This window comes from Mesoplodon bidens, assembly GCF_964165515.1.
Source record: "Mesoplodon bidens genome assembly, chromosome: X".
Classification (NCBI taxonomy): domain Eukaryota; kingdom Metazoa; phylum Chordata; class Mammalia; order Artiodactyla; family Ziphiidae; genus Mesoplodon; species Mesoplodon bidens.
Window position 1 is genome coordinate 91,469,189 of NC_138163.1, and position 288,358 is coordinate 91,757,546.

General features: G+C 38.5%; 3 protein-coding genes across 3 annotated transcripts; 1 reads left to right on the forward strand and 2 right to left on the reverse strand.

Annotated features, from left to right (window-relative positions):
- Window positions 1–74,799: 74,799 nt before the first annotated feature.
- LOC308609414 (uncharacterized protein) lies at window positions 74,800–190,427 on the reverse strand (the record flags this gene model as incomplete). The annotated part of the gene is made up of 6 exons (XM_081223089.1): window positions 74,800–76,293; window positions 77,369–77,488; window positions 142,755–142,831; window positions 151,874–152,158; window positions 159,027–159,078; window positions 190,317–190,427. The coding sequence occupies 6 exons, from the start codon at window positions 190,425–190,427 to the stop codon at window positions 76,000–76,002; spliced, it is 939 nt and encodes a 312-aa protein (XP_081079215.1). The 3' UTR covers window positions 74,800–75,999.
- Window positions 148,774–151,880, reverse strand: UBQLN2 (ubiquilin 2). Its single transcript, XM_081223209.1, has one exon. The coding sequence runs from the start codon at window positions 151,732–151,734 to the stop codon at window positions 149,860–149,862; it is 1,875 nt and encodes a 624-aa protein (XP_081079335.1). The 5' UTR covers window positions 151,735–151,880; the 3' UTR covers window positions 148,774–149,859.
- An 11,912-nt stretch (window positions 190,428–202,339) lies between the features above and the next one.
- LOC308609415 (F-box/WD repeat-containing protein 7-like) lies at window positions 202,340–203,043 on the forward strand (the record flags this gene model as incomplete). The annotated part of the gene is made up of 1 exon (XM_081223090.1): window positions 202,340–203,043. The coding sequence occupies exon 1, from the start codon at window positions 202,516–202,518 to the stop codon at window positions 203,041–203,043; it is 528 nt and encodes a 175-aa protein (XP_081079216.1). The 5' UTR covers window positions 202,340–202,515.
- Window positions 203,044–288,358: the final 85,315 nt, after the last annotated feature.

The following is a 288,358-nucleotide window of genomic DNA, read 5'->3' on the forward strand; positions in this document are numbered from 1 at the left end:
GCCATGAAACAATCTACGACCATTTAGAAAGCAATATACAAACGTCTTAGTTGACTAAAGTGCAGAATAGCACACCAGCCACCAGCACTGACCGTGGAAATTGAATGTAGAAAACAAATTTCATCGTACGTCATAGAATCTAAGATCACTTTCTTCTTCATATTTTAACAAATTAAAAATCTCTGAAGGCTTATCTTTTAAAAAATATTTCAACATCTAGGAAATCTCTGACAATTGATGGTATGTCATACTTTCGTTGTCAATTTTTTATCTTTTCTAGAGGTAAGGAAAACCATGATTCATCCTCCTATAGCTGGTGTATTATATTCTGGGATATACGGTAAGCAACCGGAAGAGGGTGCACTGTGGCTTAGAATAAAAGGCTATTGGAACTTCTTAGACCTTCATCATTCACATCCATCTCCCTTTGGCTATGGACACACTTTTCCAGCACTGTCTCCAGTGCTTTTTTAATGTAGAGAGTTCAATCCTTAATGTCAAAATAGAAGTAACTTTTAAAATACTCTGCTATTTACAAGCTCTGTGATATTTAAGTAGTTGATTAAACACTGAAGCTTTCGTCCAGGAGATAATAATTTCTTCCTTGTAAAACTATTGCTATAATCAGGGATAATGCATTTAAGGCACTTACTATGATTACCTCTCATCTCCAACATCACCATCTTCTTCCAAATACTAGTGCTGCCCTTTACACAAACTAGATACTCAGTAAATGTTTGGGAAATAAATGACCCTGTGGTTTTCTACCAGATGCTACTTATAAAGACAAGAAACGTAGCAGTAAGTTAATGAAAAGATGTGAAGGGAAATACAAAGAAAAAATGCTCTAGAGCTAGAAGAACAGTTGGGACTAGGCATAAAGATGTGGGAGTTAGCAACATAGATGTGGTAGTTGAAGTCATGAGTGATGTTCCCAAGAGAAAATGTAGAGGAAAAGAGAAGTGGGCTGTTAAAGGCAGACTATTGAGCAATTAGAGTCAGAAGAGGAGAAGCCTGCTGCAAAGGCTGAGAAAGAGTGGCCAGATTCAGAAGAGAGGATGCCAACCCAAGATTTCTCACTCTTGGCACTATTGACATTTGAGGACAGATCACTCTTTCTGGTGGGAGCCTGTCCTGTGCACTGCAGGATGTTTAACAGTATCCCAACCCAGGCCAATAGCATGCCCCCCACATCCCGCAACTGCCTCCAGGTGCTAACCAGAAATGTCTTCAGGTACTCCCAAATGTCCCCTGAGGGGGAAATCATACCTTTTGAGAACAGTTGGTCTAGCCCTAATCCTCCAAACTTGCTCCGTTCCTACTCTTCATTTCAGTGAATGTCACACTTCTACCCAGTTGTACAAGTCAAACCTTGGAGTTGTGTGTGTGTGTGTGTGTGTGTGTGTGTGTGTGTGTATATATATATATATATATATATATATATATATAATCAGACTATTTTATTATTTCCCAAAGTAAATGTAGTAATATTTTCACAGTCTTTTTACAGGGGTCTCTAAATCTTGCAAGACGAAAGACTTTAAGAGTAAAAGTGGAAATTAAGTTGTTTTATAGCTATAGATATAGTTTTAGTAAATTAAGAGAAATATGTGCCTATTTTAGTAAAATGACTGGAATTAAAAATTGTACCAAATCCAGGTGGGTTTGATTTATGGGAAACATTTGACTTGAGTTGAAAACAATCCCAGCTTACAGTGCTGACATCAACCCGAACCATTTATACTTTAAATGGATTTATTTATTTTTATTTTAAATTGCATTAAAATGCATATAACGTAAAATTGACCATCTTAACCTTTTTTAAGTGTACAGGTCAGTCATGCTAAGTATATTCACAGAGTTGTACAGCCAAAGTCCAGCATTTTTTATACCCATTAAACAACTTCACATTTTCCCCTCTCCCCAGCCCTGTCAACCACCATTATACTCAGAACTGGATTTTCGTTTATTTTTGTTATACTAGAATGGAAAACTAAAGCCTTTTACTTCTAGGTTTCAAAATGATTTTTCCCCATCATTTTTTCCAAGTTCTACCTTTTTTTTTATAATTTTTTTTTTTAACATTGATGAACTAGCTGCATGTGAAACATGGAACAAGAAGAGGGCACTGCTAAGGTGAAGGACTATAGATCTGAATTTCTTTCATAATTTCAAGTGCTCAAAGGATGACAACAGAGAACAAAACTGAACCCTCTGGGCGATCGTAATCTGTTTTCATTTAGGGTTTTTTAATTGAGGAGTTCGTTGATTCATTGTGTTTCTTCTGGAAATTAGCTTTCATCTTAAGGCCAAGAATTTTTCTCTTCCTTGAACAAATATAAAGGACTTCTCTGTTAATTTTTTTTAGGTACAAATCTAAGGATAAGAACCATGGAGTCCCTGTAACATTCTCATAAAATGAAAAATAAGAATGATTTGGAGGGAGACTACATGTATTTTTGTGTGTGTGTTTTACTTCAGGTTTTTTTTTTTTTTGGCACGCAGACCTGTCACTGCTGCGACCCCTCCCGCTGTGGAACACAGGCTCTGGATGTGCAGGCTCAGCGGCCATGGCTCATGGGCCCAGCTGCTCCGTGGCATGCGGTATCCTCCTGGACCGGGGCACGAACCCGCGTCTCCTGCATTGGCAGGTGGACTCCCAACCACTGTGCCACCAGGGAAGCCCTTACTTCAGGTTTTTAATGTAATATTTCACTAAGAATTTTTTAGAATTCTATGAAACACAAAGAAGAAAGTAAGAAGATCTATTATCTCTCTATCTAGATTAACTCTATAAACATTCAAAAGATTAAATAAGTAAAAGAGATAAAATAGTGTAAGGTTAGAAAAAAATAATACTGCAGAAAGATCAAATGAAAAGTAAAAATGTCCAAAGTTGGCCATTATAGTCATGATTCAATAGTAGTGTGGAGAAGAGCAGAATATAAATTTGTATATGTTTACACAAACACACACATACACACAGATATGTGTGTGAGAGTTGCATCTACCTGCATATGTGTTGCTTTTCATTTCACAAAGGTGATCATACATTCACCATTTTGGTAGGGTGTCTTTTTAAAGTTAACCATGTAACTTGGTGATTTTTCCATGTAACATGTTCTTTATTCTCATTTTTAAAGGTCCTTTTAATGGCTGCACACAAACCCATTGTATGGACTTACCATAATTTTTTTATTTAAATAATTATCTATTCATGGATGTTTGTGGATACTTTGGTTGTTTCCAGTTTTTAAAATTGAAAATTAATCCATATATCATAAATTCACCTTTTTATAGTATACAATTCAGCATTTTAAAGTATACACAAAATTGTGCATCCATTACCACTATCTAATTCCAGAATATCTTCATCACTTCAAAAAGAAAACATGTACCCATTAGCAGTCACTCCCAATCCTCCATCCCGCAGCCCCTAGAAACCACTAATCTATTTTCTGTCTCAATGGATTTGACTATACTGGATATTTCATATAAATGGAATCATAGAAATAACAAGATGGTGGAGTAGAAGGACGTGCGCTTACTCCCTCTTATGAGAGCACCAGAATCACAAATAACTGCTGAACAGTCATCAACAGGAAGACACTGGAACTCATCAAAAAGATACCCCACATCCAGAGACAAAGGAGGAGCCACAGTGAGATGGTAGGAGGGGCGCAATCACAATAAAATCAACTCTCATAACTACTGGGTGGGTGACTCACAAAGAACACATATAGCACAGAAGTCCACCCACTGGAATGAAAGCTCTGAGCCCCACATCAGGCTTCCCAACCTGGGGGTCCAGCAACGGGAGGAGGAATTCCTAGAGAATCAGACTTTGAAGGCTAGTGGGATTTGATTGCACGACTTTGACAGGACTGAGGGAAACAGGGACTCCACTATTGGAGGGCACACACAAAGTTTTGTGTTCATGGGGACCAGGGGAAGGAACAGTGACCCCATAGAGACTGAACCAGACCTACCTGCTAGTGTTGGAGGGTCTCCTGCAGAGGCTGAGGGTGGCTGTGGCTCAATGTGAGGACAAGAACACTGGCAGCAGAAGTTCTGGGAAGTACTCCTTGGCATGAGCCCTCCCAGAGTGGCCATTAGCCCCACTGAGGAGTCCGGGTAGGTTCCAGTGTTGGGTCGACTCAGGCTAAATGACCAACAGGGAGAGAACCCAGCCCCACCCATTAGCAGACAAGCAGATTAAAGTTTTACTGAGCTCTGCCCACCAGAGCAACACCCAGCTCTACCCACCACCAGTCCCTCCCATCAGGAAACTTGCACAAGCCTCTTAGATAGCCTCATACACCAGAGGGAAGAGTGAAGAAGCAAGAAGAACTAGAATCCTGCAGCCTGTGGAACAAAAACCACATTCACAGAAAGATAGACAAGATGAAAAGGCAGAGAGCTATGTACCAGATGAAGGAACAAGATAAAACCCCAGAAAAACAACTAAATGAAGAGGATATAGGCAACTTTCCAGAAAAAGAATTCAGAATAATGAGAGTGAAGATGATCCAGGACATCAGAACAAGAATGGAGGCAAAGATCGAGAAGATGCAAAAAGGTTTAACAAACACCCAGAAAAATTAAAGAACAAACAAACAGGGATCAATAATACAATAACTGAAGTGAAAAATAAACTAGAAGGAATCAATAGCAGAATAACTGAGGCAGAAGAATGGAAAGATGACCTGGAAGACAGATGGTGGAATTCACTGCCATGGAATAGAATAAAGAAAAAAGAATGAAAAGAAATGAAGACAGCCTTCAGAATTCTGGCACAACATTAAAAGCAACAACACCCACATTATAGGGGTCCCAGAAGGAGAAGAGAGAGAGAAAGGACCCGAGAAAATATTTGAAGAGATTATAGTAAAAGATTCCTTAACATGGGAAAAGAAATAGTTAATCAAGTCCAGGAAGTGCAGAGTGTCCCAGGCAGGATAAACTCAAGGAGAAACATGCCAAGACACATAGTAATCAAATTGACAAAAATTAAAGACAAAGAAAAATTACTGATAGCAACAAGGGAAAAACTACAAAAATCATACAAAGGAACTCCCATAAGGGTAACAGCTGATTTCTCAGCAGAAACTCTACAAGCCAGAAGGGAGTGACATGACATATTTAAAGTGATGAAAGGGAAGAACCTACAACCAAGATTATTCTACCCAACACGGATCTCATTCAGATTTGATGTAGAAATCAAAAGCTTTACAGACAAGCAAAAGCTAAGAGAATTCAGCACCACCAAACCAGCTCTACAACAAATGCTAAGGGAACTTATCTAATTTGGAAACACAAGAGATGAACAGAACCTACAAAAAAACCCCATAACAATTATGAAAATGGTAATAGAAACATACATATGGGTAATTACCTTAAACGTGAATGGAATAAATGCTCCAACCAAAAGACACAGGCTTGCCGAATGGATACAAAAACAAGACCCATATATATGCTGTCTACAAGAGACCCACTTCAGACCTAGGGACACTTAGAGACTGAAAATGAGAGGATGTGAAAAGATATTCCATGCAAATGGAAATCAAAAGAAAGCTGGAATAGCAATACTTATATCAGATAAAATGAGTTTAAAATAAAGACTGTTGGGCTTCCCTGGTGGCACAGTGGTTGGGAGTCCACCTGCTGATGCAGGGGACGTGGGTTCGTGCCCCGGTCTGGGAGGATCCCACATGCCGCGGAGTGGCTGGGCCCGTGGGCCATGGCCGCTGGGCCTGCGCATCCGGAGCCTGTGCTCCGTGGCAGGAGAGGCCACAGCAGTGAGAGGCACCACACACAAAAAATAAATAAATAATAAATAAAATAAAATAAAGACTGTTAAAAGACACAAGGAAGGACACTACATAATGATCAAGGGATCAATCCAAGAAGAAAATATAAAAATTATAATTATATATGCACCCAACATAGGAACACCTCAATACATAAGGCAACTGCTAACAGCTATAAAAGAGGGAATCAACAGTAACACAATAATAGTGGGGGACATCTAACACCTCACTTACACCAATGGACAGATTATCCAAAAGGAAATTAGTAAGGAAAAACAGGCTTTAAATGACACAGTAGACCAGATAGGTTTAATTGTTATTTATAGAAAATTCCATCCAAAACAGCAGATTACACTTTCTTCTCAAGTGCGCACGGAACATTCTCTAGGACAGATCACATCTTGGGTCACAAATCAAGCCTCAGTAAATTGAAATCATATTAAGATACTTTTCCGACCACAATGTTATGAGATTAGAAATCAATTACAGGGAAAAAACATAAAAAACACAAACACATGGCGGCTAAACAATACATTACTAAATAACCAAGATATCGCTAAAGAAATCAGAGGAAATCAATAAAATACCTACAGACAAATTACAATGAAAACACGACGATCCTAAACCTAAGGGATGCAGCAAAAGCAGTTTGGAATAAAGAGGCAAGTTTATAGCAATACAAGCCTACATCAAGAAAAAAGAAAAAAAATAAAAATTCTAACATTTCACCTTAAGGAACTAGAGAAAGAAGAACAAACAAAACCCAAAGTTAGTAGAAGGAAAGAAATCATAAATATTGAGCAGAAATAAATGAAATAGAAACAAAGAAAACAATAACAAAGATTAATGATACTAAAAGCTGGTTCTTTGAGAAGATAAACAAAATTAATAAACCATTAGTCAGACACACCAAGAAAAAGAGGGAGAGGACTCAAATCAATAAAATGAGAAAGGAAAAAGAAGTTACAACGGACACCACAGAAATACAAAGAATCATAAGGGACTACTACAAGCAAATCTATGCCAAAAAAATGGACAACCTGGAAGAAATGGACAAATTCTTCGAAAAGCACAACTTTCCAGGACTGAACTAGGAAGAAACAGAATATATGAACCGACAAATCCCAAGTAATGAAATTGAAACTGTGAATAAAAATCTTCCAGGGCTTCCCTGGTGGCAGAGTGGTTGAGAGTCCACCGGCCAATGCAGGGGAGACAGGTTCGTGCCTCAGTCTGGGAGGATCCCACATGCCGCGGAGTGGCTGGGAATGTGAGCCATGGTCACTGAGCCTGTGCGTCTGGAGCCTGTGCTTCGCAACGGGAGAGGCCACAACAGTGAGAGGACCACGTACCACACACACACACACAAATCTTCCAACAAACAGAAGTCCAGGACCAGATGGCTTCACATGTGAAGTCTATCAAATCTTTAGAGAAGAGCTAACACTCATTCTTCTCAAACTTGTCCAAACAATTTTAGAGGAAGGAACACTCCCAAACTCAATCTATGAAGCCACCATCACCCTGATACCAAAATCAGACAAAGGTACTACAAAAAAAGTAAATTACAGACCAATACCACTGATGAATATAGACGCAAAAATCCTAAACAAAATACTAGCAAACAGAATCCAACAACACATTAAAAGGATTATACACCATGATCAAGTGGGATTTATCCCATGGATGCAAGGATCCTTAAATATATGCAAAACAATCAATGTGATACACAATATTAACAAATTGAAGGAGAAAAAAACATACGATCATCTCAATAAATGCAGAGAAAGCTTTCGACAAAATTCAACATTCATTTATTATAAAAACCCTCCAGAAAGTAGGCATAGAGGGAACTTTCCACAGCATAATAAGGGCTATATATGACAAATCCAAAGCCAACATCATCCTCAATAGTGAAAAACTGAAACCATTTCCACTAAGATCAGGAAAAAGACAAGGTTGCCCACTCTCACCACTATTATTCAACATAGATATTTTAGCCAACAGCAATCAGAGAAGAAAAAGAAATAAAAGGAATCCAAATCAGAAAAGGAGAAGTAAAGCTGTCACTGTTTACAGATGACATGATACTATACATAGAGAATCCCAAAGATGCTACCAGAAAACTAGTAGAGCAAAGAGTGAATCTGTTAAAGTAGCAGGATACAAAATTAATGCACAGAAATCTCTGGCACTCCTATACACTAATGATAAAAAATCTGAAAGTGAAATCAAGAAAACACTCCCATTTACCATTGCAACAAAAATAATAAAATATCTAGGAATAAACCTACCTAAGGAGACAAAACCTGTATGCAGAAAACTGTAAGACACTGATGAAAGAAATTTTAGATGACAGAAACAGATGGAAAGACATACCATGTTCTTGGATTGGAAGAATCAACACTGTGAAATGACTGTGCTACCCAAAGTAATCTACAGATTCAATGTAATTCCTATAAAACTACCAATGACACTTATCACAGAACTAGAACAAAAATTTCACAATTTGTATGTAAACATAAAAGAACCTGAATAGCCATAACAATCTTGAGAATGAAAAACGCAGTTGGAGGAATCAGACTCCCTGACTTCTGACGATACTACAAAGCTATGGTAATCGAGACAATATGGTACTGGAACAAAAACAGAAAATAAGATAAATGGCACAGGATAGAAAGCACAGAGATAAACCCATGCACATATGGTCACCTTATCTTTGATAAAGGAAGCAAGAATATACAGTGGGGAAAAGACAGTCTCTTCAATAAGTGGTGCTGGGAAAATTGGACAGCTGCATGTAAAAGTATGAAATTAGAATACTCCCTAACACAATATACAAAAATAAACTCAAAATGGATTAAAGACCTAAATGTAAGGCCAGGCATTATAAAACTCTTAAAGGAAAGAATAGTCAGAACACTGTATGATATAAATCACAGAAAGATCCTTTTTGTTCCACCTCCTAGAGAAATGGACAGAAAAACAAATGGGACCTAAAGAAATTAAAAGCTTTTGCACAGGAATGGAAACCATAAATGAGGCGAAAAGAGAGAATTGGAGAAAACATTTGCAAATGAAGCAAGTGACAAAGGATTAATCTCCAAAATTTACAAGCAGCTCATGCAGCTCAATATATATATATAAAAAAAACAGTCCAATCCAAAATCAGCAGAAAACCTAAATAGACATTTCTTCAAAGACAAATATATTGCTTTCAATCATATGAAAGAATGCTCAACATGACTAATCATTTGAGAAATTCAAATCAAAAATACAGTGAGGTATCACCTCACAGCAGTCAGAATGGCCACCATAGAAAAATCTACAAAATAATAAATGCTGGAGACGGTGTGCAGAAAAGGGAAACCTCATTTTTTTTCTATATCTTTATTGGAGTATAATTGCTTTACAATGGTGTGTTAGTTTCTGCTTTATAACAAAGTGAAGCAGTTATACATACACATATGTTCCCGTATCTCATCCGTCTTGTATCTCCCTCCCTCCCACCCTCCCCATCCCAACCCTCTAGTTGGTCAAAAAGCACCGAGCTGATATCTCTGTGCTATGCGGCTGCGTCCCACTAGTTATCTATTTTACGTTTGGTAGTGTATATATGTTCATGACACACACTCACTTTGTCACAGCTTACCCTTCCCACTCCCCATATTCTCAAGTCGATTCTCTAGTAGGTCTGTGTCTTTACTCCTGTCTTACCCCTAGGTTCTTCATGACATTTTTTTTCTGAAATTCCATACATATGTGTTAGCATACAGTATTTGACTTTCTCTTTCTGACTAACTTCACTCTGTATGACAGACTCTAGGTCCATCCACCTCATTAAAAATAGCTCAATTTCGTTTCTGTACATGGCTGAGTAATATTCCCTTGTATATATGTGCCATATCTTCTTTATCCATTCATTTGATGATGGACACATAGGTTGTTTCCATCTCCTGGCTATTGTAAATAGAGCTAAATGAATATTTTGGTACATGACAATTTTTGAATTATGGTTTTCTCAGGGTATATGCCCAGTAGTGGGATTGCTGGGTCATATGGTAGTTCTATTTGTAGTATTTTAAGGAACCTCCATACTGTTCTCCATAGTGGCTGTACCAATTCACATTCCCACCAGCAGTGCAAGAGGGTTCCCTTTTCTCAACACCCTCTCCAGCATTTATGGTTTCTAGATTTTTTGATGATGGCCATTCTGATTGGTGTGAGATGATATCTCACTGTATTTTTGATTTGCATTTCTCTAATGATTAATAATGTTGAGCATTCCTTCATGTGTTTGCTGGCACTCTGTATATCTCCTTTGGAGAAATGTCTGTTTAGGTCTTCTGCCCATATTTGGATTGGGTTGTTTGTTTGTGTGTTTGTTTTTCTTATTGAGCTGTATGAGCTGCTTATAAATTTTGGAGATTAATCCTTTGTCAATTTCTTCATTTGCAAACATTTCCCCCCTTTCTGAGGGTTGTCTTTTCGTTTTGTTTACGGTTTTCTTTGCTGTGCAAAAGGATTGAAGTTTCATTAGGTCCCATTTGTTTATTTTTGTTTTTATTTCCATTTCTATGGGACGTGGGTCAAAAAGGATCTTGCTGTAATTTAAGTCATAGAGTGTTCTACCTATGTTTTCCTCTAAGACTTTGAAAGTTTCTGGCCTTACATTTAGGTCTTTAATCCATTTTGAGCTTATTTTTGTGTATGGTGTTAGGGAGTGTTCTAATCTCATACATTTACATGTGCCTGTCAAGTTTTCCCAGCACCAATTATTGAAGGGGCTGTCCTTTCTCCACTGTACATTCCTGCCCCCTTTATCAAAGATAAGGTGACCATATGTGTGTGGGTTTATCTCTGGGATTTCTATCCTGTTCCATTGATCTATCTTTCTGTTTTTGTGTCAGTACCATACTGTCTTGATTACTGTAGCTTTCTAGTATCGTCTGAAGACAGGGAGGCTGATTCCCCCAGCTCCGTTTTTCGTTCTCAAGATTGTTTTGGCTATTCAGGGTCTTTTGTGTTTCCATACAAATTGTGAAATTTTTTGTTCAAGTTCTGTGGAAAATGCCAGTGGTAGTTTGATAGGGATTGCATTGAATATGTAGATTGCTTTGGGTATAGAGTCATTTTCACAATGATGATTATTCCAATCCAAGAACATGGTATATCAATCCATCTATTTGTATTATCTTTAATTTCTTTCATCACTGTCTTATAATTTTCTGCATACAGGTCTTTTGTCTCCTTAGGTAGGTTTATTCCTAGATATTTTCTTGTTTTTGTTTCAATGGTAAATGGGAGTGTTTTCTAGATTTCACTTTCAGATATTTCATCATTACTGTATAGGAATGCCAGAGATTTCTGTGCATTAATATTGTATCCTGCTACTTTACCAAATTCATTGATTAGCTCTAGTAGTTTTCTGGTAGCATCTTTAGGATTCTCTATGTATAGAATCATGTGGTCTGCAAACAATGACCGCTTTACTTCTTCTTTTCTGATTTGGATTCCTTTTATTTCCTTTTCTTCTCTGACTGCTGTGGCTAAAACTTCCAAAACTATGTTGAATAAGAGTGGTGAGAGTGGGCAACCTTGTGTTGTTCCTGATCTTAGTGAAAATGATTTCAGTTTTTCACCATTGAGGACAATGTTGGCTGTGGGTTTGTCATATATGGCCTTTATTATGTTGAGGAAAGTTCCCTCTATGCCTACTTTCTGTAGGGTTTTTATCATAAATGGGTGTTGAATTTTGTCGAAAGCTTTCTCTGCATCTATTGAGATGATCATATAGTTTTTCTTCTTCAATTTGTAAATATGGTGTATCATGTTGATTTATTTGCATATATTGAAGAACCTTGCATTCCTGGAATAAACCACACTTGATCATGGTGTATGATCCTTTTAATGTGCTGTTGGATTCTGTTTGCTAGTATTTTGTTGAGGATTTTTGCATCTATGTTCATCAGTGATACTGGCCTGTAGTTTTCTTTCTTTGTGACATCCTTGTCTGGTTTTGGTATCAAGGTGATGGTGGCCTCATAGAATGAGTTTTGGAGTATTCCTCCCTCTGTTATATTTTGGAAGAGTTTGAGAATGATAGGTGTTAGCTCTTCTTTAAATGTTTGATAAAATTCGCCTGTGAAGCTATCTGGTCTTTGGCTTTTGTTTGTTAGAAGATTTTTAATCACAGTTTCAGTTTCAGTGCTTGTGATTGTTCTGTTCATATTTTCTATTTCTTCCTGATTCAATATTGGCAGGTTGTGCATTTCTAAGAATTTGTCCATTTCTTCCAGCTTTTCCATTTTATGGGCATAGAGTTGCTTGTAGTAATCTCTCATGATCTTTTGTGTTTCTGAAGTGTCAGTTGTTACTTCTCCTTTTTCCTTTCTAATTCTTTTAATTTGAGTGTTCTCCCTTTTTTTCTTGATGAGTCTGGCTAATGGTTTATCAATTTTGTTTATCTTCTCAAAGAACAAGCTCTTAGTTTTATTGATCTTTGCTATCATTTGGTTCATATCTTTTTCATTTATTTCTGACCTGATTTTTATGATTTCCTTCCTTCTGCTATCTTTAGGGGATTTTTGTTCTTCTTTCTCTAATTGCTTTACGTGCAAGGTTAGGTTGTTTATTCGAGATGTTTCATGTTTTTTTAAGGTAGGATTGTATTGCTATAAACTTCCCACTTAGAACTGCTTTTGCTGCATCCCATAGGTTTTGTGGCATCGTGTCTCCATTGTCATTTGTTTCTAGGTATTTTTTGATTTCCTCTTTGATTTCTTCAGTGATCACTTCGTTATTAAGTAGTATATTGTTTAGCCTCCATGTGTTTGTATTTTTCACAGATCTTTTCCTGTAATTGATATCTCATCTCATAGCATTGTTGTTGGAAAAGATACTTGATAAAATTTCAATTTTCTTAAATTTACCACGGCTTGATTTTTAACCCAAGATATGATCTATCCTGGAGAATGTTCCATGAGCACTTGAGAAAAATGTGTATTCTGTTGTTTTTGGATGGAATGTCCTATAAATATCAATTAAGTCCACCTTGTTTAACGTATCTTGTAAAGTTTGTGTTTCGTTATTTATTTTCATTTTGGATAATCTGTCCATTGGTGAAAGTGGGGTGTTAAAGTCTCCTACTATGAGTGTGTTACTGTTGATTTCCCCTTTTATGGCTCTTAGTATTTGCCTTATGTATTGAGGTGCTCCTTTGTTGCGTGTATAAATATTTACAATTTTTATATCTTCTTCTTGGAGCAATCCCGTGATCATTATGTAGTGTCCTTCTTTGTCTCTTGTAATAGTCTTTATTTTAAAGTCTATTTTGTTTGATATGAGAATTGCTACTCCAGCTTTCTTTTGGTTTCCATTTGCATGGAATATTTTTTCCGTCCCTTCACTTTCAGTCTGTATGTGTTCCTAGGTCTGAAGTGGATCTCTTGTAGACAGCATATATATGGCTCTTTTTTTTTGTATACATTCAGCCAGTCTGTGTCTTTTGGTGGGAGCATTTAACTTATTAACATTTAAGGTAATTATCAATATGTATGTTCCTATTCCCATTTTCTTAATTCTTTTGGGTTTGTCATTGTAGGTCTTTTTCTTCTCTTGTGTTTGTTGCCTAGAGGAGTTCCTTTAGCATTAGTTGTAAAGCTGGTTTGGTGGTGCTGAACTCTCTCAGCTTTTGCTTGTCTGTAAGAGTTTTAATTTCTCCATCAAATCTGAATGAGATCCTTGCTGGGGAGAGTAATCCTAGTTGTACGTTTTTCTCCTTCATCACTTTAAATATGTCCTGCCAGTCCCTTCTGGCTTGCAGAGTTTCTGCTGAAAGATCAGCTGTTAACCTTATGGGGATTCCCTTGTGTGTTATTTCTTGTTTTCCTTTGCTGCATTTAATATGTTTTCTCTGTGTTTAATTTTTGACAGTTGGATTAATATTTGTCTTGGCGTGTTTCTCCTTGTATTTATCCTGTATGGGACTCTGTGTGCTTCCTGGACTTGATTAACTATTTCCTCACCCATATTACAGAAATTTTCAACTATAATCTCTTCAGATATTTTCTCAGTCCCTTTCTTTTTCTATTCTTCTTCTGGGACCCCTATAATTCGAATGTTGGTGCATTTAATGTTTTCCCAGAGGTCTCTGAGGCTGTCCTCAGGTTTTTTTCATTCTGTTTTCCTTATTCTGCTCTGCATTAGTTATTTCCACTATTTTATCTTTCAGGTCACTTATCCGTTCTTCTGCCTCAGTTATTCTGCTATTGGTCCGTTCTAGATTCTTAATTTCATTTATTGTGTTGTTCATCATTGCATGTCTCCTGTTTAGTTTTGCTACATCCTTGTTAAATGTTTCTTGCATTTCCTCTATGCTATTTACAAGATTTTGGATCATATTTATTATCATTATTCTGAATTCTTTTTCAGGTAGACTGCCTGTTTCCTCTTCATTTGTTAGGTCTGGTGGGTTTTTATCTTGCTCCTTTATCTGCTCTGTGTTTTTCTGTCTTCTCATTTTGCTTATCTTACTGTGTTTGGGGTCTCCTTTTTGCAAGCTGCAGGTTCGTAGTTCACGTTATTTTTGGTGTCTGTCCCCAATGGCTAAGGTTGGTTCAGTGGGTTGTGTAGGCTTCCTGGTGGAGGGGACTACTGCCTCAGTTCTGGTGGATGAGGCTGGATCTTGTCTTTCTGGTGGGTAGTTCCACATCTGGTGGTGTTTTTGGGGTGTCTGTGGCCATATTATTATTTTAGGCAGCCTCTCTGCTAATAGGTGGGATTGTGTTCTTGTCTTCATAGTTGTTTGGCATAGGGTGTCCAGCACTGTAGGTTGCTGGTCGTTGAGTGCATCTGGGTGCTGGTTTTGAGATGCAGATCTCTGGGAGATTTTTGCCATTTGATATTACTTGGAGCTGGGAGGTCTGTTGTGGACCAGTGTCCTGAAGTTGGCTCTCCCACCTCAGAGGCACAGCACTGACTCCTGGCTGCAGCACCAAGAGCTTTTCATCCACACAGCTCTGAATGAAAGGGAGAAAATTTAGAGAGAATGAAAGAAAGAGGATAAAAGAAATGAAAATAAAGTAAAATAAAATAAAATAAAGATATTAAAATAAAAAGTAATTATTAAGAAAAAAATTTTTTAAAGTAAAAAACGAAACAAACAAACACACAAACAAAAAAACAAAAACGGACGGTCGGACAGAACCCTAGGACAAATGGTTAAAGCAATCTATACAGACAGAATTTCTCATGGAAGCATACACATACACACTAACAAAAAGAGGAAAAGGGGAAAAAAATCTTGCTCTCAAAGTCCACCTCCTCAGTTTGGGATGATCGTTGTCTATTCATGTATTCCACCCATGCAGTGTACATCAAGTTTATGGTGGAGATTTAATCCGTTGCTCTTGAGCCTGCTGGGAGAGATTTCCCTTTGTCTTCTTTGTTTCCACAGCTCCCGGGGCTCAGCTTTGGATTTGACCCCGCCTCTGCGTGTAGGTCGCCGGAGGGTATCTGCTCTTCGCTCAGCCAGGACGGGGTTAAAGGAGCATCTGTTTCAGGTGCTCTGGCTCACTCAGGCCGGTGGGAGGGAGGAGCACGGAGTGCGGGGCGAGCTTGTGGCGGCAGACGCCGGCCAGATGTTGCACCAGCCTGAGGCGCGCCGTGCGTTCTCCCGGGGAAGTTGTCCCTGGATCCCGGGAACCTGGCAGTGGCGGGCTGCACAGGCTCCCTGAAAGGGAGTTGTGGATAGTTACCTCTTCTCGCACACAGGCTTCTTGGTGGTGGCAGCAGCAGCCTTTGCGTGTTATGCCCGTCTCTGGGGTCTGCGCTGTTAGCTGTGGCTTGCGCCCGTCTCTGGAGCCCCTTTAAGCAGCGCTCTTAATCCCCTCTCCTCGTGCACCAGGAAACAAAGAAGGAAGAAAAAATCTCTTGCCTCATTGGGAGGTCGGCACCGATCCTCTGTGCGGGAATCTCTCTGCTTTGCCCTCTGCACCCCTGTGGCTGTGCTCTCCTCCGCGGCTCCGAAGCTTCCCCCCTCCACCCCCCGCAGTCTCCGCCCGCCCGCGAAGGGGCTTCCTAGTGTGTGGAAACTTTTCCTCCTTCACGGCTCCCTCCCACTGGTGCAGGTCCCATCCCTATTCTTTTGTCTCTGTTTATTCTTTTTTCTTTTGCCCTACCCAGGTACGTGGGGAGTTTCTTGCCTTTGGGGAGGTCTGAGGTCTTCTGCCAGCGTTCAGTAGGTGTTCTGCAGGAGTTGTTCCACGTGTAGATGTATTTCTGATGTATCTGTGGGGAGGAAGGTGATCTCCTCATCTTACTCTTCCGCCATCTTCCCAGACTCTGGTTGCTGATCTTTTAATTTCAAATGCATTTTAAATATCCTGCATTTGTACTCTCGTCCTCTCACAATTACTGGTTTTGATATTATATTTGCATTGAGGATGATTTCTTACATTTCATGTATGTTTGCTTTTATCAGGGTACATCCTATTCATTCTACTTTTAGTTTTTTGAGAAACCTCCGTGTTTTCCATAGTGGCTGCACCAATGTACATATCCACCTACTCTGTACAATGGATTTTATTTCTCCACATCCTCTCCAGCGTTGTTATTTGTAGATTTTTTGATGATAGCTATTCTGACAAGTGTGAGGTAATATCTCATTTTGTATTTCTCTAATAATTAGTGACGTTGATCATCATTTCTTGTGCCTGCTTTGCCATCTGTATGTCCTCTTTTGAAAAATGTCTATTTAGGTGCTCTCCCCATTTTTTGATTGTGTTGTCTGTTTTGTTGATATTGAATTTTATTACCTCTATATTTTGGATATTAACATGTTGTCAGTCTCATCATCTGCAAATATCTTCTCACATACCATAGATTGTCTTTTCATTTTGTTGTTTCTTTCATTTGCTGTTCAAAAGCATTTAAATCTAAGTAGGTCCCATTTGTTTATTTTTACTTTTATTTCTTCCTCTTAGCAGACTGATCTAAGAATATATTGCTATTATTTATGTCAAAGAGTGTTCTGCCTATATTTTCCTCTAGGAGTTTTACAGAATCCAGTCTTACATTAAGGTTCTTAATATATTTTGTGTTTATTTTTGTATATGGTGTTAGAGAATGTTCTAATTTCATTTTTTTTCATGTACATTTCCAATTTTACCAGTACCATTTATTGAACTGACCATATTTTCTCCATTGTATATTCTTGCCTTGTTACAGATTTATTGATCTTGCATGTGTGGGTTTATTTTTTGGCTCTCTATTCTTTTTCATCAATGTATGTGTCCTTTTTTGTGCCAATACTATGATGTTTTGATTACTATAGCTTTGTAGTATATTCTGAAGTCTGGGATGATTATGCCCTCAGTTTTTTTTTCCCCCTCGGGGTTGTTTGGCAATTCAGGTTCTTTTGTGTTTCCAACTAAATTTTAGGATTAATCATTCTAGTTCTTTGAAAAATGTCATGAGTATTTTGATAGAAATTGCACTGAATCTGTATATTTCTTTCATTAGCATGGCCATTTTAATAATATTAATTATTCCCATCAAGAGTACTGGACATCTTTTCATTTCTTTTATTATCCACAATATCCATCACCAATGGTTTTAGAGTCTAGGTCTTTTACCTTCTTGGTTAAGTTTATTCCTAGGTATCATTTACTTTTCAATGTGACTTTAAATGGAATATTTAAAATTTATCTTTCTGATATTTTATTAATAGTGTAAAGAAACAAAACTGATTTCTGTATATTTATTTTCCTGCAAACTTGTTAAATTCATTTATTAGTTTAATAGCTTTGGGGTGGAGACTTCAGGGTTCTCTCTATATAGTGTCATGTCATCTTCTAATAGTGTCAGCTTTACTTCTTCCCTTCCAATCTGTATAACATTTAAATTTCTTTTTCTTGTGTGACTGTTGTGGTTAAGACTTCTAACTCTACCTTAAATAGAATTGATGAGAATGGGTATCCTTTTCTTGTTTCTGAATTTAGCAGGAATGTTTTCAGCTTTTCACCATTGAGTATGGTGTTGGCTTCAGATTTGTTGTAAATGACTTTATTATGTTGAGATGTCTCCTCTATACTCAATTTGATGAGAATTTTGATCATGAATGGATGATGAATTTTGTCAAATGATTTTCTGCATCTACTGAGATGATCATGGAATTATTATTTTTAATTTTGTTAATGTAGTGTATCACATTTATTGATTTGTGAATTTTGAGCAATCCTTGTGACCTTAGAATAAATCCAACTTGGTCATTGGGTATGATACATTGTATGTGTTGTTGGATTTGGTTTGATAATATTTTGTGGCATATTCTTGCATCTATACTCATCAAAGATATTGACCTGTGGTTTTTTTTTGCAGTTTTTTTTATTAGTTTCTGCTTTATAACAAAGTGAATCAGTCATACATATACATCTGTTCCCACATCCCTTCCCTCATACATCTCCCTCCCTCCCACCCTCCCCATCCCACCCCTCCAGGCGGTCACAAAGCACCGAGTTGATCTCCCTGTGCTCTGCGGCTGCTTCTCACTATCTATCTACCTTACGTTTGGTAGTGTATATAAGTCCGTGCCTCCCTTTCGCTTTGTCACAGCTTACCCTTCCCACTCCCCATATCCTCAAGTCCATTCTCAAGTAGGTCTGTGTCTTTATTCCCGTTTTACGCCTAGGCTCTTCATGACATTTTAAAAAAAATTCCATATATATGTGTTAGCATATGGTATTTGTCTTTCTCTTTCTGACTTACTTCACTCTGTATGACAGACTCTAGGTCTATCCACCTCATTACAAATAGCTCAGTTTCATTTCTTTTTATGGCTGAGTAATATTCCATTGTATATATGTGCCACATCTTCTTTTTTTTTTTGTTATTCTTCAGCAAATTTATATTTTATGTGTGTGTGAAACACTGGGCTCTCTAACACACAGGAGCTAGATGATTCTTACAGTAAATAAACACATAACATCAGTCATCTAAATCATCAAAAGACTCCTACTCAGAGATTTCAGTAAAGAGGGCAAGCAGTTAATTCTGGCCAAGTATCAGAACCAATGTGTGGAATTTTTTTTTTGATTTTTTTATTAGTTTCTGCTTTATAACAAAGTGAATCAGTCATACATATACATCTGTTCCCACATCCCTTCCCTCATGCATCTCCCTCCTTCCCACCCTCCCCATCCCACCCCTCCAGGTGGACACAAAGCACCAAGCTCATCTCCCTGTGCGCTGCGGCTGTTTCCCACTATCTATCTACCTTACGTTTGGTAGTGTATATATGTCCATGCCTCTCTTTTGCTTTGTCACAGATTACCCTTCCCCCTCCCCATATCCTCAAGTCCATTCTCAAGTAGGTCTGTGTCTTTATTCCTGTTTTGCCCATAGGTTCTTCATGACATTTTTTTTTTAAATTCCGTATATATGTGTTAGCATACGGTATTTGTCTTTCTCTTTCTGACTAACTTCACTCTGTATGACAGACTCTAGGTCTATCCACCTCATTACAAATAGCTCAGTTTCGTTTCTTTTTATGGCTGAGTAATATTCCATTGTATATATGTGCCACATCTTCTTTATCCATTCATCCGATGATGGACACTTAGGTTGTTTCCAGCTCCGGGCTATTGTGAATAGAGCTGCAATGAACATTTTGGTACATGTCTCTTTTTGAATTATGGTTTTCTCAGGGTATATGCCCAGTAGTGGGATTGCTGGGTCATATGGTAGTTCTATTTGTAGTTTTTTAAGGAACCTCCATACCGTTCTCCATAGTGGCTGTACCAATTCACATTCCCACCAGCAGTGCAAGAGTGTTCCCTTTTCTCCACACCCTCTCCAGCATTTATTGTTTCTAGATTTCTTGATGATGGCCATTCTGACTGGTGTGAGATGATATCTCATTGTAGTTTTGATTTGCATTTCTCTAATGATTAATGATGTTGAGCATTCTTTCATGTGTTTGTTGGCAGTCTGTATATCTTCTTTGGAGAAATGCCTATTTAAGTCTTCTGCCCATTTTTGGATTGGGTTGTTTGTTTTTTTGCTATTGAGCTGCATGAGCTGTTTATAAATTTTGGAGATTAATCCTTTCTCAGTTGCTTCATTTGCAAATATTTTCTCCCATTCTGAGGGTTGTCTTTTGGTCTTGTTTATGGTTTCCTTTGCTCTGCAAAAGCTTTGAAGTTTCATTAGGTCCCATTTGTTTATCTTTGTTTTTATTTCCATTTCTCTAGGAGGTGGGTCCAAAAGGATCTTGCTGTGATTTATGTCATAGAGTGTTCTGCCTATGTTTTCCTCTAAGAGTTTGATAGTGTCTGGCCTTACATTTAGGTCTTTAATCCATTTTGAGCTTATTTTTGTGTATGGTGTTAGGGAATGATCTAATCTCATACTTTTACATGTCCCTGTCCAGTTTTCCCAGCACCACTTATTGAAGAGGCTGTCCTTTCTCCACTGTACATTCCTACCTCCTTTATCAAAGATAAGTTGACCATATGTGCGTGGGTTTATCTCTGGGCTTTCTATCCTGTTCCACTGATCTATCTTTCTGTTTTTGTGACAGTATCACACTGTCTTGATTACTGTAGCTTTGTAGTATAGTCTGAAGTCAGGGAGCCTGATTCCTCCAGCTCCGTTTTTCGTTCTCAAGATTGCTTTGGCTATTCGGGGCCTTTTGTGTTTCCATACAAATTGTGAAATTTCTTGTTCTAGTTCTGTGAAAAATGCCAGTTGTAGTTTGGTGGGGATAGCATTGAATCAGTAGATTGCTTTGGGTAGTAAAGTCATTTTCACAATGTTGATTCTTCCAATCCAAGAACATGGTATATCTCTCCATCTATTTGTATCATCTTTAAATTTTTTCATCAGTGTCTTATAATTTTCTGCATACAGGTCTTTTGTCTCCTTAGGTAGGTTTATTCCTAGATATTTTTTTTTCTTTCTGTTGCATTGGTAAATGGGAGTGTTTTCTTGATTTCACTTTCAGATTTTTCATAATTAGTGTATAGGAATGTCAGAGATTTCTGTGCATTAATTTTGTTTCCTGCTACTTTACCAAATTCATTGATTAGCTCTAGCAGTTTTCTGGTGGCATCTTTAGGATTTTCTATGTACAGTATCATGTCATCTGCAAAGAGTGACAGCTTTACTTCTTCTTTTCTGATTTGGATTCCTTTTATTTCCTTTTCTTCTCTGACTGCTGTGGCTAAAACTTCCAAAACTATGTTGAATAAGAGTGGTGAGAGTGGGCGACCTTGTCTTGTTCCTTATCTTAGTGGAAACAGTTTCAGTTTTTCACGATACAGGATGATGTTGGCTGTGGGTTTGTCATATATGGCCTTTATTATGTTGAGGAAAGTTCCCTCTATGCCTACTTTCTGGTGGGTTTTTATCATAAATGGGTGTTGAATTTTGTCGAAAGCTTTCTCTGCATCTGTTCAGATGACCATATGGATTTTCTCCTTCAATTTGTTAATATGGTGTATCACATTGAATGATTTGCGCATGTTGAAGAATCCCTGCATTCCTGGAATAAACCACACTTGGTCACAGTGTATGATCCTCTTAATGTGCTGTTGGATTTTGTTTGCTTGTATTTTTTTTGAGGATTTTTCCATCTATGTTTATCAGTGATATTGGCCTGTAGTTTTCTTTCTTTTTGACATCCTTGTTTGGTTTTGGTATCAAGGTGATGGTGGCCTCATAGAATGATTTTGGGAGCATTCCTCCTTCTGCTATATTTTGGTAGAGTTTGAGAAAGGTAGGTGTTATCTCTTCTGTAAATGTTTGAAAGAATTCACCTGTGAAGCCATCTGGTCCTGGGCTTTTGTTTGTTGGAAGATTTTAAATCACAGTTTCAGTTTCAGTTTTTGTGATTGTTCTGTTCATATTTGCTATTTCTTCCTGATTCAGTCTTGGCAGGTTGTGCATTTATATGAATTTTCCATTTCTTCCAGGTTGTCCATTTTATTGGCATAGAGTTGCTTGTAGTAACCTCTCCTGATCTTTTGTGTTTCTGAAGTGTCAGGTGTTACTTCTCCTTTTTCATTTCTAATTCTATTGATTTGAGTCTTCTCCCTTTTTTTCTTGATGAGTCTGGCTAATGGTTTATCAATTTTGTTTATCTTCTCAGAGAACCACCTTTTAGTTTTATTGATCTTTGCTTTCGTTTCCTTCATTTCTTTTTCTTTTATTTTTATCTGGTCTTTATGATATCTTTCCTTCTGGTAACTTTAGGGATTTTTTGTTCTTCTTTGCCTAATTGCTTTAGGTGCAGGTTTAGGTTGTTTATTTTTGATGTTTCCTGTTTCTTACGGTTGGATTGTATTGCTCTAAACTTCCCGCTTAGAACTGCTTTTGCTGCATCCCATAGGTTTTGCATCATCGTGTCTCTATTGTCATTTGTTTCTAGGTAGTTTTTGATTTCCTCTTTGATTTCTTCAGTGATCACTTCGTTATTAAGTAGTGTATTGTTTAGCCTCCATGTGTTTGTATTTTTTACAAATATTTTCTTTTAATTGATATCTAGTCTTATAGCATTGTGTTTGGAAAAGATACTTGATACTATTTCAATTTTCTTAAATTTACAAAGGTTTTATTTGTGACCCAAAATATGATCTATCCTGGAGAATGTTGCATGAGCACTTGAGAAAAATGTGTTTTCTGTCGTTTTTGGATGGAATGACCTATAAATATCAATTAAGTCCGTCTTGTTTAATGTATCATTTAAAGCTTGTGTTTCCTTATTTATTTTCATTTTGATTGATCTGCCCATTGGTGACAGTGTGGTGTTATAGTTCCCTACCATGAATCTGATACTGTCGATTTCCCCTTTTATGGCTGTTAGTATTTTCTTTATGTATTCAGGTGCTCCTATGTTGGGTTCATAAATATTGCAATTGTTATATCTTCTTCTTGGATCGATCCCTTGATCACTATGTCGTGTCCTTCTTTGTCTTTTCTAATAGTCTTTATTTTAAAGTCTATTTTGTCTGATATGACAATTGCTACTCCAGCTTTCTTTTGGTTTCCATTTGCTTGGAATATTTTTCCATACCCTGAGTTTCAGTCTGTATGTGTCTCTAGGTCTGATGTGGGTCTCTTGTAGGCAGCATATATATGGGTTTTGTTTTTGTATCCATTCTGCCAGTCTGTGTCTTTTGGTGGGAGCATTTAATCCATTTACATTTAAGGTAAGTATCGATATGTATTTTCCTATTCCCATTTTCTTAATTGTTTTGTGTTTGTTATTGTATTTCTTTTCCTTCTCTTGTGTTTCTTGCCTAGAGAAGATCCTTTAGCCTTTGTTGTAAAGCTGGTTTGGTAGTGTTGAGCTCTCTCAGCTTTTGCTTGTCTATAAAGATTTTAATTTCTCCATCAAATCTGAATGAGATCCTTGCTGTGTAGAGTAATCTTTGTTGTAGGTTTTTCTCCTTCATCACTCTAAGTATGTCCTTCCAGTCCCTGCTGGCTTGCAGAATTTCTGCCGAAAGATCAGCTGTTAACCTTATGGGGATTCCCTTGTGTGTTATTTCTTGTTTTTTCCTTGCTGCTTTTAATATATTTTCCTTGTATTTAATATTTGACAGTTTGATTAATATGTGTCTTGGCGTGTTTGTTCTTTTATTTATCAGGTATTTGACTCTCTGTGCTTCCTGGATTTGATTACCTATTTCCTTTCCCATATTAGGAAAGTTTTCAATTATAATCTCTTCAAATATTTTCTCAGTCCCTTTCTTTTTCTCTTCTTCTTCTGGGACCCCTATAATTCAAATATTGGCACGCTTAATGTTGTCCCAGAGGTCTCTGAGACTGTCCTCAGTTCTTTTCATTCTTTCTTCTTTATTCTGCTGTGCAGTAGTTACTTCCACTACTTTATCTTCCAGGTCACTTATCCGTTCTTCTGCCTCAGTTATTCTGCTATTGATCCCTTCTAGAGTATTTTTAATTCCATTTATTGTTTTGTTCATCATTGCTTTTTTCATCTTTAGTCCTTCTAGGTCCTTGTTAAATATTTCTTGCATTTTCTGTATACTACTTCCAAGATTTTGGATCATGTTTACTATTATTATTCTGAATTCTTTTGCAGGTAAACTGCCTATTTCCTCTTCATTTGTTAGGTCTGGTTGCTTTTTATCTTGCTCCTTCACCTGCTGTGTGTTTTTCTGTTTTCTCATTTTGCTTATCTTACTGTGTTTGGGGTCTCCTTTTTGCAGGCTGCAGGTTCGTAGTTCCCATTATTTTTGGTGTCTTTCCCCAGTGGCTAAAGTTGGTTCAGTGGGTTGTGTAGGCTTCCTGGTGGAGGGGACTAGTGTCTGTGTTCTGGTGGATGAGGCTGGATCTTGTCCTTCTGGTGGGCAGATCCACGTCTGGTGGTGTGTTTTGGGGGTGTCTTTGGATTTATTATGATTTTAGGCAGCCTCTCTGTTAATGGGTGTGGTTGTGTTCCTCTTTTGCTAGTTGTTTGGCATAGGGTGTCCAACACTGTAGCTTGCTGGCCGTTGAGTGAAGCAGGATGCTGATTTTGAGATGAAAATCTCTGGGTGATTTTCGCCATTTGATACTTCTTGGAGCTGGGAGGTCTCTTGTGGACCAGTGTCCTGAAGGTGGCTCTCCCATGTCAGAGGCACAGCACTGACCCCTAACTGCAGCACCAAGAGCTTTTCATCCACATGGCTCAGAATAAAAGGGAGAAAAAGTAGAAAGAAGAAAGCAAGCATGCAAGAAAGAAAGAGGATAAAACAAAATAAAATAAGGTAAAATAAAATAAAGTTATTAAAATAAAAAGTAATCCTTAAGGAAAAAATATTTAAGTAAAACAAAAAACCAAAACAACAAAAAAAAAATGGGCGGGGGCTTCCCTGGTGGCGCAGTGGTTGAGAGTCCGCCTGCCGATGCAGGGGACACGGGTTCGTGCCCCTATCCCGGAAGATCCCACATGCCGCGGAGCGGCTGGGCCCGCGAGCCATGGCCGCGGAGCCTGTGTGTCCGGAGCCTGTGCTCCGCAACGGGAGAGGCCACAGCAGTGAGAGGCCCGCGTACAGCAAAAAAAAAAAAAAAAATGGGCGGATAGAACCCTAGGATAAATGATGAAAGCAAAGCTATACAGACAAAATCTCATGCAGAAGCATACACATACATAATCAGAAAAAGAGGAAAAGGGGCGAATATAATAAATTTTGCTCTCAAAGTCCACCTCCTTAATTTGGGTTGATTGGTGTCTATTGAGGTATTCCACAGATGCAGGGTACATCAAGTTGATTGTGGAGATTTAATCTGCTGCTCCTGAGGCTGCTGGGAGATATTTCCCTTTCTCTTCTTTGCTCGCACAGCTCCCGGGGCTCAGCTATGGATTTGGCCCCACCTCTGGGTTTAGGTCGCCAGAGGGCATCTGTTGTTCGCTCAGAAATGACGGGGTTAAAGGAGTCGCTGATTCGGGTGCTATGGCTCACTCAGGCCGGGGGGAGGGAGGTTTACGGAGTGCGTGGTGAGCCTGTGACAGCAGAGGCCGGCGTGACATTGCACCAGCCTGAGGCGTGCCGTGCGTTCACCTGGGGAATTTGTCCCTGGATCCCGGGACCCTGGCAGTGGTGGCCTGCACAGTCTCCCCAGAACGGAAGTGTGGATAGTTACCTGTGCTCACACACAGGATTTTTGTTGGTGACAGCAGCAGCCTTAGTGGCTCATGCCTGTCTCTGTGTTCGCGGTGTTCTGGGTTCTTTGTTTGTTGGGTTGTTCTCTTGTTTTCTTTGTTTATTTTTCTGTTTTTTCATTTTTGGTTGGTTTTGATTTTATCATTTGTCTTGGGTTTTGTTTTTCAGTTTGTTTTCTTTCTTTCTTTCTTTCTTTCTTTTTTTGGCTGTGCTGCATCACTTGTATGATCTTGGTTCCCCAGCAAGGGATCAGGACTTAGCCTCTGCGGTAAGAACAATGAGTCCAAGATGCTGGACCCCCAGAAAATTCCTGGCCCCAGGGATTATTAAACAGTGTCAGCTCTCCTGCAGGTCTCCACATTGACACAAAGACCCGACTCCATCCAACTCCCTGCGCGCATCAGTGCTGGACTCTTAATACCAAACAACCAGCAAGACAGGAACACAGCCCCACCTACCGGCAGGCACGTTGCCTAAAGTTGTACTAAGCTCACAGACAACCCAAAACACAACACCTGACGCAACCCTGCCCACCAGAGGGACAAGAATCTGCTCCACCCACAAGAGCACACGCACCAGTCCTTCCCACCAAGAAGCCTAAACAAACCCTTGGACCAAACTCACCCACAAAGCTTCTGGGCTGACACCAGAAGCAAGAGGAACTATGGCCCTGCAGTCTGTGGAAAGGAGACCACAAGCAAAGTTAGACAAATGAGACGATACAGAAATATATTCCAGACAAAGGAGGCAGGTAAAATTCTACAACACCAAAATAATGAAGAGTAAATAGGGAATCTACATGAAGAATAATTCAGAGTAATGATAGTAAAGATGACGCAAGATCACAGAAGTAGACTGGAGGTATGGATTGAGAAGGTACAAGAAATGTTTGAATGGACCTGGAAGAACTAAAGCACAAACAATCAATTATGAACAACACAATAACTGAAATGAAAACTACACTCAAAGGAATCAAGAGCAGAATAACTGAGACAGAAGAATGGATAAGTGAGCTGGAAGATAGAATGGTGGAAATAACTGCCAAGGAGGAGAATAAAGAAAAAAGAATCTAAAGAAACGAGGACAGTCTCAGAGGCCCATGAGACAGTATTAAAAGCACCAACGTTCAAATTATAGGGGTCCTAGAAGAAGAAGAGAAAGAGACAGGGCCTACGAAAATATTTGAAGAGATTGTAGTCAAAAACTTCCCTAACATGTGAAAGGGAATAGTCACTCAAGTCCAGGAGGCACAGAAAGTCCCGTACAGGATAAATCCAAGGAGAAACATGTCAAGAAACATATTAATCTAACTAACAAAAATTAAATACAAAGAAAAAATATAAAAAGCAGCGAGGGAAAGGCAACAAATAACATACAAGGGAATCCCCATAAGATTATCTGCTGATTTTTCAGCAGAAATTGAGCAGGCCAGAAGGGAGTGGCAAGATATATTTAAAGTGATGAAACAGAAAAATGTACAACCCAGATTAACCTACCCAGAAAGGATATCATTGGGATTCAATGCAGAAATCAAAAGCTTTACAGACAAGCAAAAGCTAAGAGAATTTGGCACCACCAAACCAGCTTTAAAGGAAATGCTAAAGGAACTTCTCTAGGCAGGAAACATAAGAGAAGAAAAAGATCTACCAAAACAAGCCCAAAACAATTAAGAAAATGGTAATGAGAACATGCATATTGATAATGACCCTAAATGAAAATGGATTAAACGCTCCAAACAAAAGACATAGACTGGCTGAATGGATGCAAAAACAAGACCCGAACATATACTGTCTACAAGAAACCCACTTCAGAGCCAGAGACACATGCAGACTGAAAGTGAGGGGATGGAAAAAGATATTCCATGCACATGGAAATCAAAAGAAAGCTGGATTAGAAATTCTCATATCAGACAAAATAGACTTTAAAATAAAGACTATTACAAGAGACAAAGAAGGACACTACATAATGATCATGGGATCAATCCAAGAAGAGGATGTAACAATTGTAAATATTGATGCACTCAACATAGGAGCACCTCAATACATAAGGCAAATGTTAACAGCCATAGAAGGAGAAATCGACAGTAGCACAATAATAGTGGGGACGTTAATACTCCACTTGCCCCAATGGACAAATAATCCACACAGAATATTAATAAGGAAACACAAGGCTTAAATGACACATTAGAACAGATAGAATTAATTAATATAAATAGGCATTCCATCGAAAATAGGAGAATACACTTTCTTCTCCAGCACACATAGAACATTCTCAAGGATAGATTATATCTTGTGTTACAAATCCTACCTCAGTTAATTTAAGAAAATTGAAATCATATCAAGCATCATTTCTGACCAAAATGCTATGAGACTCGAAATCAATTTCAAGAAAACAAACTTTAAAAACACAAACACATGGAGGACAAATATTGTGCTACTAAATAACAAATGGATCACTGAAGAAACCAAAGAGGAATGAAAAAAATACCTAGAAGTAAATGACAATAAAAACACAACACAAAACTTATGGGATTGAGCAAAAGCAGTTCTAAGGTTGACGTTTATAGCAATACAATCCGACTTCACCAAACAAGAAAAGTCTCAAATAACAACCTAAAGTTACACCTAAAGCAACTAGAGAAAAAATAAACAAAACCCAAAGTTAGCAGAAGGAAAGAAATTATAAAGTTCAAGGCAGAAATAATTGAAATAGAGATTTAAAATAAACAATAAAAAGATCGATGAAACTAAAAGCTGGCTCTTTGAGAAGATAAACTAAATGGATAAAACTTTAGCAAGACACATTAAGAAAAAAATGGAGAGGACTCAAATCAGTAAAACTAGAAATGAAAAAGGAGAAGTTACAACTGACACTGCAGAAATACAAAGGAACGTAAGAGACTACTACAGGTAACTATATACCAATAGAATGAATAACCTGGAAGAAATGGAAAATTCTTAGAAAAGTACAAGCTTCTAAGACAAAACCAGGAAGAAATAGAAAATATGAACAGACCAAACACAAGTAACGAAATTGAAACTGTGATTAAAATTTTATAGCAAAGAAAATTCCAGGACCAGATGGTTTTACAGGAAAATTCTATCAAACATTTAGAGAAGAGATTCCACCTATCTTTCTCAAACTCTTCCAAAAAATTTCAGAGGAGGAACACTCCCAAGCTCATTCTAAGAGGACACCATCATCATGATACCAAAACTAGACAAATATATCACATACACACATGCACACACACACAGACACACACACACACAAATACAGGCCAATATCACTGATAAACAGACTCAAAAATCCTCAGGAAATACTAGTAAATGGAATCCAACAACACATTCAAAGGATCATACCCCATGGTCAAGTGGGATTTATCCCAGGTATGCAAGGATTCTTCAATATACACAAATAAATCAATGTGATTCACCTTACTAACAAAGGGAAGAATAAAAACCATATGGTCATCTCAATAGATGCAGAAAAAGCTTTTGACAAAATTCAACACCCATTTATGATAAATACTCTCAAGAAAGTGGGTATAGAGGGAACCTACATCAACATAATAAAAGTCATGTATGACAAACCCTCAGAAAACATCATTCACAATGGTGAAAAACTGAAAGCATTTCCTCTAAGCTCAGGAACAAGACAAGGATATCCACTCTCGCCACTTTTATTCAACATAGCTTTGGAAGTCCTAGCATGGAAATCAGGGAAGAAAAAGAAATAAAAGTAATTCAAATTGGAAAAGAAGAAGTAAAACTGTCACTGTTTGCAGTTGACATGATACTATACATAGAACATCCTAAAGATGCCAGCAGAAACCTTCTAGAGCTAATCAAATAATTTGGTAAAGTTGCAGGATACAAAATTAATACACAGAAATCTCTTGCATTCCTATACACTAACAATGAAAGATCAGAAAGGGAAATTAAGAAAGCAATCCTATTTACCATTGCAATAAAAACAATAAAATACCTAGGAATAAACCTAACTAAGGAGGCAAAAAGCCTGTAATCAGAAAACTATAAGATAATGATGTAATAAATCAAAGATGACACAAACAGATGGAGACATATACCATGTTCTCGGATTGGAAGAATCAATATTGTCCAAATTACTAGACAACCTAAAGAAATCCATGGATTTAATGCAATTCCTCTGAAATTACCAAGGGCATTTTCCAGAGAATTAGAACAAAAACTTTTACAATTTGTATGAAAAGACCAAACATCCCAAATAGCCAAAACAATCTTGAGAAAGAAGAGGGGAGCTGGAGGAATCGGCTTCCCTGACGTCAGACAATACTACAAAGCTACAGTAATCAAGACAGTATGGTACTGGCACAAAAACAGAAATATAGATCAATGGAACAGGATACATATCCCAGAGATAAACCCACGCACCTATGATCACCTAATGTATGAAAAAGGAGGCAGGAATACACAATTGAGAAAAGACAGTCTCTTCAATAATTTGCATTGGGAAAACTGGACAGCTATATGTAAAAGAATAAAATTAAAACCCTCCCTTATACCATACACAAAAGTAAACTCAAAATGGATTAAAGAGCTAAATGTCAGGCTGGGCTCTATAAAAGTCATAGAGGAAAACATAGGCAGAACACTCGACATAAATTGCAGCAAGATCATTTTTGACCCAACTCCTAGAGTAATGAAAATAAAAATAAACAAATGGGGCCTAATTAAACTTAAAAGTTTTTGCACAACAAAGGAAACCCTAAACAAGATGAAAAGACAACCCTCAGAATGGTAGAAAATATTTGCAAATGAAGCAACTGACAAAGGGTTAATCTCCAAAATGTACAAACAGTTCAGGCAGATCAATATATAAAAAAAAAAAAGAAAGAAAAGCAACCCAATTAAGAAATGGGCAGAAAGAAGACCTAAATAGACATTTTTCCAAAGAAGCCATGCAGACCTTAATTTGACAACAGCTATTATTAGAAGCCCTTTTTTTCGAAGAGAGAGGGATGTCTACTGTCCCCATTCTTTTTTTTTTTTTTTTTTTTTTTGTCCCCATTCTTTGGACAGGGTGATCATAGAAAGAACATTCAGATGTTTATGCTGTGGTTGGTGAGCAACTTGTATTTTCTAGAGTAGTACCAGTGGGAGACCTTCAAGATGGCAGAAGATGAAGACATGGAGATCAACTTGCTCCCAACAAATACATCAGAAATGCATTTACATGTGAAACAACTACTACAGAACGCCTACTGAATGCTCGTAGAAGACCTCAGACTTCCAAAAGGCAACAAAATCTCCATGTGCCTGGGTGAGGCAAAACAAAAAAAGAAAAAAAAACAGAGAGAAAAGAATAGGGATGGGACTTGCACCTCTGGGAGGGAGCTGTGAAGAAGAAAATGTTTCCACACAGTAGGAAGCCCCTTCACTGGTGGAGATGGGGAGTGGCGGGGGGAAGCTTCAGATCTATAGAGGGGAGTGCAGCAACAGGGCTGCAGAGGGCAAAGCAGAGAGATTCCCACAGAGAAGATCAGTACCTACTAGCACACACCAGGCCGAGAGGCTTCTCTGCTCACCCGGTGGGATGGGTGGGGGCTGGGAGCTGAGGCGCCGGCTTCGGAGATCAGACCCCAGGGAGAAGACTGGAATTGGCTGCGTGAACACAGCCTAAATGGGGCTAGTGCACCACAGCTAGCTGGGAGGGAGTCTTGGAAAAAGTCTGGACCTGCCTAAGAGGCAAGAAACCACTGTTTCAGGGTGCACAAAGACAGGGGATTCAGAGCACTGCCTAAACGAGCTCCAGAGACGGGCGCGAGCTGCGGCTATCAGCGCGGACACCAGAGACGGAAATGAAACGCTAAGGCTGCTGCTACAGCCACCAAGAAGCCTGTGTGCAAGCACAGGTCACTATCCACACCTCCCCTCTCGGGAGCCTGTGCAGCCCGCCACTGCCAGGTTCCGGTGCCAGGGACAACTTCCCTGGGAGAACACATGGCGTGCCTCAGCATGTTGCAATGTCACTTGACCTCTGTTGTCGCAGGCTCGCCCTGCATTCCGTACCCCTCCCTCCCTCCAGCCTGAGTGAACCACAGCTCCCTAATCAGCTGCTACTTTAACCCCGTCTTGTCTGAGCGAAGAACAGATGCCCTCAGGCTACCTACACCAGAGACGGGACCAAATCCAAAGCTGAACCCAGGAGCTGTGCTAACAAAGAAGATAAAGGGAAATCTGTCCCAGCAGCTTCAGGAGCAGCGGATTAAACCTCCAAAGCCAACTTGATGTGCCCTACATCTGTGGAATACATGAATAGACAACAAATCATCACAGAATTGAGGCAGTGGACTTTGGGAACAATGATATATATATATATTTTTTCCTTTTTCACTTTTTTTGAGTGTGTATGCATATGCTTCTTTGTGTGACCGGTCTGTATAGCTTTGCTTTTACAATCTATCCTAGGGTTCTGTCTGTCCGATTTTTCTTTTTCTCTTTTTTCTAGTATAGTTTTTAGCACTTGTTATCGTTGGTGGATTTGTTTTTTGGTTTCATTGCTCTCTTCTTGCTTTCTTTCTTGTTTTTTCTTTCTTATTACTTTTTATCTTTTATTTTAATATTTATTTTTTACTTTTTATTTTAATAACTTTATTTTATTTTTTCTGTCTTTCTTTTTTTCTCCGTTTTATTCTTAGCCGTGTGGCTGACAGGGTCTTGCTGCTCCTGCCAGCTGACAGGCCTGTGCCTCAGATGTGGGAGAGCTGAGTTCAGAACATTGGCCCACCATGGATCTCCCAGCTCCAGATAATATCAAATGGCAATAGCTGTCCCAGAAATCTCCATCTCAATGTTGCAACACAGCTCCACTCAATGACCAGCAAGCTACAGTGCTGGACACCCTATGCCAAACAACTAGCAAGATAGGAACACAACTCACCCATTAGTAGAGAGGCTGCCTAAAATAATAATAAGGTCACAGACACCCCAAAACACACCACCAGACATGGGCCTGCCCATGAGAAAGAGAAGATCCAGCCTCATCCACCATAATATAGGCACTAGTCTCCTCGACAAAGAAGGCTACATAACCCACTGAACCAACATTAGCCACTGGGGACAGTAACCAAAAACAACGGGAACTATGAATATGCAGCCTGTAAAAAGGACAACCCAAAGACAGTAAGTCAACAAAATGAGAAGACAGAGAAACACACAGCAGATGAAGGAGCAAGGTAAAAAGGCACCAGATGAAACAGATGAAGAGTAAATAGGCAGCCTACCTGAAAAAAGAATTCAGAGTAATGATAGTAAAGATGATCCAAAATCTTGGAAATAGAATGGAGAAAATACAAGAAATGTTTAAAAAGGACCTAGAAGAACTTAAGAGCAAACAAATAATGATGAACAACACAATAAATGATATTAAAAATTCTCTAGAAGGAATCAATAACAGAATAACTGAGGTAGAAGAACAGATAAGTGACCTGGAAGATAAAATAATGGAAATAACTACAGTAGAGCAGAATAAAGAAAAAAGGATGAAAAGAATTGAGGACAGTCTCAGAGACATCGGGGACAACAATAAATGCACCAACGTGCGAATTATAGGGGTCCCAGAAGAAGAAGAGGAAAAGAAAGGGACTGAGAAAATATTTGAAGAGATTATAGTTGAAAACTTCCCTAATATGGGAAAGGAAATAGTTAATCAAGTGCAGGAAGCACAGAGAGTCCCATACAGCATAAATCCAAGGACAAACACGTTAAGACACATATTAATCAAACTAACAAAATTAAATACAAAGAAAAAATATTAAAAGCAGCAAGGGGAAAACAACAAATAATATACAGGGGAATCCCCATAAGGTTAACAGCTGATCTTTCAGCAGAAACTCTGCAAGACACAAGGGAGTGGCAGGACATATTTAAAGCAATGAAGGGGAAAAACCTCCAACCAAGATTACTCTACCCAGCAAGGATCTCATTCAGGTTTAAAGTAGAAATTAAAACATTTACGGACAAGCAAAAGCTAAGAGAATTCAGCACCACCAAACCAGCTTTACAACAAATGCTAAAAGAACTTCTCTAGGCAGGAAAAACAAGAGAAGGAAAAGATCTGCAATAACAAACCCAAAACAAGTAAGTAAATGGTAATAGGAACATAAATATTGTAATTACCTTAAATGTAAATGGATTAACTGCTTCAACCAAAAGACATAGACTGGCTGAATGGATACAAAAACAAGGCCTGTTTGTATGCTGTCAACAAGAGACCCACTTCAGACCTAGGGACACATACAGATTGAAAGTGTGGGGATAGCAAATGATATTCCATGCAAATGGAAATCAAAAGAAAACTGGAGTAGAAATTCTCATATCAGACAAAATACACTTTAAAATAAACTCTTATAAGAGACAAAAAAGGAAACTACATAATCATCAAGGGATCAATCCAAGAAGAAAATATAAAAATTGTAAATATTTATGCACCCAACATAGGAGCACCTCAATACATAAGGCAAATGCTAACAGCCATGAAAGGGGAAATCGACAGTAACACAATCATAGTAGGGGACTTTAACACCAAGTTTAACCAATGGACAGATCATCCAAAATGAAAATAAATAGGGAGACACAAGCTTTAAATGACACATGAAACAAGATGGACTTAATTCTTATTTATAGGACATTCCATCCAAAAACAACAGAATACACTTTCTTCCCAAGTGCTCATGGAACATTCTACAGGATACATCACATCTTGGGTCACAAATCAATCCTTGGTAAATTTAACCATTTAACCATGAAATCGTATCAAGTATCTTTTCCGAACACAGTGCTATGAGACTAGATGTCAATTACAGGAAAAAATCTGTAAAAAATATACACAAATACACTACTTAATAATGACAATAACAAACATTACCTAGATAACAAACAATACCTAGAAATAACAAACAATAACAAACAATACCTGAAAAAAATGACAATGAAAAGACGATGACTCAAAACCTATGGGATGCGGCAAAAGCAGTTCCAAGATGGAAGTTTATATCAATACAATCCTACTTCAAGAAACAAAAAACATCTCAAATTAGCAACCTAACCTAACACCTAAAGCAATTAGAGAAAGAACAACAACAAAAAAAACCCCAAAGTTAGCAGACTGAAAGAAATCATAAAGATCAGATCAGAAGTATATGAAAAAGAATTGAGGGAAACAGTAGGAAAGATCAATAAAACTAAAAGCTGGTCTTTGAGAAGATAAACAAAATTGGTAAACCGTTAGCCAGACTCTTCAAGACAAAAAGGGGGAACACTCAAATCAACAGAATTAGAAATGAAAAATGAGAACTAACAACTGACAGTGCAGAAATACAAAAGATCATGAGAGATTACTAAAAGCAACTATATGCTAATAAAATGTACAACCTGGAAGAAATGGACAAATTCTTAGAAAAGCAAAATGTACTGAGACTGAACCAGGAAGAAATAGAAAATATAAACAGACTTATCACAAGCACTGAAATTACAAATGTGATTGAAAATCTCCAAACAAACAAAAGCCCGGGACCAGATGCCTTCAGAGGCGAATTCTATCAAACATTTAGAGAACAGCTAACACCTATACTTCTCAAACTCTTCCAAAATATAGCAGAGGAAGTAACACTCCCAAGCTGATTCTATGAGGCCACCATCACCCTGATGCCAAAGCTAGACAAAGATGTCACAAAGAAAGAAAACTACATGCCAATATAAGTGGTGATCATAGATGCAAAAATCCTCAACAAAATACTAGCAAACAGAACCAAACAGCGCATGAAAAGAATCATACACCATGATCAAGTGGGGTTTATCCCAGGAATGCAAGGATTCTTCAATATATGCAAATCAATCAATGTGATACACCATACCAACAAATTGAAGAATAAAAACCAAATGATCTATTTTTTTCCCTTAGATTCCATATATATATATGTGTTAGCATACGGCATTTGTCTTTCTCATTCTGACTTACTTCAATCTGTATGACAGGCTCTAGGTCCATCCACCTCACTACAAATAACTAAGCTGTGACAAAGTGAGAGAGTGGCATGGACATATATACACTACCAAACGTAAAATAGATAGCTAGTGGGAAGCAGCCGCATAGCACAGGGAGATCAGCTCGGTGCTTTGTGACCGCCTGGAGGGGTGGGATAGGGAGGGTGGGAGGGAGATGCAAGAGGGAGGATATATGGGGATATATGTATATGTATAGCTGATTCACTTTGTTATACAGCATAAACTAACACACCATTGTAAAGCAATTATACTCCAATAAAGATGTTAAAAAATTAAATAATGCCATCTGCAGCACCATGGATGGCCATAGGTCATCATACTAAGTAAGTCAATAGAGAAAGACAAGTATCATATTATACCACTTATATGTGGAAGCTAAAAAGATGATACAAATGAACTTATTTACAAAACACAAACTCACATATATAGAAAACACTCAATGTTTACCCAAGGAGAAACGGGGGGAAAAAATAGGAATTTGGGATTAGCAGATACAGACTACTATATATAAAAGAAATAACAAGGACCTACTGTATAGCACAGGGAACTATATTCAATATCTTGTTGTAACATTTAATGGAAAAGAATCAGAGAAAGTTGATATATATATGTATATATATATATATATATATATATATATATATATATATATATATATATATTGCTGAATCACTTGATGTACACCTGAAAATTTGTACATCAACTGTACTGCAATTTAAATATTCCAAAAAATAAAATAAAATCCACACATAGCATACACACCTTATCCTGTATCCAGGGTAGCCCCTAGGAAGTGTACAAACTGGGGCACCTTGGGGGAGAAGCAGTTGTAGTACTAAACATGCCCAGAGGGTGTCGGTCTTTTCCAGCCATCTAATAACTACCCAAGGATTAGTCCAGTCAACTCTCTGATGCAGTACAATGGTGAGTCAAGGATTAGTACAGAGTAAAATTTTAAATCCAGCCATAGCCATACTGGTAGTCTCTATATTTCCATCAGTCACTTTTCCCCTTTCCTTAATTAACCAACGGCATTCCAATCCTGAAGTTATATAAACAGAAAGAAGTGGCTCAAAAAAGATAAGGAATTTGAAAGTGGGGCACTGTACAGTTTTTTCAAGTCACATTTCCACTGACGAAGAGGGCAGCAAATTCTCAGAGTGCAAAATTGGCCTGTCAGATACCTTGTTCCTTCTTGATCCTGAGTCTCTGGAATTTTGAAAGTGAATGGTGCAATCAGAAGTTCTTGCATAAAGAAAGTTGTACTTCATTTTTTTTTCCATTGATTGGTTTTGAGAAATAAAAACCCCTCAACCAAAAAAAATCTATCAAGTATCATTACACTATAGTTGACTTTCAAGTGAAGATTGAGAAAGTACATCTCTTTCAATCTCCCTTCACCTTAACAATCAAACCATGAACCTACCTAAGTGATCCTGAAGAACAAAGAAAAGATGAATTCTAATGAACAGAATGTCAGACTTCAGTTTTGGCATAAACATGTTTATGCTTCATTCTCTGTGCTTTTTACTACTCTCAGTGTAGCACAGTTATATTGACAAGGCAAAGGAAGTCTCCTTTTCATTTGAACTTTTAAGGAAATGACTGATTTGACAAATGCAGTAAACTACCAATAGTTTCAGTTTATGTTGCTGTCTTGAAACAGTATAATTGCCAATTAAAGTTTTCCTATAACCACACTAACCTGTTTCTATCACATTTCAGTGATTGGTGAATCCCGAGGAAAAATGGGACTGTTCTTCACATTGCAAAACTTTGGGCTATCCTGGTTCCATGTTTCTGTTTAGGTTACCCTGTCCTACACACAAAGGCCCTCATTTTTGGTTCCTTGTCTATGTGAAGACTGTAGATATGCTGGTTCTGCATATGCATCCTATTTTCCCCCCTCTAAAGTTGGAAAAGTCTAGCAATGTAAATTATCATTGAAGCAAAACCTGAAACCAGGATAGCCAACCATTTTACAAGGTGAAGAACTGTTTGTGCGCTGTGGGCTCCACTCTTGGAACAACCCCATTTTTCCGCAGGGCTCACTAATCACTGACATCTTATATTGAAATCCGATAAAAACAGGTAAGTATGGTACATGATGTGCACACCAGTTTTCTAGGGCAGAATTTGAAGAAGTAAGATTTCCCTGGACAATAGAAAGATGTGGGAGTTATTTGTGTCAGCAGAAGGAAAAGGCAACCTGCAGAGACACCACTACTACAGTAACTCATAAAGTACTGGGATCCATGTTTCAGTTAATAATTGATAGTTTATTTAGAAGGTTGAGATAACTTACCTCTCACAGATACTAATTGCGAAAGAACATTTTGAAATATGGACTGGGAAGATGAAGTACACTTTTCCTTATTCAGTTAGCTATTAGGTATGCTATTATTTAACCCTGGCCGGCTTCTTTGAGAGAGGTGTTTATTTTTGTTATTTTTTTGCCTTACGATGTTGCCAATATTGGCTATATTTAGAGCATCCGTCTTCCATCCATAGGCTTTGTCCCTTCCTGGCTGTCACCCAGCACCAGGGTGTGTTTTGGGGGCAGGAAGTTTATAAAGAAATCAGTAATTGTTGCTAGAGTTGAGGACTTGATACCAGCATGCCCTCAGCAATCCCTACATTCAAGTTCCAGGCTATGGATTATCCCACTAGCAGACTCATTTATCCCTGACCTAACTCAGCTGCTCTCCTCACCAATCACTGTAGGTCTCAGTATTCACAGTAGGGACCTTGCCTACCGTCTTCCCCCAGTCTGGGTGTCTTCTCGCACCTCTTTCTCTGAACCCCCTTTTTGCTCTATCTCCAGTTAGCTCATTACAATCACTGAAAACATTTTCTAACCTGATTTTCATAAAAGTGTCCTTACTCATAGCCAAAGCCATCCACCAGCCAAACAACACTGGATAGACTGGGTTGATCTCACAGGAAGATGGAAGAAGGCAGGGCGGCTGGTATGTGATTGTCTTGGTTCATTAATCGAAGGGATCTGGGGGACGAGCCTCCCAGTCATTCCCAAACAGTAACAATTTGTCCTTCCAATCCTAGCTGTATGAATGCTAAAGACAGGTTTGAAATTACTTTTAGTGTCAATAAAATATTGATCAGCCCCTTACCCTCTAGCATGCTCCTAAGATACATCACCAGTATGTTTAGAGCAAAGCGTGTCTTATTTGCTCCTAGGTTGACCAACACCCAGTTATTCTCTGAATGTTGGCCCTTGCACTGCACCCAGGCTGCCATGGCCACAGGGTCACTGCTTTTCATCATGACCTGGAGCTCCTGGGCTCTATGATTAGATAGATGGTCCTGCAAACAAGCTCCTATTGAGAAGTGCATTTAAGCTTTTCCAGTCCTTCTCTAAAGGTTCTGTGTGCAGCTGCTCCATCAACGTGAGCTACAGATGGGCTTGATTACAAGCCAGGTACCCAGCAGGTATATACACATACACATACACCCACACCTATGCCGTGAATAAACATCATCTCAAAGACTCACAGTCTAAACCCATGAGGAAATGGGTCCAATAATGAGGCACAGACCACTTCATAACTACCCTCAGCTACACAGACACCCAGGAGAAGCTTTGAAATGCCACCCATACAGGCATGATTTGCCACCCACATATGCGTCCATCCTTCTCTTCAGAATACAACCTGAGGAAAGGTTTATTTTTCTAGTGACAACTATTGAACACCTTTGGAGTAAGCCAGTCCTGAATTTGAGTCAGAGTTCTGCTCTTTATTATTGCTATGGCTATGACATCATTTTCTTACCTATAAAATAAGAATGACAACCACCTCTTAGAGTGGTTATGAGAATTAAATGAGTTGATATATGTGAAGCTCTTGATCACTTAGTTCAAAGAAAGACTCAATTCTGTTTTTTTTTTTTTTTTTTTTTAAATAAATTTATTTATTTATTTATTTTTGGCTGTGTTGGGTCTTCGTTTCTGTGCGAGGGCTTTCTCTAGTTGTGGCAAGTGGGGGCCACTCTTCATCGCAGTGCGCGGGCCTCTCACTGTCATGGCCTCTCTTGTTGCGGAGCACAGGCTCCAGATGCGCAGGCTCAGTAGTTGTGGCTCACGGGCCCAGTTGCTCTGCGGCATGTGGGATCTTCCCAGACCAGGGCTTGAACCCGTGTCCCCTGCATTGGCAGGCAGATTCTCAACCACTGCGCCACCAGGGAAGCCCTCAATTCTGTTTTGAAATAGAATTAAACCCCTTTAAAAACGAGGGAAAAGGTGGTGTGGGAATAACACATTTCTTCTAACCATCCGTTCATTCTGCAAGTGTTTTTCTTTGAGCATATATTACATTTTCCGCACAAACCAGGTACTAAAGCTGTTCTGAGTGAATAAGACACAAGCTTATGGTTTACAAACAGCACAATAATAAAATCATTTATTGAGTAAAAAACAGAAAAGAATAGGTGTTAACTCTTTTCTAAATGTTTGGTAGAACTTGCCTGTGAAGCCTTCGAGTCCTGTACTTTTGTTTGCTGGCATTGTTTAAATCACAGATTTAATTTCAGTACTTCTAATTGATCTGTTTATATTTTCTTTTTTTCCTGCTTCTGTCATGGAAGATTGCACTTTTCTAAGAATTTTCCCATTTCTCCTAGGTTGTCCATTTTAGTGGCATATAGTTTCTTGTAGTAGTCTCTTATGATCCTTTTTACTTCTGTGGTGTTCGTTGTAAGTCAGTTTTGATTGTAATTTTACAGATGTGGGCCCCTTCCATTGTTTTCTTGATGCATATGGCTAAAGGTTTATCAATTTTATCTTTTCAAAGAACCAGATTTTAGTTTCATTTATCTTTTCTATTGTTTTCTTAGTCTCTATTTCATTTACTACTGCTCTGATCTTTATGATTTCTTTCCTTCTAGTAATGTTTGCTTTTGTTTGTTCTTTCTCTAGTTGCTTTAGGTGTAAACTTAGGTTGTTTACTTGAGATTTTTCTTGTTTCCTGATGTAAGCTTGTATCATGATAAACTTCCCTCATTGAACTACGTTTGTGTGTCCCATAGGTTTAGGATCATCGTGTTTTTTGTTTTCATTTGTCTGTAGATATTTTGTATTTCCTCTGTGATTACTTCAGCAATCCATTAGTCATTTAGTAGCATATTGTTTGGCCTCCACGTGTTTGTGTTTTTTGCAGTATTTTTCTTCTATTTGATTTTTAATCTCATAGTGTTGTGGATGGAAAAGATGCCTGATATGATTTCACATTTTCTTAAATTTACTGAAGCTTGCTTTGTCTCCCAGACTGTGATCTATCCTGAAGAATGATCCACATACCCTTGAAAAGAATGTGTATATGCTGCTTTTGGATGGAATGCTCTATAAACAACAATCAAATCCTTCGGGTCTAATATGTCATTTAAGTCCTGTGTTTCCTTATTGATTTCTGTCTAGATGATCTGTCCATTGATGTAAGTAGGGTGTCAAAGTCTCCCACTATTATTGTGTTACTGTCAATTTCCTCTTTTATGTCTGTTAATATTTGCCTTATATATTGACGTATTCCTATGTTGGATGCATATATATTAACAACTGTTATATCTTCTTCTTGAGTTGATCCCTTGATCATTATGTAGTGTCCATTTTGTCTCTTGCAACAGTCCGCATTTTAAAGTCTATCTTGTGTGATATGAATATTGCTACTCCAGCTTTCTTTTGATTTTCATTTGCATGGAATACATTATTCCATCCCTTAACTTTCAGTCTGTATGTGTATCTACATTAGAAATGGGTCTTTTGGAGACATAATATATATGGATTGTGGATTTGTACCCATTCATCAAGTCTATGTCTTTCAGTTGGAGCATTTAATTCATCTATATATAAGGTAATTAATATGTATATTTAAAAAATATATGTAATAGTATATTCTTATTTCCATTTTATTGTTTTAGATTTGTTTTTGTAGGTCTTTTTTTCCCTTTCCTGTTTTGTTCTCTTCTCTTGTGATTTGATGACTATGTTTAGTGTTGTTTGTATTCCTTTTCTTTATTATGTACATATCTATTATAGATTTTTTTTGATACTTTAAACATGTTTAAGGAGTATAATTGATTTACAATGTTGCGTTAGTTTCTGCTGTATAACAAAATGAATCAGCTATATATCCACTTATTACCCCCCTCCTGTGTCTCCACCCCACTTTCCTTATCCCACCACTCTAGATGGTCTCAAAGCAACTGTCTGATCTCCCAGTGCTATGCAGCTGCTTCCCACTAGCCACCTACTTTATTTTGGTAGTGTATATATGTCCATGCCACTCTCTCACTATGTCCCAGCTTACCCTTCCCCCTCCCCATGTCCTCAAGTCCATTATCTACATCTGCGTTTTTATTGCTCTCCTACCCCTAGGTACTTCAGAACCATTGCTTTTTGTTTTTTGTTTCTTTTAGATTCCATATATATGTGTCAGCGTATGGTATTTGTTTTTCTCCTTCTGACTTACTTCACTCTGTATGATAGATTCTAGGTCCATCTACCTCACTACAAATGACTCAATTTTGTTTCCTTTTTGGCTGAGTAATATCCCATTGTATATATGTGCCACATCATCTTTATCCATTCATCTGTTGAAGGGCACTTATGTTGCTTCCATGTCCTAGCTATTGTAAATAGTGCTGCAATGAACATTGTGGTACATGATGCTTTTTGAATTTTGTTTTCTCAGGGTATATGTGCAGCAGTGAGATTGTGAGGTCATATGATAGTTCTATTTTTGGTTTTCTAAGGAACCTCCATAGTGGCTGTATAAGTGTACATTCCTCCCAACGGTGCAAGAAAGTTCCCTTTTCTGCACACCCTCTCCAGCATTTATTGGGGGTAGATATATATATATATATATTTTTTTTTTTTGTGGTACGCGGGCCTCTCACTGTTGTGGCCTCTCCTGTTGTGGAGCACAGGCTCCGGATGTGCAGGCTCAGCAGCCATGGCTCATGGGCCCAGCCACTCCGCAGCATGCGGGATCTTCCCGGACCGGGGCATGAACCTGTGTCCCCTGCTTCGACAGGCAGACTCTCTACCACTGCGCCACCAGGGAAGCCCTGTGGGTAGAGTTTTTGATGATGACCATTCTGACCAGCATGAGGTGACACCTCACTGTAATTTTGATTTGCCTTTCTCTGATGATTAGTGATGTTGAGCATTCTTATTTTTTTGGAGGGGGTGAAGTAGAAAATATTAGCTTTATTGCTTTGCCAGGCAAAGTAGATACAGCGGGCTCATGCTCTTCAAAACTTTGTGTCCCAACCTGGAGGAATTTGGTGAGGAGTTTTATAGCAATGGTTCAAGGGTGGGGTTGCTGATAAGAATCTGGGTGTGTGCAGGGCCTGCATTTCTTTAATCTGGGCTCAGGGGGTCTACTGGTGAGCTTCTGCCTTTCTTCAGGTTATCAAATTGTGACCTCTCTGGAATGAAGAATGCTTCATCAAGTAGTTAGAATCTTCCATTTGTTGGGGGTTTTAATTCTGCAAAAGAGATAAAAAATATTGATATGTGTATCTTTTGAGTGGGAACCAGGATCCTGTCCGAAGGCTGCACTATTGTTTTTTTTTGTTTGTTTGTTTGTTTTTAACATCTTTATTGCAGTGTAATTACTTTACAATGGAGTGTTAGTTTCTGCTTTATAACAAAGTGAATCAGTTTTACATATACATATGTTACCATATCTCTTCCCTCTTGCGTCTCCCTCCCTCCCAACCCCCTTATCCCTCCCCTCTAGGTGGTCAAAAAGCACCGAGCTGACCTCCCTGTGCTATGTGGCTGCTTCCCACTAGCTATGTATTTTACGTTTGGTAGTGTATATATGTCAATGCCACTCTACCACTTTGTCAGAACTTACACTTCCCCTCCCCATATGCTCCAGTCCATTCTCTAGTAGGGCTGTGTCTTTATTCCCTTCTTAACCCTAGGTTCTTCATGATATTTATTTTTTTCTTAGATTCCATATATATGTGTCAGCATACAGTATTTGTTTTTCTCTTTCTGACTTACTTCACTCTGTATGACAGACTCTAGGTCCATCCACCTAACTACAAATAACTCAATTTCGTTTCTTTTTATGGCTGAGCAATATTCCGTTGTATATATGTGCCATATCTTCTTTATCCATTCATCTGTTCATGGACGCTTAGGTTGCTTCCATGTCCTGGCTATTGTAAATAGAGATGCAATTAACATTTTGGTACATGACTCTTCGTGAATTATGGTTTTCTCAGGGTATGTGCCCAGTAATGGGATTGCTGGGTCATATGGTAATTGTATTTGTAGTTTTTTAAGGAACCTCTATACTGTTCTCCATAATTACTGTACCAATTCACATTCCCACCAGCAGTTCAAGAGTGTTCCCTTTTCTCCACACGCTCTCCAGCATTTATTGTTTCTAGATTTTTTGATGATGGTCATTCTGACTGGTGTGAGATGATATCTCATTGAAGTTTTGATTTGCATTTCTCTAATGTTTAATGATGTTGAGCATTCTTTCATGTGTTTGTTGGCACTCTATATCTTCTTTGGAGAAATGTCTATTCAGGTCTTCTGCCCATTTTTGGACTGGGTTTTTGTTTTTTTGTTATTGAGCTGCATGAGCTGGTTGTAAATTTTGGAGAATAATGCTTTGTCAGTTGCCTCATTTGCAAATATTTTCTCCCATTCTGAGGCTTGTCTTTTGGTCTTGTTTATGGTTTCCTTTGCTGTGCCAAAGCTTTGCAGTTTCATTAGGTCCCATTTGTTTATTTTTGGTTGTATTCCATTTCTCTAGGAGGTGGGTCAAAAAGGATCTTGCTGTGATTTATGACATAGAGTGTTCTGCCTATGTTTTCCTATAAGAGTTTGATAGTTTCTGGCCTTACATTTAGGTCTTTAAACAATTTGAGCTTATTTTTGTGTATGGTATTAGGTAGCGATCTGATCTCATACTTTTACATGTCCCTGTCCAGTTTTCCCAGCACCACTTATTGAAGAGGCTGTCCTTTCTCCACTGTACTTTCCTGCCTCCGTTATCAAAGATAATGTGACCATACGTGCATGGGTTTATCTCTGGGCTTTCTATCCTGTTCCATTGATCTATATTTCTGTTTTTGTGCCAGTACTGTACCTTGTTGATTACTGTAGCTTTGTAGTGTAGTCTGAAGTCAGGGAGCCTGATTCCTCCAGCTCCATTTTTCATTCTCAAGATTGCCTTGGCTATTCGGGGTCTTTTGTGTTTCCATACAAATTGTGAAATTATTTGTTCTAGTTTTGTGAAAAATACCAGTGGTAGTTTGATAAGGATTGCAGTGAATCTGTAGATTGCTTTGGGGTGTAGAGTCATTTTGACCATATTGATTCCTCCAACCCAAGAACATGGCATATCTCTCTATCTATTTGTATCATCTTTAAATTCTTTCATCTGTGTCTTATAATTTTCTGCATACATTTCTTTTGTCTCCTTAGGTAGGTTTATTCCTAGATGTTTTATTCTTTTTGTTGCAGTGGTAAATGGGAGTGTTTTCTTGATTTCACTTTCATATTTTTCATCATTATTGTATAGGAATGCGAGAGATTTCTGTGCATTAATTTTGTATCCTGGTACTTTACCAAATTCATTGACTAGCTCTAGTAGTTTTCTTGTAGCATGTTTAGGATTTTCTTTGTATAGAATCATGTCATCTGAAAACAGTGACAGATTTACTTCTTTTCCGATGTGGATTCTTTTTGTTTCCTTTTCTTCTGTGATTTCTGTAGCTAAAACTTCAAAAACTATGTTGAATAAGAGTGGTGAGAGTGAGCAACCTTGTCTTTTCCTGATCCTACTGGAAATGCTTTCAGTTTCTCACCATTGAGGATGCTGTTGCCTGTGGGTTTTTCGTATATTGTCTTTATTATGCTGAGGAAAGTTCCATCTATGTCTACTTTCTGGAGGGTTTTTATCATAAATGGGTGTTGAATTTTGTCGAAAGCGTGCTCTGCATCTATTGAGATGACCATATGGTTTTTCTTTTTCAATTTGTGAATATGGTGTATCACATTGATTGATTTGTATATATTGAAGGATCCTTGCATTCCTCAAATAAATCCCACTTTGTGATGGTGTATGATCCTTTTAATGTGCTGTTGGATTCTGTTTGCTAGTATTTTGTTGAGGACTTTTGCATCTATGTTCATCAGTGATACTGGCCTGTAGTTTTCTTTCCTTGTGACATCCTTTTCTGGTTTTGGTATCAGGGTGATGGTGGCCTCATAGAATGATTTTGGGAGTGTTCCTCCCTCTGCTATATTTTGGAAGAGTTTGAGAAGGATAGTTGTTAGCTCTTCTCTAAATGTTTGATTGAATTCACCTGTGAAGCCATCTGGCCCTGGGTTATTTTTTTTTTTGTTGGAAGATTTATCTTTATTTTTTTTACATCTTTATTGGAGTATAATTGCTTTACAGTGGTTTGTTAGTTTCTGCTTTATAACAAAGTAAATCAGTTAAACATATATATATGTTCCCATATCTCTTACCTCTTGAATCTCCTTCCTTCCCACCCTCCCTATCGCACCCATCGAGGTGGTCAAAAAGCACCGAGCTAATCTCCCTGTGCTATGCGGCTACTTCCTACTAGCTATCTATTTTAAGTTTGGTAGTGTATATATGTCCATGCCACTCTCTCGCTTTGTCACAGCTTACCCTTCTCCCTCTCTATATCCTCAAGTCCATTCTCTAGTAGGTGTGGGTCTGTATTCCTGTCTTACCCCTAAGTTCTTCATGACAATAATTTTTCTTAAATTCCATATATATGTGTTAGCATACCATATTTGTCTTTCTCTCTCTGACTTACTTCACTCTGTATGACAGAATCTAGGTGCATCCACATTATTACAAATAGCTGAATTTCGTTTCTTTTTATGGCTGAGTAATATTCCATTGTATATATGTGCCACAACTTCTTTATCCATTCATCTGATGATGTGTCCATCAGGTTGTTTCCATCTCCGGGCTATTGTAAATAGACCTGCAATGAACATTTTGGTACATGACTTTTTTTTTTTTTACTACTTTATTGGAGTATAATTGCTTCACAATGGTATATTAGTTTCTGCTTTATAACAAAGTGAATCAGTTATACATATACATCTGCTCCCATATCCCTTCCCTCTTGCATCTCCCTCCCTCCCACCCTCCCTATCCCACCCCTGCAGGCGGTCACAAAGCACCAAGCTGATCTCCCTGTGCTATGCGGCTGCTTCCCACTAGCTATCTACCTTACGTTCGGTAGTGTATATATGTCCATGCCTCTGTCTCGCTTTGTCACAACTTACTCTTCCCCCTCCCCATATCCTCAAGTCCATTCTCAAGTAGGTCTGTGTCTTTATTCCTGTTTAACCCCTAGGTTCTTCATGACTTTTTTTCTTCTTAAATTCAATATATATATATGTGTTAGCATATGGTATTTGTCTTTCTCTTTCTGACTTCACTCTGTATGACAGACTCTAGATCTATGCACCTCATTACAAATAGCTCAATTTCGTTTCTTTTTATGGCTGAGTAATATTCCATTTTATGTATGTGCCACATCTTCTTTATCCATTCATTGGATGATGGAACGTTTGGTTGTTTCCATCTCTGGGCTCTTGTAAATAGAGCTGCAATGAGCCTTTTGGTGAATGATTCTTTTTGAATTATGGTTTTCTCAGGTTATATGCCCAGTAGTGGGATTGCTGGGTCCTATACTAGTTCTATTTGCAGTTTTTTTTTTTTTTTTTTTTTTTGCGGTATACGGGCCTCTCACTGTTGTGGCCTCTCCCGTTGCGGAGCACAGGCTCCGGACGCGCATGCTCAGTGGCCATGGCTCACGGGCCCAGTCGCTCCGTGGCATGTGGGATTTCCCCAGACTGGGGCACAAACCTGTGTCCCCTGCATCGGCAGGCGGACTCTCAACCACTGCGCCACCAGGGAAGCCCTCTATTTGCAGTTTTTTAAGGAACCTCCATACTGTCGTCCATAGTGGCTGTACCAATTCACATTCCCACCAGCAGTGCAAGAGGGTTCCCTTTTCTCCACACCCTCTCCAGCATTTACTGTTTCTAGATTTTTTGATGATGCCCATTCTGACCGGTGTGAGATGATATCTCATTGTAGTTTTGATTTGCATTTCTCTAATGATTAATGATGTTGAGCATTCTTTCATGTGTTTGTTGGCAGTCTGTGTATCTTCTTTGGAGAAATGTCTATTTAAGCCTTCTGTCCGTTTTTGGATTGGGTTTTTTTGTTTTTTTCTATTGAGTTGCAGGTGCTGCTTATAAATTTTGGAGATTAATCCTTTGTCAGTTGCTTCATTTGCAAATATTTTCTCCCATTCTGAGGGTTGTCTTTTGGTCTTGTTTATGATTTCCTTTGCTGTGCAAAAGCTTTGAAAATTCATTAGGTCCCATTTGTTTATTTTTGTTTTTATTTCCATTTCTCTAGGAGGTGTGTGAAAAAGGATCTTGCTGTGATTTATGTCATAGAGTGTTCTGCCTATGTTTTCCTCTAAGTGTTTGATAGTTTCTGGCCTTACATTTAGGTCTTTAATCCATTTTGAGCTTATTTTTGTGAATGGTGTTAGGGAGTGATCTAATCTCATACTTTTACATGTCCCTGTCCAGTTTTCCCAGCACCACTTATTGAAGAGGGTGTCTTTTCTCCACTGTAAATTCCTGCCTCCTTTATCAAAGATAAGGTGACCATATGTGCGTGGGTTTATCTCTGGGCTTTCTATCCTGTTCCATTGATCTATATTTCTAATTTTTGCCAGTACCATACTGTCTTGATTACTGTAGCTTTGTAGTATAGTCTGAAGTCAGGGAGGCTGATTTCTGCCACTCCATTTTTCATTCTCAAGATTGCTTTGGCTATTCGGGATCTTTTGTGTTTCCATACAAATTGTGAAATTTTTTGTTCTTTTTCTGTGAAAAATGGCAGTGGTAGTTTGATAGTGATTGCATTGAATCTGTAGATTGCTTTGGGTAGTAGTCATTGTCACAATGTGGATCCTTCCAATCCGAGAACATGGTATATCTGTCCACCTTTTTGTATCATCTTTAATTTCTTTCATCACTGTCTTAAAATTTTCTTCATACAAGTCTTTTGTCTCCTTAGGTAGGTTTATTCCTAGATATTTTATTCTTTTTGTTGCAGTGGTAAATGGGAGTGTTTTCTTGATTTCACTTTCAGATTTTTCATCATTAGTGTATAGGAATGCCAGAGATTTCTGTGCAATAATTTTGTATGCTGCTTCTTTACCAAATTCATTGATTACCTCTAGTAGCTTTCTGGTAGCATCTTTAGGATGCTCTATGTATAGTATCATGTCATCTGTAGACACTGACACCTTTATTTCTTCTTTTCCAATTTGGATTCCTCTTATTTCCTTTTCTTCTCTGATGGCTCTGGCTATATCTTCCAAAACTGTGTAGAATAAGAGTGGTGAGAGTGGGCAAGCTTTTCTTGTTCCTGATCTTAGTGGAAATGCTTTCAGTTTTTCACCATGGAGGAGGAAGTTGGCTGTGGGTGTGTCATATATTCTCTTTAGTGTGTTGAGGAAAGTTCTGTCTTTGTTTACTTTATGGAGGGTTTTTATCCTAAAAGTGTGTTGAGTTTTGTCAAAAGTTTTCTCTGCATGTATTGAGATGATCATATGGTTTTTCTCCTTCAGTTTGTTAATATGGTGTATCACGTTGATTGATTTGCATATATTGAAGAATCCTTGCATTCCTGGAATAAATCCCACTTGATCATGGTGCATCATCCGTTTAATGTGCTGTCGGATTCTGTCTGCTAGCATTTTGTTGAGGATTTTTGCATCTATGCTCATCAGTGATATTGGCCTGTATTTTTCTTTCTGTGTGACATCCTTGCCTGGTTTTGGTACCAGGGAGTTGGTGGCTTCTTAGAATAAGTTTGGGCGTGTTTCTCCCTCTGCTATATTTTGGAAGAGTTTGAGAAGGATAGTTGTTATCTCTTCTTTAAATGTTTGATAGAATTTGCTTGTGAAGCCATCTGGTCCAGGGCTTTTGTTTTTTGGAAGATATTTAATCACAGTTTCAATTTCAGTGCTTGTGATTGGTCTGTTCATATTTTCTATTTCTTCCTGATTCAGTCTTTGTAGGTTGTGCATTTCTATGAATTTGTCCATTTCTTCCAGGTTGTCCATTTTATTGACATAGTGTTGCTTGTAGTAATCTCTCATGATCTTTTGTATTTCTGCAGTGTCAGTTTTTTTTTTTTTTTTTTTTTTTTGCTGTACGCGGGCCTCTCACTGCTGTGGCCTCTCCCGCTGCGGAGCACAGGCTCCGGACACACAGGCTCCGCGGCCATGGCTCGCGGGCCCAGCCGCACCGCGGCACGCGGGATCCTCCGGGACCGGGGCACGAACCCGTGTCCCCTGCATTGGCAGGCGGACTCTCAACCACTGCGCCACCAGGGAAGCCCTGCAGTGTCAGTTTTTATTTCTCCTTTTTCATTTCTAATTCTATTGATTTGCCTCTTGTCCCTTTTTTCTTGATGAGTCTAGCTAATGGTTTATCAATTTTGTTTATCTTCTCAGAGAACCAGCTTTTAGTTTTATTGATCTTTGCTTTCATTTCTTTTTCATTTATTTCTGATCTGATTTTTATGATTTCTTCCCTTCTGCTAACTTGGTGTATTTTTTGTTCTTCTTCCTGTAATTGCTTTTGGTGCAATGTTATGTTGTTTATTTAAGATGTTTCCTGCTTCTTAAGGTAGGTGTGTTTTGCTATAAACTTCCCTCTTAGAACTGCTTTTGCTGCATCCCATAGGTTTTGGGTCGTCGTGTCTCCATTGTCATTTGTTTCTAGCTATTTTTTGATTTCGTCTTTGATTTCTTCAGTGATCACTTCGTTATTAAATAGTGTATTGTTTAGCCTCAATGTGTTTGTATTTTTTACATATCTTTTCCTGTAATTGATATCTAGTCTCAGAGCGTTGTGGTCGGAAAAGATACTTGATACAATTTGAATTTTGTTAAATTTACCAAGGCTTTATTTGTGACACAAGATATGGTCTCTCATGGAGAATGTTCCATGAGCACTTGAGTAAAATGTGTATTCTGTTGTTTTTGGATGGAATGTTGTATAAATATCGATTAGTCCATCTTGTTTAATGTATCATTTAATGCTTGTGTTTCCTTATTTATTTTCATTTTGGATGATCTGTCCATTGGTGAAAGTGGGGTGTTAAAGTCCCCTACTTTGAAAGTGTTACTGTCGATTTCCCATTTTATGGCTGTTAGTATTTACCTTACATTTTGAGGTGCTCCTATGTTGGGTGCATAAATATTTACAATTGTTATATCTTCTTCTTGGATTGATCCCTTCATCATTATGTCGTGTCCTTCTTTGTCTCTTCTAATAGTCTTCATATTAAAGTCTATTTTGTCTGATATGAGAATTGTTACTCCATCTTTCTTTTGGTTTCAATTTGCATGGAATATCTTTTTCCATCCCCTCACTTTCAGTGTGTATGTGTCTTCAGTCTGAAATGGGTCTCTTGTACGCAGCATATATTTGGGTCTTGTGTTTTTATCCATTCAGCCAGTCTGTGTCTTTTGGTGGGAGCATTTATTCCATTTACATGTAAGGTAATGATCAATAAGTATGTTCCAATTCCCATTTTCTTAATTGTTTTGGGTTTGTTATTATACATCTTTTCCTACTCTTGTGTTTCTTGCCTCTATCATTTGTTGTAAAGCTGATTTGTTGGTGCTGAACTCTCTCAGCTTTTGCTTGTCTGTAAAGATTTTAATTTCTCCATCAAATCTGAATGAGATCCGTGCTGGGTAGAGTTATCTTTGTTTTAGGTTTTTCTCCTTCATCATCACTTAAATATGTCCTGCCAGTCGCTTCTGGCTTGCACTGTTTCTGCTGAAAGATCAGCTGTTAACATTATGGGGATTACCTTGTTTGTTATTTGTTGTTTTTTCCTTGCTGCTTTTAATATGTTTTCTCTGTATTTATTTTTTCACAGTTTGATTAATATGTGTCTTGGCACGTTTCTCATTGGATTTATCCTGTATGAGACTCTCTGTGCTTCCTGGACTTGATTTACTGTTTCCTTCCCCATATTAGGGAAGTTTTCAACTATAATCTCTTCAAATACTGTGTCAGTCCCTTTATTTTTCTCTTCTTCTTCTGGAACCCCTATAATTCAAATGTTGGTGCATTTCATGTTGTGCCAGAGGTCTCTGAGACTTTCCTCAGTTCGTTTCATTGTTTTTTCTGTACTCTGCTCTGCAGTAGTTATTTCCACTATTTTTTCTTCCAGGTCACTTATACATTTTTCTACCTCAGTTATTCTGCTATTGATCCCTTATGAGTATTTTCAATTTCATTTATTGTGTTGTTTATCATTGCTTGTTTCCTCTTTAGTTCTTCTAGGTCCTTGTTAAATGATTCTTGCATTTTCTCTATTGTATTTTCAAGATTTTGTATCATCTTTACCATCATTATTCTGAATTCTTTTTCAGGTAGACTGCCTATTTCCTCTTCATTTGTTCAGTCTGGTGGGTTTTTATCTTGCTCTTTCATCTGCTGTGTGTTTTTCTGTGTTCTCATTTTTCTTATCTTACTGTGTTTGGGTTCTCCTTTTTGCAGGCTGCAGATTCGCAGCTCTCATTGTTTTTGGTGTCTGTCCCCAGTGGATAAAGTTGTTTCAGTGGGTTGTGTAGGCTTCCTGGTGGATGGGACTAGAGCCTGTGTTCTGGTGGATGAGGCTGGATCTTGTCTTTCTGGTGGGCAGGTCCATGTCTGGTGGTGTGTTTTGGGTTGCCGGTGTACTTATTATGATTTTAAGCAGCCTGTCTGCTAATGGGTGGGGTTGTGTTCCTGTTCTGCTAGTTGTTTGGCATACGGTGTCCAGCACTGTATCTTCCAGGTTGTTGAGTGAAGTTGGTTGTTGGTGTTGAGATGGAGATCCCTGGGAGGTTTTTGCCATTTTTTATTATGTGGAGCTGGGAGGTCTCTTGTGGACCAGTGTCCTGAATTTGGCTCTCCCACCTCAGAGGCACAGCAGTGACTGCTGGCTGCAGCACCAAGAGCCTTTCCTCCACACGGCTCAGAATAAAAGGGAGAAAAAGTAGAACGAAAGAAAGAAAGAAAGAAAGAAAGAGGATAAAAGAAAATAAGGTAGTTAAAGTAAAAGTATTAAAATAAAAAATAATTAACAAGATAAAAAATAAAAAAATAAAAAAAAACAACAACAAGAAAAACAATCCGGACGGATAGAACCCTAGGACAAATGGTGAAAGCAAAGCTATACAGACAAAATCTCACACAGAACCATGCACATACAGAGTCACAAAAATTGGAAATGGGGAAAAAATAATAAACCTTGCTCTCAAAGTATACCTCCTTAATTTGGGATGATTCGTTGTCTGTTCAGGTATTCCACAGATGCAGGGTACATCAAGTTGATTGTGGAGATTTAATCCACTGCTCCTGAGGCTGCTGGGCGAGATTTCCCTTCCTCTTCTTTGTTCACACAGCTACCAGGTTTCAGCTTTAGATTTGGCCCGACCTCTGAGGGTAGGTCGCCAGAGGGCGTCTGTTTTTCGGTCAGACAGGATGGGGTTAAGGGAGCCGCTGATTCGGGGGCTCTGGCTCACTCAGGCCATGGGGAGGGAGGGGTACAGAGTGCAGGGCGAGCCTGCAGCAGCAGAGGCCGGTGTTATGTTGCACCAGCCTGAGGCACGCCATGCGTTCTCCCGGGGAAGTTCTCCCTGGATCCCGGGACCCTGGCAATGGTGGGCTGTACAGGCTGCCCGGAAGGGAGGTGTGAAGTGTTACCTGTGCTCGCACACAGGCTTCTTGGTGGAGGCAGCAGGAGCCTTAGCGTCTCATTCCTGTCTCTGTGGTCCATGCTGTTAGCCGCAGCTCACTCCCTCCTCTGGAGCTCCTTTAATCAGTGCTCTTAATTCCCTATGCTCATTCACTAGGAAACAAAGAGGGAAGAAAAAGTCTCTTGCCTCTTAGACAGGTCCAGACTTTTTTCCCGGTCTCCCTCCCAGCTAGCTGTGGTGCACTAACCCCTTCAGGCTCTGTTCAGGCCGCCAGTCCTCTCCCTGCGCTCCGATCGAAGACTGAGCCACAACTCCCAGCTCCCGCCTGCCCCAGCGGGTGAGCAGAGAAGCCTCTGGGGCTGGTGAGTGCTGGTTGGCACCGATCCTCTGTGCGGAAATCTCTCCACTTTGCCCTCCGCACCCCTGTTGCTGCGGTCTCCTCTGTGGCTCCGAAGCCCCCCCGCCCTGCCACCTGCAGTCTCCACCCGGGAAGGGGCTTCCTAATGTGTGGTAAGCTTTCCTCCTTCATGGCTCCCTCCCACTGGTGCAGGTCCCATCCCTATTCTTTTGTCCCTGTTCATTCTTTTTTCTTTTGCCCTACCCAGGTACGTGGGGAGTTTCTTGCCTTTTGGGAGGTCTGAGATCTTCTGCCAGTGTTCAGTAGGTGTTCTGTAAGAGTTATTCCACGTGTAGATATATTTCTGATGTATCTGTGGGGAGGAAGTTGATCTCCGTGTCTTACTCTTCCACCATCTTCCCCCTCTCCTGTCATATAGTATTCTGCCTATGTTTTCCCCTAAGGGTTTTATAGTAGCTGGCCTTACATTTAGGTCTTTAATCCATTTTGGTTTTATGTTTATGTATGGTGTTATGGAGTGTTCTAATTTAATTCTTTTACATGTAGCTCTCCAGTTTGCCCAGCACCACTTATTGAAGAGGCTGTCTTTTCTCATTTGAATATTTTTGCCTCCTTTATCAAAAATAAGGTGACCATATGTGCGTGGGTTTACCTCTGGGCTTTCTATCCTGTTCCATTGATCTATATTTCTGTTTTTGTGCCAGTACCATACTGTCTTGATTATGTAGCTTTGTAGTATTGTCTGATGTCCAGGAGCCAGATTCCTCCAGCTATGTTTTCTCTCTCAAGTTTGCTTTGGGTATTCAGGGTCTTTTTTGTTTCCATACTCTCTGACATTTTAGATTATCTCCTTCTAAGCTCTCCCATCTCTCATGGGGAAAACTGACCTCACCCTACTCCTGACAGTATCCCTACTTCTCTGGAACCACATACTTCTCCAGAGTCACCTACTTTTCCTGGTCCCTGTGCCCAATCCCAAACTCCAACTCATGTCCCTCCATACCTTCCATTACCCCAAGAAAGAGAGACTAGGCTCTCTGGGGTAACTCATAGTGGAGCTTCTTATCATCCAGGATCAGGGAAATTACGCCTTCTTAGGGAAGTGGCAAATGGTGAAGGTAAGATCAGTGTAAATGTGCCCTTCTCTTTAACCAACTTAGCCCAATGCAAACAGAGACTGGGTCAATTTTCTGAGGATCCTAGTTAGTTTGTTGAAGGGTTTCAGGCCCTAACTGTGATGTATGATTTAACTTGGAAGGATGTCCAAGTAGTTGTATCTATTTGCTGTACTCCTGAGGAAAAATAGAGATTTTGAACAGCAGCCCACGGGCATGCTGACTAGTTTGTCAGGGACCAACCTGAACATTATGCTATGGGTAGAGACACAGTCCCAAATCATGAACCCCCTTGGATTTTTAATTCCTGGGAGGCAAGCGAAGCCAGGAGGCATATGATCCATTTTGTATTAGAAAGGATCAGAAAGTGTATCCAAAAGTCAGTTAACTATGAAAAGGTTAAAGGAGTGACCCAAGGTGAAAAGGAAAATCTGGCCCTCTTTTATGGGCAGCTTGTGGAGGCTTTCAGAAAGTACACTAACATTGATCATTCCACTTCTGAAGGTCAGTCCCTGATGGGACAACACTTTATCAGCCAGTCTGCCTCTGCTATTAGGCAAAAACTCCAAAAGTTACAATTAGGCCCACAAACCTCCATGTCCAAACTCTTAGGTGTGGCTTTTGGGGTATTTAATAATCAAGATAAAGCTGAGGAAGAAGAGAGAACCGAACATGAGAAAAGACAGGCCAGGTCTCACACAAAATTGATAGCCGTTGCTGTCAGCCATGCGCTGTGACCTGAGGACAACCCAAGGGGGCCGAGAAAGTTCAACTATCCTTCTGGAGGTAAGACCAACAAGGGGGAATGCTTCAAATGCAAGTCAACTTGCTACTAAGCCTGATTGCCAGAAAGAGCACCCTGGGCCATGCCCAGCCTGCAAACAAAGAGGTCATTGGAAGAGGGACTGCCCTCAGTCCTGAAGGGGAAGGGGGTCCCTTGCTCCCGAGATGGCCATGCTGAAAGACTGAGGTTGCCCAAGGAGTCCAGCAGCTTGCCGCAACCTGATGTCTATCTCCATCGGGGAGCCTTGGGTGGTCCTTGATATGGCAGGTGAGAAGACTGATTTTTTAATTGATATGGGAGCCAATTACTCTGCCCTAATTTCTCACACTGGACCTGTTTCCTCCCAAAGCTGTACTGTGACTGGTGTCGACAGAACGCCTCCCACCCATTACTTTACTGGGCTCTCACTTGCCAATTTTGAGCAGTGGTTGATTTTGCATGCCTTTTTAGTTGTTCCTGAATGTTCTAGCCCACTACTGGGGAGAGATCTTCTGAGCTCCCTCAGGACCATACTACAATTAGGAGGTCCCAAACAGCCCCTTATGTTGACTCTGACTAAGACAGACCAGATGGAAGAACACGGTTCTATTCCCAGCCATATTCTACAAGCAGTGAACCCATCAGTATGGGACAAAGGAATCCTCGGAAGGGTCATAAACGCCCAACCTTTAAGAATTAGCCTTAGGCCAGAAGCCACCTACCCTAACAAGAGACAATACCCTATAAAGTTGGAAGCAAAGAATGGTTTACAACCCCTCATAGATAACTTCTTAAAACACGGCCTCTTGGTATCCTGCCAGTCTCCATGCAATACCCTATTTTGCCAGTTGTTTAGCCAAATGGGGAATACACGATGGTACTAGACCTGAGAGCAGTAAAAATTTCAGTGATCTCTACACATACCCTCATGGCCAATCCTTATAACATATTAGCCCAAATCCCTGAGGACGCTAAATGGTTTACTGTGTTTGACCTCAAGCATGCCTTTTTTTCTTCTTTTTTTATCATCCCAGTTCATCTCTCATCAAAATATCTGTCTCCCTTCGAGTGGACTAACCCTAACTCAGGGCAAATGCAACAATATATCTGGACAGTATTGTCTCAGGGGTTTTGGGACAACCCACACTTGTTTGCCCAGGCCTTAGGAAAAGAACTAAGGGAAATACACCTAAAAGAAGGGGTTATTCTACAGTATATAGATGATATATTTATATGTAGTCCCTCCATGGAAGCCTCAGATGAAAATACTATTGAAATCCTTAATTTCCTTGGGGCGCAGGGTTACAGAGTCTCTCAGACACAGGCAGAAAGCTCAAAGCAATGAGTTAAATACCTGGGATATATTATAAACCCTGGAAGTAGATAGTTATGTCCAGATAGAAAAAAAGCTACATTAGACCTAAGTACTCCAAAGGGAAAGAAATATCTCTGTACCTTTTTTGGGCATAGCAGGATTCTGTAGAATTTGGATTCCAGGATTCAGGCTAATGGCTAAGTCCCTATATGGAGCTACTAAAGGCCCAGATACAGAACCATTACTTTGGAATGGGGAATAGGAAAGGGCTTTTAAGGATATCAAGCAGGCCCTCACCAGAATCCCTGCTCTGGGTCTCCCCAGTTTGAAAAAGCAATTCATCTTGTACATGGCTGAAAAGCAGGGGAAAGCTCTGGGGGTCCTCATACAGAAGCTAGGGGAAGTTCACTAGCCTATAGGCTATTTTTCCAAGAAACTAGATTCCGTGGTCAAAGGTTGACCTGGCTGCCTCTGGGCAGTAGCTGCCACCACTTTATTAGTGGAGGAAGCTAACAAGCTTACCTTTGGAGAGCCACTGGAAGTGCAGACCCCTCATCAAGTGCAAGGGATTCTAGAGATAAAAGGCCACAACTGGCTAACTGGAGGCTGGCTTATTAAGTACCAGGCTTTGCTCCTCGACTCCCTCCCCAGAGCTAACCCTCAAAACGTGCCACACTCTTAACCGCACTACATTTATGCCTGCTGAAAGCCCAGATCTAACACATTCTTGCCTCAAAACTCTTGACCAGGTCTATGCCCGTAGGTCTGATCTAACAGACCAGGCCATAGAAAACCCTGAGGACTAATGGTTTACTAATGGCAGTAGTTCCATTAAAGATGGAGTCAAGAGGGTAGAGTATGCCATTGTGAGTGCTCATAGCATCATAGAAGCAAAACTTTTGCCACCTAACAACTCAGCCCAAAAGGTTGAACTGATAGCTCTAACTCAAGCCTGAACCCTAGGGGAAGGAAAGATTGTAAATGTATACATAGACTCAAAATATGCCCTCCTTATTTTACATGTCCATACCATTATCTGGAAAGAGAGAGGACTTCTAAATGCAAGAAATTCCCCTATAAAATATGGGGCTGAGATTTTACATCTCATAGAAGCGGTTCAAAAACCAAAACAGGTAGTAGTCATTCATTGCTGTAGGCATCAAAAGGGAATTTCTCAAATTTCCCAAGGAAACAACAGGGCAGATAGGGAAGTGAAGAAAGCAGCTTTGATGCCCATAACAGGAATGGCATTAATCCCATCCCTTACCCCTTCTAGCATTATACCTAGATACTCAACTTCCAAAGAGAACTTGGCATGAGACAGAGGAGGAACTAAGGGAAGAGATGGCTGGTGGCACACAGATCAGAAATTGCTCATACCTCCTCTCTCTGACCAATGGAAAATTATTAAATGGGTACATGATTCTCTCCATCTGGGGAGAGATGCAATGTCTACAATTGTTTTCCCTCTTTTTACAGGGAAAGTGATCCCAGAGACATTCAGAAGAGTTACTTGAGCCTACACCCTTTGCACCACCCATAATCAAGAAGGCAACCTCAAGCCTCCCCCTCTTGTTAGCCCAGTCCAGCTATGTGGGGCTTACCAAGGAGAGGACTGGGAAATAGATTTCACTCAGATGCCCTCTTTTCAGGGCTTCAAATACTTACTAGTGTTTATAGATACTTTTACTGGATGGGTAGATGTCTTCCCCACTAGAACAGAGAAGGCCAATGAAGTGGTTACGGTGCTCCTAAAGGAAATTATTTCTAGGTTCGTGCTGCCCCTTCACCGTCAGAGTGACAATGGACCTTCGTTTGTAGCAAAGGTCACTCAACAGCTTTCACAGGCTTTAGGAATTAAATACCACCTCAATTCATCCTGGAGACCTCAGTCCTCAGGAAAAGTAGAACAGGCTAATCATATTCTAAAAAAACCTTGGGCAAACTCTGTCAAGAAATGTCATAGTTGTGGTATTGCCTGTAGCCAACAGCCCTCATAAGGGTCAGGGCAGGCCCAAAACAACCACTACGTTGAGCCCTTTTAAAATGACATATGGAAGGTCATTCCTTACTCTGGACATGCTAACTGACCCAGAAATCCAGGCTCATCTTAAATACATTATAAACATAGGCCAGGTACAGAAGGCTATACAAGAATATGGCAGCCCTCCACGGCCAGGTTCCCGTGATTCAGGGACAACTTCCCCGGGAGAAGAAATAGCACGCCTCAAGCTATTACAATGTTATGCCGGCCTCTGCCACCACAGGCTTGCCCCGTATTCCATTCCCCTTCCCCCCCCCCCCGGGCCTGACTGAGCCAGAGCCCCCAATCAGCTGCTACTTTAACCCCATCCTGTCCGGGTGGGGAACAGATGCCCTCAGGCGACCTACATGCAGAGGGGGACAAAATCCAAAGCTGAATCCCAGGAGCTGTGCAAACAAAGAAGAGAAAAGGAAATTTCTCCCAGTAGCCTCAGGAGCAGAAGATTAAACCTCCACAATCAACTTGATGTACCCTGCATCTGCGGAATACTTGAATAGACAATGAATCATCCCAAAACTGAGTCTGTGGACTTTGGGAGCAACTGTAGACTTGGGGTTTATTTTCTGGATCTAATTTTTTCTGGTTTTATGTTTATCTTAGTTTAGTATTTAGAGCTTATTGTCATTGGTAGATTTGTTTATTGATTTGGTTGCTCTCTTCCTTATTTTTCTTTTTACAAATATATATACATATTTTTTCCCTTTTTCCCCTTTTGTGAGTGTGGATGTGAATGCTTCTTTGTGTGATTTTGTCTGTATAGCTTTGCTTTAACCATTTGTACTAGGGTTCTGTGGTTCTGTCTATCTTTTTTTTTTTTTTTTAGTATAGTTTTTAGTGCCTCTTTAACATTGGTGGATTAGTTTTTGGGCTTGGTGGCTCTCTTCTTTCTTTCTATCTTTTTATTTTATTACTTTTAAAATTCTTAATATTTATTTTAATAAATTTTTAATTTTCTTTTCTTTCTTTCTTTCCTTCTGTCCTTCTTTCTTTCCTCCCTTTTCTGTGAGCTGTGTGGCCGATGGGGTATTGGTGCTCCAGCGAGGTGTCAGGATTGAGCCTCTGAGGTGGGAGAGTTGAGTTGAGGACATTGGGCCACAAGAGACCTCTTGGCTCCACGTAATATCAAACAACAAGAGCTCTCCCAGAGATCTCCATCTCAATGCTAACACCCAGCTCCACTCAATGACCAGCAAGCTACAGTGATGGACACTCTATGCCAAACAACTAGCAAGACAGGAACACAGACACACCCATTAGAAGAGAGGCTGCCTAAATTCATAATAAGTTCAGAGAACCCCAATATACACCACTGGGCATGGTCCTGCCCACCAGAAAGACAAGATCCAGCCTCATCAACCGGAACACAGACACCAGTGCCCTCCACCAGGAAGCCTACACAACCCACTGAACCAACGTTACCCACTGGGGGCAGACATGAAAAACAACAAGAATTATGAACCTGCAGCCTGCAAAGAGGAGATCCCAAACACAGTAAGTTAAGCAAAATGAGAAGACAGAGAAGTACACAGCAGATGAAGGAGCAATGTAAAAACCCATCAGACCAAACAAATGTAGAGCAAATAGGCAGTCTACCTGAAAAAGAATTTAGAGTCATAATAGTAAAGATGATCCAAATTCTTGGAAATGGAATGGAGAAAATACAAGAAATGTTTAACAAGGACCTAGAAGAATTAAAGAGCAAAACAAACAATGATTAAAAACACAATAAATGAAATTAAAAATTCTCTAGAAGGAATCAATTGCAGAAAAAATGAGTCAGAGGACTGAAAAGTGACCTGGAAGGTAAAAGTGTAGAAATAACTACCACAGAACAGAATAAAAATAAAATAAAATAAAATAAAAAAGGAACGAAAAGAATTGAGGACAAGCCAAGAGTCCTCTGGGACAACATTAAAGGCATTAACATTTGAATTATATGGGTCCCAGAAGACGAAGAAGAAAAAAGAGAGACTGAGAAAATATTTGAAAAGATTATATTTGAAAACTTCCCAAACATGGGAAAGAAAATAGTCAATCAATTTCAGGAAGTCAATCAAGTAAAGGAATTACAGAGAATCCCATAGAGGATAAATCCAAGGAGAAACACGTTAAGACATATGTTAATCAAATTATCAAAAATTAAATACAAAGAAAAAATATTAAAAGCAGCAAGGAAAGCAACAGATAACATTCAAGGGAATCCCCGTAAGGTTAAAAGCTAATCTTCTTATTCTTTTTTAAACATCTTTATTGGAATATAATTGCTTTACAATGGTGTGTTAGTTTCTGCTATATAACAAAGTGAATCAGTTATACATATACATATATCCCAATATCTCTTCCCTCTTGCATCTCCCTTCCTCCCACACTCTCTATCCCACCTCTCAAGGTGGTCACAAAACACCGATTTGATGTCCCTGTGCTATGCGGCTGCTTCCCACTAGCTAACTATTTTTCATGTGGTAGTGTATATATGATCATGACACTCTCTCACTTTGTCCCAGCTTACACTTCCCCCTCCCCGTATCCTCAAGTCCATTCTCTAGTAGGTGTGTGTCCATATTCCTGTCTTGCCCCTCGGTTCTTCATGACCATTTTTTTTGGTTTTTTTAGATTACAAATATATATATATGTTAGCATACTGTATTTGTTTTTCTCTTTCAGACTTACTTCACTCTAACAGCTGATCTTTCAGCAGAAACTCTGAAAGCCAGAAGGGAGTAGCAGGACATATTTAAAGTGATAGAAGGGAAAAACTTACAACCAAGATTACTCTACCCAACAAGGATCTCATCAGATTTGAGAAATAAATTAAAAGCTTTACAAACAAGCAAAACTTAAGAGAATTCAGCACCTCCAAAGCAGCTGTACAACAAATGCTAAAGGAACTTCTCTAGGCAGGACACACAAGAGAATGAAAAAACCTACAATAAAAAAACACAGAACAATTAAGAAAATGGTAATAGGAACATACATATCAATAATTACTTTCTTGATATAATAATATATTAATATATATTAAATATTATTTATTATTAAATATTATAATTTAATTAATAATATATTATATATGATATAATAATAATCCTCAAATAGCCAAAGCAATCTTGAGAAAGAAAAATGGAGCTGGAGGAATCAGGCACGCTGACTTCAGACTATACTGCAAAGCTACAGAAATCAAGACACTAGGGTACTAGCACAGAAACAGAAATATAGATCAAAGGAACAGGATAGAAAGCCCAGAGATAAACCCACACACTTATGGTCACCTTATCTTTCATAAAGGAGGCAAGAATATACAGTGGAGAAAAGACAGCCTCTTCAATAATTGGTGCTCGGAAAACAGGACAGCTACATGTAAAAGAATGAAATTAGAACACTCCCTAACACCCTACACAAAAATAAACTCAAAATGGATTAAAGACCAAAATGTAAGGCCAGACACCATCAAACTCTTAGAGGAAAACATAGACAGAACACTCTATGACATAAATCACAGCAAGATCCTTTTTGACCCACTTCCTAGAGCAATGGAAATAAAAACAAAAATAAACAAATGGGACCAAATGAAATTTAAAAGATTTTGCACAGCAAAGGAAACCATAACAAGATGAAAAGACAGCCCTGAGAATGGCAGAAAATATTTGCAAATGAAGCAACTGACAAAGGATTAATCTCCAAAATTTACAAGCAGCTCATGAAGCTCAATATTAAAGAAGCAAAAAACCCAATCCAAAAATGGGCGTAAGACTTAAATAGACATTTCTCTAAAGAAGATATACAGATTGCCAACAGACAGCTGAAAGAATGCTCAACATCATTAATCATTAGAGAAATGCAAATAAAAACTACAGTGAAATATCATCTCACACCGGTCAGAATGGCTATCATTAAGAAATCCAAAAACAATAAATGCTGGAGAGGGTGGGGAGAAAAGGGAACCCTTGAAGGAACTTCAACATGGTGGAAGAGTAAGATGCGGAGATTACCTTCCTCTCCACAAATACATCAGAAATACATCTACATGTATAACCGCTCCTACAGAACACATACTGAATGCTGGCAGAAGACCTCAGACCTCTCAAAAGGCAAGAAACTCGCCACGTACCTGAGTGGGGCAAAAGAAAAAAGAAAAAACAGAGTCAAAAGAATAGGGATGAGACCTGCACCAGTGGGAGGGAGCTGTGAAGGAGGAAAGGTTTCCACACATTAGGAAGCCCCTTTGTGGGCGGAAACTCCGGTTGCAGAGTGGGGGACGTTTCGGAGCCACGGAGTAGAGCGCAACAACAGGTGCATGGAGGGAAAACTGGAGAGACGCACACATAGAGGATCGGTGTCGACCAGCATTCACCAGCCCAAGAGACTTGCCTGTTCACCCGCTGGGACGGTGGGGCTGGAAGCTGAGGCTCGGGCTTCAGTTGGATCCTAGGGAGAGGACTGGGGTTGGCTGCGTGAACACAACCTGAAGGGGCTAGTGTGCCACGGCTAGCCGGGAGGGAGTCTGGAAAAGAGTCTGGAGCTGCCAAATAGGGAAGAGACTTTTTCTTGCCTCTTTGTTTCCTGGTGCGTGAGAAGGGGGGATTAAGAGCGCCGCTTAAAGGAGCTCCAGAGATCAGCGCAAACTGCAGCTATCAGCATGGACTACAGAGACGGGCATGGGATGTTAAGGCTGCTGCTACAGCAACCAAGAAGCCTGTATGCAAGCACAGGTAACTGTCCACACCTCCCCACCCGGAAGCCTGTGCATCCCACTACTGCCAGGGTCCCGGGATGAAGGGACAACTTCCCTGGGAGAACGCACGGCGCACATCAGGCTGGCAAAGTCACACTGGCCTCTGCCACTTCAGGCTCGTTGTGCATCCGTACCGTTCCCTTCCCCAGGCCTGAGTGAGCCAGAGCCCCCCAAATCAGCTTTTCCTTTAACCTCGTCCTGTCTGCGAGAAGAAAGGATTCCCTCAGGCGACCTACATGGAGAGGCGGGTCCAAATCTAAAGCTGAACCCCGGGAAATGTGGGAACAAAGAAGAGAAGGGGAAATTTCTCCCAGCAGCCTCAGGGGCAGAGGATTAAATCTGCACAATCAACTTGATGTACCCTGCATCTGTGGAATACCTGAATAGACAATGAATCATCCAAAATTGAGAAGTCCCAATTGGATTTTGGGAGCAAAGATATATATATATAACTCTTTTATTTTTCTGTGACTGTGTAATCAACCCAAAACATTTAAGAAAATTGTAATAGGAACATACATATCGATAATTTCCTTAAATGTAAATGGATTAAATGCTCCAACCAAAAGACATAGACTGGCCAAATGGATACAGAAACAAGACCCGTATATATGCTGTCTACAACAGACCCACTTCAGACCTAAGGACACATACAGACTGAAAGTGAGGGGATGGAAAAAGATATTCTATGCAAATAGAAAAAAAAAGATGGAGTAGAAATTCACATATCAGACAAAATAGAGTTAAAAACAACGACTATTATAAGAGACAAAGAAGGAAACTACATAATGATCAAGGGAACAATCCAAGTAGAAGATATAAAAATTGTAAATAATTATGCACCAAAGAAAGGAGCTCCTCAAAATATAAGGAAAATAATAACAGCCTTAAAGGGGAAATAGAAAGTAACATTATAATAGTATGGGAATATTAACATCCTATTTTCACAAATGCACAGGTCATCCAAAATGAATATAAATAAGGAAACACAAGCTTTAAATGATACATTAAACAAGATGGACTTAATTGATATTTATAGGACATTTCATCCAAAAACAGCAGAATACACTTTCTTCTCAAGTGCTCATGGAACATTCTCCAGGATAGATCATATCTTGAGTCACAAATCAAACCTTGGTAAATTTAAGAAATTTGAAATCACATCAAGTATCTTTTCCAAACCCAACACTATGAGACTAGATATCAATTACAGGAAAAATGTGTAAAACATACAAACACATGGAGGCTAAACAATACGATACTAGATACCCAAGGGATCACTGAAGGAATCAAGAGGAAATTAAAAAATACCTAGAAACAAATAAGAATGAAAACACGATGACCCAAAATCCATGGGATGCACCACAAGCAGTTCTATGAGGGACGTATATAGCAATACAATCTTACCTTAAGAAACAAGAAACATGTCAAATAAACAACGTAGCTTTGCAACTAAAGCAATTAGAGAAAGAAGAACAAAAAAACCAAAAAGTTAGCAGAAGGAAAGAAATCATAAAGATCAGATGACAAATAAATGAAAAAGAAATGAAGGAAATGATAGCAAAAATCAATAAAACTAAAAGCTGGTTCTTTGAGAAGATAAACAAAATTGATAAACCATTAGCCAGACTCATCAAGAAAAAAAAGGAGAAAACTGAAATCAATAGAATTAGAAATGAAAAAGGAGACATAACAACTGACACTGCAGAAATACAAAGGATCATGAGAGATTACTACAAGCAACTCTAAACCAATAAAATGGACAACCTGGAAGAAATGGACAAAGTCATAGAAATGCACCAATTTCCGAGACTGAAACAGGAAGAAATACAAAATATGAACAGTCCAATCACAAGGAATGAAATTGAAACTGTGATTAAAAATCTTCCAAGATAAAAAAGCTCAGGTCCAAATGGATTCACAGGTGAATTCTATCAAATGTTTAGAGAAGAGCTAATATCTATGCTTCCCAAACTCTTCCAAAATATAGCAGAGGGAGGAACACTCCCAAAATCATTCTACAAGGCCACCATCACCCTGATACCGAAACCAGACAAAGACGTTACAAAGAAAGAACACTACACGGCAATATCGCTGATGAATATAGATGCAAATATCCTCAACAAAATACTAGCAAACAGAAACCAACAGCACATTAAAATGCTCATAAACCATGATCAAGTGGGGTTTATCCCAGGAATGCAAGGAATCTTCAATATATGCAAATCAATCAAAGTGATAGAGCATATTAACAAATTGAAGGAGAAAAATTATATGATCATGTCAATAGATGGAGAAAAAGGTTTGGACAAAATTCAACACCTATTTATGATAAAAATCCTCCAGAAAGCAGGCATAGATGGAACTTTTCTCAACTTAATAGAGGCCATATATGACAAACCCACAGTCAACATGATCCTCAATGGTGAAAAAGTGATACCATTTCCACTAAGATCAGGAACAAGACAAGGTTCCCCACTCTCACCACTATTCTTCCACAAAGTGTTGGAAGTTTTAGCCACAGCAATCAGAAGAAAAAGAAACAAAAGGTATCCAAATCAGAAAAAAAAGTGAAGCTGTCACTCTTTGCAGATGACATGATACTCTACATAGAGAATCCTAAATAGGCTACCAGAAAATTACTAGAGCTAATCAATGAATTTGGTAAAGTAACAGGGTACAAAATTAATGCATGGAAATCTCTGGCATTCCTATACACTAATGATGAAAAATCTGAAAGTGAAATTAAGAAAACACCCTCATTTACCACTGCAACAAAAAGAATAAAATATCTAGGAATAAACCTACCTAAGGAGACAAAATACCTGTATGCAGAAAATTATGACACTAATGAAAGAAATTAAAGATGATACAAATAGATGGAGAGATGTACCATGTTCATGGATTGGAAGAATCAGCATTGTGAAAATAAATCTACTACCCAAAGCAATCTACAGGTTAAATGCAATCGCTATGAAATTACCACTGGCAATTCTCACAGAACTAGAACAAGAAATTTCACAATTTGTATGGAAACACAAAAGACCCCGTATAGCAAAAGCAATCTTGAAAATGAAAAATTGAGCTGAAGGAATCAGGCTTGCTGACTTCAGACTACACTACAGGCTACGGTAATCAAGACAGTATGTTACTGGCACAAAAACAGAAATATAGATCAATGGAACAGGCTAGAAAGCCAAGAGATAAACCCACGCACATATGGTCACGTTACCTTTGATAAAGGAGGAAAGAATATACAGTAGAGAAAAGACAGTCTCTTCAGTAAGTGGTGCTGGGAAAACCGGGCAGCTACATGTAAAAGAATGAAATTAGAAGACTCCCTAACACCATACACAAAAAAAAACTCAAAATGGATTAAAGACCTAAATGTAAGGCCAGATACTATGAAACTCTTAGAGGAAAACATAGGCAGAACACTCTTTGACATAAGTCATAGCAAGATCCTTTTTGACCGACCTCTTAGAGAAATGGAAATAAACAAAAACAAAAACAAAAAACAAATGGGACATAATGAAACTTAAAAGCTTTTGCACAGCAAAGAAAACCATAGACAAGACCAAAAGATAACCTGCACGATGGGAAAAAATATTTGCAAATGAAGCAACTGACAAAGCATTAATCTCTAAACTTTACAAGTACCTCATGCAGTTTAATATCAAAAAACGAAAAACACAATCCAAAAATGGGGAGAAGAACTAAATAGACATTTCTCCAAAGAAGATATACAGATTGCCAACCAATACATGAAAGAATGCTCAACACCATTAATCATTAGTGAAATGCAAATCAAAACTACAATGAGATATCATCTCACACCGGTCAGAATGACCATCATCAAAAAATCTAGAAACAACAAATACTGGAGAGGGTGTGGAGAAAATGGAACACTCTTGCACTGCTGGTGGGAATGTGAGTTGGTACAGGCACGATGGAAAAAGTATGGAGGTTCCTTAAAGAACTAAAAATAGAACTACCATATGACCCAGCAATCCCACAACTGGGCATATACCCTGAGAAAACCATAATTCAAAAAGAGTTATGTACCAAAATGTTCATTGCACCTCTGTTTGCAATAACCAAGACATGAAAGCAACCTAAGTATCCATCAATAGATGAATGGATAAGGAAGATGTGGCACATATATACAATGGAATATTACTCAGCTCTGAAAAGAAACGAAATTGAGTTATTTTTCGTGAGGTGGATATACCTAAAGTCTGTCATACAGAGTGAAGTAAGTCAGAAAGAGAAAAACAAATACCGTATGCTAACACATATATATGGAATCTAAGAAAAAAAAGTATCATGAAGTACCTAGGGTCAGAATGGGAAAAAAGACACAGACCTACTAGAGAATAGACTTGAGGATATGGGGACGGGGAAGGGTAAGTTGTGACAAAGTGAGAGAGTGGCATGGACATATATACACTACCAAATATAAAATAGATATATTGTGGGAAGCAGCCGCATAACACAGGGAGATTAGCTCGGTGGTTTGTGACCACCTAGAGGAGTGGCATAGGGAGGGTTGGAGGGAGGGAGATATAAGAGGGAAGAGATATGGGAAAATATGTATATGTATAACTGATTCACTTTGTTATAATGCAGAAACTAACATACCATTGTAAAGCAATTATACTCTAATAAAGATGTAAAAAAAAGCATAATATATCTAGGAATAAACCTACCTAGGAGGCAAACACCTGTATACAGAATATTATAAGACAGTGATGAAGGAAATTAAACATGATACAAATAGCTGGAGAGATATACCATGTTCTTCGATTGGAAGAATAAACAATGTGAAAATAATTCTACTAGGCAAATCAAGCTATATATCCAATGCAATCCCTATCAAACTACCACTGGCACTTTTCACAAAACTAGAATAAAATATTTCACAATTTGCAGGGAAACACAAAAGAACCTGAATAGCCAAAGCAGTCTTGAGAAAGAAATTGGAGCTGGTGGAATCAGGCTCCCTGACTTCCGACTATACTACAGATCTACAATAATCAAGACATTACTGTACTGGCACAAAAACAGAAATATAGATCAACAGAACAGGATAGAAAGCCCAGAGATAAACCCACGCACATATGTTCACATTATCTTTGATAAAGGAGGCAAAAATATACAGTGGAGAAAAGGCAGCCTCTTCAGTACGTGGTGCTGGCAAAACTGGACAGGTATATGTAAAAGAATGAAATTAGAACACTCCCTAACACCGTACACAAAAAGAAACTCAAAATGGATTAAAGACCTCAATGTACAACCACACACTATCAAACTCTTAGAGGAAAACATAGGCAGAACACTCTAGGATATAAATCACAACAAGATCCTTTTTACCCACCTCCTATACAAATGGAAATAAAAACAAAAATAAACAAATGGGACCTAATGAAATTCAAAAGGTTTTGCACAGCAAAGGAAACCTTCAACAAGACAAAAAGACAACCCTCAGAATGACAGAAAATATTTGTAAATGAAGAAACTGTTAAAGGATTAACCTCCAAAATTTACAAGCAGCTCATGCAGCTCAATGTCAAAAAGCAAACAATCCAATGCAAAAATGGGCAGAAGACTTAAATAGGCATTTCTCCAAAGAAGATATACAGATTGCCAACAAACACATAAAAGAATGCTCAATATCATTAATCATTAGAGAAATGCAAATCAAAACTACAATGAGATGTTATCTCAGACCTGTCAGAATGGCCATAGTCAAAAAATCTACAAACAATAAATGCTGGAGAGGGTGTGGAGAAAAAGGAACCCTCTTGCACTGTTGGTGGGAATGTTAATTGGTACAGCCACTATGGAGAACAGTATGGAAGTTCCTTAAAGAACTAAAAATAGAACTACCATATGACCCAGCAATCCCACTACTGGGCATATACCCTGAGAAAACCATAATTCAAAGAGTCATGCACCAAAATGTTCATTGCCATTCTATTTACAATAGCCAGGACATGGAAGCAACCTACATGTCCATCAACAGATGAAAGGCTAAAGAAGATGTGGCACATATATACAATGGAATATTACTCAGCCATAAAGAGAAACGAAATTGAGTTATTTGTAGTGAGGTGGTGGACCTAGAGTCTGTCATTCAGAGTGAAGTAAGTGAGAAAGAGAAAAACAAATACCGTATACTAACACATATATATGGAATGTAAGGGAAAAAAAAAGTGGTCATGAAGAACCTAGAAGCAAGACTGGAATAAAGACCCAGACCTACTAGAGAATGGACTTGAGGATATGGGGAGGGGTAAGGGTCAGCTGTTCAAAAGTGAGAAAGTGGCATGGACTATATACACTACGAAACATAAAATAGATAGCTAGTGGGAAGCAGCCGCATAGCACAGGGAGATCAGCTCTGTGCTTTGTGACCACCTAGAGGGGTGGGATAGGGAGGGTGGGAGGGAGGGAGATGCAAGACTGAAGAGATATGGGGACATATGTATATGTATAACTGATTCAGTTTGTTGTAAAGCAGAAACTAACACAATTTTAATGCAATTATAGTCCAATGAAGATGTTATGAAAAAAAGAAAAAGGTTTCAACAACATTGAACACTCATTTATGTTAAAAACCGTACAGAAAGTAGGCATAGAGGGAACTTACGTCAATATAATAAAGGCCATATATGAGAAACCCACAGTCGACATCATTCTCAATGGTGAAAAACTGAAACCATTTCCTCTAAGATCAGGAACAAGACAAGGTTGTCCACTCTCACCACTATTATTCAACATAGTTTTGGAAGTTTTAGCCACAGAGATCATAGAACAAAAAGAAATAAAAATAATCCAAATCAGAAAAGAAGTAAAGCTGTCACTGTTTGCAGATGACATGATACTATAAATAGAGAACCTTAAAGATGCTACCAGAAAACTACTAGAGCTAATCAATGAATCTGATTAAGTAGCAGGATACAAAATTATTGCACAGAAAACTCTTGGATCCTTATACACTAATCATGAAAATTTTGAAAGAGACTTTAATGAAACACTCACATTTACCGTTGCAACAAAAAAATAAAATAAATAGGAATAAGCCTACCTAAGGTGACTAAAGACCTGTATGCGGAAAACTATAAGACATTGATGAAAGAAATTAAAGATCATACAAACAGATGGAGAGATATGCCATGTTCTCAGATTCGAAGAAACACCATTGTGCAAATGACTATACTACCCAAAGCAATCTACAGATTCAATGCAATACCTATCAAATTACCAATGGCATTTTTCAGAGAAGTAGAAGACGTATTTCACAATCTGTATGGAAACACAAAAGATACCGAATACCCAAAGCAATCTTCACGAAGAAAAATGGAGCTGGATTGATCAGGCTCCCAAACTTCAGACTATACTACAAAGCTACAGTAATCAAGACAGTATGGTAGTGTCACAAAAGCAGAAATATAGATCAATGGAATAGGATAGAAAGCCCAGAGGTAAACCCCCACACATATGGTCACCTTATCTTTCATGAAGGAGGCAAGAATACAATGGAGAAGAGACAGACTCTTCAATAAATGTTGCTGGGGAGTCTGGACAGTTACATGTAAAGGAATGAAATTAGAACACTTCATAACACCATACACACAGATAAACTCAAAGTGGATTAAAGGCCTAAGTGTAAGGCCAGACACTGTCAAGCTCTTAGAGGAAAATCTAGGCAGAATCCTCCATGACTTAAATCACAGCAGGATGCTTTTTGAGCCACCTCCTGGATAAATGGAAATAAAAACAAAATAAACAACTGGGATGTAATGAAACTTAGAAGCTTTTCCACAGCAAGGGAAACCATAAACAAGATGAAAAGCCAACCCTCAGAATGGGAGACAATATTTGCAAATGAAGCAACTGACAAAGGATTAATCTCCAAAATATACAAGCAGCTCATGCAGCGCAATAGCAAAAAGAACAAACAACCCAATTAAAAAATGGGAAGAAGGACTAAATAGACATTTCTCCAAAAAAGTTATACAGACTGCCAACAAACACACGAAAGAATGCTGAACATCACTAATCATTAGAGGAATGTAAATAAAAACTCCAATTTGCTATCACCTCACACTGGTCAGAATGGCCATCATGAAAATATCTACAAATAAAAGCTGCAGTGGTTGTGGAGAAAAGGGAACCCTCTTGCACTCTTGGTGGGAATGTAAATTGATACAGCCACTATTGAGAAAATTATGGAGGTTCCTTAACAAACTAAATATAGAACTACCATATGACCCCACAATTGCACTACTGGGGATATGCCCTGAGAAAACCATAAGTCAAAAATAGTCATGGGAAGAACTTCAAGTTGGTGGAAGAGTAAGATGTGGAGATCAGCTTCCTCCCCACAAAATACATCAGAAATACATCTACATGTGGAACAACTCCTACAGAACACGTATTGAATGGTGGCAGAAGACCGCAGACCTTCTAAAAAGGAAAAAAAACCTCCCCACATATGTGGGTAGGCCAAAAGATAAGACAGAGTCAAAAGAATAAGGACGGGACCTACAAGAGTGGGAGGGAGCTGTGAAGTTAGAAACATTTCCACACACTAGGAAGCCCCTTCGTGGGTGGAGACTGCTGGTGGCAGAGGGGGGCATCTTTGGAGCCACCGAGGGGAGCTCAGCAACAGGGTGTAGAGGGCAAAGCGGCGAGATTGCTGCATAGAGGATTGGTACCCACCAGCACTCAACAGCCCAAGAGGCTTGTCTGCTCACCTGCTGGGTGGGCGGGGGTTGGGAGCTGACGATCCGACTTCGGTCTGATCCCTGGAAGGGGACTGAGGTTGGCTGCATGAACACAGCCTGAAGGAGGCTAGTGCACCACAGCTAGCTGGGAGGGAGTCCGGGAAAATGTCTGGAACTGCCAAAGAGGCAAGAGACTTTTTCTTGCCTCTTTGTTCCCTGGTGTGGGAGGAGAAGGAATTAAGATCTCTGCTTGTAGCACAGGGAGATGAGCTTGGCGCTTTGTGACCACGTAGAGGGGTGGGACAGTGAGGGTGGTAGGCATGGAGATGTAAGAGGGAAGAGATATGGGGACATATGTATATGTATAATTGATTCACTTTGTTATAAAGGAGAAACTGACACACCATTGTAAAGCAATTATACTCTACTAAAGATGCTAAAACACACACACACAAGTTCGCTGCTTGAAGGAGCTCCAGAGACAGGCAAGATCCACAGCAATCAGCGTGGACCCCAGACACGGGCATGAGACAGTAAGGCTGCTGCTGCAGCCACTAAGAAGCCTGTGTGCAAGCACAGGACATGATCCACAACTCCCCTCCCAGGAGCCTGTGCAGCCCGCCAATGCCAGGGTCCCATGTCCAGGGACAACTTACACAGGAGAACACACAGCGCACATAATGCTGTTGCAATGTCACAGTGGCCTCTGCTGCCGCAGGCTCGTGCCGCACACCATAACCATCCCTTCCCCTGGCCTGAGTGATCCAGAGACCCAGAAGCACCTGCTTCTTTAACCCCGTCCTGTCTGCGAGAAGAACAGATGCCCTCAGGCGACCTACACGCAGAGGCAGGGCCAAATCCAAAGCTGAACCCCAGGAGCTGTGCGAACAAAGAAGAGAAAGGGAAATCTCTCCCAGCAGCCTCAGGAGCAGCAAATTAAATCTCCACAGTCAACTTGATGTACCCTGCATCTGTGGAAAACCTGAATAGACAACGAATGATCCAAATTGAGGAGGTGGACTGTGGGAACAACAATATAGATATATTTTTTTCCCTCTTTATCTATTTGTGAGTGTGTATGCGTATGCATTTCTGTGTGATTTGTCTGTATAGCTTTGCTTTTACCATTTGTCCTAGGGTTTTGTAATTCCACTTTTTTTAGTATTGTTTTCAACACTTTTTATCATTGGTGGATTTGTTTTTTGGTTTGGTTGTTCTTTCCTTCTTTTTTAAGTACTTAATTTTTTTAATACTTATTTTTGTTCTTAATTTTATACCTATTTTATTTCAGTTTACTTTATCTTTCTTTCTTTTTTTTCTCCCTTTTATGCTGAGCTGTATGGATGATGGGCTCTTGGTGCTGGAGCCAGAAGTCAGGGCTCTGCCTCTGAGGTGAGAGAGCCAAGTTCAGGAAAGTGGTCCACCAGAGACTGCCCAGCTCCACGTATTATCAAACGGTGAAATCTCCCAGAGATCTCCATCTCAAAACCAAGACCCAACTCAATTCAACGACCAGCAAGCTACAGTGCAAGACACCCTATGCCAAAGAACTAGTGAGACAGGAAAACAACCCCATCCATTAGCACAGAGGCTGCCTAAAATCATAAGGCCACAGACACCTCAAAACACACTTCCAGACGTGGACCTGCCCACCAGTAAGACAAGATACAGCCTCATCTACCAGAACACAGGCACTAGTCCCCTACACCAGGAAGCCGACACAAACCACTGAAACAACTTTTGCCACTGGGGACAGACAACAAAAACAATGGAAACTACGAAACAGCAGCCTGCGAAAAGGAGACTGCAATCACAGTAAGTTAAGCAAAATGAGAAGACAGAGAAAGACACAGCAGATGAAGGAGCAAGGCAAAAACCCACCAGACCTAAGAAATGAAGAGGAAATATGCAGTATACCAAAAAAGAATTTACTACATAATGATCAAGGGATCGATCCAAGAAGAAGACATAACAATTGTAAATATTTATGCACCCAACGTAGGAGCACCTCAATACGTAAGGCAAATACTAACAGCCATAAAAGGGGAAATCGACAGTAACACATTCACAGTAGGGGACTTCAACACCCCACTTTCACCAATGGACAGATCATCCAAAATGAAAATAAATAAGGAAACACAAGCTTTAAATGATACATTAAACAAGAAGGGCTTAATGGATATTTATAGGACATTCCATCCAAAAACAACAGAATACACATTTTTCTCAAGTGCTCATGGAATATTCTCCAGGATAGATCATATCATGGGTCACAAATCAAGCCTTGGTAAATTTAAGAAAATTGAAATTGTTTCAAGTATCTTTTCCAACCACAACGCTATGAGACCAGATATCAATTACAGGAAAAGAGCTGTAAAAAATAAAAACACATGGAGGCTAAACAATACACTACTTAATAACGAAGTGATCACTGAAGAAATCAAAGAGGAAATCAAAAAGTGCCTAGAAATAAATGAAAATGGAGACACGACACCCCAAAACCTATGGGATGCAGCAAAAGCAGTTCTAAGAGGGACGTTTATAGCAATAAAATCCTACCTTAAGAAACAGGAAACATCTCAAATAAACAACCTAACCTTGCACCTAAAGAGAAAGAAGAACAAAAAACCCCCAAAGTTAGCAGAAGGAAAGAAATCATAAAGATCAGATCAGAAATAAATGAAAAAGAAATGAAGGAAACGATAGCATCGGTCAATAAAACTAAAAGCTGGTTCTTTGAGAAGATAAACAAAATTAGTTCACCTTCTAGAGAATTTTTAAGTTCAGTTATTGTGTTGTTCATCTCTGTTTGCTCTTTAGTTCTTCTAGGTCCTTGTTAAACGTTACTTATATTTTCTCCATTCTATTTCCAAGATTTTGGATCATCTTTACTATCATTATTCTGAATTCTTTTTCAGGTAGACTGCCTATTTCCTCCTCATTTGTTAGGTCTGGTGCATTTTTATCTTGCTACTTCATCTGCTGTGTCTTTCTCTGTCTTCTCATTTTGCTTATCTTACTGTGTTTGGGGTCTCCTTTTTGCAGGCTGCAGGTTCGTAGTTCCCATTATTTTTGGTGTCTGTCCCCAGTGGCTAAGTTTGGTTCAGTGGGTTGTGTAGGCTTCCTGGTGTAGGGGACTAGTGCTTGTGTTCTGGTGGATGAGGCTGGATCTTGTCTTTCTGGTGGGCAGGTCCACGTCTGGTGGTGTGTTTTGGTGTCTGTGGCCTTATTATGATTTTAGGCTGCCTCTCTGCTAATGGGTGGGGTCGTGTTCCTGTCTTGCTAGTTGTTTGGCATAGGGTGTCCAGCACTGTAGCTTGCTGGTCGTTGAGTGAAGCTGGGTGCTGGTGTTGAGATGGAGATCTCTGGGAGTTTTTCACCGTTTGATATTATGTGGAGCTGGGAGGCCTCTTGTGGACCAGTGTCCTGAAGTTGTCTCTCCCACCTCAGAGGCACAGCACTGACTCCTGGCTGCAGCACAAAGAGCCTTTCATCCACACGGCTGGGACAAGGTGGCCATCCCTAGTTTTGCATCAACATGATCTCAGGCACAAACGTCCTTGTTTTTCCATTTTGTCTTTATGTTATTTGTTGAAACAACTGGCCCGCCGTCCCCACGAATGTCACGGCTTCAGCTGCCGGGGCCCCTCCAGAGCTGGCAGCCTCAGTGAGGCCGCCCTCCCCTCGGGCTCTGGGGCACCTCCGTGACAGCGGAGGAAAGAGACCCCGAGCCTGGAGTTCCAGCTCTGCGGAAACACGGTCTCCGTTCTCACATGGGGACTTCCTTGCCTTTTGGGAGGTCTGAGGTCTTCTGCCAGCGTTCAGTCGGTGTTCTATAGGAGCATTCCACGTGTCGATGTATTTCTGATGTATCTGTGGGGAGGAAGGTGATCTCCACGTCTTTCTCTTTCGCCATCTTCCTCAACTCCCCCTCATTTCCTATTTTAGAAGCTTCTAGACAGAAATCAATGTAAGCATTCCATTCAGTCTGTTTGATCTTACAGCTGGCTTTTTCTAACTGTGCATGAGAAAATAGCAACTTTCAAATATCAAAAGAACCAATATTTGGCTGTTTCAGGTTGAGATCTTTTAGCATAATTTCCCAAATTAAGTAGGTATTTGTAAGTATGAGTTTTGTATGTACATAAACCTGGCTAGGGTGTTTGTCAGAGGCTGGTTTTTTGATGCCCCTTTTTTCTGTGTTTGAAAGGCTCTATTTCCTATTTTAAAGTTGAACTTGGGGATAAAATTTACTAATGAAGTTGTGTAGTGGGCCACTGTGCTGCTTGTCAGCTTAACTCCTCTAGGTGTCACCCTAGAGCGGTTTCAGCCCTCTTAACGTGTCTCAATTTTTCCCTTTGGTGGTCTAAGACCACCACAGGTGCTTGGATCACTGAATGGCCAATTCTTATAGTGACCACTGTATTAGCAAGTCTTTTAATTAATGAGTGGTTTTCCCTATGGGAACACTTCACGGTATGAGGACTCTGCTTCCACCACTCACATAAATGTCTCAGTCTTCTGAGAAAGTCATAACCAACCAGGAGGAGACTTGTCCCTTTTCTTCAGAGAAAGGCTCTCATGTAATATCTTCACTTTTATCCCAACAAATTCTATTAAGGCACGCAAACTGAGGAAAAGTGTCAGATCAGCCTCTTACATAACCACTCAGCCCAGACCACTCAGTCTCCTACAACTGAGCAAACCCCGGTATCTTTCAACCCCCCCCCATCAGTATCTTTCAACTGGGTCGGTATTCCTCGGTATCTTTCAACCAATCACCCCCCCCCCAGTATGTTTCAACTGGGTGGGTATTCCCTGGTACCTTTCATCTGCTCTCCCCAGTACCTTTCAACTGGGGGAGCAGGACAGTACCTGTTATACATGAACAAATAAAACTCAGGATAATCAACTAATACGGGAGATCCAAGACCCAGGAGAGTCTTACCCAAATTCGTCTGGACTCTCTGAGGAGGCACACGGGCACAAGCTCTGGTTCCTCGTACAGTTCAGGTAAAGGAGATAAGTCCACTCTGGGTCCCATATCTGTGGTCACCATAACTGTTGACTGAAAAAAATGTACAACATGAGAGTTGTGAGTTAAGTTTTATTTGGGGCAAAAAGAGGACTATAACCTGGGAGACAGCGTTTCAGATAGCTCTGAGAAACTACTCCAAAGAGGTAGGGGTGAAGGTCAGTATATATGTGATTTTGGTGAAGGGGAAGAACATGTAATCAAGCACATATTTTTTACAGAAGGTTACTGCTAGTCACGAGGCACAGACATTACCATGAAGGATTTTAGTGCTTTTCTAGATATTAGGAGATGCAAGAATTGGGCTCATAAAATATCTATCTGAAAGACCTGAAAGTATCTATCTGAAGACCTGTTCTGCCAGTTTTTCCCAGAGCACAGAGTGCCTCATTCCTGATCTCCACCCTGAACTCCTTTCAGGGGGTGTTGAAGGTCAGCAGCTGCAGCGGTTAACTTGATCCTTGTAGAGGTAGACGGCAAGTGCAAATTTGTCGCTGACAGGCGATTATGATGTGTCAATGTAGGTTCAATCAATTGTAACAAATGCACCACTCCAGTGAGGAATGTTAATAATGGGGGAAGGTATGCATGTGGGGCACGGGATATATGGGAAATATCTGTACCTTCTTAATTTTACTGTGAGGTTAAAACTGCTCTAGAAAAATAAAATCTTTAATTAAAACAATAATGGATAATGGACTTGGTAGACTATTTGTTTATTATATTTGTAACATGACTTGGGAAGATGGAAGTATTCTTATTGCCTGTGGTTTAATGTGTAGGAATAATATATCTTACCTTCTAAGCTCCACATGTTGATTATACATTAGGTATCAATTGGAAAATAAAACTGAAGAATAACTCTGAAATTGTAAAGCACTTAGAAAAACAAGCTGCTAAACCAAATCAACTTATTATATAAAGTTGTTATAGGATGATGGATAACTTGTTTGTTGCTAATCAAGAACCCACTCTAACTATACATAACTGGTATGATATCTTCAAAGGCTACTCACCTAAAGCTAATTTTCTTTTAAATTCATCCAGTAATAATATTAATCAATACTTTGTTAGATATGTTGGTTGGGCCTTGTTGGATACACAGAAAATTAAGAACATCCCAAAGAGAAATCAGCCATGTAATGTAAATTATATCAAACCTCTGAAATCAGATTTTATCAAAAGGGGGCATAATTGTGAGAAAAGTAAACTTACCTAACCTTACTGAGGAATGCTAAAGAATGGGACTTATCATATGTGCTAGATACACTGTTAAGGGCAACTGTAGGAGGTACTGATAAAGGAATTATGAAGAACAAATATTGGAGTAAGCCTGATAAAGAATTATAGAAAACAGCATGACAAAGGAAGCTCAGTAAAACTTCTGACATAAATTGAGTACCTGTTGACTGTTTACTAAAAGAAGGAATGTTATATAACAACTGTAAAATAAAATAAAATGTTTAAAAAAATGAACTGAAAATCTACTAAAAATTTGTAGTCACTTGCTGGCTATCTGCATACATCTAGGTATTTGTTTTACTCAATAATAAAATTATTTAATTGTATATTTATGAATTGACATGTTCCTTTAAGTCTCAATTGCTTTCCTTCTTATTCCCAGCAAAGATGATGTCTGTAGAACAGTTGAGATCCATTTCCTGAGGGATTTATTTGCAAAGTTGAGAATATGGAGATTAGAGGAACAAAGTAATTAAAACAGTTACACAGCATTAATAACAGTATTACATTCTTTCCCTTCAGCAAAATTAATAAGTTGGAAATTTCACAGTGAAAATGGTTTGTGTAATAATATTATCTTTCTCCTGATACATTAAGTAATTTGATTTAAAATTACTTATAAGCTTTGCTGATAAGTACTTATCCAACCCTTGCCCCCTGCAGTGGAAGCATGAAATCCTAACCACTGAACTACCAGGGAATTACCAAGGGGGGCTTTTAAAAATATTCAGATGCTTAGACCAGTGCTCACACCAATCAAATTAGAATAGGTGTAGAAGGCTTGGGTTGTGGATTACAGGCACCAATATATTTTTTAAAGGTTCCTATATAGGAGTCAGCTTCAAGATGGCGGAAGAGTAAGACGTGGAGTTCACCTTCCTCCTCACAAATACATCAGAAATACATCTACACATGGAACAACTCCTACAGAACACCTACTGAACGCTGGCAGAAGACCTCAGACCTACCAAAAGGCAAGAAACTCCTCACGTACCTGGGTAGGGCAAAAGAAAAAAGAAAAAAACAGGGACAAAAGAATACGGACGGGACCTGCACCAGAGGGAGGGAGCTGTGAAGGAGGAAAGGTTTCCAGACAATATGAAGCCCCTTCCCAGGCGAAGAATGTGGGTGGCAGAGGGTGGGGGGAGCTTCGGAGCCACGGAGGAGAGCACAGCAACAGGAGTGTGGAGGGCAAAGTGCAGAGATTCCTGCACAGAGGATCGGTGCCGACCAGCACTCACCAGCCCGAAAGGTTTGTCTGCTCACTGCTGCGATGGCTGGGGCCTGGGAGCTGAGGCTCGGGCCTCAGTTAGATGCCAGGGAGAGGACTGGGGTTGGCTGTGAAACACAGCCTGAAGGGGGTAGTGTACCACAGCTAGCCGGAAGGGAGTCTGGGACAAAGTCTGGAGCTGCCGAACAGTCAGGAGACTTTTTCTTGCCTCTTTGTTTCCTGGTGCATGAGGAGAGGGGATTAAGAGCGCTGCTTGAAGGAGCTCCAGAGATGGGTGCCAGCTGCGGCTATCAGCGAGGACCACAGAGACAGACATGAGACGCTAAGACTGTTGCAGCCACCAAGAAGCCTGTGAGCAAGCACAGGTCACTATCCACACCTCCCCTCCCGGGAGCCTGTGCAGCCTGCCACTGCCAGGGTCCCGTGACCCAGGGACAAATTCCCCAGTAGAAAACACAGCATGCCTCAGGCTGGTGCAATGTCATGCCTGCCTTTGTAGCCACAGGCTCGCCCCACATTCCATATCCCTCCCTGCCCCCGGCCTGAGTGAGCCAGAGCACTGAATCAGCTGCTCCTTTAACACTGTCCTGTCTGAGCAAAGAACAGATGCCCTCAGGAGACCTACATGCAGAGGCGGGTCCAAACCAAAAGTTAAACACCAGGGACTGTGCGAAAAGAGAAGAGAAAGGGAAATTTCTCGCAGCAGCCTCAGGAGCATCGGATTAAATCTCCACAGTGAACATGATGTACCCTGCATCTGTGGAATACCTGAATAGATAATGAATCATCCCAAATTGAGGAGATGGACTTTGTGAGCAACTATATATATATATTTTCCCCTTTTTCTCTTTTTTTGAGTGTGTATGTGTATGATTCTGTGTGTGATTTTGTCTGTATAGCTTTGCTTTTAACATTTGTCCTAGGGATCTGTCTGTCCATTTTGTTTTTGTTTTTGTTTTACGGTAGTATTTAGAACTTGTTATCTTCGGTAGATTTGTCTTTGGTTTCATTGTTATCTTCTTTCTTTTTTTATTACTTAAAAATTTTTTTGGTAATTAGTTTTTATTTTTTATTTTAAATATTTTATTTTATTTTACCTCCTTCTCTCTTTATTTCTTTTTTTCCCTCCATTTTATTCTGAGCCGTGTGGATCACAGGCACTTGGTGCTCCAGCCAGGCATCAGGGCTGTGCCTCTGAGGTGGGTGAGCCAAGTTCAGGACACTGGTCCACAAGAGACCTCCCAGCTCCATGTAATATCAAATGGCGAAAATCTCCCAGAGATCTCCAGCTTAAAGCCAAGACCCAGCTCTACTCAACGACCAGCAAGCTACAGTGCTGGACACCTTATTCCAAACAACTAGCAAGACAGGAACACAACACAATCCATTAGCAGAGAGGCTGCCGAAAATCACAATAAGGTCACAGACACCACAAAACACACCACCAGATGTGGACCTGTCCAAAAGAAATACAAGATTCAGCTGTATCCACTAGAACACAGGGACTAGTCCCCTCCAAAAGGAAGCCTCCACAACCCACTGAACCAACCTCAGCCACTGGGGGCAGACATCAAAAACAATGGGAACTACGAAGCTGCAGGCAGAAAAAAGGAGATTCCAAACACAGTAAGTTAAGCAAAATGGGAAGAGAGAGAAAAACACAGCACATGAAGGAGCAAGGCAAAAACACACCAGACTTAATAAATGAAGAGGAAATAGGCAGTTTTCCTGAAAAAGAACTCTGAATAATGATAGTAAACATGATCCAAAGTCTTGAAAAAAAAATGGAGGAAATAAAAGAAACGTTTAACAAAGATCTAGAAGAATGAAAGAGCAAAGAACCAGTGATAAACAACACAATATATGAAATTGAAAATTCTCTAGAAGAGATCAAAAGGAGAATAACTGAGGAAGAAGAACAGATAAGTGAACTGGAATATAAAATAATAGAAATAAGGACTGCAGAGCAGAATAAAGAAAAAACAATGAAAAGAAATGAGGACAGTCTCAGAGACCTCTGGGACAACATTAAACACACCAACATTCGAATTATAGGGGTCCCAGAAGAAAAAGAGAAGAGGAAAGGGACTGATACAATATTTGAAGAGACTACATTTGAAAACTTCCCTAATATGGAAAAGGAAATAGTTAATCAAGTCCAGGAAGAACAGAGAGTCCATTAAAGGATAAATCCAAGGACAAACATGCCAACACACATATTAATCAAACTATCAAAAATTAAAAACAAAGAAAAAATATTAACCATAGCAAGGGAAGAACAACAAATAACACACAAGGGAATCCTCATAAGGTTAACAGCTGATCTTTCAGCAGAAACTCTGCAAGCCAGAAGGGAGTGGCAGGACATATTTAAAATGATGATGGAGAAAAACCTACAACCAAGATTACTCTACCCAGCAAGGATCTCATTTAGATTTGATGGAGAAATTAAAACCTTTACATCAAGCAAAAGCTAAGAGAATTCAGCACCACCAAAGCAGCTTTAGAACAAATGATAAAGGAAATTCTCTAGGCAGGAAACACAAGAGAAGGAAAAGACCTACAGTAACAAACCCAAAACAATTAAGAAAATGGTAATAGGAATAAATATATTGATAATTACCTTAAATGTAAACAGATTAAAGGCTCCAGCGAGGAGACATAGACGGGCTAAATGGATACTAAAACAAGACACGTATATATGCTGTGTACAAGAGACCAACCTCAGACCTAGGGACACATACAGAGTGAAAGTGAGGGGATGCAAAAAGATATTCCATGCAAATGGAAATCAAAAGAAAGCTGAAGTAGCAATTCTCATATCATACAAAATAGACTTTAAAACAAACACTATTACAAGAGTCAAAAAAGGATATTACATAATGATCAAAGGGATCAACCCAAGAAGAAAGTATAACATTTGTAAATATTTATGCACCAAACATAGGAGCACCTCAACACATAGGGCAAATACTAATAGCCGTAAAAGGGGAAATCGACAGTAACATATTCATAGTAGGGGACTTTAACAGCATACTTTCCCAATGGACAGATCAACCAAAATGAATATAAAGAAGGAAACACAAGCTTTAATGATACATTAAACAAGATGGACTTAATGGATATTTATAGGACATTCCATCCAAATACATCAGAATACACATTTTTCTCAAGTGCTCATGGAATATTCTCCAGAAGAGATCATATCTTCGGTCACAAATCAAGCCTTGGTAAATTTAAGAAAATTAAAATCGTATCAAGTATCTTTTCCGAACACAACGCTATGAGACTAGATATAAATTACAGGAAAAGATATGTAAAAAATACAAACACATGGAGGCTAAACAATACACACTACTTAATAACGAAGCTATCACTGAAGAAATCAAAGAGGAAATAAAAAATACGTAGAAAAAAATGACAATGGAGACATGACGACCCAAAAATTATGGGATGCAGCAAAAGCAGATCTAAGAGGGAAGTGTATAGCAATACAATCCCACCTTAAGAAACAGGAAACATCTCAAATAAACAACCGAACATTGCAACTAAAGCAATTAGAGAAAGAAGAACAAAAATATCTAAAGTTAGCAAAAGGAAAGAAATCATAAAGATCAGATCAGAGATAAATGAAAAAAAATGAAGGAAACGATAGCAAAGATCAATAAAACTAAAAGCTGGTTCTTTGAGAAGATAAACAAAATTGATAAACCAATAGCCAGACTCATCAAGAAAAAAAGGGAAAAGACTCAAATCAGTAGAATTAGAAATGAAAAAGGAGAAATAACAACCGACACTGCAGAAATACAAAAGATCATGAGAGATTACTACAAGCAACTCTATGCCAATAAAATGGACAACCTGGAAGAAATGGACAAATTCTTAGAAATGCACAACCTGCCAAGACTGAATCAGGAAGAAATAGAAAATATGAACAGACCAATCACAAGAACTGAAATTGAGACTGTGATTAAAAATCTTCCAACAACAAAAAAAGACAAGGACCAGATTCCTTCACAGGTGAACTCTCTCAAACATTTAGAGAAGAGCTAACACCTATCCTTCTCAAATTCTTTCAAAATATAGAAGAGGACAGAGGACTCCCAAACTCATTCTACGAGGCCACCGTCACCCTGATACCAAAACCAGACAAAGATGTCACAAAGAAAGAAAACTACAGGCCAATATCACTGATGAACATTGATGCAAAAATCCTGAACACAATACTAGTAAACAGAATATAACAGCACATTAAAAGGATCATACATGATGATCAAGTGCGGTTTATCTCAGGAATGAAAGGATTCTTCAATACATGCAAATGAATCAAAGAAATACACCATATTAACAAATTGAAGGAGAAAAACCATATGATCATCTCAATAGATGCAGAGAAAGCTTTCTACAAAATTTAACACCTATTTATGATAAAAACCCTGCAGAAACTAGGCATAGAGGGAACTTTCCTCAACATAATAAAGGCCATGTATGACAAACCCACAGCCAACATAATCCTCAATGGTGAAAAACTGAGACCATGTCCACTAAAATCAGGAACCAGACAAGGTTGCCCACTCTCACCACTATAATTCAAGATAGATTTGGAATTTTTTTTTTCGGTACCCGGGCCTCTCACTGTTGTGGCCACTCCCGTGGTGGAGCAGAGGCTACGGACGCGCAGGCTCAGTGGCCATTGCCTACGGGCCTAGCGGCTCTGCAGCATGTGGGATTATCCCAAACCGGAGCATGAACCCATGTCCCCTGCATCGGCAGGCAGACTCTCAACCACTGTGCCACCAGGGAAGCCCAAGTTTGGAAGTTTTAGCCACAGCAATCAGAGAAGAAAAAGAAATAAAAGGAATCCAAATTGGAAAAGAAGAAGTAAACTGTCACTGTTTGCAGGTGACATGATATTATACATAGAGATACCAAAGATGCTACCCGAAAATACTAGAGCTAATCAATGAAATTGGTAAAGTAGCAGGATACAAAATTAATGCACAGAAATCTCTGGCATTCCTAAACACTAATGATGAAAAATCTGAAACTGAAATTAAGAAAGCACTCCCATTTACCATTGTAACAAAAGGAATAATATATCTAGGAATAAACCTACCAAAGGAGACAAAAGACCTGTATGCAGAAAATTATCTGACACTGATGAAAGAAATTAAAGATGATACAAACAGATGGAGAGATATACCATGTTTTTGGATTGGAAGAATCAACATTGTGAAAATGACTCTAGTACCCAAAGCAATCTACAGATTCAATGCAATCCCTATCAAACAACCACTGGCATTTTTCACAGAACTACAACAAAAAATTTCAGAATTTCTATGGAAACACAAAAGACCCTGAATAGCCAACGGAAACTTGAGAATGAAAAATGGAGCTGGAAGAATCAGGCTCCCTGACTTCAGACTATACTACAAAGCTTCAGTAATGAAGACAGTATGGTACTTGCAAAAAATATATATATATAGATCAATGGAACAGGATAGAAAGTGCAGAGATAAACCCACGCACATTTGGTCACCTTCTCTTTGATAAGGGAGGCAAGAATATACAGTGGAGAAAAGGCATCCTCTTCAATAAGTGGTGCTGGGAAAACTGGACAGGTACATGTAAAAGTATGAGATTAGAAAACTCCCTACCACCATACACAAAAATAAACTCAAAATGGATTAAAGACCTAAATGTAAGGCCAGAAACTATCCAACTCTTAGAGGAAAAGTTAGGCAGACCACTCTGTGACATAAATCACAGCAAGATCCTTTTTGACCCACCTACTAGAGAAATGGAAGTAAAAACAAAAATAAACAAATGGGACCTAATGAAACTTCAAAGCTTTGCACAGCAAAGGAAACCATAAACAAGACCAAAAGACAACCCTCAGAATGGAAGAAAATATTTGCAAATGAAGCAACTGACAACTGATTAATCTCCAAAAATTACAAGCAGCTCATGAAGCTCAATAACAAAAAAACAAAGAATGCAATCCAAAAATGGGCAGATGACCTAAATAGACATTTCTCCAAAGAAGATATACAGACTACCAAGAAACACATGAAAGAAAGTTCAACATCATTAATCATTAGAGAAATGCAAATCAAAACTACAATGAGATATCATCTCACACCGGTCAGAATGGCCATCATCAAAAAATGTAGAAACAATAAATGCTGGAGAGGGTGTGGAGAAAAGGGAACACTCTTTCACTGCTGGTGGGAATGTGAATTGGTACAGCCACTATGGAGAACAGTATGGAGGTTCCTTAAAATCTACAAATAGAACTACCATATGACCCAGCAGTCCCACAACTGGGCATATACCCTGAGAAAACCATAATTCAAAATGAGTCACGTACCAAAATGTTCATTGAAGCTCTATTTACAATAGCCCGGAGATGGAAACAACCTAAGTGTCCATCATTGGATGAATGGCTAAAGAAGATGTGGCACATATATACAATGGAATATTACTCAGCCATAAAAAGAAATGAAACTGAGTTATTTGTAGTGAGGTGGATATACCGAGAGTCTGTCATACAGAGTGAAGTAAGTCAGAAAGAGAAAGAAAAATACGTATGCTAATAGATATATATGGAATCTAAGAAGAAAAATGTCATGAAGAACCTAGGGGTAAGGTGGGAATGAAGTCACAGACCTACTAGAGAATGGACTTGAGGATATGGGGAGGGGGAAGGGTAAGCTGTGACAAAGTGAGAGAGTGGTATGGACATATATACACTCCCAAATGTAAAATAGATAGATAGTGGGAAGCAGCCACATAGCACAGGGAGATCAGCTCAGTTCTTTCTGACCACTTGGAGGGGTGGGATAGGGAGTGTGAAAGGGAGGGAGATGCAAGAGGGAAGAGATATGGGAACATATGTATATGTATAACTGATTCACTTTGTTATAAAGCAGAAAGTAACACACCATTTTAAAGCAATTATACTCCAATAAAGATGTTTTTAAAAATCTAGAAACAATAAATGCAGGAGAGGGTGTAGAGAAAAGGGAACCGTCTGGCACTGTCGGTGGGATTATAAGTTGATACAGCCACTATGGAGAACAGTATGGAGGTTCCTTAAAAAACTACAAATAGAACTACGATACGACCCAGGAATCCCACTACTGGACATATACCCTGAGAAAACCATAATTCAAAAAGAGTCATGTACCAAAATGTTCATTGCAGCTCTATTTACAATACCCAGGATATGGAAGCAACCTAGGTTTCCATCAACAGATGAATGGATAAAGAAGATGTGGCACATATATACAATGGAATATTACTCAGCCATAAAAAGAAAGGAAATTGAGTTATTTGTAGTGAGGTGGATGGACCTAGCGTGTGTTGTACAGAGTGAAGTAAGTCAGCAAGAGAAAAACAAATACTGTATTCTAACATATATGTATGCAATCTAAAGAAAAAAAGAAGAAAAAGAAAAAGTCATGAAGAACCTAGGGGCATGTCGGGAGTAAAGACACAGAACTACTAGAGAATGGACTTGAGGAAACGGGAAGGGGGAATGATATGCTGGGACAAAGCGAGAGAGTGGCATGGACATATATATACTACCAAATGTAAAATACAAAGCTAGTCGAAAACAGCCGCATAGCACAGGGAGATCAGCTAGGTGTTTTGTGACCACATAGAGGGGTGGGATAGGGAGGGTGGGAGGGAGGGAGACGCAAGGGGGAAGAGATATGGGGACATATATATATATATGTATAACTGATTCACTTTGTTATAAAACAGAAAGGAACACACCATTGTTAAGCAATTTTACTCCCATAAAGATGTTTAAAAAAAGAAATATTATTTCTGAGTGGTATTCCGTGGTATGAATATACCACAATTAACCATTCACCCGCTGAGGGACATCTGGATTGTTTGTAGCTTTGGCCTATTCTGAATAAAGGTGCTTTAAAAATAAATAAATAAATAAATAAATAAAAATCCCTATATAATTCCAATGTTCAGCTGAGGTTGAAAACAACTTTTCTAAAACATACGCTCTTTTCAGTATACTCATTTTCTTTAAACTTTCCCCATCATAAAAATCACTTAAAATCATTGTTAGAAATACAGATTCCTCTTATCTTTACCCAGACATTCTGATTTAGTAGGTTTAGTTGGGACCTATAAGTCCTATTTTTAAAGAGTGTAAAGAAAGAAAAATTTACGTGCCATTCCAGTTCTACAAAAATCAAACCATTAACCACTACATTCACCCACAAACAGTGTATCCTGAGGGGAATTGAAGATGGAGAAAAACTGGAAGCAAAATGCTTCCAATTTGTGCTTTGGATATACTGACCCCTAGATTGTTAAGATATTTATCTAAGGGAAAATTTCAGTGACCTCAGATCCCTGCATTTTCCCATATGTATCAACACACTAAAAATCATTAACTTGAGATGTCTGTTATTTGTTATTAGCAGTAAGTTTTTGTGCTTGACCTCGTGCTTTTCCCAGCAAAAAAGTTCATATATTTCCCGGCTCCTCCCTTAGGTTTCCAGAGTAGTTCCTCAGAGCTGTCTGAGAAGCTGTCTCCTGGTCGAAAGTCGTCAGTAACTCACAACATTTACATTGTGTATTTTTGTTTCAGTTGACAGTTTTGGAAACCACAATGGGGCCCAGAGTACCTTCTGTTTTGCCTGCACTGTATAAGGGTCCAGAGCCTTGGTACCAGCAAGGGTCACTTGTGCCCATTTGCCTCCTTGGTGTGTCCAGAAAATTGGGTGAAACTCTCCTGGGTCTTAGATCTCCCGTTATTGGCTGATGATCCTAAGTTTTATTTGATGGTGGACAAACTACTTGCTGTAAGGAGGTTTTCCTTAAACTTAGTTTCAAGAAGAGGTACCCGTCCCCACATTTGAAAGATATTGTGTTAAAAAGACACCAGGGAAAATTCACCCAGTTGGAAGATACTGGGATTTGCTCTGTTGAAAAACACTGAGTAGTCTGGACTGGGTGATTAGGTAGGAAACTGGCCTCATGTTTTCCCTAAACAAGGGTCATCAGAGAGCCAGCCTTCAACTAACACCACAGCCAGGTTCATGTACAATATATATGAAACTTATACTTGCAAGGACTTACTTAATTGGGAACTAAGAAAATCTAACGCTAAAAATGGCCAAGATGGGGCTCTTTTTCACATTCCCAAATTGGATTTTCTGTACACAGAGAAAGCTGGCTTGAAAGGAACATCTTTTCAGAATTCTGACCTTAAAGGAACAAAATCCTTTCTAGGAGGAGCTTGCATTTCTCTTCCTGTGCCTTTGAAATGTAAATGTTCTACTAGATCTTCTTAGATGTTTTGCTCTGTGTTTTGAGAGAATGGTATTTGCCATCCAGAAGGTACACATATGGTGTAGATTTGGCAGCCAGTTGAATAGACAGGGATTCTGAGCAGTCTCTTTGGCTATGCCAGCTCTCAGGGAAATTTGTCATAGGGATTCCAGCCCATAAGGGACCTTTTCCATCTCAATCTTCGTTGTGTCCCCCTGTACAATGAAGGCCTTTACTTTCTTAGACTATTTTGGGGAGTAAAGTTTCTGGACCTTGTGAAGACTGTACTTTTTGCACTCTCTTGTAAGGACACATCTTGCATCTTATTGGTTTGGGTTGCTATTAAGATACTACTCATCAATGGCCAGACTATGGATCCTTTAAATTGGAAAAACTTCTAAATTGATAAATCTATAGAGAGCTCTCATTATAAACAGCTGTTTTATTGGGACCTATTGAAAGACCAAATTAAAATCTGGATGCAAAAATATAACAGCTTAAGAACTCCCTTAGATTAAAACAAACAAAGAAACAAACAATGGTCTGGGAAACCTTACTTGTGGTCTTGGATTCCCCTTAATGGGTCTTATGGATGTTAATAAAAATACTAGGTTAATTAATGTTAATTAGGTTGATTAACAAGGGAATTGGAGGAAGTTGAGGGGAAGGTCAAACGACTTCTTCCAAACAAAGTGGAAATTTTAAAGTGACTCGTCCCAACAGGATAGAAATCTTACATGGTTTTTATGAAATGGGATAAATAAAATGGACACTGATGGGATCAAAACAAACACAACCTAAGTTTGGATGGCAAAAGGGTCCCCCAAATGGTCCCTCCAACATTAAAAGGCCCCAAACAAGTCTGCTTTATTTACCCCAGTTTTTTAAAAATTAAAAAGCTTAAAGAAAATTACACTGAGGTACCTGACAAGCAATTGCTTGGAACAAAGTTAGGTTGGTTAATTAAGTTAATGACTGACAAAAGGGATTGGGTGCCTTGGCTTGACCCCTCACTGGGGATGTTGACTTAAAATAATTGCACATGAGAATTGTGACTCACGTTTTATTTGGGTCAAAATTGCTAGGAGAAACACTGACTGAAACCACGCACCCTGTCCAGGCAAAGACAGTAACAATTTGCATGAGTTATTTTATGACAGGAGATCCTGGTAAGGAGCGTGGAACGAACAAGTCAACGCCAAGCAGAAGAAAGTTCAAAAGGAGAAAGGAGACGCCAGTGTACATGTCCTACCAACCTCCCAGAATCCTCCTCGCTGGAATCCATCTTGGCTGAGTGGTTGCGTGTGTCACCAGAAAGGACCCTGAGTCAGGATGATTGACCAGAGACAGCCTGGAAACTAACCCCATTATCATAAAACCCGAGACTACGAGCCATGTGGCAGAGTAGTTCTGGGTTCCCTTACCCTGCTGCTCTCCACCCGGGTGCCCCTTCCCAAAAAATATCTTGCTTTGTCAGCACGTGTGTCTCCTCGGATGATTCATTTCTGAGTGTTAGATAAGACCCCACTCTTGGGCCCTGGAAGGGGTCCCCCTTCCTGCAACAAAATGGAGACTATAGACTGGGAGACAGCATTTCAGATAGTTCTGAGGAACTGCTCCAAAGAGGTAGGGGGGAAGATCGGTATATATGTGATTTTGGTGACAGGGGAGTACATACAATCAGGCACATTTTTTTCTTAGCAGAAGGTTACGAGGAGCAGTCATCACCATGAAGGATTTTAGTGCTTTTCTAGATATGAAGAGGTGAAAGAATTGGGCTCATAAAATTGGCTCCTGAAAATATCAAACTATCTGAAGACCTGTTCTGCTAGTTTTTCCCAGAGAACAGAGTGCCTCATTTCTGCTCTCCACCCTGAACTCCTTTCAGGGGGGTGTTAAAATCAGCAGCTGCAGCAGCACATGATTTAATCCTTGTAGAGGTAGTTGGCAAATGCCAATTTGTTGTTGACAGGGACCCCAAAGTCTTTTATACATAAATGGATAAAATGGCCAGGGGATAACAAGGAAAGTTTCTGGGATTCCTTGTAAGACCAAGACTTGTTGGTGGGGTCATAATGGAGGCTAAAGTTAAAGGTATAAGAGTTGGTAGAATTGAGATGAAAGTTTACAAAAATTTGTATATTTGAATGGGCTTTATATAAGATGGTTACATCTCTTTTGCCTAATTGTATTCTGGGATAGACATTATGTCTCACTGGGGAATGATTCCCCTGTCTGGTATTATAAGACAAGGCATATAAATCTGCCCCTCAGGCAATATTAATTAAACATACTAAAGGAAACCAACAGGGTTACTTGAGCCCAGAGAATATGAAGTAAAAACTGGTGGCTAACATTAAGGGGCTAATAAAAGCAATAATGGAGTTTTTTTGCCCCTAGGGCAATCTGCTCTGGGTTTAACTTGTGCACGCAGAAAGAGGGCCATTGTTGAATGCCTTGTGCAAACTTTTAAAGGCATGATAAATTGAACCCCAAATTTCTTGAACATAGAATTCTTGATTCCCAGTTTAGTTAGAAATCTTGCTGATATAAGGAAACAAATTAAAGAAAATATAGTTGGGCAAATCAATCTTTTAATATCACTTAGGTAGCAGAGTTCTTTGGGAAGTTAAAAGCAAATATATTTGTCTTGCCAATCTCTACAAATCAGAAATGTAAGTACAGTCCACAAGGACTTGAGAGAGCCTAATTAACTCAGGTAGAATATAAAACCAAACGAAAAAAAAAGGGGAAAGGTTTTTGAAAGTTAAGAATTCTAACTCATATATGTAATTAAAAGTAATAAAATTAATAAGGAAAACACCTTTGTATGAAAGGAAAAAAGATATAAGGAATGGAAATGCAGTCTGTTAAGGGAAAAGAGTAAATTTGTCCTGGAGAGAAAAAAAGGGGGGGGGCATAGGACAAAATTTGAAGGTAAAGTGGGAAATTATAGAAGGTTTGTGGGATAAGAACCCTGAAACAAGAGTTTTGTGGATGGTCAGGACTAGTTAAGATTAGAAGAAAATTTAATTGAGTAAATAAATTTTAATATTAAAAGTAAGCCAGTGTGACCGCCTGGAGGGGTGGGATAGGGAGGGTGGGAGGGAGGAAGAAGCAAGAGGGAAGGGATATGGGAACAGATGTATATGTATAACTGATTCACTTTGTTATAAAGCAGAAACTAATAAAAAAATAAATAAAAAGAAAGAAAGAAAGAAAGTTTTATAACATTAAAAAAAAGCAAGCCAGTACAAAACTAGAATTGGTTTGCTCTTTGTTTTAAGAGAATGAATTCTTTTAAAAAATATTAATCTACTTTTAATAACAGGTTGTAAAGTTTATCTTCTAAGTAATCTGTTGTAACTTTCAGTATTTGCCTTTAAATTCTTTTCTTGTCACTTTGAGTGAATAAGTATTGTTTCATGGTGACCTATGAGCCTATTTTGACCAAGTGTTTTAAAACCTTTTGATATCTTTAATACTTCTTGAAGTCAAATTCTAAATGAAGTTCTTTTGACCTCTAGCTAACCTTGGGATGCTTCAGAGGGCCCCTGAAACATCAAAGAGGTATTAAAATAATAAAGTTTATCTGGTATGTTAAGTTACAATGGGAAACATCATCAAATTGCATGGGTAAATGTCATTAATATAGATAGTCTAGAAATTATATGGAATTCCTAAAAATCTGGTTTATCCTAGTATAATGTTATCAGTCATAGTTCTAGTTATTATCTTAAAATATTGTATGTCACAGAAATAACTGTTTGTCAGTTACATTGTAATCAGATCTTTATGCTATTTTAAGTCTTTTGTCATTTATAGACAGTTATTATTTTACTCTGATGCTTTAACAAAAGTGAAGATCTTCAAGAAGGTATTTTTGAAAAGGACTTTTTGAAAATTATAGGTTTCTGATGACTTTTAGATCATACCATTGAACTGGGTAAGAAATTACAAAACTATTGGAAAACTTAATGGCTTCATCCAGACCAACAAAATTTAATTACATGGACTGAAAGAACTGATAAATATGAATTATAATTTATGACTTTTGGTCTGAAATATTACTGTCTTTTAATATTTACTTTCCAGAAAACCTTACCTCTTATGTTAACTATGACCTACAGCAAGGTGATAAATTATACCTTTATAAACAGATATGAAACGCTTATCTTCTTCTCTCTACCTAATCCCTCCAGAATTTGACTTCTCCAGCTGGCTTCCCTCTGGATTTGATGGCTTATTGTGATCCAGATTACAACTAGCTATACATTGTTTTAATTTGTTCTCTCTTTGTTGTTTTGAAAGTGTTCATAATTTCTCTGCTGTACTATAACCTTATTGATGTTACTAACTGTATTACTTATATCCTATTTTATAAGATTGTTGTCTCTTGCATTACCCAGTGTGTAGCCAGACATCCAACAGAATTAATGATGGCTAAACATCTTGAGGCAATTGATCACATATATAGCTCTCTATAAAATTAATTGTAATAGTGCAACTCTAGATATGGGAAGAAGCAACAAAGGAAAAATATTTCCTGTATCATAATATAATAAATAAAAATAATTTTACTGGCTGGGTTATATTGACCATATTATCTTTGATACATGGTATAGTTTGAGTCAAAATTTAAACTCTTAATTGAATTTATTAGTACTCTGTTCCAATTTCTCTAAAGTGAGAAAAAAATCAACGTGCGCTATATAGAAAATTCTTAACATAAAACTCCTGTTTTACCATTTTTATCCCCCAATTTCACTGTTACATAACAACAAACATAATTTCAATATACTATACAGACCCAACCTCATACCATAGATCCAATTTTTGGTTCTCTGTTAAATGAGTTAGCTGGATTTCCATACAATATAAAGAGTCCATGCATTCTATATGTTTGCCTAAGCTAGCTATCTATACAAATTCTCTTCCAAGGCAGGGGCCCCACCTGTAGAGAATAAAGTAGGCAGCCTTATTCCTGAGAAGTACAGTGATAAACTGATTTGTCTTAGGTTCTCAGAGTCTGCCCTCTCAGGACCCTGCCTTTGGAAAGAAAACAAAAATGGATACTTACTCTGCCTGAAAACTACAGAAAACTCAACCCCTTTTATGCCATACCATGCACGTCACCCACAGAAATGTCTCCAATAAAATAATATATCTAATTGGAATTTTGAAAAACAGTGCCCTCTGACTTGGAATCCTGACGTACTTAAAAAAAAAAATAACAAAGCGTCTCCCAGCTGCTGCTGATACTGTGATACTGGTCCTTATAGTACTACCTTGACCAGATGCTTTGAATTGCTATATATTGCAAACTTTTATGGCACATAGAGCCTTGATCCACCAATATCACTACCACTCCATTTGAAACATGTTCTGTGGACTTTCTGCTGAATGCCCAAAGACTGCAACTACTCATCTCCACCACAGTCTCTCACCTGTGTATTTCTACTTAACCTTCCCCTAGTAGCAGTTAGAAGTTTGTGTAACCTACAGTTGATTATAGAGCAACCTACTCAGAATGATAAGTGAAGTGGACATAGTCAATCTATCCAAGAAAGAGTTTAGGATAGTGATCAATAAGATGAACAAAAAATTCAGGAGAAGAATGGATGCACAGAGAGAGAAGTTAGAAGATTTTAACAAAGATTTAGAAAATATATAAAACAACCAAAGGTGAAGAATACAACAACTGCAAAGAAAAATACACTAGAAGGAAATAATAGTACATTAAATGATACAGAGGAAAAGATCAGTGAGTTAGAATAGAGTAACAGAAAACATTGATGCTGAATAGAGAAAAGAAAAAAATGAAAAGAAATGAGGACAGTTTAAGAGACCTCTGGAAAACATCAAGAGCACTAATATTTACACTATAGGGGTCCCAGAAGGAGAAGAGAGAGAAAGGGGCTGAGAACATAATTGAAGACTTAATAGCTGAAAACTTCCCTAATGTGGAAAAAAAAAAGGACATAAAGTCCAGGAAGGACTGAGAGTCCCAAGTAGGATTAACACAAAGAGGAAATCAACAAGATACACTGTAATTAAAGTGGCAAAAACAAAAGCTAGAGAATATTAAAAGCAGCAAGGGAAAAGCAACACATTACATACAAGGGAACTTCCATATAGCTATGAGATGACTTTTCAACAGAAACTCTGCAGGCCAAAAGGGAGTGGCAAAATATAGTTAAAGTGATGAGAGGGAAAAAGCTAAAACTGAGAATACTCTACTTGGCAAGGCTTTCATTTGGATTTGATGGAGAGATCAAAAGCTTTAAAGACAAACAAAAGCTGAAAGAGTTCAACACCATCAAGCCAGCATTCAAAGAAATGTTAAAGGAACTACTCTACGTGAAAAAGAAAAGGTCAAAACTAGAAACATAAAAATTAAGAACAGATAAATGTCATTGGTAAAGGCAAACATATAGAAAAGGTAGGAAATCAACCATGAAAAAAGCTACTAGGAAGGTTAAAAGATGAAAGTAGTAAAATCATCTATATCCACATTAAGCAGATAAGAGATAATACAATTAGATAACATATAAAATATGATATCAAAACAGTAATTGTGTGGGCAGGAGATTACAAATGCAGGCTTGTTAAAATGCATTTGGGATTAAGAGTTCAGAAAATTAAAACAATCACATATATATGTAGATTGCTATATTTAAACTCATGGTAACCACAAACCAAAAATTAATAATATATGCAAACAAAAAACCAAAATGAAATCCAAAAATAACACTAAAGATAGCCATCAAATCATAAGGGAAGAGAAGAAAATAAGAAAGGAACAAAAAAGACTTACAAAAACAAAGTACAATAAACAAAATGGCTGTAAGAACATACATATTGGGGCTGGTCGGAGAAGATGGCGGAAGAGTAAGACGCAGAGATCACCTTCCTCCCCATAAATACATCAGAAATACATCGACACGTGGAACTGCTCCTATAGAACACCCACCAAATGCTGGCAGAAGATCTCAGACCTCCCAAAAGGCAAGAAACTCCCCACGTAACTGGGTAGGGCAAAAGAAAAAAGAAAAAACAGAGACAAAAGAATAGGGACGGGACCTGGGCCAGTGGGAGGGAGCTGTGAAGGAGGAAAGGTTTACACACATAAGGAAGCCCCTTTGAGGGCGGAGACTGTGGGTGGCGGAGGGGGGAAGCTTCAGAGCTGCGCTGGAGAACGCAGCAACAGGGCTGTGGAGGGCAAAGTGGAGAGATTGCCGCAGAGAGGATTGGTGCCGAAAAGCACTAACCAGCCCGAGAGGCTTGTCTTCTCATCTGCCGGGGCGGGCGGGGGCTGGGAGCTGAGGCTGGGGCTTCGGTGGGATCTCAGGGAGAGGACTGGGGTTGGCGGCATGAACACAGTCTGGAGGGACGAGTGCACCACAGTTAGATGGGAGGGAGCCCAGGAAAAAAGTCTGGACCTGCTGAAGAGGCAAGATACTTTTTCTTCCCTCTTTGTTTCCTAGTGCGGGAGGAGAGGGGATTAAGAGCGCTGCTTAAAGGAGCTCCAGAGATGGGCGTGAGCCGCGGCTATCAGCGCGGACCTCAGAGACAGGCATGAGATGTTAAGGCTGCTGCTGATGCCAGCAAGAAGTCTGTGTGCAAGCACAGGTCACTATCCACAACTCCCCTCCTGGAGCCTGGAAAGACCGCCACTGCCAGGGTCCCGTGATCCAGGGACAACCTCCCCGAGAGAACACATGGTGCACCTAAGGCTGCTGCAACATCACGCTGGCCTCTGCCGTGGCAGGCTCACCCCGCATCCGTACCCCTCCCTCACCCCGGCCTGAGTGAGTCAGAGCTCCCGAATCAGCGTTCCTTTAACACCGTCGTGTCTGAGTGAAGAACAGATGCCCTCAGGCGACCTACATGCAGAGGCGGGGCCAAATCCAAATCTGAACCCAGGAGCAGGGCGCACAAAGAAGAGAAAGGGAAATCACTCCCAGCAGCCTCAGGAGCAGTGGATTAAATCTCCACAATCAACTTGATGCTCCCTGAATCTGTGGAATTCCTGAATACACAACAAATCACCCCAAATTGAGGAGGTGGACTTTGGGAGCAAGATATATTATTTTTTACCCTTTTCCTCTTTTTGTGAGTGTGTATGTGTATGCTTCTGTGTGAGATTTTGTCTGCATAGCTTTGCTTTCACCATTTGTCCTTGGGTTCTGTATGTCCGTTTTTTTTTTTTTTTTGGTTCTCTTACTTAAACAATTTTTTTTCTTAATAACTATTTTTTATTTAAATAACGATTTTATTTTATCTTACTTTATGTTATTTTATCATCTTTCTTTCTTTCTTTCTATTTTTTCTCCCTTTCATAATGAGCCGTGTGGATGAAAGTCTCTTGGTGCTCCAACCAGCACTCAGCACTGTACCTCTGAGGTGGGAGAGCCAACTTCAGGACACAGGTCCACAAGAGACCTCCCAGCTCCACATAATATCAAATGGCGAAAACTTCCCAGAGATCTCCATCTCAACACCAAGACCCAGCTTCACTCAATGACGAGCAAGCTACATTGATGGACAACCTATGCCAAACAACTAGCAAGACAGGAACACAACCCCACCCATTAGCAGAGAGGTTGCCTAAAATTATACTAAGACCACAGACACGCTAAAACACACAAGACGTGGAACTGCCCACCAGAAAGACAAGATCCACCCTCATCCACCAGAACACAGGCACTAGTCCCCTCCACCAGGAGGCCTACACAGCACACTGAAACAACCTTAGCCCCTGGGGAAAGACACCAAAAACAACGGGAACTATGAATCTGCAGCCTGTGAAAAGGAGACCTCAAACACAGTAAGTTAAGCAAAATGAGAAGACAGAAAAACACACAGCAGATGAAGGACCAAGATAAAAACCCACCAGAACTAACAAATGAAGAGGAAATAGGCAGTCTACCTGAAAAAAATTTCAGAATAATGATAGTAAAGATGATCCGAAATGTTGGAAATAGAATAGAGAAAATGCACGAAGCATTTAAGAAGGACCTAAAAGAACGAAAGAGGAAACAAGCAATGATGAAAAGCACAATAATTGAAATTAAAAATACTCTAGAAGGGATCAATAGCAGAATAACTGAGGCAGGGGAACGGATACGTGACTTGAAAGATAAAATAGTGGAAATTACTACTGCAGAGGAGAATAAAGAAAAAACAATGAAAAGAATTGAGGACAGTCTCAGAGACATTGGGGACAACATTAAACGCATCAACATTCGAATTATAGGGGTCCATAAGAAGAAGAGAAAAAGAAAGGTACTGAGAAAATATTTGAAGAGATTATAGTTGAAAACTTCCCTAATATGGAAAGGAAATTGTTAATCAAGTCCAGGAAGCACAGAGAGTCTGGTACAAGATAAATCCAAGGAGAAACATGCCAACACATATTTATCAAACTATCAAAAATTAAATACAAAGAAAACATATTAAAAGCAGCAAGGGAAAAACAACAAATAACACATAAGGGAATCCCCATAAGGTTAACAGCTGATGTTTCAGCAGAAACTCTGCAAGGCAGAAGGGAGTGGCAGGACATATTTAAAGTGTTGAAGGAGAAAAACCTACAACCATGATTAATCTACGCAGCGAGTATCTCATTCAGATTTGATGGAGAAATTAAAAGCTTTACAGTCAAGCAAATGATGAGAGAGTTCAGCACCACAAACCCAGCTTTCCAAAAAATGCTAAAGAAACTTCTCTAAGCAAGAAACAAAAGAGAAGGAAAAGACCTACAATAACAAACCCCAAACAATTAAGAAAATGGGAATAGGTACATATATATCGATAATTACCTTAAATGTAAAATGGATTAAATGCTCCCACCAAAAGACACAGACTGGCTGAATGGATACAAAAAGAAGACCCATATATATGGTGTCTACGAGAGACCCACTTCGGACCTAGGGACACATACAGACTGAAAGTGAGGGGATGGAAAAAGATATTCCATGCAAATGGAAATCAAAAGAAAGCTGGAGTAGCAATTCTCATATCAGACAAAATAGACTTTAAAATAAAGACTATTAAAAGAGACAAAGAAGGACACTACATAATGATCAAGGGATCGCTTCAAGAAGAAGATATAACAATTGTAAATATTAATTCACCCAACATAGGAGCACCTCAATACATAAGGCAAATACTAACAGCCATAAAAGGGGAAATCGACTGTAACACATCCATAGTAGGGGACTTTAACACCCCACTTTCACCAATGGACAGATCATCCAAAATGAAAATAAGTAAGGAAACACAAGTTTTAAATGATACATAAATAAGATGGGCTTAATGGATATTTATAGGACATTCCATCCAAAAACAACAGAATACACATTTTTCTCAAGTGCTCATGGAATATTCTCCAGGATAGATCATATCTTGGGTCACAAATCAAGACTTGGTAAATTTAAGAAAATTGAAATTGTATCAAGTATCTTTTCTGACCACAATGCTATGAGCCTAGATATAAATTACAGGAAAAGATCTGTAAAAAATACAAACACATGGAGGCTAAACAATACACTACTTAATAACGAAGTGATCACTGAAGAAATCAAAGAGGAAATCAAAAAATACCTAGAAATAAATGACAATGGAGACACGACGACCTAAAACCTAAGAGATGCAGGAAAAGCAGTTTCAAGAGGGAAGTTTATAGCAATACAATCCTACCTTAGGAAACAGGAAACATCTCGAATAAACAACCTAACCTTGCACCTAAAGCAATTAGAAAAAGAAGAACAAAAAACCCGAACGTTAGCAGAAGGAAAGAAATCATAAAAATCAGATCAGAAATAAATGGAAAAGAAATGAAGTAAATGAGAGAAAAGATCAATAAAACTAAAGGATGTTTCTTTGAGAACATAAAAAAATTGATAAACCATTAGACAGAGTCATCAAGAAAAAAAGGGAGATAACTCAAATCAATAGAATTAGAAATGAAAAAGGAGAAATAACAACTGACACTGCAGGAATACAAAAGATCATGAGAGATTACTACAAGAAACTCTATGCCAATAAAATGGACAACCTGGAAGAAATGGACAAATTCTCAGAAATGCACAACCTGCCAAGAGTGAATCAGGAAGAAACAGAAAATATGAATAGACCAATCAAAAGCACAGAAATTGAAACTGTAATTAAAAATCTTCCAACAAACAAAAGCCCAGGACCAGATGGCTTCACAGGCAAATTCTATCAGTCATTTAGAGAAGAGGTAACATGTATCCTTCTCAAACTCTTCCAAAATATAGCAGAGGGAGGAACACTCCGAAACTCATTCTATGAGGCCACCATCACCTTGATACCAAAACCAGACAAGGATCTCACAAAGAAAGAAAAGTAGAGGCCAAAATCACTGATGAACATAGATGCAAAAATCCCCAACAAAACACTAGCAAACAGAATCCAACAGCACATTGAAAGGATCATACACAGTGATCAAGTGAGCTTTATTCCAGGAATGCAAGGATTCTTCAATATACACAAATCAATTGACATGATACACCATATAAACAAATTGAAGGATAAAAACCATATGATCATCTCAATAGATGCAGAGAAAGCTTTAGACAAAATTCAACACCCATTTATGATAAAAACCCTGCAGAAAGTATGCAGAGAGGGAACTTACCTCAACATAATAAAGGCCATATATGATAAACCCACAGCCAACGTCATCGTCAATGGTGAAAAACTGAAACCATTTCCAATAAGATCAGGAACAAGACAAGGTTGCCCGCTCTCACCACTCTTATTCAACATAGTTTTGGAAGTTTTAGACACAGAAATGAGAGAAGAAAAGGAAATAAAAGGAATCCAAATTGGAAAAGAAGAAGTAAAGCTGTCACTGTTAGCAGATGCCATGATACTATACATAGAGAATCCTGAAGATGCTACCAGAAAACTGTTAGAGCTAATCAGTGAATTTGGTAAAGTAGCAGGATACAAAATTAATGCACAGAAATCTCTGGCATTTCTGTACACGAATGATGAAAGTGAAATTAACAAAACACTTCCATTTACCATTTCCACAAGAAGAATAAGATATCTAGGAATAAACCTACCTAAGGAGACAAAATATCTGTATGCAGAAAATTATAAGACACTGATGAAAGAAATTAAAGATGATACAAATAGATGGAGAGATATACCATGTTCTTGGATTGGAAGAATGAACAATTTGAAAATGAATCTAGTACCCAAAGAAATCCACAGAGTCAATGCAATCCCTATAAAACTACCATTGGCATTTTTCAGAGAACTAGAACAAATAATTTCACAATTTGAGTGGAAACACAAAAGACCCCAAAAGGGCAAAGCAATCTTGAGAAAGAAAAACAGAGCTGGAGGAATCAGGTTCCCTGACTGTAGACTATACTACAAATCTAAAGTAAACAAGAAAGTATAGTACTGGCACAAAAACAGAAATATAGATCAATGGAATAGGACAGAAATCCCAGAGATAAACCCATGGACATTTGGTCACCTTATCTTTGATAAAGGAGGCTGTATATACTGTGGAGAAAAGACAGTGTCTTCAGTAAGTGGTGCTGGGAAAACTGGACAGGTACATGTAAAAGTATGAAATTAGAACACTCCCTAACACCTCACAGAGAAATAAATTCAAAATGGATTAAAGACCTAAATGCCAGGCCAGACACTATCAAAATCTTAGAGGAAAACATTGGCAAAACACTCTATGGCATGAATCACAGCAAGATCCTTTATGACCCACCTCCTAGAGAAATGGAAATAAAAACAAAAATAAACAAATGGGACCTAATGAAACTTAACAGCTGTTGCACAGCAAAGGAAACCATTAACAAGACCAAACGACAACCCTCAGAATGGGAGAAAATATTTGCAAATGAAGCAACTGACAAAGGATTAATCTCCAAAACTTACAAGGAGCTCATGCAGCTCAATAACAAATAAACAAACAATACAATACAAAAATGGGCAGAAGACCTAAATAGACATTTCTCCAAAGAAGATATACAGATTGCCAAAAACACATGAAAGAATGCTCAACATCATTAATAATTAGAGAAATGCAAATCAAAACTACAATGAGATATCATCTCACACCCGTCAGAATGGCCGTCATCAAAAAATCTACAAACAATAAATGCTGGAGAGGATGTGGAGAGAAGGGAATTCTTCTGCACTGTTGGTGGGAATGTAAATTGATAAAGCCACTATGGAGAACAGTATGGAGTTTCCTTAAAGAAACTAAAAATAGAACTACCATAAGACACAGGAATCCCACTACTGGGCATATACCCTGAGAAAACCATAATTCAAAAAGAGTCATGTACCAAAATATTCATTGCAGCTCTGTTTACAATAGCCAGGACATGGAAGCAACCTAAGTCTACATCATCAGATGAATGGATAAAGAAGATGTGGCACATATATACAATGGAATATTACTCAGCCATAAAAATAAACGAAATATAGATATTTGTAGTGAGGTGGATGTACCTAGAGTCTGTCATACACAAGTCAGAAAGAGTAAAACAAATACTGTATGCTAACACTTATATATGGATCTAAGAAAAAAAAAGGATCATGAAGAACCTAGGGGCAGGATGGCAATAAATATATAGACCTACTTGAGAATGGACTTGAGGATATGGGGAGGGGGAAGGGTAAGCGGTGACAAAGTGAGAGAGTGGCATGGACATATATACACTACCAAATGTAAAATAGATAGCTAGTGGGAAGCAGTCACATATCACAGGGCGATCATCTCGGTGGGGTGTTACCACCTAGAGTGGTGGGATAGGGTGTGTGGAAGTAAGGGAGATGCAAGAAGCAAGAGATATGGGAACATATGTATATGTATAACTGATTCACTTTGTTATAAAGCAGAAAATAACACACCATTGTAAAGCAGTTATTCTCCAATACAGATGTTAAAAAAATTAAAAAAAAAACAAGAACACACATATTGATACTACTTTATTTTTTATTTTTATTTTTCAACATAATGATGTTGAGCATTCTTTCATGTGTTTGTTGGCAGTCTGTGTATATTCTTTGGATACATGTCTATTTAGGTCTTCTGCCCATTTCTGGATTGGTTTTTTTTTTTTTAAATTTAGCTGCATGAGCTGCTTGTAAACTTTGCAGATTAATCCTTTGTCAGTTGCTTGATTTGCAAATATTTTCTCCCATTCTGAGGGTTGTCTTTTAGTGTTGTTTATGGTTTCCTTTGCTGTGCAAAGGCTTTGAAGTTTCATTAGGTCCCATTTGTTTATTTTTGTTTTTATTTCCATTTCTCTAGGAGGTGGGTCAAAAAGGATTTTACAGTGATTTATGTCATAGAGTGTTCTGCCTATGTTTTCCTCTAAGAGTTTGATAGTGTCTGGCCTTACATTGAGGTCTTTAATCCATTTTGAACTTATTTTTGTGTATGGTGTTAAGGAGTGCTCCAATCTTGTACTTTTACATGTCCCTGTCCAGTTTTCCCAGCACCACTTATTGAAGAGGCTGTCCTTTCTCCACTGTACATTCCTGCCTCCTTTATCAAAGATAAGGTGACCATATGTGCGTGGGTTTATCTCTGGGCTTTCTATCCTGTTCCATTGATCTATCTTTCTGTTTTTGTGCCATTACCATATTGTCTTGATGATTGTAGCTTTGTAGTATAGTCTGAAGTCAGGGAGGCTGATTCCTCCAGCTCCGTTTTTCATTCTCATGATTGCTTTGTCTATTCGGGGTCTTTTGTGTTTCCATACAAATTGCGAAATTTTTTGTTCTAGTTCTGTGAAAAATGCCAGTAGTAGTTTCATAGGGATTGCATTGAATCTGTAGATTGCTTTCAGTAATAGAGTTATTTTCACAATGTTGATTCTTCCTATCCAAGAATATGGTATATCTCTCCATCTATTTGTATCATCTTTAATTTCTTTCATCAGTGTCGTATAATTTTCTGCATACACGTCTTGATACTACTTTAAATGTAAATAAGCTAGATGCTCAATTCAAAATACATAGAGTGGCTGAATGGATACAAAAACTAAACCCATATATACAGTGCCTACCAGACACACTTCAGATATAAAGATACACATGGACTAAATGTAAGGGTATCAAAAAAGGAATTCCATGGAAATGGAAATCAAACGAAAGCTAAGGTAGCAATAGTTATATCAGACAAAATAGACTTTAAAATAAACACTATTACAAGAGACAAAGAAGGGCACTATACATAATGATCAAAGGATCAACTGATGAAGCAGATAAAACAATTGTAAATATATGTGCAGCCAACACAGGAACACCTAAATACATTACAGAAATTTTAACAGACATACAGGGAGAAATGAACAGTGACACAATAATAGTTAGGGAATTTTACACCCAGGTTACATCAATGCACGGATCATCCAGACATAAAACCAAAAGGGAAACACTGGCCTTAAATGACAGATTAGAGCACATGGAGTTATATAGAACATTCCATCTGAAAGCAGTATAATACCCATTGTTTTATAGTGCACATGTAACATTTTCCAGGATAGATCATATGCTAGGCCACAAAACAAGCCTCAGCAAATTTAAGAAAACTAAAATCAAATCAAGTGTCTTTTCCAACTACAACACTATGATACTAGAAATCAACTACAAGGACAAAAACTGCAAAAAAATCATGGAGGCTAAACAATATGCAATTAAATAAACAAAAATGGGTTACTGATGAAATAAAAGGTGAAAAAAAAATACCTGGGGACAAATGAAAACAGAAGACAATGATACAAAATCTATGGGATGCAGCAAAAGTAGTTCTAAGGGGAAAGTTTATATAAATAGAAGCTTACCTCAGAAAATAAAAAAATCTCAAATAAACAACCTAAACTTTCAGCTAAAGGGGCTATAAAAAGAACAAACAAAACTCCAAGTTAGTAGAAGGAAAGAAATCATAACAATCAGAGTAGAAATAAATGAAAGAGACTAAGAAAAATCCAACAAAACAAAACAGAGACTTCCCTGGTGGTCCAGTGGGTAAAACTCCATGATCCCAGTGCAGGGGGCTCGAGTTCAATCCATAGTTGGGGAAGTAGATCCCACATGCATTCTGCAACTAAGAAGTGTGCATGCCACAACTGAAATTCTACATGCTGCAACTAAGAAGTCTGCATGTTGCAACTAAGAAGTCCAGCTGCTGCAGCTAACGATCCTATGTGCTGCAGCTAAGATGTGGTGCAACCCAAATAAATAATAAATAAATATAAAAAAACAATAGATCAGTAGTTCTAACAACAGAATAAAACTAAGAGATGGTTCTTTGAAAAGATAAAAAAATTGATAAAACTTTAGCCAGCCTCATCGAAAGAGAGAGACAGACAGACAGACAGAAAAGGTCCAAATCAATTAACACAAAAATGAAAAGAAGAAATTACAATCAACATGACAGATGTACAAAGGATCATAAGAAATTACTACTAACAACTATTTGCCCATTAAATGAAAAACCTAGAAGTAAAGGACATACTCCTACAAATGTATACTCTCTAAAGAATAGACCAGGAAGAAATGGAAAATGTGAACAGAACAATTACTAGTAATGAAAAAATGCCCAACAAACAGAAGTCCAGGACCAGATGGCTTCACATGTGATTTCTGCCAACATTTAGAGCAAAGATAATACCTATTTTTCTCAAATGACTGCAAAAAACTTCAGAGAAGGAGTGCCTCCAAGCTCTTACTATGAGGCCAGCATCACCCTGATATCAAAACCAAAGACATCACCCCCCCCCAAAAAAACACAGGCAAATATCACTGATTAACATAGATGCAAAAATCTTCAAAAAATATTAGCAATCTGAATCCAACTATACATCAAAAGGCTTGTTCACCAAGATCAACTAGTATTTATCCCAGGGATGCAAAAATTTTTCAATATTGAGAAGTCAATGTGATATATCACATTAACAGACTGAAGAATAAAATCCATGTGATTATCTTAATAGATGCAGAAAAACTTTTTACAAAATTTAACATCCACTTATGATAAAAATTCCAGAAACGGAGTATAGAGAGAACATACTTGAACATAATAATGGCCATATACAACAATTCCACAGCTAACATGATATTCAATGATGAACAGTCAGCCTTCCCACAAAATTCAGGAACATGACAGGGATGCCCATTCTCACCACTTCTATACAACATAGCATTGGAAGTCCTAGCCACAGCACTCAGATGATAAAAGGAAATAAAAGGTATATAAATTGGAAGGGAAGAGGTAAAACTGCCACTATTTGCAGTTGACATGATACTCTATATAAATAACCCTAAAACCTTCACACAAAAACAATTAGAACTAATATGTAAATTCAGCAAGTTAGAAGGATAAAAGATTAATATACAGAAATCTGTTGCATTTCTTCACACTAATAATGAAATATCAGACAGAGAAAGAAATAAAATCGCATTTGAAATGGCATCAAACATAATAAAATACCTAGAAATAAACTTAACCAAGGAGGTGAAAGACCTATTTGCTGAAAACTATAAAACACTGATAAAGGAAACTGAAAGTTATTCGAAGAAGTGGAAAGTTATCCCATGATCTTGGATCAGAATGAATATTGTTAAAATTGACATACTACCCAAAGCAACCTACAGATATAATGATATCCCCTATCAAAACACCCATGACATTTTTCACAAAACTAAAACAAATAATTCTAAAATTTATTTGGAACCAAATAAGACCCAGAATTCCTAAAGCAATCCTGAGAAAAAGGACTAAACCTGGAGGCATAACCCTTCCTGACTTCAGACTATACTACAAAGCTATAGTAATTAAAACAACATGGTACTGGAATAAAAACAGACATGTAGATAATTTGAACAGAATAGAGAGCCCAGAAATAAACCCACTCACTAATGATCAATTAATCTACAACAAAGGAGACAAGAATATACAACAGAGAAAAGTAAGTCTGTTCAACAAGTGGTATGGGAAAGCTGAAAAGCTACATAAAATCAATGATAGGATAACACTTCTTCATCCCATATACAAAAATAACATCAAAATGGTTTAAAAACCAAAATATAGGGCATGACATCATAAAATTCCTAGAAGAGAATATAGACAAAATACTCTCTGACATAAATTGTAGCAATATTTTCTTAGATTGATCTCCAAAGGCAAAAGAAATTAAAGTAAAAATAACAAATGGGACCTAACCAAACTTATAAACTTTTGCACAGCAAAGGAAACCATCAACAAAACAAAAAGATAACATAAAGGCTAGGAGAAAATATTTGCAAATGATGCAATACACAAGCAGTTAATATCCAAAATATAAAAAGAGCTCTTATGACTCAGTACCGATAAAACATACATCCCAATTTAACAAAATGGGCAGAAGACCTAAATAGACATTTTTCCAAAGAAGATGTACAGATGATCAACAGGCACATGAAAAGATGCTCAACATCACTACTTATTAGAGAAATGCAAATCAAAACCACAATGAGATATAACCTCAAAATAGTCAGAATGTCTATCATCAAAATGTCTACAAATAAATGCAGGAGAGGGTGTGGAGAAAAGGGAACCCTCCTACATTGTTGGTGGGAATGTAATTTGGTGCAGCCACTATGGAAAACACTATTGGGGTTCCTTAAAAAACTAAAAATAGAGCTACCATATGATCCAGTAATCCAACCACTGAGCATATATCTGGAAAAGACAAAAGCTCTAATTCAAAAAAATAAACGAACCCCAATGTTCCTAGCAGCACTATTTACAGTAGCCAAGAAATGTAAACAATTCAGGTTCCCATCATCAGACAATTGCTTAAGATGTGGAATATATATATAATGGAATATTACTTAGCCATATAAAATAATGTTGTATATCTCTGCCCCTGGGAGCAAAGACTGCCTTGTGTCCTGCCTGCCCTCTGCCATACACAGTGGGGTGTCACTCTAGGACCTTGATTCAGACAGATAATTTAATTGTTAATGAGGAAGATGGCAGAAGGGTAAGACGGGAGATCACCTTCCTCCCCACAGATACACCAGAAATTCATCTACACGTGGAACAACTCCTACAGAACACCTACTGAACGCTGGCAGAAGACCTCAGACCCCCCAGAAGGCAAGAAAGTCCCCACGTACCTGGCCGGGTGGATGAAACGCTCTTAGTGCTGCAGCCAGGAGTCAGTGCTGTGCCTCTGAGGTGGGAGAGACAACTTCAGGACACTGGTCCACAAGAGACCTCCCAGCTCCACATAATATCAAGCAGCGAAAATCTCCCAGAGATCTCCATCTCAAAACCAGCACCCAGCTTCACTCAACGACCAGCAAGCTACAGTGCTGGACACCCTATGCCAAACAACTAGAAAGATAGGAACACAACTCACCCATTAGCAGAGAGGCTGCCTAAAAACATAATAAGACCACAGACACCCCAAAACACACCATCAGACATGGATCTGCCCACCAGAAAGAGAAGATCCAGCCTCATCCACCAGAACATAGGCAATAGTCCCCTCCACCAGGGAGCCTACACAACCCACTGAACCAACTTTAGCCACTGGGGACAGACACCAAAAACAACGGGAACTACGAACCTGCAGCCTGCACAAAGGAGAACCCAAACACAGTAAGATAAGCAAAATGAGAACACAGAGAAACACAATTCCACTCTTAGGTATAAACCCCAAATAATTTAAAATAAGTGTTCAAATAAATGTGTGTACACAGGGCTTCTCTGGGGGCACAGTGGTTAAGAATCCACCTGCCAATGCAGGGGACATGGCTTTGAGCCCTGGTCTGGGAAGGTCCCACATGCCGTGGAGCAACTAAGCCCGTGAGCCACAACTAATGAGCCTGTGCTCTAGAGCCCGTGAGACACAACTACTGAGCCCGCACGCCACAGCTACTGAAGCCCACATGCCTAGAGCCTGTGCTCTGCAACACGAGAAGCCACTGCAATGAGAAGCCCGTACACTGCAATGAAGGGTAAACCCCACTTGATGCAACTAGAGAAAGCCCACACACACAACAGACCCAATGCCGCCAAAATAAAAAAAAAATTAAAATTAAAAACATGTATACATAAATGTTCATAGTAGCACTATTCACAATAGTTAAAATGTGGAAACCATCCAAATGTCTACCCTTACACTGATTAATGTATAAAGAAAGTGTTATATATCTATATGATGGAATATTCAGCTATGAAAAGGAATTCATGCTACACCATGAATGGATCTTGAAAACATTATAAGTGAAAAGAAGCCAGACATATAAAGTCACATATTATGTTTCCATTGATATGAAATATCCAAAATAAGTAAGTCCATAGAGACAGGATACAGATTAATGGTTGCCAGAGGTAACAGGTGAGTGGGGAAGGGAGACAGACTGGTTAATGGATAGAGAATTTCCTTTTGGGGTGACAAGAATGCTTTGGAATGAGATAGATATGATGGTTGCACAACACTGAATACACTAAATGCCACTGAATCTGGTACTTTAAAATGACCAATTTTATGTTATGTGAATTTCACCTCAATAAAAATAAACGCAGCAAATTCCAACAAAATGGATGAATCTCACAAACATAATGGTGATTAAATGAAGCCAGACACAAAAAAATAAACCCTTGATTATTCCATTTATATAAAGTTCACAAACAGGCAAAACTTCTGTTAGAAGTCAAAATAGGGGTAACAGTTAAGAGATAATGACTGGAAGGGGCATGAGAGGCTTCTGGGGTGCTAGTAATAATTGTTTCCTTATCTGTGTGCTCATTTAGGTGGATTTGTTCACTTTTTGAAAATTAATTGAGCTGTAGGGTATTTTTCTGTATGTATGTTATACTTCTATTAAAATTGTGCCTAAATAAGTGTTGTGAGTTACTTGAAATTGGAGATTTTTAAGTTCTGTGACAGATAAAATTGAAGCATCAGGTGGGTGTTTTGAGAAGATGATCTTTCATAGCCTAAGGAATCTATGACTTATGATTTGCTTCAAATCACAGACATAGCAACTATAACAATTTGAAAGATTTAGGGTGAGGTCTGCATGTCTTGAGGGAAGGCTAGTTGGCCTACTCCACAAAGCTTTCCAGACTGGCATTATCTAGGTGAGCACACTGAGGTCAAGGGCCTTTCCTCTCCCTGTAGATCTGGATATTTGATTGAATGAGTTAGTGCTTTAGGTTTCATGGTGCTCAGAAGTCTATCAGGCTGACAGAACTTAGAGGGTAGTGATGTATTTACACTAGTGTCCTCGTTTTCAAATTTACGACGTGAAATATAGCTCATGGAAGGGCATCCTTATTGCCCCCACCTGACCAGTTCATTTTTTCCTAGTCTGAAAGATTCTTCGAGAGTATAAATTCAGAACTAGGGGAGTGAATTATATGATTTTAACATCTAATGGCATTGGGATCTAATAACATTAAATGCCAAAACAGAGATTTATGGGTGAAGGTATTGTCTCTCCTAATGGGCACTGTCTCTTGCCTCAGTGAATCTCTCTTTCATGCTTCTTTGACTCACCAAACCATCTGAGTGACATGTTATACATTCTCCTTATAGACATGTTAAAGATGTCACTTAATCGCAGCCTTGGAATCTATTAGTCCCATCCAATCTCATCTATTACGTTTTGATATCATAGCTTTATCTCTCAGGGTAACTATTTCCCAACCAGGGAGTTAACCAGGTGCCCTAGTAACAGAGTTAAGATCCTAGGGGACATAGTTGAGTAACATGAACTGTCTATCGAACACGATCAGGAGTGTGATGAGTCATGTCCAAAGAACACTAGAAGCCAAACTGGGGATGCTAACGTCCTTCCTCAGTAAAAAGAGGTTTTATGGGGGGAGGACAACAAAATAAGAACTCTTCTCCTCAGTTTCTACTGGGAAAAATATATAAGAATCCAAAATAGGAAAATTACATCTACTGAAGTGTAGAAGGTAAAAAATGAAGACAATACTAAAACATCCCCTAAGATGAGGGAGAGGTGGAAGCCTGAGTGAGCTTCCAGAGCAACAGAGAACACTTAATTTGATGTCTGACACTATCTCTCCTATGCTCTCCCTCAGCCCCAGTAACATTCATCAAGAAAAGTTGAGATAGATTCTGGAAAAGAAATTGGAAAACACTCCACTAAGCAGGGACATGTTTCCTTACTAGAATTAGCCTAGGAATAAGGGGGACAAAGACAAAAATCTCAGGACTTGGGCAACACCATTAAAATATCACATGCAGATCAGTAGATCATGGTATGTCCAAGTTGGTCTCAATTATTTAAGTGGGTTTTTTTGCCGGATACTTCTCCCTAGACGAGTTGGTTGCATTCCATGGAAGAAGAGTGGAGGGTCCTGAAAACTGACTTTCATGATTTCTGAGTTTCCCATACCAGCTGTATACTAATCAATCTGGATTTATGAATACAAGCAATTGATAAAAACTCACTAGATGTTTGAGGAGAATGAAAAATTAAACAAATAATTCTAAGTGCACAAATTCTAAGTGAAATATTAGTGAATCAAATCCAGGAGCATACTTCGAGAATACACCATAGTGAAGTAGAGTTTAGGCCAAAAGCACAAGGATGAGTCAACAAACCAATAATGTAATTCAACACAGTAGTATGTAAAAAAATGTCATATGATTATTCTGAGTTACCCCCTAAAATTAACAAAATTCAAAGTTTATCAATGAATTGAAAAAAAAATTCTGAAACTAAAAAGAATTCTTTAACATGATAAATAGCATTTATAAGAAGTCATCTGCAAGTATATTTAAAGATGATACACCAAATCCATTTCTAGCAAAGTCAGGAACAAGACCAGGTTGTCACCTATTCCCACTGTTATGCAACATTGTCAGGCCTGTGTTTCTGAGGTGGGAGAGCCGAGTTCAGGACATTGGTCCACCATGGACCTCCTGACTCCATGTAATTGCAAACGGCAAAAGCTCTCCCAGAGATCCCCATCTCAACACTAAGACCCAGCTCCACTCAACAAGCAGCAAGCTACAGTGGTGGACACCCTATGCCAAACAACTGGCAAGACAGGAACACAACCCCACCCATCAGCAGAGAGGTGGCCTAAAATTATAATAAGTTCAGAGACACCCCAAAACACACCATCAGACGCAGTCCTGCCCACCACAAAGAGAAGATCCAGCCTCACCCACCAGAAAACAGGCACCAGTCCCCTCCACCAGGAAACCTACACAACCCACTAAAGCAAACTTAGCCACTGGGGGCAGACACCAAAAATAAAGGGAACTACGGACTTGCAGGGTGCAAAAAGGAGATCCCATACACAGTAAGTTAAGCAAAATGAGAAGACAGAGACACACAGAGCAGATGAAGGAGCAAGGTAAAAACCCAGCAGACCAAACAAATGAAGAGCAAATAGGCAGTCCACCAGAAAGAGAGTTCAGAGTAATGATAGTAAAGATACAATATCTTGGAAATAGAATGGAGAAAACACAAGAAATGTATAACAAGGACCAAGAAGAACTAAAGAGAAAACAAAAAAGATGAACAACACAATAAATGAAATTAAAAATTTGCTAGAAGGAATAAACAGCAGAAAACCTGAGGCAGAAGGACGGATAAGTGAACTGGAAGATAAAATAGTAGAAATAACTACCACAGAGCAGAATAAAGAAAAAGGAATGAAAAGAATTTAGGACATGTTCAGACATCTATGGGACAACATTAAATGTACCAATATTCAAATTACAGGGGTACCAAAAGAAGGAGAAATAAAAAAAGGACTGAGAAAATATTTGAAGAGACTATAGTTGAAAACTTCCCTAATATGGGAAAGGATATAGTCAATCAAGTCCAGGAAGGTCAGAGAGTCCCATACAGGGTAAATCCAAGGAGAAAGATGCAAAAACACATATTAATCAAACTATCAAAAATTAAATACAAGGAAAAAATATTCAAAGCAGCAAGGGGAAAACAACATATGACATACAAGGGTATCCACATCAGGTTAAACAGCTGATCTTTCAGCAAAATGCTGCAAGCCAGAAGGGAGTGGCAGGACATATTTAAAGTGATGAAAAGGGAAAACGTACAACCAAGATTACTCTACTAACCAAGGATCTCATTCAGATTCAATGGAGAAATTAAAAGCTTCACAAACAACTAAAAGTTAAGAGAATTCAGCACCACCAAACCAACTTTACAACAAATGCTAAAGGAGCTTTTTTAGGCAGGAAAGAGAAGAGAAGGGAAAGGCCTACAATAACAAACCCAAAACAATTAAGAAAATGATAATAGGTACATACATATCCATAACTGTCTTAAATATAAATGGATTAAATGCTCCAACCAAAACACACAGACTGGCTGAATAGATACAAAAACAAGACCCGTATATATGCTGTTGACAAGACACCCACTTCAGACCTAGGGACACATACAGACTGAAAGTGAGGGGATGGAAAAAGATATTCCATGCAAATGGAAATCAAAAGAAAGCTGGAGTAGCAATTCTCATATCAGACAAAATAGAGTTTAAAATAAACACTATTACAAGAGGCAGAAAAGGACACTACATAATGATCAGGGAGCAATCTAAGAAGGAGATATAACAATTGTAAATATTTATGCATGCAACAGAGGAGCACCTCACTACATAAGGCAAATGCTAACAGCCAGAAAAGGGGAAATTGACAATATCACAATCATATTAATGGACTTTAACATCCCACGTCCACCAATGGACAGATCATCCAAAATGAAAATAAATAAGGAACCACAGCTTTAAATGACACATTACACAAGATGGACTTAATTGATATATATTGGACATTCCATACAAAAACAACAGAATACACTTTCTTCTCAAGCGCTCATGGAACATTCTCCAAGATAGATCATATCTTGGGTCACAAATCAAGCCTTAGTAAATTTAGGAAACTTGAAATCATATCAAGTATCTTTTCTGACCACAACGCTATGAGACTAGATATGAATTAGAGGAAAAAAATCTGTAAAAAATACAAACACATGGAGGTTATACAATACATTACTAGATAACCAAGAGATCACTTAGAAATCAAAGGGGAAATTGAAAAATACCTAGGAAAAAAAAGACAAAGAAAACACTACGACCCAAAATCTTGGGATGCAGAAAAAGCAGTTCTAAAAGGGAAGTTTATAGTAATACAATCCTACCTCAAGAAACAAGAAACATCTCAAATAAAAAGCCTAACCTTACACCTAAAGCAATTAGAGAAAGAGGAACAAAAATCCCCCAGAGTTAGCAGAAGGAAAGAAATCATAAAGATCAGATCAGAAATAAATGAAAACAAAATGAAGGAAACAAGAGCAAACATCAATAAAACTAAAAGCTGGTTTTTGAGAAGATAAACAAAATTGATATACTGTTAGTGAGACTCATGAAGAAGAAAAGGGAGAAGACCCAAATCAATACAATTAGAAATGAAAAAGGAGAGGTAACAACTGACAATGCACAAATACAAAGGATCATGAGAGATTACTACAGGCAACTCTGCTCCAATAAAAGGGACAACATGAAAGAAATGGACAAATTCTTAGAAAAGCACAACCTTCTGACACTGAACCAGGAAGAAATCGAAAATATAAACAGACCTATCACAAACACTGAAATGCAGACTGATTAGAAATCTTCCAAGAAACTAAAGCCGAGTACCTGATGGCTTCACAGGTGAATTCTATCAAATATTTAGAGAAGAGATAACACCTATCCTTCCCAAACTCTTCCAAAATATAGCAGAGGGAGGAACACTCCCAAACTCATTCTATGAGGCCACCATCACCCAGATACCAAAACCTGACAAAGATGCCACAAAGAAAGAAAACTACAGGCCAGTATCAGTGACGAACATACATGCAAAAATCCCAAACAATATACAAGTAAACAAAATCCAACAGCACATTAAAAGGATCATACATCATGATAAAGGGGGTTTATGCCAGGAATGCAAGGATTCTTCAATATAGGCAAATCAATCAATGTGATAAACCATATTAACAAATTGAAACAGAAAAAACATATGATTATCTCTATAGATGCAGAAAAAATTTCGAAAATATTCAACAGCCGTTCATAATAAAAACTCTCCAGAAAGTAGGCAGAGTGGGAACTTACCTCAACAAAATGAAGACCATATATGACAAATGCACAGTGAACATTGTCCTCAATGGTGAAAAACTGAAACCATTTCCTCTAAGATCAGGAAAAAGACAAAGTTCTCCACTCTTAGCACTATTATTCAACATAGTTTTGCAAATTTTTTTTTTTTTTTTTTTTTTTCTTTTTGCGGTATGCGGGCCTCTCACTGTTGTGGCCTCTCCCGCTGCGGAGCACAGGCTCCGGATGCGCAGGCCCAGCGGCCATGGCTCACGGGCCCAGCCGCTCCGCGGCATATGGGATCCTCCCAGACCGGGGCACGAACCCGTATCCCCTGCATCGGCAGGCGGACTCTCAACCACTGCGCCACCAGGGAGGCCCAGTTTTGCAAATTTTAACCACAGCTATCAGAGAATAAAAATAAATAGAAGGAATCCAAATCTGAAAAGAAGTAAAACTGTCACTGCAGATAACATGATAATATACATAGAGAATCCTAAAGATGCTACCAGAAAACTGCTAGAGCTAATCAATGAATTTGGTAAAGTAGCAGGATACAAAATAAATGCACAGAAATCTCTTGGATTCCTATACACTAATGATGAAAATCCTGAAAGGGAAATTAAGGAAACACTCCCATTTATCATTGCAATAAAATACCTAGGAATAAACCTACCTAAGGAGAAAAAAGTCCTGTATGAAGAAAACTGTAAGACACTTATGAAAGAAATTAAAGATGATACATACAAATGGAGAGATATACCATGTTCTTGGATTGGAAAAATCAACATTGTGAAAATTACTCTACTACCCAAAGCAATCTACAGATTCAATGCAATCCCTATCAAACGATCAATGGCATTTTTCACACACTAGAACAAAAATTTCACCATTTGTATGGAAACACAAAGACCCCAAATAGCCAAAGTAATCTTGAGAAAGAAATACGGAGCTGGAGGAATCAAGATCCCTGACGTCAGACTATACTAGAAAGCTACAGTAATCAAGACAGTATGGTACTGACAGAAAAGGAGAAAAATAGTTCAGTGGAACATTATGGAAAGCCCACAGATAAACCCATGTCCATATGGTCACCTTATTTTTGATAAAGGAGGAAAGAATATACAATGGATAAAAGACAGCCTCTTCAATAAATGGTGCTGAGAGAACTGGACAGCTACATGTAAAAGAATGAAATTAGAACACTCCCTAATACCATATACAAAAATAATCTCAAAATGGATTAAATATCTAAATGCAAGGTTAGACACTATAAAACTCTTGGAGGAAAACATAGGTGGAACAGTCTATGACATAAATCACAGCAAGACCCTTTTTGACCCACCTACTAGGGAAACGAAAATAAAAACAAAAATAAGAAAGTGGGATGTAATGAAACTTAAAAGTTTTTACACAGCAAGGAAAACAAAAACAATATGAAAAGATAACCCTCAGAATGGGAGAAAATATTTGCAAATGAAGCAACTGACAAAGGATTAGTCTCCAAAATTTTCAAGCAGCTCATGCAGGTCAATATCTAAAAAACAAAAACCCAATCCAAAAATGGGCAGAAGACCTAAATAGACATTTCTCCAAAGAAGACATACAGATTGCCAACAAAAACATGGAAGGATGCTCAACATCAGTAATCATTAGAGAAATGCAAATCAAAACTACGAGGTATGATTTCACGCCAATCAGAATGGCTATCATCAAAAAATCTACAAATTATAAATGCTGGAAAGGGCGTGGAGTAAAGGGAACCATCTTTCACTGTTCATGGGAATGTAAATTGATACAGCCACTATGGAGAACAGTATGGAGGTTCCTTAAGAAACTAAAAGTAGAAGTATCATATGACTCAGCAATCCCACTGCTTGTCATATACCCTGAGAAAACCATAATTCAAAAAGAGTCATGTGCCAAACTGTTCATTGCAGCTCTATTTACAATAGCTGGAACATGGAAACAATCTAAGTGTCCATCGACAGATTAATGGATAAAGAAGATGTGGCACATATATACAATGGAGTATTAGCTATAAAAAATCAAAACTGAGTTATATGTAGTGAGGTGGATGTAGCTAGATTCTGTTATACAGAGTGACATAAGTCACAAAGAGAAAAACAAATACAGTATGCTAACACATATATATGGAATCTAAAAAAAATAAGAAAAAAAATTGTCCTGAAGAACCTAGGGCAGGACAGGAATACAAATGCAGATGTAGAAGGTGGACATAAGGACACGGGGAGGGGGAAGGTTAAGCTGGGATGAAGTGAGAGAGTGGCATGTACATATATACACCACCAAATATAAGATAGATAACTAGTGGGAAGCAGCTGAATAGCACAGCTTGGTGCTTTGTGACGACCTAGAGGGGTGGGATAGGGAGGATAGGAGGAAGACAAAAGATGGAGGAGATATGGGAATATACGTATATGTATAGCTGATTCATTTTGTTACAAAGCAGAAACTAACACACCATTGTAAAGCAATTATACTCCAATAAAGATGTTAAAAAAAAGAAGAAGATTTAGCAGATGAACTACTGAGAGGGCACTTCCCTTACCAGATATTAAAACTAGTATCACAAAAATTACAACAGTCTGCAATTGGGAGAAAAACAGACAAATATATCACTAAAAGAGAACAGAAACTCCAGAAACAGGTACACATATATAGGAATTCACCTTAAGATGAATATGTGATTACAAATCACTAGGGAAATGATATGTTGCCAATAAATCATTTAGGAAAATTGGCTATACCTTAGGAACAAATATTAAATCTCCACAACTTACCATACACCAAAAGAAAATACAGAATAAATAAAAGTTTAAACATAAAAAAATTCAAAACTGGAACTATTTCCACACCTGGTAGTGGGAAGATTTAAAAAAAATAAAAAAAAACAAGAAAGTACTAATATACTTAATTTATGATGATGTCTTTTTATTCATGCAAAAAAATCACTTAATAGAAAAACTGTGAGTATAAACAGTCCATTCATATAAGGAGAAATGTAAAAAGTCATTGAACATATATAAAATTATTCATCTTACACGCTATCAAAAACACGGAAAGTGGAACAACACACAGGTATTTGTTTACATATCAAATGGTCACTGATGAAAAGAGAAAATCTTAAAAAAGAAATTCTAGGAGAGCTTCAAGATGGCAGAAGAGTAAGACTCGGAGATGACCTTCCTCCCCACAAATACATCAGAAATACATCTACCTGTGGAACAACTACTACAGAACACCTACTGAACGCTGGCAGAAGACCTCAGACTTCCCAAAAGATAAGAAACTCCCCATGTACCTGGGTAAGGTAAAATAAAAAAGAAAAACAGAGACAAAGAATAGGGACGGGACCTGCACCAGTGGGAGGGAGCTGTGAAGGAGGAAAGGTTTCCACACACTAGAAGGCCCTTTGCGGGCGGAGACTGTGGGTGGCAGAGGGGGGAAGCTTTGGAGCCGTGGAGGAGAGCACAGCAACGGAGGGCAAAGTGGAGAGCTTCCCGCACAGAGGATCGGTGCCGACCTGCACTCAGCAGCCCGAGAGGCCTGTCTGCTCACCCACTGGGACAGGTGTAGGCTGGCAGCTGAGGCTTGGGTTTCGGAGGTCGGATCCCAGGGAGAGGACTGGGGTTGGCTGCGTGAACACAGCTTGAAGGGGGCTAGTGCACAACAGCTATCCGGGACGGAGTCCGGGAAAAAGTCTGGAGCTGCTCAAGAGGAAAGAGCCTTTTTCTTCCCTCTTTGTTTCCTGGTGCAAGAGGAGAGGGGATTAAGAACGTCACTTAAAGGAGCTCCAGAGACGGGGGCGAGTCGCGGCTATCAGCACGGACCCCAGAGACGGGCATGAGACGCTAAGGCTGCTGCTGCAGCCACCAAGAAGCCTGTGAGCAAGCACAGGTCACTATCCACACTGCCCCTCCCGGGAGCCTGTGCAGTCCACCACTGCCAGGGTCCCATGACCCAGGGACAACTTCCCTGGGAGAATGCACAGCCGATGAAGGAGCAAGGGAAAAACTCACCAGACCTAAAAAATTAAGAGAAAATAGGCAGTCTACCTGAAAAATAATTCAGACTAATAATAGTAAAGATGATCCAAAATCTTGGAAATAGAATGGAGAAAATACAAGAAACGTTTAACAAGGACCTAGAAGAACTAAAGAGGAAACAAGCAACGATGAACAACACAATAAATGAAATTAAAAATTCTCTAGAAGGGAACAACAGAATAACAAGAATGGATAAGTGACCTGGAAGATAAAATACTGAAAATAACTACTGTGGAGAAGTTTAAAGAAAAAAAAAAAGAATTGAGGACAGACTCAGAGACGTCGGGGACAATATTAACCACACCAACATTCGAATTATAGGGGTTCCAGAAGAAGAGAAAAATAAGAAAGGGACTGAGAAAATATTTGAAGAGATTATAGTTGAAAACTTCCTTAATATGGGAAAGGAAATAGTTAATCAAGTCCAGGAAGAACAGAGAGTGCTATACAGGATAAATCCAAGGAGAAACATGTGAAGACACATATTAATCAAACTATTAAAAATTAAATCCAAAGAACAAATATTAAAAGAAGCAAGGGGAAAACAACAAATAACACATAAGGGAATCCCCATAAGGTTAATACCTGAACTTTTGGCAGAAACTCTGCAAGCCAGAAGGGAGTGGCAGGACATATTTAATGTGATGAAGGAGAAAACCCTACAAACAAGATTACTCTACCCAGCAAGGATCCCAATCAGATTTGACAGAGAAATTAAAACCTTTAGGGCAAGCAAAAGCTGAGAGACTTCAGCACCACCAAACCAGATTTACAACAAATGCTAAAGGAACTTCTCTGGGCAACAAACACAACAGAAGGAAAATACCTACAATAACGAACCCAAAACAATTAAGAAAATGGGAATAGGAACATACATATCGATAATTACCTTAAATGTAAGTGGACTAAATGCTCCCACCAAAAGACACAGATTGGCTGAATGGATACAAAAACAAGACCCATATATATGCTGTCTACAAGAGACCCACTTCAGACCTAGAGACACATACAGACTGAAAGTAAGGGGATGGAAAAAGATAATCCATGCAAATGGAAATCAAAAGAAAGCTGGAGTAGCAATTATCATATCAGACAAAATAGACTTAAAAATAAAGACTATTAGAAGAGACAAAGAAGGACACTACATAATGATCAACGGATCAATCCAAGAAGAAGATATAACAATTGTAAATATTTATGAACCCAACATTGGAGCCCCTCAATACATAAGGCAAATAGTAACAGCCATAAAAGTGGAAATCAACAGTAACACATTCATAGCAGGGGACTTTAACACCCCACTTTCACGAATGGACAGATCATCCGAAATGAAAATAAATAAGGAAACTCAAGCTTTAAATGATACATTAAACAAGATGGATTTCATGGATATTTATAGGACATTCCATCCAAAAACAACAGAATTCACATTCTTCTCAAGTGCTCATGGAATATTCTCTAGGATAGATCATATTTTGGGTCAAAAATCAAGCCTTGGTTAATTTAAGAAAATTGAAATCGTATCAAGTATCATTTCTAAACACAATGCTATGAGATTAAATAGCACTTACAGGAAAACTGGTAAGAAATAAAAACACATGGATGCTAAACACACAGTACTTAATAACCAAGAGATCACTGAAGAAATCAAAGAGGAAATAAAAAAATACCTAGAAATAAATGACAATGAAAACACGACGACCCAAAACCTATGGCATGCAGCAAAACCATTTCTAAGAGGCAAGTTTATGGCAATATAAACCCACTTTAAGAAACAAGAAACATCACAAATAAACAACCTAACCTTATACTTAAAGCAATTAGAGAAAGAAGAACAAAAAACCCCAAAGATAGCAGAAGGAATGAAATCATAAAGATCGGATCAGAAATAAATGAAAAATAAATGAAGAAAATGAATAGCAAACATCAATAAAACTAAAAGCTGGTTCATGGAGAAGATAAGCAAAATTGATACACCATTAGCGAGACTTATTAAGAAAAAAAAGGGAGAATACTCAAATCAATACATTTAGAAATGAAAAAGGAGAAGTAACAAATGACACTGCAGAAATACAAAGGATCATGAGAGATTACTACAAGCAAATGTATGCCAATAAAATGGACAACCTGGAAAAATTGGAGAAATTATTAAAAATGCACAACCTTCTGAGATAAAACAGGAAGAAATAGAAAATATGAACAGACCAATCACAAGGACTGAAATTGAAACTGTGATGAAAAATCTTACAACAAACAAGAGCCCAGGACCAGATGGCTTCACAGGTGAATTCTATCAAACATTTAGGGAAGAGCTAACACCCATCCTTCTCAAACTCTTCCAAAATGTAGCAGAGGGAGGAACACTCCAAAACTCATTCTACGAGGCCACCATCACCCTGATACCCAAACCAGACAAACATGTCATGAAGAAAGAAAACTACAGGTCAAAATCACTGATGAACATAGATGCAAAAATCCTCAACAAAATACTAGCAGACAGAATCCAACAGCACATTGAAAGGATCATACACCATGATCAAGTGGGATTTATCCCAGGAATGCAAGGATTCTTCAATATAGGCTAATCAATCAACGTGATACACCATATTAACCTGGTGAAGGAGAAAAACGATACGATCATCTCAATAAATGCAGAGAAAGGTTTAGACAAAATTCAACAACTATTTATGATAAAAACCCTCCAGAAAGTAAGCATAGAGGGAAATTTCCTCAACATAGTAAAGGCCATATAGGACAAACCCACAGCCAACATCATCCTCAATGGTGAAAAAACTGAAACTGTTCCCACTAAGATCAGGAAAAAGACAAGGTTGCTCACTCTCACCCCTATTTTCCAACATACTTGTGGAAGTTTTAACCACAGAAATTAGTGAAGAAAAATAAATAAAAGGAATCCAAATCAGAAAAGAAGAAGTAAAGCTATCACTGTTTGCAGAGGACATGATAGTATACATAGAGAATCCTAAAGATGCTACCTGAAAAGTACTAGAGGGGGCTTCCCTGGTGGCACAGTGGTTGGGAGTCCACCTGCCGATGCAAGGGACACGGGTGCATGACCCGGTCCGGAGGGGTCCCACATGCCACGGAGCAGCAGGGCCCATGAGCCATGGACGTAGACCCTGCGCGTCCAGAGCCTGTGCTCCACAACGGGAGAGGCCACAACAGTGAGAGGCTGACATACCGCAAAACAACAACAACAACAACAACAACAAAAAAAAAAAACAGAAAGAAAAAAAAACTACTATAGGTAATCAACGAATTTGGTAAAGTTGCAGGATACAAAATTGATGCACAGAAATCTCTTGCATTCCTATACCCTAATGAAGAAAACTCTGAAAGTGAAATTAAGAAAACACTCCCACATACCTTTGCAACACAAAGAATAAAATACCTAGGAATAAATGTACCTAAGGAGAAAAAATACCTGTATGAAGAAAATTATAAGACACTGATGAAAGAAAGTAAAGATGATACAAAAAGATGGAGAGATATACCATGTTCTTGGATTGGAAGAATCAACATTGTGAAAATGAGTATACTACCCAAAGCAATCTTCAGATTCAATGACATCCCTATGAAATAACACTGGCATTTTTCACAGAACGAGAATAAAAAATTTCAGAATTTCTAGGGAAACACAAAAGACTCCGAATAGCCAAAGTAATTTTGAGGAAGAAAATGGAGCTGCAGTAATCAGGCTTCCTGACTTCAGACTATACTACAAAGTTACAGTAATCAAGACAGTATGGTAGTGGCACAAAAACAGAAATATAGATCAATGGAACATGATAGAAAGCTCAGAGGTAAATCCATGCACATATGGTCACCTTACCTTTGATAAAGGAGGCAAGAATATACATTGGAGAAAAGACTGCCTTTCCAATAAGTGGTGCTTGGAAAACCGGACAGCTACATGTAAAAGAATGAAATTAGAACACTCCCTAACCCCATACACAAAAATAAACTCAAAATGTATTAAAGACCTAAATGTAATGCAAGACACTGTCAAACTCTTAGAGGAAAACATAGGGAGAAAACCCTTTGACGTAAATCACAGCAAGATCCTTTTTGACCCACCTCCTAGAGAAATGGGACCAAATGAAATTTAAAAGCTTTTGAACAGCAAATGAAACCATAAACAATTCGAGAAGACAACCCTCAGAATCGGAGAAAATATTTGCAAATGAAGCAACTGACAAAGGATTAGTCTCCATAATTTACAAGCAGCTCATGCAGCTCAACATTAAAAAACAAACAGGCCAATCCAAAAATGGGCAGAAGACCTAAATAGACATTTCTCCAAAGAAGATATACACATTGCCAACAGACACATGAAAGAATGCTCAACATCATTAATCATTAGAGAAATGCAAGTCAAAGCTACAATGTGGGGCTTCCTCGGTGGTGGAGTGGTTGAGAGTCCGCCTGCTGATGCAGGGGACACAGGTTCGTGCCCTGGTCCAGTAAGATCCCACATGTCGCGGAGCAACTGGGCCCGTGAGACATGACCGCTGAGCCTGCACATCCGGAGCTTGTGCTCTGCAACCGGAGAGGCCACAGCAGTGAGAGGCCCGCATACCGAAAAAAAAAAAAAAGAAAGGAGAGGGTGTGGAGAAAAGGGAACCCTCTTGCACTGTTGGTGGGAATGTAAATTGATACAGTCACTATGGAGAACAGTACAGAGGTTCCTTAAAAAACTAAAAATACAACTACCATACCACCCAGCAATACCACTACTGGGCATATACCCTGAGCAAACCATCATTCAAAAAGAGTCATGTACCTAAATGTTCATTGCAGTTCTATTTACAATAGGCAGGACATGGAAGCAAGCGAAGTATCCATCAATAGATGAATGGATAGGGCTTCCCTGGTGGCTCAGTGGTTGACAGTCTGCCTGCCGATGCAGGGGACACAGGTTCATGCCCCAGTCCAGGAGCATCCCACATGTCACGGAGCGGCTGGGACCGTGAGCATGGCCGCTGAGCCTGTTCATCCGGAGCCTGTGCTCCGCAATGGGAGAGGCCACAACAGTGAGAGGCCCCCGTACTGCAAAAAAAAAAAAAAAAAAAAAAGATGAATGGATAAAGAACATGTGCCACATATATAAAATGTAATAATACTCGGCCATAAAATGGAAAGAAACTGAATTATTTGCAGCGAGGTGGATGTGCCTAGAGACTGTCATACAGAGTGAAGTAAGTCAGAAAGAGAAAAACAAATACTGTATGCTAACACATATATATGGAATCTAAGAAGAAAAAAAAAAAGGTCATGAAGAACCTAGGGGTAAGACAGGAATAAAGACCCAGACCTACTAGAGAATGGACTTGAGGATATGGGGAGGGGGAAGGGTAAACTGGGAAAAAGTGAGAGAGTGGCATGGACATATATATACATATATATACTATTAAATGTAAAATAGATAGCTAATGGGAAGCAGCTGAATAGTACAGGGAGATCTGCTTGGTGCTTTGTGACCACCCAGAGTCGTGGGATTGGGAGGGTGGGAGGGAGGGAGATGCAAGAGGGAAGAGATATGGGGACATATGTATATTTATAGATGATTCACTTTGTTATAAAGCAGAAACTAACACACCATTGTAAAGCAATTATACTCTAATGAAGATGTAAAAAAAAGAAATTCTACATTTTTGGTGGGCGTCTAAGTGAGTATTGCTCTTTTTGTTTCTTTTTATTCTTTTTTTTACATCTTTATTGAAGTATAATTGCTGTACAATGGTGTGTTAGTTTCTGCTTTATAACAAAGTGAATCAGTTATACATATATAAATGTTCCCATATCTCTTCCCTGTTGTGTCTCTCTCCCTCCCACCCTCCCTATCCCACCCCTCTAGGTGGTCACAAAGCACCGACCGAGCTGATCTCTCTGGGGTATGCAGTTGCTTCCCACTAGCTATGTATTTTACGTTTGGTAGTGTATATATGTGCATGCCACTCTCTCTTGCTTTGTCACAGCTTACCCTTCCCACTCCCCATATCCTCAAGTCCATTCTCTAGTAGGTCTGTGTCTTTATTACTGTCTTACCCTTAGTTTCTTCATGACATTTTTTTCTTAAATTCCATATATATGTGTTAGCATATGGTATGTCTTTCTCTTTCTGACTTACTTCACTCTGTATGACAGACTCTAGGTCCATCCACCTGACTACAAATAGCTCAATTTCATTTCTTTTTATGACTGAGTAATATTCCATTGTATGTATGTGCCACATCTCCTTTATTCATTCATCCGATGATGGACACTTAGGTTGTTTCCATCTCCAGGCTATTGTAATTAGAGCTGCAATGAACATTTTGGTACATGACTCTTTTTGAATTATGGTTTTCTCAGGGTATATACCCAGTAGTGGGATTGCTGGGTGATACGGTAGTTCTATTTGTAGTTTTTTAAGGAACATCCATACTGTTCTCCATAGTGGCTGTACCAATTCACATTCCCAACAGCAGTGCAAGAGTGTTCCCTTTTTTCCACACCCTCTCTGCAATTATTGTTTCTTGATTTTTTGATGATGGCCATTCTGCCCGGTGTGAGATGATATCTCACTGTAGTTTTGATTTGCATTTCTCTAATGATTAATGATGTTGAGCATTCTTTCATGTGTTTTTTTGGCAATCTGTATATCTTCTTTGAAGAAATGTCTATTTAGGTCATCTGCCCATTTTTGGATTGGGTTGTTTGTTTTTTTGTTATTGAGCTGCATGAGCTTCTTGTAAATTTTGTAGATTAATCCTTTGTCAGTTGCTTCATTTGCAAATATTTCCTCCCATTCTGAGGGTTGTCTTTTGGTCTTGTTTGTGGTTTCCTTTGCTGTGCAAAAGTTTTTAAGTTTCATTAAGTTCCATTTATTTTTGTGTTTATTTCCATTTCTGTAGGAGGTGGGTCAAAAAGGATCTTGCTGTGATGTATGTCATAGTGTTCTGCCTATATTTTCCTCTAAGAGTTTGATATTTTCTGGCCTTACATTTAGGTCTTTAATCCATTTTGAGCTTATTTTTGTATGGTGTTAGGGAGTGATCTAACAAGTGATCTATCAAGCCAAAAAGAGACATCAATGAATCTTAAATTATTAAATGCAAATTGCTAAGTGAAAGAAACCACTCTGAAAAGGCTACATACTGTATGATTCCAAGTATGTGTAGTGATAATGGTTGCCAGGGGCTCAGAGGACTGAATAGACCACACACAGAGAATTTTTAGGGAAGGAAAACTATTCTACATTTTACTGTAATGGTGAATCTTAATGTATGCAAATTATAAAAATCACTTAGGAGGTTGGGGGATGCCAGGATGGAAGGTAGAATGTGACAAAACAATATAATTGTATTACAAATGTATGAAACAACTTCACTGAACGGTATGAGGAGAATGGTGCTGACTTAAGTAACTTTGGAAATGAGTAGTCTGTAATACTAAAGGCAAAATAAACTATATATAAGCACTGTACTCTAGCTAACAAAGTTTTTCCCACAGGGATGGGGTTAACAATTGAGATACTGCTGTACATGTATACAGGAATTAAACAATTGTATAAATGGATGGCAGGTGGTGGGAGCCAAGTTTCTCACTTTTGGAGTGGAATGTTACAGATAAGTAAGGGGGCGGGTGACATGAATGATACATATGGATTATTAATGTTCCTTTTGGTAATGGATTAGAATTGACATCAGCAATATCTCATGTTTCGCTTATATATAGATATAGATTATTACATATGGAATAAATATTTATAGATATGTGTACATATGTGGGTTAGTATATGTATACTTATTTCCTTGCTCAGTCAGCTGAGAGGGCCTAGAAGCAATGAAGTCCTAGTAATAATGAGTGCACCTAACACCCATGTCTTGGTTTTTAATGTCATTCTCCAATAAATGGAACTATGGCTCCCAGACGAACCTGAGCCAAGAAATACAGTTGAGCTTGGAGCATCTTATGGTGCCAGTAAGTAAGGAAATGCTCAAAAAAAATTATGGAGGTATGTCAAAAGGCGTTGGGAGTCAACCTAAAAAAGCATCCAATGGTCAAAGCTGGAACAATTTTGAGTAACAAAATAAAGTAATATCGGATTATAATCCAAAGTATAAAATAAATATTCATGAGTATGTACTGATATAAATACATTATTAAATAAACAAATGATGGGAGAGACAAATATCTCATGCAGAATAATTCCTAATGAATTGTGTAGGTACTTCACCTTCAGGGAGGTGGAACATAACTCTCCACCTACGTGTGGGCTGCATGTAGTAAATTCCTTCCAAAGAGTACAGTACTGAAAGGAGGGAAAAAGAGTAACTTCACAGTGGATAAAACTGATATACACTACCTCAAGCTAGGTGATCAGGATCAATATGAACAGTTATAAGTCATAATGACAGTATGCATGTTTGATATGATGTGATGAAAATGGCACATTATTGCTGTGATCTTCCAACTCAACTCCAGGTTGATCATGAGGAAAATATCAAATACAATATCAAAACAAATTCCAATTCAGGTACACTCTAGAAAATATCTGCCCAATACTCCTCATTCTATCAAGCTCTTCTGAAACAAGGAAAAGTCTGAGGATCTGTCACAGGCAAGAGGAGCCTAAGGAAATGATGACTAAATGTAACTGTGGTATCATGGATGGGCTAACTGGAAGAGAAAATGGACATTAGATAAAAACTAAGAAAATCTGAATAAAGGATGGACTTGACTTAATAATAATGCATCAATATTTCTTCATTAATTGTGAAAAACATACCATACTAATGTAAGATGTGAAAAATAGGGGAAACTTGGTGTGGGGTATACGAGAACTCAATTGTTTTCCTAGTTTTTCTGTAATCAAAAACATATTTTAAAATAAAAAGTTTATTTAAAAATAAGTCAAAGGGGGGGGACTATCAAGATGGCAGAGGAGTAAGACATGGAGATCACCTTCCTCCCCACAAATACATCAAAAATACATCTACATGTGGAACAAGTGCTACAGAAAACCTACTGCATGCTGGTAAAAGACCTCAGCTTCCCAAAAGGCAAGAAAATCCCCATGTACCTGGGCAGGGTAAAAGAAAAAATAAAAAAAAAACAGAGACAAAAGAATAGTGATGGGACCTGCATCTCTGGGAGGGAGCTGTCAAGGAGGAAAAGTTTCTACACACTAGGAAGCCCCTTCACTGGCAGAGACAGGGGGTAGCGGGGGCGGGGGGGGGAAGCTTCAGAGCCAGAGAGGAGAGCACAGCAACGCATGTGCCGAGGGCAAAGCAGAGAGATTCCCACACAAAGGATCGGTGCTGACCAGCACTCACCAGCCTGAGACACTTGTCTGCTCACCCACCAGGATGGGTGGGGGCTGGGAGCTGAGGCTCCGGCTTTGGAGATCAGATCTCAGGGAGAGGACTGGGGTTGGCTGTGTGAAGACAGACTGAAGGGGGTTAGTGCACCTCAACTAGCCAGGAGGGAGTCAGGGAAAAGTCTGGACCTGACGAAGAGGCAAGAGACAATAGTTTCAGAGTGTGGGAGGAGAGGGGATTCACAGCACCACCTAAATGAGCTCCAGAGATGGGCGTGAGCCATGGCTATCAGGGCAGACACCATAGACATGAAATGCTAATGCTGCTGCCACTGCCACCAAAAATCCTGTGTGCAAGCACAGGTCACTACTCACAGCTCCCCTGGGAGCCTGTGCAGCACACCACTGCCAGGGTTCCACGATCCAGGGACAATTTCCCCGGGAGAACACATGGCGTGCCTCAGGCTGTTGCAAAGTCATGCTGACCTCTGCCACCACAGGCTCGTCCCGCATTCCAATGATGACTACTGTACCCCTCTGTCTCCCTGGCCTGAGATAGCAAGAGAGCCTTAATAAGCCACTGCTTTAACCCCCTGATGTCTGGCAAGGGAACAAATGCCTGAGGGCAGCCTACATGCAGAGGTGGGGCCAAAACCAAAGCTGAACCCCAGGAGCTGTGCAAACAAAGAAGAGAAAGGAAAATTGCTCCGTGCAGCCTCAGGAGAAGTGGATTAAATCCCCACAATCAACTTGATGTACCCTGCATCTGTGGAATACCTGAACAATGAATGTTCCCAAAATTGAGGCAGTGGACTTTGGGAGCAACTGTAGACTTGGGGAATGCTGTCTGCAACTGATTTGTTTCTGATTGTTTATCTAACTTTAGTTTTCAGTGCTTTTTATTATTGGTGGATTTGTTTATTGGTTTGGTTGATCTCTTTTTTAAATTTTTATTTATTTTTAAAATTTTATTACTTTTTATTTTATAATTTTAATTTTATTATTATTTTATTTTATTTTATTCCTTTTTTTCTTCCTTTTCTTGTGAGCAGTGTAGATGACAGGGTCTTGGTTCTCCAGCCGGGAGTCAGGCCTGAGACTCCAAGGTGGGAGAGCCGAGTCTAGGACATTGGACTAACAGAAACCTCCCAGCCCCATGTAATAATCAATAGAGGAGAGCTCTCCCAGAGATCTCTGTCTCAACACTAAGACCGAGCTCCACCCAATGGGCAGCAAGCTTGAATGCTGGATGCCCAATGTGAAACAACTAGCAAGACAGAAACAGAACTCCACCCATTAGCAGAGAGGCTGCCTAAATTCATACTAAGTTCACACATAACCCAAAACACACCACTGGATGTGGTCCTGCCAGGAGAAAGACAAGATCCAGCCCAACACAGCAGAGCAAAGGCACCAATCCCCTCCACCAGGAAGCCTACATAACCCACTAAACGAACCTCACCAACTGGGGGCAGACACCAAAAACAACGGGAACTATGAACCAGAAGCCTGTGAAAAGGAGACCCCAAACACAGTAAGTTAAACAAAATAAGACAGAGAAATACACAGCAAATGAAGAAGCAAGGTAAAAACTCACCAGACCAAACAAATGAAGAGGAAATAGGCAGGTTACCTGAAACAGAATTCAGAATGATGATAGTAAAGACGATCCAAAATCTTGGAAATAGAATGGAGAAAATAAAAGAAACGTTTAATAAGGACCTAGAAGAAGTAAAGAAAAAACAAACAATGATGAACAACCCAATAAATGAAATTAAAAATTCTGCAGAAGGAATCAATAGCAGAATAACTGAGGCAGAAGAACGGATAAGTGATCTGGAAGGTAGAATAGTGGAAATAACTTTCATAGAGCAGAATAAAGAAAAAAGAATGAAAAGAATTGAGGACAGTCTCAAGAATTCTGGGCCAACATTAAATGCACCAACATTCAAATTATAGGATACCCAGGAGAAAAAAAAAAGGTCTGAGAAAATATTTGAAGAGATTGTAGTTGAAAACTTCCCTAATATGGGAAAGGAAATAATCAACTCCAGGAAGTGAGTGAAACTCATACAGGAAAAATCCAAGGAGAAAGATGCCAAGACACATATTAATCAAACTATCAAAAATTAAATATAGAGAAAACATATTAAAAGCAGCAAGGGAAAAGCAACAAAAAACATACAAGGGAATCTCGACAAGGTTAACAGCTAAACTTTCAGCAGAAACCCTGCAAGCCAGAAGGGAATGGCAGGACATATTTAAAGTGATGAAAGGGAAAAACCTACAACCAAGGTTACTCCACCTAGCAAGGATGTCATTCAGATTCGATGGAGAAATTAACACCTTTACAGACAATCAAAAGCTAAGAAAATTCAGAACCACCAAACCATCTTTAAAACAAATGCTAGGGCCTCCCTGGTGATGCAGTGGTTGAGAGTCCGCCTGCTGGCGCAGGGGATACGGGTTCATGCTCCGGTCGGGAAATTCCCACATGCCTCAGAGCGGCTGGGCCCGTGAGCCATGGCCGCTGAGCCTGAGCGTCTGGAGCCTGTGCTCCACAACAGGAGAGGCCACAAAAGTAAGAGGCCCATGTACCACAAAAAAAAAAAAAAACCAAACAAAACCCCCCCCCAAAACCCCACAAATGCTAAAGGAAATTCTCCAGGCAGGAAACACAAGAGAAGGAAAAGACCTACAAAAACAAATCCAAAACATTTAAGAAAATGGTAATAGGAACATAAATGTTGATAACTACCTTAAATGTAAATGGCTTATATACTTCAACCAAAAGACACAGACTGGCTGAATGGATACAAAAACAAGACATGTATATATGCTGTCTACAAGAGCCCCACTTCAGACATACATACACATACAGACTGAAAATGAGATGATGGAAAAAGATATTCCATGCAAATGGAAATCAAAAGAAAGCTGGAGTAGCAATTCTCCTATCAGACAAAATAGACTTTAAAATAAAGACTATTACAAGAGGCAAAGAAGGACTCTACATAATGATCAAGGGATCAATCCAAGATGAAGATATAACAATTGTAAATATTTATGCACCCAACAGAGGAGCACCTCAATACGTAAGGCAAATACTAACAGCCATAAAAGGGGAAATCAACAGTAACACAATCATAGTACGGGACTTTAACACCCCAATTTCACCAAAGGACAGATCACCTGAAATGAAAATAAATAAGGAAACACAAGCATTAAATGACACATTACACAAGATGGGCTTAATGTATACTTATAGGACATTCCATCCCAAAACAACAGAATACACTTTCTTCTCAAATGCCCATGGAACATTTTCCAGGGTAGATCATATCTTGGGTCACAAATCAAGCCTTGGTACATTTAAAATGGAAATCGTATCAAGAATCTTTTCTGACCACAACGCTATGAGACTAGATATCAATTACAGGAAAAAAAGTATAAAAAAACGAAACATATGGAGGCTAATCAATACACTACTAAATAACCAAGAGATGAATGCAGAAATCAAAGAGGAAATCGAAAAATACCTAGAAACAAATGACAATAAAAACACGACAACCCAAAACCTATGAGATGCAGCAAAAGCAGTTCTAAGAGGGAAGTTTATAGCAAGACAATTCTACCTCAAGAAACAAGAAACATCTCAAATAAACAACCTAACCTTACATCTAAAGCAAGTAGAGAAAGAAGAAAAAAGCCCAAACTTAGCAGAAGGAAAGAAATCATAAAGATCAGATCAGAAATAAATGAAAAATAAATGAATGAAACAATAGCAAACATCAATGAAACTAAAAGCTGGTCTTTGAGAAGATAAACAAAACTGATAAATCATTACCCAGACTCATCAAGGAAAAAAGAAAGAATACTCAAATCAACAGAATTAGAAATGAAAAAGAAGTAACAACTGACACTGCAGAAACAGAAGGATCATGAGAGATTACTACAAGCAACTCCATGCCAATAAAATAGAAAACCTGAAAGAAATGGACAAATTTTAGAAAGGCACAACTTTCCGAGACTGAACCAGGAAGAAACAGAAAGTATGAACAGACCAGTCACAAACACTGAAATTAAAACTGTGATTAAAAATCTTCCAACATATATATGTGTTAGAGAAGAGCTAACACCTATCCTTCTCAAGCTCTTCCAAAATATAGCAGAGGGAGGACCACTCCCAAACTCATTCCACGAGGCCATCACTGTGATTCCAAAACCAGAAAAAGATGTCTCAAAGAAAGAAAACTACAGGCCAATATCACTGATGAACATAGACGCCAAAATCCTCAACAAAATAGTAGGAAACAGAATGCAACAGCACATTAAAAGGATCAGACACCATGATCAAATGGGGTTTATCCCAGTAATGCAAAGATTCTTCAATAAATGCAAATCAGTCAATGTGATATAACATATTAACAAATTAAAGGGCAAAAATCATTTCATAATCTCAACAGATGCGGAAAAAGCTTTTGATAAAATTCAACACCCATTTATGATAAAAATCGTCCAGAAAGTGGGCACAGAAAGATCCTACTTCAATATCATAAAGGCTGTATATGACAAACCCACAGTAAACATCGCTCTCAATGGTGAAAAACTGAAACGATTTCCTCTCAGATCAGGAACAAGATAAGGTTGCCCACTGTTACCACTGTTATTTAACATAGTTTTGGAAGTTGTAGCCACGGCAATCAGAGAAGAAAAAGAGATAAAACGAATCCAAATCGGAAAAGAAAAGTGTCACTGTTTGCAGATGACGTAATACTATACACAGAGAATCCTAAAGATACTACCAGAAGACTACTAGAGCTACTCGATGAGTTTGGTAAAGTAGCAGGATATAAAATTAATGCACAGAAATCTCTTGCATTCCTATACACTAATAATGAAAAATCTGTAAGGGAAATTAAGGAAACACTCCCTTTTACCACTGCAACAAAAAGAATTAAATACCTAGGAATAAACCTACTGAAGGAGACAAAAGACCTTTATGCAGAAAACCATAATAAACTTATGAAAGAAATTAAAGACAATACAAACCGATGGAGAGATACACCATGTTCTTGGATTGGAAGAACCTACATTGTGAAAATGACTCTATTACCCAAAGCAATCTATAGATTCAATGCAATCCTTATCAAACTACCCATGGCATTTTTCACAGAAGTACAACAAAAAATTTCACAATTTGCATTGAAACACAAAAAACCCCCGAATACTCAAAGAAATATTGTGAAAGAAAAACGGAGCTGGAGGAATCAGCCTCCTTTACTTCAGATTATACTATAAAGGTACAGAAATCAAGATAGTATGGAGGCGGGCCGGGAAGATGGCATAAGCCAAAGACGCGGAGATTACCTTCCTCCCCACAGATACATCAGAAATATACACGTGGAACTGCTCCTATAGAACACCCACTGAATGCAGGCAGAAGAACTCAGACCTCCCAAAAGGCAAGAAACTACCCACGCACCTGGGCAGCGCAAAAGAAAAAAGAATAAACAGAGACAAAAGCATAAGGACGGGACCTGCACCAGTGGGAGGGAGCCGTGAAGGAGGAAAAGGTCCCACACACTAGGAAGCCCCTTCGCAGGCGGAGAATGTGGGTGGCGGATGGGGGAAGCTTCAAAGCCGCGGAGGAGAGCACAGCAACAGAGGTGTGGAGGGCAAAGTGAAGAGATTCCCGCACAGAGGATGGGTGCCAACCGGCACTCACCAGCCGGAGAGGATTGTCTGCTCATCCGCCGTGGTGGGCGGGGGCGGGGGCTGGGAGCTGAGGCTCCAGCTTCGGTCAGTCGAATTTCAGGGAGAGGACTGGAGTTGGTGGCGTGAACAGAGCCTGAAGAGGTTAGTGCACGGCTAGCCAGGAGGGAGTCCGGGAAAAGGTTGGACCTGCTGAAGAGGCAAGAGACTTTTTCTTCTCTCTGTTTCCTGGTGCACGAGGAGAAGAGATTAAGAGCGCTGCTTAAAGGAGCTCCAGAGACGGGCACATGCCGTGGCTAAGAGCACAGACCCCAGAGACGGGCAGGAGACGCTAAGGCTGCAGCTGCCGCCACCAAGGAGCCTGTGTGAGAGTAGAGGTCACTATCCACACCTCCCCTCCCGGGATACTGTGCAGCCCACCACTGCCAGGGTCCCGTGATCCAGGGACAACTTCCCCGGGAGAACGCAAGGTGCACCTCAGGCTGGTGCAACGTCCCGCCGGCCTCTGCCGCCGAAGGCTCCCCTGGCACTCCGTGCGCCTCCCTCCCCACCCCCTCCTGGCCTGAGTGAGCCAGAGGCCCCGAATCAGCTGCTCCTTTAAACCTGTCCTGTATGCGTGAAGAACAGACGCCCTCAGGCGATCTACACACAGAGGAGGGGCCAAATCCAAAGCTGAACCCCGTGAGCTGTGCGAACAAAGTAGAGAATGGGAAATAACTCCCAGCAGCCTCAGGAGCCGAGGATTAAAGCTCCACAATCAACTTGATGTACCCTGCATCTGTGGAATACCTGAATAGACAACAAATCATCCCAAATTGAGGAGGTGGAATTTGAGAGCAAGATATATTATTTTTTCCCCATTTCCAGTTTTTGTGAGTGTGTATGTGTATGCTTCTGTGTGAGATTTTGTCTGTATAGCTTTGCTTTCACCATTAGTGCTACCGTTCTGTCCGTCCATTTATTTATTTATTTATTTTACTTAAAAATTTTTTTTAAATTATTTTTTATTTCTTATTTTAACAATTATTTTATCTTTATTTTATTTTATCCTTTCTTTCTTCCTTTCTTTTCCTTCCTTCCTTCCTTCCTACTTTTTCTCCCTTTTATTCTGAGCTGTGTGGATGAAAGGCTCTTGGTGCCCAGCCAGGAGTCAGTGCTGTGCCTCTGAAGTGGGAGACCACCTTCAGAACACTGGTCCACAAGAGACCGCCCAGCTCCACATAATATCAAAGGGCAAAAATCTCTCAGAGATCTCCATCTCAACACCAAGACCCAGCTTCACTCAACGACCAGCAAGCTACAGTGCTGGACACCTTATGCCAAACAACTAGCAAGACAGGAACACAAACCCACCCATTAGCAGAGAGGCTGCCTAAACTCATAATAAGGCCAAACACACCCCAAAACACACCACCAGATGCGGACCTGCCCACCAGAAAGACAAGACCCACCCTCATCCACCAGAACACAGGCACTAGTCCCCTCCACCAGGAAGCCTACACAACCCACTGAACCAGCTTTAGCCACTGAGGACAGACACCAAAAACAATGGGAACTACGAACCTGCAGCCTGCAAAAAGGAGAACCAAAACACAGTAAGATAAGCAAAATGAGAAGACAGAAAAACACACAGCAGATGAAGGAGCAAGGCAAAAGCCCACCAGACTTAACAAATGAAGAGGAAATAGGCAGTCTACCTGAAAAAGAATTCAGAATAATGATAGTAAAGATGATCCAAAATCTTGGAATAAGAATAGAGAAAATGCAAGAAATATTTAACAAGGAACTAGGAGAACTAAAGTGGAAACAAGCAACGATGAACAACACAATAAATGAAATTAAAAATACTCTAGAAGGGAACAATAGCAGAATAACTGAGGCAGAATAATGGGTAAGTGACCTGGAAGATGAAATAATGGTAATAATTACTGCAGAGAAGAATAAAGAAAAAAGAATGAAAAGAACTGAGGACAGTCTCAGAGACCGCTGGGACAACATTAAACACACCAACATTTAAATTATATGGGTCCCAAAAGAAGAAGAGAAAAAGAAAGAGACTGAGAAAGTATTTGAAGAGATTATAGTTGAAAATTTCCCTAATATGGGAAAGGAAATAGTTAATCAAGTCCAAGAAGCCCAGAGAGTCCCATACAGGATAAATCCAAAGAGAAACACACCAAGAGACATATTAATCAAACTATCAAAAATTAAATACAAAGAGAATATATTAAAAGTAGCAAGGGGGGCTTCCGTGGTGGCACAGTGGTTGGGAGTCTGCCTGCCGATGCAGGGGACACGGGTTTGTGCCCCGGTCCGAGAGGATCCCACGTGGAGCGGCTGGGCCCGTGGGCCATGGCCACTGAGCCTGCATGTCCGGAGCCTGTGCTCTGTAATGGGAAAATCCACAGCAGTGAGAGGCCCGCGTACCACAAAAAAAAAAAAAAAAAGTAGCAAGGGAAAAACAGCAAATAACACAGAAGCGAATCCCCATAACGTTAACAGCTGATCTTTCAGCAGAAACTCTGCAAGCCACAAGGACATATTCAAAGTGATGAAGGAGAGAAACCTACAACCAAGATTACTCTACACAGCAAGGATCTGATTCAGATTTGATGGAGAAATTAAAACATTTACAGAGAAGCAAAAGCTAAGAGAATTCAGCACCACAAACCAGCTTTACAACAAATGCTAAAGGAACTTCTCTAGGCAAGAAACAAAAGAGAAGGAAAAGACCTACAATAACAAACCAAAAACAATTAAGAAAATGGGAATAGGAACATACATATCGATAATTACCTTAAGTGTAAATGGATTAAATGCTCCCACCAAAAGACACAGACTGGCAGAATGTATACAAAAACAAGACCCATATATATGCTGTCTACAAGAGACCCACTTCAGACCTAGGGACACATACAGACTGAAAATGAGGGGATGGACCAAAGATATTCCATACAAATGGAAATCAAAAGAAAGCTGGAGTAGCATTCTCATCAGACAAAATAGATTTTAAAATAAAGGCTATTACAAGAGAGAAGGAAGGACATTACATAATGATCAAGGGATCAATCCAAGAAGATATAACAATTGTAAATATTTATGAAACCAACATAGGAGCACCTCAATACATAAGGCAAATACTAACAGCCATAAAAGGGGAAATCGACAGTAACACAATCGTAGTAGGAGACTTTAGCACCCCAGTTTCACCAATGGACAGATCATGCAAAATGAAAATAAATGAAAATGAATACGGAAACACAAGCTTTAAATGATACATTAAACAAGGTGGATTTAATTGATATTTATAGGACATTCCATCCAAAAATAACAGAATACACATTTTTCTCAAGTTCTCATGGAACATTCTGCAGGATAGATCATATCTTGGGTCACAAATGAAGCCTTGGTAAATTTACGAAATTTGAAATTGTATCAAGTATCTTTTCCGAACACAACGCTATGATACTAGATATAAATTACAGGAAAAGATCTGTAAAAAGTACAAACACATGGAGGCTAAACAATAAACTACTTAATGAGGAAGTGATCACTGAAGAAATCAAAGAGGAAATCAAAAAAATACCTAAAAACAAATGACAATGAAAACCAGACAACAATGTCACAAAGAAAGAAAACTACAGGCCAACAACACTGATGAATATAGACGCAAAAATCCTCAACAAAATACTAGGAAACAGAATCCAACAGCACATTAAAAGAATCGTACACCATGATAAGTGGGGTTTATTCCAGGAATGCAAGGATTCTTCAATATACACAAATCAATCAATGTGATACACTATATTAACAAATTGAAGGATAAAAACCATATGATCATCTCAATAGATGCAGCGGAAACTTTCTTCAAAATTTAAGACCGGTTTATGATAAGAACACTGCAGAAAGTAGGCAGAGAGGGAACATTCCTCAACATAATAAAGGCCATATATGACAAACCCACAGCCAACATCATCCTCAATGGTGAAAAATTGAAACCATTTTCACTAAGATCAGGAACAAGACAAGGTTGCCCAGTCTCACCACTATTATTCAACATAGTTTTGGAAGGTTTAGCCATAGCAATCAGAGAAGAAAAAGAAGTAAAATGAATCCATATCGGAAAAGAAGAAGTAAAGATGTCACTGTTTGCAGATGACAAGATAATATACATAGAGAGTCCCAAAGATGCTACCAGAAAACTACTAGAGCTAATCAATGAATTTGGTAAAGTAGCAGGACACAAAATTAATGCACAGAAATCTCTGGCATTCCTATACACTAATGATGAAAAATCTGAAAGTGAAATTAAGGAAACACTTCCATTTACCATTGCAACAAAAAGAATAAAATATATAGGAATAAACCTACATATGGAGACAAAAGACCCGTATGCAGAAAATTATAAGACACTGTAGAAAGAAATTAAAGTTGATACAAGTAGATGGAGAGATATACCATGTTCTTGGATTGGAAGAATCAACACTGTGAAAATGAATCTACTACCCAAAGCAATCTACAGACTCAATGCAATCCCTATCAAACTACCACTGGCATTTTTCACTGAACTAGAACAAAAAATTTCACAATTTGTATGGAAACACAAAAGACCCCGAATAGCCAAAGCAGTCTTTAAAACAAAAAATGAGGCTGGAGGAATCAGGCTTCCTGAGTTCAGACTATACTACAAAGCTACAGTAATCAAGACAGTATGGTACTGGCAGAAAAAAAGAAATATAGATCAATGGAACAGGATAGAAGGCCCAGAGATAAACCCACGCACATATGGTCACCTTATCTTTGACTAAGGAGGCAAGAATATACAGTGGAGAAAAGACAGCCTCTTCAATATGTGCCGCTGGGAAAACTGGACAGGTAAACGTAAAAGTATGAAATTAGAAAACTCTCTAACACCATATAGAAAATAAACTCAAAATACATTAAAGACTTAAATGTAAGGCCAGACACCATCAAACTCTTAGAGGAAAAGATAGGCAGAATACACTATGACATAAATCACACTAGGATCCTTTTGGACCCACCTCCTAGAGAAATGGAAATAAAACCAAAAATAAACAAATGGGATGTAATGAAACTTCAAAGCTTTTGCACAGCAAAGGAAACCATAAACAAGACCAAAAGACAACCCTCAGAATGGGAGAAAATATTTGCAAATGAAACATCTGACAAAGGATTAACCTCCAAAATTTACAAGCAGCTCATGCAGCTCAATAACAAAAAAAAACCAAACAACCCAATCGAAAAATGGGCAGAAGACCTAAATAGACATTTCTCCAAAGAAGATATACAGACTGCAAACAAATACATGAAAGAATGCTCAACATCATTAATTGTTAGGGAAATGCAAATCAAAACTACAATGAGACATCATCTCACACCGGTCAGAATGGCCATCATCAAAAAATCTAGAAACAATAAATGCTGGGGAGGGTGTGGAGAATAGGGAACACTCTTGCACTGCTAGTGGGAATGAAAATTGATACAGCCACTAAGGCGAACAGTATCGAGATTCCTTAAAAAACTACACATAGAACTACCATACGACCCAGCAATCCCACTACTGGGCATATACCCTGAGAAAACCATAATTCAAAAAGAGTCATGGGGCTTCCCTGGTGGCGCATTGGTTGGGAGTCCGCCTGCCGATGCAGGGGACGCGGGTTCGTGCCCCCGTCCAGGAAGATCCCACATGCCGCGGAGCGGCTGGGCCCATGAGCCATGGCCGCTGAGCCTGCACGTCCAGAGCCCGTGCTCTGCAACGGGAGAGGCCACAGCAGTGAGAGGCCCGCGTACCGCAAAAAAAAAACAAAAAGAGTCATGTACCAAAATGTTCATTGCAGCTCTATTTACAATAGCCAGGACATGGAAGCAACCTATGTGTCCATCAACAGATGAATGGATAAAGAAGATGTGGCACATATATACAATTGAATATTACTCAGCCATAAAAAGAAACGTAATTGAGTTATTTGTAGTGAGGTAGATGGACCTAGATCCTGTCATACAGAGTGAAGTAAGTCAGAAAGAGAAAAACAAATACCTAATGCTCACCATATATATGGAATCTAAGAAAAAAAAAGCCATGAAGGTCCTAGGAGTAAGATGGGAATAAAGACACAGACCTACTAGAGAATGGACTTGAAGATATGGGGAGGGGGAAGGGTAAGCTGTGACAAAATGAAAGAGTGGCATGGATATATATACACTACCGAACGTAAAATAGATAACTAGTGGGAAGCAGCCCCATAGCACAGGGAGATCAGCTTGGTGCTTTGTGACCACCTAGAGTGGTGGGATAGGGAGGGTGGGAGGGAGGGAGACGCAAGAGGGAAGAGATATGGGAACATATGTAGATGTATAACTGATTCACTGTTATAAAGCAGAAACTAACACACCATTGTAATGCAATTATCCTCCATAAAGATGTTAAAAAAAAAACAAAAAAAGATAGTATGGTCCTGGCAGAAAAACAGAAACATAGATCAATGGAACAGAGATAAACCCACGCACATATGGTCACCTTATCTTTGATAAAAAAAGCAAGAATATACAATGGAGAAAAGACAGCCTCATCAATAAGTGGTGCTGGGAGAACTGGACAGCTACATGGAAAATAATGAAATTAGAACACTCCCTAACACAATGCAGAAAAATAAACTCAAAATGGATTAAAGACCTCAAATTAAGGGCAGACACTATATAAGTCTTAGAGGAAAACATAGGGAGAACACTGTATGACACAAGTCATAGCAAGATCCTTTTTGACCTATCTCCTAGAGAAATCGAAGTAAAAACAGAAATAAACATAAGGGACCTAATGAAACTTCAAAGCTCTTGCACAACAAATGAAACCATAAACCAGACGAAAACACAACCCTCATAATGGGAGAAAATATTTGCAAATGAAGCAACTGAGAAAGGATTAATCTCCAAAATTAACAAGCAGCTCATGCAGCTCAATATCAGAAAACAAACAACCCAATCCAAAAATAGGCAGAAGACCTAAATAGAAATTTCTCCAAAGAAGATATACAGATTGCCAACAAACAAATGAAAGGAGGCTTAACATCACTAGTCATTAGAGAAATGTAAATCAAAATCACAGTCACACTGGTCAGAATGGCCATTGTCAAAAACTCTACGAACAATAAGTGCTGGAAAGGGTGTGGAGAAAAGGGAACCCTCTTGCACCTTTTGTGGGAATGTAAATTGATACAACCACTATGGAGAACAGCATGGAGGTTCCTTAAAATCCAAAATAGAAAGAAGTACCATATGACCCAGCATTCCTACTACTGGGCATATACCCTGAGAAAACCATAATTCAAAAAGAGTCATGTACCACAATGTTCATTGCAGCTGTATTTACATTAGCCAGGACTGGAAGCAACCTAGGTGTCCATCAACAGATGAATGGATAAAGATGTGTCATATATATACAATGGAATATTACTCAGTCATAAAAAACGATATTGCGTTATTTGTAGTGAGGTGGATGGACTCAGGATCTGTCATATAGAATTAAGTAAGTCAGAAACAGAAAAACAAATACCATATGCTAACACATATATATGGAATCTTAAAAAAATATGGTTCTGAGGAACCTAGGGGAAGGTCAGGAATAAAGACTCAGATGTAGAGAATGTACTTGAGGACACGTGGAGGGTGAAGGGTAAGCTGGGATGAAGTAAGAGAGAAGCACTGACATGTATACACTACCAAGTGTGAAATAGATAGCTAGTGGGAAGCACCCACATAGCACAGGGAGATCAGCTCGGTGCTTTGTGTCCACCTAGAGGGGTGGGATAGGGAGGGTGGGAGGGAGGTGCAAGAAGGAGGAGATATGAGGATATGTGTATAGCTGATTCACTTTGTTATACAGGAGAAAGTAACACATCAATGTAAAGCCATTATACTCCAATAAAGATGTTAAAAAATTAAAAATAAGCGAAACTGCCTAAAGCCATCTAGACATAGGAATACATCCAAAAATGGAAGCAGGGGTGTGAGTAAAGCAAGAAAGCCAAGACAATTTTCCTATAGCCTCTGGTCACATAATATATGGTTAATCCAGGTGAAGGCTCATGGAGAAGGCAAACATCTACATGGGGAATGTATCACGGTAGTTCATTAGTATAAGTGTATGTGGAGGGGACCTATATGTAGCTAGCAAAACAAAGTTTTACACACACACATACACACACATTTGAGGTTCGATTTACTTTCCTCAAATAAGGAAACTGATGTGTTTCAGCCTGTACCCAGTACCAGGATGCTCTTTTCCAAATCCTTTGGAGTCCTAAGGAATACAAAGCATAATGACTCAAAAATATTAAGGTCATTTATTTGATGTAATGAAACCCAAGGTATCATGTAAAGCACAGTACAAACTTTTCTTTTGCTCTAAAAGGATCGCCCTAAGTAAAGAATTATGTACGGAATTATATATATATATATATATATATATATATATATATATATATATATATGTACATATATACATATATGTATATATTGGGTCAGCCAATAAGTTCATTCAGGTTTTCCATTGGATGTTATGGAAAAACCTGAAGGAACTTTTTGGCCGACTATATATATATATATATATATATATATATATATATATATACACACACATACACATATATATACACACACATTCACACACACACACACGCACTGCTATATCCTTACATCCTACATACCACTCTTAGTTTCAGCTTCCTCACAAAACCATGGTGAATGCCAGGGGGAGGAGAATATTATCAAGAGAAACAGGAGGTCAGAATAGCACTGTAACCTTCATTCTCAAACTAGAGTCCTTTGACCTCAGGCATCTGCTCCTATTTCCTCCTCCCAAGCTCTCAGCACTTGCTGACATTGTTTAAAATTTTATTTGAGTCCTTTTCCCATGTGTACCATCATGAAATAAAACAATGTGTTTATCTAGACATTATATCAACAAAGGTGGCAGTCTACTTCTGATTTGCTATTTATTAAAGTAAGAAATGCAGGAGTCTGTAACATGACTTCATCCTGGAACAACTTTGACCTCAGACCTTGAAACTTCAGTGAGAAGCTGAAAAGCCCATTTGGGAGAATATTAGCTTTGGAAGGAATCTTGAAGTTCTTCTAATTCATTTTTGAATATTTCTGTCTAATGGGCTTCCATTTAAACATGTCCAGTGACAAGGGTATCTTCAATTTATTGCTATAAAGTTCCTAATAGTAAGCCCAAATTCTGACTTCTTGTAAAATTTAAATTGATTTGCCCTCTGAAACTACCCAAGTAAATGTTATGCCTCTTCTATCTGACAAGGCCCTCAATTATTAAAAAAAAATATCCACAACACCCAGTCTTTAGACTAAAACATTCTTGATCCTTTTAATAATTGTTCTGTGTCTATTTGTAAATGAGTTACCATCTTGGTCACTTTCCAGGTTGTCTGTGTCCATCTTAATTGTGATGCTCTGAAATGATCCAAATCTCTCAACATAAACGATCAAGTAAAGAAAAAAACATTATGAAGGGCTTCTCTGTGCTGGACACCATGCCTCTATTAATAGAGCCTAAGACTTTATTACACCTGTGTGAACTATAATCTCACATGGTGGGCTCATGTTAAACTTATAGTAAATTAAAATCACTGAGTCTTTTTCACAAATGCTTTTTTAAGCCACATAATCCCTTTCCTTTAGTAACTGAATTTTTGATACAAGACTTTACATTTTATCCTATTCAGTGTAATCCTGCTAGATTTGGCTATAGTTCTTCTTCGATCTACTAAGGACTTTTGGATCTTGTTAGTCACATCCAGTGCATTTATTCTGCCTTCTAATACTATACTATTTGACATGCGATGGGCAAGCTATTTTATATTTTCATACTAGTTACTGAAAAATAACTTCAATGAGACAGAACTGAGGTTAGAAACCGCTTGTTTATATTGACACATCATTTGACACTGTCAATTCAACTTACTAACCCATCTACTGGCCTGTTATTATCTAGCTCATGTTACTCCATTTTTATTCTTAAGGGCATTTTGAGAAACTGCCAAATACCATGGTGAGGTACACAATGTTTATTGCCTTCTGAGGTCTCTGGGAGGCAGCTCAACACAATGCAGGCATCCTCCAGAGCAGCTGAAGCACAAGTGGCCCATGTGATTGCCAATTTGGAGGCATACCGTATGTATTAGGACACTGTGGACAGATGTACTGAAGGACAGTTTCAAATATTAGCCATAACTCAAAAGTCAGAAAGCCAAACCACCAAATTGCAGTTTTGATTATGACAAAGCTGATTCTCACATATGCATTTTTATGGGAGCTGCACCAGAGTGAACAGCAGCAGAGATGCATTCATTTAACAACAGCTAATGTATCTCCACAACAACACCCAGGAGGCAAGTTAGTACATAATTTATTATAAAATCTCTATTATAAATAGACCAGTATAGTTTAATAGATTCAGGGGGAAGCAGAAGAGTGAACTGGTTAAGCACACACTCTGGAATCTCAGAATTGGGTTCAAATTTTGACTCTGTCACTTAGTAGCAGTGTGACCCCAGAAAATTAATCTGCTAGTTTATTTCCTTATATGTAAACTGGGGAAGATAATAGTAGTACTACCTTATAGGGTTGCTATGAAAATTGAACATAACCATGAATACATTAGCTATTATTATTATCATCCCAATCTAACAGAAACAATATTGTGAAATCCAAGCTAGAGCTGAGTAATCATGTCTTCTTTTTCTTTCATGCTCATCAACTATTCTTTTAATAATAAATTAAGGCATCTTTCCTGAAATTACCTTAAATTTGCTAATCTACACATTGGGCTAAGAAGTTCTGAAGTTGAATTTTGATAGTACTTAGAGAACCCAAATCTGTGTTTAGATACCTCAGTACAGCTGAAGCTAGCTAGCCATATGCTTCAATACATATCCTTTTGATGAATAATGCTGCCTATGTATGTCAGGACAAACAATTCCTTATTTGAGAGTGGCTTACCCAACCTTTGGAGTTTGCTGGTTTAGAATAGCTTTTGCCAATGGTGCTTACCCATTATCAAAATGTCTAAAGCCTTGGTAAGAATGTACACCACCTGATGAAGTTGCTCTTTGGGTGGCTTCAGTCTGAAATCATAATCCAAGTCATTTTTCTCCTTTCTAGTTTTAGAAAATTGTTTTTCCCCTAAGTTTACTAACAGACTTCTGGGAAGATGGTAGCATTGGAAAAGGTCCCCAATTTTTGCCCTTTCTCCCACAAATCAATAGAAATGACCACAGGGAAACAAAAATTTAGCAAAACCTGTACAAACAATGAGGGCATTAGAATTGTCAAGGAATTTCTATAAGACATGATGCTGATGGGGCCATATTGAAAGATATCACCAATCTGAAGTTCTGTGACATATTGACAAATCAAGAAAATCCTGGCAGAAAAGCACTAATACCATCTAGCTTAAAGGAGCAAGGACTGAAGGTGGGAGCAGGCAGTGAAAAAGACTGGGATGAGAACCTTTCATAAATTGAGGTAAGCCTGAGTAACGTTCTTCATCTAAGCCTCCCAATACATTTTTTAAATAAAATAATACAAATTGGAAATATCAAAATTGCCACATAGTTTTAAAGGTTTACATTTACTAAATTAAGCTGTATTATGAACATTTTCAATCAACTCAGTCTAGCTGTATGGCTGGAGTAATCAATTCATTTGAGAATAATGTTAAAATTCTGAATTTGAGTTTTGTGAACATGAAACACAGGCCAAAGGGCTCTCCTGATACCTTAACCCAAACCCCTGGGCTAGCCCCTGACAGGAATTACTCCTTTTGTTGCTATTTTGACACTGCACATCAACAGACTTTGGAGTAGGCTGCCCCTTCTCAGAAGGCAAGCTCAGCGTCTCTGACCATGGTCTCAATAAACATGATGGTCTCAACCTGATATAAGTCCTCATTAATAAACCAGCAGGACTTATTTCAATGTTTTATATCCAACCCCCCCACACACTGGCCACACACAAGTGGCGAGTATATATGATATCACATACCTGAAGTAGAGGCCAAAAGAGCAAATGAAGAAAGCCAACTTGAGGTGAACATCTCCTGCTGGGATTGTCCCTGGCCCTAGCTCCCTCCCCACTACCTCATTCTGCTGGCTCACAGAGACAGTAATATAAACTCACACCATCTAGCCATCTAGTGTAAGCTTAGAGAGGGGATGACAACCAAGTAAATAGTGAAAGCATAAAAGAATTACCCCACTCTTATTGGAGGGAGAGAGATAGCAGGTTAGGATGTGCCCTTCTTATTCAACGATGAATAAATGGATAAATTGTGAATTAACAGTAGATAAAACACAAAACAAAAACAGAGCCTATGAAAAGAACTTGCAAGATAATAAGAGGAAATTATATCACGTAAGAGATGAACAGTTTTAAAAATTTTTAAAAAGGGTAAATAAAGTTATAAACAAAAATTAATTAACTGGAAAGCAAAAATACAACCAAAAAATAGAATTAATAAATTAAAGACTTGGACCTTTTCAGGGAGAAAACAAAATGTATTAAAAGGTAGAGAAACATTTGGCAAGGGTAATTAAGGAATTCTCTGTTCCTTGAATGCCTGAAAGAAATGTACCTGTTAAATTGTCTGAGCCAGCCAGGCCTCAGTAAACATCCAGTTTTTCCTATAGCTATTGATTTCTTGCCATTTTCTATGTCACTGGCTTATTTTTATATTGATTTTCCTATAAAATCTTTCATGTCATAAAAATTCTTAAATTTATTATGGCAGACTTTGCTATTGTAATTATCATAAACACCCAGCATCATACAGCAGTGAAATAATAAATCACCATTTCCTAACTTGATGTTCTGAGGAACAATGATATGCCAAATGTTATTAGGGTGTTTAAAAGGGAAAAAAGTTGTTCTTTACTCAAATAAGTTTAGGAAATGCTGAGTTAGATAAGATTAAATAGTTTTTACTCTTTTAAAGAACATACTCCTTTAAACAAAATAATACTAGTCAAAATTTACTGCCTAATGACTCTCCAAGAGGGGCTATAGTATACAGCATTTTGCAAACTTATTTGACCATCTCCCAGAGGAATGGTTTTTCAAAAATGCAATTTAGAATTGCTGCAGCAAACATAGTCTGGTTAAAATGAGAAACAAGACAAGAATGCCACTGCCACTTTTCTTCTTTAGCACTATTCTGGAATTGTTTAACCCATGCCATCAGAAACTATGTTATAAATTTTGAAAATAACCTATCATTATAACTTATCATTGATATGATTCCTTACCAGGAAAAACTCAAAAGGATCAACTGAATGTCTCTGAATTTAATAGATTCCAATAAACTGCCAACTTAAAATTAATCTATGAAAATACATTCTTCCCCTATATAGCAAAAATGACCACATAGGTAACACACTGAATAAGAGCTCCCAATTGCAGTATTGTTTCCCATATATCTGTATTACCTAGGAATACATTTATTACAAATTATATGGGACTTAGATAAATAAAACTCTCTTGAAGGATGTAAAAGCTTTTTAAAAATGAGGCAATATATCATGTTTCTGGAGAGCACTGTAATTCTGTACTTCTCACTATCGTATCAATTTAAGACAATCCTAATCAAATTCCCAATTTATTTTTTTTGTGGGGGGGGAGGGAAATCTAATAACTGTAAAGTTCATCTGGTAAAACAAACACGTCGGAATCATTAGAAAATTGTGAAAAATAAAAAAGATAAAAAAGGAGGACTTGCCCTAAGAGATATGAAGCCATTTCTAACTCAATAACTACAGGCTGGTGTACTGGGGCTACAGTGTTCAGTGGTACTAAAGAGAATTCAAACACAGTATAAAGTATATATATGTATGACATTTCAAATGGAGGGGGGGATGAGAACAATGAGATAAAAACAGGGTAACAACTGTCTACCCTTTGGGGGAAAAAAAAAGTTAGAATACCTAAATCTATACATCAAAATAATTCCAGACAGGGCAAAGGAACATTTTTAAAAAAACAAAACCATCAAAATTAGAGAAATACAGGATAAGATTTATATAATCTTGGGTTGGCAATCCTTCTAAACATGAACCTAGGGCCAGAAGGCAAAAAGGAAAATATTTATCCATTTTTAATTTTTTTTTATTTTTTTAGTCATTTTTAATGCATTTTTCCCTGTGCACAAGAGAAATAACTGATAGAGTCAAAAGATACAGTTTCCTTTATACACAGCAGTTAAAAGTAATGCAAACGTCACATGACATTTTCAGTGAAAGTTACATTTCCAATTACAAATCAAAATGCGTATTAGGGTCTCTTTACGGGAGAAGCTGAGAAGGAAGTCTTAAAAAAAGCACTTTCCTGGCATTACTATACTGATCCTTCAGGCTGCACTAAGATTAAGATCATATACAATCAATTTGCAAATGTTGACACAATGTCACACTGTAAGTTTTCTGTACAATTAAATGTATACGTAGAGATACCAGGATAAACATTTCTACTATATTTTAACTGAACTTGCCTAGCCAACATTTCCACTGAGAAGTTTATCAAAGATGCTGTAAGATTCTACAAAATTGTGAGATATACCGAGCTCCAGAAATATTTCTTATATCGTTTCTCATTTTGGTTATACATATTCTGCTCAGAGATTCTGTTGTAATATTTCTAGATGTACAGTTCCAATTGTGCTTACTGTACTGTGTATAAATATAGCAAAAAAGATCAAATGGTATAAATCTTACAGCATTTTGCTAGCAAAAATACATGCCAAAGTCACAATAAGCAATATTGTACCACAAATTAGAGCTTCAATTAACTTATGTTTTAATATTTTCATTCTACATTTAATTACTATCATAGGATAATGTTTAAAATGCAAATAAATTGGACATCTGTAGGACAAAACTTGTTCACCCAACTGTAAAGGTTGATACCTGTTTCCAAAAATCACAATAAAAGCAGAAATGTTTGCATGCAACACCTTTGAGTGAAACAGCATTGATTCCCACCATTCAAAACAGAGAAGGAAGGAAGGAAGGAAGGAAGGAAGGAAAGGAGGGAGGGAGGGAGGGAGGGAGAAGGGAAGGGAAGAGGGAAGGGAGGAGGGAAGGGGGGAGGGAAGAAACAAAGAGGGAGGAAAGGACTCCACCTTAAAATGCATATTAAATTTGTAACTAGACAGATTTAAAAGAATCAAAGTGAAAGTAAAATACAATTATGTGTGTTTAAAGATTTAAGAGCCATTATCAAAAATAAGATACATTTTTTCAAGGTACAGAAATGTAATTATGATGGTTGGGAACCCAGCAGCCTCTCAATGGCTGCATTGATGTCGCCTCCTGTTGCTATTAGAGCCTGCAAGTTTGCTTCCCGGTTTAAGAACCCCATTGCGTTGAGCTGTTCCAGTTGTTGTTGAAATCTGACTTCTGGATTCGGCAGCTGCGGAGGATTTGCTCCAGCCAGAGCCTGCACCATTTGCTGAATGAACTGCTGGTTGGGTCCAGATTCCGATGTTGGGCTCGTAGTTTCACTGGGTGCAGAGCTAGATACAGGGGGCCCAGGGGGGGCGCCTGAGCCAGTGGAGCCAGGGGGACCTGCAGGGCCAGTGGGTCCTATGGGTCCAATGGGGCCTATGGGAGTAAACGGGACTATGGGGCCAATGGGGCCTATGGGTGTGACTGGGCCTACAGGGCCTATAGCCGTTCCCAGCACCCCCACCCCCACACCTGGAGTGAAGCTTGGAATAAGGCCAGGTGCTTCAGTGGCTAATGTCTGTAGCCCCTGCTGGATCTGCATTAAAGCCTGCATTGCTCTTGGGTTTGACATGGCTGACAGTGTGTCTGGATTCTGCATCTGCTGCAGGAAAGCAGGGAGCTGTGGACGCATCTGCTCCTGCAGCTGAGGATTTGCAGTAAACACAGGGCTATTCAGCATCATCTGTGCAGCCAAATCTGGATTCTGGGTCAGCGACTGCATCATGCTTCTCATATAGGGTGCAGACAGCATATTCTGGATCAGCTGGGGGTTTTCAGTTATCTGTTGCAGCAAGCTCTGCATTCCTGGGGTGCTGAAGATGCTGGCGACATAATTAGCTGCAGCCACTGTGTTCCCCGTAGCACTGCTAGAGCTAGTGCCAGATCCACTGCCACTGCTCGTTGTTGTGCTGGTGGTCGCAGAACTCTGGGTAGCCGGTGGTGGCGCCCACGGATTGGGTAGTGGATCGCGATTTTCTGTGCGGGAAGGCTGCGTACCTTCCCCAGAGGAGGAACTGCTCCCCACCGAGGCAAACGGATTACCCCCAAACTGCTCTTGTGCGGCATTCAGCATGGGTTCTTGAATGTCAGTGTACATGCGCCGTAAAGCATTGTAGCCACCTGGGATGCTTTCAAGATTGCTGAGAGCCAGGTCTTGATTTCTCATCATTTCTTGCATCATAGCTGGATTCCTGGCGATTTCGAGGGTCTGCCTCATTATATCTGGGTTGTTGAGCAGGTGACTGATTTCTGGGTTTCTCTGAATCAATTGTTGCATCTGTGGATTGGCCATAATGAGCTGCCTCATCAGATCAGGATTCGAAAGCATGCTCTGAACAAAGGGGTTTTCCATGATTTGGATCATCATCTCAGGGCTCGACAGGAGCTGCTGCTGCATCTGGTTCTGGAGCTCAGAGAAGTTGGTCGAGCTCAGGCCCAGGCTGCTAAGGCCTGCAAGTCCTCCCAGGCTCCCCAACCCAAACGGGTTGCTATTTGTGGAAATAGGTGTGGAGTTACTCCTGGGAGTCGACGCGGTGGTAGTATTAGTTCCCGCGGCATTACTAGGCTGGGTGGACTGGCCCTGAGGTCGGTTCTGGCTTTTGATGACAAGATGAACAGTCAGTCCATCATGGATGCCATGCTGAATCAAGGTATCTTGATCTTTTAAGATTTTTCCGGCAAAAATCAGCACTAGCTGATCCGTTTGGGATTTGAAGCGTTTCGAAATCGCTTCCTTAAACTGCTGGACTGAGCTGTTCTCGGGCACTGCGAACTCCTCTTTCTCTTTGGGGGTCTTCACAGTGACTTTGATAATTTTGGGCTCCGCCGGGGCAGAGGCAGGGCCTTGGGCCGCAGCAGAGCCGCGGGAGGGGCGCGGGGGGCCGCTGCTCTCGCCGTTCTCAGCCATGGCGGCCGCAGTGACGCAGGCAGACAGGGAAGGCGCGGGCGGGCGGGCGGGCGAGAGAGAGAGCGAGGGAAGAAGGAAGGAAGGAGGCACCGCCGCAGCAGGCTGGGCCGGGCTGGGCGGGGAGCGCGGAGCACGGTACCTCTGTGTTGAAGACTGCGGATCCCTGGTCCTCCGGTGGAGAGAGGGCTCCGAGTAGGCCGCGGGCCGAGGTCTCGCCGTTCAGGTCTCTGGGCCGCCGCCGCCGCCGCCGCCGCCGTGTGATCCCACCGCGCGGTCTCCCAGCAGCTCGCGCAGCTGCTCCGCCCGCTCCTCCCCGCCCCTTCCCCTCCCCCAGTTCCGCGCTCGCCTCCCCGCCCCCCTCTGCTGACGCGGCGCCAGGCCCAGGGTGATAGAGTCGACTCGGTCAAAATTAAAAACTTATGTACTGAAAAAAAAAAAAAAAAAAGATGAGGGGGAGAGAGAGAAACAGAGAGAAAGAAACAAAGGGACAACAGAAGACAAGAGAAAAGAGAGGGAAGGAAGGAGGAAGAGGGGAAAGGGAGCCAGCTTCTATAAAGGACATTAAAGACTAATGGAGAATATATATATATATATATATATATATATATATATATATATTTATATATATATATATTCATATATTTATATATATTCCATCAGGCAGTGAAGTGAAAAGATGAAAGCCTGAATCAGATCGACCCGAAGTAAAAGATAAAAAATGAGAACCAAAGAACTCTGACAAAGCAAAAAGGAAAAGATGAACACCCCCCTTGGGGGAAGGGAAGAGGACTGGGCAAGAGCCTGCATTTTACAAAAGAAGTGCACATGGCCAATGGGCATATAAAAGGATGATTAAGCTCACTAGCAATCAAAGAATTTCAAATTAAAACAATGAGACTCTTCTGTCTTATATTGGCAAAGTTGAAAAATAATAATAAACCTTATCATTGAGAGAGAGCTGAGAAAATGAACTTTCATGCCAACTGAAGTGTAAGTTGTTATCTTAAGGCAATTTTAACATATATGTAAACATTTTAAATATTTCCACCTTTATTTGGAAATGCCTCATTTAGAGACCTCACCTATGAAAATAATTGAATAAGGACACAAAAATACATATGTATAAACTGTACATGCACTGAAGCATTTAAAAAATATTTTAAAAGGTAATCAGTGTCTCTTTACACAGGATTGGTCAGATATATTATGATATTACCATACAAAAAATAATATTCACTGTTTAAGAAACAGGTGGTTAATTTGTATGATAAAAAGAGTACATGAAATAAATGGTAGTTACAGGGAAATTACAGAGTATTTTCACTTTCAGTTTTATATATTTCCATACAATTAGAAATTATACAATCACATGTTTCAATACCAAAAAATACAGTAAATATATTTTTATGTTAAAACTATTTGTTATAAACAGTTTGTATGTATAAACTGTCTTTAAAGACAATGTATGTGTATGTATAAAAAGAAACCTGGAACACTATACACAAGTATGTTAATGGTGGTTATTACTAGGTGCTAAAATTATGAATAACTGTTCCTTTTTTTTTTTTGCTGAGTTAGGTCTTCGTTGCTGCACGAGGGCTTTCTCTAGTTGTGGCGAGCGGGGGCTACTCTTCGTTGTGGTGCATGGGCTTCTCATTGCAATGGCTTCTCTTGTTGTGAAGCACGGGCCCTAGGCACACGGGCTTCAGTAGTTGTGGCAGGCAGCTCAGTAGTTGTGGCATGCAGGCTCCAGAGCGCAGGCTCAGTAGTTGTGGCACAGGGCTTAGTTGCTCCTCAGCATGTGGAATATTCCCAGACCAGGGATTGAACCCGTGTCCCCTGCATTGGCAGGCAGATTTTTTTTTTCTTTTGCAGTACGCAGGCCTCTCACTGTTGTGGCCTCTCCCGTTGCGGAGCACAGGCTCCGGACGCACAGGCTCAACAGTCATGACTCACGGGCCTAGCTGCTCCACGGCCTGTGGGATCTTCCCGGACTGGGGCATGAACCCGTGTCCCCTGCATCGGCAGGCTGACTCTCAACCACTGCACCACCAGGGAAGCCCAGCATGCAGATTCTTAACCACTGTGCCAACAGGGAAGTCCCCTGTTCCTTTTTTTTTTAAATAAAAATTTAAAATTTCTGATGACTTTTATAAGTATGCACTGCGTTTACAATTTTTAAAAATGAGAAGGTATTTTGGTGAGAAATTATAGGTAGAAATTGACAGGCACACAATAGTAGTGGCAACTATTAACACATGTATCTAATTTAGTTACAAATTAAGTAGGAGAAATAAAGATCTAGCCCTTGAATAATAGAATGAATAATTTCAAATTTATGTATAAATTTATAATTCTGGTTTATACCATGCAAAAAAGTACCTTTTCCCCCTAGTATCCAGCCAACATTTAATAACATTTAGGCCATAAATGCTTTAATAAATCTCAAGATAAGAAAAAAATATAGGTATATGATATCTCTCAATAGGGGCATGGATTAATATAGTGTGATTAATGTGATTATTAGAATACAGAATATAAAAGGAATGAACTAGATCTAAATATATTTATATATATATAGATCTCAAAAACCTAATTAATTAGCAAAACACTCTATGGTGTTTATAGATGCATTCATATGTATGTGAAGCTATTGAAAATATACTAGAATGATTCATACCAAATTTGCACCCATGAAGAAGAGGAAATGAAATAGGACACAAGACAGTAATTAAAACGAAATTTAATTAAATCTCTAAAAATATATTTCCTCTTTTAAATGGAAGCGAATATGGCAAAATAGCAAGAGTTTATTCTAGGTGGTAGGGATAAGAGTATTTGTTATAATACTATTTTATATTTTTTTTAGGTTTTTAATTTTCTCAAAAAAGAAAAAATTAAGAAAGTATCACAGGTCATCTTCCTTGATCTCAGTAGAACAAAACTAGATATTAATAATGAAACTGTGAATGAAAAACTCAACCACTTGAAAATTAAAACAGAATTAAACACTTTTGGGACAAAGTGCAAATCAAAGTTCTTATTAGAGTGAATTTAGAAAAATAATGATAATGAGAACATAAACATTCATAATTATGATGGGATTTCCCTATATGTGATCTGAGGATCTCATTCAAAAATACGGATTTCTTGGGCTTCCCTGGTGGCGCAGTTGTTGAGAGTCCGCCTGCTGATGCAGGGGCCACGGGTTCGTGCCCCGGTCCGGGAAGATCACACAGGCCGCGGAGCAGCTAGGCCCGTGAGTCATGACCGCTGAGCCTGCGCGTCCGGAGCCTGTGCTCAGCAACGAGAGAGGCCACAATAGTGAGAGGCCCACGTACCGCAAAAAACAAACAAACAAACAAACAAAAAAAACAGATTTCTAGACCCCACTCCAAACTTACCAAAATACAAGTGGTGCTCAGGAATCTGCATTCTTATCAAGCTTCAGTTTAGTCGTATTTGATTTAACTATGTGAATGAGCTCAGAGTCAAATTTATACACTCAAAGATCTTAAATACCAAAGAATAGGGAGAGAAAAAATTAATTAGGCATTCAAATAAAGAGGACAACAGAAAAAAGAGGGAAGGAGGGTGATGGCTACAAAATAATAAAAGTCAAACATTAATGAATTAACAGACTCAAAAAATGAAATTTGCTAAGAAAATCTAAGAAGGTCTTTGAAGAACAAGTCAAATAGATAAACCATTATAATTAGGTGATTCTCTTACAAGTCTCACCAAGGAACACAGCATGGGCAAAAGCACACTCATCCTCTTCCTGAATTCTCCTAAAAGCACTTTTCTTTTCCTACTGTAAGCTCTTTATCCCTGGTGGTGCAGTGGTTAAGAATCCACCTGCCAATGGAGGGGACACGGGTTCGATCCCTGCTTCAGGAACATCCCACATGCCATGGAGCAACTAAGCCCTTGTGCCACAACTGCTGAATCCCACACATCTAGAGCCCATACTCCGCAACAAGAGAAGCCCCTGCTCACCACAACTAGAGAAAGCCCACACGAAGCAACGAAGACCCAACAGAGCCAAAAATAAATAAATGAATAAATAAATTAAAAAATAACCCAATAAATAGTAATCATCCTGAGTTCTTCCATAGAGGGTAATTTCTGAGAAACTGAAAGACTTTGTCAAAGAGGTCTCCCCACGGGCGGCGGAGGAAGACCACAGTTTGGGCTCAGTAGATAGAGATTTAGTGTTATTTTGACCATTGTTTTCTCTCTCCACCCCAGATTTATTGAGATATAGTTGACATATAACACTGTGTAAATTTAAGGTGTACAGCCCATTGATTTGATATACATATATACTGAAAAATGATTACCATTGCAGCATTATCAGGTCACATAATGACCTTTTCTTTTTTGTGGTGAGAACATTTAAGATCTATTTTCTTAGCAACGTTCAAGTATACAATACAGCATTATTAACTAAAATCACCATGCTGTACATTAGATCCCTGGAACTTATTCATCTCGTAACTGGAAATTCATAGCCTTTGACCAACATCTCCCCAATTCCCCTCATCCCCAAGCCCCTAGTAAACACCATTCTACCCTCTGTTTCAACGAGTTTGGCCAAAAGCACATTATCTTGAATTCTCTTCATTTATCTTATAAATCATGTTATTTTTTGCATTTTATTCCAAAATATATCCACTTTAATGTTTTAAATTACAACTAAATAAAATTAGCATTCCAGCAGTTAAATGAACACGGCTTTGTTAGTGAGAAGTGCAACATTAATTAGCTGAAACTTAAAAAAGGAGCAACAAGATAATTACATGAAAAGTAGAATTCTATGAAGTAGATTTAATCACAGATAAAGGGTATATTTTTGAGAATTATGAGAAAAGACTTTGTACAAATCTTTGCTAATGACAAAGAAAAACGGATCACTGTATTACTTTTCTAGGAAGGTGTACATGACCAAAGTATATTCAAGAAGTAGAAAACCTTAGCAGGTCACGTAAGAAATTTGTAAGAAAAAAAAAAGAAGAAATGAAATAATTAACTATTTTAAAATCAGCTTTCTTATTCAAGGTGGCAACTAAGCCTATGCTTTTACCTCCTATCTTTACCAAATACCATTGAACTGACAAAAATGACATGAGAAACACAATAAATCCCTAATGTGTTGGAAAGTTGGAAAGAGTGAAACTTTCCATGAATCTTCATTTTAAATGCCAAAATAAATTCTAGATAAAAAATGAAATCATAAAATTTGCAGAAAACTATTATAGCAAATATTTATATAACCTAGGTTTGGTTATGGCCTTTCTAAAACAAACAAAAAAAATAAATAAATGGAGAGAGAGACAGATTTCCTAAGGATTTTTAAACTTCTATATATCAAAAATACAATAAAAATTAAAAGATTGAAGTCAAACTAAAAGAAATTGCAACATTTATAGTACATGAAGTCTTAATATTCTTGACATAACACACTTCTTACAAGTCATTTTTTTAAATGAACACCATAAGAGAAAAATAGATAGAAGACATTAACTAGTATGTTAATGTCACAAAAGGGGAAAAAAGGGTCAGGAAGGAAGGAAGGAAGGAAGGAAAAGTGAAGGAGGAAAGAAAAAGAAAAAAAAATTAACTTCTTTAAATAAAAAAATACAAATTAATATAACTGAAATATTTTGTCTATTAAATTAAAGAGAACAATATAATATTTAGTCCTGACATAGTTAAGCTAGACTGCCTAGCTTCAAATCCTGGTTCCACTACTTCCACTTTTTCACTACATGATGTTGGGCAAGTAATTTAACCTTCTGTGCCTTGATATTTGTCATCTGTGAAATGAGCTTTCTGGAAATCAAATAAATTAACATATGTGAAGCACTTAGAACAGTGCCCCATTCATAGTAAGCACTATATGAATAATATTATTGTTACTATTATTAGAAGAAACAGGACCTCATTCCTACTGGGAATTAGGTTACTTGGTATGTTCAACTTATCTGAAGGACAATTTGCTAATAAACACTGAAAGCTTAATAAAACATGCAGACAATTTTACTGAGTAATTCTTCTTTAGGAATTTATCCTAAATTTCTGTTGTTGGGGTCTTGAAGTGATTGTACTAATTAAATGTAGTATATCTACAGAATTTAAGGGAAATCCTATGGCTGCTCCCCACTCCTACTGATGCACATAGGGGCAAATAATACAAGCAGAACTAGAGAGACAGCAGGGTGGTATAATGGCAAGAGCCTAGACTTAAGCCAAAAAGACCAGGATTTCAACTCTGGCTTGGTCACTTATGGCTGTATGACCTTAGTGCAGTTCATTTCATTTTTCTGAATCTCAGTTTCTTCATCAGCAAAACTGGGACTAACACGCATACATTTCATAGTTGTAGTAAATACATGATAGAGACATCAATTTCTCTGACACACCCTCCCTTCTGAAATAAAACAAATGAAATAAATTTACCCTTGGTAAGTTAAATTATGACCGAAAAAAGAAAAAACAAAAAAACCAGAAACAGAAACAGAAACAAAAGCAAAAAAGAAGCAGTAAAGGATCAGACCAAAGATAGTCTACCTGGCAGATATATATTATGTTCTAGAGATGTATATTCAAATCATCTATCATTCTTGTTCTGACTCTATAGTACCTGTAATCTTCTAATAATCTTTATTTTTCATTTAGCTTGCATATAAAAAAGAATACACAAGTCAGGCTTTCTTGAATGTTCAGAAATTCTGGTGCTATATACCCACTTTAAACTTTAGCACATGAGTTACAAACTGGCAACTCATGGACTGGCTTTGGCCTGCCAACACCTAATACTTGGTAAATTTCCCATACCAATCCACATTTCAAGCTTTTCTTTTAAAACTGGATGATATGGCTATATTAGACTAATACACTTGAAGGGCCACAGTTTGACTGGAGCTGAGTAGTGGCTGTCCCTTTTAGACAAGGCATGTGTTCTGACTCTACCAAGTCCACTTTATTAAATTGCTTATCTAGTTGGTCCCATAGGCATTGGAGTTTTTGACCCTTTCTGGAAGAGTTCAAGCTGTCCCTTCCCTCATTCTATCTCCTGAAGAGTAGAAGCACTGAGGCACTGAGGTGAGTTGCAAAATCCAAGAACACACTTGTGTCACTTTATTAGAATGTGGGGTGTTCACCCTGGGGGGGAGTATAAATATGTCTGTATTGGCACAAACACTCCATCGATGATGGTGACGATGAAGAGGATGATGATAGCAGCCAATACTTACTTTTCCTTCAGTTTATCTTTCCATGTCATTTACCATCAGAGCTATGGGACTTTCCAACTGAACACTGGGAACTTCCAACTGAACACTGGGAGTTGAGCAGGATATGAGATGGGGTTGATTTAAGCCTATTTCCTACAAACAAGAAATAGGGGACACAGAAAGGCTTTTGTGCCCGGGAGCCCCCAGGGTTCTGCTCGGTTTCAATGGTAAAAATCAGTTGTTCCACCAGATATAGCAGTGGTAGCAGTATTATCTATAGCAAGTCTTCAAATTGAGTTTGTCTACACAAAGTCTTTTCAAACAGTAGGAGGATAAAGATAGTAGCTTAAAGAGAATCAATTTCTAGATACTCAATTTCCATATAGCTTCTTTCCTAAAATTGATCTGCTAGAAAATGTCCCTTTTTGCAATTTACCTTTTCCCGCTTTACAAAATAAAGGCATACTTCTGTCTTACTTCGAAGATTTGACAATATTGCACGCCTTTGGGGATGAAAACCTTGAGTTTGTTTACAAAGGGAAAATTTGAAGTACATATTGGTGTCCACATTGAGAAAGTGAATGACTCTAAACACTATGTAATAAATCATTTTGCAAGTCTGTAATTTCCAATTCTTTGTCTTGGACAAAATTGAAGGAGGACCTAATTGAATTGTCAGCTGATAAATGATTTAAATGATTTATGAAGATGGATAATTATGTGATTTTTGGCATATTACCTGCAAGGAAATTAAAGATGGAAGGAAATTACTATAATAAAGTCCTTTAATTCCCAACTATTCATTTATTTATTATATATTTTAGTGCTTATATTAATTAAAAAATTAAAGGAAAAAAATGCTAGCAATGAGTACTATTCATATTTGGATAAATAAAATAATAGGGAAAAAGTCCCTCAAATGAATATTCAATTAAATTTTAACTTTTTACTTTTTAAAATTTACAAAGACTGGTGATGCATTTATATTATTTTGATTAATCATATACTGACAATAATCGAATGATAAATTAATAAGGAACAGTTTTTAACCTTTAAAATTAATTTTAATTTAAATAGTTTTTGAGGTAGGGAAATATGATACAGTGATCAATGAAAGGCTTTTGAACAAAAATATATAAAATTAGGACAAAAATTCTGCGGTGATAATAAATGGAACTATGCATTAGAGGAAAAAAATAAACAATATAAATTATCCAATAGTTAAATAAAAGTATTTTAATGTATTCTAAAAACAAACGATAAGGGGGAAGGGTAAGCTGGGACGAAGTGAGAGAGTGGCATTGACATATATACACTACCAAATGTAAAATAGATAGCTAGTGGGAAGCAGCCGCATAGCACAGGGAGATCAGCTCGGTGCTTTGTGTCCACCTAGAGGGGTGGGATAGGGAGGGTGGTAGGGAGACTCAAGAGGGAGGAGATGGGGATGTATGTATATGTATAGCTGATTCACTGTTATACAGCAGAAACTAACACCCCATTGTAAAGCAGTTATCCTTCAATAAAGATGTTAAAAAAATGATAGCTGATCTCAAATTGCTACAGTATTTAGATTCTGTTGGGTATATTTAAGAGAGTAACAGTTTATTTCAAAATGTCAGTATTCATAATACTTCAAAATTTACATTTTTGCAATATAAGTATATGATGACAAACTATTTCTTAAGGAAGTGTAGGAGATTTACAATATTATATTAGTTTCAGGTGTACAGTGTTCAGTAATCAGTATTTTTAGCAATTAGGATATTACAAGATAATGGCTATAATTCCCTGTGATATACAGTATATCCTGTTGCTTATACATTTTATACGTAGTAATTTGTCTCTGTTAATCCCATAACTCGAATTTATCCCTCCCACCTTCCCTCTCCCTTTTGGTAACCACAAGTTTGCTTTCTATATCTGTGAGATTATTTCTGTTTTGCATATACATTCCCTTGTATTTTTTTTTAAATCCACATATAAGTGATACCATACAGTATTTATCTTTTTCTGTCTGATGTATTTCAATAAGAATCATATTCTCTAAATCCATCCACGTTGCTGCAGAGGGTAGCATTTCATTCTTTTTTTATGGCTAATATTCCATTGTATATGTATATACCACATCTTCTTAACCCAGTCATATGTTGATGGGCACGTGGGTTGCTTCTGTCTTGGCTGTTCTAAGTTGTGTTACTATGAACACTGAGGTGCATGTATCTTTTTGAACTAATGTTTTCATTTTTATGGGTATATAGCCATATAACCTCCATACTGTTTTCCATAGTGGTTGCACCAATTTACATTCCCACCAAGAGAGTACAAGGGTACCCTTTTCTCCACATAGTCTCCAACATTTGTTATTTGTAGACTTTTTGATGATAGGCGTTCTGAAAGGTGCCAGGTGATATCTCATTTTTGTTTTGATTTGCATTTGTCCAATAAAGTGATGTTGAACATCTTTTCACGTGCCTGTTAGTCGTCTGTATGTCTTTTTCTGGAAAAATGTCTATTCAGGTCATCTGCCCATTTTTTAATTGAGTTGATTTTTTTTGATATTGAGTTGTATAAGCTGTTTTTATATTTTGAATATTAACCCTTTGTCAATGCATCAGTGGCAAATATTTTCTCCCATTCCATAGGTACTCTTTTCTTGTGTTGATAGATTCATTTACTGTGTAAAAGCTTTTAAGTTTAGTTAGGTTCCATTTGCTTATTTTTGCCTTTATTTCATTTGTCATAAGAGACTGATCCAAGAAAATATTGCTGCCATTTATGTCAGAGAGCGTTCAGCCTATGTTCTAAGAGTTTTATCGTTTTCTGTCTTACATTTAGGTCTTTAAAACATTTTGAGTTTATTTATGTGTATGGTGTGAGGGAATGTTCTAATCTTATTGTTTTACATGTGGCAGTCCAATTTTCCCAGCACCATTTTTTGAAGAGATGGTCTTTTATCCACTGAATATTCTTACATTTTTTGTCATAGATTAATTGACCATAGAGGCATGGGTTTATTTCCAGGCTCTCTTCTCTTTTCCTTTGATCTATGTGTTTCTTTTGGTGCCAATACCATGCTTTTTTGAAAACTGTAGCTTTGTAGTATATTCTGAAGTATAGGAGGGTTACACCAGCAGCTGTGTTCTTTTTACTCAAGATTGCTTTCCTAATCTTGGGTCTTTCGTGGTTTCATATAAACTTTAGGATTATTTGTTCTAGTTCTGTGAAAAATGGCATGGGTATTTTGATAGGAGATTGCTTTGGATAATGTGGCCATTTTAACAATATTAATTCTTCTAACCAAAGAGCATGGGATATTGTCCCTTTTTTTAGCTTCAATTTCTTTCATCAGAGTTTTATAGTTTTCAGAATATAGGTCTTTCACATCCTTGGTTAAATTTATCCCTAGGCATTTTATTCTTTTTTTTGTTGTTGTTAATTGAAGTAGAGTTGATTCACAACATTATGTTCATTTCAGGTGTACAGCACAGTGATTCACAACTTTTTTTTTTTTTTTTTTTTTTAAAGATTTTATGAGCATGGCTTTTAATTTATTTATTTAGTTATTTATTTTTGGGTGTGTTAGGTCTTCGTTTCTATGCAAGGGCTTTCTCTAGTTGCGGCAAGCGGGGGCCACTCTTCATCGCGGTGCGCGGGCCTCTCACTGTCACAGCTTCTCTTTTTACAGAGCACAGGCTCCAGACGCGAAGGCTCAGTAGTTGTGGCTCACGGGCCTCGCTGCTCCGTGGCATGTGGGATCTTCCCGGACCAGGGCTCGAACCCGTGTCCCCTGCATTGGCAGGCAGATTCTCAACCATTGCGCCACCAGGGAAGCCCGATTCACAACTTTTAAAAGTTACCAGTCACGCATTTTTAAACTTATTTTCTTTTTCTGTTTTTATTTGGTTTTTTGGTTTGTTTTACATTAAGTTCTTTATACATCAATTTATATCACATTTTTTATTCAAACAGAATGTCACAAAAGTTATAACCATCCTCATCAGTTCACTGAGTCCCATGTAATTAATCTTTTTTTCATCTTGACCTTTTGTTAGCACTTTTATGAATTCATCAGTTTTCCATTAGAGTTCTGAAAATGCTTATTCATTCAGTTCAGCAGTATAGTCAGTTATCAGAAACCTGTACTTGTCAGAGTCTTTTCCATGAATTCAAGGAATTCATGGAAAAGACTCTGACACCAGAGTACACCCAGCATCAGAGTACACCCAGAACTGTCTGTAAATGACAAAAGACTTAAAAATGACCACAGTAAAAGATTTCATGAAAGTTCATAATAATGCAATTGACAAGGAAATTTAGTTATTTCTGAGACATATATTTAGTTATTTCTGAGATATACATTTTAAAGTAATAACTAGAATTATGACCTATAACATTATACGAGAACATATAAGATTTTTAGGAATTTCATGTAATGTCTGAAGCATTTATATTAACATATTTCCATACAAATAACCTAAAGAAAGTTTAGTATTAGTTTTGTCTTTAACATTTGAATTTTATTTTATTTATATTTTTATACAGCACGTTCTTATTTGTCATCAATTTTATACACATCAGTGTATACATGTCAATCCCAATCGCCCAATTCAGCACACCACCATCCCCACAACCCCACGGTTTTTCCCGCCTTGGTGTCCATATGCTTGTTCTGTACATCTGTGTCTCAATTTCTGCCATGCAAACCAGTGCATCTGTACCGTTTTTCTAGGTTCCACATACATGTGTTAATATACAATATTTGTTTTTCTCTTTCTGACTTACTAAACTCTGTATGACAGTCTCTAGATCCATCCACGTCTCAACAAATGACTCAATTTCGTTCCTTTATATGGCTGAGAAATATTCCATTGTATATATGTATCACAACTTCTTTATCCACTCATCTATCGATGGGCATTTAGGTTGCTTCCATGACCTGGCTATTGTAAATAGTGCTGAAATGAACACTGGGGTGCATGTGTCTTTTTGAATTATGGTTTTCTCTGGGTATATGCCCAGTAGTGGGATTGCTGGATCATATGGTAATTCTATTTTTAGTTTTTTAAGGAGCCTCCATACCGTTCTCCACAGTGCCTGTATCAATTTACATTCCCACCAACAGTGCAAGAGGGTTCCCTTTTCTCCACACCCTCTCCAGCATTTGTTGTTTGTAGATTTTCTGATGAGGCCAATTCTAACTGGTGTGAGGTGATACCTCATTGTAGTTTTGATTTGCATTTCTCTAATAATTAGTTATGTAGAGCAGCTTTTCATGTGCTTCTTGGCCATCTGTATGTCTTCTTTGGAGAAATGTTTATTTAGGTTTTCTGCCCATTGTTGGATTCGGTTGTTTGTTTCTTTAATATTGAGCTGCATGAGCTGTTTACATATTTTAGAGATTAATCCTTTGTCTGTTGATTCATTTGCAAATATTTTCTCCCATTCTGAGGGCTGTATTTTCGTCTTGTTTATGGTTTCCTTTGCTGTGTAAAAGCTTTTAAGTTTCATTACATCCCACTCATATATTTTTATTTTTATTTACATTACTCTAGGAGGTGGATCAAAAATCGTGCTGTGATTTATGTCAAAGAGTGTTCTTCCTATGTTTTTCTCTAAGAGTTTTATAGTGTCTGGTCTTACATTTAGGTCTCAAATCCATTTTGAGTTTATTTCTGTGTATGGTGTCAGGGAGTGTTCTAATTTCATTCTTTTACATGTAGCTGTCCAGTTTTCCCAGCACCACTTATTGAAGAGACTGTCTTTTCTCCATTGTATATCCTTGCCTCCTTTGTCGTATATTAGTTGACCATAGATGCGTGAGTTTATCTCTGAGCTTTCTATCTTGTATTGATCTATGTTTGTGTTTTAGTGCCAGTGTCATATTGTTTTCATTACTGTAGCTTTGTAGTATAGTCTGAGGTCAGCGAGTTGAATTCCTCCATCTCTGTTTTTTTCCCCTCAAGACTGCTATGGCTATTTGGGGTCTTTTGTGACTCCATACAAATTTTAAGATTTTTTATTCTAGTTCCATAAAAATTGCCATTGTTAATTTGATAGGGATTGTATTGAATCTGTAGAACGCTTTGGGTAGTATAGTCATTTTCACAATATTGATTCTTCCAATCCAAGATCATGGTATATTTCTCCATCTGTTGGTATCATCTTTAATTTCTTTCATAAGTGTCTTATGGTTTTCTGCATACAGGCCTTTTGTCTCCCTAGCTAGGTTTATTCGTAGGTATTTTATTATTTTCGTTGCAATGGTAAATGGGAGTGTTTCCTTAATTTGTCTTTCAGATTTTTCATCATTAGTGTATAGGAATACAAGAGATTTCTGTGCATTAATTTTGTATCCTGCAACTTTACCAAATTCATGATAAGCTCTAGTAGTTTTCTGGTGGCATCTTTAGGATTCTCTATGTATAGTATCATGTCATCTGCAAACAGTGACAGTTTTACTTCTTTTCCAATTTGTATGCCTTTTATTTCTTTTTCTTCTCTGATTGCCATGGCTAGGACCTCCAAAACAATGTTGAATAACAGTGGTGAGAGTGCACATCCTTGTCTTGTTCCTGATCTTAGAGGAAATGCTTTCAGTTTTTCACCATTGAGAATGATGTTTGCTGTGGGTTTGTCGTATATGGCCTTTATTATGTTGAGGTAGGTTCCCTCTATGCCCACTTTCTGGAGAGTTTTTATCATAAATGAGTGTTGAATTTTGTCAAAAGCTTTCTTGCATCTATTGAGATGATCATATGGTTTTTATTCTTAAATTTGTTAATATGTTGTATCCCATTGATTAATTTGCATATACTGAAGACTCCTTTCATCCCTGGGATAAATCCCAGGGATTTATTTATTAAAAGGATATGATCCTTTTAATGTGTTGTTGGATCCTGGTTGCTAGTATTTTGTTGAGGATTTTTGCATCTATATTCATCCTTTTTTTCTAGTATCTTTGTCTGGTTTTGGTATCAGGGTGATGGTCGCCTCATAGAATAAGTTTGGGAGTGTTCCTTCCTCTGCAATTTTTTGGAAGAGTTTGAGAGGGATGGGTATTAGCTCTTCTCTAAATGTTTGATAGAATACACTTGATAAGATATCTGCTCCTGGACTTTTGTTTCTTGGAAAATGATTAATCACAGAGTCAATTCCATTACTTGTGATTCATCTGTTCATATTTTCTATTTCTTCCTGGTTCAGTCTTGGAAGGTTATACCTTTCTGAGCATTTGCCCATTACTTCCAGGTTGTCCATTTTTTTGGCATAGAGTTGCTTGTAGTAGTCTCTTATGACGCTCTGTATTTCTGTGGTGTCTGTTGTAACTTCTCCTTTTCATTTCTAAATTTATTGATTTGAGTCCTCTCCCTCTTTTTCCTGATGAGTGTGTCTAATGGTTTATCAATTTTGTTTCTCTTCTCAAAGAACCAGCTTTTCATTTTATTGATCTTTGCTATTGTTTTCTTTGCTTCTGTTTCATTTATTTCTGCCCTGATCTTTATGATTTCTTTCCTTTTGCTAAATTTGGGTTTTGTTTGTTCTTCTGTCTCTAGTTCCTTTAGATGTAAGGTTAGATTGTTTATTTGAGATGTTTCTTGTTTCTTCAGGTAGGCTTGTACAGCTCTAAACTTCCCCTCTTAGAAATGCTGTTGCTGCATCCCATAGGTTTTGGATTGTCGTGTTTTCATTGTCATTTGTCTCTAGGTATTTTTTGATTTCCTCTTTGATTTGTTCAGTGATCTCTTGGTTATTTAGTAACATATTGTTTAGCCTCCATGTGTTTGTGTTTTTCACGTTTTTTTCCCTGTAATTCATTTCTAATCTCATAGCTTTGTGGTCATAAAAGATGCTTGATATTATTTCAATTTTCTTAAATTTACTGAGGGTTTATTTGTGACCCAAGATGTGATCTATCCTGGAGAATATTCCGTGCACACTTGAGAAAAAGTGTAATCTGCTGGTTTTGGATGGAATGTCCTATAAATATCTATTAATTCTATCTGGTCTATTGTGCCATTTAAAGCTTTTCTTTCCTTATTTATTTTCATTTTGGATCATCTGTCCATTGGTGTAAGTGAAGTGTTAATGTCCTCCAATATTACTGTTTTACTGTCGATTTCCTCTTTTATAGCTGTCATCAGTTGCCTTATATATTGAGGTGCTCCTATGTCGGGTGCATATATATTTATAATTGTTATATCTTCTTCTTGGATTGATCCCTTGATCATTATGTAGTGTCCTTCCTTGTCTCTTGTAACATTCTTTATTTTAAAGTGTATTTTTTTCTGATATGAGTATAGCTACTCCAGCTTTCTTTTGATTTCCACTTGCATGGAGTGTCTTTTTCCATCTCCTCACTTTCAGTCTGTATGTGTCCCTAGGTCTGAAGTCAGTCTCTTGTAGACAGCATATATATGGGTCGTATTTTTGTATCTATTCAGCAAGCCTGTGTCTTTTGGTTGGAGCATTTAATCCATTCACGTCTAAGGTAATTATCGATGTGTATGTTCCTATGGCCATTTTCTTAATTGTTTTGGGTTTTTATTGTAGATGCTTTTCTTCTCTTGTGTTTCCCACTTAGAGAAGTTCCTTTAGCATTTGTTGTACAGCTGGTTTGGTGGTGCTGAATTGTCTTAGCTTTTGCTTGTCTGTAAAGCTTTTGATTTCTCCATAGAATCTGAATGAGGTCCTTGCCTGGTAGAGTAATCTTTGTTGTAGCTTCTTCCCTTTCATCACTTTAAGTATATCATGCCAGTCCCTTCTGCCTTGTAGAGTTTCTGCTGAGAAATCGGCTGTTAACCTTATGGGAGTTCCCTTGTATGTTATTTGTTGTTTTTCCCTTGCTGCTTTCAATAATTTTTCTTTGTCTTTAATTTTTGCCAGTTTGATTACTATGTGTCTTGGCGTGTTTCTCCTTGGGTTTATCCTGTATGGGACTCGCTGCACTTCCTGGACTTGGGTGGCTATTTCCTTTCCCATGTTAGGGAAGCTTTTGACTATAATCTCTTCAAATATTTTCTATGGCCCTTTCTCTCTCTCTTCTCCTTCTTGGACCCCTATAATGCAAATGTTTTTGTGTTTAATGTTGTCCCAGAAGTCTCTTAGGTTGTCTTCATTTCTTTTCTTTCTTTTTTCTTTATTCTGTTCTGCAGCAGTGATTTCTACCATTCTGTCTTCCAGGTCACTTATCTGTTCTTCTGCCTCAGTTATTCTGCTATTGATTCCTTCTAGTGTAATTTTCATCCCAGTTATTGTATTGTTCATCTCTGTTTGTTCGTTCTTTAATTCTTCTAGGTCTTTGTTAAAATTTTCTTGCATCTTCTCGATATTTGCCTCCTATCTTTTTCCGAGGTCCATTATCATCTTCACTATCATTATTCTGGATTCTTTTTCTGGGAGGTTGCCTATCTCCACTTCATTTAGTTGTTTTTCTGGGGTTTTATCTTGTTCCTTCATCTGGTACAAAGACCTCTGTCTTTTCATCTTGTCTATCTTTCTGTGAATGTCCTTTATATTTTTATGTGATTTTAAATGGGCTTATATTTTTCTTCCTCTTTTTGATATTTCTTTATTAATATATAGAAATGCAACAGATTCCTGTATATTAATCTTGTGTCTGCAACTTTGCTGAATTTCGTTATTAGTTCTAGTAGTTTTTGTGTGGAGTCCTTAGGGTTTTCTATATATAGTATTATGTCATCTGCATATAATCACAATTTTACCTCTTCCTTCTAATTTGGATACCTTTTATTTCTTTTTCTTGTCTGACTGCTATGGCGAGGACTTCCAATAATATGTTGAATCAAAGTGATGAGTGGGCATCCTTGTCTCGTTCTCGATTTTAGTGGGAAGAATTTTAGCTTTTCACCATTGAGTATTGGCTGTGGGTTTGTCATAAATGACTTTTATTATGTTGAGATATGTTCCTTGTATACCCATTTTGGTAAGAGGTTTTTTTTTATCATGAATGGATGTTGAATGTTATCAAATGCGTTTTATGCATCTATTGAGATGATCGTATGGTTTTTGACTTTTCATTTGTTTATGTGGTATGTTACATTCATTGATTTATGAATGTTGAACCATCCTTGTGAACTTCAGATGAATCCCTCTTGGTCTTGGTGTATGATCTTTCTTACGTGTTGTTGGATTCTGTTTGCTAATATTTTGTTGAGAATTTTTTGCATTGATAGTCATCAAAGATACTGACCTGTAATTTTCTGTTTTGGTGGTGTCTTTCTCTGGTTTTGGTACAGGGTGATGGTGCCTTCATAGAATGTCTTTGGGAGTGTTCCCTCCTCTTCAAACTTTTGGAAGAGTTTGAGCAGGATTGGTATAATTTTTTTTGTGTATGTTCTGTAGAATTCACCTGTGAAACCATCTGGTCCTGGACTTTTGTTTGTAGGGAGTTTTTTTTTTATATTACAGATTCTATTTCACTTGTAGAGATTAGGCTGTTCAAATCATCTATTTCTTCTTGATTCAATTTTGGTTGGCTGTATGTTTCTAGAAGTTGTCCATTTCTTCTAGGTTGTCAAATTTGTTGGCATATAATTGTTCATAGTATTCATTTATGGCTTTTTTGTAGTTCTTTGGCATCAGTTGAGATTTCTCCTTTTCAATTTCTTCTTCTTATTTTTTTTTATTTGGGTTCACTCTCTTTTCTTTTTGGTGAACCTGGTCAAAGGTTTGTCAATTTTGTTTACCCTTTCAAATAATGAGCTCATTTTTCATTGATTTTTTCTGTTTTTTAAATCTCTATTTTATTTATTTACTCCCTGATCTTTATTATTTCCTTCCTTCTGCTGACTTTAGGTTTTGTTTGTTCTTCTTTTTCTAATTCTTTTAGGTGGTAAGTTAGGTTGTTTATTGAAATTTTTCTTGTTTTTTGATGAAGGCCTGTGTTGCTGTGAACTTCCCTCTAAGAACTGCTTTTACCACATCCCACAGATTTTTTATGGTTGTGTTTCATTGTCATTTGTCTCAAGGTATCTTTTTGATTTCCTTGTTGAACCAACAATTTTTTAGTAGCATTTGCTTAGTCTCCATTTAGTCATTTTTTTCTAATTTATTTTCCTGTGATTGACTTCTAGTTTCATTCCATTGTAGTCAGAGAAGATACTTGAAATAATTTCTATGTTCTTAAATTTGTTGAGGCTACTTTTTTTGCCCTAGTATGTGGTCAGTCCTAGAGAATGTTTCGTGTGCACTTGAAAATAATTTGTATTCTGGATTTTTTGCTATGTAAAGTCCTGAGAATATCAATTAAGTCTGACTATTCTATTATATCATTTAGGATCTCTGTTTCCTTATTGATCCTCTGTCTAGACTATCTGTCAATTGATGTGAGTGAGGTGTTAATGACTCCTACTATAATTGTATTCCAATTGATTTCTCCCTTTATGTCTGTTAGTATTTGTTTTATATATTTGGGTGCTCCTATATTAGGTGCATATAAGTTGATGAGTGTAATATCCTCTTCTTGCATTCATCATTTTATCATTATATAGTGTCCTTTATTTTTCTTTATAGTCTTTAAAGTTCATTTTGCCTGATATGAGTATTACAATTCCTGCTTTCTTGTCATTTCCATTTGCCTGAAATATCTTTTTCCATCCCCTCACTTTCAGTCTATGTGTGTCCCTTGACCTAATTGGGTCTCTTGTAGGCAGCATAATGTAGGCTCTTGTTTTTTTGTCTAGTCTGCCACTCTATGTCTTTTGATTGGATCATTCAGTCCATTGACATTTAATGTAATTATTGATACATATGTATGTATTGACATTTCAAACCTTGTTTTCCCAGTTGACTCTTTGTTTCTTTTTTCTTTCTTTTTTTTGTGATTTGATGATTTCCTTTTACTTTATGCTTGTGTTCTCTTTTTTTTAAGATGTTTTGAATTTGCTGTATGGTTTTGATTTGTGGTTGCCCTGTTTTTCAAGTATGTTAACTTCTTCCTATATCTGCTTGCTTTAGACTGATATTCATATAGGTTGAAACACATTCTAAAAGAAAGAAAAAGAATCGGCATTTTTCTTATCTTCTTGCTCACATTTTACGATTTTCATGTCCCTTTTTATATCTTCATGTTTATCCTTTTGCTGTTCCTTGTGTTTATCATTGCTTTCACAAATATTTTTTTTCTTTTCTTTTTGATCTGTATACTGGCTAATTTAAGTGATTTACTTTCCAATTGTGATTTCCACCTTCCTGTATCTTCTTGCTTCTTTTCTCTTTAGAGATGACCTTTCGCTATTTCTTTAAGGATAGGCTTAGTATTGCTGTATTCTTTTAGTTTTTGCTTGTGTGAGAAATTCTTTATTACTCCTCTTATTCTAAATGATAATCTTTCTGGGTAGGTTATTCTAGGTTTCAGGTTTTTCTCTTTCAAGACTTTGGATATATTTTGTCACTCCTTCTGGCCTGCAGTGTTTCTCTAGAGAAATCAGTAGGTAGACTTATGGGGGTTCCCTTGTAATTAACTCTCTGTTGTTCTTATGCTGCCTTTAGAATCCTTTCTTTAACTTTTGCCATTTTTATTATAATATGTTTTGGTGTAGGTTTGTTTGGGTTCATCTTGTCTGGGATCCTCTGTGCTTCCTGTATCTGTTTCCTTCTTAGGTTTGGGAATTTTTCAGTCATAATTTCTTCAAATATATTTTCAATACCATTTTCTCTTTCTTCCCCTTTTGGAATCCCTATTACATGTAGATTGGCCTGCTTTACATTATAACACATGTCTCTTATTTTTTAAAACATCTTTATTGGCGTATAATTGCTTTACAATGTTGTGTTAGCTTCTGCTATATAACAAAGTGAATCAGCTATATGTATACATATATCCCCTTATCCCCTCCCACTTGTGTCTCCCTCCCACTCTCCTTATTCCACCCCTCTATGTGGTCACAAAGCACCGAGCTGATCTCCCTGTGCTATGTGGGTGCTTCCCACTAGCTATCTATTTTACATTTGGCAGTGTATATTTGTAAAAGCTACTCTCTCACTTTATCCCAGCTTACCCTTCCCCCTCCCCGTGTCCTCTAGTCCATTCTCTACATCTGCATCATTATTCCTGTCCTGCCCCTAGGTTCATCAGAACTTTATTATTATTATTTTTTAGATTCCATGTATATGTGCTAGCATGTAGTATTTGCTTTTCTCTTTCTGACTTACTTCACTCTTATACAGTGCTCTTTGAACTTATTAGACCACAGAACACTTTTTGTGCTAAAGCATCCTATAAGATTTCTGTACCATGAAACTAGGTTTACTTTACTTTCATTTTATACCACTACTAAGTTTACATGAGTCTAAGTAGTCTCATGAGAAGGAAATGCAACAGCAATTACCAACTCTGAAGCTGGGAAATGAAACAGGTAATCAGGTATTTTCTAGTTTATCCACACTAGAAAATTCTTTTAAGTATTCTCAGCTCTACCAAATGGGTGGCCACACTTTTCAACAAACAAGGAAATCATGCATATGTTTACAAGTGAATTAGAACCGCTCAAAGCAAGGAAATAAGGAGAATTCTTAGCCTATCAGAACTTCAGAAATTATCTCCAGAAAAGAATGAGGGTCCTTTCTGAGAACATTTGAGGACTTTTTGTGTAGGGCATCAATGTTAGTATTCCTTCCAAGGTTTCTCAAAGTGTGTGTGTGTATACATGCACACATGCCTGTGCATATGTACACACATATGTGTATGTGTTATAAGAGAGGTTAATAGGTTTAAAAAGTGATTCCAAAATAAGTCTGGGAAACACTGGGATCAAACACAGTCAAACAAATTTCTTTATCATTCTAAAGTGCATTGTAACTCTACAAGAGGCAAACATGCTATGTGGTATTTATGTGACCATTAGACTCTATAATATCATGTAGAACTTGTGTTCCACAGGACACACTTTGGGAAATAGTGGTCCACTCAATAGAATTTAGGTTTCTTCTAAGTGTAAGGCCTGACAATGGAAAAAGAAAATATTTCTGAAGCTGAGGATAAACAAATTAAAGATCCTAGAATAATTGTTAGCAGAAACCAAGGTTGGAACATTTAAAAGCAGATGTAAATAGTCATATATTACCAATGGGGGTATTCTTTTACCTTTTTTTGTGCACAAATATTTCTTTTTTAAAAAAATAATATTAAACATCTTTCTTGGAGTAATATTGCTCACAATGGGGTGTTAGTTTCTGCTTTATAACAAAGTGAATCAGCTATACACACACATATATATATATATATATGTATATAGCTGATATGTTATATATATAGGGATATATGTATAATGGGGATATATGTGTGTGTATATATATATATATATATATATATATATATACACACATATATATACATGTATCCCCATATTTCCTCCCTCTTGCATCTCCTTCCCACCTTCCCTATCTCACCCCTCTAGGTGGTCACAAAGCACTGAGCTGATCACCTTGTACTATGCGGCTGCTGCCCACTAGCTATCTATTTTACATTTGGTAGTATATAAAAGTACATGCCAATATCTCACTTCGTCCCAGCTTCCATTCCCTTTCCCCGTGTCTTCAAGTACATTCTCTAGGTCTGCAACTTTATTCCTGTCCTACCCCTAGGCTCTTCAGAACTTTTTTTTTTTTTTTTAGATTTCATATATATGTGTTAGCATACGGTATTTGTTTTTCTCTTTCTGACATACTTCACTCTGTATGATAGATTCTAGGTCCATCCACCTCACTACAAATAACTCAATTTTGTTTCTTTTTATGGCTGAGTAATATATATATCTATATATCTATATATCTATATCTATATCTATATCTATATATATCTATATCTATCTATATCTATATCTATATATATCTATATATATCTATATCTATATCTATATCTATATCTATATCTATATCTATATATATATGCCACATCTTCTTTATCCATTCATCTGTCAATGGACACTTCGGTTGCTTCCATGTCCTGGCTATTGTAAATAGTGCTGCAATGAACATTATGGTACATGATTATTTTTGAATTATGGTTTTCTCAGATTATATGTCCAGTAGTGGGATTGGTGGGTAGTATGTTAGCTCTATTTTTAGTTTCTTAAGGAACCTCCATACTGTTCTCCATAGTGGCTGTATCAATTTACATTCCCACCAACAGTGCAAGAGAGTTGCCTTTTCTCCTCACCTCCTCCAGAATTTATTGTTTCTAGCTTTTTTGATGATGGCAACTCTTACTAGTTTAAGGTGATACCTCACTGAAGTTCTGATTTGCATTTCTCTAATGATTAGTGCTGTTGAGCATCCTTTCATGTGTTTGTTGGCAATCTGTATATCTTCTTTGGAGAAATGTCTATTTAGGTCTTCTCCCCAATTTTGGATTGTGTTGTTTGTTTTTTTGATATTGAGCTGCATGAGCTGCTTGTGTATTTTGGAGATTAATCCTTTATCAGTTGCTTCATTTGCAAATATTTTCTCCGATTCTGAGGGTTGTCCTTTTGTCTTTTTATGGCTTCCTTTGCTGTGCAAAAGATTTTAAGTTTCACTAGGTCTCATATGTTTATTTTTGTTTTTATTTCCATTTCTCTAGGATGTGGGTCAAAAAGGATCTTGCTGTGATTTATGTCATAGAGTGTTCTGCCTATGCTTTCCTCTAAGACTTTTATAGTACCTTGCCTTACACCTAGGTCTTTAATCCATTTTGAGTTTATATTTGTGCATGGTGTTAAGGTGTCTTCTAATTTCATTCTTTTCCATGTAGCTGTCCATTTACCACAGCAGAAGTTATTAAACATGCTGTCTCTTCTCCATTGTATACTCTTGCTTACTTTAACAAAGTTAAGGTGACAATATGTGCGTGGGTTTATCTCTGGGCTCTCTATCCTTTTCCATTGAGTTATACTTCTGTTTTTGTACCAGTACCATACTGTCTTGATTACTGTATCTTTGTAGTATAGTCTGAAGTCTCGAGCATGATACCTCCAGCTCCGTTTTTCTTTCTCAAGATTGTTGTGGCTATTCGTGGTCTTTTGTGTTTCCATACAAATTGTGAAATTTTTTGTTCTTGTTCTGTGAAAAATGCCATTCGTAGTTTGATTGGGATTGACCTCAATCTGTAGATTGCTTTGGGTAGTATAGTCATTTTCACAGTGTTGATTCTTCCAATGCAAGTCATGGTAATCTCTCCATCTGTTTGTAACATCTTTAATTTCTTCCATCAGTGTCTTATAGTTTTATGCATACAGGTATTTTGTCTCCTTAGATAGATTTAATCCTAGGTATTTTATTCTTTTTTTTTGCAATGGTAAATGGGAGTTTTCCCTTATATTCTCTTTCAGATTCTTCATCATTAGTGTATAAGAATGCATGAGGTTTCTGTGCATTAATTTTGTACCCTGCTACTTTACCAAATTCATTGATTAGCTCTAGTAGTTTTCTGATAGTATCTTTTGGATTCTCTATGTATAATATCATGTCATCTGCAAACAGTGACAGTTTTACTTCTTTTATGATTTGGATTCCTTTTATTTCATTTTCTTCTCTGTTTATTGTGGCTAGGACTTCCCAAGTTATTTTGGATAAGAGTGGTAAGAGTGGACATGCTTGCTTTGTTCTTCATTTTAGAGGAAATGGTTTCAGGTTTTCACCATTGAGTATGATACTAACTGTGGGTTTGCCATATATGGCCTTTATTATGTTGAGGCAGGTTCCATCTATGCCCACTTTCTTGAGAATTTTTATTATAAACAGGTGTTAAATTTTGTCCGAAACTTTTTCTGCATCTATTGAGAATCATGTCGAGTTTATACCTTAATTTATTAATGTGGTATATCACAATGATTGATTTGTGTATGTTGAAGAATCCTTGTATTCCTGGGATAAACCCCACTTGATCATGCTGTATGATCCGTTTAATGTGCTGCTGGATTCTTTTTGCTAGTATTTTGTTGAGGATTTTTGCATTGATGTTCATCAGTGATATTGGTCTGTAGTTTTCCTTTTTTGTGATAACTTTGTCTGGTTTTGGTATCACAGTGATGGTGGCCTTGGACAATGAGTTAGGGAGTGTTCCTCCCTCTGTTATATTTTGGAAGAGCTTTAGAGGGATAGATTTTAGCTCTTCTTTAAATGTTTGATAGAATTCACCTATGAAGCCATGTGGTCCTGGGCTTTTGTTTTTTGGAACATTTTTAATCACAGCTTCAATTTCATTACTTGTCATTTGTCTATTTATAATTTCTATTTCTTCCTGTTTCAATCTCAGAAGGTTGTGGATTTCTAAGAATTTGTTCATTTCTTCCAGGTTGTCCAATTTACTGGCATATAATTGCTTGTAGTAATTGCTCATGATCCTTTGTATCTCTGCAGTGTCAGTTGTTACGTTTCCTTTTTCAATTCTAATTCTATTGATTTGAGTCTTCTCCCTTTTTTCCTGGTAAGTCTGGCTACTGGTTTATCAATTTTGTTTATCTTGTCGGAGAGCCAGCTTTCAGTTTTATTCAATTTTGGTATCATTTCTTTCATTTCTTTTACATTTATTTCTGATCTTATCTTATGATTTTTTTCCCTCCGGTTAATTTGTGTTTTTTTCGTTCTTCTTTCTCTAATTGCTTAGGTATAAGTTTAGGCTGTTTGTTTGAGATCTTTCTTGTTTCTTGAGGTAGGATTTTATGGCTATATACTTCAATCTTGGAACTTCTTTTGCTCCATCCCATAGGTTTTCCATCGTTGTGTTTTCATTATCATTTTTTCTAGGTATTTTTGAGTTTACTCTATGATTTCTTTACTGGTCGCTTAGTTATTTAATAATGTATTGCTTAGCGTCTATGTGTTTGCTTTTTTTTTTTACAGATTTGCTTCCTTTAATTGATATCTAGTCTCATAGCATTGTGGTCGGAAAGGATGTTTGATACAATTTCAATTGTTTAAAAATTTACCAAGGCTTGATTTCTTACCGATGATGTGATCTTCATGTAGAATGTTACACGAGCAGTTGAGAAGAAATTGTATTCTGTTGTTTGTGGATGGAATGTCCTGTAAATATCAATTAAGTCTATCTTGTTTAATGTGTCATTAAAAACTTGTGTTTCCTTATTTATTTTCATTTTGGAAGATCTGTCCATTGGTGAAAAAGGAGTGTTAATGTTCCCTACTATGATTGTGTTATTGTTGATTTCCCCTTTTATGGCTGTTAGCATTTACCTTATGTGTTGAGGTTCTTCTCTGTTGGGTGCATAAATATTTACAATTGTTATATCTTCTTCTTGGGTTGATCCCCTGATCATTATGTAGTGTCCTCTTTGTCGCTTGAAATAGTCTTTATTTTAAAGTCTATTTTCCCTGATATGAGAAGTGCTACTCCAGCTTTCTTTTGATTTCCATTTGCATGGAATATCTTTTTCCATCCCCTCACTTTCAGTTTGTATGTGTCCGTAGGTCTGAAGTAGGTCTGTTGTAAATAACTGTGGGTCTTGTTTTTGTATCTATTCAGCCAGTCTATGTCTTTTGGTTGGAGCATATAAACCATTTACTTTTAAGGTAATTATCAGTATGTGTTTTCATATTATCATTTTCTAAATTGTTTTGTGTTTCTTTTTTAAGGTATTTTCCTTCTCTTGTGTTTCCTGCCTAGAGAAGCTCCTTTAGAATTTGGTGTGAAGTGGGTGTGGTGGTGCTGCATTCTCTTATCTTTTGCTTGTCTGTAAAGATTTTAATTTCTCCATTGGATCTGAATGAGATCCTTGCTGTGTAGAGTAATCTTAGTTGTAGGTTTTTCCCTTTCATGTCTTAATTATGTCCTGCCATAGCCTTCTAGCTTGCAGAGTGTCTGCTGAGAAATCAGCTGTTAACTTTATGTGGATTCCCCTGTATAATTTTTGTTGCTTTTCTCCTGTGGCTTTTAATATTTTTTCTTTGTATTTAACTTTTTAAACCGCTTTATTGGAGTATAATTGCTTTAAAATGGTGTGTTAGTTTCAGATTTATAACAACGTGAATCAGCTATACATATACGTATATCCCTATATCCCTCTTGCGTCTCCCTCCCACCCTCCCTATCCCACCCCTCTAGGTGGTCACAAAGCACCGAGCATATCTCCCTGTGCTATGTGGGTGCGTCCCACTAGCTATCTATTTTTCATTTGGTAGTGTATATATGTCCATGCAACTATCTCATGTCGTCCCAGCTTCCCCATCCCACTCCCTTTGTCCTGAAGTCCTTTCTCTACGTCTGCATCTTTATTCCTTATGACCCTAGGTTCTTCAGCACCCTTTTTGTTAGATTCCATATATATGTGTTAACATATAGTATTTGTTTTTCTCTTTCTAACTTACTTCACTCTGTATGACAGACTCTAGTTGTATCTGCCTCAGTACAAATAACTCAATTTCATTTCTTTTTATGGCTGTAGAATATTCCATTGTATATACATTCCACATCTTCTTTATCCATTCATCTGTTGGTGGGCACTTAGGTTGCTTCCATGTCCTGGCTATTGTAAATAGAGCTGCAATGAATAATGTGGTACATGACTGTGTTTGAATTATGTTTTTTTTCAGGGAATATGCCCTGTAGTGGGATTCCTGGTTCGTATAGTAGTTCTATTTTTAATTTCTTAAGGAACCTCCATCCTGTTCTCCATAGTGGCTGTATCCATTTACATTCCCATCAACAGTGCAAGAGGGTTCACTTTTCTCCACACTCTCTTCAGCATTTACTGTTTGTAGATTTTTTGATGATGGCCATTTAGAGCGGTGTGAGGTGATACCTCAGTGTAGTTCTGTTCTGTTTTGTTTTGTTTTGCTGTACGCGGGTAGCTCACTGCTGTGGCCTCTCCTGTTGTGGAGGACAGGCTCTGGACATGCAGGCTTAGTGGCCATGGCTCACGGGCCCAGCTGCTCCGTGGCATGTGGGATCTTCCTGGACTGGGGCACGAACCCATTTTCCCTGCATCGGCAGGTGGACTCTCAACCACTGCACCACCAGGGAAGCCTCTCATTGTAGTTTTGATATTCATTTCTCTAATGATTAGTGCTTTTGAACATCCTTTCATGTGTTTGTTCTCAATGTGTAAACCTTCTTTGAAGAAATGTCTATTTGGGTCTTCTGCCCATTGATGGATTGGTTTTCTGGTTTTTTTGATATTGAGCTTCATGAGCTGCTTGTAAATTCTGGTGTTTAATCCTTTTTCAGTTTCTTCATTTGCAATTATTTTCTCCCATTCTGAGGGTTGTCGTTTTGTCTTGTTTATGCTTTCCTTTGTTGTACAAAAGCTTTTAATTGTCATTAGGTCCCATTTTCTAATTTTTGTTTTTATTTCCACTTTTCTAGGTTGTGGGTCAAAAAGGATCTTGCTGTCATTTATGTCATAGAGTGTTGTGCTTAGGTTTTCCTCTAAGAGTTTTATAGTGTCTGGCCTTACATTTAGGACTTCAATGCATTTTGAGTTTATTTGTGTGGTGTTAGAGAGTGTTCTAATTTCATTCTTTTACATGTATCTGTCCAATTTTCCCAACATCACTTATTGAAGAAGCTGTCTTTATTTTCCATTGTATATTCTTGCCTCCTTTATCAAAAATAAGGTGACCATATGTGTGTGGGCTTATCTCTGGGCTGTCTATCCTGTTCCTTTGATCTATATTTCTGTTTTTGTGCCAGTACTGCACTGTCTTGATTACTATAGCTTTGTAGTATAGTCTGAAGTCTGGGAACCTGATTCCTTCACCTCCGTTTTTCTTTCTAAAGATAGCTTTGGCTATTTGGGGTCTTTTGTGTTTCCTTACAAATTATGAAATATTTGTTTGATAGTTTGATTAATATATGTCTTGGCGTGTTTCCCCTTGGAGTTATCCTGTACAGGATTCTCTGCACTTCCTGCACTTGACTCTTTCCTTTCCCATGTTAAGGAAGTTTTCAACTATAATCTTTCTTTTTTTTTTTTTTACTTTTTATTTTATATTGGAGTATAGCCGATTAACAATGTTGTGATAGTTTCAGATGCACAGCAAAGGGACTCGGCTATACATATGCATGTACCCATTCTCCCCCAAACTCCCCTCCCATCCAGGCTGCCACATAACATTGAGCAGAGTCCCCTGTGCTATATAGTAGGTCCACTGGTTATCCATTATTTTTTTAAAGTTTATTTATTTATTTTTTTAATTAGTTTCTGCTTTATAACAAAGTGAATCAGTCATACATATACATCTGTTCCCACATCCCTTCCCTCATGCATCTCCCTCCCTCCCACCCTCCCCATCCCACCCCTCCAGGCGGTCACAAAGCACCGAGCTGATCTCCCTGTGCTCTGCGGCTGCTTCCCACTATCTATCTACCTTACGTTTGGTAGTTTATACACGTCCATGCCTCTCTTTCGCCTTGTCACAGCCCACCCTTCCCCCTCCCCATATCCTCAAGTCCATTCTCAAGTAGGTCTGCGTCTTCATTCCCGTTTTGCCCCTAGGTTCTTCATGACATTTTTTTTTTAAATTCCGTATATATGTGTTAGCATACGGTATTTGTCTTTCTCTTTCTGATTAACTTCACTCTGTATGACAGACTCTAGGTCTATCCACCTCATTACAAATAGCTCAGTTTCGTTTCTTTTTATGGCTGAGTAATATTCCATTGTATATATGTGCCACATCTTCTTTATCCATTCATCCGATGATGGACACTTAGGTTGTTTCCAGCTCCGGGCTATTGTGAATAGAGCTGCAATGAACATTTTGGTACATGTCTCTTTTTTTTTTTTTTTTTTTTTAAGTTTATTTATTTATTTTTTAAATTAGTTTCTGCTTTATAACAAAGTGAATCAGTCATACATATACATCTGTTCCCACATCCCTTCCCTCATGCATCTCCCTCCCTCACACCCTCCCCATCCCACCCCTCCAGGCAGTCACAAAGCACCGAGCTGATCTCCCTGTGCTCTGCGGCTGCTTCCCACTATCTATCTACCTTAAGTTTGGTAGTGTATACACGTCCATGCCTCTCTTTCGCCTTGTCACAGCCCACCCTTCCCCCTCCCCATATCCTCAAGTCCATTCTCAAGTAGGTCTGCGTCTTCATTCCCGTTTTGCCCCTAGGTTCTTCATGACATTTTTTTTTAAATTCCGTATATATGTGTTAGCATACGGTATTTGTCTTTCTCTTTCTGACTAACTTCACTCTGTATGACAGACTCTAGGTCTATCCACCTCATTACAAATAGCTCAGTTTCGTTTCTTTTTATGGCTGAGTAATATTCCATTGTATATATGTGCCACATCTTCTTTATCCATTCATCCGATGATGGACACTTAGGTTGTTTCCAGCTCTGGGCTATTGTGAATAGAGCTGCAATGAACATTTTGGTACATGTCTCTTTTTGAATTATGGTTTTCTCAGGGTATATGCCCAGTAGTGGGATTGCTGGGTCATATGGTAGTTCTATTTGTAGTTTTTTAAGGAACCTCCATACCGTTCTCCATAGTGGCTGTACCAATTCACATTCCCACCAGCAGTGCAAGAGTGTTCCCTTTTCTCCACACCCTCTCCAGCATTTATTGTTTCTAGATTTCTTGATGATGGCCATTCTGACTGGTGTGAGATGATATCTCATTGTAGTTTTGATTTGCATTTCTCTAATGATTAATGATGTTGAGCATTCTTTCATGTGTTTGTTGGCAGTCTGTATATCTTCTTTGGAGAAATGCCTATTTAAGTCTTCTGCCCATTTTTGGATTGGGTTGTCTGTTTTTTTGCTATTGAGCTGCATGAGCTGTTTATAAATTTTGGAGATTAATCCTTTGTCAGTTGCTTCATTTGCAAATATTTTCTCCCATTCTGAGGGTTGTCTTTTGGTCTTCTTTATGGTTTCCTTTGCTGTGCAAAAGCTTTGAAGTTTCATTAGGTCCCATTTGTTTATCTTTGTTTTTATTTCCATTTCTCTAGGAGGTGGGTCCAAAAGGATCTTGCTGTGATTTATGTCATAGAGTGTTCTACCTATGTTTTCCTCTAAGAGTTTGATAGTTTCTGGCCTTACATTTAAGTCTTTAATCCATTTTGAGCTTATTTTTGCGTATGGTGCTAGGGAATGATCTAATCTCAAACTTTTACATGTCCCTGTCCAGTTTTCCCAGCACCACTTATTGAAGAGGCTGTCCTTTCTCCACTGTACATTCCTGCCTCCTTTATCAAAGATAAGTTGGCCATATGTGCGTGGGTTTATCTCTGGGCTTTCTATCCTGATCCACTGATCTATCTTTCTGTTTTTATGCCAGTACCAGACTGTCTTAATTACTGTAGCTTTGTAGTATAGTCTGAAGTCAGGGAGCCTGATTCCTCCAGCTCCGTTTTTCGTTCTCAAGATTGCTTTAGCTATTCGGGGCCTTTTGTTTTTCCAAACAAATTTTGAAATTTTTTGTTCTAGTGCTGTGAAAAATGCCATTGGTAGTTTGATAGGGATTGCATTGAATCTGTAGATTGCTTTCGGTAGTAGAGTCATTTTCACAATATTGATTCTTCCAATCCAGGAGCATGGTATATCTCTCCATCTATTTGTATCATCTTTAATTTCTTTCATCAGTGTCTTATAGTTTTCTGCATACAGGTTTTTGTCTCCTTAGGTAGGTTTATTCCTAGATATTTTATTCTTTTTGTTGCGATGGTAAATGGGAGTGTTTTCTTGATTTCATTTTCAGATTTTTCATCATTAGTGTACAGGAATGCCAGAGATTTCTGTACATTAATTTTATATCCTGCTACTTTACCAAATTCATTGATTAGCTCTAGTAGTTTTTCGGTAGCATCTTTAGGATTCTCTATGTATAGTATCATGTCATCTGCAAACAGTGACAGCTTTACTTCTTCTTTTCCAATTTGGATTCCTTTTATTTCCTTTTCTTCTCTGATTGCTGTGGCTAAAACTTCCAAAACTATGTTGAATAAGAGTGGTGAGAGTGGGCAGCCTTGTCTTGTTCCTGATCTTAGTGGAAATGGTTTCAGTTTTTCACCATTGAGGACAATGTTGGCTGTGGGTTTGTCATATATGGCCTTTATTATGTTGAGGAAAGATCCCTCTATACCTACTTTCTGCAGGGTTTTTATCATAAATGGGTGTTGAATTTTGTCGAAAGCTTTCTCTGCATCTATTGAGATGATCATATGGTTTTTCTCCTTCAACTTGTTAATATGGTGTATTACATTGATTGATTTGCGTATATTGAAGAATCCTTGCATTCCTGGGATAAACCCCACTTGATCATGGTGTATGATCCTTTTAATGTGCTCTTGGATTCTGTTTGCTAGTATTTTGTTGAGGATTTTTGCATCTATGTTCATCAGTGATATTGGCCTGTAGTTTTCTTTCTTTGTGACATCCTTGCCTGGTTTTGGTATCAAGGTGATGTCGGCCTCGTAGAATGAGTTTGGGAGTGTTCCTCCCTCTGCTATATTTTGGAAGAGTTTGAGAAGGATAGGTGTTAGCTCTTCTCTAAATGTTTGATAGAATTCACCTGTGAAGCCATCTGGTCCTGGGCTTTTGTTTGATGGAAGATTTTTAATCACAGTTTCAATTTCAGTGCTTGTGATTGGTCTAATTCATATTTTCTATTTCTTCCTGAGTCAGTCTTGGCAGGTTGTGCATTTCTAAGAATGTGTCCATTTCTTCCAGGTTGTCCATTTTATTGGAATAGAGTTGCTTATAGTAATCTCTCATAATCTTTTGTATTTCTGCAGTGTCAGTTGTTACTTCTCCTTTTTCATTTCTAATTCTATTGATTTGAGTCTTCTCCCTTTTTTTCTTGATGAGTCTGGCTAATGGTTTGTCAATTTTGTTTATCTTCTCAAAGAACCAGCTTTTAGTTTGGTTGATCTTTGCTATCGTTTCCTTCATTTCTTTTTCATTTATTTCTGATCTGATCTTTATGATTTCTTTCCTTCTGCTAGCTTTGGGGTATTTTTGTTCTTCTTTCTCTAATTGCTTTAGGTGCAGGGTCAGGTTGTTTACTCGAAATGCTTCCTGTTTCTTAAGGTGGGATTGTATTGCTATAAACTTCCCCCTTAGAACTGCTTTTGCTGCGTCCCATAGGTTTTGGGTCGTCGTGTCTCCATTGTCATTTGTTTCTAGGTATTTTTTAATTTCCTCTTTGATTTCTTCAGTGATCACTTCGTTATTGAGTAGTGTATTGTTTAGCCTCCATGTGTTTGTATTTTTTACACATCTTTTCCTGTAATTGATGTCTAGTCTCATAGCATTGTGGTCGGAGAAGATACTTGATACAATTTCAATTTTCTTAAAATTACCGAGGCTTGATTTGTGACCCAAGATATGATCTATCCTGGAGAATGTTCCATGAGCACTTGAGAAAAATGTGTATTCTGTTGTTTTTGGATGGAATGTCCTATAAATATCAACTAAGTCCATCTCGTTTAATGTATCATTTAAAGCTTGTGTTTCCTTATTTATTTTCATTTTGGATGATCTGTCCATTGGTGAAAGTGGGGTGTTAAAGTCCCCTACTATGATTGTGTTACTGTCGATTTCCCCTTTTATGGCTGTTAGTATTTGCCTTATGTATTGAGGTGCTCCTATGTTGGGTGCATAAATATTTACAATTGTTATATCTTCTTCTTGGATTGATCCCTTTATCGTTATGTAGTGTCCTTCCTTGTCTCTTCTAATAGTCTTTATTTTAAAGTCTATTTTGTCTGATATAAGAATTGCTACTCCAGCTTTCTTTTGATTTCCATTTGCATGGAATATCTTTTTCCATCCCTTTACTTTCAATCTGTATGTGTCTCTAGGTCTGAAGTGGGTCTCTTGTAGACAGCATATATATGGGTCTTGTTTTTGTATCCATTCAGCCACTCTGTGTCTTTTGGTGGGAGCATTTAGTCCATTTACATTTAAGGTAATTATTGATATGTATGTTCCTATTCCCATTTCCTTAATTGCTTTGGGTTCGTTATTGTAGGTATATTCCTTCTGTTGTGTTTCTTGCCTAGAGAAGTTCCTTTAGCATTTGTTGTAAAGCTGGTTTGGTGGTGCTGAACTCTCTCAGCTTTTGCTTATCTGTAAAGGTTTTAATTTCTCCATCAAATCTGAATGAGATCCTTGCTGGGTAGAGTAATCTAGGTTGCAGGTTTCTCTCCTTCATCACTTTAATTATGTCCCGCCACTCCCTTCTGGCTTGTAGGGTTTCTGCTGAGAGATCAGCTGTTAACCTTATGGGGATTCCCTTGTGTGTTATTTGTTGTTTTTGCCTTGCTGCTTTTAATATGATTTCTTTGTGTTTAATTTTTGACAGTTTGATTAATATGTGTCTTGGTGTATTTCTCCTTGGATTTATTCTGTATGGGACTCTCTGTGCCTCCTGGACTTGATTAACTATTTCCTTTCCCATATTGGGGAAGTTTTCAACTATAATCTCTTCAAATATTTTCTCAGTCCCTTTCTTTTTCTCTTCTTCTTCTGGAACCCCTATAATTCGAATGTTGGTGCGTTTAATGTTGTCCCAAAGATCTCTGAGACTCTCCTCTGTTCTTTTCATTCTTTTTTCTTTATTTTGCTCTGCATCAGTTATTTCCACTATTTTATCTTCCACCTCACTTATCCGTTCTTCTGCCTCAGTTATTCTGCTATTGATCCCATCTAGAGTATTTTTCATTTCATTTATTGTGTTTTTAATCGATGCTTGATTCATCTTTAGTTCTTCTAGGTCCTTGTTAACTGTTTCTTGCATGTTGTCTATTCTATTTCCAAGATTATGGATCATGGAAATAGAATCTTGGATCAGCTTTACTATCATTATTCTGAATTCTTTTTCAGGTAGACTGCCTATTACCTCTTCATTTGTTAGGTCTGGTAGGTGTTTATCTTGCTCCTTCACCTGCTGTGTGTTTTTCTGCCTTCTCATTTTGCTTATGTTACTGTGTTTGGGGTCTCCTTTTTGCCGGCTGCAGATTCGTAGTTCCCGTTGTTTTTGGTGTCTGACCCCAGTGGCTAAGGTTGTTTCAGTAGGTTGTGTAGGCTTCCTGTTGGGGGGGACTAATTCCTGTGCTCTGGTGGTTGAGGCTCGATCTTGTCTTTCTGGTGGACAGGTCCACGTCTGGTGGTGTGTTTTGGGGTGCCTATGGCCTTATTATGTTTTTAGGTAGCCTCTCTGCTAATGGGTGGGGTTGTGTTCCTGCCTTGCTAGTTGCTTGGCATAGGGTGACCCGCACTGTAGCTTGCTGGTCGTTGACTGAAGCTGGGTGCTGGTGTTGGGATGGAGATCTCTGGGAGATTTTCGCTGCTTGATATTATGTGGAGCTGGGAGGTCTCTTGTGGACCCGTGTCCTGAAGTTGGCTCTCCCACTTCAGAGGCACAGCACTGGCTCCTGGCTGCAGCACCAAGAGCCTTTCATCCACCCGGCTCAGAGTAACAGGGAGAAAAAGTAGAAAGAAAGAATTAGTAGAAGAAAGAAGGAGAGAGGGAAAGAAAGGAAGAAGGGAAGAAAGGAAGGAAGGAAGGAAGAAAGAAAGGAGGGAGGGAGGGAGGAAGGATGGAAAGGAAGAAGGAAAGAAAGGAGGGAGGGAGGGAGGAAGGAAAGGAAGAAAGACAGGAGGGAGGGAGGAAGGAAAGAAAAAGAAAGTGGAAAGAAGAAGGGTGGGAGGGAGGAAAGAAAAAGAAAGAAGGAAAGGAGGAGCGGAGGGAGGGAGGGAGGAAGGGAGAGTAGGAAAAAAAGAAAGAGCAGGTAAAGTAAAATAGAATAAAGTATGAAATATAGTAGCGTTATTAAAATTAGAAAGTAATTATTGAAAAAAAAAAAAAACCGGATCGATAGAACCCTGAGACATATGGTGGAAGCAAAGCTATACAGAGAGAATCTTACACAGAAGATTACACATACACATTCACAAAAAGAGAGCAGGGGGAAAAATCAAAAATCTTGCTCTCCAAGTCCACCTCCTCAATTTGGGATAATTCGTCGTAAAAAGAGGAAAAGGGCGAGAAATCTGAAATCTTGCTCTCTAAGTCCACCTCCTTAATTTGGAATAATTCGTTGTAAAAAGAGGAAAAGGGGGGAAAGTCTTAAATCTTGTCCTCAAAGTCCACTTCCTCAATTTGGGATGATTCGCTGTCCATTCATGCACTCCACAGACGCAGGGCACATCAAATGGACCGTGGAGCTTTAATCCGCTGCCTCCGAGGCTGCACAGAGAGATTTCCCTTTCTCTGCTCTCACAGCTCCCGGGTCTCAGCCTTGGACCTGGCCCCGCCTCTGCGCGTAGGTCGCCGGAGGGCGTCCGTTCTTCGCTCAGACAGGACGGGTTTAAAGGAGCCGCTGATTCGGGGGCTCTGGCTCACTCAGGCAGAGGGGAGGGAGGGGCGCGCAGTGTGGGGCGGGCCTGCGGCGGCAGAGGCCGGCGTGACGTTGCAGCAGCCCGTGGCGCTCCGTGCGCTTTCCCGGGAAAGCCGTCCCCGGGTCTCGGGGACCCCGGCAGTGGCGGGGTGCACAGGCCCCCCGGAAGGCGGGGCGGACAGTGACCCGCGCTCGCACACAGGCCCCACGGCGGCGGCAGCAGCGGCGGCGGCGGCGGGCCGCGGCGGCGGGCGGCGGCGGCGGCGGCGGCCCACGCCCGTCTCCGAGGTCCGTGCCTTACCCGCGGCTCGTGCCTGTCTCCGGCGCTTCCCCAAGCAGCCCTCTTAATGCCCTCTCCTCGGGCACCAGGAAACAAAAGGGAAAAAAGTCTCTTGCCTCTTCAGCAGCTCCAGACCCTTTCCCCGGACTCCCTCCGGGCTAGCCGTGGTGCACTAACCCCTTCAGGCTCTCTTCCTGCCGCCAGCCCCAGTCCTCTCCCTGCGCTCCGACTGAAAGCCGATACCCGAGCCTCAGCTCCCAGCCCCGCCCACCACGGCGGCCGAGCAGACAAGCCTCTCGGGCTGGTGTGTGCCTGAGGGCACCGGTCCTCTGTGCCAGAATCTCTCCGCTTTGCCCTCCGCACCCCTGTTGCTGTGCTCTCCTCCGCTACTCCGAAGCTTTCCCCCTCCGCCACCTACAGTCTCCGCCCGCGAAGGGGCTTGTAGTGTGTAGAAACCTTCCCCCCTTCACGGCTCCCTCCCACTGGTGCAGGTCCCGTCCCTATCCTATTGTCTCTGTTTATTCTTTTTTTCTTTTGCCCTACCCAGGTATGTGGGGAGCTTCTTGCCTTTTGGGGGGTCTGAGGTCTTCTGTCAGCGTTCAGTAGGTGTTCTGTAGGAGTTGTTCCACGTGTAGATCAATTTCTGATGTATCTGTGGGGAGGAAGGTGATCTCCGCGTCTTACTCTTCCGCCATCTTCCTCCGGGGTCCTGAAGTATGTCCTTGCCTCCTATCACACTGGAATCCCATCAAGCCTTCAGGCTTCCTACCAGCTTACAGGATGGAATCTGCTGGCGTCTCCCCGCTTTTCCCCTCCATTAATGGCAGGGTCCCAATGTGTACTTGCGACCCATGCTTTTCTCAAACCAGTGCTTCTCCCTTTTAGCGCGCGCCTCAACTATAATCTTTTCAAATATTTTCTGTGTCCCTCTCTTTTTCTCTTTTTTTTTTTTTTTTTTTTTTTTTTTTTTTTTAAGTTTATTTATTTATTTTTTTAATTAGTTTCTGCTTTATAACAAAGTGAATCAGTCATACATATACATCTGTTCCCACATCCCTTCCCTCATGCATCTCCCTCCCTCCCACCCTCCCCATCCCACCCCTCCAGGCGGTCACAAAGCACCGAGCTGATCTCCCTGTGCTATGCGGCTGCTTCCCACTATCTATCTACCTTACGTTTGGTAGTGTATACACGTCCATGCCTCTCTTTCGACTTTTTCTCTTTTTGTTCTGGGCCCCCTATAATTTGAATGTTGTTGCATTTAATTATTTCCCAGAGGTCTCTGAGAGTGTCCTCAATTCTTTTCATTCTTCTTTTTTCTTTTTTTCTGTTCTGTGTTACTTATTTCCACTTTTTTATCTTCCACATCAGTTATCCATTCTTCTCCCTCAGTTATTCTGCTATTGATTCCTTTTGGAGAATTTTTAATTTCATTTATTGTGTTGTTCATCATTGTTTGTTTGCTCTTTTGTTCTTCTAGTTCCTTGTTAAATGTTTCTTGTATTTTCTCCTTTCTATTTCCAAGATTTTGGATAATCTTTACTATCATTATTGTGAATTCTTTTTCAGGTAGACTGCCTATTTCCTCTTCACTTGTTTGGTCTGGTTTCATTTTACCTTGCTCCTTCATCTGCTGTGTATTTCTCTGTCTTCTCATTTTGCTTATCTTACTGTGTTTGTGGTCTCTTTTTCGCAGGCTGCAGGTTCGTAGTTCCTGTTGTTTTTGGTGTGTTCCCCCAATGGGTAAGTTTGCTTCATTGGGTTGTGTAGGCTTCCTGGTGAAGGGGACTTGTGCCTTTGTTCTGGTGGATCAAGTTGGATCTTGTCTTTCTGGTGGGCAGGGCCGCATCCAGTGGTGTGTTTGGGGTGTCCATTAACTCATTATGATTTTATGCAGCCTCTCTGCTAATGGGTGGTGTTGTGTTCCTCTCTTGCTAATTGTTTGGTATGAGGTGGCCAACACTGTAGCTTGCTAGTCGTTGAGTGGAACTGAATCTTAGTGTTCATATGGACATCTCTGGGAGAGCTTTTGCCATTTGGTATTATGTGGGGCTGGGTGGTCTCTGGTGTTCCAATGTCCTGAACTCGGCTCCCCCACCTTAGAGCTTCAGACCTAACACCCGGATGGAGCTCCAAGACCCTATCAGCCACATGGCCAGGTATGTGAGGAGTGTCTTGCCTTTTGGGAAGTCTGAGGTCTTCTGCCAGCATTCAGTAGGTTTTCTGTAGGAGTTGTTCCACGTGTAGATGTATTTTTGATGTATTTGTGGGGAAGAAGGTGATCTCTCCACCTACTTTAAGGTCCTCAATCAGTTTTATTTTTAATTTGAATGTATTTTAGAATTATTCCTGTAAGGTGTTTCAGATGTTTACAGCTGGAGTCTGCTCTGACTGGCAGTGCTTTTTGGGTGCAGCAACCAACGCTCAGATATTGGCTGACCACAATCCTCCCCACAGCTGCGGAACCCAGCCAGTTGCCCTTCTCTTGCCAGGGAGGTCCGTGGGCAGTTCTGCCTAATTCAAATCACCAACCAGCAAGCTCTCTTCATGACCCCACTCACCAGGTCACTTATTCTTTCTTCTGCATTATTCATTCTGGTATTCATTGCCTTGAGCTCAACTTTCATCACAGCAAATGAACTTATAAATTTTTCTTCTCTCCTCCTTATAGTTTCTAGTTCCTTTTTACATTAATTTGCATATTTGTCAATAGCCTTTCTAAATCCTTCAGCATTTTCATTACCTCATTTTTGAACTTGGTGTCAGTTAGGCTGAAGTGGTCTGTTTCATTGTTTGTTCCTTCAGGGGAATTATCTTGGTCTTTTAACTGAGACTGGTTCCTCTGCTTCTTCATTTTACTTATATATCTCTTACTATGTGAGTTTAGGAGAACCAAATATCTACTGTAGTCTTGGGGGACTGTTTATATGTGGGAGCATCTCTGCAAAGCTTGTGTGTGTTTAATGGTGTTGGAGTAAGGGCTGGTTCTGGTTTGGATGTTTGCCATCTCTTTCTTCAGCATGTGCTAGCCCTTATCCCCTTGATAGGGGTTGTGCAGGTACACGGCCCATGTCCATGATCCCAGGAAGGCATTGGCAGTGGTTGGCGCCAGGTCATGGGACCCTTGGCAGCAGCCATGGGTTGCTTACGCCCCCAGGCAAGTCAGAACAGTGGTTGGTGCCGGGTCATGGGACCCTTGGTGTTAGCAGGCTGTGCACAATCCTGGGAAGGTGGAGGCTGCAACCTCTCCCCCTCCCCATAGGATCCTGGGTGGCAGCAGTATTCCACTCCCACCTCTGGGTTCTGAGATGCCAGCGTCGGCTCATGCCCACCCCTGTAGCTCATGTTGGCAGTGCCCTGCTATGAAAGAAGCTCCTATGGTGGACCTGCCTCTCTCCTCATGTGCCCTTGAACAATGGTGCCTTGTCCCTCTTGTCAGCCCAGGCTTCTTCACGAACTCCCTCTGTTGTTGTGCACCACACCTTAGCCTCCTCAGGCTGTCTTTGTGCAGCCAACCCCAGTCCTCTCCCCAAGGTCTGACCTCCTACGTCCGAGTCTCAGCACCCAGCCCCTGCCTGCCACATGGACGAGCATCTCAGGCTGGTGCGTGCCAGTCAGCACTGATCATCTGTGTAGGTCTCTCTCTGTTTGGCTCTCTGCAAACCTTTTGCTGCACTCTCCACCAAGGCTCTGAAGGTCCTCCTCTGTCCTGGCTGATCTCTCCACCAGTGAGGGAACTTCCCCATGTGCAGAAACCTTTCCTCTTTTACAGCTCTCTCCCAGGAGTGCAGGTCTCATCTCTATTCCCTTCTCTCTCTCTCTCTTTTTTGTCCTACCCAGTTATGTGGATATTTTCTTGCCCTTTTGGAAGTCTGAGGTCTTTTGCCAGAGTTCAGTAGATGTTCTGTGAGAGTCGTTCCACATGTAGATGTATTTTTTATTTATCTGTGGGGTGTAGGTGAGCTCCACGTCCTACTCCTCTGCTATCTTGACCTGCTTTGATGATCACTAAATTGGTAGTAGTCATTGTTGTAATTATTATACCTAAGGCCCAAATGATCAACCCATCATCAAGGATGATCTGTTTGTTAGTAAAGCAATCTCTTTTCAAAAATATCCATTTAGCTATTAAAATGTTACATCTGGATGGTAGAATCTCTGAACCTTACATGTTCTATTTCTCTGAGGTGCTCAGGACCCTCTGGGGGTCCATGAAGATAATCTCATGTGGCAGCAAGTTGTCTATAATAATTTCATCTTTGTGTATTTTTATTCCGATAATATAACTTAACAAAAATCACATTCTGGATCATCTGGTTGACCACCTCACACGTGAGTACTGCCATCAATTTTGAAATCTGTGTTACACATTACTTTAATTATATATTCCACTATTTTAATTATCGTGGAGTAAGATTAGAATGGCAGTGTAATGGATATGTAAGTGATGTATTCTCTCCAAGGAAAGACTAAATAGCATCATTCATGGCTATGCAAGTAATAGTTCTGCAGTAACTGGAATAGAAAAATGTAGTGGGAAAATTGAGTCTTACAAAAATACAGGGATGAACATTCAAAGTAACATGCTCCACAATAGTCAGTAATATATTCATCTTGCAAATGGTAAATTATTTGTAACCAAAAATAATGTTGTTATTTTGAATTTTACTAGTTGAGCAGGTTTTATTTAATTTAGAAATATATTTTGGTTTATAGTTTTAGGACTATAAGCATAAAGAATATGTGTATAGTTTCATATTTGTACATACTTAAATACCATCATAATAAAAATAATTTAAGTCAACTATAGTGTTACAGTATTTTTTTCATTAAAGTGTTGCCGCATATTATTTAAGTTTGAGAGACATTGCCCTTGGATGTCTGCAAGTCACAGGGAAGGGTTTAAAAAAAGAGATGTAAACATAACCTAGACAGGCCTTCGGGTTTCAGATGGTAACTGGGGTACTGACTTAATTTAAAAAAATATATGAGAGTGTGCAGTAGAAAAGTTTAGACTTGTGAACAGGATTCTTCAAACACTTCTACCTCATGGACAAATCTAGTGATATGTATAACTGTAAATGTGGATTAAAAGCAGTTTGAGGGTCCACAACATTTCCCACCAAACTCTTTCCTTTATTTCACAAATATTTACTAAGTTCACTACTATGTGCTAGGCAGTGGCTAACCATGGGAATACAGTAGAGAATAAAACACACACACTGCCCTCATGAAATACACATTAAATAAATCATTACACAAATAAATATAAACTTACAAGCTACAATAAGGGTATCAAGATAAGGAACAGGATGTGAAAGAGAATCATAGGACATAGGTATTTTACAATAAATGGTCATGAAAATCTTCTCTAAGGATGTATTTAAAGTGAGATATGAATGATGAGCAGGAGATAGCCAGGTAAAAAATGAGAAAGAACATTCCAAAAAGAACATACAGTTCATGAAAATATCCCAAGGCAAGTAAGAAATGGTATAATTTTAAATGGCAATGAGGCCCTGGAGGGTAGTGAGTAAAATTTAAAAAAAATTGGATATTTTTCTAAAAGACGAGCAGAAGCTACTGATAAGTTTTAAGTATAGGGATGATATGATCCAACTGACATTTTAAAATGATCAGTCTGGCTGCTATTGGAAAAAAAAGGTAGAGTGGAGTAAGAAAATAAATAGTAGGAAAATGTTCATATTAGTGCAGATCAGAAATAAATGTGACTTGGGCTAGGATAGTAAAGATGAAGACAAAAATTAATTAAGATATATCCTGGAGGTATAACTGAGAAGACATATCTAAACACAATGAAAAAAATCATACTAATCCAAATTGAAAATTATTTTTCAAAGCAACTACTTGGGCTTTTGAAAAATGTTAATGTTATGAAAGACAAGAAAAGTCTGCAGGTATTGTTTTATATTAAAGAAACTAAAGAAGCACCACAAATAAATGCAATGTCTGAGTCTGGATAAGGGAAAAAATCTACAAAGGATATTATGGGAATAATTGGGGGAATTCAGATATGGACTGTTGTTAAATAATATTGTATCAGTGTTAAGTTTTTGTATGTATAATGGCATTATAGTTCTGTGGGAGAATACCCTTGTTCTTAGGAGATACATACTAAAGTATATATAAGTGAAGCTTCAAGATGTCTACAACTAAGTTTTAAATGGTTCATAGAAGGCAACAGGTGAGAGTGGGGAAGAAAGATAAAAGAAATTGTTAACAATTGATGAATCTAAATAAAGAGTATATAAGTGTTTATTTTATTATTCTTTTAATGTTCTTGTGGGATTGAAATGTCACACTAACAAGCTGATGGAAGTGGATAGGAGTTGCTGACTGATCAGATATGGGGCAAGGACAAGGGAAAAAAATCAAGGATAACATCTAAGCAACTGGATGTATAATGGTGTGATTCAGGAAGATAAGGAAGATAGTGTCAAGTGAGAGAGGAAAATGAAGGCAGTGTGATAATGAAGAGTTCTTTATGGTCACACTGAATGTGAAACTGAAACATTCATATCTTACAGGCAGTTGGGCACATAAATCTGGAGCTCAGCAAGGAAGGCAGGGCTGAGTATGTATATCTGGGCATAATCAGCATGTACCTGATGTTTAAAGGATCAGTCCAAGAAGAAGACATAACAATTAAAAATGTTTATGTACCCAACATAGGAGCACCTCAATACATAAGGCAAATGCTAACAACCATGAAAGGAGAAAATGACAAAACACAATAATAGTGGACTTTAACACCCGACTAACAGCAATGGGCAGATCATCCAAACAGAAAATAAATAAGGAAACACAAGCTTTACATGACACAATAGACCAGATCTAATTGATATTTGTAGAACATTCCACCCCAAAGTGGCAGAATACACTTTCTTCTCAAGTGCACATGGAACATTCTGCAGGATAGACTACATCTTGGGTCACAAATCAAGCCTTTGGAAATTTAAGAAAATTGAAATCATATAAAGTATCTTTTCTGACCACAACACTATGAGATTGCAAATCAATTACAGGAAAAAAAAACTGTAAGAAAACACAAATACATGGAGGCTAAATAGTGTGCTACTAAATAACCAAGAGATCACTGAAGAAATCAAAGAATAAATAAAAATATACATAGAAAAAAAATAACAACGAAAACATGAAGACCCAAAACATACAGGACACAGCAAAAGCTGTTCTAAGAGGAAAGTTTATAGTAATTCAATCTCACCTCAAGAAACAAGAAAAATCTCAAATAAACAATCTCAAATAAACCCTAACTTAAAACAACTAGAGAAAGAAGAACAAAGAAACCCCAAAGTCAAGAGAAGGAAAGAAATCATAAAGATCAGATCAGAAATAAATTAAATAGAAATGAAGAAAACAACAGCAAAGATCAATAAAATGACAAGATGGTTCTTTGAGAAGATAAACAAAATTGATAAACCCTTAGCTAGACTCATCAAAAAAAAAAGGGAGAGAATGCACATCAATAAAAGTAGAAATGAAGAATCACAACTGACACTGCAGAAATACAAAGGATTATAAGGCACTACTAGAAATAAGTATATGCTAATAAAATGGACAATCATGAAGAAATGGACAAATTTTTGCAAAGGTACAATTTTCCAAGACTGAACCAGGAAGAATTAGGAATTATAAACAGACCTATCACAAGTAATGGAATTGAAACTGTAATTAAAAATCTTCCAACAAACAAAAGTCTAGGACCAGATGACTTCACAGGCCAATTCTGTCAAACATTTAGAGAAGAGCTAACACTGATCCTTCTCAAACTATTCCGAAAATTTGCAGAGGGAGAAACACTCCCAAATACATTCTACGAAGCCACCATCACCATGATACCAAAACCAGAAAAAACATATCACAAAAAATGAAAATTATAGACCAAGATCACTGATGAACATAGATGCAAAAATCCTGAACAAAATACTAGGAAACAGAATCCAACTGCACATTAAAAGGATCATAGACTATGATCAAGTGGGATTTATCCCAGGGATGCAAGTATTCTTAATATGTGCAACTCAATCAATGTGATACACCACATTAACAAGTTAAGGAATAAAAACCATGTGATTCTCAATAGATGCAGAAAAAGCTTTTGACAAAATTTAATACATATTTATGATAAAAACTCTCAGAAAGTGTGCATAGAGGAAACCTACCTCAACATAATAAAGGCCATATATGACAAACCCACAGCTAGCATCATACTCCGTGGTGAAAAAGAGAAAGCATTTCCTCTAAGATCAGGAACAAAGCAAGGATGTTCACTCTTACTACTGTTATCCAAGATCGTTTGGGAAGTCCTAGTCACAGCAATCAGGGAAAGAAAAGAAATGAAATGAATCCAAATCAGAAAAGAAGAAGTAAAACTGTCATTATTTGCCCATTACATGATACTATACATAGAATATCTTAAAGATGTCAGCAGAAAACTACTAGAAGTAATCAGTGAATTTGGTAAGGTTGCAGAATACAAAATTAAGGCACAGAAATCTCTGGCATTCTTATACACCAACAACGAAAAATCAGAAAGAGAAATTAAGGAAACACTCCCATTTACCACTGCAACAAAAAGAATAAAATACCTAGGAATAAATCTGCCTAAGGAGGCAAAAGACTTGTATTCAGAAAACTATAAAACACTGATGAAAGAAATCAAAGATGACATAAAAAGATTGAGAAATATACCATGTTCTTGAAACAGATGGAGAAATATACCATGTGGTTGGATTGGAAGAATCAATATTGTGAAAATGACTATACTACTCAACACAATCTACATATTCAATTCAATCCCTATCAAACTACTAATGGCATTCTTCACAGAATTAGAAGAAAAAAAATTACAATTCGTATGGAAACACAAAAGATCGTGAATAGCCAAATCAATCTTGAGAAAGGAACATGGAGTTGGAGGAATCAGGCTCCCTGACTTCAAACTATAGCACAAAGCTACAGTGATCAAGACAGTATGGTACTGGCACAAAACAGAAATATAGATCAGTGTTACAGGATAGAATGCCCAAAGGTAAACCCATGCACATATGGGCACCTAATTTACAACAAGGATGGCAAGAACATACAATGGAGAAAGGAGAGCCCCTTCAATAAGTGGTGCTGGGAAAACTGGACAGTTACATGTAAAAGAATGAAATTAGAACACTACCTAACACCATACAAAAATATAAACTCCAAATGGATTAAAGACTTAAATGTAAGACCAGACACTATAAAACTCTTAGAGGAAAACATAGGCAAAACAGTCTTTGTTATAAACCACACCAAGATATTTTTTGATCCACCTCCTAGAGTAACGGAAGTAAAAGTTAAGAAAATGGGACTTAATTAAACTTAAAAGCTTTTGCACAGCAAAGGAAACCATAAAGAAGATAAAAAGACAACACTCAGAATGGGAGAAAATATTTGCAAATGAAACAACAGACAAAGGATTAATCTCCAAAATATACAAACAGCTCATGGAGCTCAGTATCAAAAAAAAACAAAAAACAAAAAACCAAACAATCCAGTTAAAAAATGGGCAGAAAACCTAAATAGTCATTTCACCAAGGAAGACATACAGATGGCCAAGAGGCATATGTAAAGATGCTCAACATCACTAATTATTAGAGAAATGCAAATCAAAACTACAATGAGGTATCACCTCACACTGGTCAGAATGACCATCATAAAAAAATCTAGAAACAATAAATGCTGGAAAGGGTGTGGTGAAAAGGAAACTATCCTGCACTGTTAGTGGGAGTGTAAATTGATACCACCACCATGGAAAACAGTATGGAGGTTCCTTAAAAATCTAAAATTAAACAACCATACGACCCAGCAATCCCACTACTGGGCATATACCCTGAGAAAACCATAATTCAAAAAGAGACATGCACCACAATGTTCATTGCAGCACTATTTACAATAGCCAGGATATGGAATCAACCTAATTGTCCATTGACAGATGAATGGCTAAAGAAGATGTGACACATATATAGAATGGAATATTACTCAGCCATAAAAAGAAGCGAAATTGTGTTATTTGTAGTGAGGTGGATGGACCTAGAGTCTGTCATACAGAGTGAAGTAAGCCAGAAAGAGAAAAAGAAATACTGTATGCTAATGCATATATATGGAATATAAAAAAATGGTACTGATTAACGTAGTTGCAGGGCAGGAATAAAGAGGTAGACATAGAGAATGGACTTGAGGACATGGGGTGGGAGGGCAAAGCTGGGGTGTAGTGAAAATAGCATCAACATATGTACACTGCAGAGTGTGAAATAGTTGGCTGTTGGGAAGCACCAACATAGCACAGGAAGATCAAGTCAGTGCTTTGTGATGACGTAGAGGGGCTGGATAGGGAGGATGGGAGGGAGGCTCAAGAGGGAGTGAATATCGGGACATGTGTATGCATATGGCTGATTGACTTTGTTGTGCAACAGAAACTAACACAGCATTGTGAAGCAATTATAGTCCAATAAAAATCTATTTAAAAAAGTAATATTGAAGTGAAACAGAAAAAAATAAATAAAATGAAATAAAAGCCATGGTAGTGGCTACGATCAACTAGGGAAAGAGTACAGAGAGAATCAAAGGGGAAAAAAGAGGCTAAATAAGAGAAGAAAGCTATTGTTGGAGGGGAATCAAGGTGGTGAAGTAAGAGTATATGGAGCTCACCTTCCCCCACAAACACATCAAAAACACATCTACATGTTGAATAATTCTTATGGAAAAGTAACTGGAAACTTGCAGAACTCTTATAGAACCAACGTTTCAAGAAAGATTCCTATGTCATGAGGTAAGATGGGGAAAAAAGGCATTGTAATGGGTCCTGTGCCCCTGGGAGGGATCTAAGAGGAAAAGGAATATAGCACAGGTGTACACTCACCCTGGGGAGTGAACAGTTCTAGACGCAGACTGAGTGTCCCTTTACTGGGGTATTATGAATGGGAGACAAGCCCCATGGCTGCTAGGAGAATCGCTGGGACAAAGAGAAATATTGGAGAAGACTAGACTCCACTCAAAATGAGTGTCTGGGTGCTGGCTTGCCCACAGACAAGGTGGAGATAGCTCTGCACTAGCGGCTGCCATCCCGCATGATCCCCAATCCAAGCTGTGCAAACACACTGGGCTCTCTCACTCCATTCCATGGTTAGGCATGGGATATAGGATAGCAGAGTCCTGAGAAAAGACTCCATCTAGAAACACAGACGTGGCTAGGGGGTCTAGGGTGTGGTCTGGGTGGGGTGGTGGCAGCCATTGTTGGTACTTATCCAAGTAGCACCACAGGCACAGACCAGACCTCTGGCGGCAGTAGTTGCTCCAACCCATGTGACCAACACACTGCATTCCTTACTCCCAGCTGAGTGAACACTCCAACTCCATCCACTACATGCCACATCTTGGAACTGGATCTGGGGCAGACAGGTCCTGGGAGAAGACTGCCACAGAGGCATCCTAGATCTCTGATAGCAGTGCAAACACCTCAGTTTCTGCAGCCACAATGCCCCAACCCTCTACCCCAGCCTAGTGAACAATCTGGCCCCACCCACTCCACACACAGTCTTGCACTAGATCTGGGAAAGACACAAGAGAGGAAGGGATACTAATTCAGGCTGCCTTTGAGCAGAGCCACAGAAGCCTACACAGGTGGCATATAGGTCTTCTGTGACCACACACATGGGTCTCACTTTCTTCATCAATAATTTCCTTGAGGTAGGGAACCCACTCAAAGGGAATGGAGCCTGATTGAGTCCAACACTCAAGGCTTCTACTCCAACAACTGGGGAGCAGGTCCTACCCCTGACAGTGTGGCAATGGCCATAAAGCAGAGAGGAAGTCCCACTACACAACCTGCATAGGCATTAGATTCTTCAACACCAACCACACCCCTTATCAAGGTGATAATGGCCAGCACACCATGAGGAAAGATGTGACTGGCATCCATATCAAAACCAGCCCTCACACCAAAGACATTGGACACACACAGTGTACACAAGTATGCTCCCACATAAAAATACCCCTTCAAGACCACAATAGATAACTGTTTCTCCAAAATTCATAGAGACAGAGAAAGTTAAGTAAAATGAAAAGGCAGAGGAATTGCTCCCAATTAAAAGAGCAAGAAAAATCCCCTGAAAGAACAAATAATGAAACAGAGCTCACCAGTCTACAAGACCCCAAGTTCAAAAAGTGGTAATAAAAATGCTAACTGAATTAAGAAAGATTATTGATATAAATACAGATTACTGTAATAAGGAACTAGGAACAATAAAGATGAACCAAAGGTACATACATTAATTTCCGAGGTAAACACCAATCTAGAAACAATGAATAAATGACTAAATTACACAAAAGAGTAAGTAAGTGATCTGGAAGACAGAATAATGGAAATCACCAAATAAAAACATCAGACAGAATGACAAATTTAAAAAAATGAGTGCAACAAATGAGATCTCTGGGATAACATCAGATATGCCTAATAGGGGTTCCGGAAGAAGAGACTGAAAATATATTTGAAGAAATTATGGCTGAAAAATTCCCAAACCTAAAGAAGGAAACAGATATTGAGGTACAAGAGAGACAGAAGGTCCCCAAAAAATTAACCCAAACAGACCCACACCAAGACATATCATAATTAAAATGGCAAATGTTAAAGATAAAGAGAGGATACTAAAGGCAGTAAGAGAGAAACAAAGAATCAGTTACAAGAGAACCCCCATAAGGCTACCAGATGATTTCTCTGTAGAAATTTTGTACAATAGAAGGGAGTGGCATGACACATTCAAATACCTGGACAGAAAACCTGCAATCAAGGATACTCTAACCAGCATGATTATAATTCAGAATAGAAGGAGAGATAAAGAATTTCTCAAACAAGCAAAAACTAAAAGAATTCAGCAACATTAAGCCTACCCTAAAAGAAATATTGAAAGGCCTTCTCTAAATAGAAAAGAGGCAAGGTTCTATAGGATAGTGAAATAACAGAAGGAAAAGCAAATATATTAAAGGCTTGAAGATCACTTAAATAAGCCAATACATAGAATAAAAACAACAAAAAATTGTAAAAGTAATTATAACTACAATTAACAGCAAAAGGATATGCATGAAGGTGTAAAGCAGGACATAAAAATCAAAAGTTGGGAGGCAAGAAAAATGTAGATCTTTCAGAATGAGTTTGAACTTGAATGACTATCAGTTTAAAGCAAGCAGATATAGTTATGGGTCAACATACTTGAACTCTATGATAACCACAAATCAAAAATACACAAAGATTCACAAAAACCAAAAAGAAAGGAACTCAAGAATAATACAGAAAAAAATCATCAAACTACAAAAGAGAAAAATAAAAAGAAGAAATGAACAAAGAACTACAAAAACAACTGGATAACAAGTGTTAAAATGGCAGTACATACATACCTATCAATAATTTTTTAAATGTCAGTGTAGGCTAAATGCTCTGACCATAGAATGGCAGACATAGAATGGCAGAATGGATAAAAAAAAAAAAGAACATACAATATGCTGCCTACAGGAGACTCACTTCAGAGCTAAACACACACACAGACAGAAAGTGAGGGAGTGGTATAAGATATTTCATGCCAACGAAAACAACAAGAAAGCAGGGTTAGAAATACTCATATCAGACAAAACAGACTTTAAAACAAAGTCCATAAAGATGACAAAGAAGTGCATTATATAATAATAAAGGGATCGGAGACAGCGAGCTGAGCTTGGGGTGCTACCGCCGCCGCTGCTGAGAGCGTGAGAGCAAGGGAGCATCCGAGAGACCCAGCGCCCTTGCACTGGCCGCTGCCGAGACCTCCGCCTTAACCTGGGCCAGTGGGAGCCGCGGCCACCCCTCTCGTCCCCCCCTCGCCTTCCCGGCTGGCAGTGGCGGCTGCACACGCCGGAGCCCGAGCCCAAGCCGGAGCCGGCGGCTGGGGGGCAAGGAGGCGGCTACCTCAGGTCGGGACTAGTCGGCTGCTCCATGGTGAGGACGCTGAGGAGGGGCCGGAGCTTCAGTCCGTTCTGGGGCGCGGGGCGAGGGACCCCCAAGGTGGAGGGAGGGGGTCCTAGCCGCAGCGACACATGCTGGAGCCAGGAGCGGGGGCGGCACTGAGCGGAGCCGGCCGGGTCCCCCACCTCGCCGCCGCCTCGGCCACCCGCCCGGGGCTGTAGCATCTTGCCCCGGAGTGTATGAGCCGGGACCCCAAGCCCGGCAACCACCCCCCGACCGGGGGGGCGGGGGATGTGAAGCAGAGGCCGGGGCAGCGGGGACAGCAGGACCGGCGCCGCCGTCCTTTCCTTCCCTGCCCCCTCCCCTCCGCCCCCTCGGGGCTCTTCTTTCTCAGCCAGTCGCCGGCCCCCCGGCTCCTCGGCAGGACTCCGGGAGGAGTTCTTAGAACCCCCTCCCCCGCCCCAGCCCCGAGGGCGGTGGGGCCGAGGCGGGGGGACCCGGGGGGCCGGCCGCAGCCTCCGCCCGGAAGAAACTTTTCAAAAACAAAATCCGGAGCCTCCCAAACGTGACTGTCTGGGGAGAAGTGGCCCGGGATGGGCAGAAGACCCAGCCTGAAGAGACCCAGGAAGAGGAAAAGAGGAGGTAAGCGGGGCCGCCACCTCGTCTGCTCTGGAGATGCGGAAGAGACCCGGGTGGCCGCCGGCTTAGCAATCCCAGCCCCGCTTCTTCTTCAGTAACGCGCCGGAGCCTGCCGCAGCTGCCGCCTGAGTCCCAAGGAGGAAGGGAAGCACCCCACTTTCTCAGCACCTGGCTCGTCTCTAAAGTGGAGTCTCAACGAGATTTTTAAAAGGCTATCAAATATTTGAATGTGAAAACCTTTGCATCTTCTGATAGTCTAGCCAAGGTCCAAAAAGTAGCAAGCTGGCTTTTGGAAATGAATCAGGAACTGCTCTCTGTGGGCAGCAAAAGACGACGAACTGGAGGCTCTCTGAGAGGTAACCCTTCCTCAAGCCAGGCAGATGAGGAGCAGATGAATCGCGTGGTGGAGGAGGAACAGCAGCAGCAGCTAAGACAAGAGGAGGAGCACACTGCAAGGAATGGTGAAGTCGTTGGAGCAGAACCTAGACCTGGAGACCAAAGTGATTCCCAGCAAGGACAATTGGAAGAAAACAATAACCGGTTTATTTCAGTAGATGAGGACTCCTCGGGAAACCAAGAGGAACAAGAGGAAGACGAAGCACATGCTGGTGAACAAGATGAGGAGGATGAAGAGGAAGAGGAAATGGACCAGGAGAGTGATGATTTTGATCAGTCTGATGACAGCAGCAGGGAAGATGAACATACACATAGTAACAGTGTCACAAACTCTAGTAGTATCGTGGACCTGCCTATTCACCAACTCTCCTCCCCGTTCTATACAAAGACAACAAAAGTGAGTACATTTAGTCTGCTCTTCACCTGAGAAATTTTACATATCCATATTAATTGTAATGAAACTTTGCTCACAGTCTCTGTAGTATTGCAAAATTAATCTTCAGATGTGTAGTAATAAAATGAACTAATTTTTGTTTTACAGAAGGTATTAGAAAGTATTAGAAATAGAAATACTGATAATGGGACAATGTTATTACACATGGAGAGAGGGTATTTGATCCTATTACTATGAAAAATCATTAATATCAAATTTCATTATCAGTTTTGTCCCTGGGACAGGGGTTAGTAGGTTGCATGTAGTGGAGAGGGTTGGAGTGACACATGGTTTGTGTAGATCAAGTAGTGAAGGCTCTTTTCTTATTTACCAAGTGCAGCTGGGCTGGTGGACTGTGTATTCACAGTTGTTACTCCAAGGCACTAGTTACTGGAAGTTACCTCATAATTAGTTTTCTTATTATGATGAATAAGATATATCCTTTGTAAATAGTTTTCTCTTTGTTATGTAAACAAGGTAAAGTTACAGTCTGAATATTAGTATTTGGCTGTTGGGGAAATCTGAGTAGGTACTTTTAAAAGTTAAAATACTAGACACCGACATATTTAAGATTATGAAACATTTTTTCCTACATTATAAAACAACAAGACTGTATGGTGCTGTCTTCACTGCTTGTTTTCTTCTAGTTATTTTATTAAAGTTAAATCATTTAGGAACCCCCCCAAAAATAATACTAAAGGGATCAATAAAAGAAGGGGATATTACATACATCAACATATACACACCCAATATAGGAGCACCTAAATATAAAAAACTAATATGAACAGACATAAAAGGAGAAACTGACAATAATACAATAACAGTAGGAGACTTTATCACCTCACTGACATCAATGGACAGATCATCCTGACAGAAAATCAATAAGGCAACAGAGGTCCTAAATGACAAAATAGGCCAGTTGGACTTAATTGATATCTACAGGACACAACATCCAAAAAACCAAGAATACACATTCTTTGTAACTGTGCATGGAACATTTTTTAGGGTAGACTACATGCTTGGTCACAAAACAAGCCTCAACAAATTTAAGAGGAAATAAATTATTTCAAGCACCTTTTCTGAAGAAGATGGTATGAAACTAGAAATCAACCACAGAAAGAAAAAGAAGAAAAGAACAAACACATGAAGACTAAACAAGCTGCTACTAAAAAACCAGAGTCAGTAGTAAAATCAGGGCACGAGGGAGAAGAGGGTGGAAGAGTAAGACATGGAGATAACCTTCCTCACCACAGATACAGCAGAAATACTTCCACACATGGATATGAGGAGGGGGAAGTGTAAGCTGTGACAAAGTGAGAGAGTGGCATGGATATATACACTACCAAACGTAAAATAGATAGCTAGGGGGAAGCAGCTGAATGGCACAGGGAGATCAGCTCGGTGCTTTGTGACCACCTGGATGGGTGGGATAGGGAGGGTGGGAGGGAGGGAGATGCAAGAGGGAGGAGATATGGGAACATATGTGTATGTATAACTGATTCACTTTGTTATAAAGCAGAAACTAACACACCATTGTAAAGCAATTATACTCCAATAAAGATGTAAAAAAATAGTAAAACCAAAGAAGAAATTAGACAATACCTCAAGATAAACAAAATGAAAACAAACATTACAAAATCTATGGCATGCAGCAAAAGCAATTCTAAGCAAAAGTTCATAGTGATACAGGCATTCCTAAAGAAATTAGAAACATTTCAAATAAATAACCTAACCTACCTCCAAAAATCTTTACAGTAAAAAGAGCAATCAAAATCCAAAGTCAATAAAAGGAAGAAAATAATAAAGATCAGAGAGCAAATAAATGTAATATATATGTTCAAAAATTAGAAAAAAATCAATAAAGTGAAAAGCTGTTCTTTTTTTTGAAAAGCTAAGCAAAATCAATAAACCTCTAACCAGCCTCACCAGGAGGAAAATAAATTGGACCGAAATAAACAAAATAAAAATTAAAGGTAAGAAATAACAACTGATACCACAGAAATAAAAAATATATATATAAGAGAACACTATTTGTCAACAAATTTGACAGTTAGAGAAATTGACAAGTTTCTAGAAACATACAGCCTGCCAAAGCTGAATCAAGCAGAAACACATAATTTAAAAAGACAAATCACTACAGGTGAAATATAACCTGTAATTTAAAAAATACCCTGCAAACAAATGTCCACGAACAAACTACTTCCATGGGAAATTCTGTCAAATATACAGAGAAGAATGTATACCTATCCTTCTCAAAATATTCCAAAAAATTGTAAAGGAGGGAACAGTCCTAAATTTATTCTATGATGCCACTATTACCCCAATAGCAAAACCAGACAAGACACTACAAAAAAAATTACAGGCCGATATAATTGATGAATATAAATATAAAACTACTCAAGAAAATATTAGCAAAATGAATCCAACAATACTTAAAAAGGATCATACAACACGATCAAGTTGGATTCATTTCAGTGTCACATGATGGTTGAACATATGCAAACAAATGAATGTGATATTCTGCGTCAATCAAAGGAAAGGCAGAAACCATGTGATCATCTCAATAGATGCAGAAAATGCATTTGATAAAATTCAACATTGATTTATGATAAAAACTCTCACCAAAGTGGATAAAGAGGGAACATACCTCAACCTAATAAAAGCCATTTTTGACAAACCCATAGCCAAAATCATACTCAATAGTGAAAACCTGAAAGCCTTCCCACTAAATTCAGGAACAAGACAAGGATACTCACTTTCACCACTTCTATTCAACACTGGATTGGAATTCCTAGCCACAGCAATCAGACAAGAAAAAGAAATGAAAGCTATACAAAATGGAAGGGAAGAGGTAAAACTTCATTATTTCCAGACGACATGATACTCTATGTAGAGAACACTAATGTCTCCAAACAAAAACTTATAGAACTAATAAATGAATTAGGCAAGGTAGCAGGATACAAGATTAATATACATAAATCTGTTGTATTTGTTTACACTAATAATGATATATCAGAAACAGAAAATTTCTTTAAATCCTCTTTAAAATTGGCTCAAAAAATAAAATGCCTAAGAAAAAACTTAATCAAGGAGGTGAAAGATCGATGTAATGAAAACTATAAAACATAGAGGAAATTGAAGATGATTCAAAGAAATGGAATGAGAGCCAATGCTCTTAAATTGGAAGAATTAATATTGTAAAAATGGCCATACTACCCAATGCATTCTACAGATTTAATACAATCACTGTCGATGAACCCATGACATTTTTCAGAGAACTAGGACAAATCGTCCTAAAATTTATAAGGAATCACAAAAGGCATAGAATCGCTAAGTCATCTCTGATTAAAAAGAATAAAGCTGGGGACATAATCCTCCCAGACTAGAGACTATATTACAAACTGCCAATAATCAAAACAGGTCACCAAAGCCAGTCCTGGCCTTAAGGAGGAAGCTCATGCTCTGTACCCGCAGCTGATACTGGTGCTCCCGGCAGGGCAAGAGTGGAGCAGAGCTGCCAGGCACCAGAGCTGAGGCAAGCACTGGCACACCGCTGGTTGGAGCTGCTGTTGGGTGAGTGGCTGCTATACATAACGAAGCATGTTGTGGTCGGATCTGCCCAGTCATGGAACAGAAACATTTGTTGAATGGAAAATCCATAAAAGAAAGCTCCTGTGAAAGCCTGAGACAGACGATAATTTCAGCACTATTCAGCCGTGTGGCTAACAGAGTTGGGATGCTCCAGCCGGGTGTCAGGCCTGTGCCTCTGAGGTGGGAGAGCCAAGTTCACGACATTGATCCACCAGAGACCTCCCGGCTCCACATAATATCAAATAGCAAAAGCTCTCCCAGAGATCTCCATCTCAAAGCTAAGGCCCAGCTCCACTCAACAACCAGCAAGCTCCAGTGCTGGACACCTCACGACAAACAGCTAGCAAGACAGGAACACAACCACACCCATTAACAGAGAGGCTGCCTAAAATCATAATAAGGTCACAGACATCCCAAAACATACCACTCGACGTTATCCTGCCACCAGAAAGAAAAGATCCAGCCTCATCCACCAGAACACAAGCACTAATCCACTCCACCAGGAAGCCTACAAAACCCACTGAAGCAACCTTAGCCACTGGGAGCAGACACCAAAAAAACCAGGAAATACGAACCAGCAGCCTGTGAAAAAGAGATGCCAAACACAGTAAGTTAAGCAAAATGAGAAGACAGAGAAACAACAGCAGATGAAGGAGCAAGGTAAAAACCCACCAGACCAAGCAAATGAAGAGGAAATAAGCAGTCTACCTAAAAAAGAATTCACAGCAATGATTGCAAAGATGATCCAAAATCTTGGAAATAGAATGGAGAAGTTACAAGAAACGTTTATCAAGGACCTAGAAGAAAAGAGCAAACAAACAAGGATGAACAACACAATAAATGAAATTAAAAATTCTCCACAAGGAATCAAGAGCAGAATAACTGAGGCAGAAGAACAGACAAGCGACCTGGAAGATAAAATACTGGAAATAACTACTGCAGAGCAGAATAAAGAAAAAAGAATGAAAATAATTGAAGACAGTCTTAGAGACCTCTGGGACAACATTACATGCACCAACATTTGAATTATAGGGGTCCCAGAAGAAGAAGAGAAAAAGAAAGAGAATGAGAAAATAGTTGAAGAGATTATAGCTGAAAATTTCCCTAATATGGGAAAAGAAATAGTCAGTCAAGTGCAGGAAGCACAGAGAGTCCCATACAGGATAAATCCAAGGAAAAACATGCAAGACACATATTAATCAAACTATCAAAATTAAATACAAAGAAAATATATTAAAAGCAGCAAGGGAAAAACAACAAATAACACACAAGAGAATCCCCATAAGGTTAACAGCTGATGTTTCAGCAGAAATTCTGCAAGTCAGAAGTGGCAAGATATATTTGAAGCAATGAAAGGGAAAAACCTACAACCAAGATTACTTTAACCAACAAGGATCTCATTCAGATTCAATAGAGAAATCTAAACCGTTACAGACTAGCAAAAGCTAAGAGAATTCAGCACCACCAAACCAGCTTCACAACAATTGCATAGGGCACTTCTGTAGGCAGGAAACACAAGAGAAGGAAAAGACCTACAATAACAAACCCAAAACAATTAAGAAAATTTTAATAGGAACATACATATTGATAATTACCTTAAATATAAATGGATTAAATGCTCCCACCAAAAGACACACACTGGCTGAATGGATACAAAAAGAAGATCCTTATATATGCGGTCTACAAAAGACCCACGTCAGACCTAGGGACACAAACACAGTGAAAGTGAGGAGATGGAAAAAGATATTCCACGCAAATGGAAATAAAAAGAAAGTGGGAGTAGCAATTCTCATATCAGACAAAATAGCCTATAAAATAAAGTTTATTACAAGGGGCCAAGAAGGAAGCTACATAATGATCAAAGGATCAATCCACGAAAAAGATAAAACAATTGTAAATATTTATGCACCCAACGTAGGAACACCTCAATACATGAGCCAAATTCTCACAGCCATAAAAGGAGAAATCAACAGTAACACAATCATAGTAGGGGACTTTAACATCCCACATTCTCCAATGGACAGATCATCCAAAATGAAAATAAAGAAGGAAACACAAGCTTTAAATGATATATTAAATAAAATGGACTTAACTGATATTTATAGGACGTTCCACCCAAAAACAACAAAATACACTTTCTTCTCAAGTGCTCATGCAACATTATCCAGGATAGATCATATCCTGGGTCACAAATCAAGCCTTGGTAATTTTAAGAATATTTAAATAATATCAAGTGTCTTTTCTGGCTACAGTGCTATGAAACTGGATATCAATTACAGGGAAAAAAATCTTTAGAAAATAAAAAAAAACCACACTGCTTAATAACTAGAACTCAGTGAAGAAATCAAAGAGGAAATCAAAAAATACCTAGAAAAAAATGACAATGAAGGCACAATGACCCAAAACCTATGGGATGCAGCAAAAACAGTTCTAAAAGGGAAGTTTATAGCAATACAATCCTACCTCAAGAAAAAAGAAACATCTCAAATAAATAACCTAACCTTACACCTAAAGAAATTAGAGAAAGAAGAACAACAAAAAATATCCCAAAGGTAGCAGAAGGAATGAAATCATAAAGATCAGAACAGAAGTAAGTGAAAAAAAACGAAGTAAACAATGGCAAAGGTCAATAAACATAAAAGCTGGTTCTTTGAGAAGATAAATAAAATTGATAAACCACTAGCCAGGCTCATCAAGAAAACAAGGGAGAAGACTCGAATCAATAGAATTAAAAATGAAAAAGGAGGGAGGAAGATGGCGGAAGAGTAAGGCACGGAGATCACCTTCCTCCCCACAGATACATCAGAAATTCATCTACACGTGGAACAACTCCTACAGAACACCTACTGAACGCTGACAGAAGACCTCAGACCTCCCAAAAGGCAAGAAACTCCCCACATACCTGGGTAGGGCAAAAGAAACAAGAATAAACAGAGACAATAGGATAGGGACGGGACCTGCACCAGTGGGAGGGAGCCGTGAAGGAGGAAAGGTTTCCACACACTACAAGCCCCTTCGCGGGTGGAGACTGCAGGTGGCGGAGGGGGAAAGCTTCGGAGTAGCGGAGGAGAGCACAGCAACAGGGGTGTGGAGGGCAAAGCGGAGAGATTCTGGCACAGAGGATCGGTGCCCTCAGGCACACACCAGCCCGAGAGGCTTGTCTGCTCGGCCGCCGGGGCGGGCGGGGCTGGGAGCTGAGGCTCGGGTATCGGCTTTCAGTCGGAGCGCAGGGAGAGGACTGGGGCTGGTGGCAGGAAGAGAGCCTGAAGGGGTTAGTGCACCACGGCTAGCCCGGAGGGAGTCTGGGGAGAGGGTCTGGAGCTGCCGAAGAGGCAAGAGACTTTTTCCCCTTTTGCTTCCTGGTGTGCGAGGAGAGGGCATTAAGAGGGCTGCTTGGGGAAGTGCAGGAGACAGGCGCGGACATCGGAGACGGGCGTGGGACGCTGGGGCTGCTGCTGCCGCCGCCGCCGCGGGGCCTGTGTGCGAGCGCGGGTCACTGTCCGCCCCGCTTTCCGGGGGGCCTGTGCACCCCGCCACTGCCGGGGTTCTGGGACCCGGGGACGGCTTTCCCGGGAAAGCGCACGGAGCGCCTCGGGCTGCTGCAACGTCACGCCGGCCTCTGCCGCCGCAGGCTCGCCCCACACTGCGCGCCCCTCCCTCCCCTCTGCCTGAGTGAGCCAGAGCCCCCGAATCAGCGGCTCCTTTAAACCTGTCCTGTCTGAGCGAAGAACTGACGCCCTCCAGCGACCTTCGCGCAGAGGCGGGGCCAGGTCCAAGGCTGAGACCCGGGAGCTGTGAGAGCAGAGAAAGGGAAATCTCTCTGTGCAGCCTCGGAGGCAGCGGATTAAAGCTCCACGGTCAATTTGATGTGCCCTGCGTCTGTGGAGTGCATGGATGGACAGCGAATCATCCCAAATTGAGGAAGTGGACTTTGAGGACAAGATTTAAGACTTTCCCCCCTTTTCCTCTTTTTACAACGAATTATCCCAAATTAAGGAGGTGGACTTAGAGAGCAAGATTTCAGACTTCTCGCCCTTTTCCTCTTTTTACAACGAATTATCCCAAATTGAGGAGGTGGACTTGGAGAGCAAGATTTTTGATTTTTCCCCCTGCTCTCTTTTTGTGAATGTGTATGTGTAATCTTCTGTGTAAGATTCTCTCTGTATAGCTTTGCTTCCACCATATGTCCCAGGGTTCTATCTGTCCGTTTTTTTTCAATAAATACTTTGTAATTTTAATAACGCTACTATATTTCATACTTTATTCTATTTTACTTTACCTGCTCTTTCTTTTTTTCCTACCTTCCCTTCTTCCCTCCCTCCCTCCGCTCCTCCTTTCCTTCTTTCTTTTTCTTTCCTCCCTCCCTCCCTCCCACCCTTCATCTTTCCACTTTCTTTTTCTTTCCTTCCTCCCTCACGCCCTCCTGTCTTTCTTTCTTTCTTTCCTTGCTCCCTCCCTCCCTTCTTCCATTCACTCTTCCTTTTGCTTTCATTCCTCCCTCCCTCCCTCCCTCCTTTCTTTCTTTCTTTCTTTCCATGCTTCCACCCTCCCTCCCTGCTTTCTTTCTTCCTTCCTTCCTTCCTTCCTTTCTTCTCTTCTTCCTTTCTTTACCTCTCTCTTTCTTTCTTCTCCTAATTCTTTCTTTCTACTTTTTCTCCCTGTTATTCTGAGCCGGGTGGATGAAAGGCTCTTGGTGCTGCAGCCAGGAGTCAGTGCTGTGCCTCTGAAGTGGGAGAGCCAACTTCAGGACACGGGTCCACAAGAGACCTCCTAGCTCTACATAATATCAAGCAGCGAAAATATCCCAGAGATCTCCATGTCAACAACAGCACCCAGCTTCAGTCAACGACCAGCAAGCTACAGTGCTGGTCACCCTATGCCAAGCAACTAGCAAAAGAGGAACACAACCACACCCATTAGCAGAGAGGCTACCTAAAAACATAATAAGGCCACAGGCACCCGAAAACACACTACCAGACGTGGACCTGTCCATCTGAAAGACAAGATCGAGCATCAACCACCAGAACACAGGCATTAGTCCCCTCCACCAGGAAGCCTACACAATATACTGAAACAACCTTAGCCACGGGGGACAGACACCAAAAACAACTGGAACTACGAATCTGCAGCCTGCAAAAAGGAGACCACAAACACAGTAAGATAAGCAAAATGAGAAGACAGAAAAAGACACAGCAGGTGAAGGAGCAAGATAAAAACCTACCAGACCTAACAAATGAAGAGGTAATAGGCAGTCTACCTGGAAAAGAATTCAGAATAATGATAGTAAAGATGATCCAAGATTCTATTTCCAAGATCCAAAATCTTGGAAATAGAATAGACCAAATGCAAGAAACAGTTAACAAGGACCTAGAAGAACTAATGATGAATCAAGCATCGATTAAAAACACAGTAAATGAAATGAAAAATACTCTAGATGGGATCAATAGCAGAATAACTGAGGCAGAAGACAGGATAAGTGAGGTGGAAGATAAAATAGTGGAAATAACTGATGCAGAGCAAAATAAAGAAAAAAGAATGAAAAGAACAGAGGACAGTCTCAGAGACCTCTGGGACAACATTAAAGGCACCAACATTCGAATTATAGGGGTTCCAGAAGAAGAAGAGAAAAAGAAAGGGACTGAGAAAATATTTGAAGAGATTATAGTTGAAAACTTCCCTAATATGGGAAAGGAAATAGTTAATCAAGTCCAGGAGGCACAGAGAGTCCCATACAGAATAAATCCAAGGAGAAATACGCCGACACATATTAATCAAACTGTCAAAAATTAAAAACAAAGAAATCATATTAAAAGCAGCAAGGGAAAAAAAACAACAAATAACACACAAGGGAATCCCCATCAGGATAACAGCTGATCTCTCAGCAGAAACTCTACAAGCCAGAAGGGAGTGGCAGAACATACTTAAAGTGATGAAGGACAGAAACCTGCAACCGAGATTACTCTACCTAGCAAGGATCTCATTCAGATTTGATGGAGAAATTAAAACGTTTACAGACAAGCAAAAGCTGAGAGAGTTCAGCACCACCAAACCAGCTTTACAACAAATGCTAAAGGAACTTCTCTAGGCAAGAAACACAACAGAAGGAATATACCAACAATAACGAACCCAAAGCAATTAAGGAAATGGGAATAGGAACATACATATCAATAATTACCTTAAATGTAAATGGACTAAATGCTCCCACCAAAAGACACAGAGTGGCTGAATGGATACAAAAACAAGACCCATATATATGCTGTCTACAAGAGACCCACTTCAGACCTAGAGACACATACAGATTGAAAGTAAGGGGATGGAAAAAGATATTCCATGCACATGTAAACCAAAAGAAAGCTGGAGTAGCAATTCTTATATCAAACAAAATAGACTTTAAAATAAAGACTATTAGAAGAGACAAAGAAGGAAACTACATAATGATAAAGGGATCGATCCAAGAAGAAGATATAACAATTGTAAATATTTATGCACCCAACATAGGAAAACCTCAATACATAAGGCAAATACTAACAGGATAAAAGTGGAAATCGACAGTACCACACTCATAGTAGGGGACTTTAACACCCCACTTTCACCAATGGACAGATCATCCAAAATGAAAATAAATAAGGAAACACAAGCTTTAAATGATACATTAAACAAGATGGACTTAGTTGATATTTATAGGACATTCCATCCAAAAACAACAGAATACACATTTTTCTCAAGTGCTCATGGAACATTCTCCAGGATAGATCATATCTTGGGTCACAAATCAAGCCTTGGTAAATTTAAGAAAATTGAAATTGTATCAAGTATCTTTTCGGACCACGATGCTATGAGACTAGACATCAATTACAGGAAAAGATGTGTAAAAAATACAAACACATGGAGGCTAAACAATACACTACTCAATAACGAAGTGATCACTGAAGAAATCAAAGAGGAAATAAAAAAATACCTAGAAACAAATGACAATGGAGACACGATGCCACAAAACCTGTGGGATGCAGCAAAAGCAGTTCTAAGCGGGAAGTTTATATCAATACAATCCCACCTTAAGAAACAGGAAACATCTCGAGTAAACAACCTGACCCTGCACCTAAAGCAATTAGAGAAAGAAGAACAAAAAAACCCCAAAGTTAGCAGAAGGAAAGAAATCATAAAGATCAGATCAGAAATGAATGAAAAGAAATGAATGAAATGATAGCAACGATCAATAAAACTAAAAGCTGGTTCTTTGAGAAGATAACAAAATTGACAAACCATTAGCCAGACTCATCAAGAAAAAAAGGGAGAAGAATCAAATCAATAGAATTAGAAATGAAAAAGTAGAAGTAACAACTGACACTGCAGAAATACAAAAGATCATGAGAGATCACTACAAGCAACTCTATGCCAATAAAATGGACAACCTGGAAGAAATGGACAAATTCTTAGACATGCACAACCTGCCAAGGCTAAATCAGGAAGAAATAGAAAATATGAACAGACCAATCACAAGAACTGAAATTGAAACTGTGATTAAAAATCTTCCAACAAACAAAAGCCCAGGACCAGATGGATTCACAGGCGAATTCTATCAAAACATTTAGAGAAGAGCTAACACCTATCCTTCTCAAACTCCTCCAAACAATTTCAGAGGAAGGAACACTCCCAAACTCATTCTACGAGGCCACCATCAGCTTGATACCAAAACCAGGCAAGGATGTCACAAAGAAAGAAAACTACACGCCAATATCACTGATGAACATAGATGCAAAAATCCTCAACAAAATACTAGCAAACAGAATCCAACAGCACATTAAAAGGATCATACACCATGATCAAGTGGGGTTTATTCCAGGAATGCGAGGATTCTTCAATATATGCAAATCAATCAATGTTATACATCATATTAACAAATTGATGGAGAAAACCCATATGATCATCAAAATAGATGCAGAGAAAGCTTTCGACAAAATTCAACTCCCATTTATGATAAAAACCCTGCAGAAAGTAGGCATAGAGGGAACTTTCCTCAACATAATAAAGGCCATATATGACAAACCCACAGCCAACATTGTCCTCAATGGTGAAAAACTGAAAGCATTTCCACTAAGATCAGGAACAAGACAAGGCTGCCCACTCTCACCACTCTTATTTAACCTAGTTTTGCAAGTTTTAGCCACAGCAATCAGAGAAGAAAAGGAAATAAAAGGAATCCAAATTGGAAAAGAAGAAGTAAAGCTGTCACTGTTTGCAGATGACATGATACTATACATAGAGAATCCTAAAGATGCTACCAGAAAACTACTAGAGCTAATCAATGAATTTGGTAAAGTAGCAGGATACAAAATTAATGCACAGAAATCTCTGGCATTCCTCTACACTAATGATGAAAAATCTGAAAATGAAATCAAGAAAACACTCCCATTTACCATTGCAACAAGAAGAAAAAAATATCTAGGAATAAACCTACCTAAGGAGACAAAAGACCTGTATGCAGAAAATTATAAGACACTGATGAAAGAAATTAAAGGTGATACAAATAGATGGAGAGATATACCATGCTCCTGGATTGGAAGAATCAATATTGTGAAAATGACTCTACTACCCGAAGCAATCTACAGATTCAATGCAATCCCTATCAAACTACCATTGGCATTTTTCACAGAACTAGAACAAAAAATTTCAAAATTTGTTTGGAAAAGAAAAAGACCCCGAATAGCCAAAGCAATCTTGAGAACGAAAAACGGAGCTGGAGGAATCAGGCTCCCTGACTTCAGACTATACTACAAAGCTACAGTAATCAAGACATTGTGGTACTGGCACAAAAACAGAAAGATAGATCAATGGAACCGGATAGAAATCCCAGAGATAAACCCACGCACATATGGTCACCTTATCTTTGATAAAGGAGGCAGGAATGTACAGTGGAGAAAGGACAGCCTATTCAATAAGTGGTGCTGGGAAAACTGGACAGGGACATGTAAAAGTATGAGATCAGATCGCTACCTAATACCATACACAAAAATAAGCTCAAATTGTTTAAAGACCTAAATGTAAGGCCAGACACTATCAAACTCTTACAGGAAAACATAGGCAGAACACTCTATGTCATAAATCACAGCAAGATCCTTTTTGACCCACCTCCTAGAGAAATGGAATACAACCAAAAATAAACAAATGGGACTTAATGAAACTGCAAAGCTTTGGCACAGCAAAGGAAACCATAAACAAGACCAAAAGAAAACCCTCAGAATGGGAGAAAATATTTGCAAATGAAGCAACTGACAAAGGATTAATCTCCAAAATTTATCAGCAGCTCATGCAGCTCAATAGCAAAAAACAAACAAACAAACAAAAAAAAACAAGCCAATCCAAAAATGGACAGAAGACTTAAATAGGCATTTCTCCAAAGAAGATATACAGACTGCCAACAAACACATGAAAGAATGCTCAACATCATTAATCATTAGAGAAATGCAAATCAAAACTACAATGAGATATCATCTCACACCAGTCAGAATGACCATCATCAAAAAATCTAGAAACAATAAATGCTGGAGAGGGTGTGGAGAAAAGGGACCACTCTTGCACTGCTGGTGGGAATGTGAATTGGTACAGCCACTATGGAGAACAGTATGGAGGTTCCTTAAAAAACTAAAAATAGAACTACCACATGACCCAGCAATCCCACTACTAGGCATATACCCTGAGAAAACCATAATCCAAAAAGAGACATGTACCAAAATGTTCATTGCAGCTCTATTCACAATAGCCCGGAGATGGAAACAACCTAAGTGTCCATCATCGGATGAATGGATAAAGAAGATGTGGCACATATATACAATGGAATATTACTCAGCCATAAAATGAAATGAAACTGAGCTATTTATAATGAGGTGTATAGACCTAGAGTCTGTCATACAGAGTGAAGTAAGTCAGAAAGAGAAAGACAAATACCGTATGCTAACACATATATATGGAATTAAAAAAAATGTCATGAAGAACCTAGGGGTAAAACGGGAATAAAGACACAGACCTACTTGAGAATGGACTTGAGGATATGGGGAGGGGGAAGGGTAAGCTGTGACAAAGCGAAAGAGAGGCATGGACATATATACACTACCAAACGTAAGGTAGATAGCTAGTGGGAAGCAGCCGCAGAGCACAGGGAGATCAGCTCGGTGCTTTGTGACTGCCTGGAGGGGTGGGATGGGGAGGTTGGGAGGGAGGGAGATGCATGAGGGAAGGGATGTGGGAACAGATGTATATGTATGACTGATTCACTTTGTTATAAAGCAGAAACTAATTAAAAATAAAACTCATACAACTCAATATCAAATAAAAGAAAAATCTAATAAAAATAGCCACTTTTCCAAATAAAATATACAGATAGTCAACAATCACATAAAAAGATTTTCAGCATCACTAATCATCAGGGAAATACAAAACAAAAACCACAGTAAGACACCACCTCACTCCTGTCAGGATGGCTATTATCAAAAAGAAGAAATAACAAATGTTGGTTAGATGTGGAGAAAAAGGTATCCTCATGCACTGTTGGTGGAAATATACATTGGTGCAGTCACTGTGGAAGACAATATGGAAGTTCCTTCTTTGTAATGTATAAGAATATCAAATCACTATGTTGTACACCTAAAACTAATATAATACAGTATGTCAATTTTAATTTAATTAAAAATAAATAAAAGAAAGAAAAGGAATGAAACAGGAATTATTACTATATACCTTGAAGATAAGAATACAATGAACAACTCTATGTTCACATTTGATAACTCAGGATAAAAGGACCAATTCCTTGGAAAATACAAACTACTATATCTCATGCAATATAAAACATAATTTGAATAGGACTATAACTATTATGGAAATCGAATTCATAATTTTAACTCCAGAAAAAAAATAATCTCCAGGTCCAGAAGCTTTCACTGGGCAATTCTATCAAATATTTATGAAGAATTACATTAATTCTACACTTTTTCATCCAGAAAATAGTGGAGGAAGGAATATTTTTCAATTTATTGAATTAAGTCAGTATTACTCTGATACCCAAATCACACATAGTATGTAGAAATAATACTACAGATTAATATTCCTCATTAATATTAGTGCAAAAAAATCCTTATCAGAATGTAGGCAAAGAGAACTGAGTTATATATGCATATGAAAAGTTGTGTAATGATTAAGTGGGTTTAATCCAGGAATGCAAGACTGGTTCAATATTTGAGAAACAATCACTGTAATCCTCCAAATTAACAAATTAAGAAAGACAAAACACAACAATTGATGCAAAAATTAATTGCAAAATTTGACACCCATTTTGTTATAAACGCTCTCAGAAAGTTAGGAATAGAGGAAATTACCTCGATTTGATCAAGAGCATCTGCAAAAGATCTACAGCTAATGTATACTTAATGATAAAAAACTGAATGCTTTCCCGTTAAGATAAGGTGGAAGGTAAGTATATTCACTCCCACCACTCTTATTCAAAACAATGCTGGAAGTCTGAGGTACAGCAATAAGGCAAGGCAAGGAAATAAAATGCATACAAATTGGAAAGTAAGAAACCGTTTTTGGGAATGTAAATTGGTTCAGCCACTATGGAAAACAGTATGGAGTTTCCTTAAAAAACTAAAAATAGAGTTAGTATATGATCCAGCAATCCCACTCTTGGGCATATATACGGGGCAACTCTAACTTGAAAAGATAAATGCATGCAATGTTCATAGCAGCACTATATACAATAGCCAAGACATGGAAGCAACCTAAACGTCCATGGACGGATAATGAAATACTACTCAACCATAAAAAGAATAAAATAATGCCATTTTCAGCAACATGGAAGGAACTAGAGATTATCATACTAAGTGCGATTAAGTCAGACAAAGACAAATATCATATGATATCACTTATATGTGTGATCTAAAAAATGATACAAATGAACTTATTTACAAAACAGTAACAGACTCACTGACATAGAAAACAAACTATGGTTACTAAAGGGGAAAGGGGGGAGGGATAAATTAGAGTTTGAGATGAGCAGATACAAGCTACTATATATAAAATAGATAAACAACAAGGTCATACTATATAGCACAGGGAACTATATTCAATATCTTGTAATAAACTATAATGGAAAAGAATCTGAAAAAGAATATATATATATATATATATATATCTGAATCACTGCTGTATACCAGAAACTAACACAATATTTTAAATCAATTATAATTAAATTTTTTTTAAAAAAATGGAAAAATCTCTACCCCTATTTGAAGATGATTGTCTATATAGAAAATTCAAGGAACTCACAGAAACCACAACTAATATTTGAATTTAGTAAAGTTGCAAGATAAAAGATAAATTTAAAAAGTCAACTGTAAAATGGGACTTCCCTGGTGGCACAGTGGATAAGAATCTGCCTGCCAATGCAGGGATCATGGATTCAATCCCTGGTCCAGGAAGATACCACATGCCATGGAACAACTAAGTCTGCGTGCCACAACTACTGAGCCCCCGCCACAACTACTGAAGCCTGCACGCCTAGAGCCCGTGCTCTGCAACAAGAAGCCACAGCAAAGAGAAGCCCATGCACTGGAACGAAGAGTAGCACCCACTCTCCACAACTAGAGAAAGCCCGTGCGCAGCAACTAAGACCGAATTCACCCCAAAATAATAAAATTAAATCTTTAAAAATCTACTTTATTGTGTCTATTTATTTAAATGTTAATCTTATCTGGAAATACTATCAAAGACACACTCAGAAATAATACTTAATCTGGACACCCTGTGGCACAGTAAAGTTAACACATAAAATTAACCATTATAAATCCATCCCTTGTCTACTTGGCACCCAAATGCATCTCCTTAATCCACACTTAATCTCCCACCCCCAAAAAACCAAGACAATAACATGGTCATAATTCCACCTAACATGATACAACCATTATGTATACAACTGAAAATACACTAACTCCTTCCCCAGAAGAGGACATAAAGTTCTTGTGTTGTTTACCCTTCTCATTGATATCCTATAGCATTAATAAAATTAATAACACAAATATTATAATGTAAAGCCAATACATATTGTGTTACATAATAAGGGAATAAGGGAGGGAATAAATAAAAGATACATATACACAGATTCACAGGATCAAATATTCATGACAATCACAGTCGTTGTTTCTGTAACTGGTCACATGGTTGTAGCTGGTATTTATAACTACCTTCTCCCACTACCTACTCAGTTTTCCCTTTGCCTTCAGCAAGCACCTCATCTGATCATGGTTCTTTACCTGGTGTAGTGGCCCAAACCTTTATTCCCTGAAGGGTCTAGGTCATTAGTAATTATGCCTGAGTTAGATTGTTGTATTTTTTGCTAACTTTTATCACAGGGCATGGTAATACTAAAAGACCCTCTAAGGGTTCACTCAAATTCCAGAAATACCCTTCCTTACCTCCATTGTGGAGTAGCAGTCCAATTTTCCCTTAGTAGTCAGGATCAGTCACCCCAGTCAACACTGTAACTCCCTTATTTGCCTGTTGATTCAGAAGCATGAGGAGCTCAAAGTGGATGGGAGTCTTAACTTCCAGTTCAGTGGAATTATTATTGTGTCTCTTGGTGGAAAAAATCTTCTTTTTTAAACAAAGACCTCTAGGTCAGCAGAGCATAAGGTCATGGGGACAGGAAACACATTTAGTTAGTGGGTAACTATGGGTAAAAGTGAATGGTGTAACCCCCATGTCCACCCCTTGATTCCTGGACTTGTGAATCCTTGCTATGGGAGAAACAACACTACGTGTTGGATACTGATTAAGAGCACATACAAAGCCCTGGAAAACCTTGCCCCAGCCCTGCAAGGTATTACCATCTAGATAGCACTGCAACTGGGTCTTCAAAAGGCCATTACACTGCTCTATCAAGCCACCTGCTTCAGAATGGTGGGAAACATGCTAAGACCAGTGAATTCATGAGCATGGGCCCATTACCACAGTTTTTTTCCTGTGCAATGAGTCCCTTAATCAGAAGCAATGCTGTTTGGAATACCATCATAGTGGAGAGGACATTCTGCAAGCCCCCAGATGGTAGTTTTCTCAGAATCTTGGGTACAAGAAAGGCAAATCTGTATCCAGAGTAAGTGTCTATTCCTGTAAGAACAAAATGCTCCCATGATTGAAGTTGTCTAATGTAATCAACCTGCCACCAGGTAAATGGATGATCCCCCTGGGAATGGTGCCATATCAGGGATTCAATTTTGGTCTCTGCTGCTGGCAGATTGCACACTCAATGGTGACTATTGCCAGGTAAGCCTTGGTGAGTAAAAGTCCTTGTAGCTGGACTCATGCATATCTCCATGTCTGCTACAACGGGGAAAGAAGATGACTGGTATCCACAGAATAGGTCATTCTATCCATTTAATTACTAAAATCCTCCTCTGCTGAGGTCAGTTGTGGCCAACATTCATATGGAACACAAATATCCTCACATTTTTTGCCCATTCAGGGAAGTTTATCCACATACTTCTTTCCCAAATTTCCTTGACACCAGTTTTCCAATCATATTCTTTCCAAGTTCCTGACCTTCCAGGTAACATTTTGGCTACAGCCCATAAAAAATATATAATCACAAATCTTTGTGCTGTTTCTCCTTTGAAGCAATATGAACAACCAAGAGCACTGTATGCAGTTCTTCCCACTGGGTGGATTTTCCTTCACCACTTTACTTCAGTGATCTCCCAGAAAGGAGCTGTAGTGCTGGAGCTGTTCACTGCATATGGTGATGCCTGCATAACCTGCAGAACAATTTGTAAACGATAGTTTACAAATTCTCCTCTTCCTCCATAAACTGATCATAGGGAACTTCCCTTAAAACCATATGTACAGGCTGGGAGAGATAAGGCAGTGTAGCAGGAATGGGGACCATGGACATTTGAGCCACTTCTTCATGTAACATACTTATGCATTAAGGTCCTGATCCATTTGATGATGAAGTGCTACTGTGCACAACCAACTTTATGGATTGGTGGATCAGGTAACATCCAGTTCTTAATAGGCAACTCAGTTTACATGGTAATTTGGTAGCCAGTGTTTAAGTGCTCAATGTCTACTAAGTCCCAGTGCAAGATAAGAGCTGTTTCTCAAAAAAAAAAAAAAATAGTAGTTATCTGCAGAGAATGGCAGGTCATGGCTCAAAGATCCTACGAACTGGCATTGTGATTTGCTTATATGTTGGGGTCTGCCAAACCAGATCTGCCACTCCAAGTACCACTGGACCTGCTATATCATATAGCCCAAGTGACAGAGCAACTTGCACAGTATGGACCTGTTGCAGAGCCATCTCCTGCTATGGACCTCACTGAAAGCTAGAAGATTTTTGGATCACTTGGCAAATGGGCTGGAGTAACAGACTCAAATGTGGAATATGTTGCCTCTAAAATTCAAAGAGACTCGATAGGCATTATGCCTTTCTTTTTTTTTTTTTTTGGTTGTATGAAAGGATGAAGATCCCTTCACTTTAGAAGGTATATCTCCACATGCTCCACACCACCAAGGAGGTAAAAACCAGTACACTGAAAACTATAAAACAATGATGAAAGATGTTGAAGACACCATAAATGGAAAGATATCTTTATGTTATGTTATTTATTTTTGGATGCTCTTGGTCTTCATTGTGGCATGCAGGCTTTCTCTAGTTGTGGTGAGCGGGGGCTTCTCTTAGTTGTGGTGTGTGGGCTTCTCATTGTGGTGGCTTCTCTTGTTGCAGAGCACAGGCTCTAGGTGCACGGGCTTCAGTAGTTGTGGTGCACAGGCTCAGTAGTTGTGGCTCATGGGCTTAGTTGCTCTGTGGCACGTGGGATCTTCCTGGACCAGGTCTCAAACCTGTGTCCCCTGCATTGGCAGGTGGATTCTTAACGACTGCACTACCAGGGAAGCCCCAATGGAAAGATATCTTGAGTAAGGATAACAAAGCTGAATGCATTAAATGCTGTAACTTCAAACTATATTACAAAGCTATATTATTCAAAACAATAATGGTACTGGCATAAAAATAAACACATATACCAAAGGAACAGAGTAGAGAACCCAGAAATAAACCAACACATATATGATTACCTAATTTTCAACAAAAGTGCCAAGAGTAAACAATGGGGAAAGGATAGTCTCTTTAATAAATGGTGTTTGGAAAACTGCATATATACATGCAAAAGTGAAGTTTTAACCATGTCTTACAACATTCACAAAAATCAACTCAAAATGGATTAAAGACTTCAGCCTGAAACTGTAAAACTCTTAGAAGAAAACAGTGGAAAAACATCTTGACATTGGTCTTGGCAATAATTTCTTGAAATTGACAGCAAAAGCATAGGCAAAAAAGGAAAAACTAGTGGAAATATATCAAACTATTTTTTTTACAGCAGAGGAAACAACAACATTAAAAAGTTAAACCACAGAATGGAAGAAAATATTTGAAAACCATAGAGATTTACTACCCAAAATACATAAGGAACACATACAAGTCAATAGCAAAAAACCCCAATAACCTAATTAAAAGGTGAGCAAAGCCACTGAATAAACATTTTTCCAAAGAAGACATACAATTAGCCAACATGTATATGAAAAGATGCTCAATATTACAAATGATCAGGGAAATGTAAATAAAGACCACAATAAGATAACACTTCATGTATGTTAGGATTGCTATTATGAAGAATCAAAAATAACTTTGAGGTATATGAGGAGAAAAGTGAACCCTCGGGCACTGTTGCTGGAAATGTAAATTTTTATATCCACTATGGAAAACAGTGTGAAGATTCCTCAAAAAATTAAAAATGGTACTACCATATGATCCAGAAATCCCACTTCCAGGGTTATATTTGAAGAAAATATAATTACTATCTCAGAGACATCTGTACACTCGTGTTTATTGCAGAATTATTCACAATAGCCAAGACATGGATACAACCCTGTGTTCTTCAATGGAAGAATGGATAAAGAAGATGTAGTATTTATATTCAATGGATAATTATTTCACCATACGAAAGAAATAATTCTGCCATTTGTGACAATATGGACAAAACTTAAGGAAATGATGCTAAATGAAATAAGACAGATAAGAGAAAGACAAATATTGCATGATATCACCTATATGGGGAATGTAAACAAAAAAAGATGAACCCATAGTAACAGAATATAATGGTGGTTTCCAGAGGCTGGGGTTTGAGGGGGAAGAGGGAGATAGAAATCAATGGGTAAAGGGACTTCTCTGGCGGTGCAGTGTTTAAGACTCCACACTCCCAATGCAGGGAGCCTGGCTTTGATCCCTGGTCAAGGAACTAGATCCCACATGCATGCTTCAACTAAGAGTTCACATGCCACAACTAAGGAGGTGGCAAGCTGCAGCTAAGGAGCCCACTGGCCGCAACTAAGGAGCCCACATGCTGCAACTGAGACCTGGTGTAACCAAATAAATAAATAAATAATACATTAAATTAAATTAAAAAAAAGAAAATTAACTGAAATCTGCAAGTTCAAAAGTTGAACCTCTCAACTCTGAAATAAACAGAGAATCTTATTTTTTTTAAAGAAATCAATGGTACAGTTTTTCAGTTAAAAGACGAATAAGATATGGAGACCTAATGTACAACATGGTGAACTTCAGTAAATAATATTATATTGTATACTTGAAATTTATTAAGAAAATAGATCATGTGTTCTCACACACACTAAAAATGTTAACTATTAATGATAGATATATTAATGAGCTTAATTGTGGTAATATTTTACAATGTATACATACATCTAAATATCACTTTGTACTATATATATATATATATACATTTTATATATACACATAAATCACATATGTCAAAAATAAATAGGAGGAGGAGTCAAAATGGCGGAATGGGAGGATATAGAATTCATTGCTCCTGATGTGTACATTAAGAAAGAAGAAAAAGAGAAAAGAGGAATCAAAAAAGGGACCAGCAACCCTGGTGGGAAGCCAAAGGTGAAGGGAGGTCCCCACACTCAGAAAAACTCCCTCTCGGTGGGGAAATCATCTGGGACAGAAAAGGACACTTGGGGGATCAAAGAAGAATGCAACAGATGGTCTGTGGAAGGCAGGACAAAGTAAGAACTGCACGCATGGTCTATACTGCAACTCTGCACATTCCAACCAGAGTTGTGAGTCTCCTGTTTTTTTTTTTTTTTTTTTTTTTGCGGTACGCGGGCCTCTCACTGCTGTGGCCCCTCCCGCTGCGGAGCACAGGCTCCGGACGCACAGGCCCAGCGGCCACGGCTCACGGGCCCAGCCGCTCCGCAGCATGTGGGATCCTCCCAGACCGGGGCACGAACCCGCGTCCCCTGCATCGGCAGGCGGACTCCCAACCACTGCGCCACCAGGGAAGCCCCGAGTCTCCTGTTTTAAAGGCGGAATTGGTGCTGGAAAGTGTGGTTTGGAGTGTGGACCCAGGGAGGGGACAGATGTTGTCTGGGAAAATACAGCCTGAAGGGACAGGAGTAAGGAGCTCCACATCCAGGAAAGTCTGCAGAATAAATCCAGGACACCATAGAAGCAAAACATCATGGTTGACTGATGCGCAAGGGACAGAGCCACCATTACAACCCCTTTCCACACCCACCAGCTTCTTCTGCTACTGCAGGCACTGGGAGAGGCTCCTATCTGAGCAGTCCCTCCCACCACTCAGGTCGGGGTCTCCTCTGCCCACGTGCACTCCAGGGGCCTGAGTGTCACCCATCCCAAAGCCTCCTTGGAAATCAGCCCTGGGCAACCCTGCCTGGTATGAGACACCACCGATGCTGCCAGGGGCTGAGTGCTAAAGCGTGGGGTTAGGTAAAGAGATCCAGGGAGAGCAACACCGTTGGCTGTGCAGATACAGCAGAGGGGATGGGAGTGAGGGGATGTGTGGCCGGGAATGCACCTATAGGAAGCATGATCTGCCTGGAAAGTGAGGTGCCATTGTTGAGAGGTGCATGAGGGGCAGGGCCACCACTGCCCCCACATGCCAGCTACTGCCTCCTTGTGCACTGGGAGTGTCTCCACCCAGAGCAAGCTCACCACAGTCTGCTGCAACTGCCTGCTGCTCCCTGTCACTGCAGGCAACTCATATACATCCCAACTGTGCCTGCTGTACCCCTCCCAGGCCTAAGTGAGTAAGTGTGTCCCAAGAAGCTACTGCTTTTGCCCCCTCTCTCTTCAGCAAGGAAAGATGACTGAGTGTGGCGCACATACAGAAGTAGGATCAAAACTGAAGGTGAGCCCGAGGGGCAGTGTGACTAAGGAAGGAGGAACAGAAATCTTTCTGTGCAGCTGCACAATCCGCAGATTAAATCTTTGAGATTGGCTTGGTAAATCCTGCATCTGTGGAATATCTGAATAGACAAAGAGTGTTCCCACAATGGAGACTGGTCTAGCCTTCACAGCAGTGGACTTTGGGGACAAATACACATGAGACTCAGGCCAGGTCAGAGCCTCAGCTGGCCCTACAGTGCCCAAAGCAGATCCAGGGACTTATCTAGAGGTACTGGAAGGCCTCCTGGGAAGGCAGGGATTGGCTCTGGCTCACTATGGGTGCAATGACACTGACAGAGGAGGCTCCAGGAAAATATTCTTATTACTATTATTATTTTTTGTTTGTTTTATTTAATTCAGCTGTTGGCATTGTTGCTTTTATTTTTATCTTTTATTTTAAGTTTTAATTTTTTAATATATATATATTGATTTTTCTATTTTTACTTAACTTTTTGTTGTTTGATGGTTTTTTGCTTGTTTTTGTTTTTAATTTGATTTTTTCTTTATTATTTTGATTGCTTTTATATGCATATTTTATGTTTTCCACACTTTTTTGTTATTCATTTGCTTTCTGTTTTTGTATTATTTTTCATTTTTTTGTTTCTGTTAGTTTAGTCCTTACTGACTCTTCTCATTATTGAATTCTTTTGTTTGTACTCTTTTTTTCTTGTTTATTTTTCTTTTTTCTGTGTGCATGTGTGTTGCATTGTTGTTGCTGCTGCATGTTTGCTGTTGTTTTTGCTGTTTGTCTTGGATTTTGTTTGTCTGTTTCTTTTCTTTTCTCTTCTTTTCTTTCTTTTTTTTTTTTTCTGGCTGCATTGTGCGGCCTGTGGGCTCTTGGTTCCCCAGCCAGGAGTTGGACCTGGGTCTCCAGGGTGGGAATGCTGAGAATTACCAGGCTCAGGCAATATTAATCAGTGTGTGTGCTCCTGGAGGTATCGGTATTAACACCAAGACCTGGACCCACACAACTGCCTACAGCCTCCAGTGCTGGATGCCTCACACCAAACAACCAGCAAGACAGGAACACAGACACACCAATCAGCAGACAGGGTGTCTGAAGTCCTAGTAAGCTCATAGGCACCCGAGAAAAGACCACCTGATGCAGCCCTGCCCTTTAGAGTGAAGAAACACAGCTCCACACCAGAGAACAGGTAACGGTCCCTCCCACCAGGAAGCCTACACAAGCACCTGGAACAACTTTACTCACCAGAGGACAGACAAAAGAAGCAAGAGGAGCTACAACACTGCAGCCTGTGCAAAGGAGACAATAAACACAGTAGGTTAGACAAAATGAGATGACAGATAAATTTGTTGCAGACAAAGAAGGAAGGTAAAATCCTGCAAGACCAAATAAATGAGGAGGAAAGAGACAATCTACTTGAATAAGAATTCAGTGTAATGATAGTAAAGATGATCCAAGTTCTCAGAAATAGAATGAAGGCACAGATCAAAAGATACAAGAAAAGTTTAATAAGGACCTAGAAGAACTAAAGAACAAACAGTGATGAACAACACAGTAACTGAAATGAAATATACACTAAAAGGAATCAGTAGCTGAATAACTGAGGCAGAAGAATGGATAAGGGGTCAGGAAGATAAAATAGTGGAAATAACTACTGCAAAGCAGAATAAAGAAAAAAGAATGAAAAGAATTGAGGACAGTCTCAGAGACCTCTGGGACAACATTAAATGCACAAACATTCGAATTATAGGGGTCCCAAAGGAAGAAGAGAAAAAGAAAAGGACTGAAAAAATATTTGAAGTGATTATAGTTGAAAACTTCCCTAATATGGGCAAGGAAATAGGTAATAAAGCCCAGGAAATACAGAGAGTCCCATACAAGATAAATACAATGAGAAAAATGCCAAGACTCAAACTATCAAAAATTAAATATAAAGAACAAATATTAAAATCAGAAGAGAAAAACAATAAATAACATACAAGGGAATCCCCATAAGTTTAATAGCTGATCTATCAGCAGAAACTCTACAAGCCAGAAGGGATTTTTTTTTTTTACCTTAAAAATTTTTTTTCTTAAATATTATTTTTTTATTTTAATAACATTATTTTATTTTACACACAAACATTCAAATTATAGGGGCCCCAGAAGAAGAAAAGAAAGGAAAAGGACCTGAGAAAATTTTTGAAGAAATTATTCTCAAAAACTTCCCTAACATGGGAAAGGAAATAGTCAATCAAGTCCAGGAAGCACAGAGAGTCCCATACAAGATAAACTGAAGGAGAAACACACCAAGACAAATATTAATCGAAATAAAAATATCAAATACAAAGAAAATAATATTAAAAGCAGCAAGGGAAAAGAAACAAATAAACAGCAAGGGAATCCCCATGAGTTTATCAGCTGATTTTTCAACAGAAACTCAACAAGCCAGAAGGGAGTTGCAGGACATATTTAAAGTGATGAAAGGGAAAAACCTACAACAAAGATTACTCTACACAGTAAGGATCTCATTCAGATTCCACAGATATCAAAAGCTTTACAGACAAACAAAAGCTAAGAGAATTCAGCACCACCAAACCAGTTTTACAACAAATTCTAAAGGAACTTCTCTAGGCTGAAAAAACAAGAGAAGAAAAAGACCTACAAGAACAAATACAAAACAGTTGAGAAAATGGCAATAGGATCATACATATCTATAATTACCTTAAATGGGAAAGACAACCCTCAGAATGGGAGAAAATATTTGCAAATGAAACAACGGAGAAAGGATTAAACCCCAAAGTATAAAAACAGCTCATAGAGCTCAATATCAAAAGAACAAACAAACAAACAATCTAATTTAAAAATGAGCATAAGATCTAAATAGACATTTCAATAAAGAAGACATACAGATGGCCAAGAGGTACATGAAAAGATGCTCAACATAACTAATTCTTAGAGAAATGCAAATCAAAACTACAGTGAGATATTACCTCACACTGGACAGAATGGCCATTATCAAAACATCTCAAAACAGTAAATGATGGAAAGGGTGTGGTGAAAAGGGAACACTCCAGCACTGTTGGTGTGAATGTAAATCGATACAACCACTATGGAAACAGTAGGGAGGTTCCTTAAAAAACTAAAAATAGAACTGCCACATGTCCCAGCAATTCCACTACTGAACATATACCCTGAGAAAACCATAAGTCAAAAAGGGTCATGTACAACAATGTTCATTGCTGCAATATTTACAATAGCCAGGACATGGAAACAACCTGAGTGTCCAATACAAATGAATGGATAAAGAAGATGTGGCACATATATACAATGGAATATCACTCACCCATAAAAAGAAACAAAATTGAGTTATTTGTAGTGAGGTGGATGGACCTAGAGTCTGTGATACAGAGTAAAGTAAGTCAGAAAGAGAAAAACAAATACTGAGGACCCCGAATAGCCAAAGCAATCTTGAAAATGAAAAATGGAGCAGGAGGAATCACAGGCTCCCTGCCTTCAGACTGTACTACAAAGCTACAGTAATCAAGACAGTATGGTACTGGCACAAAAAAAGAAATATAGATCAGTGGAACAGGATAGAAAGCCCAGAGATAAACCCATGCAGATATGGTCACCTTTTCTTTGATAAAGGAGGCAAGAATATACAGTGGAGAAAAGACAGCCTTTTAAATAAGTGCTGCTGGGAAAACTGGACAGGTACATGTAAAAGTATGAAATTAGAACACTCCCTAACATCATACACAAAAATAAACTCAAAATAGGTTAAACCAAAATGTAAGGCCAGACACTATATAACTCTTAGAGGAAAACATAGGCAGAGCACTCTATGACATAAATCACAGAAAGATCCTTTATGACCCACCTCCTAGAGAAATGGAAATAAAAACAAAAATAAACAAATGGGACGTAATGAAACTTAAAAGGTTACACACAACAAAGGAAATCATAAACGAGACAAAAAGACAACCCTCAGAATGGGAGAAAATATTTTCAAATGAAGCAACTGACAAAGGATTAATCTCCAAAATTTACAAGCAGCTCATGCAGCTCAATAACAACAACAACAAAAAAAGCAACCCAATCTAAAAATGGGCAGAAGACCTAAATAGATATTTATCCAAAGAAGATTTACAGATTGCTAATAAACACATGAAAGGATGCTCAACATCATTAATCATTAGAGAAATGTAAATCAAAACTACAATGAGATATCATCTCACACCGGTCAGAATGGCCATCATGAAAAAATCCAGAAAAAATAAATGCTGGAGAGGGTGTGGAGAAAAGGTAACACTCTTGCACTGTTGGTGGGAATGTAAATTGATACAGCCACTATGGAGAACAGTATGGAGATTCCTTAAAAAACTAAAAATAGAATTAGCATATGAACCAGCAATGTCACTACTGGGCATATACCCTGAGAAAACCATAATTCACGAAGAGTCATGTACCAAAATGTTCATTGCAACTCTATTTACAATAGCCAGGACATGGAAGCAACCTAAGCGTCCATGAACAGATGAATGGATAAAGAAGATATGGCACATATATACAATGGAATATTGCTCAGCCATAAAAAGAAATGAAATTGAGTTATTTGTAGTGAGATGGATGGACCTAGAGTCTGTCATACAGAGTGAAGTAAGTCAGAAAGAGAAAAACAAATACTGTATGCTGACACATATATATGGAATCTAAGAAAGAAAAAAAAACGTCATGAAGAACCTAGGGGTAAGACAGGAATGAAGACACAGACCTACTAGAGAATGGACTTGAGGATAAGGGGAGCAGGAAGGGTAAGCTGTGACAAAGTGAGAGAGTGGCATGGACATATATATACTACCAGATGTAAAACAGATAGCTAGTGGGAAGCAGCCACATAGCACAGGGAGATCAGCTCGGTGGTTTGTGACCACCTAGAGGGGTGGGATAGGGAGGGTCGGATGGAGGGAGATGCAAGAGGGAAGAGATATGGGAACATATGTATATATATAACAGATTCACTTTTATAATAAAGCAGAAACTAACACACCATTGTAAAGCAATTATGCTCCAATAAAGATGTTTAAAAAATATACTGTATGCTAATGCATATATATGGAATCTAAAAAAAATGGTTTGTTGTACCTAGTGTAAGGGCAGTAATAAAGATGTAGACATAGAGAATGGACTTGAAAACACGGGGGGGCAAAGAAGAAGCTGAGGCAAAGTGAGAGTAGCATTGAAACATATACACTACCAAATGTAAAGCAGGTAGCTAGTGGGAAGCAACATCATACCACAGGGAGGTCAGCTTAGTGCTCTGCGATGACCTAGAGGGGTGTGATAGGGAAGGTGGGAGGGAGCCTCAAGAAGGAGGGTATAAGGGGATATATGTATGCATATGGCTGATTCACCTTTTTGTACAACAGAAACTAACACAGTATTGTGAAGCAAGTTTACTCCAGTAAAGATGTATTAAAGTATTTATCTTAAATATAAATGGATTAAATGGTCCAATCAAAAGACACAGACTAGCTGCATGGATACAAAAACAAGACCCATATATATACTGTCTACAAGACACCAACTTCAGACCTAGGGCCAAATACAGATTTAAAGTGAGGGGGTGGAAAAAGTTATTCCATGCAAATTGGAATGAAAAGAAAGCTGGAGTAGCAGTACTCATATCAGACAAGATAGAATAAAGACTATTACAAGAGACAAGGAAGAGACTACATAATCATCAAAGGATCAATCCATAAAAGATATAACTCTTGTGCATATATATGCACCCAACAGAGGAGCACCTCAGTACATAAGGCAAATGCTAACAGCCATAAAAGGGAAAACTGACAGTAACCTAATAATAGTGGGGGACCTTAACACTCTACTTACAGCAATGGACAGATCATCCAGAGCAAAAATAAATAAACACAAACTTTAAAAAACACAGTAGACCAAATAGACTTAATTGTTATTTATAGGACATTCCATCCAAAAGTGGCAGTATACAATTTCCTCGGAAGTGCTCATGAAACATTTTACAGGGTAGATAACATCATGGGTCAAAAATCAAGCCTTGGTAAATTTAATAAAATTGAAATCATGTCTGAAATCTTTTCCGACCAAAACACTGTGAAATTAGAAATCAATTACATGGCAAAAACTGTAAAAAATACAAACCCAAGGAGGTTAAACACCATGTTACTAAATAACAAAGAGATCACTGAAGAAATCAAAGAGGAAATTTAAAAATACCTAGAAAGAAATGACAAAGCAAACAACATGACCTAAAACCTTTTGGGATGCAGCAAAAACTGTTCTAAGAGAGAAGATTATAACATAACAATCTTCACTCAAGAAACAAAAAAATCTCAAATAAACAACCTGACATTACACCTAAAGAAACTAGAGAAAGAAGAAAAAAAACCCCAATATTAGTAGAAGGAAATTAATCATAAAAATCAGAGCAGAAATAGATGAAATATATACAAAGAAAACAATTGGCAAGGATCAATAAAACTAAAAGTTGGTTCTTTGAGAAGATAAACTGGCAGATTCATAAAGAAAAAAATGGAGAGGACTCATATCATCAAAATTAGAAATGAAAAAGGAGAGTTACATTTGACACTGCAGAAATACAAAGAATCATAAAGGACTGCTACAAACACTATATGCCAATAAAATGGACAACCGGGAAGAAATGGACAAATTCTTAGAAGGGTACAACCTTCCAAGAGTGAACCAGGAAGGAATAGAAAATATGATCAAGGAGTTGAGGAAGGTGGTGGAAGAGTAAGACACGGAGATCAACTTCCTTCCCACAGATACATCAGAAATACATCTACACGTGGAAATGCTCTTATAAAACTCCCACTGAACGCTGGCAGAAGATGTCAGACCTCCCAAAAGGCAAGAAACTCCCCACATACCTGGGTAGGGCAAAAGAAAAAAGAAAAAAACAGACAAAAGGATAGGGAAGGGACCTGCACCAGTGGGAGGGAGCCGTGAAGGAGGAAAGGTTTCCACACACTAGAAGCCCCTTCGCGGGCGGAGACTGCAGGTGGTGGAGGAGGGAACCTTCAGAGCCACGGAGAAGAGCACAGCAACAGGGGTGTGGAGGGCAAAGTGGAGAGATTCCCGTACAGAGGATCAGTGCTGACCAGCATTCACCAGCCCGAGAGGCTTGTCTGCTCATCCGCAGGGGCGGGCAGGGCTGGGAGCTGAGGATCGGGCTTTGGTCGGATCTCAGGGAGAGGACTGGGGTTGACAGCGAGAACACAGCATGAAGAGGTTAGTGCACCACAGCTGGCCGGAAGAGAGTGAGGGAAAAAGTCTGGACCTGCTGATGAGGCAAGAGACTTTTTCTTCCCTCTTTGTTTCCTGGTGTGCAAGGAGAGGGGATTAAGAGCGCTGCTTAAAGGAGCTCCAGAGATGGGCGCGAGCCACGGCTAACTGCATGGACCCCAGAGACAGACATGAGAACCTAAGGCTGCTGCTGCTGCCACCAAGAAGCCTGTGTGTGAGCACAGGTCACTGTCCACACCATCCCGCCCGGGAGCCTGTGCAGCCCACCACTGTCAGGGTCCCGTGATCCAGGGACAACTTCCCCGGGAGAATGCACTGTGCACCTCAGGCTGATGCAACATCATGTTGGCCTCTGCTGCCGCAGGCTCGCCCCGCATCTGTACCCCTCCCTCCACCTGGCCTGAGAGAGCCAGAGCCACCAAATCAGCTGCTCCTTTTACCCCGTCCTGTCTGAGTGAAGAACAGACGCCCTCAGGTGACCTACACGCAGAGGCGGGGCCAAATCATAAAGCTGAACCCCGGGAGCTGTGTGAACCAAGAAGAGAAAGAGAAATGTCTCCCAGAAGCCTCAGGAACAGCGGATTAAATCTCCACAATCAACTTGATGTACCCTACATCTGTGGAATTACTAAATAGACAACGAATCATACCAAATTGATGAGGTGGATTTTGAGAGAAAGATATATTATTTTTTCCCCTTTTCCACTTTGTGTGAGTGTGTATGTGTATGCTTCTGTGTCAGATTTTGTCTGTAAAGCTTTGCTTTCACCATTTGTAGTAGTGTTCTGTCCGGCCATTTTTTGTTTGTTTGTTTGTGTTTTTTACTTAAAATTTTTTTTCTTAATAATTATATTTTTTATTTTAATAACTTTATTTTATTTTATCATCTTTCTTTCTTTCTTCCTTCTTTTGTTTGTTCGTTCCTTCATTCCTTCATCCCTTTCTTTCTTTCTTTCTACTTTTTCTCCCTTTTATTCTGAGCCGTGTGGAGGAAAGGCTCTTGGTGCTGCGGCCAGCAGTCAGTGCTGTGCCTCTGAGGTGGGAGAGCCAACTTCAGGACACTGGTCTACAAGAGACCTCCCAGCTCCATGTAATATCAAACGGCGGAAATCTCCGAGAGAGCTCCATCTCAACACAAACACCCAGCTACACTGAACGACCAGCAAGGTACAGTGCTGGACGCCCAAGGCCAAACAACTAGCAAGACAGGAACACAACCCCACCCATTAGCAGAGAGGTTGCCTAAAATCATAATAAGGCCACAGACACCAAAACACACCACCAGACGTGGGCCTGCCCAACAGAAAGACAAGATCCAGCCTCATCAACCAGAACACAGACACTAGTCTGCTCCACCAGCAAGCCAACACAACCGACTGCACCAACTTTACACACTGGGGACAACACTAAAAACAACGGGAACTACGAACCTGTCGCCTGCAAAAAGGAGACCCCAAACACAGTAAGATAAGCAAAATGAGAAGACAGAAAAACACACAGTAGATGAAGGAGCAAGATAAAAACCCACAAGGCTTAACAAATGAAGAGGAAATAGGCAGTCTACCTGAAAAAGAATTCAGAATAGTAATAGTAAAGATGATCCAGAATCTTGGAAATGGAATAGAGAAAATACAAGAAACATTTAACAAGGAACTAGAAGAACTAAAGAGGAAACAAGCAACAATGAACAACAAAATAAATGAAATTAAAAATACTCTAGAAGGGATCAGTAGCAGAATAACTGAGATAGAAGAACGGATAAGTGACCTGGAAAATAAAATAGTGGAAATAGTGACTGCAGAGCAGAATAAAGGAAAAAGAATGAAAAGAATGGAGAACAGTCTCAGAAACCTCTGGGACAACATAAAATACAACAACATTCGAAATATAGGGGTACCAGAAAAAGAAGAGAAAAAGAAAGGGACTGAGAAAATGTTTGAAGAGATTATAGTTGAAAACTTCCCTAATATGGGAAAGGAAATAGTTAATCAAGTCCAGGAAGCATAGAGAGTCCCATACAGGATAAATCTAAGGAGAAACACGACAAGACACATATTAGTCAAACTATCAAAAATTAAATACAAAGAAAACATATTAAAATCAGCAAGGGAAAAACAACAAATAACACACAAGGGAATCACCATAAGGTTAACAGCTTATCTTTCAGCAGAAACTCTGGAAGCCAGAAGGGAGTGGCAGGACATATTGGAAGTGATGAAGGAGAAAAACCTACAACCAAGATTACTCTACCCAGGGCTTCCCTGGTGGCACAGTGGTTGAGAATCTGCCTGCCAATGCAGGAGACACTGGTTAGAGCCCTGGTTTGGGAAGATGCCACATGTCGTGGAGCAACTAGGCCCGTGAGACACAAGTACTGAGCCTGTGCGTCTGGAGCCTGTGCTCCACAACAAGAGAGGCCGAGAGAGTGAGAGGCCCGTGCACCACAATAAAGAGTGGCCCCCACTCACCACAACTAGAGAAAGCCCTAGCACAGAAACGAAGTCACAACACAGCCAAAAATAAATAAATAAATTTATTAAAAAAATTATAGTCACAGGAAAAGGCAGTTCCCATTCTACCATTTAACAGCTTAGAATACTAAACACATGTCATGAAAATTGCTAAACATTAAGACGGAAACACTTAAAAAATTACTCTACCCAACAAAGATCTAATTCAGATTTGATGGAGAAATTAAAAGCTTTACATACAAGCAAAATCTTAGACAGTTCAGCACCACCAAACCAGCCTTACAACAACTGCTAAAGATACTTCTCTAGGCAAGAAACACAAGAGAAGGAAAAGACCTACAATAACAAACCCAAAACAATTAAGAAAATGGGAATAGGAACATACATATCAATGATTACCTTAAATGTAAATGGATTAAATGCTCCCACCCAAAGACACAGATTGGCTGAATGGATACAAAAATAAGACCCATATATATGCTATCTACAAGAGACCCATTTCAGACCTAGGGACACACACAGACTGAAAGTGAGGGGATGAAAAAAGATATTCCATACAAATGGAAATCAAAAGAAAGCTGGAGTAACAATTCTCATACCAGACAAAATAGACTTTAACATAAAGACTATTAGAAGAGACAAAGAAGGACACTACATAATGGTCAAGGGCTCGATCCAAGAAGAATATTTAAAAATTGTAAGTATTTATGCACCCAACATAGGAGCACCTCAATACATAAGACAAATACTAACAGCCACAAAAGGGGAAATGGAGAAGACCAGAAACATAGTAGGGGACCCTAACACCAAACTTTCACCAATGGACAGATCAACCAAAATGAAAATAAATAAGGAAACACAAGCTTTAAGCGAAACATTAAAAAAGATGGACTTAATTGATATTTATGGGACTTTCCATCCAGAAACAACAGAATACACATTTTTTCTCAAGTGCTCATGGAACATTCTCCAGGATAGGTCATATCTTGGGTCACAAATCAAGCCTTGGTACATTTAAGAAAACTGAAATTGTATCAAGTACCATTTCCGACCACAACACTCTCAGACTAGATATCAATTAAAGGAAAAGATCTGTAAAAAATACAAACACATGGAGGCTAAACAATACACTAATAACGAACTGATCACTGAAGAAATCAAAGAGGAAAGCAAAAAATACCTAGAAACAAATGACAATGGACACACGAGGACCAAAACCTATGGGATGCAGGAAAAGCAGTTCTGAGAGGGAAGTTTATTGCAATACAATCCTACCTTAAGAAACAGGAACATCTCAAATAAACAACCTAACCTTGCACCTAAATCAATTAGAGAAAGAAGAACAAAACACCCCAAACTTAGCAGAAGGAAAGAAATCATAAAGATCAGATCAGAAATAAATAAAAAATAAATGAAGGAAATGATAGCAAAGATCAATAAAACTAATAGCTGGTTCTTTGAGAAAAAAAACAAAATTGATAAACCATTATCCAGACTCATCAAGAAAAATAGGGAGATGACTCAAATGAATAGAATTAGAAATGAAAAAGGAGAAGTAACAATTGGCACTGCAGAAATAAAAGGATCTTGAGAGATTGCTACAAGCAACTATATGCCAATGAAATGAACAACCTGGAAGAAATGGACAAATTCGTAGGAATGCACAACCTGCTGAGACTGAAGCAGGAACAAACAGAAAATATGAACACACCAATCAAAATCACTGAAATTGAAACTGTGATTAAAAATCTTCCAATAAACAAAAGCCCAGGACCAGATGGCTTCACAGGCGAATTCTATCAAATATTTAGAGAAGAGCTAACACCTATCCTTCTCAAACTCTTCCAAAATATAGCAGAGGGAGAAACGCTCCCAAACTCATTCTATGAAGCCACCATCACACTGATACCAAAACCACACAAAGATGTCACAAAGTAGGAAAACTACAGGCCAACATCACTGATGAATATAGATGCAAAAATCCTAAACCAAATACTAGCAAACAGAATCCAACAGCACATTAAAAGGATCTTACACCATGATCAAGTGGGGTTTATTCCAGGAATACAAGGATTCTTCAGTATACATAAATCAATCAACGTGATACACCATATTAAAAAATTGAAGGAGCAAAACAATATGATTGTCTCAATAGATGCAGAGAAATCTTTCGTCAAAATTCAACACCCATTTGTGATAAAAAAAAAACCCTGCAGAAAGTAGGCATAGAGGGAACTTTCTTCAACATAATAAAGGTCATATATGACAAACCCACAGCCAACATCACCCTCAATGGTGAAAAATTGAAACCATTTCCACTAAGATCAGGAACAAGACAAGGCTGCCCACTCTCACCATTATTCAACATAGTGTTGGATGGTTTTAGCCACAGCAATCAGAGAAGAAAAAAAAGTAAAACAAATACAAATCAGAGAAGAAGAAGTAAAGCTGTCATTGTTTGCAGATGGCATGATACTATACATAGAGAATCCCAAGAATGCTACCAGGAAACTACTAGAGCTAATCAATGAACTTGGTAAAGTAGCAGGATACAAAATTAATGCACAGAAATCTCTGGCATTCCTGTACACTAATGATGAAATATCTGAAAGTGAAATTAAGAAACCACTCCCATTTACCATTGCAACAAAAAGAATAAAATATCTAGGAATTAACCTACATATGGAGACAAAAGACCCGTATGCAGAAAATTATAAGACACTGTTGAAAGAAATTGAAGTTGATACAAGTAGATGGAGAAATATACCATGTTCTTGTATTGGAAGAATCAACATTGTGAAAATGACTCTACTACCCAAAGCAACCTACAGATTCAATGCCACCCTTATCAAACAACCACTGGCATTTTTCACAGAAGTAGAACAAAAAATTTCACAATTTGTATCGAAACACAAAAGACCCCGTAGTGCCAAAGTAATCTTGAGAACGAAATATTGTGCTGCAGGAATCAGTCTCCCTGACGTCAGATTAAACCACAAAGGTACAGTAACCAAGACAGTATGGTACTGGCATGAAAACAGAAATATAAACCAATGGAACAGGATAGAAAGCCCAGAGATAAACCCACGCACATATGGCCACCTTATCTTTGATTAAGTAGGCAAGAACATACAGTGGAGAAAAGACATCCTCTTCAATAAGTGGTGCTGGGAAAACTGGACAGGTACATATAAAAGTATGAAATTAGAACACTCCTTATCACCATACAGAAAAATAAATTCAAAATGGGTTAAAGACCTAAATCTAAAGTCAGACAGTATCAAACTCTTAGAGGAAAACATAGGCGGAACGTTCTATGACATAAATCACAGCAAGACCTTTTTGACCCACCTCCTAGAGAAAGGAAAATAAAAACAAAAACAAACAAATGGGACCTAATGAAACTTCACAGCTTGTGCACAGCAAAGGAACCCATAAACAAGATTTAAAGACAACCCTCAGAATGGGAGAAAATATTTGCAAATGAAGCAACTGACAAAGGAATAATCTGCAAAATTTACAAGCAGTTCATTTAGCTTAATCACAGAAAGACAAACAACTCAATCCAAAAATGGGCAGAAGACCTAAATAGACCTTTCTCCAAAGAAGAGATACAGATTGCCAACAAACACATGAAAGAATGCTCAACATCATTAATCATTAGAGAAATGCAAATCAAAACTACAATGAGATAGTATCTCACACTGGTCAGAATGGCCATTATCAAAAAATCTAGAAACAATAAATGCGGGTGAGGGTGTGGAGAAAATGGAAAATTTTTGCACTGTTGGTGGGAATGTCATTGATACAGCCACTATTGAGAACAATATGCAGGTTCCTTAAAAAACTACAAAGAGAACTACCGTACAACCCAGCAATCCCACTACTCGGCATATACCCTGTGAAAACCATGACTGAAAAAGAGTCATATACCAAAATGTTCATTGCAGCTCTATTGACAACTGCCAGGACATGGAAGCAACCTAAGTGTCCATCAACAGATGAATGGATAACGAAGATGTGGCACATATATACAGTGGAATATTATTCAGTCATAAAAAGAAACTAAATTGTGTTATTTGTAGTGAGGTGGATGGATTTAGAGTCTGTCATACAGAGTGAATTAAGTCAGAAAGAGGAAAACAAATACCGTATGCTAATATATATATATATATATATATATATATATATATATATATATATATATATATATATATATATATGGAACCTACAAAAAAAGAAAAAAGGGTCATGAAGTACCTAGGGGTAAGACGGGAATAAAGACACAGACCTACTAATGCATGGACTTGAGGATATGGGGAGGGAGAAGGGTAAGCTGTGACAAAGTGAGAGAGTGGCATTGATATATATACACTACCAAAAGTAAAATAGATAGCTATTAGGAAGTAGCTGCATAGCACAGGGAGATCAGCTACTTCGTTTGTGACCGCCAAGAGGGGTGGCATATGGAGGGTGCGAGGGAGGGAGACACAAGAGGGAAGAGATATGGGAACATATGTATATGTATAACTGATTAACTTTGTTATAAAGCAGAACCTAACACACCATTGTAAAGCAATTATACTCCAATAAAGATGTTAAAAAAAGAATGAACATATGATGAGACAAATCACAAGTAATAAAATTAAAACTCTGATTACAAATCGTGTAGCAAACAAAAGTCCAGCACCAGATGGTTTCACATGTGAATTCTATCAAACATGTAGAGAAGAGCTAAAATGTATCCTTTGCAAAATCTTCCATAAAATTGTAAAGGGTGGAAAACTCCCAAACTCATTATACAAGGCCACCATCACCCTGGTACCAAACCCGGACAAAGATATTACAAGAGAAGAAAATTAAAAACCAATATCACTGATGAATGTAGATGCAAATATACTCAACAAAATACTAGCAAACCGAATGTAACAACACATTCAAAGTATCATACACCATGAACAAGTGTAATTTATCCCAGAGATACAGGGATTCTTCAATATACCCTAATCAATCAATGTTATACACAATATTAATTAATTGAAGGATAAGAACCATATTGTCATCTCAATAGATGCAGAAAAAGCTTTGGACAAAATTCAGCACCCGTTTATGAGGAAAACTCTCAAGAATGTGGGCTCAAAAGGAACCTACCTCAGCATAAAAAGGCCACATATGACAAACCCCCAGCAAATATTATTCTCAATGTTGAAAAGCTGAAAACATTTCCTTTAAGTTCAGGAACAAGACAAGGATATCCACTCTCACCACTTTTTATTCAACATAGCTTTGGAAGTCCTAAACACAGCAATCAGAGAGTAAAAAGAAATAAAAGGAATCCAAATTGAAAAAGAAGAAATAAAGCTGTCACTGTTTGCAGATGACTTGGTAGTATACATATAAAATACTAAAGATGCTACCAGAAAACTACTAGAGCTAATCAATTAATTTGGTAGAGTAGCCAGATATAAAATTAATGCACAGAAATCTCTTGCATTCCTATACACTAATGATGAAAAATCTCAAAGAGAAATTAAGGAAACACTCCCATTTACCATTGCAACAAAAAAGAACAAAATACCTAGGAATAAACCTACCTAAGGAGACAAAAGACTTGTATGCAGAAAAGTATAAGACACTGATGAAAGAAGTTACAGGTGATACAAACAGATGGAGAAATATATCATGTTCTTGGTTGGAAGAATCAATGTTTTGAAAATGACTATACTATCAAAAGCAATCTACAGGTTCATTGTAACACCTATCAAACTACCAATGGCATTTATCAGAGAACTAGAACAAAAAATTTCACAATTTGTGTGGAAACACAAAAGACCATGTATAACTGAAGCAATCTTGAGAAAGAAAAAAAGAGCTGGACGAATCATGCTCTCTGTCTTCAGACTATACAACAGTGCTCCAGTAATGAAGATAGTATAGTACTGGTACAAAACAGAAATATAGATCAATGGAACTGGATATAAAGTCCAGAGACAAACCCACACTCCTATGGCAACCTAATTTGTGACAAAGGAGGCAGAATATACAATGGAGAAAAGACAACCTCTTCAATAAATGGTGATGGACAAACTGGACAGCAACATGTAAAATAATGAAATTACAACACTCCCTAACACCATACATAACAATATACTCAAAATGTATTAAAGATCTAAATATAAAGCCAGACACTCTCAAACTCTTAGAGGAAAACCTAAACAGAATACTCTTTGACATAAATTGTAGCAACATCTTTTTTAACCCACCTCCTAGAGTAAGGAAAATAAAAATGAAAATAAACAAATGGGACCTATTTAAATTTAATAGCTTTTGTACTGCAAAGGAAACCATAAACAAGATGAAAAGACAGCCCTCAGCATGGGAGAAAATGTTTGCAAATGAAGCAACTGACAAAGGATTAATTCAAAAGTATACACACAACACATGCAGCTCAATATCAGATATACAAATAACCCAATCGCAAAATGGGTGGAAGACCTAAATAGACATTTCTCCAAAGAAGACATACAGATGGGCAATAAAGACATAAGCAGATGCTCAACATCTCTAATTATTAGAGAAGTGCAAATCAAAACTACAATGAATTATTACCTAACACTGGTCAGAATGACCATCATCCAAAAATTCTAGAAACAATAAATGCTGGAGAGGGTGTGGAGAAATGGGAACCCTCTTACTATGTTAGTGGGAATGTAAACTGATACAGCTCCTATGGAAAACAGTATGGAGGTTCCTTAACAAACTAAAAATAGAACTACCATATGATCCAGCAATCCCACTACTGGTCATATACACAGAGAAAAACCATAATTCAAAAAGACGCATGCGGGCCTCCCTGGTGGCGCAGTGGTTGAGAGTCCGCCTGCCGATGCAGGGGATACGGGTTCGTGCCCCGGTCTGGGAGGATCCCATATGCCGCGGAGCGGCTGGGCCCGTGAGCCATGGCCGCTGGGCCTGCGCGTCCGGAGCCTGTGCTCCACAATGGGAGAGGCCACAACAGTGAGAGGCCCGCATACCGCAAAAAGAAAAAAAAAAAAAAAAAAAAAAAAAGACGCATGCACCCCAATATTCATTGCTGCACCATTTACAGTAGCCAGAACATGGAAGCAACCTAATTGTCCATCAACAAAGGAATGGAAAAAGAAGATGTGATACATATATACAACGGAATATCACTCAGTCACGGAAAGGAATGAAACTTAGTCATTTGTAGAGATGTGGATGGACCTGGAGAGTGTCATACAGAGTGAAGTAAGTCAGAAAGAGAAAAACAAATGTCGTATATTAACTCATATATGTGGAGTCTAGGAAAACGGTATAGATGATCTTATTTGCAAACAGAAATAGAGACACAGATATAGAGAGCAAATGTATGGATTTGTTCAGTGGTGAAAGGGGGACTGGTGGGAGAAATTGGGAGATTGGGATTGACGTATATACACTATTGATACTATATATAAAATAGAAAACAAATGAGAACATACTGTAAAACACAGGGAACTCTACTTAATCCACTGTTCTGACTTAAATGGGATGGTTGGACTTGAGGATATGGGGAGGGGGAAGGGTAAGGTATGACAAAGCAAGAGAGTGGCATGGACATATATACACTACCAAACGTAAAATAGATAGATAGTGGGAAGCAGCCACATAGCACAGAGAGATCAGCTCGGTGCTTTGTGACCACCTAGAGGGGTGGGATAGGGAGGGTGGGAGGGAAAGAGATGCAAGAGGGAAGAGATATGGGAACATATGTATATGTATATCTGATTCACTTTGTTATAAAGCAGAAACTAACACAACATTGTAAAGCAATTATATTCCAATAAAGATGTAAAAAAAATAATAAAATAAATAAATGGGATGGAAATCCCAAAAAGAAGGGTATGTGTATATATATGGCTGATTCATTTTGCCTTATAGTAGAAACTAACACAACATTGTAAAACAAATAAATATAGTCCAATAAAAATCAATTAAAAAATAAATAAAATCTAAAAAAATCCCTGAACTTCAATTGCAAAATAAATAAGGAGCAATTATAAACAATAATTATCGAACTGTAGTCCAAGACCAGAGCATGCCTAATAGCAAGGCTTATTATTTTAGTCAAATCACTTCACTTCTTGAACCTCAATTGCATATCAAATAAAGCATAAGGTAAAAGTAACAAATTCATAGATTAGTAGTACTAAAAATCTGCACAAGAAATTAAATGATCAACTAAATAGAAACGAAACCTACAGAATGACAGAGGTGTTTGCAAATCATACATCTAATGGGGGTTAATATACAAAATATATAAAAAACTCATAAAACTCAATAGCAGAAATACAAATAATACAAGTAAAAATGTGCAAAGGACCTGATTTAACATTTTTACATAAAACGTATTCAAATGGCCAACAGATACATTACTAATCATTAAGGAAGTGCAAATTAAAACCATAAAGAGGGTTGAAGAGATCAAGATGGTGGAGTAGGGGACACAGACCTCACTGCCCACCATGAACACACCAAAAATACCTCTACATGTTGAAAAATTCTCACTGAAAACAAACTGGAGACCAGCAGAAAGACTCTTGTAAAACCAATGCAGTAAGAAAACCCCACACAGAATCGAGTAGGAAGGGAAGGGAAGTGATCAGGTTGGAACTTGCCCTCCTAGGAGAGAACACAGAAGAGGAGAGGGATAAAATGGACTCAGAGATCCTCCCTGAGGAGCAAGTAGTTCAAGCCACATATTTGGAACTCAGCTCTGTGGTCCAACACTGAGAAAATGAGTCCCCTTAGCTGGTTTGAAAACCAGCGGGAGTAAAAGAAGCCTGTAAGAAACCAAGATGCCACTCGTGAAGAGCATGTATACACTTGCTTACTCCCAAAACAAAGTGAAGGAAGAAGATTGAAACTGCCTGGAACTATGGAAAGTTTCCTATGACCACCCTAGCACATACCTTAACCTGAGCCAAGCATTTTCCCTGGCCCCACTTGCTCTATGGTGCAGCTCCACAATAGAGTGAAAGGTCTCACTGGAGAGCAGAGTGTGTAGTAGTGAGGAACAGAGCCAACCCAGACATGGTCCCTCTTATGAAAATGGATGGAAGACCATTGCTAGAGCTTGTGTAGACAGCCCATCAGAAGTCGTCTGGAACTCTGATGGATCAGGACCACCACCACATAACCCATGCCGAGCACCCAGTCTTGCCACTCTTAACTCACTCCAGCACTGCTCCACTCTGGGATGAGGGTCCCAGTGTTTAGATGGAACAGGACAACTTGGATTCAAATCACGGGGATCCTGTTCCCAGCAACAAGGTACCTGACACCACCCTGAAAAGGGTGCTGTTGACCACTAAGCATAGGAGAAGCCTTAGCTCACACCTGGCTTTGGGTCTTGACCCTCCATCACCAACACCACCTCCTAACAATGTGATAGCTGCCAGCACAACCCAGAGGAATATGTGACTTGAACTCACGTCAAATTCAGCACTCCCCCCAAAGCCACAGGGCACACAAAGACTCTATATGGGTGCACCCACACAAGGACACCCCTTCAAAACCAGGAGAGGTAACGTTTCCACCTAATATCAAAGAGACAGAGAAAATTAAGCAAAATGAGAAGACAGATACATTTATTTCAAATGAAAGAAAAAGAGAAAGCACCTTAAATACACTAATAAACAGAAATAAATAATTTACTAGTTAAAGAGTCCAAAGCATTAGTAAGAAGAATGCTAACTGAATTGGGGAAAAGAAAAAAAAATGAATACAGTGAGAATTATAAAAAGGAATGATAAAATATAAAAAAAGAACCATTCAGAAATGAAGAATAAATTAACTGAAATGATAAACACATTAAATGAATAAACAAAACACTAGGTGATATAGAAGAATGAATAAGTGACTTAGAAGATATTGTAATGGTCACCCAATCAGAACAGCAAAAAAAAAATTACAAAAATGAGCACAGTTTATGGTACCTCTGAGACAACATCAAACATACTAATATTTGTATTATATGGGTCCCAGAAGAATAGAGAGATAAAGGGGTTTAAAATATATTTAATGAAATTATGGTTTAAAACTTCCTAGACCTGACCATGTTCTTGAATTGGAAGAATCAATATTGTGAAAATGACTATACTACCCAAAGCAATCTACAGATTAAATGTAATCCCTATGAAATTACCAATGACATTTTTCACAGAATTGGAACAAAAGTGTTCACAATTTGTATAGAAACACAAAAGACCACGAATAGCTGAAGGAATCTTGAGAAAGAATAATGGAGCTGGAGGAATCAGGCTCCCTGACTTCAGATTATACTACAATGCTACAGTCATCAAAACAGTATGGTACTGGCACAAAAACAGAAATACAGCTTAATGGAAGACAATGATAGAAAGCCCACAGATAAACCCATGCACCTACAGTCACTTAATCTATGACAAAGGAGGCAAGGATATACAAAGGAGAAAAGACAATCTCGTCAATAAGTGGTGATGGGAAAACTAGACAGCTACATGGAAAAGAATGAAATTAGAAGACTCCTTAACACTATACACAAAAGTAAACTCAAAATGTATTAAACACATAAATGTAAAGCCAGATACTATAATACTCTTAGAGGAAAACATAGGCAGAACACTCTCTGACATAAATCACAGCAAGATCTTTTTTGATCCAGCTCCTAGAGTAGTGAAAATAAAAACAAAATAAAGAAATGAGTCCTAATTAAACTTAAAAGCTTTTGCACAGCAAAGGAAATGATAAACAAAATGAAAAGACAACCCTCAGAATGGGAGAAACTATTTGAAAATGAAGCAACTGACAAGGGATTAATCTCAAAAATATACAAACAACACATGCAGCTCAATATAAAAAAGCAAAAAAGAACAATCAAAAAATGGGTGGAAGATTTAAATCGAGACTTCTCCAAAGAAGACATACAGATGGTTATAAAGCACATGAAAAGATGCTCAACGTCACTTATTATTAGATAAATGCAAATCAAAACTACAATGAGGTATCACCTCACACCACTCAGAATGGTCATTATCAAAAAAACTACAAGCAATAAGTGCTGGAGAAGATGTAGAGAAAAGGGAACCGTCTTACACTGTTCGTGGAAATGTAAATTGGTGAAGCTACTATGGAGAACAGTATGGAGGTTCCTTAAGAAACTAAAAATATAGCTACCATATGATCCAGCAATCCCACTCCTGGCCCTATATCTGGAGAAAAGCATGGTTTGAAAGGATACATGCTCCCCAGTGTTCATTTGCAGCACTACTTACAATAGCTGGGATATGGAAGCTGCCTAAATGTCCATCAACAGAGGAATGGATAAAGGAGATGTGGAACATATGTACAATGGAATATTACTCAGCCATAAAAAAGAATGAAATAATGTTATTTGCAGCAACATGGATGGACCTGATGATTATCATACTGAATGAAGTAAGTCAGATAGAGAAAGACAAATATCATATTTATATGCGGAATCTAAGAAAAAACATACAAATGAACTTATATACAAAACAGAAATAGAGTTACAGATGTAGAAAATAAACTTATTGTTACCAGAGGGGTAAAGGGGAGAGGGATAAATTGGAAGATTGGAATTGACGTATACACACTATTATATATAAAACAGATAGCTAATAAGGACTTACTGTATAGTATAGGGAACTCTACTCAATACTCTCTAATGGCCTATATGGGAAAATAATCTAAAAAAGCATGGATATACAGATATGTATAACAGATTCACTTTGTTGTACAATTGAAACTAACACAACATTGTGAATTAACTATACTCCAATAAAAGTTAAAACAAAACAAAACAAAACAAAACTTCCTAGACCTGAAGAAGAAAACAGTACAGGAAGCTTAGAGATTCCCAAACAAGATAAACCCAGAAAGACCTGAACCAAGACATTATAATTAAAATGGCAAAAGTTAATGTTAAAGAGGGTATTCTAAAGGCAGTAAGAGAAAAACAAAGAGTCACACATGAGGGAACCCTTATAACTCTGTCTGTTGATTTTTCTACAGAAATGTTGTAAGCCAGATGGGAGAGCATGATATATTTAGAATGCTGAAAGGGAAAGTCCTGCAACATAGGAAACTCTACCCAGCATGATTTTCATTCAGAATTGAAAGAGAGATAAAGAACTTCTCAGACAAGCAAAAGTTAAAGAATTTAAAAGAAATCTTAGAGTCTTCTCTAAGTGGAAAAGAAAGGGCTATGACAAGAAGTAAGAATCTATAGAAAAGGAAAAATCACTCTAGTAAAGGCAAATATAAGTGAAGGCAGTAGATCAACCATTAAAATAAGCTAGAACAAAAATTAAAAAACAAAAAATTATAACATCAACTTTAACTACAGTAAAGAGTAAAGGGGTAAACATGAAGATGTAAAATAAAACATCAAAGGCACAAAACAAGGAGAAAGAGCAGTAAAAGAAAGTATACCTTTTGGAATGTATTTAAACATGAATGACTATCAGCTTAATACAGGTCAAAATACATGAACCCCATGGTAACCATATATCAAAAACTTACAATGGATACACAAAGACTTGAGAGAATGGAACAGAAGCATACCACTAAAGAAAATCATCAAACCTCGGTGAGGAAACTAAAAGAAGAGTAAAAGGACAAAGAAGAATGATAAAAGCAACACGAAAAACAAGTAACAAAAAGGCAACAAGTACATACCTATCAACAGTCATGGAAATGTCTATGGATTAAATACTCCAAACGAATGATTTAGGATGGCTGATTGGATTAAAGAACATCATCCATTTATATGCTGTTTATAAGAGATTCACATCAGAGCTAAAGACACACACAGACTGAAAGTGAGGGGATGAAGAAAGATATTTCATGCAAATAGAAATGACAGAAAAGTAGGTGTAATGATACTTATATGAGACGAAATAGACTTTAAAACAAAGTCTTTAACAAAAGACAAAGTGGACATTATATAATAATAAAGCATTCAGTGCAAGAAGAGGATATAATGCTTATTAACATACATGCACCTGATATGGGAGCACCTAAATATATAAAGCATATATTAAAAGACATAAAGGAAGTAGTTAACAACAGTACAAAAATAGCAGGGAACTTTAACAACCCACTTATATCAATGGACTAATTATTCAGAGAGAAAATCAATAAGGAAACAGTAGTCTTAAAGGACACATTAACTAGTAGGACTTAATAGATAACTATAGGATATTCCATACAAAAACAGCAGAATATACATTCTTTCCAAATGCACGTGGAATGTTCTCCAGGATAGATCACATGGTAGGCCATGAAACAAGTCTCAACAAATTTAAGAGGACAGAAATTATGTTAAGCATATTTTTTTCTGGCCACAGCATTATGAAAGTAGAAATCAATTATGGGAAGAAATTTGGGAAAAACAGACACATGTGGAGACTCAACAACATGCTACTAAAAAAGTCAATGGGCCAATGAAGAAATCAAAGAGTTATATCGAAAAACACCTTGAGACAAATGAAAACAAAAACCAAACTTTACAAAATCTATGGGACACAGGAAAAACAGTTATGAGAGGGAATTTTATAATAATACAACTTACCTCAGGAAACAAAAATCTCAAATAAACAACCTCAACTACCATCAAAGGAATTAAAAAAGAAAAATAAACAAAGCCCAAATTCAGCAGAAGAAAGAAAAATAATAATGGTTAGAGAGGAATTAAACAAACAAACAAACAAAAAAAAAACCCAAAGATCAATAGAACAAAGAGTGGGCTTTTTTGAAAGCATAAACAAAATTCATGTCTTTAGCCAGTCTCATGAAGAAGAAAAGAGTGAGGACTCAAACAAACAAAATAAGAAATGAAAGAGTTTGATTAGGTTCCATTTGTTTATTTTTGTTTTTATTTCCATTACTCTAGGAGATGGATCCAAAAAGATATTGCTGCAATTTATGTTAAAGAGTGTTCTGCCTATGTTTTCCTCTAGGAGTTGCATAGTATCTGGTCTTACACTTTGGTCCTTAATCCATGTTGAATTTATTTTTGTATATGGTGTTAGAGAATGTATATATACACAACGGAATATTACTTAGCCATAAAAAGAATGAAATAATGCCATTTGCAGCAACATGGATGGACCTAAAGATTATCCTACTAAGTGAAATAAGCCAGACAAAGACAAATATCATATGATATTGCTTATATGAGGACTCTGAAAAAGGATACAAGTGAACTTATTTACAAAGCAGAAAGAGACTCACAGACATAGACAACAAACTTATGGTTAACAAAGGGGAGGGGAGGAGAGGGATAAATTAGGAGTTTGGGATTAAAATATACACACTACTATATATAAAATAGGTAATGAACAAGGACCTACTGTATAGCACAGGAAATTATACTCAAAAGCTTGTAATAACCTATAATGGAAGATAATGTAAAATATATATATATATACACACACACACATATACATATATATGAATCACTTTACTGTACACTTGAAACTAACACAACATTGTAAATCAACTATATCTGAATAAAAATGTAAAAAACTCTGAATCCATATAGAGTTCAGAAATCAGAAATAAATTTGCTTTAGAGGTGAAGGAAAAAAAAAGAAATGAAAGAAGAGAAATAATGACTGATTCCACAGAGATACAAAAAATCATGAGAATACCATGAAGAGTTATATGCCAAAAGCAGCAGAATTGGGAAAATTTATATAAACATGCAAAGATGCAACACTGAATCAGGAAGAAATAGATCATCTGAACAGAACGATCACTAGTAGTGAAATTAAATTTTTAATAAAATATTTACAGCAATGAAAAGACCAGGACTAGACAGCTTCAGAGAGGAAGTATACCAAACATATAAAGAAGAGCTATTATCTATACTTCTGAAGCCATTCCAAAAAATTAAAGAGGATGGAACACTCCCAAATTCACTCCATGAGGCCACCATTACCCTGGTACCAAAACCAGACAAACACATGACAAGAAAAGAAAATTAAAGGCCTTTGATGAATATAGATGCAAAATTCCTCAATAAAGTAATAGCAAGCTGAATCAAACAATATATAAAAAGGATCACACACCATGATCTAGTGGGATTTATTCCAGGGTTGCAAGGGGGATTCAATGTTTGCAAGTCTACCAATGTGATACACCACATTAACAAAAGGAAGGATGAAAATCACATAATCCTCTCAATAGATGCAGAAAAAGCATTTGATAAATTCAACATCCATGAATGATGAAAACCGTCATCAAAGTTGGCATATAGGGAACATATATCAACATAATAAAGGGTATTTATGACAAAATCACAGCTAATATCATACTCAAAGGTGAAAAGCTGTAAGCCTTTCCTCTAAATTCAGGAACAAGACCAGGACTCCCAACTTCACCACTTCTATTTAGCATAGTATTGGATGCCCTAGCCACAGTAAGCAGACAAGAAAATGAAATAAAAGACATCCAAATTCGAAGGGAAGAAGTTAAATAGTCACTACTTGGAGATGACATGATACTTTATATGGAAAACACTAAAGTCTCCAACGAAAAACTATTGGAAATAATAAATGAATTCAATAAAGTTCCAGAACATAAATTAATATACAAATATCTGTTGCTTTCCTATATACTAATAATGACCTATCAGAAAGAGAAAGAACATAATTTCATTTAAAATCACATCAAAAGAATAAACTACTAGGAATAAACTTAACCAAGGAGGTGAAAGACCTATACTATGAAAACTATAAAACACTGATGAAGGAAATTAAAGATGATAAAAGAAATGGAAAGATATCCCATGTTCTTGGATTGGAAGAGTTTATATATATATATATATATATATATATATATATTTATTTATTTATTTATTTATTTATTTATTTATTTTTGGCTGTGTTGGGTCTTCATTGCTGTGTGCAGGCTTTCTCTAGTTGCAACAAGTGGGGGATACTCTTCGTTGCAGTGCATGGGCTTCTCATTGAGGTGGCTTCTCTTTTTTTTTTTTTTCCGGTACGTGGGTCTCTCACTGTTGTGGCCTCTCCCATTGTGGAGCACAGGCTCCGGACGTGCAGACTCAGCAGCCATTGCTTATGGGCCTAGCCGCTCCATGGCATGTGGGATCTTCCCGGACCGGGGCACGAACCCATGTCCCCTGCATCGGCAGGCAGACTCTCAACCACTGCACCACAAGGGAAGCCCTGAGGTGGCTTCTCTTGTTGTGGAGCACGGGCTCTAGGCATGCAGGCTTCAGTAGTTGTGGCACGCAGGCTCAGTAGTTGTGGTGCATGGGCTTAGTTGCTCCACAACTTGTGGGATCTTCCTGGACCAGGGCTCGAACCCGTGTCCTCTGCATTGGCAGGCAGAGCCTTAACCACTGTGCCACCAAGGAAGCCCTGGAAGTGTTAATATTTTTAAAATGACCATACTAGTCAAAGCAGTCTACAGATATAATGCAATACCTATCAAAGTACCCATGACATTTTTAACAGAACTAAAACAAATAATACTGAAATGTATATGGAGCCATAAAAGACCCCTAATTTCCAAAGCACTCTTGAGAGAAAAAAAGCTGGAAGTCTAACCCTTCCAGACTTCACATTGTACTACAAAGCTACAGTAGTCAAAACAGCATAGTCCTGGCACTAAAACATAAATATAGATCAATGGAACAGAGTAGAGGGCCCAGAAATAAACCCATGCACCTATGGTTAATTAATCTATGACAAAGGAGGCAAGAATATACAATGGACAAAAGACAATCTCTTAAACAACTGGTGCTAAGAAACCTGTACAGCTGCATGTAAAACAATGTGATTAGAACATTTCCTAACAGTATGTAAAAAAATAAACTCAAAATTGATTAAATACCTAAATGTAAGACCTGAAACCTTAAAACTCCTAGGGGAATGAATAGGCACAACACTATTTGACATAAATCCTAGAAATTATTTTTTTGAATCTCTCTCTTAAGGCAAAAGAAAGAAAAGCAAATATATATGTATGTAACCTAATTAAACTTTAAATATTTTTCATGACAAAGGAATCCATGGACAAAATGAAAAGACATCCTAATGAATAGGAGAAAATATATGCAACTGATATGACCAACAAGGGGTCAATATACAAAATATTTAAACAGCTCATTCCTTCAAAATATGAAAACCAGCCAACCCAATTCAAAAATGGGCATAAGATCTGAATAGACTTTTTTTTGTTTCACAGAAGACATTCAGATGGCTAAGAGACACATAAAAAGATGCTGAACATCACTATTCATCAGAGAAATGAAAATCAAAGTACAATGAGATATCATCTCACACCTACCAGAATGGCCATCATGAAGAAGACTACAAATAACAAATGTTTGCAAGGATGTGGAGAAAAGTGAACCTTTGTACAGTGTTGGTGGGAATGTAAATTGATGCAGCCACTATGGAAAACAGTACAGAGGTTTCTTTAAAAAAACTGAAAATAGAACTACCATGAGATCCTGTAATTCCACTCTTGGGTATATATCCAAAAAAAACAAGAACACTAACTCAAAAAGATACATGTACTCCAATGTTCATAGCAGCATTACTTGCAATAGCCAAGATGCAGAAGTAACCCAAGTGTCCATCAATGGATAAATGGATAAAGAATATGTGGTATATATATACAATGAAATATTATGCAGCCATAAATGTAATGAAATTCTGCTTTTTGCAACAATGTGTATGGACCTAAAGAATATTATTCTTAGTGAGACATAGAGTAGGACAAATACTTTTATCACTTATATGGGCAATCTAAAAAATAAAACAAAGGAATGTCTATAACAAAACAAAAACAGGCTTACAAATATAGAAAACAAGCTAGTGGGTATCAGTGTGGAGGGGGAAATGGGAAGGGCAAATTAGGGGTATGGGATTAAGAGTTACAAACTACTACATAAGAAGTAGATAAGCAGCAAGGATACATTGCATAGGGAAATGTAGCCATTATTTTGTCATAACTTTAAATGGAGTATAATCCATAAAAAATATTGGCTCACTACGCTGTACACCTGAAATTAATATTATATTGTTAATCAACTATACTTCAGTTTAAAAAATGATTTTTGATAGGTATATATTTATTGCCATTTTGTTAATTTTGGGGGGCTATTTTTGTAGTTCCTCTCTGTTCCTTTTTTCTTCTCTAGCTCACTTCCCTTGGGGTTTGATGATTTTCTTTAGTGTTATGTTTGGATTTCTTTTTCATTATCTTTATCTATTATAGATTATTGCTTTGTGGTTGCTGTGAGGATTATGTATCACAGTCTCTCTCTCTCTAAAACAGTGTATTTTAAGTTGTTAGCAATTTATTCTTGAACACATTCTAAAAAGTCTACATTTTTACCTTACCCCATGTTTTGTTTTTGATGTCATATTTTACCTCTTTTAATTTGTGTATCCCTCAACTAATCATTGTAGTTATCATTAATTTTACTACTTTTGTCTTTTAACCTTTATACTAGTTTTATAAGTGGTTAATCCACTACCACTACTATGTATTTGCCTTTACCTGTAAGATTTTTACTTTCATATGTTTTCTTGTTATTAGTGTCTTTTCATTTTAAATAAGTCCCTTTAATATTTAAGGCTGGTTTAGCAGTGATGAATTCCTTTAGCTTTTGCTTGCCTGGAAAATTCTTTATCTCTCCTTCAATTCTGAATGATGGTCTTGCTAGTTAGAATATACTTGGTTGGCATTTTTTCTTTCAGCACTTTGAATATATCATGCCATTCCCTTGTGGCCTGCAGAGTTTCTGCTGAAAAATCACCTGACTGTCTCATGAGAGTTCCCTTGTGTTCAACAAGTTGTTTTTCTCTTTTTGCTTTTAAGATTATCTCTTTACATGCTCAAAAAGTAGCATGTCTAACAAAAACAAACAAAAAAACCAACCAACCAACCAAAAAAAGATTCTCTCTTTAATTTTTACCATTTTAATTACAGTCTTTTCTTGGTGTGGACCTCTTGGTTTAATCTTGTTTGTAGACCCTTTGTGCTTCCCGGAACTGGTTATTCCCCAGTTCAGGGACATTTTCATCAATTATTTCTTCAAATAAGTTCTGCCTCTTTGTCTCTTTTCCTTCTGAGACTCCTATAATGTAAATGTTATTCTGCTTGATGTAGTCCTGTAAGTCTCTTAATCTGTTCACCTTTTAAAAATTATTATTATTATTTATTGTTGCTGTTTCAGTGAGTTCCACAGCCCTGTGTTTCAGTTTGTTTATCCATTCTTTTACTTCATTAGGCTGCTATTGAAACCCTATAGTGTACCTTTCAGTTCTGTTACTGTATTCTTCAGCTCTGTGACTTCTGTTTTGTACTTTCTTATATTTTCTATATCTTTATTGAAATTCTCACTGTGTTCATCCATTCTTCTCCTAAGTTCAGTGAGCATCTTTATAAACAATACTTACTTTTTTTCAGGTAGATTACTTAGCTACATTTTGTTAAGGTTTTTTCCTGAGATTTTGTCTTGTTCTTTTATTTGGAACATATTCCTCTGTTTACTCATTTTTCTTGACTTTCTGTGTCTTTCTATGTACTAGGTGAAGCAGCTACTTCTCCTTATTGAAGGAATGTAATTGTATAGGAGATGAACCTTATTGTTCAACCTTTCCATAGCTCTTGGTTGTCTGTTGAAACATTGTGATTATCTAAATATTCTGAGTTATTCTTAATAGGTCCCAGTTGTTGAGGGTTTCCCAAGAACTGTCAGTATTCCGAAGGGATTGATTTCAGTCAGTACCTCATTTCTTGCTGCCAGATCCTCAGACAGCAGCATTTAAGGTGACAAAGATATACAGTCTTGTGGGACTGCAACAATAGACCCTGCTAAGCTCCAGAGCAGAAGATATGGAGGTGTCCCATGTGTGACAACTGCAAGAATCTGGGCTTCAGATAAGTGCATAACCTCCATTCTCAGAGATACCAGAAAGATGTTGTGAGGCCAAGGGAGGGCACAAAGATTGTTTTTCTTGCCTACATTCCCTGAGAACTCCTCTGTAGCCTCTAGATGTGTCATAAACCTGAAGCCTGGCCCTCAGATTGAGGCTCCTGGAAAATTAAATGGGCCTTTTTCACAGGCAGATTGGGGGTGTGTTTCACCTGCTGTCTGGGCAGTGCCCTAGAGGTGGTATCCTGTCCCAAATTGTTTTTCTGGTTGTTACAGTCCCATTGGGCTTAGGAGTGCTATTCGTTCTGGCCCCTCTGTGTGTACTGAACTTGATTACCAGTTTTAGTGAGGTGTGGGAGAGTGTTGAGGGGAGGGCAGGGGAAGAGCTCTTTGAGTGGTGCACACCAGTGGCTTTAGCAATGCTGGGGAAGGTTTTGGGGAGTGGGTCATGCCCATGGCTTTCTTGAGGCTGGGAAAAAAATGTTGTCAACTGGGAACACCTGTGGCTTTAGCAAGGCAAGGAAGAAGACTGGGGGCCTGGCATATCCGTGGCTTTAGTGATGTAGGAGAAGAGCACTGGGGGAAGGGCACACAAATGGCTTTAGTGAGAGTGTACCCATGCACACCTATTTGCACTAGCAAGATAGAGGGAGAGAGCAGAGAGGAGCGGATCGGAGTGGAGTGGAGGAGAGCGGAGCGGGAGAGCGGAGCAGCAGAGCAGCAGCTGGATCTGCCGGCCGCCACGCTCCCAGCCTGCAGCCCCAACGCCCAAGTCCCGGCACGCCCGGGCTCTGGCCGCCGGCCTCCGAGTAGCCATCCCGCCGAGCGCCCCATCCCCCACAGCCCCCTCCGCGCCGGCCGCCGCGGGCCGGGCCCGGCTTGAGGGCAATCCCAGGCCGTGATCTGGGCTGGGTGTGCGGGCCGGGCACATGGGAGCGCCAAGCTGGGCGCGGGAGCCCTGAGCGGGCAGACGCAGCCGAAGGAGCCATGGACTGCAGCCTCTTGCTGATGCTCGTGCACAGATACTGTGCTGGGGAGGAGGACTGGGTGGACAGCCGGACCATCTACGTGGGTCACCGGGAGCCCACGCCGGGTTCCGAGGCCTACATCCCGCAGAGGTACAACAGAATAGTCTCCAGGCAACAAAATAATCTCCTCCAAGTACACATTTTGGGACTTCATACCCAATAACTTATTTGAACAATTCAGAAGAATAGCCAGCTTTTATTTTCTTATCATATTTCTGGTACAGCTGATTACTGATATACCCACTAGTCCAGTGATGAGTGGACTTCCACTGTTCTTCGTCATCTCTGTCACAGCTATCAAGCAGGTGAGCTTCACAGGAAGAAGACCATACAGAATCTCTGTTATAGGACATCTCCTTTCATCCAAAGCAAAGTTACGTGGTTTGTTTCAGCTAGCTCATAAGAAATTTAACTAACTTCTAGAAATTCACTTTTGTAACTGGTTTGATTGATTCTTGAGTTGAGATACTTGAGTTAAAATAAGAGAGCTTGTATAATTTAGTACTAGTTTGGTGCCCTAAGAGTTTGAGGAGGAAACTGTCCTTCTAACATTGAATCAACAGGAGATGGCACCTGATTTTCTGTGAGTTGCTTTGCCCGCTATGTCTCTGGCTGCCTTAACCCCAACGACCTGCTCCTGCAGAAGGTCTGGGATGTGGCTCCGTAGCACAGCCAGCTGACTCCTGACTCGTTCAGTGTGGATCCTGCTGTTCCTTCGAGTCCTGACGAATAAAGCCAGTGACTAACGGGAAGAACAGTCCTTCTGTTATTCCCACGGTCTGTTCAGTCAGTTTAGTACTCAACCATCACCTCTATTCAGTTACAGAAAATTCTCACCACCTCAAAAGAAACCCCTGTACCCATGAGCATCACTCCCCGTCCTCCTCCTCCAGCCCCTGGCAGACACCAATCTACTTTCTGTTGCTATAATTTGCCTTTTCTGGACGTTTCATATTAACAGAATCATACGCTAGTGACCTTTTGTGTCTGACTTATTTCACTGAGCATGTTTTCAAGGTTTATCCACGTTGTAACATGTGTCAGTGCTTCATTCACAGATGAATAATATTCCATCGTGTGGGTAGACCACATATTGTTTATCCATCATCCACTGATGGACATTTGGTATGCTTCTAATTTTTGGCTATTATGGAGGACACTGTTATGAACATTCTCATACAGGCTTTGTGTGGGCATAGGTTTTCAGTTCTCCTGGGTCCATACAAAGGAACGGAATTGTAGGAATATAATTGCTCTAATGTTTTAAGGAACTGCCAAAGTATTTTCCAAAGTGACTGCCTCATCATGCTTTGATTTTGCATTTCCTTAGTAATTAATGATGCTGAACATCTTTTCACGAACTTATTGGCCTTTTGTAAATCTTCTTCAGGGAAATATCTTCAAGTCATTGGCCCGTTTATAAATTGGGTTGTCTTTTTATCTATGAGTTCTGAAAATTCTTTGTATGTTCTAGATACAAGCCCCTTATCGGTTGCAAACTTTTGAACTCAATGACATTTGCATTTCAGTATTAATAGGTCTATCTTCACTTGGGGCATCTGGATAATTTACAAAAAGACAGCATCTAGTTAAATTCTTGATGGTTACATTATTGCTGACAAAGTCATGCTTTTCTGTGTTAGTCTCTAAATAAAAAAAATTAGAAAACTGAAAAAAAAGAGGGAGAGTGCAAAAATGGTGCTCGTCAGTGCTTTTGTCTCTGAAAACATTCTGTTTCCAATTTACTTCCTGCTCCTCTGGATGCTTTAATATTAGCAAATGAATCTCCTTCACATATAATCCAGTTACCTCTTAAACTGCTGAGTTTATGCTGGTTCCTAGGATGAGTGAGTTCACATGCAAACCCCTCACAAAGAGTATCTCGGATCCCTACAGCCCCCAGGTCCCCTGGATGTAAGCCCTGTTGGTTTTGAAAGAGAGACATTTTGGGGGCCTGTCTCTATGGTGCAAGCCCAAAGGTTTAGGTGTCCAAAGGTTTGGGTCTCAAGGTTTTGAGGTCTCCTTGGGGAGAAACTATAGTCTCTTGAGATCCCTCCTTATTGTGTGTCACCATGTCAGGAGTGGTGTTTCTGGTGAGACCACATCTCTGTCTCTCCTAGCAGTCTTGATGTGACCCTTTTATCCCTTGTTGTGGAGGCAGCTGTTCAGCTTATTTTTAATTCTTTTTCAGTGGGAATTATTCCATATGTAACTGTATATTTGGTGTGTCCCTTTGTGGAGGTGAGTTGAATATCTTCTTATGCTGCCTTCTTGGACTGCTCACCCTTAGAGTTGTTTTCCTTCCAAATAGATATCTTTTCTCTGATAAATTCCAAGGGGTTTTCCAGTATCACCCCAAAGAAAGCATCACAGCAATGCAATTATTTGTTTCATTACTTTGATGTTATTTTTAAAAGTTTTATCTTAGTCTTTTTAAAAATGGTTTGCATCTTAGTATAACAAACAAGCACAAGGGCTTTATTTTACATACATTTTTGAATATTTTAGTCTCTTTAGTATTTTGTTTCCGAAGTTCTCTTTTGCACAAAGTCTTACCCTTTACTCTCTTTTGTATTTTTAAGGCATGAAAATAAAGGCATTTTAATTGTCATTATACCCTGCTATCCACCACCTCTCAATAAACAAGTTTAAAGAGTTCTGGATTTCCCCCACCCCAAACACTGGACCAGAGTTAGGCTTCTTTAGATTAGGGGTATCACTAAAGGAAAAGGCAAGAAATATGCTCAACTCAGGCAATGGCAGAAAAGCCATCCCAGGAAAATGTTGAACAAACTGAGAAAAATTTTTTTTATTAGTTTCTGCTTTATAACAAAGTGAATCAGTCATACATATACATCTGTTCCCATATCCCTTTCCTCTTGTGTCTCCATCCCTCCCACCCTCCCTATCCCACCCCTCCAGGCGGTCACAAAGCACCAAGCTAATTCATTTATTTTTGGCTGCATTGGGTTTTCATTGCTGCGCATGGGCTTTCTCTAGTTGCGGTGAGCCCAGGCTACTCTTCGTTGTAGTGCGTGGGCTTCTCATTGTGGTGGCTTGAGAAAAGGTTTTTTTGTTTGTTTGTTTTGTTTTAGACTATATTTATTTATTTATTTTGATTCAAAAGAGTTTATTTGTATTACAAATGGATACATTTTCACTGACGGTATTTGTTTTTCTTTTTTTAAAATTAATTATTTAAAAAATTTATTTATTTTTAAATTTTTATTTATTTATTTTTATTAGTTTCTGCTTTATAACAAAGTGAATCAGTTATACATATTCATCTGTTCCCATATCCCTTCCCTCTTGCATCTCCCTCCCTCCCACCCTCCCTTTCCCACCCTTCCAGGCGGTCACAAAGCACCGAGCTGATCTCCCTGTACTATGCAGCTGCTTCCCACTATCTATCTACCTTATGTTTGGTAGTGTATATATGTCCATGCCTCTCTCTCGCTTTGTCACAGCTTACCATTCCCCCTCCCCATATCTTCAAGTCCATTCTCAAGTAGGTCTGTGTCTTTATTCCTGTTTTACCCCTAGGTTCTTCATCATATATATATTTTTCTTAAATTCCATATATATGTGTTAGCATACGTTATTTGTCTTTCTCTTTCTGACTTACTCCACTCTGTATGACAGACTCTAGGTCCATCCAGCTCATTACAAATAGCTCAATTTCGTTTCTTTTTATGGCTGAGTAATATTCCATTGTATATATGTGCCACATCTTCTTTATCCAATTATAAGACACCAATGAAAGAAATTAAAGATGATACAAACAGATGGAGAGATATACCATGTTCCTGGATTGGAAGAATCAATATTGTGAAAATGACTCTACTACCCAAAGCAATCTACAGATTCAATGCAATCCCTATCAAACTACCACTGGCATTTTTCACAGGACTAGAACAAAACATTTCAAAATTTGTTTGGAAAAACAAAAGACCCTGAATAGCCAAATCAATCTTGAGAACGAAAAACAGAGCTGGAGGAATCAGGCTCCCTGACTTCAGACTATACTACAAAGCTACAGTAATCAAGACAGTATGGTACTGGCACAAAAACAGAAAGATAGATCAATGGAACAGGATAGAAAGCCCAGAGATAAATCCACCCATATATGGTCACCTTATCGTTGATAAAGGAGGCAGGAATATACAGTGGAGAAAAGGCAGCCTCTTCAATAAGTGGTGCTGGGAAAACTGGACAGGGACATGTAAAAGTATGAGATCAGATCACTCCCTAACACCATATACAAAAGTAAGCTCAAAATGGATTAAAGACCAAAATGTAAGGCCAGAAACTATCAAACTCTTAGAGGAAAGCATAGGCAGAACACTCTATCACATAAATCACAGCAAGATCCTTTTGGACCCACCTCCTAGAGAAATGGAAATAAAAACAAAAATAAACAAATGGGACCTAATGAAACTTCAAAGCTTTTGCACAGCAAAGGAAACCATAAACAAGAACAAAAGACAACCCTCAGAATGGCAGAAAATATTTGCAAATGAAGCAACTGACAAAGGATTAACCTCCAAAATTTATAAGCAGCTCATGCATCTCAATAGCAAAAAATCAAACAACCCAGTCCAAAAATGGGCAGAAGACCTAAATAGACATTTCTCCAAAGAAGATATACAGATTGCTAAGAATGCTCAACATCATTAATCATTAGAGAAATGCACATCAAAACTACAATGAGATATCATCTCACATCAGTCAGAATGGCCATCATCAAAAAATCTAGAAACAATAAATGCTGGAGAGGGTGTGGAGAAAAGGGAACACTTGCACTGCTGGTGGGAATGTGAATTGGTACAGCAAATATGGAGAACAGTATGGAGGTTTCTTAAAAAACTACAAATAGAACTACCATATGACCCAGCAATCCCACTACGAGGCATATACCCTGAGAAAACCATAATTCAAGAAGAGACATGTACCAACATGTTCATTGCAGCTCTATTCACAATAGCCCGGAGATGGAATCAATCTAAGTGTCCGTCATTGGATGAATGTAGAATCGGTTTTGAAAGGATTTACTGTATGCTGTGCACAGGTCTGCTATTACACCAGAGAGGCCAGTGCCACTCTACGGCATTCATAACCCTGATTTTTTTCATTTTTTTTAGTTAGAAACATCGAGGTTGTTTTCTTGGGCGGCAAGACATTTTCTCTTGGATTATCTTTATTGTCCAAATCAGGAGGATGATTCAAAGATTAAATTATAGTTGCTGGCTCGCCTGGCAGCATGCTTCCTGCTAGAAGCTGAGACCCTACAGATCATGCTTTCTGACATCCCTTTCTAAGCCTCTTCAAGGCATGAGCACCTGGACTCTAAGAACTAAAACTAATTATGATAAAAAGACGGACTGGAGTGTTTGCAAGTGATTTCTGCAATTATTTTACCTTTGTTAATACTCCATGGGGTTTATGCCTTCATTCTGTGTGAAAAGGATGGGGTTGTTCTGGAATATACTTATGAGAATTATTTGTATGTGTGCAAGGAAAAGTGGTGAAGCACCTTTAACTAGCTTCTTTTACTAATAAACCAAAGCAGACATTAAAAAATAATAACATGAGCTGGCAGAGCTTGATTTGCATCCCAGACAGTCTTAGTTCAGAACCTGCTGTGCTGTGTCATCTCCCTATATCCAAGGGTCTGTAGTATGCCTTTGCAAATGAAATACGAGCTCTCTGCATTCCTCCCAGAATATGTAGCTGTCACTGGGATTTAGTTGTAGCTTTCCTCCTCCCTGGGGTTTAGATGGTGAGACAGAGAAAGCCCCTAAAAAGATATTTTTAAAACTGGAGAATAGTTGATTTACAATATTCTGTTAGTTTCAGGCATCTAACAAAGTGAGTCAGTTGTATATGTATATATATATTTCAGATTATTTTCCATTATAGTTTATTGCAAGATATTAAATATAGTTTCCTGTACTATACAGCAAATACTTGTTGCTCATCTATTTTATGCATAGTAGTTTTTATTTGTTAATCCCATAAACCTAAATTATCCCTCCCCCAATCCCTTCCACTTTGGTAAACATAAATGTGTTTTCCCTGTTTGTGAGTCTGTTTCTGTTTTGTATATAGATTCACTTGTGTTATTTTTTTTAGATTCCACATATAAGTGATATTATACAACATCCTTCTCTGTCTGACATAACTCACTAAATATAATATTTTCTAAGTGCACCATGCTGCTGTAAATGGCAATATTTCATTCTTTTTATGATGGAGATATATATATATATATATATATATATATATATATATATATATATATATATATATATATATATATATATATATATATATATATATATATATATATATATCACATTTTCTTAAGTCAATAGTCTCTTGATGGTCACTTGAGTTATTTCCATGTCCTGACTATTGTAAATAGTGTTGCTATGAACACTGGGGTCCATGTCTCTTTTTGAATTAGTGTTTTCGTTTTTACAGATATATACCCAGGAATAGAATTGCTGGATCATATGGTAGTTCTATTCTCAGTTTTTTAAGAAATCTCCATACTCTTTCCATAGTGGCTGCACCAAGAGTGTAGGAGGGTTCCCTTTTCTCCACACCCTCTCCAGAATTTATTATTTGTAGACTTCTTAATGAGAGCCACACTGACGGGTGTGAGGGAATATCTCATTGCGGTTTTGATTTGCATTTCTCTCATAATTACCGATGTTGAGCATCTTTACATGTGCCTGTTGGCCAACTGTGTCTTCTTTGGAGAAATGTTTATTTAAATCTTCTCCCCATTTTTGATTGGGTTTTTCTTTTTTCACTATTGATTTGTATAAGCTGTTTGTATATTTTGGATATTAACCTTTTGTCAATTGCATCATTGGCAAATATTTTTTCCCATTCCATAGGTTATCTTCTCATTTTGTTAATGGCTTCCTTTGCTCTGCAAAACTTTTAAGGTTGATTAGGTCCCATTTGTTTAGGTTTACTTTTATTCCTTTTGCATTGGGATACTGATCTAGGAAAATGTTCCTATTTATGTCAGAGAATGTTTTACCTGTTTTCTCTTCTAGAAATTTTATGGTGTCATGTCTTATATTTCGGTCTTTAAACCATTTTGTTTGTTTTTGAATCTGGTGTGAGTGTTATGATTTCATTGATTCACATGTAGCTGTCCAGCTTTTCCAACACTACTTGTTGAAGAGACTGTTTTCTCTGTTGTATATTCTAGCCTCCTTTGTCATAGATTAGGTGACCATAAGAGTGTGAATTTATTTCTGGGATCTCTACTCTATACCATTGGTCTGTATATCTGTTTTTGTGTCAATACCATGCTGTTTTGATTACTGAGCTTTGTAGTATAGTCTGAAGTCTGGGAGGGTTATGCCTCCAGCTTTGTTTATTTCCCCCCCCCTCGGTATTGCTTTGACAATTCTGGCTCTTTCGCAGTTTCATATAAGTTTTAGAATTACTTGTTCTAGTTCTGTGAAAAATGCCATGGATATTTTGATAGGGCTTGCATTAAATCTATAGATTGCCTTTTCCAGTGTAGCCATTTTAGCAGTATTAACTCTTCTAGTCGAAGAGCATAGATATCTTTCTATTTCTTGGAATCTTCTTCAATTTCCTTTATCAATGTTTTATATATTTTAGTGTATAGGTCTTTCACATACTTGGTTAAGTTTATTCTTAGGTATTTTTATGATACAATTTTATTTTATTTATTTATTTATTTATTTATTTATTTATTTATTTTTAACATCTTTATTGGAGTATAATTGCTTTACAATGGTGTGTTAGTTTCTGCTTTATAACAAAGTGAATCAGTTAAACATATACCTATGTTCCCATATCTCTTCCCTCTTGCATCTCCCTCCCTCCCACCCTCCCTATCCCACCCCTCTAGGTGGTCACAAAGCACCAAGTTGATGCAATTTTAAATGGGATTGTTTTCTTCAACTTTCTCTTTCAGATATTTCATTATTAGTGTGAAGAAATGCAACCGATTTCTGTATATTAATCTTGTGTCCTACTTCCATGCTGAATTCATTTATTAGTTCTAATAGTCTTTGTGTGGAGACTTTAGAGTTCTCTATATAGAGTATCATGTCATCTGCAAGTAGTAGATGGTATCTTTCCAATGTGGATACCTTTTATTTCTTTTTCTTGTCTGATTACTATGGCTAGAACTTTCAATATTATGTTGAAGTGGTGAAAGTGGGTATCCTTGTCTCGTTCCTGACTTTATTTCTTTTTAAATTTATTTATTTGTTCACTTCTTTTTGCCTGCATTGGGTCTTCATTGCTGCGTGAATGCTTTCCCTAGTTGCAGCAAGCAGGGGCTCCTCTTCATTGTGGTACACGGGCTTCTCATTGTGGTGGCTTCTCTTGTTTTAGAGCATGGGCTCTAGGCATGTGGGCTTCAGTAGTTGTGGCACTTTGGCTCAGTAGTTCTGGCTCATGGGCTCAAGAGTGCAGGTTCAGTAGTTGTGGCACATAGGCTTAGTTGCTCTGTGGCCTGTGGGGTCTTCCTGGACCAGGGCTCGAACCCATGTACCCTGCATTGGCAGGCGGATTCTTAACTACTGCACCACCAAGAAAGTCCCTCTTGTTCCTGAATTTAACAGGGTTTCATCTTTTAACTGTTGATTATTATGTTGAATGTGGGTTTGTCATAAATGGCTTTTACTATGTTGAGATATGTTCTCTCTATACCCACTTTGGTGAGAGTTTTTTTTTTTTTTTTTTTTTTTTGCATTACGTGGGCCTCTCACTGTTGTGGCCTCTCCCGTTGCGGAGCACAGGCTCTGGACGCGCAGGCTCAGCGGCCATGGCTCACGGGCCCAGCTGCTCCGCGGCATGTGGGATCCTCCCGGACCAGGGCACGAACCCGTGTCCCCCGCATCGGCAGGCGGACTCGCAACCACTGCGCCACCAGGGAAGCCCGGTGAGAGTTTTTATCAAGACTTGATGTTGAATTTTGTCAAATGTTTTTTTCTGCATCCATGGAGATGATCATGTGCTTTGCATATTTCCTTTTGTTAATGTTTTGAATCACATTGATTGGTTTGCATATGTTGAACCATCCTTGGCACACTGGAATGAATCCAACTTAATCATGGTGTATGATCCTTTTTATATATTGTTTGATTGATTTGCTAATATTTTGTTGAGGAATTTTGCATCTATATCCATTAAAGATATTGGCCCGTAATTTTCTTTTTTTGGTAGTGTCTTTGTCTGGTTTTGGTATCAGGGTTATGGAGGCGTCATAGAATGAATTTGGGAGTGTTCCCTCCTCTTCATTTTTCATGAATAGTTTGATAAGGAGAGGTATACGTTCTTCTTTGTATGTTTGATAGATTTCCCTAGAGAAGCCATCCATTCCTCCATTCCTAGACTATTGTCCAGAGAGGTTTGTTGTTTTTGTTTTTTCCCTACGGATTCTTATTTCACTTCTCGTGTTTAGTCTGTTCAAATCATCTGTTTCTCCTTAACTCAGTTTTGGAAGCTATATGTTTCTAGAAACTAGTCCATTTCTTCTATGTTATCCACTTCATTTGCATATAACTGTTCACAGTATTCCCTTATGATTTGGTGTATTTTGTGGAAACAGTTGTTATTTCTCCTCTTTCAATTATATTTTGCTTCTTTGGGCCTTCTCTCTTTTCTTCTTGGTGAATCTGGCTAGAGGTCTGTCAATTTTGTTTATCTTTTCAAAAAAACAGTTCTTTGTTTTACTGATCCTTTCTATTATTTTTTGACCTCTATTTTATTTATTTCCTCTCTGATCTTTTTATTTCTTTCCTTCTGTGGACTATGGATTTTATTTGTTTTCCTTTTTCTGATTATTTTAGGAGGTAGGTTATGTTGTTTATTTAAGATGTTTCTTGTTTCTTGATGAAGACGTGTATCCATATGAACTTTCCTCTTAAAACTGCTTTTGCTGCATCCCATAGATTTTGTGAAGTTGTTTATTCACTGTCACTTACCTGAAGGTATTTTCTGCTTTCTACTTTGATTTCTCCATTGACCCACTGTGTTTTTTTTAAAAAAATTATTGAAATAGAATTGATTTAAAATGCTGTGTTAGTTTCAGGTGTAGAGCAAAGTGATTCAGTTATGTATATATATATATATTTATATATATATATAATTTTTTAAATTTCAAATTCCTAATTTATCCCCCCCCCATTTCTGCTTTGGTAACCATAAGTTAGCTTCCTATGTCTCTGAGTTTATTTCTGTTTTGTAAATAAGTTCACTTGTATCCTTTTTTAGATTCCACATATAAGAGATATCATATGATATTTGTCTTTGTCTGGCTTATTTCACTTAGTATGATAATTTCTAGGTCCATCCATGCTGCTGCAAATGGCATTATTTCATTCTTTTTTATGGCTGAGTAATAGTCCATTGTATATATATATATATATATATATATATATATACCACATCTTCTTTATCCATTCATCTATTGATGGACACTTAGGTTGCTTCCATGTCTTGGCTATTGTAAACAGTTCTGCTATGAGTGTTGGAGTGCATGTATCTTTTTGAATTATGGTTTTCTCTAGATATAAGCCCAGGTGTGGTATTGCAGTATCATATGGTAACTCTGTTTTAGTTTTTCTAAGGAACCCCATACTGTTCTCCATAGTAGCTGTACAAATTTACATTCCCACCAAAAGTGTAGGAGGGTTCCTTCTTCTTCACACCTCTCCTCCAGCTTTTATTTTTTGTAGACTTTTTGATGATGGCCATTATGACTTGTGTGAGGTGATACCTCAGTGTAGTTTTGATTTGCATTTCTCTAATAATTAGCAGAGTTGAGCATCTTTTCATGTGCCTTTGGCCATTTGTATGTCTTCTTTGGAATAATTTCTATTTACATGTTCTGTGAAATTTTTAATTGAGCTTTTATTTAAAATTGAGCTGTATGAGCTGTTTGTTTATTTTGGAGATTAATCCCTTGTCGGTTGCTTCATTTGCAAATATTTTCTCCCATTCTGAGAGTTGTCTTTTCATTTTATTTATGGTTCTCCTTGCTGTGAAAAAGCTTTTAAGTTTAATTAGGACATATTTGGGTTTTTCATTTTTATTTCCATTACCCTAGGAGACGAATCCAAAAACATATCGATGCAATTTGTGTCAAAGAGTGTTCTGCCTATGTTTTCCTCGAGAGGTTTTATAGTGTGCAGTTTTATATTCAGGTCTTTGATCGATTTTGAGTTTATTTATTTATTTATTTATATTTTTTTTCCAGAAAGTATATGAATTTTTTTAACATTTTTATTGGAGTATAATTGCTTTACAATGGTGTGTTAGTTTCTGCTTTATAAGAAAGTGAATCAGTTATACATATACATATGTTCCCATATCTCTTCCTTCTTGCATCTCCCTCCCTACCACCCTCCATATCCCACCCCTCTAGGTGGTCACAAAGCATGAAGCTGATCTCCCTGTGCTATGTGGCTGCTTCCCACTAGCTATTTATTTTGTGTTTGGTAGGGTATATATGTCCACGCCACTCTCTCACTTTATCACAGCTTACCCTTTCCCCTCCCCTTATCCTCAAGTCCATTCTCTAGTAGGTCTGTGTCTTTATTCCCGTCTTGCCCCTAGGTTCTTCATGACCTTTTTTTTTCTTACATTCCATATATATGTGTTAGCATACAGTATTTTTTTCTCTTTCTGACTTACTTCACTCTGTATGACAGACTCTAGGTCCATCCACCTTACTACAAATATCTCAATTTCGTTTCTTTTTATGGCTGAGTAATATTCCATTGTATATACGTGCCACATCTTCTTTATCCATTCATCTGTCGATGGACACTTAGGTTGCTTCCAGGTCCTGGCTATTCTAAATAGAGCAGCAATGAACATTTTGGTACATGACTCTTTTTGAATTATGGTTTTCTCAGGATATATACCCAGTAGTGGGATTGCTGGGTCGTATGGTAGTTCTATTTTTAGTTTATTAAGGCACCTCCATACGGTTCTCCATTGTGGCTGTATCAATTTACATTACCACCAACAGTGCCAGAGGACTCCCTTTTCTCCACATCCTCTCCAGCATTTATTGTTTCTAGATTTTTGATGATGGCCATTCTGACTGGTGTGAGATGATATCTCATTGTAGTTTTGATTTGCATTTCTCTGATGATTAATTATGTTGAGCATTCTTTCATGTGTCTGTTGGCAATCTGTATATCTTCTTTGTTAAATGTCTATTTAGGTCTTCTGCCCATTTTTGGATTGGGTTGATTGTTTTTATGTTACTGAGGTGCATGAGCTGCTTGTAAATTTTGAAAATTAATCCTTTGTCAGTTGCTTCATTTGCAAATATTTTCTCCCATTCTGAGGGTTGTCTTTTGGTCTTGTTTATGGTGTCCTTTGCTGTGCAAAAGCTTTGATGTTTCATTAGGTCCTATTTGTTTATTTTTGTTTTTATTTCCATTTATCTAGGATGTGGGTCCAAAAGGATCTTGCTGTGATTTATGTGATAGAGTGTTCTGCCTATGTTTTCCTCTAAGAGTTTGATAGTGTCTGGCCTTACATTTAGGTCTTTAACCCATTTTGAGTTTCTTTTTTGGTATGTCATGAGGGAGTGTTCTAATTTCATACTTTTACATGTACCTGTCCAGTTTTCCTAACACCACTTATTTAAAAGGCTGTCTTTTCTCCACTGTATATTCTTTCCTCCTTTATAAAAGATAAGGTGACCATATGTACATGAGTTTATCTCTGGGCTTTCTATCCTGTTTCATTGATCTATATTTCTCTTTTTGTGCCTGTACCATACTCTCTTGATTACTCTAGCTTTGTATGAGGTTATTTTTGTATACAGTATTAGAAAATGTTCTAATTTCATTCTTTTACATAAATTTGTCCAGTTTTCCCAACACAAGTAATTGAAGAGACTGTCTTTCTCCATTGTATATCCTTGCCTCCTTTGTGGTAGATTAATTGACCACCAGAACATGGGTTTGTTTCTGGGCCTTCTATCCTGTTCCATTGATCTATATTTCTGTTTTTGTGCCAGTACCATACCGTTTTGATTACTGTAGCTTTTTAGTATTGTCTGACGACAAGGAGCCTGACTCCTCCAGCTCTGATTTTCTTTCTCAGTATCACTTGGCAATTGCGGGTCTTTTTTGTGCCCATACATATTTCAAAATTTTTCATTCTATTTCTCTGAAAAATGCCAATGGTAATTTAAATGGGATTATATTGAATATGTAGATTGCCTTGTGTAATATAGTCACATGAGTATATTAATACTTCCAATCCAAGAACATGGTATATCTTTCCATCCATGTGTGTGGTCTTTCACTTATTTCATCAGCATCTCATAATTTCCAGAGTACAGGACTGTTGTCTCCTTAGGCAAGTTTATTCCTAAGTATTTTATTCGATATGCTGCCATGGTAAATGAGATTGTTTCCTGAATTTAGCTTTCTTATTCTTTATTGTTATTGTATAAACATACAACAAATTTCTCTGTATTACTTTTGTATCCTACAACTTTACCAAATTCATTGATGAGCTCTATGAGTTTTCTTGTAGCATCTTTAGGATATTCTTTTTATAGTATCATGTCATCTGCAAATAGTGACAGTTTTACTTCTTCTTTTCCAGTTTGGATTCTTTTCATTTCTTTTTCTTCTCTGATTGCTGTGGCTAGGACTTCCAAAACTATGTTGAATAACAGTGGTGAGAGTGGACATCCTTGTCTTGTTCCTGATCTTACAGGAAATGGTTTCAGCTTTTCACTGTTGAGAATGCTGTTAGATGTGTATTTGTCATATATGGACTTTATTATGTTGAGGTATGTTCCCCCTATCCCCACTTTCTGGAGGATTTTTATCATATGGATACTGAATTTCATCAAAAAGTTTTTCTGCATCTATGTCAATAATCATGTGGATTTTATTCTTCAGTTTGTTAAAGTAGTGTATCTTACTGATTGATTTGCAGGTTTGGAAGCTCTTTGCATCCCAGGGATAAAACCCACTTGATCATGGTGTATAATCCCTTTAATGTATAGTTGGGTTTGGATTCCTAGTATTTTGTTGAGGATTTTTGCTTTTGTGTTCATCAGTGATATTGACCTATAATTTTCTTTTTTATGGTATCATTGTTGGGTTTTGGTATCAGATTGTAGTGGTCTCATAGAATGAGAATGGAAGTGCTGCGTCTTTGCAATTTTTCAGAATAGTTTCAGAAGGATAGGTTAATTCTTCTCTAAATGTTTGATATAATTCTCCTGTGAAGCCATCCGATCCTGAACTGTTGTTTTTCGGTTTTTTTTGTTTCTTTTTAATATCTTTATTGGAGTATAATTGCTTTACAAAGTAGTGTTAGTTTCTGCTGTACAACACAATGAATCAGCAATATGTATACATATATCCCCATATGCCCTCCCTCTTGAGCCACTCTCCCACCATCCCTTTCCCACCTCTTTAAGTCATCACAAAGCATAAAGCTGATCTTTCTGTGCTATGCAGCAGCTTCCCACCAACCATCCATTTTACATTTGGTAGTGTATATATGTCAATGCTACTCTCTCACATCGTCCCATCATCTCTTTCCTCCACTGTGTCCTCAAGTCCATTCTCTACGTCTGTGTCTTTATTCCTGCCCTGCCACTAGGTTCATCAGTACCATTTATTTAGTTTCCACATATGTGCATTATCATCTGGTATTTGCTTTTTCTCTTTCTGGCTTATTTCACTCTGTATGACAGACTCTAGGTCTATCCACATCATTACAAATAACTCAGTTTCATTCCTTTTGATGGCTGAGTAATATTCCATTGTATACAGGTACCACATCATATTTTTTTAAACATCTTTATTGGAGTAAAATTGCTTTACACTGTTGTGTTAGTTTCTGCTGTATAACAAAGTGAATCAGCTATAGTATACATATATCCCCATATCCCCTCCCTCTTGCATCTCCCTCCCACACGTCCTATCCCACCCCCCTATGTGGTCACAATCCACCGAGCTGATCTCCCTGTGCTATAAGGTTGATTCCCACTAGCTATCTATTTTACATTTGGTAGTGTATATAAGTCAATGCCAGTCTCTCACTGTGTCCCACCTTACCCTTCCTCCTGCCTGTGTCCTCATGTCCATGCTGTACATGTGCGCCTTTATTCCTGTCTTGCCCCTAGGTTCTTCATAACCATTCTTTTCTTTTTTAGATTCCATATATATATGTTAGCATACAGTATCTGTTTTTCTCTTTCTGACTTACTTCACTCTTTATGACACTCTAGGTCCATCCACCTCACAACAAATAACTCAATTTCATTTCTTTTTATGGTTGAGTAATATACCACTGTATGTATGTGCCACATCTTCTTTATCCATTCATCTCTTGATGGACACTTAGGTTGTGTTCATATCCCGGCTATTGTAAATAGAGCTGCAATGAACATTATGGTATATGACTCTTTTCGAATTATTGGTTTCTCGGGGTATATGCCCAATAGTGGGATTGCTGGGTCATATGGTAATTTTATTTTTAGTGTTTTAAGGAACCTCCATACTGTTCTCCATAGTGGCTGTATCAATTTACATTCCCACCAACAGTGCAAGAGGGTTCCCTTTTCTCCACACCCTCTCCAGCATTTATTGTTTGTAGATTTTTTGATGATGGCCTTTCTGACAGGTGTGAGGTGATACCTCATTGTAGTTTTGATGTGCTTTTCTCTAATTATTAGTGATGTTGAGCATCCTTTCATGTGTTTGTTGGCAATCTGTATATCTTCTTTGGAGAAACGTCTATTTAGGTCTTCTGCCCATTTTTGGATTAGGTTGTTTTTTTTTTTTGATATTGAGCTGCATGAGCTGCTGGTATATTTTCGTGATTAATCCTCTTTCAGTTGTTTCATTTGCAAATATTTTCTCCCATTCTGAAGGTTGTCTTCATCTGTTTATGGTTTCCTTTGCTGTGCAAAATCTTTGAAGTTTCATTAGGTCCCATTTGTTTATTTTTGTTTTTATTTCCATTTCTCTAGGAGGTGGGTTAAAAAGGATCTTGTTGTGATTTATGTCATAGAGTTTTCTGCCTATCTTTTCTTCTAAGAGTTTTTCAGTGTCTTGAATTACATTTAGGTCTTTAATCCATTTCAAGTTTATTTTTGTGTATGGTATTAGGGAGTGTTCTAATTTCATTCTTTTACATGTAGGTGTCCAGTTTTCCCAGCACCACCTATTGAAGAGCCTATCTTTTCTGCACTGTATATTCTTATCTCCTTTATCAAACATAAGGTGATCATATGTGTGTGGGCTTATCTCTGGGCTTTCTGTCCTGTTCCATTGAGCTATATGTCTGGTTTTGTGTCAGTACTATACTGTCTTGATTACTGTAGCTTTTTAGTATAGTCTGAAGTCCAGGAGTCTGATACCTCTAGCTCTGTTTTTCTTTCACAAGATTGCTTTGGCTTTTCAGGGTCTCTTTTGTTTCCATACAAATTGCATAACTTTTTGTTCTAGTTCTATGAAAAATGTCATTGTCATTTGATAGGGATTGCATTGAATCTGGAGATTGCTTTGGGTAGTATTGTCATTTTCACAATATTGATTCTTCCTATCCAAGAACATGGTATATCTCTCCATCTGTTTGTATCATCTATAATTTGTTTCATCAGTGTCTTATATTTTTCTGCATACAGTTCTCTTGTCTCCTTAGGTAGGTTTATTCCTAGGTATTTTATTCTTTTTGTTTCAATGGTAAATGGGAGTGTTTCCTTGATTTCTCTTTCAGAGTTTCATCATCAGTTTATAAGAATGCAAGATATTTCTGTTCATTAATTTTGTATCCTGCTACTTTGCCAAATTCATTGATGAGCTCTATTAGTTTTCTGGTAGCATCTTTAGTATTCTCTATGTTTGTTACTATGCCATCTGCAAACAGTGAAAGTTTTACTTCTTCTTTTCCAATTTGGATTCCTTTTATTTCTTTTTCTTCTCTGATTGCTGGGGCTATACCTTCCAAAATTATGTTAATAATAGTGGTGAGAGTGGGCACCCTTGTCTTGTTCCTGATCTTAGTGGAACTATTTTCAGTTTTTCACCATTGAGAACAATTTTGGCTGAGGATTTGTCATATATGGCCTTTATTATATTGAGTTAATATCCCTCTATGCATACTATCTTGAGAGTTTTTATCATAAATTGGTGCTGAAATTTGTTAAAAAGCTTTTCTGCATCTATTTACATTATCATATGGTTTTTATCCTTCAGTTTGTTAATATGGTGTATCACATGGATTGAATTGCATATACTGAAAAATACTTGGCTTCCTGGGATAAACCCCGCTTGATCATGGTGTATGACCCTGTTAATGTGCTGCTGAATTTTGTTTGCTAGTATTGTGTTTAGGGTTTTTGTGATATTGGCCTGTAGTATTCTTTTTGTGTGAATCTTTTTCTGGTTTTCGTATCAGGGTGATGGTGGCGTCATAGAATGAGTTTGGGAGTGTTCCTCCCTCTGCTATATTTTGGAAGAGTTTGAGAAAGATTGGTATTACCTCTTCTCTAAATGTTTGATAGAGTTTGCTTGTGAATCCATTAGGTCCTGGGCTTTTGTTTGTTGGAAGATTTTAAATCACAGTTTCAATTTCAGTGCTTGTGATTGGTCTGTTTATATTTTGTATTTCTTCCTGTTTCTGTCTCGGAAGGTTTGCTTTTCTAAGTGTTTGTCCATTTCTTCCAGGTTGTCCATTTTATTGGCATATAGTTGCTTTTAGTAAACTCTCAGAATCTTTGTATTTCTGCAGTGTCAGTTGTTACTTCTCCTTTTCAACTTTTAATTCTGTTGATTTGAGTCTTCTCTCTTTTTTCTTGATGAGTCTGGTTAATGGTTTATAAATTTTGTTTATCTTCTCAAAGAACCAGCTTTTAGTTTTATTGATCTTTGTTATCATTTCCCTCATTTCTTTTTCACTTATTTCTGATGTGATCTTTATGATCTCTTTCCTTCTGGTAACTGTTGCTTTTTTTTTCTCCTTTCTCTAATTGCTTTAGGTGTAAGTTTAGGTTGTTTATTTGAGGTGTTTCTTATTTCTTGAGATCAGATTCTATTGCTATTAACTTCCCTCTTAGATCTGCTTTTGCCACCTTGCATAGGTCTTGGGCCATTGTATTTTCATTGTTGTTTGTTTCCAGGTGTTTTTTTGATTTCCTCTTTGATTTCTTCAGTGATCTCTTGGTTATTTGATAGAGTATTGTTTAGCCTCCATGTGTTTGTATTTTTACAGTTTTTAAAATTTTTTGACTGCCTGTAAGGTTTTAATTTCTCCTTTGAATCTGAGTGAGATCTTTGCTGGGTAGAGTAATATTGGGTGTAGCTTTTTCCCTTTCATCATTTTAAATATGCCCTCCCACTGTCTTCTGGCTTGCAGAGTTTTTGATGAAAGATCAACTGTTAACCTTACGGACATTCAATTGTATATTATTATTATTATTTTTTAAATTATCTTTATTAGAGTATAATTGCTTTACAATTGTGTGTTAGTTTCTGCTGTATAACAAAGTGAATGAGCTATATGTGTACATATATCCCCATATTCTCTCCCTCTTTAGCCTCCCTCCCACCCTCCCTCTTCCACATCTCTAGGTCATCAGAAAGCATTGAGCTGGTCCCCTGTGCTATGCAGCAGCTTCTCGTTAGCCATCCATTCTACATTTGGTAGTTTATATACGTCAATGCTATGCTTTGACTTCGTCCCAGCTTCCCCTTTCCCCACTGTGTCCTCAAGTCCATTCTCTTCGTCTGTGTCTTTATTCATTCCCTGCCACTAGGTTCATCAGTACCGGTTTTTTTTTTTAGATTCATATATGTGCATTAGCATCCAGTATTTGTTTTTTTTCTAGTTACTTCACTCTGTATGACAGACTCGAGGTCCATCCACTCCATTACAAATAAATCAGTTTCATTCCTTTTTATGCCTCAGTAATATTCCATTGCATATATGTGGCACAGCTTATTTATCCATTCATCTGTCAATGGATATTTAGGTTGCTTCCATATCCTGGCTATTCCTTGTATGTTATATGTTTCTTTTCCCTTGCTGGTATTAATATTTTTTCTTTGTATTTAATGTTTGATCATTTGATTAGTATGTGTCTTTTGTGTTTATCCTTGGATTTATCCTGTATGGGACTATTTGTGCTTCATAGACTTGATTGACTATTTCCTTTCCCATCTTAGGGAATTTTTCAACTATAATCTCTTCAAATATTTTCTCAGACCCTCTCTTTTACTATTCTTCTTCTGAGACCCTTATAATTCGTATGTTGGAGCATTGAATGTTGTCCCAGATGTCTCTGAGGCTGTCCTCAATTCTTTTCCTCCAATTTTCTTTATGTTGCTGTGCAGCAACATAGTAGTTATTTCCACTATTTTATCTTCCAGGTCACTTATCCGTTCTTTTGCATCAGTTATTCTGCTACTGATTCCTTCTAGAGAAGTTTTAATTTCATTTACTGTGTTGTTCATCATTGTGTGTTTTCTCTTTAGTCCTTTAAAAAAACACATCTTTATTGGAGTATAATTGCTTTCCAATGTTGTGTTAGTTTCTGCTATATAACAATGTGAATCAGCTATATGTATACATATATCCCCATATTGCTCTTTAGTTCTTCTAGGTCCTTGTTAAAAGTTTCATGTATTTTCTCCATTCTATTTCCAAGATTTTGGATCATCTTTACTATCATTACTCTGAATTCTTTTTCAGGTAGACTGCCTATTTCCTCTTCATTTATTTGATCTGGTGGGGTTTACCTTGCTCCATCATCTGCTGCATTTTTTCTATCTTACCATTTTGCTTAACTTACTGTATTTCGGGTTCCCTTTTTACAGGCTGCACATTCGTAATTTGTGTTGTTTTTGGTGTCTGCCCCCAGTTGGTAAGGTTGGTTCAGTGGCTTGTGTAGGCTTCCTGGTGGAGGGGACTAGTGCCTGTGTTCTGGTGTGTGGGGCTGGGTCTTGTCTTTCTGTTCGGCACTGTTGCATCCAGTGTTGTGTTTTGGGGTGTCTGTGAACTTAGTATGATTTTAGGCAGCCTCTCTAGTAATGGTTGGGTTTGTGTCCCTCTCTTTCTAGTTGTTTCGCATGGGACGTCCAGTAATCATGCTTGCTGGCCATTGAGTGGAGCTGGAGCTTAGCCTTGAGACAGAGATCTTTGGGAGATCTCTCACCAATTTATATTACATGTGGCCGGGAGGTCTCTGGTGGTCTAATGTCCTGAACTTGGCTCTCCCACCGCAGAGGCTCAGGCCAGAAATCAGGCTAGAGCACAAAGACCATGTCAGCCACAGAGTTCAGAAGAAAATGGAGAAAAAATAAGGACACAAAAATAATAAATAAAATAATTAAAACTTAAAAATTATAAAAATAAACAATTAAAAAAATAGAGTAACCAAATCAGTAAACAAATCCACCAATGATAGCAAGCACTAAAAACTATAGTAGGATAACCATAAAAATCAGAAACAAGTCAGTCGCAGATAAGAATCTGGAAGTCTACAGTTGCTCCTAAAGTCTGCTGCCTCAATTTTGAGTTGATTCTTTGTCTATTCAGGTATTCCACAGATGCAGGGTACCTCAAGTTGCGTGTGGGGATTTAATCCACTGCACCTGAGGCTGTACGGAGAAATTTCCCTTTCTCTTCTTTGTTCACACAGCTCCTGTGATTCAGCTTTCATTTTGGCCAAACGTCTGCATGTAAGTTACCCTCAGGCTTCTGTTCCTACCCAGACAGAATGGGGTTAAAGCAGCGGCTGATTAGGGTGCTCTGGCTCACTCATGCTGGGGGGAGGGAGGAGTATGGTAGTTATAATTGGCATGTGGGGCGAACCTCCGGTGGCAGAGGCCTGTGTGACTTGTAACAGCCTTAGGCATGCCATGTGTTCTCCCGGGGAAGTTCACACTGTAACACGGGTCCCTGGCAGTGGCGGACTGCACAGGCTCCTTTGTGGCAGGGGGGTTGCGGGTTTTTCTTGTGGACAGTGACCTGTGCTTTCACACAGGATTCTTAGTGGCTGCAGAAGCAGCATTAATGTTTCATGCCTGTCTCTGGGGTCTGAGCTAATAGCTGCGCTCCATGCCTATCTCTGGAGCTTGTTTAGGTGTTGCTTCATCTTTTGTGGGCACAGAGGGAAGGAATCCCCTCTCCTCGTGCACCCCAAAACAACAGTCTCTTGCCTCTTAGGCAGGTTCACACTTCTTCCTGGACTCCCTCCTGGTTAGCTGTGGCTCACTAGCCCACTTCAGTCTGTGTTTACACAGGCAATCCCAGTCATCTCCCTGGGGTCTGACCTCCGAAGTTCGAGCCTCAGCTCCCAGCCCCCACCTGCCCCGGATGGTGAGCAGACAAGCGTCTTACGCTGGTGAGTGCTGGTCGGCACCAATTGTCTGTGTGGGAATCTCTCCGCTTTGCCTTCTGCACCCCTGTTTCTATGCTCTCCTCCACTGCTTTGGAGCTTTCCCCCCACCCACACCCTGTCTCTGCCAGTGAAGTGGCTTCCTAGTGTGTGGAAACTTTTCCTCCTTCACAGCTCCCTCCCAGTGGTGCAGGTGCTGCCCTTATTCTTTGTCTCAGTTTTTTTCTTCTTTCTTTTGACCTACTCAGGTACGTGAGGAGTTTCTTATCTTTTGGGAAGTCTGAGGTCTTCTGCCAGTGTCCGGTAGGTGTTCTGTAGGAGTTGTTCCACACGTAAATGTATTTTTGATGTATTTATGGGGAGGAAGTGATCTCCACATCTTACTCTTCTGCCATCTTGAAGGCCTCCCTTGGACTTTTGTATTTTGGGAGTTTTAATTTTTTTTATTATTTTTAATTTTTTTGGCTGCCTCAGGGTCTTAGTTGTGACATGCATGATCTTTATGACATGCGGGATCTTTTGTTGTGTTACACGTGTTCTTCATTGCAGTGCATGGGTTTCTCTCTAGTTGCAGTGCTTGGGATTCTCTCTAGTTACGGGGCATGGGTTGCTCTCTAGTTGTGGCATGTGGGCTTCTCTCTAGTTTTGGTGTACAGGTTTTCTCCCTCTCTAGTTGTGGCATGTGGGGTCCATAGCATATGGGCTCTGTGGTTGTGGCACATGGGCGCCAGAGAATGTGGGCTTTCTAGTTTATACCATGCAGCCCCTCTAGTTGAGCCACATGAACTCAGCTGTTTTGACACACAGGCTTAGTTGCCCTGCAGCATGTGGGATCTTAGTTCCCTGCCCAGGGATCAAACCTGCATCCCCTGCATTGGAAGGCAGATTCTTTACCACTGGACTACTCGGGAAGTCTATTTTGAGAGTATTTAAATCACAGATTTATCTTCAGAACTTCAAATTTGTCTGTTTATATTTTCTATCTCTTCCTGTTTAAGTCTTGGGAGATTGTACCTTTCTAAGAATTTGTCAATTTCTTCTAGGTTGTCCATTTTATTGGAATATAGTTGCATGTAGTAGTCTCTCATGGTCCTTCGTATTTCTGTGGTGACAGTTGTAACTTCTCCATTTTCACTGTGACTTTTTTGATTTAGGCCTTCTCCCTTTTTTTCTTGATGAGTCTGGCTAAGGGTTTATCAATTTTGTTTATCTTTCCAAAGAACCAGCTTTTAGTTTCTTTATTTTTTTCTATTTTTTATCTCTATGTTATTAATTTCTGCTTTGATGTCTATGATTTCTTGTCTTCTATTACATTTGGGTTTTGTTTGTTCTTCTTTCTGTAGTTGCTTTATGTGTAATGTTAGGTTGTTTATTTGAGGTTTTTCTTTCTTCCTGAGGTAAGATTGTATTGCTATAAATTTCCCTATTAAGAACTGCTTTTGGGATGTGGGAGGAGACATTCATGATGGCAGAGGAGTAAGACGTGGAGATCACCTTCCTCCCCACAAATACATCAGAAATACATCTACATGTGGAACAACTCCTACAGAACTCCTACTGAACCCTGTCAGAAGACCTCAGACTTCCCAAAAGACAAGAAACTCCCCATGTACCTGGGTAAGGCAAAAGAAAAAAGAAAAAAATGTGACAAAATAATAGGAACAGGACCTTCCCCTCTGGGAGGGAGCTGTGCAGGAGGAAAAGTTTCCACACCCTAGGAAGCCCCTTAACTGGTGGAGATGGGGGGTGGTAGGGGGGAAGCTTCAGAGCCATGGAGGAGACCACAGCAACGGGGGTGCAGAGAGCAAAGTGTAGAGGTTCCCACACAAAGTGTCAGTGCCAACCAGCACTCATCAGCCTGAGAGGCTTGTCTGCTCACCAGCCGGGGTGGGTGGGGGCTGTGAGCTGAGGCTCTGGCATCAGAGTTCAGAATCCAGGGAGAGGACTGGGGTTGGCTGCGTGAGCACAGCCTGAAGGGGGCTAGTAAACCACAGCTAGATGGGAGGGAGTCCGGGAAAAGTCTGGAACGTCCTAAAAGGCAAAAGACAATTGTTTTGTGGTGCACGAGGAGAGGGGATTCAGAGCACTGCCTAAACGAGCACCAGAGATGGGCACGAGCCATGACTTTCAGCACAGAGACCAGAGACGGGCATGAAATGTTAAGGCTGATGCTGCAGCCACCAAGAAGCCTGTGTGTAAGCATAGGTCACTATCCACAACTCCACTTCCAGCAGCCTGTGAAGCCTACCACTGCCAGGGTCCCGAGATTCAGGGACAAATTCCCCAGGAGAACACACGGCATGCCTTAGGCTGTTGCAACATCACTCTGGCCTCTGCCACCACAGGCTCACCCTGCATTCCCTACCCCTCCCTCCCCACCCGCCTGAGTGAGCCACAGCCCCCTAATCAACTGCTGCTTTAATCCCATCCTCTCTGAGCAAAGAACACACACCCTCAGATGACCTACACTCAGAGGCCGGGCCAAATACAAAGCTGAACACCAGGAGCTGTCTGAACAAAGATGAGAAATGGAAATTACTGTCAGCAGCCTCAGGAACAGGGGATTAAATCTCAATGATCTAATTGATGTACACTGAGTCTCTGGAATACCTGAATAGACAATGAATCATACCAAAATTGAGGTGGTGGACACTGTATGATTTTGTCTGTGTAGCTTTCTTTTTACAATCTGTCCTAGGCTCCTGTCTGTCTTTATTTTTTTTCTAATTTTAGTGTAGTTTTTTTTACCACTTGTTATCATTGGTAGATTTGTTTTTTGGTTTGGTTACTCTCTTCTTTCCTTCTTTTTTTAAAATTACTTTTTCATTATTTTATGTTTAATATATTTTTTATTTTAATAAATTTATTTTATTTTATTTATTTTTCTTTCTTTTTTCTCCCTTTTCTTCTGAGCGATGTGGCTGACAGGGCCTTGGTGCTCTGGCCGGGTGTCAGGCCTGTGTCTCTGAGGTGGTTAAGCTGAGTTCAGAATATTGGTCCACCAGAGACCTCCCGAATCCACATAATATCAAATGGCTAAAGATCTCCCAGAGACCTCCATCTCAAAGCTAAGACCCAGGTCCACTCAAGTACCAGCAAGCTACGGTGCTGAACACCCTATGCCAAACAACAAGCAAGACAGGAACAAAACCCCACCCATTATCAGAGAGGCTACCTAAAATCATAATAAGGTCACAGACACCCCAAAACACACCATTGGACACGGTGCTGCCCACTAGAAAGACAAGATCCAGCCTCATCCACCAGAACACAGGCACTAGTCCCCTGCACCAGGAAGCATACACAACCCACTGAACCAACCATAGCAACTGGGGACAGACACCAGAAACAATGGGAACTACAAACCTGCAGCCTGCAAAAAGGAGACCCCAAACACAGTAAGTAAAGCAAATGAGAAGACAAACAGAGCAGATGAAGAAACAAGGTAAAAACCCACCATATCAAACAAATGTAGAGGAAAGAGGCAGTCTACCTGAAAAAGAATTCAGAGTAATGATAATAAAGATGTTCCAAAATCTTGGAAATAAAATGGAGAAAATACATGAAACGTTTAACAAGGACCTTGAAGAACTAAAGAGCAAACAAACAATGATGAACAACAGAATAAATAAAATTAAAAATTCTCTAGAATGAATAGCAGAATAACTGAGGCATAAGAATGGATAAGTGAAAAAAAAAAAAAGAATGGATAAGTGACCTGGAAGATAACATAGTGGAGAAAACTACTGAAGAGCAGAATAAAGAAAAAAATAATGAAATGAATTGAGGACAGTCTCAGAGACTTCTGGGACAATAGTAAACACAACAACATTCAAATTATGGGTGCCAGAAGAAGAAGAGAAAAAAAAGTGAGAAAATATTTGAAGAGATTATAGTTGAAAACTTACCTAATATGGGAAAGGAAACAGTCAATCAAGTCCAGGAATCGCAGAGTGCCAAACAGGATAAATCCAAGGAGAAACTCACAAAGACACATATTAATCATACTATTAAAAATTAAGTACAAAGAAAAATATATTAAAAGCAGCAAGGAAAAAACAACAAATGATATACAAGGGAATCCCCATAAGGTTAAGATCTGATCTTTCAGCAGAAACTCTGCAAGCCAGAAGGGAATGGCAAGACATATTTAAAGTGATGAAAGGGAAAAACCTACAACCAAGATTACTCTACACAGCAAGGATCTCATTCAGATTCAACTGAGAAATCAAAATCTTTACAGGGGCTTCCCTGGTGGCGCAGTGGTTGAGAGTCCGCCTGCTGATGCAGGGGACACGTGTTCATGCTCCGGTTCGGGAAGATCCCACATGCCGTGGAGCGGCTAGGCCCATGAACCATGGCTGCTGAGCCTGCACATCCAGAGCCTGTGCTCTGCAACGGGAGAGGCCACAACAGTGAGAGGCCGTATACCACAAAAAAAAAAAAAGAAAAAAAAGAAAAAAAAAACTTTACAGACAAGCAAAAGCTAAGAGAATTCAGCACCACAAAACCAGCTTTACAACAAATGCTAAAAGAACTTCTCTAGGCAGGAAACACGAGAAGGAAATAACCTAGAATAACAAATGCAGAACAATTAAGAAAATGGTAATAGGAACATACGTATTGATAACTACCTATTTTTTTTTTTTTGTGGTACGTGGGCCTCTCACTATTGTGGCTGTGGCCTCTCCTGTTGCGGAGCACAGGCTCCAGATGCGCAGGCCCAGCAGGCATTGCTCACCGGCCCAGCCGCTCCTTGGCATGTGGGATCTTCCCGGACCGGGGCACAAACCTGCATCCCCTGCATTGGCAGGAGGACTCTCAACCACTGCACCACCAGGGAAGCCCACTACCTAAAATTTAAATGGATTAAATGGTCCAACCAAAATACACAGACAGGTTGAATAGATACAAACAAGCCCCATATATTTGCTGTCTACAAGAGACCCACTTCAGACCTAGGGACACGTATAGACTAAAAGTGATGGGATGGAAATAGATAGTCCACGCAAATGGAAATCAAAAGAAAGCTGGAGTAGCAATTCACATATCAGACAAAATAGACTTCAAAATAAAGACTATTACAAGAGACAAAGAAGGACACTACATAATGATCAAGGGATTGATCCAAGAAGAATATATAACAATTGTAAATATTTATGCACCCGACATAGGAACACTTCAATACATAAGGCAATTACTAACAGCCATAAAAGAGGAAATCGATAGTAACACAATCATAGTAGGGGACTTTAACCCTCCACTTTCACCGATGGACAGATATCCAAAATGAAAATAAATATGGAAATGCAAGCTTTAAATGATACATTAAACAAGATGAACTTAATTGATTTTTAAAGGACATTCCATCCAAAAACAACAGGATACATATTCTTCTCAAGTGTTCATGGAACATTCTCCAGGATAGATCATATCTTGGGTCACAAATCAAGCCTTGGTAAATTTAAGAGAAGTGAAAACACAAAGAGCCCGAATAGCCAAAGCAATTTTGAGAATGAAAAGCGGAGCTGGAGGGACCAGGCTCTCTGACTTCAGGCCATACTACAAAGTTCCAACAATCAAGAGAGTATGGTACTGGCAGAAAAACAGAAATATAGATCAATGGAACATGATAGAAAGCCCAGCACTAAACCCAAGCACCTATGGTCACCTTATTTTTTTTAAAGGAGGCAAGAATATACAATGGAGAAACGACACCCTCTTCAATAAGTGGTGCTGGGAAAACTGGACAGCTACATGTAAATGAAAGAAATTAGAACATTCCCTAACACCATACCCAAAAATAAACTCAAAATGGATTAAAGACCTAAATGTAAGGCCAGACACTATAAAACTCTTATAGGAAAACACAGGCAAAACATTCTATTATGTAAACCACAGCAAGATCCTTTTTGACCCACATTCTAGAGAAATGGAAATAAAAAAATAAATAAACATATGGGACCTAGTGAAACTTGAAAGCTTTTGCACGGCAAAGGAAAACCTGAACAAGACAAAAATACAACCCTCAGAGTGGGAGATAATATTTGCAAATGAATCAACTGACAGAGGATTAATCTCCAAAATATACAAGCATGTCATGTAACTCAATATCAAAAAACAACTCAGTCCAAAAATGGGCAGGAGACCTAAATGGATATTTCTCTGAAGAAGATATATGGATTGCCAACAAACACATGAAAGGATGCTCAACATCACTAATCATTAGAGAAATGCAAATTAAAACCACAATGAAGTATCATGTCACAGCTCACAGAATGGCTATCATCGAAAAATCTACGAACAATAAATGCTGGAGAGGGTGTGGAGAAAAGGGAACCCTCTTGCACTGTTTGTGGGAATGTAAATTGATACAGCCACTATGGGAAAACAGTATGGAGGTTCCTTAAAAAACTAAAAATAAAACTACCGTATGACCCAGCCATCCCATTACTGGGCATATCCCCTGAGAAAACCATAATTCAAAAAGGGTCATGTATGACAATGTTCATTGCAGCTCTATTTACAATACCCAGGACATGGAAGCAACCTGAGTGTCCACTGACAGATGAATGGATAAAGAAGATAAGGCACATATATACTGTGGAATATTATTCAGCCATAAACAGAAATGAAATTTGGTTATTTGTAGTGGGTTGATGGACATAGAATATGTCACACAGAGTAAAGTAAGTCAGATAGAGAAAAACAAATATTGTATGCTAACACATATATATGGAATCTAAAAACAAAAAAAACCCATGACGATTGAAACCTATTGAACACAGCAAAAGCAGTTTTTTTTTAAACATCTTTTTTGGATTATAATTGCTCTACAATGATGTGTTAGTTTCTGCTTTATAACAAAGTGAATCAACTATACATATACATGATATGAGGTTTCAATATAGTAGTATATATCAATCATATATATATATATATATATGATTCTTTTAAATTCCCGGTCTCTTAATTTCAAATGCAATTCAAGTATCTTGAATTTGTACTCTTCTCCTCTCATGATTACTGATTCAGATATCATATTTTTTTGTGGATGGTTTTCTACGTTTACTTTATTTTTGCCTTACTGGTGTGCTTTCTCATTTCTTAATTTTCTTATTTCAGGTTGTGCTTTTTTCTTTTCCACCTAAAGACGTTCCTTTAACACTTGTTTTAAATCTGGTTTGGTGGTGCTAAATTCTTTTAGCTGTTGCTTGTGTGTTAAGCTTCTGATTTCTCCATCAAATCTGAACAAGAAACTTGCTGGGTAGAGTATTCTTGGTTGTTAAATTTTTCCATTTCATCACTTTATATACATCATGACACTCCCTTCTGGCTTTTAGAGTTTCTGCTGAAACATCAGCTGATAAATTTATGTGGATTACCTTGTATGTTATTTGTTTCTTTTCCCTTGTTGCTTTTAATATTTTCTTTGTCTCTAATTTTTGTTAATTTGATTAATATGTGTATTGGCATGTTCCTCTTTGGGCTTACTTTGTATGGGACTTTCTGTGCTTCCTGGACTTGAGCGAATGTTTCCTTCCCCATGCTAGGGAAGTTTTTGACTATTATCTCTTCAAACATTTTCTCAGGCTCTTTCTCTCTCTCTTCTACAAATGGTATCCCTATAATGGGAATGTTGGTGTATTTAATGTCCCAGTGGTCTCTTATACTGTCCTCATTTCTTTTCATCTTTTCTCTTTATTCTGTTCCACAACAGTGATTTCCACCAATCAGTGTTCTAGCTGACTTATTTATCCTCCTGCTCATTTATTCTGCTCTTGATTTCTTGTAGTTTATTTTTCACTTCAGTTACTGTATTGTTCATCTTCATTTGTTTGTTCTTTAAATATTCTTGTGCTTTCTGAAACATTTCTTGTATCTTCTCATTGTGTACCTCCATTCTGTTTCTGAGTCTTTAGATCATCTTTACTATTATTACTTTGAATTCTTTTTCAGGCAGATTGTTTATCTCCATTTTACTTTGTTGTTCTTCTGGAGTTTTATTTTGTTCCTTTGTCTGGAACATAATTCTCTGCCTTCTCAATTTGTCTAACATTGTTTGTGGTCTCTGTTTCTCCAGCTGCAAGTTTGTAGTTCCTCTTGCGTCTGTTGTCTGCCCGCTGGTGGGTGATGTTGGTCCAGGGGCTTGTGCAGGGTTCTGGTGAAAGGGAGTGGTCCCTCCCCACTAGTGGGTAGAGCTGGGTTTTCTCCGTCTGTTGCTCAGGCCCGTTTCACAGGGTGTGTTTAGAGGCAGCTTTGCACTCAAGATGACTTTAAACAGCCTGTCTGCTGGTGGGTGGGGCTGTGTTCTCACTCTGTTGTTTGTTTGGCCTGAGGTGTCCCAGCTCTGGAGCCTCCAGGCTGTTGGGTGGGGCCAGGTTTTGGGACCAAAATGGCAACCTCTGAGAGATTCGTGCCAATGAATATTCCCTGGGGCCTCCACCACCAGTGTCCTTGCCCCACAGTGAACCACAGCCAATCTCTGCCTCCCATGAGACTCTTTAAGACCTGCAGGTAGTTCTAGTCCTGGTACCTGTGGAGTCACTGCTGTGCCCTAGGTTCCATTGCATGTGAAAATTTGTGTGTACCCTCCAAGAATGGAGACTCTGTTTCCCCCATTCTCATGCAGCTCCTGCACTCAAGCCCTGTTTGCTTTCAAAGCCAGATGCTCTGGGGGCCCCTCCTCCCAATGCTAGATCCCCAGGCTGGAGAGTCTGATGTGGGGCTCAGAACTCTCACTCCTATGGGAGAACCTCTGCAGTATAATTATTTTCTGGTTTGTAGGTCACCCACCAGCATGTATGTGATTTGATTATATTGCAAAAGCATGCCTCCTACCATCTCGTTGTGGCTTCTTCTTTGTCTTTGTATATAGAATATCTGTTTTGGTAGTTTCCAATCTTTTTGTTGTTGTTGATGGTTGTTCCCCAGTTAGTTGTGAATTTGTTGTTTTCGTCAAAGAGGTGAGTTCAAGTCCTTCTATTCCTCCATCTTCTTGTCTCCTCCCCCTTGTAAATATTTTTAACTGTCAGAGAGGCACATGCATTACGAGTAATGGTGCTTGTTAAATAAGATGAGTGAAAAGCCTCAAGATTTCTGTTATGAAGGTAAAGAGAACTATTGATGGCAACAAATGAACAAGTTTTGGAACAAAAAATAAAATCTGTGATGCAAGTTAAGACACTCCTCATGAAAAGTAATAACAGACTTATTTCTTCATATACTTGTTTGGGAGCTCAAGTATTCTCTAAATTGGTTATGGCATATCTCAAAAAGTGTTATTTCATTCTCATAGTTATCCTTCTGCTCTAATCTTAATTTTCTCATCCAATGTTATTTCATTCTCATAGTATCCTTTTGCTCTAATCTTCATTTTCTCATCCAATGTTTTTAATGCTAGTAAAATCTTTCTAAAAACTGACCCAAATCATGTTACCTTCCTCCTTATTTTTTTAATTTGTCCACAGTTCTTAACTTAGCATTTTAACTTTTTATAATAACCCCACCTATACAACTTTATTTCCTAATCTTCTTCATATATACTCCACTGCACCTTATATGCTGTTGCACTCTTCCCAGAACACATCACATTTAATTCCATGCCCTACATTGGTTTATTGTTGCTACTTCAGCCTGGAAAGCCCCTTTTCTTCCTCTGATTTATTAACAAAATTATCTTTATCCTTGAAGACCTAACCTAATTTCTGGTTTCTCTCTGAAGCCTTTTCTAACTCCTCCAATCCTTATGGGTAATGATTCTTTTCTGGAAACATATTATACTAAGTTTATCCTGAGAAACTTATTTTTTGTTTGTTAGTTCTGTTTCTCCAATTAGACAGTAAGCTCCTTGGGGACAGAAAGTATGGCTTAATCTTTTAAAAATTTCTCCCATGGCACTGTGAGGAGGTGGCTCCCTGTGTATCAGTGGATTAACAAACTCAGGTTTGTGGGCCAAACGATTAGGACTGGTGAGTAAAGGAAAGGGAGAGATCAAAGGTGACATCGAGGTTCATATGCTGGAGTAACTGTAACAGTAATGTGACTATCTGCCAGAAAATGTACAATCAGTACATATTGAGTTAAATGGTGTTTATTTCCAAGTAGAATATTATTTGGGAAAGGTAAACTAGCTAGTCACAGGGAGATCTGCTTTTCCTTCTCTTTCTACCTCAATATTCCACTCCCTTTTTTTTTTTTGACCTCTTTGATTCTCTCCCTTCTGTCTCATACCAAGTGGAAAACTTTAAACCAATCCTTAG

Excerpts from the sequence above, each read along its gene's own strand:
- UBQLN2 (XM_081223209.1), bottom strand. The coding sequence starts at position 151,734 with ATGGCTGAGAACGGCGAGAGCAGCGGCCCCCCGCGCCCCTCCCGCGGC.